The sequence below is a fragment of the Eretmochelys imbricata genome, chromosome 15 (assembly GCF_965152235.1).
Source record: "Eretmochelys imbricata isolate rEreImb1 chromosome 15, rEreImb1.hap1, whole genome shotgun sequence".
In the NCBI taxonomy this organism is placed as follows: domain Eukaryota; kingdom Metazoa; phylum Chordata; order Testudines; family Cheloniidae; genus Eretmochelys; species Eretmochelys imbricata.
In genome coordinates, this window is record NC_135586.1 from 12161664 (window position 1) to 12450021 (window position 288358).

At 42.9% G+C, this 288358-nt stretch overlaps 3 protein-coding genes and 1 pseudogene across 11 annotated transcripts; all 4 read left to right on the forward strand.

Annotated features, from left to right (window-relative positions):
• The first annotated feature begins 867 nt into the window (after positions 1-867).
• RAB36 (RAB36, member RAS oncogene family) lies at positions 868-14038 on the forward strand. Its single transcript, XM_077835144.1, has 10 exons — positions 868-966; positions 3034-3125; positions 6302-6367; positions 7889-7990; positions 9574-9638; positions 9780-9831; positions 10876-10957; positions 12955-13045; positions 13603-13722; positions 13974-14038. The coding sequence occupies exons 1-10, from the start codon at positions 898-900 to the stop codon at positions 14036-14038; spliced, it is 804 nt and encodes a 267-aa protein (XP_077691270.1). The 5' UTR covers positions 868-897.
• Positions 14039-25766: 11728 nt separating this feature from the next.
• BCR (BCR activator of RhoGEF and GTPase) lies at positions 25767-152134 on the forward strand. 2 transcript variants are annotated; one of them, XM_077834928.1, is made up of 25 exons: positions 25767-26027; positions 26118-26190; positions 26266-27282; positions 86660-86844; positions 97393-97497; positions 98037-98222; positions 105283-105390; positions 107172-107232; positions 108361-108413; positions 108823-108963; positions 120597-120718; positions 121561-121729; positions 125641-125760; positions 126742-126817; positions 127561-127665; positions 130075-130149; positions 131178-131275; positions 132038-132169; positions 142361-142420; positions 142566-142675; positions 145934-146073; positions 147638-147772; positions 148750-148855; positions 150271-150433; positions 152045-152134. In XM_077834928.1, exons 1-25 carry the CDS (start codon positions 25767-25769, stop codon positions 152132-152134), a joined length of 3891 nt encoding a protein of 1296 aa, XP_077691054.1. The 2 variants fall into 2 exon arrangements, with proteins under 2 accessions (XP_077691054.1, XP_077691053.1); XM_077834927.1 differs by having other exon boundaries at positions 25767-27282.
• On the forward strand, positions 31728-31845 carry LOC144275910 (U6atac minor spliceosomal RNA; annotated as a pseudogene).
• Positions 152135-169681: 17547 nt separating the features above from the next.
• On the forward strand, positions 169682-280707 carry SPECC1L (sperm antigen with calponin homology and coiled-coil domains 1 like). 8 transcript variants are annotated; one of them, XM_077834586.1, is made up of 19 exons: positions 169682-170057; positions 178506-178592; positions 180450-180495; positions 183664-183764; positions 189993-190182; positions 197242-197398; positions 198461-200094; positions 201566-201773; positions 215216-215289; positions 215950-216125; positions 220635-220798; positions 223281-223375; positions 232458-232548; positions 236641-236727; positions 238905-239061; positions 247662-247764; positions 266590-266706; positions 269385-269444; positions 272961-280707. In XM_077834586.1, the coding sequence occupies exons 5-19, from the start codon at positions 190030-190032 to the stop codon at positions 273048-273050; spliced, it is 3366 nt and encodes a 1121-aa protein (XP_077690712.1). In that variant the 5' UTR covers positions 169682-170057; positions 178506-178592; positions 180450-180495; positions 183664-183764; positions 189993-190029; the 3' UTR covers positions 273051-280707. The 8 variants fall into 8 exon arrangements, with proteins under 8 accessions (XP_077690712.1, XP_077690711.1, XP_077690718.1 ...); XM_077834585.1 differs by lacking the exon at positions 183664-183764; XM_077834592.1 differs by lacking the exon at positions 183664-183764 and having other exon boundaries at positions 223284-223375.
• The last annotated feature ends 7651 nt before the right edge of the window (positions 280708-288358 follow it).

Consider the following 288358-nt stretch of genomic DNA (forward strand, 5'->3'; position numbering starts at 1 on the left):
AATGTTTCAAACCAGTTGCTATGGTCACGCAGTAGCAGGCGGAGCTGCTCCTGTAGCTGAGAACCTGCTGCATCAGCTGCTGCATGGTGAGTCCTACTTTGCTACATGATCAGTTTTCTTATTGGAAATGTCTTTATTGTAAGTTCTGGTAGCAGATAATTACTCTAATAAAGGACTTTTCCCTGCATTCCCCAAAGCTACATTGTGTAGCTAAACGGATGTGTTTGGAATACGTCTCTAGGTGGCTGGGGTGACTGGGATTTCTTAATATATGCATGATTCATATGAACATTACCCTTCTTCCAAGTCACGTTGTGTATTGACTTAATTCTGTCTGAGCTGCTTTTGGATGACAGTTTTGTTCAGTATCAGGAAAAGTGGCAACTTCATGATCCTTCCGCCTCCAACCAATTGGATGAAATGATGTCATGTAGGATTTATAATGTAACATGCATTGGGAAGGGGCATGAGGGAGATTTCAAATAATTATGAGAAAGATTTTTAAATGTTGTGTTGAAACACCTTACAAAATTATTTATCCGATGGAGAAACTATAAACACTTGTCTGTAAAATTAATCCCTGAGTGAGGGAGTCTCTTCCATCTTACTGAAATGAGACTTGGCTGCATTGTAACCTCAGAAAGCCACTCATTGCTGTTACAGCAACATAGTGAAAGAGTTCCTTTTAGCTAAGAAATGGGGCATTTATTACAAAATGAAATCAAAGATCTACAAGCAGTGGGCTGCCAACTGCCTGGTTTTGTACCAGGAAAACAAAGATGCAGTACCATAAGGAATGGTCATTTCCTTTTTTCATTCATGTTTGGGGTCTGCTGAGATGATTGTTTGTCTCCTTTACAGGTTTCATGTCTAACAGAGACAGACTGGATTTGGAGGATGAAGTCCAGCCTAATGCATTTGATTCCTCCAGTGAGTAGGGACAGAATAATCTCCCACTTCCCCAAGGTAAGCAGCTCCTCCTTCCTGTGCCCATACAGCTTGGCACCTGGCAGGCTAAGTAGTGCCTTCCCCACCCACCCAGGAGTTTTTTCCCCCCATTTACATACAATTATTTTTTGCTTTTTTTAAATGCAGAAATTTTAATAATTTCTCAGCATTTCAGAGGGACCATCATTTCTCCGTTCCCTTCCAAGGCTGGTATCTCAATTACCAACCTTGATCCCTTCCTTCAACCAAAAATGGACATACATCTTGACACAAAAGCCTTGTCTGTAATTCCCACCTGTTCTTTCAACTGACACAGGTAATTGCCACAGTTAGGGAGTTGTTACAGTATTTTGGGAAAGATGAAAAATGTGGCTGGGATTTAATAGGCAAAAAAGGAAAATAGATCGAGGGGTGGTTATAGGATTTGATGGAGTTTTCTTTCTCATGTTCTTTTTTTCAGTTGCTCAAAAGTTCTTTAAACACAGTCCTTTTGGGCTGTGCCTGAAATAGTTCATGCTTGATCTCAGCCCAAAGATTTTGTTTTTAATTTGGTCAGAGTCAGCTCAATTGTTTTAATAAATTATGCAAGCATGGAGGGAAATACACTTTTTAAAATATTCCATTTGAAATGTTTGCACTTGCATAATTCCCTCTAGCGAAAGAGGTGTTATTAGCCTTAGCCTGCACACCTGTAAAATCTTGCAGGATACAAAGGTAACAACCACTGCCTAAATCATGCAACAGTCAGAGCAGGGTACAATAACCATAAGAATAAAAGACCAGCCATACTGGGTCAGACCAGTGGTCCATCTAGCCCTGTATCCTGTGTTCCGACAGTGGCCAATGCCAGATACTTCAGGGGAAATGAACAGAACAGGTAATAAGTGATCCGTCCCCTGTTGCCCATTCCCAGCTACTGGGAAACAGAGGCTAGGGACATTTAAATTTGTGATACTATGACTGAATTTAAGAAATACCAGGGACTTATTGGGAGGGTTGTGGGAGTGGGAAGGGAAGGGAAATCAAGCCTGCTTTATTAGAAATCAGTCATAACAGAAAGAGCTCCCTGCACAAGATGAGGTATAAAAGACAGTGTAGTAAGAATGACCTGATGGATAGCATGACCACAACTGTGAATTTTTTTCATTTTATGGAGGAAATTAAAGTTCCTGAATCTTTAACGCCAGACAAAAAACACAGAGATATCTTGTGTATTGTGGAGTTTATCTAGGGATTTACATGATGAAGGAGGCTTACACTCAAAAAAGTGATAAAATAAGTGATGGAGACGATACTTTTGTTGTCTGAAGGGGAAGCTGCTCGTCTACTTGAAGTTATTCCTGATTAATTTCAGAGTAACAGCCGTGTTAGTCTGTATTTGCAAAAAGAAAAGGAGTACTTGTGGCACCTTAGAGACTAACCAATTTATTTGAGCATGAGCTTTCGTGAGCTACAGCTCACTTCATCGGATGCATACCGTGGAAACTGCAGCAGACTTTATATATACACAGAGAATATGAAACAATACCTCCTCCCACCCCACTGTCCTGCTGGTAATAGCTTATCTAAAGTGATCATCAGGTTAGGCCATTTCCAGTGCTGGAAATGGCCTAACCTGATGATCACTTTAGATAAGCTATTACCAGCAGGACAGTGGGGTGGGAGGAGGTATTGTTTCATATTCTCTGTGTATATATAAAGTCTGCTGCAGTTTCCACGGTATGCATCCGATGAAGTGAGCTGTAGCTCACGAAAGCTCATGCTCAAATAAATTGATTAGTCTCTAAGGTGCCACAAGTACTCCTATTCCTGATTAACTCCATGTGTGGGTGCTTTTAATCTGGAATAGTAAATCCACTTTAAATTCATACCCTGTTTTATTCCAGATTAATTTTCATGTGTAGACAGACCCACATACTGTGTAGCCTCACTGCCTGTTAATCCAGGGAATCTTTCTCCCATGCCTGTCCTTGATGAGGGCTTCAAATTCATCATCTTGTAAGGAGTCCAGCCAAATGGGAACAAATTAATATGTTAGACATCATCCCACAATACATCCAAGTGACTGCTCTGTATTATCTGCAGTGGTACACACCAGAGGCCTGTCTCCAGTTCAAAGATCACTTCCATGCACTGGTCAGGAGTGCCTGTCAGCAACACAATACTGGGACAGTTGGGTGAGTCTCTGTAATAAACTGGCCTTTACATTTTAAAAATTATTTTAAGTTCTTATGTATACTTTCCTTAGTGTGTTAGCCTCACTTCTCCCCTGCCCCCATGTATTTTAAGCTGTGTCTGTACTAGAATTCTCAGCCATATTTGACAATAGTTGTCCAATGGAGTTCCTTCTGCTTCCCACAAACTGGTGCTGAAGTTGTTTTTCCTGCTGATGTAGACAGGGTCAGCCAAGTTCAACAACTTGGGTCAACCACGGTCAGGGTCATCCAAGTCCAAAGGGTCAACCATGATTTTTAAATAGGTGTGGAAGTCTGTCCTGTCTACACCAGCAGTGTCCTGTCTACACCAGCAGGACAACCAAGTTCAAAACTAGCAGTAGGGAATAGGGTAGATGTAGCCTTGCTGTCCTCCTCTCAGTTGACACCAATACTGATTGAGTATAGAAAACCAGTAATTAATACAAATCTTTGGGCCAAATTCTGTTTTCATTTACGCTGGTGTAAATGTGGAGTGGCTCCATTTTCAGTCAATGGAGTTACCTAGGAATCTGGCCGTAACCCTTCAAAACTATTTCTTTCAGGAAAACAGACATTTTATACTTTCTCCTTAAAGCTGGAGCATTATTCTGGAGAAGAATAATATATTGTGCTGAGAAATGCAAATCAATTTTCTTCTTTTGCCTTTCATAATGCTTCTTGAATTGTTTTTTTGAAATGTCATCTCTCCCAGAGCAGGCTTTCCTTTTACTTGTTCCTTCAGTTAAATTGTAATGTTAAATTTCACAAACTCAGCCTTATGATTTCATTGCTGAGTCAAGGCAGAGAGTTGAGCTGTGAGGGAGATCATCCCTATTCAACTACAATAAATAGTTTAAAAATAAAATTGAGAAGGTTACTGGCAAAGTATGTCAATGATATAAATATTCCCTTTTGGGGGGGGGGGTGTTGCTCCAGTGTGAAAATCTCTCTCTCTAAGGGAAGCTAACTGTATTCTGAGTACTCAGAATGTAGTTTACTACTCTTAAAGACAAAACTTGTTAATTTTATTGAGCTATATCCATCTTTAAGCAGAACTCCTCATTCATCTTATTGGGAAGTCTTGCTTAAAAACGGAGGATATAAGGGCATACTATGGCCCTGTATTGCTAGTTTTTCTTTGCTGTACATCTGTTGCAGGTACCCCAGGGCCATTTTCTGAATCTTCAGCATGCTGGCAAAATACTATTTACTGAACAGAAATATTCTTCTCATCTGTAACCCAGACATTATTGCTTTTACAAGAATTATAGTAACTCCCCTTTCATTTAATCTGGCCCCAGTGAATGGCTAAAAGGATTTTTATTTTGGCTCCTTAATAAAATTAAAGCCCTCTCTTTTCAATGGTCACTAGATCGGACCATTCTTATGCTGCTTCTTGGCAGACAGCTGATGGTTTGACCCAATATATACAAAACAAGAGCATTACTTGTCATGAACAGCTGTTATTTTCCTTTCTTATTATTTTTAGTTATGTGGAATATTTCTCCTCGCATGCAGCAAAATAGTGTGAGCAATTCAGTGACCGGTGGACCATATATTAAGTCTCTGTTCATGTTCCATCAGTGTGTGAGCCCCAGAGTATTTTGTTCTACTAGGAGTTAATGGAAGTCACATATTCAAACAGTTATATTCTTCTTTTGATTCCTTTTGCCTTTAATGGAGCTGATTTCATCAAGTATCATATCATCAGCAGTTAATAATCAGGGATCAGAATTTCATGGAGCCGTGATATAACCTGATAGATTGTTAAATAAAAGATTTGTTTCTCTTTTAAAAATTCAGTATAAAACTATTAAATCTACTAAGCTATTACTATAGCATACACACAGGAGACACTAAATTATCATTCAGAGGTTAGTTCATTGAAATCAGTCACAGTTACCCACCCACCTGCAGCTCCTTAAAGACATACAAAATTACAGTATTAAGAGTACAACTTGAGTAACTTAAAACCCATCCGCTGCTTCCTGTGGGAGGATCCAGAGCAAAGAGGATTATTTGAAGCCAGCCTCAGATTAATACTATTCCAAATAGTCAGGAAATCTTTTGGCACTAAATGCTGTGTTTTCTCCAGAGATAAATCTCACAGTAGATTAGTCATTATAAGATATTTTCTTGTTCAGGTCCATAGGACCCGATACTGTGCCATTTGAGTCAATGAGTCTTGCTGTTGATTTTAGTGGCAGCAGGATTGAGGCCGCACATTTCCAAATGCTCACAAATACACAGATTCTTATATGCCGTTATGTGCAAATTAGGGTGACCAGATGAAACGGACAAAATATTGGGAGACATGGGAGAAACAAACAAACAAAAAAAAGCGGTCAGAGCTGAGTTGCCAAAGCAAAACAAAAAACCCGCCGGAGCAGCCAAAGCCGTAATATCGGGACAAATGGGGTCCCGACCGTGCATCGGTCGGGACGCGGGACAAATAACTAAAAATCGGGACAGTCCTGCTTTTATTGGGATGTCTGGTCACCCTAGTGCAGATGCTCACACCTGGACACACACACATAAATATACAGTACAAGCATTCTTAGTAGGAGAGAGTCTCTGCCCCAAAGAATTTACAATCTAAGAAAAACTGTACAGTGTAAGAAACACAGTATTTATCTCCGCTCACAGTATCCAGTTCTTTTTGCAATTGCAAATTCAGGGTCCTCCCTTCTCCTCCTTTAGTAATTGCAAATTCAGGCTCCGATACTGCAGTTGATTAAGCTAGGGCGGACTCTTGCAGCTGCACACATTCTGCGAAAGCATACTACTCTGCCTGTGCATTACAACTTACTGGATAGGAGCCTAAGTCACCATTACATGGTAAGAATATTGAAACTAAGGGCAAGTCTACACTACAGAGCTACATCAGCACAACTGCAGCGTGTCTGGTGAAGACGTGCTATGCCGATGAGGGAGTGCTTTCCTGTTGGCATAATTACTCCGCCTCGGCAAGAAGCAGAAGCTATGTTGGCAGGAGAGCATCTCCCACTGACATAGTGCCGGTGTGAACAGCACCAAACTTGCGTCACTCAGGGGAGGGGTGCTTTTTCACTCCCCTGAGTGACATAAGTTATATTGACTTAGGCTGTAGTGTAGACCTGCCCTAGTATTACTGAACAATAACAAAATATTTGTTACAGGCTGAAAATATCCAAAGTGGTTGTGGTTGGAGACCTCTATGTTGGGAAGACCAGCCTCATCAACAGGTACAGTGTATCTCAGCAGATTGAGTTTTCTGTTTAAATGTATACCAATTTCTCTGCATGCTGGACTCTCTTCCTTTACCATCTATGTATTCAGGATGATTGCCTCATTGTAGTAAGGACTTTCAGTTTTCTATTAAATCAGTAATAAAAATATTAAGTATTTCTATTCACCCCTCTGCTGATCGCAGTGCCCCACATTGTCTGTCTAAAGATGGTTTTTGGGCATTAAACTGAAGGAAAACCAGAAAACCTACAATTATAGGCACTAAAATTCACTACAGCATCATAGAAAATCCCTGTTAGCACCTTGATCAGTCCTTTTTGGCCGTGCAGGATTATTCCCTCTATGGTATATTCTCAGATATTTTGACCAGTCTCGTTTTAAATGATCCCAAGATATGGGGCTTTCAACATTTCCTTTGGAAGGCTGGAGTGGCCCTCAGATTCTCAGTCTTGTTTGGAGAATTGTTCCTTAAAACATTTTAAAAAGATCTTGCCTATTCACTGACCCCAATAGAAGCAGCTCAGGCCACTTCTACTTCTGCAGGAGATTGTTGGGAGCCCAGAGATTCCTCTCACACCTTTGTGTATAAACTGAGTCAGTTAAGCATGAGGACCCTGAAGCATTAATTTCACTGATACTTCCCAGAATCCTCAGGCCAGTTCTATACTTCATGGTGTGATGACAGTATCAGGATATGGAATTTAAATAGCTTGTTATCACGATAGCTTCCTTACTATCCTCACAATTTCTGTCAGTTCCTAAATATTGGTAAGAAGTAGGTTCTGGATGGTTTCTCATCCTTTTGGATAATTCATTTTTCTCTACTTAATGTGATCCATATTCATCTATATTTGCCACCTATCAGATATCCCTTATAAATGAAGTATTCTGTGGTTTTAATTTCTTTGATAGTCAAGAAATAGTTTATTCTGATTTTCTCCAGTCCTGGGGGTCTGTTAGGGTATGTCTGCATTACAATTGGGAGCACGCATCCCAGCACAGATAGACAGATTCCCTGAGAGTGGGGCTTGAGCTAGCATGCTAAAAATAGCAGTGTGAACATTGCGGCTTGGGAGGCAACACAGGTTCTCAAGTCCACCTAACCGTCTGGATCTGAGCTTGGGTAGCTAGCCCAAGTCTCTGCTGGGACCACGACATCCACACTACTATTCTTAGCATGCTAGCTCAAGGCCTGTTAGTACAAGTGTGTCTACCCGGGCTGGGAGGCTCGCTCTCCGCTTCAGTGTAGACATACCCTTAGAGAAGCCCACTATAGTTTTCCCTTTGTGTTTCATTTACTTCATCCTTACTCAGAGTAACTACTCTCTTCATTATCAATTTGTTTCTCATTGATTTGGTAAATATTTTTGAAATACAATGTGACTGAATATCAATCTTCTGCTCCACAGTTATTTAACTCCTCCCTATATAACACACCTTGCACAATACTGAGGCACGATATAAAATTTAAAAAACACCATGCTATTAGCTTTCTCCTAATACCTTTTTCATTGCAGGTTTTGTAAAGATATTTTTGATCGAGACTACAAGGCAACCATTGGAGTAGATTTTGAAATTGAGCGGTTTGAAATAGCTGGAGTGCCATATAATCTCCAGATGTAAGTTGGAATCTTATAGTACCAGCTGTTTTCTTTCTTACATGCCTACAGTTTGAACAGAACTTGAATTGCTACAGGCTTTAATGGTATCAAAACCTCTGGTTTATATTCCATACAACATAGTGCAGTGTGAGAAACACCTGCTGTCCTTGGGCACTGAAGAATTTCAGGATTTTAGTATAAACCTCAAACTGTTGGGTTCCTTGTCTTTGAAAGCTTTATAATTGTACCACCCACACTCTCCTTAGATACCATGTCTGATTTTTTAGTTGGGTTCTTTCTTTTTACTCAGTCTTCCTGTAAGATTGAATTAAGCCCTGAGCAGCAAATTATATCCTTGGCTACATCTATTCCACTCTGTTGCCTTCAGTGGGAGTACATGGATGTAAATGAATACAGAATTTGGTTTTATGAGATTCGGGCTTTGCTCCTGTACCCATTGAAGTCAGTGGCAAAGCTCTCAGTGGCGTAGGATCAAGCACGAAGGCCCAGATCCACAAACCGCAGACTTAGGTGCTTAAATTTCATCTTCAGATGCCAGTTTTGGCTCCACTGTGATCCACAAAACTCTTTCCAAATCCTGTAGATGCCTAAACTCACTTGGCTCTAAAGTTTTCTGGGAGAAAGCTCCCTCAGCACCTAAGTTTCTGCCTCTGGGCATGCACACTTCTACCTCATTCTAAGTATCTGGATGCCTATCTCCTGTCTAAACCCCAGATTAATCTACAAACCAGGGGAAGATAGGTGTTTGTCTGCCTAAATCATGTGCAGGGCCCAATCCGCTAGGCTTGGTCAGAGACCATCTACTGTATTGGGTCCCATTCAGAATTTTGCTGGAGGAGGAAGTAGTGCTTTCCACCTTATAATTGTTAGCCCAATGGTTAGTACACGTGCCTGGGACTCTGCTGGAGTGCGAGAAAGGATTTGAATGGCGCGTGGGGGGGTCTCCCACCTCTCAGGAGAGTGCTCTAGCCACTGAGCTTTGAGGCTACTTCAGTCTCTCCTGCTGAAGCTGTTCTAGTTTGGATAAATAATTAAAGAGTAATTGGAGGAGGGGGATTGAAGCCTGAGTCTCCCACCTCCTTCAGTTGTTGCCTTAATCACTGGGCTACAGAACCAATCTCTCTGTCTCTTCCGCCAGTGACTTTTTCACTATGGATAGATAGACTTAAATAGTCACTGAGTCAGAGAGAGTACAGGGAGTCTAGGCGTCTAACTCAGGCTTTGTGGCTCATAATGGTGTTACTGTGATTTTCTGCACACCTAAAAGTTAGATGCTGTGATGCTCAGCATTGCAACACCTAAGACCCTTTGTGGATCTGGGCCTAAATGACTTCCCCAAGGCTAAATCATGTCTGTTCTGAGAATAGCAAATACAGGGTTAAAATGCCTTCATTAAAATAATGGTGCTTTACATTTTACAGGATGTCTAACAGTGCTTAATGGGTAACATATTCCAGATGGTAAGCTTCTCTGGTATCACATTCTTCTCCAACTTGTACCAGTCTGTTGCTTCATTAGTGTGTTTGCTCAGGTTGCACTGGGTTTGATTGACCTGAAATTTCTCTTTTCCTTCTGCACAGATGGGACACAGCAGGTCAGGAAAAGTTCAAGTGCATTGCATCTGCTTACTACAGAGGAGCAGAGGGTGAGTAAGTCAGAAAGCACTTCACAGTCAGGATCAAATGAACTGTGCTCTCACTGTATGCTTCAGGAACTGAATTGAATCCGTAAGATTTCTAATCCACTGTCTCATTTAATCATTTTTTCTGTGCTGTTTTTATTGCAGTTATTATAACAGTGTTTGATCTGGCTGATATCCAGACTTTGGATCACACGAAGTAAGTTCCTGGCCAAGTCTTTGAGATTTTAGTAAAAGGTCTCCAGCAAAAAACTGAACTGGGAATTAAAATTCACTGGGCCTGATTTTATGTGTAGGTATCTTACTAAGCCAGAAAAATGAAGGGTGGATTTAGCCAATGTGTCTGAATAATTTAGTGTCTCAAATGTTACTCATTTCCTAGGCTTTCTACTTACCAACTAGCTTTTTCTTACTCCAGTACTGTCTGTAGTGATGATTCTGATAGAAAAGATTCTGGTACTTAGATTTAAAGCAGAATGTGGGCTGTAAAGGAGGGAATGGGATACTGGAGAGACTACCTTGCACAGATCAGTCATAAGTACTGCAGTGACTGCAGCGTGTACAAATATCATTTTATTAAATAGTGTCTCTGCTTGGTAGAAGAAGGTTGAAGTCTGTGGGCCTAATTTTTCTTTCTCTTACATTGATAACTCAAAGATCACTCCACCTAAGTCAATGGCATTTCACAGGTGTAAAACTGGTGCGAGATAAGAATCAGGCACAGCTTCAGAGTGATCTCTTCCATTAGATTCTTGCCCCAGTGGGAGTTTCTCTCGCTTTCCTTCACTCTCTTTCTTCTTCTCTACTTCATCATTCATCTTTTTCATTCTATCTCTGCTTCTCACTCTCTCTTCCTGTTCTTGCATCTTATTCCTTATCTCTGTGCAGTGTCACCATTACTTTGGCTACATCCCTTGCTGTGGGTGAATAGTGTGGCACTTTTGCATTCCTTCTCTAGGGGCTCTGATCACTGTTGGACTTACATTCTAAAGTGGGCAAGGTTGGCTGAAACAAGAACTACTTTCACAGGATGGTAAGCGTGTATCCAGAGGAGCTTTCAAGCCATTTATTCTCTAGTGGGAAAGGCACATGACACATCGGCATCTTCCTCTTCTCTCATTCTCTTTGTTGTTGGTTTCTTTGTCTCTTTCCCTTTCCCCCATATACCTCTATTTCTTTCACTCCTCTTTGCCCTCTTTCTTCCTCTCTCATTACATCTTACTCCTCCCGTTCTGTGTTTCAGGCAGTGGCTAGAGGATGCATTGAGGGAGAATGAGCCAGGGTCCAGCTTCATCTTTCTGGTTGGAACAAAGAAAGATTTAGTGGTAAGTAGTACAAAAGCAGTTAATAAAATATGTCTCTCCTAACCCACTCCAGTGAATTTCCATTTGAAGTTAAGTCCAGGTATTGAGTCCCCACAATCTGTGGTAGCTGCTGCAAAGATCTTGAGAAACAAACTGTATTAACTCCAAAGCAAAGAGGGGTCATGTAGACCTGGAGCAGTAAGCCTCACAGAATGGAAGAGAGTAAACATTGTCTAGAGTGCTGGAGGTCCCCAAATCACTCCCTGTTCTGATGGAGGCACAGCTTTACCAAACACACCTGAAGTCACACACAGCAAAGTTTTAAGACCTGAGAAGATTCAGTGCCATGGTAACACCCCTAAAGACTGCTATGTAGACAACGGATTTAAAAGCTCAGTTATGTCCCCACCCCGTGCTTCTTTGAGGGGGTCATTTGCAGAAGGAGGAGGGAGCAGTTGGCCTCTTCAGACTTGAGTTTATCTCCTTCATTAGCCACCACCCTGTCAAAATTCAAAGATTCAAAAGTAAACACCCTTTTCCTGATGTTTAGCTACATTTCCTTTCAGTTGCTGCCTGCAATGCTATTCATATCCCTAAAGCTCCTTAGCCCACTTATTTTCCATCAGTTCCTTGGCTGTCTGAAGGAGCGCTAATGCACCGCAGAAGGCTTTGCTCCTGTCAGTTACAACATGAGAAGCTCTTAGAATCTTCTGGCGTGTATCAGGGCAGATAGGGTAGGTAGCAGAAAAAGTTAAACAGGTTTGAGAGGTCAGGGGACACGAGCTGGGCTCAGGTGGAACTGGAAGTAAGAAGAAATTCTGTTTGGAGGCATGTAGGACTTTGTCTTGTGTGGCAGGAGAATATTGGATTAAAACTGGAAAGTTGTCAGCAGGTACAATAGGCTGATTATTAGACTCCCCACCTATTAATACTCTTGAGGTGCTTGCTGATCATCTGTCACTCTCCCAGATGCACTTTGGGTAATTGTCAGCCAGTGAATAGTGGCTGAAGCAGTGAGAAGCTCTTAATACATGTAGCCAGTGGCAATGGGAAACTGACTTGGGTCTTGATTCCGCTGCTGCTTATGCAAATACTTAACTTTAGACATTTGAGTAGTTCCATTGACTTTATTGGGGTTACTCACATGTTTAAATTAAGCACTTTGCAGGACTGGGCTTTGGGATTATACAATACTAGTCAATTTCTATCTGTAGCCCGTTGACCATAGAGAGCAAATTAAGAGAGGAAAAAGTCTTTTAAAATGAAAATAAAGGTACAAGAAATTAAAAATAAATAAAATAAAAATAGAAGGGAAAGAAAAAGAAGGCAATAACAGAAAAGCAGATTAAGAGGGAAAAAAGACTAGCAAGAGAGCAAAAAAAGTCAGGGCGGGGGAGAAAACAGTAAAAACAAAAGGGTTAGAAAGAGGAGTGAAATTAGGAGAGCAACATGAGACAGATGGAGGAGGAAGAGAAAGGAGAAAGGACCTTCACAATTACTAATGCCCTATTGTTGGTGGCTCCTGTAATTTTCTGCTTAGAATTATTTAGAGACCATCTCTTCTGTTCTGTGTTTGTATAGCATCTAACACAATGGGGTCCTGGTCCTTGAGTAGGGCTCCTCATTGCTATGATAATAATAATAACCACCTGAAGGTAGCATCTGATAGCTCTCTAGACTACCATATTGTTAATGGGTTCACTTCTGCTATCTGATGCTTCACTGCTGTGGAATACAGAGGGAGAATTATATTTAAAAAGAAGTCCTATGTGATTTCCCCTGTCAAATATCTATCTAGCTGTTTTCTTTCACTAGTTCTGTCTTGATATATGGGACATCCTGGTGTACAAGCTCTAAGGCAAGGCCAGGAAAAGAAAGGACTGACCCCTGTGAAAGCTGAAAGCCTCACAATGTAGGGACTAGTAGCATCTTTGTGTTACTGTTACCCCAGATATATTCTGGGAGTATTGTGCCTGCTTTATGTTACAGACAAAGTGATTCCCTGCTGTTTTTCTTAGTCAGGTGCCGCATGTGAGCGGACAGAACTGGATGCCATTCGCTTTGCCAATGAGATGAAGGCTGAATACTGGTCTGTCTCAGCAAAAACAGGTTAGTCACTGCATTGGAGACTGGTTGAGTGTGGCCAGTGCCATTTGCTGGGAAAGAGGGTATCAAGTTCCCCTGATTATGTGCACACCAGTTGGTCATGTGCACACGAGGCTATATATGTGTTTGAGGATGTGTGTTTTGAAATGGTTCTGTATGGCTGTATGTATGCGCATTTGTACAGTCATGGTTGCAGAAATGTGCATTGTATTTCTATGCATTGTCTAGGTTTATTCATAAATGATGGTGCACAAGTGCTTGAGTGTGTGTGTATCAGTGCTCAAATTGGGGCCATAGGAAGCTATATTGCACCACAACTTTCCTCTACTACTGCTCATCAAAAATGTATTTGTATGTGTGGTTGAAGGAGGGAAATGAGAAAGCGTCACCATGGGGTGGTGGGGATCCAGAGTATACTGTCACTTTGTGGGGAGCACTTTTAGGGTGGCACACTATCACTTTTCTCTCCAGTTTGACCCGTGGTTTGTGTTCATATTTGTATATTTGATCTTGCTTAGCTGTGGGTTTGTAAAACATGGTGTTTCTCTCCTGTTTCCCAGGGGAAAATGTAAAGGAGTTTTTTTCTCGAGTTGCTGCTTTGGCCTTTGAACAGTCTATGCTGAAGGAGCTGGAGAAGAGCAATGGTCGCATGGTCCAGATCGGGGCAGGAAACCTCATCAGTACGTTCAACTTCACTTTCCCTGTACACTTCAATCACTTAAAAGTTTGGGGAAGTGCAGATGTTTCTTGAGGGCCAAATTCTGCCTCATTTATACCAGCGCAACCTCTGACCTAATTTTTTGTCTTTCTTGGGTCTTATGTGTGGTTGCACAAGTGTTACTGAAGGCTGAATCTGGTCTCTGTCATCTTTATTACAGGAAGGTGATTCTACATGGATTAATTATGGTTTCCTTTGGTTTCCTCATTACAGAAATAGAAGGAAATTCACTTGAGACTCCAGAAAGCAACAGCCAAGCCAGCCTGAACTGCTGCTAGCTGCCAGTCATTTCTGCAAGCATCACACCTCCATCTGCATGTGCGTACACCTGCATGGCGCACCTGCAGCAGGGAAAGCTCTCAAGCAGCTTCCAGTTGAGAGATTGAAAGTCAGTTTATCTCAGGAAAGAATGGAGGAGCTGAAAATGATTCAAGCAACTTGCCTTCAGACAGATGATCTCTCTTCTACCCCTTGCTTTGTGCTCACCTTGTGCAGGCAGCACAATGGTACATAAACCTTCCCTGTGCAAGGGGGAGACTGCTTGTGTGATGGCAAGCTGCCTTTACTTAAGGGGATGGACTCCACCCAACTTTTCCTCCTGCTACCAGGAGGACCTGTAAACAATGTTCTGTACTTGTTTTGTGTTCTTGGTAGCTACCAGAACTCTAGAATCTTGGACAGTGAAGTCCTGGCCCCATTCTTGTGGGAGCAGAAAACCCTTGGCAGTGCTGATTATTGTGGTGCATTTGATCTATTTTATCTTTTAAACACAAAATCCTTGTACAAAATTATGCTGACTTGCACTTAAGCATACCTAGTTTACCATGATAGTACTGAGAGAAATATTCCTCTTGTATCTGGGGTCAGGATATCTGGTTTCAGGATATCTGTCGATCCTTTGTAATTTTTAAGTCTATACATATTCTTCTTCGAATGGTTGCAGACCAGAATTCCACTCAGGTGTGTGTGTGATCAGTGTGCTGGAGTAGTACTCATCAGAGCGACAGACATGCCCTGAGCCTCCTCATGGCTCCTCCCAAGGCTATATGAGGCTGATGCCACCCTGACCCCCCTCAGTCCCTTCTTATCACTCATGGCCTGAGTCGCAACTTCCCATGTGGTTCTCCCCTCATGCTTTTTTTTCTGCTACATAGTTAGCTCTTAGCTATTTACAGATTTAATGAAGTTATCAGTTAGCACCCTTTAGATAGGTTTTTCTGTACATTTTTTATTTCTAGAATGGCATGGAGCACTCTCTGGGCTTCAAGCACTGCCCTTCACGTGGGGCATCTCTTCCTAATAATGACCCCCCCCACACACACACATAGGCCTTGTCTACATTAGGGGGGGTTAAGTTGACGTAAGTTACGCATCTTAAGTTATGTAACTTACATATATTAAGTCAATGTAGTTTTCAGCAGAGCTTCTGCCTCTCGTTGAGGTGGAGCACTGAAGTCGACAGGAGAGCTCTCTCCCGTCCACTTATTGTGTCTTCACCAGACCCACTAAATCGATGCCACTGCATCAATCGCAGCAGCGCCAATTTAGCCCCTAGTGAAGACAAGCCCTATGTGTGTTGTGTCTTGGTGAAGGACATATCAAGGAGAAGTGTAGCATTTGCCACTCCTTCAAGAAACACACTCAGATTTCCAGGATCTGCACCTTATGCAGCATCTCCTAGAATAGGCCATGAGGTCTGCCTCTGCATTTGTGCCCTGCCAGATTGCGCTGTATGCAGTCAGCCACTACTATGGTAAAGACTTCAGACAGGCTCTTGGGCTTGGACTGCTTTCCAAGGAGAAGGAGAGGTCAGTCTTTCTCTCTCTGGGTTCCTTGCACACAGACCCATAAGACTAATAAGAGCCACTCGAGCTCCAAGAGAGGAAGTGTTCTTCACTTTTGACTTCTGCTCAAGGGATTCAGTCAATAAGGGTGAGTGTCCAGGACAAATGTTCTGGCCCTTTCTTAAGTTCAGTGAAGGTTCACCTGGCAGCTATTTCTTCCACTCAGGGGAGAATAGTGTTTTCCAATCCTATGGCTACAAAGTTTCTCAAGTAAATGACTTGTCTGTTTCCACCTGTAAAAGCATCAGTTCACCTGAACACAATGTTAGCCACTCTCATGGGAAGAATTTGGCTATTTGCTCCTGGGCACATTTGTCCTGCAAGATGGCCTTCCTTATCGCCATCACATCTGTGAGGAGAGCTGGCAAGCTGCAAGTATTAGTGGTAGGCCCTCCGTACACTCCCTTTTTAAGGACAAAATGGCTCACCCAAAGTTTTTAACTAAAGTAGTGTCAACATTCCACCTTAATAAGACGCTATATCTAAGTCCTGTGTTCTTTCCAAACCTGCATGTCAGTTGGGAAGAAAGGTGTTTTACATACCTTGGATGTAAGATAGCCATTGGCCTTTTTCATAGACAGAGGTAATTGTTTAGATGTTCTCCTTGACATTTTGTTTCTTACGAGGATAGGATGAAGGGCCAAGTGGTCTTGACCCAGACAGTCTGTAGATGGATCACTGCTATTACCACTGTTTATGATATGGCTAGTATTCCACCTCCTTAACGTCTCTTTGTCCAACTCAAAGCTTTAGTGATGTCTGTAGCTTCTCTCAATGATATACCTTTTCTGGACACTTAGAAGGCTGCTGCCTGGTCCTACATATATATGTGCATGCATTCATACATTCATACATACATACATTCATACATACATTCACTTGTCACTATGCGATCGCAAGAGCTTCAAGGGAAGATGCAAACTTTGGCAAGGTCACTGTTCAAATAGAGTTCAAGCCCTGCCATCTATGATACTGCTTGTGAGTCACCTGAAGGGAATACACATCTGCATCCACTCGAATAAGAAAGAACAGTTATTTACCTGTATTATAACTGTTTGTTCTTAGAGATGTGGGTACAGATGTGTATTCCATGACCAACCTGTCATCTCCTCTGCATCAGAATTTTAGGCCACTGGCTGGTACAAAGGAGCTGAGGTAGATGGGGACAGCATCACCCTTATATAGCCTCAGGTGGGGTCATAAGGAAGCGCAGGGAATGTGCATCACTTCAACAGGTATTGCTGCGGAAAACATATCTGGCTCCAGCATGCTGAGCGCGCACACGTACCCCCCCTCACCCCCGAATTGACTACATTTCTGCATCCACATCTCTAAGAACAACAGTTACAAGTAAGTAATTGTTCTTTTCCTGTTTAATGAGTTAGGGTCTGAGGCAGTTTTTACATTTTGCTTTTATAATTTTTTTAAAAGTATATCAAGTCTGCTGAAAGAAGACCTTAATCCTGCTCCCCTTTACTTCTCTGTAGAATGGGTGGCAGATCTTTCCTCCTGCCATCAGAATCTGGTCCTATGGATACAACTTCAGGGTAAAAATCAAAAAGGGAGATTCCATTGAATGGAGAAAGCTGTGAAATTATGTAATAGGTATAGTAAAGGAGAACATATAAACACTGATAGGAAAGGAAGTTTATGAGGTTGTAGCAAAATTCTGATAATGATTTTTTTTATTGATCTAGTGTCACTGTGTTTCTGACTTTGACATTTCAGGTGGGCAAAACCAGAACCCAGGATCCAAATATTCCAAAACTTTGTGGAAGTCCAGATCTGAAATTTCTAGTTTAATTCCATCTCTGCTTAACATTCCAAAGGCTTGATTCTTCTCGGCCTTATGCTTTATATAAGCATGTGCATCTGTGTAAAATAGTACCAGCTCTTTATATATAACCAGAATATTATAATTTTTCACTTTTTGTGCATGTGTGAATGGCAACAGAAAGTGCAAGGCACAGGAGAATCCGATTCCATGTATTCTGTAATTGCAAGAGGAAGTGGGTATACCCTTTCCCCTCTACTTGTTTTTCATAGATCCCGTCTACGCTACAAGTCTAACCAGTCACAGCTATTATAAGTGACATGTTCTAATGTCTCTTTTTGTTCATAATATAGATAGGACATGGTTTTTTGAAGCATGTTACAGCCGAAGTAATGAACTTCGTCACCCCTCTCCATGCTAGACAACTGTTAGCTGGTAAGGTTAGATGCTATAGTGTGGCTGGGCATATAATTGGTTTGACTACCCTTGCTGGAAAAAGTGTTCCAGTCCCTTGATGCTAGGAGCAGCTTGCTCCATAGCTGAATTGAAGCAACAGTGAAAAGGAAGGATTTTTGTCCTTATTTTCATATTACTTTTACCAAAATGGTGTGTGTTTATGTGTACTTGCACTCTTTCTACATAGAAAGAGAGAGTGAGAATTTTCCAATACAGAAACCCTAACGTGCTTGCCGTGTGCAGGTCTCTTAACTGAGTGGCTGTTGCAGAACGAGCACTCTCTACATGATTGCCACATCCTGGTGAGCTTGTCAGGTCATGCACTTTCCCTGGTTTCCTCTGTTATTCCAAGAGTTAAATACCTTTCTGCCCTACCCCTATAAGTTTGATTCTTTAGGAGCTAGGATGATCATGTGTTAAAACAAGACCCATGTAACATGGAACAGATTGTATGAAAATCAGAGGCATTGGGAAATAGAGTAAAGCAACTCTGTGCTGGAGAGTTTTCTGCAGTGTGGGCAGCCCCGACTTGGTGCCGTAGGGACTCCTGTTTAAACTTTGTTAGTTGTCCCTGCTGATTTAAATGGCACAGTATTGTCAGAAATAACTGTATTACATACCTGCTGGATCAGTATTTGTGAGACCGCTTTTACTATGCATGATTATCGTTTATAAATCTCTGATCAGATTGGTTTTGCTTATTGAACTTCAGCATATACAGCAAAAGTACAAGGCAAACATCAAGAAATAACACCGAAGAGTATGTTGAAAGGAACTAGCTGATATCTATGGTCATACATTGACATAAAGAAATGGACTTAAACTTCATATAGAACACACTACATTATTCTTACACTCTTCTTTACTGGAACAAATTTTAGAGAGGAAGAAGGAATTTAAACAAGGCAATCTCTCACTGATTTGTAACATTCAGCCTCAGGTACCTAATAGGCAGTATTCCTCCAAACATAAAAGATGTATTGTAAAACTTTCACCTACACGAAACCAGGAAAACTCAGAGCCATAAAAAACTACTATAAACATTCTGAGTCAATTAACGAATCCCCCTCAAGAATCAAACCAAGGCATCAGTCCACCATTCCAGAAATCTTGTTCACCAATAATTTGATGTCCACAAAGCCCTAGGGCCAATGGAATCACTCTGAATTTACACCAGCATAAGTGAGAGCAGAATGTTTCCCATAATGTACAGTATACTCATAGTACAATGGTTTGGACGGAAAGAAAGCAGAAGACCCTAGGACAGTTATTAATTATTAACTCCATCATGTAGTCACTACACATGCATCAGTAAACAGGGTGCTGAATGTAACAATCTAATTGGAGCCCAATGCCTCAAAACATACCAAGGAAAATAACAGAAAGACCTTAATAATATAAAAAATAATCAGACACAATGGGCCTGATTCTCAGTTATTCCATTCCTGCATTTAGATAGGGATGGGCGGAAAGTGAGGAGAAATATGGCTTAAAGCTGCCTTTGTATTTCCCATCTTCTGTTTTGCTCACAGCGTAAATTAGAACAGTCTCATGGAATTGTATGTATGCAACTTCTCTTAGCAACTTCTCTCTTCCTTTCCTCTTCAGACAAGGCTGTCATTAGCAACCATGCGAGTCCTGTTGGCACAGAAAATGAGTGTACCATTTGGTGGAGGAGGTGAATATGTGTGCCTGTGTAGAGTTATTGATCCAAATATGTAATGTTTTGACCTTATGATATTCTGTGTAGTTGTTTATCTCTCAAAACTGTTTCATGAGGATGACGAATAGATGCTCCCTTAAACCATGCTCATTCCATTCAGTGGACAGCATATCTAACTTCTTTGTGATTACTGGGTTTGAATCACTACTGGATGGGTGAGTAGAAGGGGTGGCTTACTGTACTGGAGGATACCATATATGTATATAATATGATGTCTTTCAGCAGAAGCAACCAACATGCTTTGCAAGCATAAACGAATTGTCACGTAAGCCCCCTTTTGAGGTACTATATTGTAGGTGAGTAGTATTAGCGTCATTTTACAGAGGTGTAAACTGAAGCTCACAAGGATAACAGGCCTGATTTTCAAACTAGGCCCCTATTTTTGTGGGCATAGTTCCTGAAATAATTTGGGCCCCAAAATTTTATATCCCGGGTTCAGTCATGCTTTGTCCTGGCAATTCACTGTTGGTGCTGAGGTGTGGGCATAACTTGTTATAGACAGAAAACTGCGCCTCTAAAAATGGTTCTAAAATCAGGCCTTAAGTGACTTGCCCACAGTCACACAGTGAGTCAGTGACAAAGCTGGGAAGAAGAATATTTTTTAAATTGCCCTGCAAGTGTTGCTTTTATTATTGTTAGACTTTTGTGCAAAAAACTCGTGGATACAGTCTCTTCAGCAATGCTATGATATTGCTCTGAAAATCAAATGGGCAGCTTTCCCACCTTATGTTTGTGAAGAGTACGGGTCCTTTAAAACCACACAGTACCTTGGCCTCAAGGGAAAGTGAGATTTGGTTCCAGAGGGCTCCTCCCTTCCCTTTTCTATGTATTGGAAATACTGAACTTGGAAGAAAACTGCCTTTTGTTTTCTAGTAACAGAAATGACACAGTAACTTGTTGTCACTACCATTTTATGTCTCTTCTACCTCCAAGAATCACACTTATAACAGCAGGACAATAAATAGCCTTCGGAAAGAGCCTAATCCATCCCAGTCAGTGATGGATGCTGCAAGGCCTGCCTTGAAAACCCCATTGAGATTTCCAGAGCACAGAGCCCGCTATTAATAATTGATTCTGTAAAAATGAAACTCTGATCGTGTTACTATTGATGAATTGCTTAGACAGAGGAACACAAGGAAAGGGTTCCAACTCTCTGAAAAGTAAACACCACTGTTCATTTGTAATTTCTTGGGCAGATGTTCATGTCTCTGGCCTAGATTTTAGTTGTGTGTGTTTAATTCTAACAAAAAGCCTAGTTGCTTTGAAGAAGGCTTTTATATAATGAGTAATATGTCAGGAAAGAGGACAACTGTATCAGTTTTGAATGCTGGCTGTCTGTAGCATTCCTAGATATATTAACTCTGGAACTAGCTGGTGAATCCCCCACAGTACATTTGGCAACAATGCCTGTCTCCTTTGGGGATTTTTGTTGCAGAGAGTGTGGAGAAGGGTGGTGATTGGGGGCCATCTGAAGACAAAGCTAAGGTGCTGGTGTAGTAATTTTTCTCAGAACAAATACAAATGTGATGCTTCTTTTTTTCTCAATAAATTGAAGTTAACGCGCTGATTGCCTGTTGTTTTAAACAATGAGTATGTATGTCTTTTAGTCAAAGCAGTAGATGATTGATCACAGGCCATTTAGCAAACAGCCCTGTGGCAAGTGATATTGTTTTGGGCTTTCAGGTTAAGGCCAGGAGCTGTTAGAAGAGCAATTGATTTTATTTTTTAGTATCAGTTTTGCCATGTGAGTGAATATATGAAGCTCAGTTTTCTTATTGCCAGTAGGTCATGTGATTCACATCTCTCCTGTTATTTCTCAGCACCTACAAGATTCAAGCCTGCTGTCCCTACAGGTGCATTGTTCCCAGTATAATCATCAGTTGTCTCTTGCATGAGAACTGCAGGGTCAGAATCTCACTGGCTTTTCTGCAGGCAGTGCTTCCTACTTTTTCTAGCTCTTTGTTTACCTTCTTCATCACCTGTTTCTCCCCTCATCTTCTTCATCCCATGTCTTATCAGTTTTCTCCTTCATTTCTCTTTAGCCCTACAAACAGGAGGGTTCTTCATGTCCCTCTCAGAACCCTGGATCCCTTCAGTTCTTACTCCCCTGCATCCCAGGGTCCTTGCTACACTAACCTCTCCTCCTGGTAGTTCATCAGGAGCAGTTGTTGGAGGCATTCCCTCAACCAGGGGCTGAGTGTGCTGCCCTCATGACACTCCCAGTCTCTGCAGGTCTGGGAGCTAGGGAACAAATATGGGACTTACTTCAAGTTTCCCAGAGGGGCTACAACCACATTATAGTCCTTTGCCTTCATGTCTTTCTCTTTTCTGGGGTAGGAAGTTAGGAAAGAGGCTTTAATCTTTGAGTGAGTGTGACATGGATCACTTGGTGAGTCACATGAGAGAGGTGCTACTGCTGTGTGTCAGATTTCTGCTAATTTGTGCTCTTAGATTATAAATTGTTTGAGGGACTGACTTGAGTGCAGTTTTCCTCTTGTAATGTGCTGTATATCCATTCAGTGCTTTATTACTAATAACTGACATGCATCTGTTAGAATACATTGTTCTGGTCACCATTCTGTCTGCCCAACTACTCCCATGCCAGATATGGGAAAGATAAGGGAAAGCTGAGTGTAATAACATCCTGGGCAGAACAGAAACCATGAGGATAGATGAGAGAAGAGGGAAAAATAATATCTCAGTCACCCTGCTCATTCCTTTAGTGGGTTGAGATCAGAGTCCATTTCAGATGTGCACCACAACCAGTGCAGGCTATTCTCCTCTCTGTGCTACACGTTCATTCGTGGTAGGTGACTAAGTCTATTCCCATTCTGTCTCCTCTCAGGCTTTGACTCATTCCAGGAAATACAGAAATATTCATTGGCAGGATCCTGAGTGGGAGTCCTCTCTCTTTCCAGCTCTTGTGCAGAAGTCACACACTGTTAGAAAACATTTTTCATCGATCACAGGCAAATGATAGACTGCGTTTAAAAACTCCTTGAAAAGGACTCTGCTGTTAGGGTCCCAGTCTCACTTATATTAAACGCCCATTGATTTTTGTTTCAGGATCAGGCCCTTGGTGAGGAGAGAGTGCCGCGGCTGTGGGAGGGCTACAGTTTGTTAGGAAAAGTGTCTGGCTTTTGCCCACAAGAGGGTGCCTCAGGGTCAGTTATGGTTGTTCTTGCTTGAAGTAGAGAAGCCATGTTGTAGTTTATTTTCTGTGCCACTAGAGGGGGCATGCTGGCTGCTCTAACTGCTAGTCATAGCCACAAAATCATAACAGTTTTGTACTTGAAAAGTAATATGCACTCAGACCACTGCTATATGCCTGCCATCATAACTTTGCCTTTACAAAGTTTTGTGTGTCTTTAGAATGGTACTATTCTGAGTAAATAAAGTGTTTGGGGGTTGCTCAGAAGTCCAGCAGCTACTTCTCATGCTCCTCCAAATTCCTGATGCAGACACAGAGACCGCAATAGGTATGGAGATCGAGTTGTTTAATTCCAATACTAATTAAAATTGAATGAGTCATACAGAAATTCAGCCTCTGGCTTCAATACTCATCAGAATTCTTGTGTTTTCTCACTCTGTTGGATACACAGGAGAGGGGAGAAAGGGCATGGAAACCTTACCTGCCTGATTCCCATGCACTTTAGGCTATCACACAACATCTTTGTGAGAAATAAAGAGCAAGGGAAACTGAGACTTGAGTAATCTTAAATCAGCGTGTGAATTCAAATGACAAGTTAGATCCAAACTGTATATTTAAACATATAAATTATTGATTAGTAATTTATAATGTTATGCATATGGCCTTATAAAAACTGCTGTTTACATAAATGTCATTATATGGATTTTTTTTTCAAATGTAATGTCAATGAATCCATAACCCATGATCAATCTCTGTCCCATATGTGTTAGAAGCCTGGGTACTAGTTGAGGTAGGCATTTTTATGAAGGAAGGGGGAAAGTAAAAACTCTGTAATAAACAGCAAAAGAAAGAACAATGCAAAGCTGAAGGCACTATTAGCCAGTTGCAGAATGCATTTTTGATGCGTGAAAAGGTTTTGTGGGCTATTGAACAACATCAGAAGTATAAAAGGCTAATCTTAGCTAACTTTGTGGACAGCAGTGTTTTTTTCTCCTAGGACCTCAAAGCACTTTACAAATATTAATGAATTGAATTAATTTAGTGAACAAATTTAATATAATGAATTGTCTGATACTTTATGGAACCTTATTAAAAGCTGATGTAAAGAGCTACCAGCAGAAGTCATAAGAAGTTTCGTTGGTCCTACAAACTGGAGGAACTGTTCTACATAGTCGTGATCCCTTCTACTGCTACTTTATCTTTTAAGTATTTACACACACACACATATATAAAGCTATATAGCAGTCCTGCAACAAGCCTTGTATCAAACATTAAACAAAATCTAACATTATATATTTTTTTTTAAAAAAAACCTCTTATTCATGAAAAAGGGGAGAGAAAAGTGAATTCTAGGACTGTCCAGTTGGATTTATGTATATTTTGTAAGATGCTTAGATAGTGATGAATTCATAAGTACCTGGTTAAAATAGAATACTCAGTGGTGTGATGCAAGTAAATATTGTCATCATATTACAGATGGTTAAACTGAGACAGCAAGAAGATAAGGGACTTGTCCAAGGATGTATGAATCAGTTGCAGAGCTAGGAATAGAATCCAGCTCCCAAACTCCCACTCTAGCTACTGGCCATCCTTGTTTCAGAGTTGAGGATTGAGCATCCCACCCGGGAGCTTTGGCTTTTGTAATTTTGCAGAACTAAAACATGAGTCTAGCAACAGGATTCCACTAATCAATGAAGACCATGCTAGTTTCTGGCCACTAGTTTGCAGATCCATCACAAGTGTCCTGCTTATCATTTAGTGGAGTATTGGGAACTCCTTGCCCTTATTCCTATACAGATCATGTTTTGAATTTGTGAAGGATAATTGGCCTGTCAGCATGTTCCTATGAAGGTATATTACAGGTCTGAGTGTGTTATATGTGGGTATTTGGAGTGCTGGTCTGAGCACAAGAGTGTATATGTGTGCACAAGAGCGGATGTGGAGCTGTGTGGGCATGTATACTTCCTAGGTTTGAGCACGCAGGTGAATGTGTAGGTCATGATACACAGCTATGAATGTATACATATTTGTGTGTGCTCAAATGTAGATGTGAGTAGTACCAGCTTCTCTGTGTGTGTCCATATCTGAGCAACTTTGCGGGGTGTGTGCATCTGTGGGGATGAGGTTGTGTGTGTGTTTGTTTGCATGTGCCACATGGGGCAGCCCCCAGCTGAGCTCCCGAGGCGGAATGCTGCTGGTGTATTACTACTATGAAAGGTTCTCCCGGCCTAGGAGCCTTCCCCTGTCCCGCAGGGACTGACCCTGGTAGGTTTGAACCTCCCCCCGCAGTCAAACAGCGCTTCCCCTTTAAGAGGCCCTCCTGGATTGTCAATCGCAGCGTCCCCTCCCCTTCCTGCAACGGCTGCGAGTGCGGTTCACAGAGCAGCCGCCAGAGCCTGGGCTGGCGAGATGGGCAGCCGGGAGCGGCGGCGGCGGCGCCGGGAGGCTACTCGCAGGGGCGCCGGGCTCTCCGGAGCCATGGGCTAGCGACGGAGCTGGCGAGGGACAAGCCGCCGCCCTGCCGCCCGTGCCCGGCGGGGCCTGGGAGTGTGCGCGGCCAGAGGGCAGCACAATAGCCCGGGAGGAGGGAGCGCGCAACGCGGAGCCAGGACCGAGCGGCGGGGCTCTCCATTGCCCCGCACATCCCTGCCGCCGAGCGCAGCTGCGCCAGGTCCTCGGCCCCCCGCCCGGGGCAGCGGGGGTGGGTGAGATTCACCTTCCCTCCCTCCCACCTCCGCTCCTTTGTCCACGCTGCCTCTGAAGAGCTCCGGCTTGCTGGGTCGGGGGCATTGTTATCTTTGGGCATGCGGGGGGCGAAGTAGGGGGTGTTTGCGGGGTCGCAAGCAGGAGGGGAGGGGAGGAGAGGGGACGTTCTCGGACACAGGACCACCGGGCTTTACCTCCCCGGTTTAGCTTCATGCGTGGACTGGGGAAAAGATCCATTCCGTGAGTGTGAACCTGTCTCTGGCCGTTCTGTGAAAACGCTCCATGTGAAATTCAGCGGGCGGATTCTCTCCACCTCCTGTTCCCCCATCGTGATCTTTTCCCTGGATGCAAAATGGTGGACCCAGTGGGGTTTGTGGAGGCTTGGAAAGCCCAGTTTGCAGACTCCGAGCCTCCTAAGATGGAGCTGAAATCTGTGGGAGATATTGAGCAGGAGCTGGAGATGTGCAAAGCCTCTATCCGGAGGCTGGAGATGGAGGTCAACAAGGAGAGGTTCCGTATGATTTACCTGCAGACTCTCTTGGCAAAGGAGAAGAAGAGCTATGACCGACAGAGGTGGGGTTTCAAGAGGATTTCCCAGCTGCCTGAAGGGGATGCAGAGCTGCACAACCAGGACCCACATCATCACCAAAGCACCGAGCAAGGGGATCCAGAAAAAAACAGACCCCACCACGGAGAGGAGAAGTTCAAGCCAAGGATACCTTCTCTGAGGAAGCTGTCTGCCCAGAGCGATGGGTCGGACCTGTTGCCCTTGGAGAGCCCCCAGCATGGGGAAGGGGAGCAAGACAGGTGTAAATACTACAGTGAAGAGAAACTGAAGAGAGTGGCGGAAGATATGGAGAATCGCTGTGATATGGATGGATCCCCTTCAAAGCACAGGCCCTCTTCCACCCGCAGGCTGGTGGGCTCCACTGAGAAAGAGGGGTCCTTTGAGCCTCTTGCTAAGGACAAAGGGAACGCCACCAGTGTGGCAGCACTAAGGTCCAACTTTGAGAGGATTAAAAAGGTTAATTCACATTGTTCTGGTGATAGCAAGGATGCTGCTGAGAAGCCCTTCTATGTGAACATGGAGTACCACCATGAGAAGGGTTTAGTGAAGGTCAATGATAAAGAAGTTTCTGATAAAATAAGCTCCCTTGGTAGCCAAGCCATGCAGATGGAACGCAAAAAATCCTTGCACTCCCTCCCGTCTAATGTGGTACCCAGCTTTAATGAGTTCCAGAGGCCGGCCTACCGGGGAAGGTCTTCTGAGAGCAGCTTTGGCTATGATGGAGAATATGAGGATGCTGAACTGAACCCCAGGTTTCTGAAAGACAACCTAATAAATGTCAATGGAGGCAATCGACCCCCTTGGCAACCAATGGACTTTCAGCCCTACCAAAGCATCTATGTGGGTGGGATGATGGGGGAAGGAGAAAGCAAAGGACCCGTACTGCGGAATCAGAGTGCCTCTGATCAGGAAAAGCATCTTACATGGCCCAGGAGGTCTTATTCCCCAAGGAGTTTTGAGGACATTGGGGGAGGGTATACTCCAGATTGTAGCTCAAATGAGAACCTCACATCCAGTGAGGAAGATTTCTCTTCAGGGCAGTCTAGCCATGTTTCCCCCAGCCCCACCACTTACCGCATGTATCGGGAGAAAAGCCGTTCTCCGTCCCAAAATTCTCAACAATCCTTCGACAGCAGCAGCCCACCAACCCCCCAGTCTCAAAAGCGGCCCAGGCAACAGCCAGTCATTGTGTCTGAAGCCACTATTGTGGGAGTACGGAAAACAGGACAGATCTGGCCAAATGATGGAGATATGCCATCTGGGAGAGGTCCTCAGGACAGCTGTTTCCATGGAGATGCAGGTGTGTACATCTTGTTTAAACAGGGGTTTGGTTAATTCACATGTTCGTGTCTACATGTGGGGAAGGAAGGGTGCTTTGGGTTGACCACGCAAAGGGAGGCAACGGTCTAAAAAGAGAACCCGGGCTATAACTCAAAGCTGCCCTGATCTGGGGTTGACCTCATAGGCTAAAACTCAAGCTTGGGGTAGTTAGACTTCTTGGAATGAAAGATTTGGTTCCCAGGAAGGCTGACAACTCTGCATCATTCTGGAGGTAATAAATTGGGGTCCATGCAATTTATTTCATGTGTTTAAGACTTTATATAAACCAGTGCCTTGAGTGAAGCTCCTCTAACCCCTTTTTATAAAGATAGAAGTTTGTCCTAGTGTCCTTTGCCAATATTTCCCTTCCTTCTGCTGTTGTGCTGTATAGTGGTTGAACTGCACGCCATAGCTGCATGGGGTGCATGTCAGTGATGCTGTAACCTGGCATTGTTACCCCAGGGCTTTACCAATAGAAATGCTGCTCCCTCATTTCTGTTTTCCTGCCCATTGGTATTTGGGGACCTCAGACATCATTCTGTCTGCTGTATCATCCTTTAATTATTACACAAGCTAAAGGAATGATAATCCAGCCCTTCCCCTGTGTTTTATTATGTTTTTAAATGAGTGAGGTTCATGGGATGTTAGGAAGCCCTAGATGATGCCTTATGGGAGATTGGTTAGTTTAGCTTTAGCAGACCCAAAACAGAAATGGATTGTTTTGAGAAGGGAGGGGCATGTTTGAACCCATTCCTACATTTATGTATTCAGGGCTGCATCTGACTGAATTTGATGAAATAAGGAAACACTGGGACCATGTTCAGAGTTGGGTCTGGATGAGTAGAAATTAACAGTTAATTACATTGTTTGATTTAAAGGGATATGCTGGATTTTATGTAGACATTTGAACTCCTTGTCATTATGCATTGCAATAGCAGCTAACCTCTTCCTTTGACTCATTTAGCCTTCCAACGTTTAAAGGGAAAGAAATGAAGTGTTTTTCAGGAGTGAAGAAATCCCTGAGATAGGTTTAACAGAGTCCAATCATTCTCTGAGTTTGTATGTAATCTTAATCTCCGTCTCTCTCTTTTTAAGTCAATATTTTAATAAGGGATTAACTCAGATGTCTGCAAACAGGATTGAATTCCTGTAGTAGTGGTGGATTCAAAGCTTTGAAGAGGTTCAAAGAGGGAGGTCTATCAAGGATGTTTTCATTGTCTCAAGTTGCTCTAGTTCTCAGAGTGAGTGATTTAAATGGAAGGAGATCTCCCTGCTGCTTGTTGGAGGCATGTATTTGGGTGAGCATTTGGCTGGAAGGTTTCACAGATACAGTTTCAACCCCCATGAAATTGGAGTTCCATTGTTGTGTTAGTGAAAGGCTGTTCTGTATAAATGTCTGTTTACTATAAATGAAAGCTGCTTGAGCATTCCAAACCTTGGCACCTTGTCCTTGCAGCAACCCCTTCCTTATCAGATTATATATACATATGCGCTGTCTGTTCCATGACTTCTGTGCTCTCCCTTGGTCTTGTGTGTTCTTATGGGATGTAGATGAGAAGCAGAGGGAGGTTGGATCCAATGCTGGTTTAAACTGAGCTGCAGCCATCTGTCTCTGCTCTTTTTGTTTACTGATGTGCTTTAGATGACTGGGGAGCCTTCTAGCTGTTGCAATTTTCCAGAAAGGAACAATGGGGAGAAAACAACAACGGTGGATAAAGCTTGTTCTCCAAGGCAGATTTTGCCTGCTAGATTGGGCTTCCTGAAAGGCAGTGATCTGATTTTATTTTAAATACTGCTGGATAAGTGAAATACATTATGTGCGAACGTATGTTAACAAAAGAGCCTGCTGGCATCTGAGATCCCCAAACCAACTCCTGGTTTGCAGCCCAATGATTTGTTCCTGGTTATGACCAGAGAACTGCAGGCACATGACCAGGTATATTTTACCTCCCTGCTTTCTCCAGCCTAGGGGATAACATAAGCTGGTTTTGTAGGGGTGGCTGTTTACAATTGTCTAAACCTGGTAAGTAGTGGCTACTTTCTACTCTACTGCAAAAAAAAGGATTCTATGTCCACAAGACAACTACGTTTCTTGTTCACTGCTGTTCATTTCCATTATAAGTCATTCTGCAGGCATGCTGAATGGGATTTTTTCTTATGCTTAGGAAGGTGTATATTTGAGCCTAAGCAAACTGACAGAGTCCTGACTTCATAAAACAAACACAAACCAAAGGTGTAAGAGGCATCATGTGGTGTTCCATATATGGCCTGATAGGGACTATCCTCCACTCTACATGTTATAAGAAAAGGAGTACTTGTGGCACCTTAGAGACTCCATGTTGTGAAACTATCTCTTTGCTTCAGCCAGCCTGCACTGTATCTGTGCTTGAGCCATGCCACTACTAGTCCTGCCAATCTTCCCTGAAGCTGTTTGAACAGGATGTGCAGGTCTAGGTCACCACAGGTTCTGTTCAGCCTTAATGGTAATTAGTGTCAAGTTGGACTTGTCCTATGGTATTTGGCTCCTTCATGCATCCAGATTTCATATATTTCCTGGCTTTACATTCTGTGGGTGAATCTTTTTTCAGGACTTTGGTTCATGCTAACACTGAACTGAACCAGGCATATAGACGTGTGCTATGCACACTTCCTCTGTGGGTCTGCCAGTGTATCTTCATGCTAGCCAGCAAACACCTGCTGCTTCAGTCCTAGGCCTCTCGCGCAGAGGCTGCCAGTCATGCCAAACCATGTGTTAGTTCTATGATGTGGATGGGGACTAGGGTGAGATCACTAAACGCTCTCACTTGGGAGTTAAGCCAAGTTTTAAACCTAGATTTCCAGAAATGAGAGGTGTCTAGAATTCTAACAGCAGACCCAGGTAGCGGGGACTCAGCTCCTTTCTGAATGGCTGTAGGGGGGATGCTGCTCCGTGAGTGTGGGCATTTTAATAACTATTTGTAAAATTTCATAAACAACTTTCATCCAACATCTTGCATCCTCAGATGAATTATGCAACACTTACAATTATTTCATGTAATGCGAGTGGAGGGGGAAAAGTCTTAACATAGTTTAAAAGCTCTCAGATTTATCACAATTATTTGTATGGAGAATGATAACACATTTTCTAATGGATTTTATTTCTTTTTTTCTGTCTGCTGTTGCAAATAACCCCATGGTGTTCCCTGCACGTAATTAAGGGGGAAAAGTAATGTAGGGACCTCTATGAAATGGAGAGGTCTCGTTGTGACCTTGGTCAGTTCAGTTTTTAAAATAGTCTCCCTCTCTTTTAGCTACTGATCACACCAAAATTGTAGCTTGTGTTTATATTTCCAGCTCAGCAGGATGTGGAAGTCTGACGGATGCTTGCTCTGTGAATGAGATGATCTGTGCCCTCATGCTGAAGAGCAAGAAACCCCACATCTAGAGTCTGGTTAGTAGGTAGCCTGCCTGGGTCCTAAGTGCAGTTTACATTCTCCACAAAGACAGTATTTGTCTACAAAGCTCTTTCCTGTGAATACCCTTGTGGCGGTGGAGACTTCTGTCCACCTGGGAGAGCTGAACAAAGCTCTCCTCAGAGTTCTGCCAATGGCACCCCAGAAGGTTAGCAGGAACCAGTGTTGCTCAGTTTGGGAATAGGATTTGTATGTCATTTTACTCCATTGGTAATAAGTTTGTAGACCCCTGGTCAGCTCATGGGCAGGGTTTAATAATGCTTATTTTTGTATCTCCACTAGCACAGAAAGTCAGAGTGCCTCTTCCTGGAGCAGTGCATATAATCAGGCTATGGATGGAGAAAAGTACTCTGAAATGGATCCATGCAAACAGAATGCTTGGCTCAAAACTCAATTTAGGTCCCTTTGGAACGGAATAGCTTTGTAAAGCGTATGCCCAGTCAGGGACCTAGATTCTTCAGTTACAAATGCCTAGCTAGATAGTCAAGCATGTAAGTCCCTGGCTATTAGCAGTATTGGTTTAAAGGTCATTACTGATACCGTTTCAGTGTGCAGCCCAGACAAAGTACAATATAGAGGACAGTGGAGGGAGAGTGTTGTCTGGTGGTTACAACAGGGGATCAGGAGCTATGTTTCCTAAATTCTTTTCCTGACCATACGTCACTTCTCTGCTGTGTGATCTTAGGCCAGTCTCTTGCCCTTGTTATCCCTCAGTTTCCCTGCTAAATTGGGTGCAATGATGCTTAGCCACCTCCCATGGATTTTAGGATGCTTTGTTTCTAAAGTGCTTTGCTCTTCCACAGCAATGTAAACAGTGACTGTCAGTGAGGCAGATGCTGTGCCTTTGTCACTGTTTAGAAACAGCACTCTACTATGAGCAGCTAAAATGGGATTTTATCTGCTGCACTTTCCTTCTACTCTTGGGAACCTCAAACCTAGGAAATTCCATAAAGTGCATTTCGCCCCTTCTCTCAAGGAGAGAAGGTTAGTACTCCCCTTGATAAGGATGGAAGAGATCCTAGTGGCCTTTACAACACGCATATGGTTAAGGCATTGCCACTTACTTTGTGGCATCTAAGTCTAGGGCTGTTGGCTGTAGCTCCTGGCTGTTGGTCTGTCAGTGGCTCGCTCAGTCAAGAATGAGGCTTGGATCTAGTCTCTGACATTTGTCTCTAGTTCATTTTGCTATTTTCTTTTTTTTAAGCCTTTCTCTGATATAACCCAGCCCCCACTTTAATCCTTTTCAGTACCAGGCAGCGGATTTTCTAGGCACACTAATGACAATACACTGTCCTAAATGGCCCCCTCAGTGCTTTCCAGAGATTGATTGTTTGTTCTTGACATTATTTAGCTGCTTATTATATTGCCCCCCTTCCCAGAGTGCGTGAGCGGAACACCCTCTTCTTCCCCCACCAGCTCTGACGAAAGAGCTGAAGCTCGTTGCTGATGGCCCTGCTAATGTGATTGAGCATGACCTCTCCTCCTTCCTGTGCACCCTCTTTCTCCTGCAAGTAGATGCAGACTCTCAGTTGTGGCCCTGCACAGTATTCAGAACAGGGAGATGCAGATAAACCGTTTTTTCTCCAGCTCGCTGTGTACTCTGGTTTGTTTTGTTTCCAGTTGGGCCTGGCTATACCCAAAGGACAAGCAGGCTGCAAACCAACCAGTATGGTAGTTGTGTCTGTTGTCACCATCCTGCTCCATGACAGCAGAGGGCCTTCCTATAGTGTATAATGTAGAAGCAACAGAAATAGGACTAGCTTCCCCATTGGTGGAGAAAAGAGGAGAGAGATGACTAATAATAAACCTGGGGGAGGTGGGGGTCACTTGCCTACCCTGCCTCTGCACGGAATAGCAGTGGCCATTCACTGTGCACTTGTCCATGGCTCAAGCTAGTGCTGCCAGCATTTCCCTCCTGCCATTTGACTGAAGTAGAACATTTATTTCATGTGCAGTTATGTGAATATGTAAAGTGATTGCTTTTCAGACTTTTACCAGCTCCCTACAGAGAGCACCTTACCATTCACAGAAATGCAGCCGCTTGAGTATAGGTCACGGCAGCTATAGAACAATGCCAGCTAAACTACGCCCACGGGCGTAAGGCAGGAAGCAAAGATAATAAGAATTTGCCAACGTTGAGGGGTGGGGTGAGGTAATGTCTTTACTTTTGGAATGTGCTGTGCTTGTGGATGACATGCATGGGGGAGATGGATAGATTTGGGGGCAAAAGATGTCTTACTCAAGTGAAGTGACAGGAATTTTTAAGGAGGCCCAAGTTGAAAGATGGCCAGCATGCTGACTAAATGCTCCCAGTTCTTGCAAGAAGTAATGTAGGCTCTTTAATTATCATTAATTAATTATCCAAGCTACAGTTTTGAACCTCAGCTGAAAGACAGGCCAGCAAAGAAGCCTTTGTGAGTTTGAGACCCGGTAACATGCTTCTGACTTCAGAGTCGAGCACTGTGGTGCACTGTAAGCCTAACAGAGTCCTGTCCCTTTTCCCAGCCCACTGGGGATAATCAGTCACAATGCCCAAGGCAAAAGGGGCCAGTGCTTTGCCTTCAAGGAATTTTGGAGGTCAGTCCATAAAGGTTAATGAGGTAAGACTTGGCAAGCTGGCCGTCGGAGGAGTAATGCTTTGTTTCAGTTACCACAGGAAAACCTATCCGATTGTGGAGCAGAGGCGCAGCTTTCGTGAAGCCACCTTTCCCCCAGAGAAACCAAGACCAGGGCAGCAGGTTGTTTGACTTTCTCCTTTTAGTTTGCTTCACCCACCCAGATAAGCATGAAAGAACTATAAGGGCCTGATTCTGCTCTTACTGTGCTGAAAATTCATTGACTTCAGTGGAGTTACGTCTGTTTCTTGCTGGTACACGTGAGAAAAGAAACAGGTTTTTAGTGCTATATCGTGATTCAGCCAGTGGACCACAAACATTGTCAGAGAGAGAGGGAGTTTGACTGCACGTTTTGATATCTAGACTCCTGAGTGTCTTGGCTGGGTGTGTGCAGTGTATGAAGGAAGTCCTCTCAAAGCAGAAATCAAATTCTTGAGGTACGAAGCAGTTTTTAGCCAGCGCACCAATTGTAAGGTGTATTATTTTTCTGCCCTGATTTTTAAATTTGTGTAATTTACAGAGGGCTGGGATTGTTGTACATTGTAAATAAATCCTTGAACATCAAAACTTCTGTAAATGCTGAGGCGGGGTTTTGTAATCCATAACATCCTAAAATTTGTTTTGAATTACAGTGTGCGTATTTTAAGCGCTAAAACTGTCATCTGTACAGAGCTGATGCGGGGTGCTCCAGTCACAGTATTTGTATGTGGTTTGCATATCTGTTCTAGTTACTAAAATAATAGTTTCTCTCCCCTTACTCCCCTCCCCCTTTCAAACTTATACAACTCAAACCCTCTATTTAGCTAGGCAACGGAACAAGATCAGAATCTCTTTTATCTGAGAGGAAACCCAATGTAAATGTGGCCGCTGGGGCTGGATTGCCTCATGGTCATATGGTTACCTGTGAGTCCATGGTGGCCATACTGTCTGAATGAGCTTTATCAGTGCTGCACATTCACTTTTATATCTGCTAATATTTTTGAACGGTACATGTTGGTATAACAGTCTCTGATGGGGATCTCTGTATTTGCTACCAGCAAATCTAGCATAGCCTACAAAATAAACTGCTATTCTAGTGGCCACTTTTTTTTTTTGCATCCTAATCCCTACTGCATCTTTCAAAGAAAGAAACCTCTTATGGTGTTATACCAAAATCAACAGTGTTTCTCTGCATGTCACTCCAGATTGTAGTGTGGCAAGGACCCAAGGTGCTTATAGATTGGACTGTGCTTGTAGGAAAGTAGTAGCTGTAGCATACAGCACTGTGTGGATCAAATATTTTTTATCCTGTAATTCCAAACCTATGGGATAGTGGGTTGCAGACGTATCTTAATAATGGACAGCCCGTGTGTTTGGACTCTATAAACTTAGTGCATTTCTATCTCTGTGTGTGGTGTCTGGGAACACAAGAACTGCACAGGCTTGGGACCTTATGCCTGCTGTTGACCCCCAAAAGACTTAATATCGTAGAACAGGATTCTGATCCGCCTCACCTAGCTCTGAAATGCAGCTACATCTGAGATGGGTTGTGACAGCCATTGTAATGGCACCAGTAATTTGCTGCACAGCATTTTTAGGACAAGGAAGACACTCTGAGTTTCACTGCCTGAGAGTCAGCTGGGTGAGAATGCCCTGTGGGAGCCTGCAGCGAAAGAGGGCTCTTGTTGTTAGAACACGGCCTTAACAGTTCAAAATCCAGTCCCCAAATCATTTTCAAGTATGGACAGTGACAGCCGCACGCTCTGTGAAAATGGGCCAGGAGCATCCCCTTGTAATCTGTTTTGAAGAAAATACACTTAAGTTCCCTGAGCATTGGGCTTCAAACATGCGCCCAAGACAGTGAAAACTGAGTATTACTGGTCTGTTTGCACAATATGCATTTCCAATAACATGGAGCGAACTGTATCTGCTACAGTTTGGACTAAAGTCGGCAGGAACTATATATTTTTCGGTGCGTTCACCCAGGAAGGTAATAATGACTCATCAGCATGGCTGGTGTCAGCTTCCTATGCTCTAACTGAGACTAGATTATGATGCTCTGAACAAGGCAAGAGAAGGAAAAGTTTGTGAGTATGTTACCTTCCAACTGCCTCTTAGTTTAGAGCCACATGACATCCATATCCCACCAATCTGATATTTCTGTTTTGGTCCTACAAATTATTCACAGTAGACAATGCTGAAATATGAACATATAAAGTTACAAAAAATAAGATGCTAAGGAAATTTATTGCACATTGTCTGAGGCTTCCTATGCTATTTTTTGGTACCCTTCATTTTGACACACACACACACACACACACACACACACACACACACACACACACACACACACACACACACACACACACACACACACACACACACACACACACACACACACACACACACACACACACTGTATATCTCATTTAGATCCTGATAGGTTGTGAGCTTTGGCTTGGGAGTTCCCTGCCCACATTCTCATGTCTTTTGTGACCACTTGCTTCATGTTCCCCTAAGATCATCCCTGGACCGAAGTTTAACAGGGAGGAAGTCAACATTTTCTCATGCCTTGGAGTCTTGCGGTGTCATGTTATTGTCCTTGTTTCAGGGAATCTTGGTATTTGGATGAATTTTCTGCTGGTTGCACTAGTTACTTGTATGGATTTGTGGGTTAGTCAGTAAAAGAACATCTTGTTAATCATCATAGCAGCTCTCCAGTCTGAGCCTAACTGGCTGCTAGCAAGCTTGATGCTTAAACTTAGTAGTGATTAAAAGGTGTTTTATGAAGGGGTTGTGCAGTCTGCGTGACTTCAGGGTGATTGCTGTCATGGGAAGGGTGGAGACCACGGGCATGGGGCGACACAATTGAAGTGTGTTGCTTTTAAGGCTATTAAGAGCTGATAAGTAAAATCTCTGAGTTATTCTTTCAGTAAAAAGAAGAGTGAACTCTTATGCCACCAGAGCAGAGGCAGTGGATGACTTGTACTTCCAGTTGGGTGGGAGTACTCTCTTGGTCTTGTAGTAAAGAGCCAGCCTGTGAATTCTGCTCTCAATCAGAATCGGACGAAATTTGGCATCTTTATCCTTTCTGTTTCTCTCAAGATGTTTACAAACAGCAACAGCTTTCTTATGTTTACGACTGAAGCTGTAGTAGGATGGAAATATATTCTTCAGCCCTGGGACATACATGTTGCTCAGGAACAGAGAGCTCTCACTAGAGAGATCAAAGCAAAATTATCCCAAAAGGATTTCTAACAGTGGAGTGAATTACTTTGCTTTTTTGTGTGCAAGGGAATGGTGTGGCACGGAGCAGAAAGGAGATGATTTCTGCTCGTCGGGGGGGGGGGGGGGGGTTGCAGAAAAGAATTCTATTAACATTGTGGCTCAAAAAAATATGGATCACGTAATCTAGTAATCAAACTCGGTATCGAAGCATAGTGGGAGGGGGAGGAGAGAAGGGTATACTTAGCGGAGTCTAGGGTACTGCCTCAGTGGGAAGCCCAGAGCTCCCTCCTAATTGGATACAGGAGGAGGGGGCCATGCAACTTTGCCATCCTGGGTGCTGGGCTGGAGACTCTCTCTCTGTCATCTCCCATTTCGCTCCCTCCTACCCCCTCCACCACACCCATGCATGAGGGATCTCAATGGAATGTCCCTTAACCATGTTAGAAGGAAAGTGTTTATACTTCATTGCCTATAGTGCATATTCTGCTGTGCACAGGGTAAAGCACTGATAATGCTGCAATGCTCTGCTCTTCCTCATACAAGTGTATCTAGGACCTCAGAGCTCTGCTTCCTGCTTTGCCTTTGAATTTCAGGGAGATCGCTGAGCTGCAAGGCTGGCCGCACTCACTGATTTGACTTGCCAGGGTGAGCAGGAAAGTGGAATTTTAAGCTCATCTTTTCCTAACATGGGGCTCTTCTTAATTTAACACTCGGATGGCAGCTGGGTTCTGTTCCTTGCACATCTAGGAGCTCTGCTGCTTCATGACTTTGGATTATGGCATGTTCCAGAGCAGTGTCTTGCACTCTTCCCTCCTTCCCAAAGGGAGGTTTCTCCAAGTGTGGAATCCCTTGCTGCTAGCTAATCATTATGTGGTGTCTGGAGAGGGGAAAGGATAAGAATTCCCTAATGCTGGGAAGCTGCTTTTAGCGCAGTTCTAGGTTTTTGGTTTGTCTGTTGCCTGGAGGAAGCTAAACTGTGGCCCACGAGAACAAGGTGACATAGGCGCATCATCTCCCTGAATATGCTGGGAAACTGCAGTGATTTTTTTGTAGGGAGATCCCATGCACGAACCTGCCACTCTGACCCCCTCAAATCTGAATTTATTCTCAGCCTCCACATTTAGTCGAATATGTTTACCTTAGTGACTTGATGGCCCATACATGCAATAAAACTCAGAACGCTTAGCCACGTGCTCAGTATTGCTTACCATTGAACCTTTTCAGAAACCTGAAGCTGTCTGGGTGAAAACCCACCCAGATGTGTTTTGTATTAAGCAGATTTAACAAAGCTGCTGGATTGCAGTAAGGTGATCCAAGTGTGAATGGTTACTGTTACCTGTAGGTAGTGTCAAGTCCAGACATTGATGATTCAGGCTTCTAAAATAATCCTCCAGCAGGTATATATTTTCCAACAATATTACATAAGGCTTTATCTACTCTGTAACTATAAAAGTGTCCGGAGGACAGGTTACAACCTAGTTGTCTCCTGACCTGGTCACAATGTGGTTAAAAGAAAAGGAGGACTTGTGGCACCTTTAGAGACTAACAACCACAAGTCCTTCTTTTCTTTTTGCGGATACAGACTAACATGGCTGCTACTCTGAAATGTGGTTAAAAGTTGTAGTGTAGATGGGCACTAACCTTGTCTCCACACCCAGGCTAATGCACTGGACAGTCCAAGTCTTAATGCAGTTACTGAACCTGTCTATGCTACAACTTCAAACCATAGTGTTAACTGGGTTATGGGCTAGCTGTTTTGTAAATAGGTCTTCTGACTTGGTTAGAGTGTAAATGCAGACAGCACCTTAGATCCACAGGGTTAGTATCCTCGTATCTATGCTCAGATACTCCCTTTGAATGTGTTCCAATCCTCATGAATTCTGAGCTGCAGTGGGGAATTTCACAGGGATGCCTGAGGTTGCACTAGAAAGACAGTTTGGAAAGCTGATTCCTGTGCTAAAGTCCAAGAGAGCCTCCCAGTGCCCCCCAAAATAAGGCACATTTAGAAGAAACAGCTGCGTGGATCCGTCCTTATGAGGCCAGGCAGGATTGATTCTATGGGTCAAGTATAAGGAAGCCTCTTAAAATGCATCTGGACCAGGTGTGGGCTATTGAAGGGTGGCCTTGGAAAGGAGGTTTATATTTGATGTGTGTTCTCAACCTGCGGGTCATGAACAGGAGTCGGGGATTCGCAACCACCACAGCCTTCCCATCTTGCTAAATGGGATGAGATTCTTGACTAAATCATGACTAGATGGGGTGGAGTTTCCAGAAGGGTCCCAGTATGGATGAGGGTAACCCAGTGAAGCCTCTGCTGTACAGGAACAATTGGAGAAAACAGTAGGGATTGTTCTTATGTTTGCAGGTATTATTATTTTTGTTAGTTAACACATTTACACATGCTGATGGTCACCCCAACTGAGTCCCTTTTGAAGGGCAGGGGCATGTACTAAACATCTGTTCACTACGGGCTGGGAAGGATCCCGCAGTGACTTCAGTCAGCTTTGGCTCAGCCTCAGAGCGATAACTAGGAGTTTCTGTATACCTGCCTGAGGTTGCAAAGTGAGATGCTGGGCTTGATGTTTAACTCCTAAGCCTGTGTGTTTGGGCTTGATGTTTAACTCCTAAGCCTTTCTAACAAACAGCACCCCACCCCCTCAAAAACCAACAACGGTGTTCATTCTACTTGTTTGTAAATGGTTTAAAAGTGGAGAGCCTGGTTTGCATCCGTATCACCCAATTTCAAAAGCCATGTTACAGCCACTATGTTGGAAGTAGTAGCATAGACAGGTATCTGAGCCCTGCTAGGCAGGCAGTTTCAAACACTTTCTTGATGTAATGTTTCTCTGCCTGTCTGAGAACTGTGCTGAGTGCTCACGTGCATTTGCTCTGGGTACTATGGAAACGCCAACCCAGTTTGGAAAGCATTTTTTGCTAACACTTACTAACACTTGTCAGCATACATCTCTACTGACAAATATCTTGAGGCTGACAAAAAAAAGTCAATGTGCTTACAAACATACAGAGTTGTTCATACAACTCTTTCAACATGCTTCTCTAATTGGCTTAATCTTGAGATATCATTTGAACTTTTAATAGATTAAAAAAGTTTTAAAGTACACTTTACTTATATAAGGAGAGCTATGTTTCTGTATTTTGAATTAAACTATATTGTCTAAGAATAAAACAAGACACCATCTAACCTGTAAGCTGGATGGTGTTTAGGCAACATGCTCTAGACATGTTCTAACATTGTTTGGTCTTAATTTGTTTTGATGAGACTGACTGTGTTATAAGCATGTTAAACTAATGCCCTCACTCTGCCCTTGACCAGCCAACCCCTACATGTTTGAGCCCTGACCTTTAAATAACATGGGATCATCTCATCTCAGCCACTCAGGCAAAACTAATCCATGTTATAACGTGGCTAGTGTGCTGCTGTTGTTAAGTGTGATGTTTAAACACAGTAAAATTTATACTGCAGATAGGACCGAAGTAACTCAAGTTTTAGTCCCCATCTCCAGCTTTATTACCTATTATGGTCTGGGTTTTCCCACTTCGTGTCACTTTGCTTTATTATCTGCTGTGTAAACAAGCTCCATATATGCTTTGAGAGTGAGCAAAAAACAACTACTACAAAACAAAGCAGTCAAGACCAGGGTGGGAACTTCAGAAGTTTGTTCGATTTCCATGTGTTCGTGTTTCATACTGTTCACTGTGCAGATGTACAGTGTTACACCTTTTAAAGTTGCTCATTTTTAAACCATTTCAAAGTATTTTAGTTTGCTATTATTATAATAACCCAGAGCTAGGTTGGCATTAAAATCTGTTTCCTTACTGAATTTGTTTTCTCCTCTTATATAGGGTTAATCATAGATTACTTTTTTTAAAAAGAGCATATGAGCTATCTCCTTTTGTTCTTTGTTCTTTTACATTGGATGGGGTAGGGAAATAGACATAGTTGCACAGACTATGGAAACATACAAGGAAAAAATTAGGTCAAATTTTGTTACCTCCAACCTTGAAGGAATCTCTTCTAAAATAATTTCTAGCTTGTGTGTAGTGCTTTTCATCCCAAAGTGCTTTAGAGATCGGTAGGTCAGTATCGTTATCTCCATTTTACAGATGGGTAAGCTGAGGCCCAGAAACCTGCTCAGGGTCAACCCACAGCCGAGTAGGAGAACTGGGAATAAAACCTTGGTCTCCTGAACTGTAGTATAGTGCACTTTCTGTGGGTCACACTGCCTTCCAGTGGAAAAGCTTGTCTACAGCTATGTGATTACAAATAAATTACAAAGCCCTCTCATCGTTTTGACATAAAAAAATTGTCAAAAATGATGATCCCTGGCTTTTGGTGATTCTAATAGCTGTTGCAGACAGGGGATGGGTAGCTCTAGTCTGTGATAGAAAGCCATATTGGCACTCATCTCTGGTAGTTAGTTTCTGTAGAATGGAAGCTTTAGTTTTTTGTGTTTTAAACAAAATAAACTTAAGGCCTGTTCCACTGGGGTTCCTGCCAGGGTTACAATTGTGTAGGTTGGGCCTTTGTTTCTAGCTCTTCTATAGCAAAGAAAACTGTCACAAATAATTGCAGAACTGCTTCTGCGGAGAAATAATAGCTCTGAAAGGTATGAACTGTGCCTCATCTCTGTTAGCACCAGCTCCCTTCACAGTCTCTCTGCTGCAGCCTCATTCCTTCTGCTTTCCATTTTCTTCTTGTCTCTCCTTCCCTCTGCTATCTATTCCTAAATCCACGTGCTTATTAATTGATCCCCTGTACCTTCTTCCCCTCAATGTGTCCCCCCCACTAAATAATTAAAAACAAAAATGCAAAACTCACATGGCATTTGCTACCCATCCCTCTAGTTGTTCTGCTCGGATGTTGCATCTCTTTCCCTCCCACCCTTTGTCTCTCTTATTTCGTTTAGACTGTACAGTCTTTGAGGCAGGGACTTTCTTTGATTACATGTTTGTACAGGTCCCAGCATCAGTGAGCCCAATATGGGACCATTAGGTGCTACTGGGTGTGCTAATAGCGGGGGTGTTGACTTTCCATAATGATGACTCTCTCTCATATTCACATATATATATATTATATATATGTAAAACTTTGTAAACAATTTCATGGCTGATCATCCAATTTCTGTGGAGGAGATTTGGGGTGAAATTTGGAACAGAGTATCCTTTCTGCAGTCAGACCCCTGCTTATAATGGCTTGATTGCAGGTGTAAGGGGTGGAAATGTATGTCACTAGTTGTTCAGGTTTTATAGATGATTAAATAGAATCCACCTATGTATCATTTTGTCTAGTATCAGTTACAACCTTCAAGGGAAAAACAAGTTTCTGAGTCAGCTCAGAGCATCATTAAAAGACAGACCAGGTGGTATTCCCAAACCCATGTGATGGACTCTTCTTTCTCAGCTACCCATTGAAGTATTTTTATAATTTTTTTTTTATTACATCAGCAATATTGTGTTGGGTGTCTGTGTCCAACAGAGGCTGGGACAGAGGATGCAATTATCCCTCTCTTCCAAGAATAGAAAGACCTCTGGCTCCTGCTTGAAAACTGCTTGGGTCAATAAACCATCTGGAAGGAGAGCTTGGGGTGGATGCTAGATCAGCACCACCTTACGAGGAGACTGGATCACCTTGGAAAATCTGATTAGGTAGGTCTTCTTGGCTAACTTATACTCTGTGTCTGTGTGTCTAGAAGAGGGGAGGGTGGTGAGGAGTAGGACTTGCTTTATTTTTATCATTTGATGTAATTGCTGTAATAAGCACTCGGCTGCAGCATTCTGTCCTCCATAGCTGCACAGTACATGGACAGTTTCCTTAGTTGAGCATTTTCATGCCGAGACCATTGCCAGACCCTCCTTCGTTGTTTTTTTGGGAAAGACAGAATTTTACCCTCCTGACCCAAAAATGCAAATAATCCTTAGCAGCAGCATCGCTCGTCTGATATACTGGTTTTAAAGTGAGGAGGGGAACCACAGATGTTCAGCAAAAGTAATTGTGAAGAAATTTTAAAAGCCTTCTGTTGCTCTACCTGTCCCTTTAAAACATCTCTGCTTTCAGTCTACCTCTGTCTGCCTCACTCAGGTCGTTTCCATGACTCTGTCAAGATAAACAGTTCCATTCTGTGGACCCTGAGGACACAGATATTTGTGATCTGTTCTGCTTTGTCTTGCTATATGCCTAATGTAATAGTAGCCAGGTGCTGGGTTCTTGGCTTTTAATATGTCCTCTGCAGGGGCGGCGAGTTACATGGGCTCATGATGCCTGGGCTCCACCAATATTCAGGGCCCGGGGGCCTGGCTCCACCAATGTCTGGGACCGGGTCTCTCCCCTGCCCTCGCTTGCTGCCCCCACTTGCTGCCCCGGAGCCTGCAGCTCAGGCTGACTCTGCTCTGCTGGCTTCCAGCATCAACTGCTGCCGCAGGGTCCTAGTGCCCCCCGTCACTGGGCCAGGGCAGGCTGCCCTTCCGCCTGAGCCCTGAGCCTCTCCAATGCCCCAAACCCCTCATCCCCAGCCCCAGACAGAGCCAGACAGACAGATTCCTCCCCCCCCCGCACCATAACCCTCTGCCCCAGTCCCACAGCCCTCATCCCTGTACCCCCTCCTATCCCCAAACTCCATCCCAGAGCCTGCACCCCTCACCCCCTCCTGCCCACCTCTCCCAGCCCGGAGCCTGTCCCCAAACTCCCTCCCAGAGCCTGCACCCCAGCCCTCTGCATTCTCTTCCAGAGCCTGTACCCCCACCCCTTGCCCCAGCCTGGAGCCTGCACCCAAACTTCATCCCAGAGCCTGCACCCCTCCCCCACACAAACGCCCTCCCAGAGCCTGCACCCTGAACCCCTCCTGCACCCTAATCCCCAGCCCCAGTCCAGGACCTGCACCCGAGACCTCCTCCCCCATACCCAAACTCCCTCCCAGAGCCTTAGGCAGGTGCGGGGGCGGGTTCTGGGCACCACCAACATTTCTATAAACCTGCCACCCCTGGTCCTCTGCTCTTTGTGTTCCCTGCCTGGTCTGCCAACATGGAAAACAATGCCCCATCCTGTTGACTCATTGTGCCCAGAACCCTCCTCCATTCCTGAAATAGGATTAATATTGGAGGCAGTTCTAACATAAAGATGGGGCACTTTTTTTCCCTTCCCTTTTTACATAGCTTGTTTCTACTTATGCTGGGCTTGAGAATCCTGTTTCCCATATGCTGTTGCCTGGGGCTGTCTGCCACAGGCTCATTCCCTTATCTGGTATTCTCTTAAAGGGCTTTTGCAACAAATACAGCTGTTGTAGAAAAAAAACATGTATGCAGAATGATCCTTTTAACAGGTTTATTTTTATTCTGTATCAGGTGCTTAAGTGGATTTTGCTTCATTTAGAATTTCCTAGAAGATGAATCCAAGTGGAATCTGCTGCTGTCAGGTCCTCTCAGGTCATGTCTCAGCACACACATAATGTGTGAACCCAGGAACTGCTGTGCTGTGCTCAGGGCAGGGGCAGAAGGGGAGGGCTCATCATTATTTAGAGGTAGATGCAGGGAGTAGTGAGCTGTTTACCATGAATACCATGCTGTTGGCTGCGTGTGCGGCTTTCAGGTCAGACTTTGAGGTCCTGGTTGCTCTGCTAGGACTTTAAAAATGCTGTGTCTTTTTTCATAAGAATGTGGGTTCGTCCTTGTGCTGTGTGTTGTGAAGGCACAACATGAGGGAGCGGCAAGCTCTGGTTGCTCACTCCGGAGGTGGCTGCATGTCAGTGGTGCTTTACTTATGTATATACCCTATTTTGTTTTGGAATCAAAGGACTGAATCAAGAGACATGTCAGATATTAACAAATTAATTGGTTTTAAAAATACACCTCCTTTCCTGCTGACAGAGGTAAACAGGACCCTGGCCCTTACCATCAACGTGTGATGCAGACCTGTTGTAATGTCACACTTTTTGAGCTCTTGCAAACAAGTGTATCCTGCAAAATGCTAGAGCTGGCAAGGAACTAGTCAGCAAGTTGACTGGGAAGGAACAGTACAACCTTGAGCAAAGCACTTTGGAATGTAGCAGGTTCCTGATAAGAGGAACTGGGTGGGCGAGTCTTTTGCAAGTTGTAGTTCCACGGAAGGGCTGTGTTTCTAGGGAAGCATAGCACTCTCCTTTTTAAAACTTTGGTTGAAGAACTGTGAACACGCTGAGCTGTGTGGGATTTGTGGGAAGGTTTTGCTGACCCCTTATGAGCTAGATGAAGGATTTTTATCTACAGTTGATGTTACAGAACTTTACATTTTTTTATTGGCTTTAAAAGGGCAAATAAAATCATCCTATGTTGATGTAATGCATGTGTGAGGGAGGAAAAAACAAGTCAGTCTGAGAAGGAGCTTTTCCACACAGGAAAGGAAGAAGACAGTATATAAAATTGATTTTGGGGGGGAAGGGAGGGAGTCTTCCCTGTCACAAAATAAGAACAGGTAGCACTAACAACACTTGCCAGGACCTATACATGCCTTAGAAAGGCTAATTAATTAAGCTTCACAGCCTTCCTATGAGGCAGGCATTATTTACATTTTAGAGAGTGGGGAACAGAATGAAGGAGACCGGAATTAAACACATTCCAGTTTTCCTGTGCTACAGGATTGACTTCCAGATTAACCGGCTCTTCTTATTTACATTTCTCCAAACGCAGACTTGCCTGTTGTTCTTGGTGCTTAAGAAGGTGCATTTACAGCAAAGGTCAGTTGCATTTAAGCCTGAGTTAACTTGTCAGGATTCTCCCTGCCAAAACTCCCCTGAAATTTAGAAAGTCCCCAATTAGGCCTTGTTAATGTTCATTCTTACGTGATCAATGAGGTCATGGCATGGCATGTTCAGTCAGCCAGGGAGTGCAACTGTACTGTGAGAACAAATGGGGTGGTTCTCAGACCAACCCATCTCTTCCACCTTGGCTGAGTATCATAATTTATTGCAGCAGCATCTAAAAGTCCCAGTCCTGGACCAGGGCCCCATTGTGCTAAGTGCTGTACAAACACAGAACAGAACAAGAAGACTGTTCCCCCTCTGCAGAATTTAAAATCTAATAAGGGTACATCCAGTTCTCTTCTCGCTTTGACCTGAGTGACCCTACAGTCTGTCACTTGCTCTCTCCCACATGGGCATCCTGACCACTAGGAAACCTTGAGAACCACAGACTGACACTAATCACTGTGGTGCCTCTCCTGGGCTGAAAACACCAATTGTGTAGGACTCCCCTTCGTGTGCTAGGTGATGCAGCCATTCTTGGCAAAGGCACTGGTGACACCCAGTCACTTTCTAATGCTACCTACACAAGGAACAGGCTGATATTGGCCATGGAGAAATTGCTTCCACCTTCAGCATCAGCACCTCTCCTCCCCCACCTCTGCCGAGCACTCTGACACTTCATTGTGCACCTTACCTCTAACCCAGGGGTTCTCAAACTGGGGGTCAGGAGGTTATTACATGGGGGATTGCGAGCTGTCCACCTCCACCCCAAATCCCACTTTGCCTCCAGCATTTATAATGGTGTTTGAATATATTAAAAAAGTGTTTTTAATTTATAAGGGGGGGGGATCGCACTCAGAGGCTTGCTATGTGAAAGGGGTCACCAGTACAAAAGTTTGAGAACCTCTGCTCTAACCTCTGCCATGGCAAACAGTACCTGTCTCTTAGCCATACCTCCATCTCCTCTCCTCTGGACTGCTGCAATTCACTTGTTTTGAGGTTCCCTAAGACTAAACCTACTGCTGCACTATCCCTGGAAATGGAAACGCATCCACTTCTACACTGGCCCCAGTCATTAGACTCCATACCAAATCCCCCTCCTGCTATTCAAAATCTTGATACGCTTACTTGCTCTCCTTGCCATTCAATCTCCTCACTTCCAATTCTCCTGCTTCCGCCCTACACCCTCTCCAAATCCCGAACATCTTTCTTCCTGGCCCTGTCTCTTCTCCTATGCTGACCCCCACTCTGTGCCTAACTTACCACCTCATTCCTTTCAGATCCCTTTTTCAAGGCCCATCTGTGTGACTCTTATCCCTCTGGCTAATAAAAACAATTAAATTCTGCTCATTTTCTGGGTCTCTCTGTCCCTGAGCTCACTCACTGTCCCTAAAACTGATTTTTTTTTAGCTGACCTTCACCCCCTGTTCCACAGCATGCTGGAGATGCTGCTGGTATGGTGTTAGAATCTGCATAGTTCATGCTTTGAGATGGTACAAGATAGTGATGCTCTTAGGAACTTTGCTGTACAAAAGATTGAATTCTGCGAGGAAGAGCCACTGCACCATGATGGCTGTAATAAGGTTGCCCTTCACTTGTTCCCAGACAGCCGTCCCTGTGGGCCGCCACACCCGAGTCCACATTGTGGAAGAGTCGATCAAACGAGGGAATACAACACTTGGCAAGAAGCAAAACCACCCACTTGCCTGTGCAGGTTTGTGAGATTGCTGTGGAGAAAGACATAGACTTATTAAAGAGGTGGCCTGTGGCTAGGCTCCTTGAGTCTGCTGCCAGCTTAGTGCCTGGAAATACATTATAAACATAGCGCCTGATTCTCCTCCTGCTCACATCAGCAACTCCATTAATTTCAGTGGCGTTACTCCTGACTCTTAGCAGCGTGTGAGAGAGGGGGCAGAACTGGGCCCACACTCTTCACAAAGCTGCTGACTAGAAGGTGTTCTGAAGAGGGTGTCTTGCCCTTGCCCCCTCCATCTGACCTAACGGGCCCAGTGGCATCCCAGCTGCGAGAGGTGCTCAGAGGGCTATCCGAACAGTTGTTCATTTTGTCCCAGGATGAACTAGCTGTGGAGCGTATGCGGCTGTCAGCAGCCAAGATGAATGGACTGCTTGTTTGCTCCATTCAGAAATCCCTGGTCTTCAGGGGAGGTCAGAGCCAGGATATGTGCTGGAGGAGAAGCTTTGCTTACAGAGAGCCTGCTTCGGGAGTGTGTGTGTAATAGGGTGCAGGAAGCTTGAGGCAGAGATGAGAAAACATTTAATCCCTCATTTGCTGAGCCGTAAAGGTTTGTGTGGTATCAGGCTGTCCCTGTGCTTCCCTCCTGCTTTAATGACTGTGATGATGACTGACAAATGGAGGAGGCAGAGCAGTGAAAACAGGAAACATAATCCCTCAAAAATAATCTATTGGGAAAGGGAAGGGAGAGATCATAAAAGCAGGCTGGTCCTTTAATTATGGGCCTGCTTGTATGGAGGTGGTGACTTAGCATAAGGCACCACCTATGTTCTCCATAGGGCTAGTGCAGCATCCTTTGTTCTCTGTGGGGTCTCTCCATGGTGGAAGTGTCTTATGGTGGAAATCACATTCCTTGGTGTGGGGCCACTGCTAACCACAGACTTTAAGAGTGATTTGAACTTTAGAGGTGTGGGATAGGACATAAATGATCTGGAAAAGGGGGTAAACAGTGAGGTGACGACATTTGCAAGTGATAGCTATCTTGAGTAATTTTGTAAGTCCAAAGCTGACTGCAAAAAGTTACAAAGAAATCTCCGTGAATAGTGTGACTGGGCAACACAAAGGCAGATGAAATTCAATGTTGATAAATGCAAAGTAATGCACAGTGGAAAACATAATCCAAACTATACTTACAAAATGACGGGGTCTAAATTAGACATTACCATTCAAGAAAGAGAACTTGGAGTCATTGTTGATAGCTCTCTGAAAACATCCGCCCAATGTGCAGCAGCAGTCAAAAAAGCTAATAATGTTAGGAACGATTAGGAAAGGGATAGGTAATAAGACAGACAACATCGTAATGACACTATATAAATCCATGGTACGCTCAGATGCATGCAATTCTGGTTGCCCAATCCCAAAAAAGATATATGAGACTTGGAAAAGGTACAGAGAAAGGCAGCAAAAATGATTAAGGGTATGGAACAGCTTCCATATGAGGAGAGATTAAAAAGACTAGGACTACTCATCTTGGAAAAGAGATGGCTAAGGGGGGGAATCTGACAGAGGCCTATAAAAGCATGAATGGTGTGGAGAAAGTGAATAGGGAAGTGTTTTTTACCTCTTCACATAACACAAGAACCAGGGGCCATCCAAGGAAATTAATGCAGGTTTAAAACAGACAAAAGGAAGTACTTCTTCACAAAACGCACAGGCAACCTGTGGAACGAATTGCCCAGGGATGATGTGAAGGCCAAAACTATAACTGGATTTAAAAACAATAGATAAGTTCATGGAGGATAGGTCCATCAGTGGATTTTTGCCAAAATGGTAAGGGATGCAATCCCATGCTCTAGTTGTCCCTAAGCCTCTGTCTGCCAGATGCCATGGATCAAAACAGGTTCTGGTCAGGCCTGCCCTGTGTTTTCCCCCTGCCTTTTATTGGGGCTGGTTATATTTGCCTCTAACTTCTCTTGCCTCCCTTCCAGAACTGGTTGGTTCTACCTCATCCTCCATAAGGGGAAGATTGCAGTGTGAGAAGGGAGGCAAATTAGGTTGAAAAATGGAAATAACTAACTAAAATAATGTGAGGTTTCAGAGTAACAGCTGTGTTAGTCTATATTCGCAAAAAGGAAAGGAGTACTTGTGGCACCTTAGAGACTAACCAATTTATCTGAGCATAAGCTTTAGTGAGCTACAGCTCACTTCATCGGATGCATACTGTGGAAACTGCAGAAGACATTATATACACAGAGACCATGAAACAATACCTCCTCCCACCCTACTTTCCTGCTGGTAATAGCTTATAGCTTATTAGCTTATAGTTAATAGAGCCAGAAGAGTTCCCAGAAGTCACCTACTACAGGACAGGCCTAACAAAGAAAATAACAGAACGCCACTAGCCGTCACCTTCAGCCCCCAACTAAAACCCCTCCAACGCATTATTAAGGATCTACAACGTATCCTGAAGGATGACCCAACACTCTCACAAATCTTGGGAGACAGGCCAGTCCTTGCCTACAAACAGCCCCCCAACCTGAAGCAAATACTCACCAACAACCACATACCACACAACAGAACCACTAACCCAGGAACCTATTCTTGCAACAAAGCCCGTTGCCAATTGTGCCCACATATCTATTCAGGGGACACCATCACAGGGCCTAATAACATCAGCCACACTATCAGAGGCTCGTTCACCTGCACATCCACCAATATGATATCTGCCATCATGTGCCAGCAATGCCCCTCTGCCATGTACATTGGTCAAACTGGACAGTCTCTACGTAAAAGAATAAATGGACACAAATCAGATGTCAAGAATTATAACATTCATAAACCAGTAGGAGAACACTTCAATCTCTCTGGTCACGCAATTACAGACATGAAGGTCGCTATCTTACAACAAAAAAACTTCAAATCCAGACTCCAGCGAGAAACTGTTGAATTGGAATTCATTTGCAAATTGGATACTATTAATTTAGGCTTGAATAGAGACGGGGAGTGGCTAAGTCATTATGCAAGGTAGCCTATTTCCCCTTGTTTTTTCCTACCCCCCCCACCAGACGTTCTGGTTAAACTTGGATTTATGCTGGAAATGGCCCACCTTGATTATCATACACATTGTAAGGAGAGTGGTTGCTTTGGATGGGCTGTTACCAGCAGGAGAGTGAGTTTGTGTGTGTATGGGGGTGGGGGGGTGAGAAAACCTGGATTTGTGCTGGAAATGGCCCACCTTGATTATCATGCACATTGTAGGGAGAGTGGTCACTTTGGATAAGCTATTACCAGCAGGAGAGTGAGTTTGTGTGTGTGTGGGGGGGGGGGGGGGCGGAGGGTGAGAAAACCTGGATTTGTGCTGGAAATGGCCCAACTTGATTATCATACACATTGTATGATAATCAAGTTGGGCCATTTCCAGCACAAATCCAGGTTTTCTCACCCTCCGCCCCCCCCCCCCCCAAACTCACTCTCCTGCTGGTAATAGCTTATCCAAAGTGAGAGTATGGAGAGTAGGATGGGAGGAGGTATTGTTTCATGGTCTCTGTGTCTTCTGCAGTTTCCACAGTATGCATCCGATGAAGTGAGCTGTAGCTCACTAAAGCTTATGCTCAAATAAATTGGTTAGTCTCTAAGGTGCCACGAGTACTCCTTTTCTTTTTGTAAAATAATGTGAGTTCACTGAAGCCCTACTGTGTTGCTGATGGAACTCTGCAATATCTCAAGCACATTATCAACAATCTACAACCTATCCTGGAAAACAATCCCTCACTCTCACGGACCTTGGGACACAGGCCAGTCCTCGCTTACAGACAGCCCCCCAACCTGAAGCAAATACTCACCAGCAACTACGCACCACACCACAGAAACACTAACCCAGGAACCAATCCCTGTAGCAAACCTTGTTGCCTACTCTGTCCCCATATCTACTCTAGTGACACCATCAGAGCACCCAACCACATCAGCCACACCATCAGAGGCTCATTCACCTACATGTCTACTAATGTGATATATGCCATCATGTGCCAGCAATGCCTCTCTGCCATGTATGTTGGCCAAACCGGACAGTCCCTGTGTAAAAATAAATGGACACAAATCGGACATCAGGAATGGTAACACACAAAAGCCAGTGGGAGAACACTTCAATCTTCCTGGACATTCTATAACAGATTTGAAAGTAGCTATACTTGAACAAAAAAACTTCAGAAACAGATTTCAAAGAGAAACAGCAGAACTAAAATTCATTTGCAAATTTAACACCATTAAGTTGGGCTTGAATAGGGACTGGGAGTGGCTGGCTCATTACAGAAGCTGCTTTGCCTCTCCTGGAATTGACACCTCCTCATCTATTGTTGGGAGTGGACTATATCCACCCTGATCGAATTGGCCCTGTCAACACTGTTTCTCCCCTTGTGAGGTAACTCCCTTCTCTTCATGTGTCAGTATATTTATGTCTGCATCTGTAACTTTCACTCCATGCATCTGAAGAAGTGAGGTTTCTACCCACAAAAGTTTATGCTCAAATAAATCTGTTAGTCTTTAAGGTGCCACCGGACTCCTTGTTGTTTTTGTGGATACAGACTAACACGGCTCCCCCCTGATACTCTGCAATATCTGTGCTTCTCCATCCTCCCTCCCAACTTCCTTACAATGCCAGCCTGGAGGATGCTCCTCCTATATCACACAGACATAGAGTGACCTGAAGAATTGGGTGTTAGAGCAGTGAAGACTCCTGCTGGGGACACATGTTTTAAAAGCACCTTATTCACTGCTCCACAATGCTGTCTCCTCCCTATAGCATTCCTTCTCATCACATTACTAGGCGCAGGTGGAAGGATGGGTTTCCAGTTGAACTGAGACCTGCTCTACTCAAGTACATGAGGAGGGAAACTTTAGAACCTGCCTTGACTTCTCAAGAAAGGGATGGTGCGGCACAAGAAGGGAAACTAGGCAGTGTGGTATGATGGATAGAGCACTGAACTAGGACTCCAGAGATGTGGGTTCTATTTCCAGCTCTGACACTGGCCAGCTTGGTGATGTTGGCAAGTCACTTAATCTCGCTGTGCCTCCATTCACCATCTGTGAAATGGGATAATGGTACTGACCTCCTTGGTAAAGCTCTCTGAGATCTACTGATAAAAAGCTCTATAAAAGAGCTAGGTATTATTATTATTATGGGAAAGATAAAACCTATTCAAATATTATCATCCTCTGCGGACAATGTTGAGTGTATTTGACCATGCATCTCCACCTTTGTCTGGAATGCCAGTGAGTACCCCTGAACTCCAGCCACATTCACTGGCTGTATGTTCCGGTGTTCTGATGATTAATCTAGGATTGGTGTGGCTGTCATAAATTGCATTGTATCTAACTGTGTATGTGGCTCTTGTAACGGTATGGGGAAGCAAGCTATAATGGCTGAGAGATGTTTTTCTTGAACAGTTAGGGAATGTTTTAGGAATGAGTGATCTATGTTCTAGATCATTCTGAGGTTGGTATTGATTTTTATGTAGCAATTGCAGGATTGAAATGTGGATATGTTGGTGTATTATATTAGTAGTCTGAGTTCAGACTATTCAATGGATACATGGGCCGCGGGTGATGGAAGGGAAGCAGTTGAGATTTGGGATGGGAAACTGATGAGAAGAGTGTAGATGGGGTGTTGAATTACTTTATTTATTTATTTCCTTACTTCTTATGCCAGGGGTTGGACAGCTATGAGTCTATAGCAATCATAAATCAAATTTAGTGTAGTTACTCATGAAGGAATTTCCTTTTTTTTAATAAGTGCTGATAGCTATCAGAGTTATGTATTATATGCCTCAGCATATAGGGTGCCGCATGGCCGATGTCTCCCATGGTCCCGCCTCCCCATAACCCTGCTTCCACTCCTGTGCTCTTCAGAGCTGCGCTTCTCATCTGTGTTTGCACCATCCCACTCCACCCCACTTCTAGAGCCCATCCCCATAAGCTCTGCTGCCCAGACTGCCTCCATGGCTTGCCAGGGGTATGTGCAGAGAACAGCTGGTAAGTCTGTCTGACAGTGCTATAAAACAGAAGTAGTAGGCTGATCTGAGCAGTTCTGGCTGCTAATCTTAACCCTGCTGATTTATGCTATCCAGAACGAGGAACTCTGTGCTTAATTTTTAACATTTCAAAAGAAGCTTAGATTTCAGAAAGGGGGTTGGTGGGGGTCTGTGCACGTGTGAGAGAGAGAAACTGGGAATTTGGGGGATAGTGGTGGTTTTGTTAGAGGAATCCAAAGAAGTTTGGGGGAAATCGGGGCAACATTTCCAGAAGGAGCATGTTTCCTCTGCAGAAGTTAGTAAATGTTATCTAGACACATTATCTGGGTTATTCCATTGTCTTCCAAAGAATTATTGTGCCAGGTTTGAAGGCTAAGTATAATCCTTAAAATGTGAAACAAAGGGAGTTTGGTCCTGTGTTATGTGCACGTTGCACTGTCACCCTAACTAGGGAGTTGCTACTGCTGCCTTATAATATATTCTATTAATTACAGCTGCGAGCGATTGAGATGGTTGTGTGCATGTTCCTTTTCCCATCAGCCATTGCTCCCTTTTCCTGCCTTTTAATTTGCCACATGTCCTGTCCCACCTTTTCTGTGGTATGTAAACACGTTGCTCATACCATTACGATATTGGCTGGCTGCCTTGCAAGACTGAGCTCTTGGCATCCAGCATAAATGTGCCTGCATGGGCAGCCCATGGAGCTCCCAGCTTGTTCCAGCCTTGCAGTTGTCTGCCTCTTGCCAATCACTGGCTAATGGACACTGCGAGTTACTGCAGTTGACTAGGATGCTTTCATTTCCCTTGTCCCTTAAGGGTTATGAACAGACAAGACTTTGAATGTGCTTTATTTCCAACCTTAACTGGACTTGGAATTTCCCCAGGTTTAAAAAATAGCCCTTGGAATAAATAACTGCAAGCTAAAAGGAAGGATAGGATGTCAGTACATGGGAAACTGTGTGCTTATTCCATAGCCTCTCCCTTTTTATTCCATGGTTGCTGATGCTCTTCTCTGTTGGGTGTGTCGGGGAGATCACCCAGGGGTCCTTCTGCTGAAACATCTCCTTTTCCCTCCCCCTTCTGCTCCCGTCTCCTGCAGCTGCCTAAGTACTGAGCAACACAAAAGATATCTTGTTTGCTTGTTCCTCGACCACAGCTGACAGCTCTGTTAATGGTGTTTAGAATCTTTAGCTGCTGTTGCTGCTGCAGGAGCTGTGCTGGAAACCATTCAAGGAATCAACCCTCCTCTCCACATTGATGCTATATTTCTGGGCAGGGAGCCCAAGGACTCTCCCCCCAGTGACGTATAGTCCTCAAGCTGCTGTGATCCAGCAATATTTCTTTGGCCCCAGAAGACTCCCCTGGCAGGCCACCCTGTCGTTTGTTGATCTGCCAGGCGAGGTCACTACAGGATGGCGTGCGGGTGGGAATACCTTTGTCAACACGTTGTAGCAAGACTTAATTTATTATTTAAGGATGAGTTTTTATCAAAAACGCTCTGCATAGGCCTAACTCTGCTCTCGTTGAAATCAGTGGTAAAACGTCCATTGACTTTGGTGGGAGCAGTTAGGCGAACACAGAGCCCCCTTGAAAACCCTACTCTTAAAGGTAAAATAAAATACTCATGGAGATCTGCACTGCCGTATGGCAGAGCTATGTGCTAAGCCTCTTGCTTCCTGGGCTGGAAGTGCTGTGGAGGCAGTGAGCTGAACCCTGTGGGCAAGTGAGCCCCTTTCATCCCTTCAAAGAGTCTACTCTGGAGGATGGCAGGTTTCATCCTTCCATCGTTGGCTAATAAAGTGGTAGTAGCCAAGTGTGAGACAAGGTTGGAGGTGGTGGTGGGTTTGTGTAAAGCAGAGGAGGTTTGCAGAGGATTCTGATAGGGATGGGAAGGAGCTCTGCGGGAACAGGGGCAAGGTAAAGATCAGCTTATCTTGTGTAATGAGAGAGAAGAGGTTTGTAAAACCTTTTTGGTGCTGCAGATCTGCTCAGCATGCGCTCTGCGGTACCTGTTGATAGAAGGGTGAATTAAGGATGGAATGGGGCTTTGACATAGAATTCTCTGTCTCAGCCGGCACCTTATCGTTATTTGAACGTGGTCTGTATTTATGAAGCTTGAGCGAGAGTTACTTTGATGAGTGTTCATTGAAAGTTCTGAAGATGGGAGACGGAAACAAATCTTCTCTTGCTGCTTTTGTGTTGATAAGCTCCATGCATCATCTGCCAAGAAATTACCAGTCAGCAGCAGCGAGCAAAGACTGGCTTTCCGCTGGCATTGGTGATCATCTCTGGCTCTTGCACATATACTATTGATGGTTTATTCTGGATCCGCTCGAAATCACATGATGGGGTCCTTCTCTGATTTGGATCCAGTTTTTCTCTGTGCTTGCAGATGTATGGAAATGGCTGCCTGTAAAATGTCAGATTCCTTGTGTCTTGGTTTGTCACCCCTCTTCGCTGTGTGGCAGACACACCTAGGATTGAGGCCTCTTTGCATTTTAACATCCTGAATGTGTAAACTGCTGAAGTACTGTACATAAGGTGTCTCTAGGACTCTCCTTCCCCCCCCCCCCCGCCCCCAATCTTGTAGTACCTGGAAACTTTTGCAATAGGCAAAGGAATCTAAATCTGTTTGTTGTGTAAACTTAGTAAATCCTGAAAATGGCAAATCTTTATAGCTGTTTGGCTGGCATTTTTGGGACGCTGCCTGCGTGAAGCCAGTGAGAGTAATGCCTTGTAAAGTGCCAGTTCTGTTTTTGGCTAGGTGGGTGTGTGACTTGGGCACAGGGGCATGTTTCATTTATATGTATGTGTTCGAGACTGCTTCTGGGATGGGGGCAGCTGGCATTTCTCTGTGTATGGGATATGCCAGGTGGTCTCTGGAAGAAGTGTGATCAGTAGAACTCTTTAGCCTGCACCTCATTTATAAAAGGTCTGCAACACCATGATCTTTTTATATACTCCTCCATCAAGATGAACTCTGGGGTCTGTCCAAAACGCAGCCTGGCACAGCTGAGCCCTTGTGCCAAAAGTGCACACTTGTGTAAACTGCAAGAACCATTTGTTCCTTCCTGCTGACAGAAAGGTCCAAGGATGACGTACTACGCAGAAGACCTAGCAGAAGCCCTAAGGAAAATGCACCCTGTCACACACTGCATCTGCAAAGTTTCAAACGCCTTTTCACTTAGCTTCGGTTCAATTGATGGGAGACACCAAGGGAGAAGTTTGTGGTGTTTTGTTGTGTTGTTTCCCCCCCCACAGACAGGAAGCAGAGCGGAGGAGAAATCCAGAGGTGTGGAGCTTGGAACTGTCATTTTTGGAGGAGTGGGAGCTAATAGACCCGGCTTCATACGTGTCTATGACTGGTGGTGTGTGGAGGTGGGAGGGGGTGATGTGGGGAAAATTTCACCTGAGGCTCAAGTCTAAACAAATAGTCACCCTCATGGAGCAGGGTTCTGTTTTAGGCATTCAGGCTTAATCCAAATTGACACCAACTATGCAGAAGTCTCTAGCTGTATTTCGTCCTTCCACACAGCAATCACAAATACAGAATGCGCAGTAAAAGCTGAACAAGCTGAAATAAACCACTCTCAAACTAAAGTCAGTGTTTCATCTGCTTTTACTGAACTGGATTTTAAATTGATTTAAATTAAGTTGGTGCAACATTCTTATGCAGACAAATCCTGAGACAGGATAGTGGTTGGTCTTGGACAGGACGTGCTCTGGAGGGAGGTCTCCATGGATGTAGCGATCAGTTTTTAGCTGTTATGAAGCTGGATTTATAATCTGAAATTAGCAGAATAGCTTGGTATATTCTGTGCCTTTTATTTTACTTTAAAGTAACATTTCCCTGCTGAGCTGATCTCATTGGCTTATGGCTTTGTCTACTTTGCCACTAGTACAAGGGCCATCTTCAGGTTGGAGGGGGAACTGGGTTGAGGGGGGATTTGATAAATGACTCTGGGGACGTCTCAGCAGCATAATTTGACTATGGACAAGTGGGTTGACTTCTCGTGCTGGTGCAACGAGGCACCATTTGCCCAGTGCAGTCCAGTAGGAATGACCAGCTGTTCTGCCTTCCCCTTTGGCCTGTATTCTTCGCTCTGGGAGTATAGTTGGGCCTCTGTGAGAGCTAAAATTGTAGAAACCTTTTTATTAGTTTAATATTTAATCCCTGGTGGCTAAGAAGATGGGATCCAAATTGTAAAATTTGGAGTTGCTCTCTCTTTTTAATGGCATTTAGTCTGTAAATCTGTATGGGACTGTGTAAACATGTGGGACTCACCCCTCCGGTGCCTCCTGCTGGTATCGTGGGAATTAGCTCTTCTTCCAGCCTTGGAGAATGCTCTGCAGGCCAGTGTCCTGCTTATCCAGGCTCTCATGTCCCTCCTGGACCCGGTGCCCCTTGTGCACCGGGGTGCTGCCCCCTGGCAGTAACCCCTCACTTGCAGGGTCTCCCCACCCAGGGGAACCCCCACCCCCTATCCCCACTTCGCCTCAGTCTTTGACTACTGCCTAGTCATTATCTAGCCTCCGTTCACTGAAGCTGACTGCAGTATATAAGCCACTCATCACAGGCAAGGGGAGTTTGGACCTGCTGCCTCTGCCTACCCATGGCCTGCCCCCTGCAACCCCAGTACCTGACTGGCCTTCAACTAGGCCACAGCTTGAGGGGTTTCAAGGCCAGAGCTCCGCAGGCCTTCCCCCAGCCCTACTCCACTCTAGGCACTTGGTTAGACTCCCCAGCAGCCAGGTGCTTCTCTCTCTACAGGCAGAGAGAGTGTGTTTGGATGCCTGGCTCACAGCCTCTCATAGGGGCCAGCTGGGCCTGGTGGGGGCCTGGCCCCAGCTGTTGCTGCCTTCCTCAGTCAGCCCAGGCTTCTTTTCCCCAGCCACAGCCCTCTATGGGGCTGTTCTAAGCCCCGCAGGGTAGTGCCTACCCCGCTACAGACTGTCATCAGCCAGGGTGCTCCTCCTTTGAGGTGGCATCTTTTTTTGGTTTAAGTTGGCTCTAGATGAGTGATCTTCAGAACCTGATCCATGGCTCCCTCAACTCTCCCTTTCATAAATCAGTTTACTTAAGCACTTGTGGCTCTCCCATTGCCTTATAGCCTGATGCTCTCCTCATAAGAGGGCAGAGGGCAAAAGAGGTTTTATCACAGCCATAATCCCCAGCCAGATGGTCTTTCTGGTGTTGAAAAAACATTTTGTACTCCCCAGCAGGCTAATGTCTTCAGAATTTGGTGAATAACTCTGTTCTGGCTACAGCTGTAATAGGCTGTAATTGCAAACAAATACGAGTTGGTATGAGACACCGCTTTTGTGTGTGTGATGTAATATGTGACCATGTTTTATAGGTAGAGGTGGCCGTCTGGCCTTATGCTGTGTGTTGCAATGATGCTGAAATGCAGCTTTCCAAGGAAACCTGACTGTCTCACGGACTTAATGCAAGAGAGATAGGGCACCCTTCCCTACTCTCCCCCTCGTAGAGGTGTAGTTCTGCCCTTGCTGTGAAGAGGGAAGATGAAGTAAGGTGAGGTGCTCTGGGGCTTTGCAATTTGATGTGCTGCACTGCATGTGTGTTTATTTTTGAGAGATCCATGAGAGGGACTTCTGCCATCCAATCAGGGCACATCCTTCCGGTACAGTTCATCAGGAACAAAGTTTTCTTCCTAACCCATCTCACTCTTCCTCTCATATACCACATCAAAAAACATTGTCAGAAGAATGTGAAAGTTGGATGGTTAGCTACACTAATATCAAAATGATTAAGTTAAGGTTGAACAAGTACCCTTACTGCTGATTCCCTGTCTGTTTGCATTTCCTAGGGGGAGAGGGGTTGGTTTAAAAAAAAAAAAAAAAAAAAGTGTACTATACATGAAATGATTCAGTAAGGCACTGGAATGCTCTACCCAATGCACCATCTGAGCTCTGCAGGAGAGAGCTCTGATCCTGTGGCCTTAGGAGCCATGCACCTTTCACCTTCCAAAGTATGCAGGGGTGTGTTTAGAAAACTTTGTGCACCCTGAACATGAAGTCCTCATCTCCGCCAGGCTTCCACCACTACTCATGCAGTGAAATGAGGCAAGGGCTCCTACAGAACTTCCTTCTTTGCTTGCTTTCACTGAGGGCTTGTCTACACTGCGACATTGTCGACAAAACTTTTGTCTTTCACAGGTACTTAAAAAAGCCTCCCCGCGAAAGACAAAAGTTTTGTCAACACAAGTGACAGTATGAATGTGGCTTTGTCCACAGGAGCGCTCTCCTGCCGACAAAGCTAATGCTGCTTGCAGGGCTGGAAGTATTTTGTCTTCAAAAATGCCAATAAAATACCGACGGAGAGCATTCACACACCCTGAAGCAGCCTTATTGCTAAAAGCTGCGAAGTGTAGACAAGCCCTAAATGTTTGCTTGCACAGCTAGGTTATTTATTGATGTGTGTGCAATATGACCTTTCTTATCTGTGTACTTATGAATTAAATGAGAAAGTGTACAAATTGTTCTGATCATATGCAGCACATTCAGGGGCTCATAATGCTGTCAAATCTCAATAATTTTTCAGCTAGTTGCCCAAGGGCACTTGTCTTCATTGAAGGCTATTTCCCTGCTCAGTTTTAATTTCTAACCCCAGCACTTTCTGTGCCACAGCTGTTCACAAAATTGTTGCAAGATTTTTTTATAACTGGCCAGGTGTATTTTAAATTTGTTTTTCCACTTTCCCTGTACTCAAAAATGGCAGAACTGTTTTGGCTCACATTTTTCAGAAAAAGTAAATCAGTTTTGAGGAGACCAAGACTGGAAATTTTAAGCCTGAGAGGCGAATATTTCAGAAAGTTACGTGCGCCTCAAACCAGGGACTTAGCCTAGAAATCTCTTTGCAACCTTGACCATAGCTTTTGTGTTATGCTGCCATGTGCCTGATCTTAGAGATCTTTTTCCATCTGAAGCTGGGAAATCTTGCTTTGAACACCATTGTTATTGCAGTTGCCATGTTGGCATCTGTCCTCTGGAGTGTGGCGATAAACACGTCCTTCACGTGTCCTTCACGTGTACCACTCTTAGAAGGTGAGACGGGTGGTTGCTGAGATCTAGGTGGGTGGCCAGCTAGCCTTCTCTGTGTATCTCTCAAAATGGGCATTTTTATTATTCCAGGAAAAAACCTCTGTGGCAGGCTCCAGTCAGAGCCCTGGCTGCTAGGTACAGTATGAAAGCATGCTAAAAAATTGTACCTCTTGCAATATAAATAGAGGGGAGCCAACAAGTCCAGAGTTTGGACTAAAATTCCATTTGGAATGTGCTTGTGCTATCTCTGTGCAGCATCACATGGTGTAAGTGCACCAAATTACTTGCTTTTCGCACACCCTTCCCATACACAGGGCCATGTTTTAAGAACAAAATAAGAGCCAGGACTTGGAATTTCCTGCCTTTTGTTGCCATACTGTAGTGACAGTTTATTTTTAAATCTAATTTTTGGCCCTTAATTTCCTTCAGTTTGTCTCTGTTTAAATTAGTCTTTAAACACTGCTGCCACTACCTTCTAGCAGTGGGTCAGACAAAACTCTTTTCCCCATCCATTCCGCTACCCCTACAAGCATCTTTGCTTCAGAAGTTTATTTGATCTTGGAGCCTGGCTTATGACCTCGAGGCTTGGCAACCTGCAGAGAAAGGAGTCTGAGCTAGGCCTACTGCAGAGCCGCACAGCGAATGGAAAGTTTTTTCTTTTTTTTTTGGAAAGTAACATGCACTGACACAGCTTCTAGGCTGGCCTAAGAAGCTGTTTCAGTGCATGTTACTTTCCAAAAAATGGCTGTATGCTTTAGCTATTTAAACTCATTTTTACGAAAGAGCAGAGAGGTTTCTTCTGTCCTCCAGGAACCGAAGTCTGGCTCATTTCTAATCCCAGAATCTCTTTCACATTGATTAACCCTTACTAGTGAGCTGAGACTGATCTAGGAAGCTTTTATTTCCTCCCGATTCCCAGCTTGTGAAGTTCAAGATTCTCCTTACTTGTATTCTGCTGTGGTTGGTAGGCAACAGGTGCAAAATAATAAAGCTCCTGCCCTTATCTCTAGCTGACACGACTGAAAGGGAGGGCTTATCTCTCTGCTCCATGTGTCCTAGAGGAAGCAGGGCTGAGGCAGTGAATCCCAGCCTGTGACAACAGGAAAACCCAGGATTCGGCTCTAAAGAGAGAGTAAGAGAATAATAACCCCCAAGCAATTGGAATCTGTATAAAGTGGCCACAGTGCTATTTGCCATGTGCCGCGGCCTGTTCCCATTGCAAGCACAGGTTCCCAGGGTTTGAGCCCTCTCATGCTGAATCGGCACTTTGGCAGCAGAACCTTGAGGTCAAAAGATCATCTTTCTACAGATCTTTCTATTTAAATGTCACCTGAGAAGCACACATGGCAGGCTGTAGTTTGGAATAACACTGTGGAGATGGCTGGGCTCTGGAAGACTGCCTGGGTGCATGGACATGGAGCACCCAGGTATGAGCTGGCTATGTTTTCTTGTACAGAGGTCATTGGCTCATGTTGCTGTGCCCTTGACAGCTGAATATGATGTTGTATGACAGAGCATGATTCTAATGGTCATAGAAAGCCCTACTTTCAAACACCAAACAGGGAGTGTGAGGGGGACAAGTAGTTAGTGTCTCATCCCTTCTTATCTGAAGGTGCCATGTCATCCCTACATGAATTTCAGCCCTTTCCCAGGAATTGCTGCTCAAGTGCTTGCAGTCACATTGCAAGAGTCGCTTGAACAGAGAGCTCAGGAAAACTCATATTTCTTGTTCATAAGCTTTAGGGTTTTTCTCTGACACGTTCTCCCCTCCATATCCCACTAAACAAGCTGCAGTTTACTTGGCATTGCTGCAGGGGCAGGCTGTGGTTTTGGGGCCATTCTAGGAAGGGGCATATTGTGATTTCACAGGTGCTTAGTAAGTAGCAGATTGTAGCGTGGAATTTCACTTGGTGGTGATGAGGGGCTGGGGATGGAAGGGCAAAGTTTATAGTCTGGACAGGTCATGCTCTTAGCCTGAGGATACTAGCTGTGGTTTTACTTGTTTGCAGCTTCTTGAGTCTTCAGGTGATGCAACAAAGAGCTCATGCTTAATAATGCTTGCGGGCTCTTTAATTACCCCCAAAAAAGTCAACTTTCCCTTCACTTCCTTTTTCTTTAAACCATGGGTATCCTCCTCCTCCTCTTTCTCCTGTGCTGTAGCTCTACTTTCAAACACCAGTCCAGGGCCCTAGCATCCTCTCAGCTGAACACCATCTCTTCAGAGTCTGCGAGTGCAACACCTCATTGGCTGCAGGGGGTCTTTGTACACCTCACACTGTTGGACATGAATCCAGATCCCAAGTCTCCCACAGTGCAGAGATATCGCCTCTAGGACAACCCATCTGGGTGAATGTGTATGATAAATCTACTTGCTGAACCTATCTGTGTCTTCCCAAACCACGACTATCGAGCCCAATCCCCTGGGTTTCCTCAGAGGTGGATCATATATAACAGCTTGAGCTGGGAGAGGTGGAGCCAAAATTTTGATGCAGTGTTAGGGTTAGCAGCTGAGGAAAGGGTTCCTTTATGAGCAGCAGAAGAAGGAGAGGGCTGAAGGTATTCTGAATTTAGATTAAGTGATAGAAAGATCATTGTCTTCAACATCCTCTGTTTTCATTGTGAAGAGCTGGCAGGATCTGAACAGTAGAGGACATATGGGATTTTCAAAGGAGTCTAAGAAAATTGGGAACCTAAATCCTTTTGAATTTCAGTGGGAGCTGGCCCTATGGGAGTTGGGAACCTCTTTGAAAATGCCAGCTATAGATCTTAATGAAAATGACTCTTAGTGATTAGAACATTGTGCTGCTTCCTGAGAAATGGAGGTATGGGGGTAGGTATTAAGTGCTCTTTCACTCACAGTAGGAAAGCCATGGTTTCATCTGCACTGTGATGTCAACCAGGGATTGGGGGCTCAGTTAAAACTCGGTTGTCCCCCAGTACAGTTGGAGTGTGGCTTGGCTTTCCCATCTGCTATGTCTCAGACTAGTGCCACAAGGTTGGATGTTGTAGGGCTGTAGCATGGCTCACAAACGTGGTTAAAATGTTGTTCAGTCCCATCTACACTGCAGGACTAGAACCATATGTTATTCACATTGGGGGTAGCTACCACGAGATGTAAGTATTCTGAGCGATATCGCAGAGGTGGGCTCTCTTACTGTTGCAGAATGTGATTGGAGAGAAGTAGCTGTTGTGGGGGTGAGTACACTCTGTGTGGGACGATGAGATTGGAGATGCTTCGCTCATTGGCTCTGGGGTAAAGCGGCGTGGGTGGGTGCTTTCAGTGTGGCGAAGTGTGGCTGGACAAAAGTCAGTTGCACAGGACAGGCAGGCACTCCCCTTCATCTCTCCTTAAGCTTTGTAGGTCTAGTCTCTGTTGTTCTTCTGCAGGCTGATGTGGAACAAATGACACGTTGCTCTTTACGATGTCTCAAAGTGCAAAGAGATTGTACGTCTGCCGTTCAGCCCTGCCCTTCTCTGCCCGCCCTGTTGGGTGGCAGATCGGCCAGACGGTCACTAACAGCCCATTGTGGCTCCTTTCTGGTACCAGGTTTTCTAGGATGGCTGGTAAGAGATTTGTTACCACTGGGTGTGGCTGTATGGGCAGCCTTATGGTTCGAGGCTTTGGCTTATGTGATCCTCATGTTCTGCTGCTCTGTATATTTTTAACTGATTTCTGAATTAGGAATTAACATTCATTAATTAACAGAGTGAATTAACATCTATTCCTGAATGGTCCTTCACATTTCTGTCTGTGCTATCAAATCAGTCAGCCCCTCTCATACTTGTGACACAGGGTGGCGTATATCCCTTACCAAAGCCTCTTATAAGCCTTGTAAGTTTTCAGCTGATGGTTAACTGAAGGTTTGTTCGGGTAATAGTTCTATTTATTTTGCTGTCCTGTACTCTCCTGTAAGGACCTACAGGCTCTTTCATCCAGGGATATCGGAGAACTTTGCAAATGTTAACTACCTGAGCCTCTGAACACTTCTAGGCAGTAGGCATTATCTGTATTTTAAAGATGAGGAAACTGAAGCATGGAAAGAGACTCTGACTTGCCCAGAATCATACATGGAGTTAGTGGCAAAGGCAGGATAGAACCCAGGGATCCTGACTCCCGATCCGCTGCCGTAAAATCTATATAATGGTCTCTCTAGTCATGGCCTGCATGAGTCTTCTGTTACATGCATCTTGATAATAGAAAGGAAAATTAAACATAATACAAATTAGATTTATTGAGAGATCAAAGGAAATGAGAAGTTGGTGCTGTTAGATACTTTGTGCCTGTTCACATGAGGGTACCTGGGCTGCTTCCCCAGCAGACCAAGAGAAAGTTCTGTGACATAGAAGCCTAAACAATGCGGGACAAGAAGAGAGAGAAGGTTTTTACATCCTGAACTCTCCTAATAGTCTGTCTTGGCAAGCTCTGACAATGTGGACCCCCTTTATTTGTAAGGACACTTGCACAAAGCATTATTTTTTGTTGAGTTTCCTGTTGAGAGGGATTGAGAGACATTTTAATACAACTTTGCAAGGCTTGGGCTACATTTCCTGGTGCCTGTGTGCTGAGCTAATCCCATACTCCTTCCATCAACCGATCCCTTTGTGAGCCTGTCTCACTAGCCCACCCATAATTTCATGGATTTTTGTCACTTTGCTTTTTTCTGGTGTACCTTTCAGTGCACCCCAGATTGTTCCAGCACGTGTGCTTGGTTTGGGAGGGTTATGTATGACATGTGCTGAGATATCTCAGCCATACCAGAATTCCAACCTTGGCACTGTCTGCACAACCTGCATGGAGTGATTCCAGGCTTTCACAATGATTAAATTGGGATGATGATGGACGTGGTAGAGAAGGAGTCAAGTGGCCTTAAAATGGAATCTGAGGTTACTCTCAGTAGGAAGGTTGCTGCTCACTGGGTACCACTGACTGAACAGTAGAGTCTGCTGTGCATATCTGCAGGGTGCTGAGAAGTTCTTCGTTCTGATGGGCTTAGAGTATGGAATAGAGAACTAGTGACGAACTTCACTCTCACAAATGATATTGACTATGAGGGGTGGTGGGAGGTTCTATTTATCTCCCGGCTAGAGTGGTTGCACGTATAGTGCTTTAATGTTACTTATCCCTGGTTCCAGCTCCTGGGCCGCTCTTAGTCTCCAGCAGTCTAGGGAGTCTGGAAGCTGCTTCCTGTCTTGGTTTCCCATGTGCCAGGAGGTTCTCCCTTCTCCAGCTGTCATTTTTAGGGAAGCCATATCCTCTCTTGTTCTCTCTCTCGAGTGAATTTTCTGTGCCAATAACCCAGCTGCTCTGATTTTATCATTGTTTTGAATTTCCTCTCCACCCTCCTTAGGAAAGACGGGCATCCCAGAGGCATGTGCCAGTCATGCTCAATTCTGACCACAGGCTGCTCTGCCCTGGGCTGATGCCATGTGCTGGAAAACTGATGTTGTTTCCGCACTACACATATGTAAGTGAATTGTTGCCTGTCTTGGCAGTAGCTAGTAAACAAGCCTGGTAACATGTTAGCAGTCTGGCCTTAAAGGTGTGCCCCCATGCAGTCACTCACATCTCTTGTGTCTCTTCTTTTCTCAAGTGCAGCAGGTGCTTACAAAGGTGCTTCGATGCAGACTTCCTGCAGAGTCCAGGTTAGCACGCGGTTCACTGGGAAATTGTCTAGGTATGAAATACTCGCATTTTGTGGTGGAAGTGTTGAAAGAATGTTCAGTGTCTGCGTAGGTGCTTCGCCTGTGGGAAGAAGGGTGTTCCATGGGTGGAATCGTTTCGCATTGTAACAACTGAATTCTTATAACAGCCTTGCCGTTAGCACTGCACCTGCCCGTCAGGAACCAGGTTCACCTCTTCTTCCCTTTTCATCTCCTCTGTATGTGGTCCAGACTTCTAATATGATGGTAGCCAAGAAATCTCAACTTCCTCCCTCCAAGTGGTTATATAGAACTTATAGCAGCAGATGATTGATTCAACCAAGGTCTTATTCAGTGTCTTGACAGGACAATTCTCATGGGTTTTTGTAACAGGGGGGAGGGGGAGATATATGTATATGTATGTATGTATGTTTTTCTCTTGGGGAGGAGCACTTGTCTTTGCTCTAGCGTGAGAACAGGGAGAGATCAGTGCTGGAAACCAGGAAAAGGCTTTGAAAACCAGCCCTGCTAGTGAATTGTAAGTAACTAACTATATGAAGTAAGTGATTGTGGTGATGGGAAATGCTAATATTCCGTTCCACTTGGTGAAGCAAAATTGGAAGCTGTTGCCATTTAAAGCAGAAGCTCAGTAGTGAGTTACCCGAGGCCGTTCCCTCCTCTTCTCCTCTTGAACTCGGTTAACCACAGGCAGTGGAGAAAAAGGTTTAAAATATCCAGCAGCCAGATGGTCTGAGACCTGACATAAAAGCCTCTATTCGTGGCTGCATGTTTTTGGTTTTTTGTTTTAAATATATATTTTACCTACAGTGTTTGGGCTAATCACTTTGGCCATTTGATATGATGGAAAAGGGAATATGGGTGTTTTGAGACCAGGCGCATAACCACATAACTGGCTGAGTGCACGGTGCCTGCAGCAATCTGACGAGCAATGCAACCATGGCCTTCCATTGTTCACAGGCCTTCAGATGTGGAGGGCTGTGTGCTGTACCCACGCTGGAGCATTCTCGGATTCCCTGTATCATGTGACCAGCGCTCAGTAGGAGGAGAGAATTTTTAGTGGGCTTCCAGGGAGGTCAAGAGCCTTTTGTAATGCTCTCTGTGCAGAACGTACTTCTGATAAAAGTGCAGCATGCAGCGTCCTGCCAGGCTGCTTGCACTGTGCCATGTGGCCTCAGCCTGGTTTTGGGTACAGTGATGGAGTATAGTACACATCTGGGTCTTGTGGACTCTGGACACTGGGGTGAGAATATTCAGACTCAGAAACCCTTCCCTGTCCTGTGCTTGTTGGAAGGATTCAGGGGCCAAGTAGGAAAGGGCTAAGTATGTGGGAGGTCAAGGCAGCTGGAGGTCATGGGTGGCCAGGCCCAGCTGCTTTACATACCAGGCCCGAAGAAACAGTAGGGAGAGGTGAGGCTGCCCTAGTCTCGGGAGAATCCCAGAGTGGGACCGTTTCTATTTGTGCCTTGGAGAGAAGGCCATTAATTCAGGACTGTTTATGTTCTTGAAAGGGGAGTCAGGGCCTAGATCATGTCTGGATGAGAGATTTTATACAGTGCTGGAAACTGCATATTTTGAGGTTCACAGTTACAAATTTTGGAGCGGGCTGTGGAGTTGTGGTCCCTGTTCCAAGGCTCGCTCTCGAAATACGTGCAGCGCACCACAGTTGGTGAATGTGGACAAGGTGTGTGGTGCCTGCATTCCCACTCTCCTGGCTGAGATTTCCACCCACCTGCTGAAAAATGGCACCTGTAAGTAATGATCTCATTAAACTGGGTGGAAGAACACACAGATCCTGACAGTGGCCATCTACAGCGAGTGCCCTGAGAGCATAAAGTTCCCCTGTCCCACATGCCTACCCAAAGGGCAGGAGGAAGGGATAATCTCCCTCAGACATAGGCACTATTGAGTTAAGAGCTGTTCAGCGGACAGCTGGCATTTGCAGTGTTATTACTCTCATTTAGCAAGACCCCCTGCTGTACTGACTGCTTTTCCCGGCTCCTCAAAAGGGGATAATTCTTGACTAGAGTGTGCTGGGTGGTTATGCCTCTGTTTCTCAGTTTTTCCTGGGAGAGGTGCCAGCCTGGCATAAAGAGCCCCCTCTGAGAGCGGCTGATAGTCAGTAATCCCTTTAGAGAAGTCTGTGTACCATGAGGCAGCTGTGCTGCAGCTCCTGCTGTTTCTAAATATTGCTTTTCACCCCTTGGCCTCTTGCCGAGTCCCACAGCGAACTCGGCTTCTCAGAAGCTGCTGGGAGAGGGAGTGATGGCTGTTGTTCTCTAGAGACCCATCAGTGCTCGTCTTCCCCTGCAGGAGGGAACTGCCGTAGTTGCAGGCTCATAGGTTATGCTCAAACCCAGGTAACCAAGAAACGGCAGCAGCACTTTGTGGTTACCTACTGAATGTCCCTTCTGGTAGCACTTCAGCTCCTGAGAAGCCCTGTTCCATTCCCACCGCCTCTGCTCCTGGGACTTGCCTCTCCTGAGGCAGAGCAGCAGTGTGTGACCTCTGTGTAATTGCACTCTGCAGGATGAACCCCCACGGGGAAGCTTTGGAGGAAGGGCCTTGCTTTAAGGTCCACTGGCTTGCCTGTATCTAATCTGGGGAGCAATAGATAAAGCAAGCCAATTGGGAATGGGACCTTGAGACATTAGCTAGTGTGTGACGTTGTAGACTTAGAGACCGTCTAGCTAACTTGCAACTGATGCTTCCTTTAGAAATGGATCACTAGGGTGAGATATGTTTGCACCTCCTCTCCAGCCCAAGCTTCACAATGGATCAGGTGCTGGGCACATGTGGATGGGACACTCTAACTAACCTCAGTGGAGTATAGTTTTTCCCATTCATGCTGGAGGGTGCTTCCCAACAAAGGTGCACCAGAAAGGTTCATGGGTCTGTCTGCCTTGAGTGAGTTGGTAGGTAGAAAGTCACCGTAGCTCCACTCAGGCAGATATCATCTTGCACAATGAATTCTGCTTTCACCCTTGTGAACAAAATAAGCTATTAAGATCCATTAATGTGCATGGATCGTCTGTTCAGGCTCGTGTGGGTCTCTTGAGTGTTTGTTTCCTGGCTGCTATGTTTGAAGATATAAAGAAGGAGCAACACTTTGTTTTTTCTCCCTTGTGTCTCGTAAAAAAAAAACCAGGATATTCCTGCAAATCCAACTGAGGGCAAAATTATCATTCAGCACAGCCGGATTTATTGGCCAATGCTGTATACCTTCCACTAACAGAAAATGTATCCTCCATAAACTGGTGTGATTGCAGAGACCCTCAGCCAACACTAGCTTTGGCATGGAGGGGCTGTTCTATTACCTCTTGCCTCACCAGTGTCCAACCATGGATGGGGATGGACGGGATTAGAAACTCACTACCATGGAAATGACAACGCAAACGGTTGTAACTGAGTGTACCAAAAAAAAGTCTGAGAACCTTCTCTCCCCCTGTTTACCATCTATTTCCCCTCCAACCCTAACCAAGTGATGTTTTTACTCATTGCATTTTTAAGACATTCTATACCCACTGTCTGCAGTTAGATTGCAAGTCTCTTAAAACAGGATCCTTCAGTGCTTTTGCAAATTTTACCCAAGTGACTTTGGAAAATGAGACTTAAGCTCCTGAGTCAGGTAGACATTTTTGGAAACGTTCCCCCCTTGCTAATTTCTATTTCAAGAGCCTAAATTTGTTCACCTTCCCAGGGCATGGTGCAATATCTGTTTGCTTTTCCATGGTTTGTTTTTTGTTTTATTTTTGGTTGAATAGTTGGGGGTGAGGTGAGAGAGGCTTTTCTTCTGGGGGAAAATCTGGGAGGGGATATCTGCGTGGCTTAATTTAACTTTTCTTTTTGTCCATGAGTTCCAATTGCTGTGTATGGTTTTTATAACGAATGTGTGCCCGGAGTGCTGGATGGGTACATTTATTTGAATTGTAATAAATAGGCATAGTGCTTTACATAGATTATCTCTGGGGCTATGGAAATAATTAATGGCTCTGACTTTCTACTTTCCAGTGGGTATTTAAAGTTGAAGCTCTTGGCTTTCTTTGGTCCAGACTAAACCTAACATTTGGGGTGGGGCCCATCTTTTGTTATATGTACATACAGTACCTAGCACAGTGAGGCCTTGACTGGGGCTACTAGGTTCTATCCTAGTTCTCAAACAACACACGAGCCCTGCCATCTTCGCCAGTCTTCCAGCTCTCCAATGACATGTCAGAATCATAGAAATATAGGGCTGGAAGGGACCTCCAGAGGTCCTCTTCTCCATCCTCCATCACTGAGGTATGACTGAGTATGCCTAGACCATCCCTGACAGGTGTTTGTTAAGAACAGGTTGGACGATCTCCAGTGGCAGGGATTTCAGTGCTTAACTTTCCTTATAGTTAGGAGGTTTTTCCTACATCTTCCTTGCTGAAGATGAAGTCTTTACTTCTTGTCCTACCTTCAGTGGACATAGAGAACAGTGGATCACCGTCCTCTTTATAATGGCCCTTAACGTACTTGATGACTGTTTACCAGGTCCCCCACTCAGTCTGCTTTTCTCAAGGCTAAACATGCCCCCTTTTTGTAACCTTTCCTCACAGGTCAAATTTTCTAAACTTTTATCACTTTTTCATAGCTCTCATCTGGACTCTCCAATTTGTCCACATCTTTCCTAAAGGGTGGTGCCCCTAGACACAGTACTTCCGCAGAGGCCTCACCAGTGCCGAGTAGCACAGAACAATTGTCTCTTCCATACGACACTCCTGTTAATACACCTCAGCGTGACATTAGCCTTTTTTGCAAGACATCATAGCCATTGCTGTTACACTTTCACTTGCAGCAGCGTTTTTATTATTAATCCCAGGAAATGTAGCTGTACACAGAGGCTGTGCAGGGAACAGACCCTGTGCTGCTGAACAGTATTGGCTCCGTGCAGCTGAGTGTCAGAACTGCTGTTTGAGGGCTGCATCAAATAGCTTGAAGCTTTAAGGCTTGACCAAGCATCAAGCCAGCACATCTTCCAAGTTTCTGTAATAGTCCCAGTAAAGCAGGGCCTAAATATAGCATCTTTGCAGAAGTGTCCCTTTATTTTTTCCCCTGGCTGTGTTTATTTGCTTCTGATTTTACATTTGCTCTGTTTAAAAGAGGGCAGAGGTTTTCTATATCCTAATGAAATACTTCAAAGTGCATCCAACTGCTGTATGAAAGAGGGGTGATTAATATAAGTAAATAAATATTCTATAATGGGAACAAAGATACAAGGCTCTTGGCCTTTAGAGTTACCAGCAAGCCACAGCTGTGCTAAGTGCAGGAGTGTGATGATGGTTCTTGGTGCGTAGCATGCTATTCAGCAAGAGGATTAGGTGTATGCATACAGATGGCACTGCATGGGATATAAAAGTGACTGTGTGTCTGGCTGATCATTTCAGGAACACCTTTCTTCCACCACACTCCCTTTAAAATGGTCCGCCAGGTCAGAAACCAAGTGTAGTAGAAAGTGATGTCGGATTGTTCCTGCATCTTGCAGACTTTGCTGACCCCCAGGACTGGGGTTATTTCAGTCCTTTCCCCTTTCCAGAGCTGTGTAGTCAGGGTGCTTGGGGCACATGCTTATTTGCAATACGGTTGTGTATGAGGTGAACTCCATTTGGTAATGTTTTGCCTTGTGTTAGAAATCCAGGCCCTTGTGTGTCACCCATGGTCTCTGGCAGTGCTGTGGGAGCCATCACGTTCCTGGGCTGCCATTTTTGGGTTTTGCCATTAGCAAAGCCCCCAATTTGCCATTAGCAAGACCCCCAATTTGAGCAACACTGGTCTCCCTCGTGAAATCTGTATGGCATAGGGTAAAAGCACAGAAAAGACCAGATTTCATTGTCCGTAATGTGTTTTTCATGGCCATGAATTTGGTAGGGCCCTATTCATTGTGCCACGAGTATTCACATGTCCCTCCCTGAACTCTCAAAATTTTGTCCAAACAATACTCTGGGCTCAGCGTGAAACCTGGGGAGGATTTTCTGGGTGCCAATCTGTTCATTGGAACAGCCAGTTCCTGCCAGCTGCAGGTGCCCTATTAAGGGTTCTCTTCTTAGCCACCTATGGATTTGGGGTTGCTTCTGCCTGCCAAAACTTGGGATTGAATGTTGTCCAGTGCTGAGCCACTGAGAGATAGCAATGACAAGGATGACGATTAAGCACCTGTCACAATCATTTGATCTGTTCATTGCTCTGGCAGTCTGCAGGCTCTTTCGAGCGAGTGCCCTCATGGGGTGCCAGAGTTAGTGGAAAGAAGGAGGAGCTGCTGATTGGTGACTGAAACAATGGGAGGTGGTGTCCAGTTCCTGCCAGCTGGGTAAGCTGCCTCGGACTGTTCATTAGCCGCTCCTCTAACAGCTCAGGTTGGTGGCTGATTCAATGGCAGCCTTGCAAGAGCTGCTCTAACTGTACCTGTTTATTTTCCTTATTAAATCCACTTGTTCTGGAGCAAAATGTTGCTCATGGCGGATCCCAGCCCTGGTTTCTTAAGTAGGTCATTGCTGTGGTGAATAATTGATTTGTTTAGGCTTGAAATGAGAAACAGGCCTTAAGTGCTGGTGTCAGATCCTGGTGATTATGGCAGCTCAGTCCTTCTGGATTCTCAGTGGCTACGCCCAGGGAAGGACTCACCGCCTCCAATGGGAAGAGAGAGTGGGAGGCCAGTGGAAGGTCAGGAAGAAGCTGTTTGTAAAACAAATCAGAGAAGTTTCTCTTGACAGTGTTGTGTTTAAAGTATCTGCTCTAGAGGTGAGTGGTGTTTAGTGGTTAGATCATGGGGAATAAGAGCCAGGACTCCTGGGTCCCATTTCCAGCTGTGCCACCTGCTTGCTATGTGACTTTGGATAAGTCACTTAATTGCTCTCTGCCTCAGTTTACCCACCCATAAAATGAGCCTAATAATAAAAGTACCTATCAAACAAGGGTTTGAGACTTAATTAACATTTGTAAAGTGCTTTGAGCTCTGCTGGAAAGTATTGTTGTGACCTGGGTTATGGGGAGCAGCTTAAAGCACGGGGACTTGAACTGAGGTATTAACAGCAAGGAGCTTCATCATTCATTGTTAGGGCCCTACCAAATTCATGGTCCAGTTTGGTCACTTTCGTGGTCATAGGATTTTTAAAATCGTGCATTTCATGATCTCAGATATTTAAATCTGAAATTTCACAGTGCTGTAACTGTAGGGGTCCTGACCCAAAAAGGAGTTGTGTGGGGGTCGCGGTACTGCTACCCTTATGGTCCACACTGTTGCTGGCAGCGGTGCTGCATTCAGAGCTGGGCAGCTGGAGAGCAGCGACTGCTGGCCAGGGGCCCAGCTCTGAGGGCGGAGCCGCTGCCAGCAGGAGCACAGAAGTCAGGATGGCCTGGTGTGGTCTTGCCACCCTTACTTCTGCGCTGTTGCTTTCAGAGCTGGGCCCTTGGTCAGCAGCCGCTACTCTCTGGCCGCCCAGCTCCGGAGGCAGCAGTGCCGAAGGAAGGGTGGCATGGCATGGTATTGCCACCATTACTTCAGCGCTGCTGCCGGCAGGGCACTGCCTTCAGAGCTGGGGGCCCGGCCAACAGCCACCGCTCTCCGGGCATCCAGCTCTGAAAGCAATGCCAGAAGCAAGGGTGGCAACACTGCGATCCGCCCTGAAATCACTTTGTAACCCTCCTGCAACTCCCTTTTGGGCCAGGACCCCCAATTTGAGCAACACTGGTCTCCCTCGTGAAATCTGTATGGCATAGGGTAAAAGCACAGAAAAGACCAGATTTCATTGTCCGTAATGTGTTTTTCATGGCCATGAATTTGGTAGGGCCCTATTCATTGTGCCATGAGTATCCACATGTCCCTCCCTGAACTCTCAAAATTTTGTCCAAACGATGCTCTGGGCTCGGCGTGAAACCTGGGGAGGATTTTCTGGGTGCCAATCTGTTCATTGGAACAGCCAGTTCCTGCTCCAGAATGTGGAGGGGCTGTCCTCAGGACAGGTTTCAGAGTAACAGCCGTGTTAGTCTGTATTCGCAAAAAGAAAAGGAGGACTTGTGGCACCTTAGAGACTAACCAACTTATTTGAGCATGAGCTTTCGTGAGCTACAGCTCACTTCATCGGATGCATACCGTGGAAACTGCAGCAGACTTTATATATACACAGAGAATATGAAACAATACCTCCTCCCACCCCACTGTCCTGCTGGTAATAGCTTATCTAAAGTGATCATCAGGTTAGGCCATTTCCAGCACAAATCCAGGTTTTCTCACCCTCCACCCCCCCACACAAATTCACTCTCCTGCTGGTGATAGCCCATCCAAAGTGACAACTCTTTACACAATGTGCATGATAATCAAATTGGGCCATTTCCTGCACAAATCCAGGTTCTCTCACTCCCTCACCCCCCTCCAAAAACCCACCCCCATACACACACAAACTCACTCTCCTGCTGGTAATAGCTCATCCAAACTGACCACTCTCCAAGTTTAAATCCAAGTTAAACCAGAACATCTGGGGGGGGGGGGGGTAGGAAAAAACAAGAGGAAATAGGCTACCTTGCATAATGGCTTAGCCACTCCCAGTCTCTATTTAAGCCTAAATTAATAGTATCCAATTTGCAAATGAATTCCAATTCAGCAGTTTCTCGCTGGAGTCTGGATTTGAAGTTTTTTTGTTTTAAGATAGCGACCTTCATGTCTGTGATTGCGTGACCAGAGAGATTGAAGTGTTCTCCGACTGGTTTATGAATGTTATAATTCTTGACATCTGATTTGTGTCCATTTATTCTTTTACGTAGAGACTGTCCAGTTTGACCAATGTACATGGCAGAGGGGCATTGCTGGCACATGATGGCATATATCACATTGGTGGATGTGCAGGTGAACGAGCCTCTGATAGTGTGGCTGATGTTATTAGGCCCTGTGATGGTGTCCCCTGAATAGATATGTGGGCACAATTGGCAACGGGCTTTGTTGCAAGGATAAGTTCCTGGGTTAGTGGTTCTGTTGTGTGGTATGTGGTTGTTGGTGAGTATTTGCTTCAGGTTGCGGGGCTGTCTGTAGGCAAGGACTGGCCTGTCTCAGTAAGTGCCAGGTCACAGAGAAGCTCTTGTTGTGTTCTTCTGCTGCCTGGATTGCTGGCTCAGGCCTGGGTCAGGAGATGAGAAGAGAAATGGAAGGTTGGGGTGACAATAATTACAAACTCCACAACCACCACCCTGGACCCTCCCTCTGAGCAAAAGCGAATGTGAAATTACCCCAAATAATTCATCTCTCTCGCATTCACACAGCATGCATAGTCGATCTTGACATTTTTCATGCACCTGGTACCAGGGAATCCTCTAGTAAATCACCATCAGCTTAGGGGAAAGGAAAGGGGGATCTTCCAGAAAAGTCAGAAATCACTTGAAAAGTTGTTTCCCTTGTGACTAGCCCTGTAGTTTGTTCCTTTGTTACCAACAGTCCTCAGTGGACTGTAACACAAAGACTTGTGTGGGGCCTGCAGCACGGAGAGCAGCTTGGTTGTGTTTTCACAGGTAATTCCTTCTCACGCTTTTCTCCCTTCCCCTACCCACCCATTGTGCAGTCCAGCTTCTGAACTGCTGCTCTTGTAGAGCCAGCAACGTGGAAATCACAGTTATGTGCTGTGTGCTCAGACAGCCAGTCTCTAATCTGAGTACCAACTCTCCTGCCTAGCTGGTCCTAGATCAGCATGCAGTCTATTTGCTTGTGGTGCTGAGCGCTCTCAGCGCTTGTTGAAGTTGGTGTGGGATGTGGGAGCTCAGTATATTTGAAAATGAGACCATGGGCTTTTTTCTACCCGGCCTTTGTGCAGGGCTATTACTTCGAACTAGTGTGTGACTGGCTGACAGGGGCACCTTCAGCAACTGCGCTTTTAGTGCTAGCATCCACGCAGACCGCTTCACTTTGTGGGCACCCTGTTGGAAATGGGACAAAGCTTTGTTGTTGTATTATTTATGTGGGCTGTTACAACTTGACTCTGCCTGTTGGAGCCTTGTACTTGCAGTCCCTGGAAAAGGGGACTCCTCATAAGCTACGTTGCAGAACGGTGTAGTGTGTTCCCTCCTCCAGATGAAGGTTGTGGGCTGAAGATGCATCCCCCGCCCCTGAAACAGCTTCTATACCTAGCTTGGGCTGCTCTGTCAAATGCAGTCTGTCCTCACCAGTGTCATAGTCTTAGGTTATTACATAGCTGCTTCTTGCAAGTGTATCCAGGCTAAAGTGGAACCACTGCCTTCCTTCCCAGAGGCCCCTGGGAAACCTTGCTACCCAGCCTGTGTCCTCCAGAGTTCTGTTGTCACAAGACATGGGCTCCTCTTGGATTGTCCTTCGCTCACAGCTATTTGATCTTAATGGTCTTTGGAAGCCTTCAGAGTAAAACAGCAGCCCTTGGGCAAGCTATAGCTCTGTCTACAGTACAGAAATAACCCACTGGACCAGGCTCAAACTGGGGTGTGGAAAAGGTATTCTTCCAAGCTCTGCCCACAGAGTAAGACCCACACATTCAAAATGCCAGAATGAAATGCTATTTTCTGTAGCTTGGGCAGATATTCAAAATAAGATCATGCAGCTCTCTGGCCTCCTTGGGCTTGGCTGTCTCTTAGTGAGGTTCAGATAAATCCATGGGCTGTGAGCTCCTCAAGATTGTTTTCCACCATGGTGTGGCTCCAATGTCCCGCTGGAGTCCTGGGGCTTGGCTCCTTCCTAGACTGAGTAGATCTTCATAATATGATCCTCCCTCTCTCTTTTTTTTTTTTTTTTTTTTACATGCTTTGAGGAGCAGAGGAATAGTTAACCATGTTGACATTTAGAGTACCCTCATTGGCACATGAGTGAACACCCATTGGAATGAATGGGACAGTCCACGCTTCAGAGCTGGTTTTTCATGATCTTTGGACTTGTCTACACATAGAGCACTGCAGGGGCGAAGCTGCACTGAGGCTTGGTCTTTATTACAGAGTTAGGTCAACATAAGCTGCCTTGGGTCACCCTAACTGAGGAAGTGACTATGAGAGTCAATGTTGTTGTAGTTAGGTTGACGTAGGGTCATTGTGGACACTGTGTTGCGTACGTCGACTGTTACTGGCTTTCAGAAGCTGTTCCACAATGCTCCACACTGACACTACAATCAGTACAAGTGCTGCTGATGAGATGCACACCGCGGACACAAGGAGCAAAGTGTAGACATGCACAAGCAATGTAATTACTGCAGTGGCTATAGGCTAATGTAATTTAGATCGACTTAATTTTGTAGTGTAGGCATGCTCTGATGCAGCTGTGCCATTGTAGCGCTTAGTGAAGACACTACCTTCACTAATGGGAGAGCTTCTCCCATCGGTGTAGGTACTCCACCTCCTCAAGAGGCAGTAGCTATGTCAATGGGAGAAGCCCTCTTGTTGACATCACACTGTCTACACCGGGTGTTAGGTCAGTATAACGGTGTCACTTGGAGGTGCGGATTTTTCACACCCGAGGGACATAGTTATACCAACATAAGTATGTAGTGTAGACCAAACCTCAGGCAGACATGGCTGTATTGGTTATACTCAGGTCATGTTTTCAAGGTTTTCTTTATAGCTGTAACAACTTGAGACTTATCCCTGGTCCACACTACAGAATTACTTTGATGTAACTACATCACGTGAGTGTGAATAATCCACACCTCTGAGTGACCTAGTTGTATTGTCCTAAGCACCAGTGTAGACAGCTACTGCTTCTTGCAGAGGAGGATTAACTAAGCCAGTGAGAGAAGTGTTTTACGTGTAGGCCTGACCTTACTTTGTTAATGAAAACAGATTCTGGAGAACAAGAAGGAAGCCACTACATACTGGCTAAGAACAAACCGTGGAGTGGCCCCAACCACGTTATAACAGTTTCCTCTTACCTTGGTGCAAAGCAAAAAATAAACAAACATTGTTAAGCCTGGTAGGAAGCCATGTCCTACCGTGAACATCTTCCAGCTTTAAAAAATGTTTCATAGAATCATAGGGCTGGAAGGGACTTGAAAAGTCATCTAGTCCAGTCTGCCTGTTTCTGCCTTTGTTATAACACATTCAGTTTCCCCTTCCCTCTCCACCATGTTTGGGTCACAGCTGTGCTCAAAAAGATTTGTTATTGTGGTGTAGACGGACAGGGCCTATCTGTTCAGTGACACATGAGTTAGTTGTTCTAGGCAGAGTGATAACTCAGTGATTTTGTTTATTTATTTGTTAGTCTACATACAAATAAGATCTCAGTGTCTAGATGTAGAGCCTAAACAGGAATAGTGTCCAACTTTATTGGCCTCTTGGCCTTTTAATTTTGCCACATTGACTAGAAAAATACCAGCAGAGCAAAGGTGATCCTGATGGGGAATGGAGATTGAAGGTCTGGAAACAAGCTAGTTTTCTTATCAGTCCTGTTGATGTTATTGAATAAAATGTAAATCCCCCCCCGCTGTTACGGGAGGGACCTTCCTTCCCAACTCTCAGACCCATGCATTCCTTTAGCACAAACCCATGTTCGTACAGACACTTTCCCCCTTGCATGGCAGGAATTTCTCGCCGTTTCCAGTTAACTGCAGGAAATAGGCCTGCTCCTGGATGGTAGTGGCTTTTATTTATTTAATTTTTTTAAATAACCTCTGCTGTGGCATTTGTTCTATTTTCTGTTCGTTTTTTAATCCCTTCGGTCTCTCCAGCAGCTGACACTGCAGTATTTTGTTTGAAGTTAGGAGGAGACGTGAAGCTCTCTGTGGAAACGGCTGCAGGGAACACGGTAGGAAGCAGCATGCTGGTTATTGTTTCGTCTGTTCATCTGCTCGTCCTGCCAAAGAATATATCCTCACCAGCTATGAGACTCTCAGCAGCTCCAAAGTGGGGGGCCAGTACATGCTGTTTCTTCTAGGCTTTGAGTTACTGGATTTTCTGAAACCAGGTACTTTCTTGCAGAAAGGAAACTAAAACTATCTCCGTTCCTAATGCAGCTGCTGCTGTTCTGAAATGGGTTGGCTTGTTTTTGTCTCTCTTGTAATAATAACCGCATGTGTTAGTTTTTGTCCTGTCTCTAGTGAAGCTGATGCTGCTCACCCACTGTGGTTTTGCTCCTACTCCCATTGAAGTCAGTGATAAAACTCCCATTGGCTTCCAGGGTGCACAGCTGTGTGTGTGTTTGTGCATGTGTGTCTGTCTGCCTGTGCATGTATCATCGCAGTCAAATTGGCTTTCCATTCTTGATGACTGGGTTGCAGACGTCCAGTGCCTTAAAACTTACATTAAGCTTCTAGACTTACAACAAATGAAAGCGACTTGCCCTGATGCACAATCCTGAGCAAGAGATGGGAAAGGAAACGAGTCCAGCTCCTGACACTTACTCTGCTGAGAACATCTAAGATGCATACTGCCAGTACAAGCTGAACATGAAAATGTCTCCAGTCTAACCTTGAAGGCTGCCAGGAATGTAGAAGAGCAGGGGAGGATTCCAAAGGCATGGGCCTCGATGGAAAAGGCCGTGCCTCCTGCATTCTCCAGGTTATGGTCAATTGGGAAAGGCTCACATTGACTTTAAAGGGCTTTGGAGCAGGCCCTGTATAACTGGATGGTGAGCGGTTTCAGTGCAAGAAAGAGATTTCTTTAAATGATCAGGACTCTCATTGTGAAATGATGTGGGGGGAAACTGAGGAAGGAGGAAGATGGCAGGAACTGCATGAAGCTGGGACATAACCTGCACTTGAGTCAGGAGTGGACACAGGCTTAGCCCCTAACACACTGTGCAGCTCTGTGCTGGGTGCACAGTGCCCACCTCTGACAGGTAGCTGACGGAGTCTCTCTCTCCCCATTGGCAGCGTTTGTATAACTTGCCGTTCTAACACTGAAATTAATAGAGCAGCACGTAGTCCCTCAGGTAGACTTAATCTGGGCTTTAGATGCTGATATGAAAATGTTGGAGCTCACTAGCTAGTAAACAGACAGCCCATGGAATGTGGGCATCACCAGCCGTCTCCAAGAAAGACTGTGGCTGCGTCCTGCAACATCTAGGGGTGGCTTTTCAAGGTTAGCTCCAAACAAGGAGCATTGCATCAGTACAGCTGAGAGGCTACAGCTGTGCGGATCACGGTGGTGACTTTGCATATCCAGAAGAAAAGACCACAGCTTCCAGATATTCAGGAGATGGTACAGAGCCAGTTATGTGTGAGTGGAGCTTGCTAAACAGCTTCTTTACATGCTAATACACTTGCCCTATCTATGGAAGAGATACAGTGCCCTAGGAGCAGAATCTCCTCTGATTCTGTTTAGCATCTCCGCTTTCTCTTCCTCCAGCTGAGCAGAATAAAGCCACTGGGATTTGACATGGCAAATATGCATCCCCTTTCCTTGTGATATTTGATCTTGGCTATAGGGAGAGATTGGCCTGCAGTGTGTTTATGGTGTGTGAGTCTGAGCTGGGGTAGGGGGCACGAAGGCTGAATCTACGTTTAAAATGCGACAGTGGCACGGCTGCAGCGCTTCAGTGTGGACGCTCGCTACTGCAGTGGGAGAGGTTCTTCCGTCAACCTGTTGCTGTCTACACTGGGGGTTAGGTCAGCCCAGGATGGGGATTTTTCATACCTCTGAGTGGCATAGCTGGGTTGACCTACCTTTCCAGTGTAGACCAGCCTTCAATACCATCAGCCCCTTCCTCCTGCACTTAGGGGAGTGATGCCAGGGAAACAAACAAAATGCTTAATGTTATGCCTGAAAGTGCTTCGTGACTCTCCCTAGCACCTTGCACAGCTGCATTCACAGAACATGGGGTTGGCCTCCACATCTGGTTATTCTTGCAGAAGCTGAGTGCTGAGTTTGAATCCCACACCAGACCGCAAGCAGCTTCCATTGTAGGGAAAATGGTGCCATGATATATTATAATTTTGGTTTTGGTGTCTTCTTGGTCTGGCAATAAACAATCTAAAGACAGCGTTAAGGTTGAGAGTACAGACTTGTAACTTCAGGGTAAAAAAAATTTACAGGGACGTTATCCCCGAACCAAGTGTTATAACCCAGGGAATTCAGAGTTGTGGTTAAACTTGAAATAAATCCAATTATATTAAGGTATGGAAGTGCACAGTCAAGTTCCCAAGGAACCTTAACTGTCTTGTAGTGACACTATGCATTAACTGTATAAGTATGACGACATATTTTAATCATTTGTGGTTCCAAATGAGATTAGGCTGATTTTTAAAGACCTATTATATATTTTCATATTTTCCCCTGGAGTAAGACAAGTGAGGAGGACAAGGGAAACAATAAGAGCATGCAATTACCTGGCTTTATTATAATAATCCCTTAAAGATCACATTCAGTACCTAAATGTAGGTGTGCTGGGGTGGGGTCGGTGGTGTGTGTGTATGTGTGTAACTGAGAAGAGGTGAGTGAAGGAAGTTAGAGGGCATGAAGAGAGCAAGAGACACTGGAAGAGGAGAAGGATCAGGAGATAGGTATGCTAATGGCTGGCACAGAGAAGGGAGAGGGCACAGGGTAGAGACACAGGTCAGAGGGATGAAGGTAGATGCTGGGGGGAGGCAACGTAGGCTCATCAGATCAGTTGGAAAGCAGGCAAAGTGAGATGAGTGTCAATGAACCCACCTCGTGGTGACAGAGGCCAGAGTCCTGCGGTTTGTGGAGTGAATTGAGTAGCAGCAAGGGCTTTTGTAGTCCACCCAGTAGCCCTCCAGGCATCTCACCGGTACATGGAAGGGAGGGAGGTAGGTAGGCAGGCAGGCCTTCTTCTCACCCCTAGAGTCCTGGAGGTAATTGGTGGGGATGTGAATGAGGTGGCATTGGCTGCTACAGGATGCTGTGAAGGCTCGTCTCCATGCCTACTGCTGCTCTTCTGAGTGGGCAGGAGTCTGCGATAGGCTGCCCCTTGTATCAGGGAGGAGAGACCCCCAATGATGATTTGTTTGGGATGATTGGGGACCTCCTGGGACCTGTTGTTTCTTGACAGACTGGCGAGTATCTGTGGGAAGGGGAGGCGGGCAGACCCCACTGCTCACTTCCCCTCTCCCTGGCTGCTGTACCTTTGAGGTACGGAGAGCTGAGTGAGACAAACACTTCCAGCCTGTGACTGGAAAATAAACAAACTGGGTTGAGTCTTCGTGGGATTTAGCAGCGGAACATGCACTGCCATGTCAGATCCCACTGCCTGACTGTGTGAAGGGGCGCCCTCAGCTACCTGAGACACTGGGCAAGAAACCTGCCTCCTTTTGTCACTTACAGTAACAGCATCCAGAGCAGCTGAAAGTATCTGTGCTGCTGGCTTTAGCCTCTTCGCTCAACACTCTTTCCGCTCTTCTGGAGAGGACTTCAAAGCTTCACAGTCTGGGCCACACTGTGCCAGCCTGGGTTCCGAGGGGTCTGAATAACCTAGTTTCCCTAGCACAACCGTCTTTTTAATCACAGGGTGGGAAAAGACAAATCTACTTCGGTTATCAGCATCAGGCCTTCTCTAGTGATCCCTGAGTACAGGAACATGCTGCTTCCGTTGGTGGGGGTTAATCTCCCATGGGGAGTAAAAGCAGAAAGCTCCTCCTGCCCTGGGACAGTGGAAAACTCCGCAAATGAGTTTGCACCCTGTGCCCAGAACAAACAGTAGAGAGAAGAGGTGGGATGGTAATAATAACTATATTTTGTGCTTGTACAGTGCATTCCAGTTTCAGATCTCAGATACTCTGTGAATGCTAATGGATTCAAACTCTTACGAGGAAGGGAGAGAGGGCAATATTAGACCCATTTTACAGCGGGGAAGCTGAAATACAAGAGGTTAAGTGAATTGTTTAAGGTGACCCAGGAAGCCTGGGGTAGAGCCGAAACTAGAACTTGGCTCTCCTAGTCCTAGTTCTGTGCCTTGCCTTTTCGTAAAGAGAGAGAGCAGTGTGGGACAGAGTGAGTTCTGGAGGTCAGAGGTGTGGAGACCATTCCCTAGAGTGTAGGGTAGAGAAGGTACATTGATTCAATCTAAACTAAATTAGCAGAGAGGCTTGTACCAAAAGATTTCAGAGTCAGCTCCTCCATAAGCAGTAAGTAAGTAGACAGTAAATTATCCAGTGTGGCCATCGGGAATGGAAGAAATATTCCTGCCTCCAGCTCTGCATAAAGAAAAGGAGTACTTGTGGCACCTTAGAGACTAACCAATTTATTTGAGCATAAGCTTTCGTGAGCTACAGCTCACTTCATCGGATGCATACTGTGGAAAGTGTAGAAGATCTTTTATATACACAAAGCATGAAAAAATCCCTCCCCCCTCCCCCCCCCCCTCTACTGCTGGTAAGAGCTTATCTAAAGTGACCACTCTCCTTACAAAGTGTATGATAATCAAGGTGGGCCATTTCCAGCACAAATCCAGGGTTTAACAAGAACGTCGGGGGGGGGGGGGGTTAGGAAAAAACAAGGGGAAATAGGTTACCTTGCATAATAACTTAGCCACTCCCAGTCTCTATTCAAGCCTAAGTTAATTGTATCCAATTTGCAAATGAATTCCAATTCAACAGTTTCTCGCTGGAGTCTGGATTTGAAGTTTTTTTCTTGAAGAATTGCAACTTTCATGTCTGTAATCGCGTGACCAGAGAGATTGAAGTGTTCTCCGACTGGTTTATGAATGTTATAATTCTTGACATCTGATTTGTGTCCATTTATTCTTTTACGTAGAGACTGTCCAGTTTGACCAATGTACATGGCAGAGGGGCATTGCTGGCACATGATGGCATATATCACATTGGTGGATGTGCAGGTGAACGAGCCTCTGATAGTGTGGCTGATGTTATTAGGCCCTGTGATGGTGTCCCCTGAATAGATATGTGGGCACAGTTGGCAACGGGCTTTGTTGCAAGGATAGGTTCCTGGGTTAGTGGTTGTGTTGGCTCTGCATAGCAGCACTATCTCACCTCTGCATGTGTGTGAGAGAGAGAAAGCAGTCTGATTATGAGTGGGTTGAAGAAACTTTTGAGGGAGAAAGTGCTTTTGCCTAATCAAGGCAGGAAAATGGGATTAGAGCCCTGTACGGAGGCTGATATTCTATTTGAATAATGCCAGTCTGAAACTCTAAATAACAATATTTTGCAAACTTGTCAGGCTAGAAAACTGTACAAGGGCCACATGAAAAAACAGATAGCTTAATTAGAGGCCTTTAGGTACCATGGTGATAGATGCTACAGTAAAAGCTTTTTTAACAGGCATGCTGGGGGAACGGCGGGGGGGGGGTGCCAGTAAATTAAAAATGCCAGTTAACTCAGAGGGAAGGGTTTGGAGTGCGGGGTGGGGGGAGTGTGCGCAGGGCAGAGGGGTGTGGGAGGGGCTGCGCGGCACGAGCTCTGGGAGGGAGTTTGGGTCCGGGAGGGGGCTTAGGGCACGGGGTTGGGGTGTGGGAGGGGGCTTAGGATGCTGGATGGAGGGACGCTCATCTCCAGCAGTTCCCTGTCCCCACTGCTCCTGGCGGAAGCAAGCAGGCACGCTGCCTCTGTCTGCAGATGCGACCTCTGCAGCTCCCATTGGCCATGGTTCCTGGCCAATGGGCTGGGAGATGCAGAGTCAGTGCTCAGGGATGGGGGACGGAGGCAGCGTGCCTGCAGAGCCACCTGGCTGCACCTCCGCCAGCAACAGCAGGGATGGGGAGCTGCTTGCAGGAAACAGCTGGAAGTGAGTGCCCCCTGAACCCTTCCTGCACCCCAAGCCCCCTCCCAGACCCAAATCACTCCCAGAGCGCTCCCAGCAGCCCCTCCGGTTTATAGAGTTTGCCGATTGGTGAAGTGCCAGATAAAAGAGACTTTAACTCCCACTAACTTTCCGGATTGGGGTGACCAGATGTCCCAATTTTATAGAGACAGTCCCAATATTTGGGGCTTTGTCTTATATAGGCTCCTATTACCCCCTACACCCATCCCGATTTTTCACACTTGCTATTTGGTCACCCTATTCCTAATCCAACATACAATTCCCTCCCCAGCAGCCATTTGTCCAGACCAACTCCACTGAGTCACCAGGGGACTCTGGAAGGCCTCTGTGCAAAGGCCTCCCTAAAGAACACGTGTTTGCTTTTAATTTTCAGTCCTGTGGTTCTTGCACTGTCTAGCAAACTCCAGGGACTTGGGGAACTTAGGGTAGCACCACAAGGGTGTTGGTGGTTCAAGGCCCCTGAGGCCTATTAAAATAACTTTGTCATGGGCCCGTGAGGACCTACGAGGCCCAGGTCTCAGGCACTGCAGTTATTTAACTGGCTGGTGTTTGGTACAGTACAGGGGTTCACTTCTGCAGTTGGTTTGTTGGGTTTTAAGTGTATCATTTGTATAAATTCCCCAGACACACCCCACCCCTCCCATCGCGAACAAGCCCCTCATCTCTAAAGGTTTATTTTGTGTTTCACACAGTGTGTGCATTCTTTTCTGGAGTGAGTCACAGTTTCTTGGAGATGCAGGGTTGTCACCTGTCCAGGTTTTCCCAGGGGATTGCTGGGTATATTTGGTAGCTGCTTGTCCTCATTACATTGGCAGAACCTAAATAGTGTTGTGGAAAAGAGTCCAACTCAGTCCTATTTGTATTTCAGCCTGTATTTAATGCACGGTCTTAATGCTGGGCTCCTCATACCTCCAAAACAGAAGGGTCTGTCTTCTGTGTGGTATCTAAAGCTGGAGTTATTCACTTCACATGGCACTGTTTGTATTGGGCTCCCCTTGTTACAGTACATGCTGATTTATAGAAATCTTTTTTATTCTTTTGCAATGTATCATTTCCCCCCCTCAATAGCTTGTAAAAGAAGGGCAGTAATACTTGGGAGTGGGGAGAGAAGTAAGCTGTAGCCCTGCAGCTTCAGGTCCCATGTTCAGTAGCCCTAAGGGGACATTTCTGGGCAATTTCAGATAAATGAAATTGATCACTGTGCAGAGGATAAATAAGAGAGCTATGTACCACTTAAGCTCTATGGCTTGGGTCTCTCTTCAGTCAAATAGGTCTTGTGCTGGCTCCCTGCACAGTGGTGTATTTCACTCATTGGGTACATATGTATGTGCAGAGTGATCAGAGAGGATTATTAGGCTACAGCAGAGATGTTGGGCAAGGTGTTCAGTGTGTGGCCTTCACACTCCACTTACAGCAGCCTCCTGTCCTCCTCCAGCACAGGATGCAAACAGCAGTTCTCCCATCTGCCTTTTCTGCAGAAGTTCACTCAGTTTTCACCAAATGATGGTTAATTTGACACTCTCTCCCCAGACTTGAGGAATTAATCAGGAATCTAAGAAGGAGGGGGGTCTTTTGGGGTTGTTTTTTGTTTTTGGCAGAAGGCTGTTCGCTTTGCTCTTAAGATCTTTCTTTCCTAGTCTTCCTGTTGCTGAGAGGTCTGGAGAAACCCTGGATTTCCATCCTAGTGTATGTCAGTTTATGAAGTCTGTATCATTGCTAACGTTCATGGAGGCCTCATCTGTATTGATTGTGCTAAGTGGACAAGGTTCATTGCCCTGACCCATCATACTCATCTTAGGAAAATGAGGCACTGCGAGACATAATCAAGGATTGGCAACCCATGGAGGGCACCCCACAAGAATCTTGCTAGGAATTCTTTAACACTTTAAAGAACGTGATGCATCAAGCACAAATGCATCAATATTTAACATTATGCAATAAGGGCAAAACCCAGGGATATGAACTGTGATTAAGTAAAGAAGAATTTGTTATGTATCAGAAAAGGCTTTATTTCCCAGAGTTGATAATGAGTGGAATAGGGTGTCCGCTTAACAAGCGGGAGTTTGTTACACTTAAGCCTGGGATGAAGCTGAATCTCGCTATCAATAATTGTGGATTTGCTGAATACTGACAAGGTATGTGTCCTTGTTGGGAGCAGGGAGTGGACTCGGCCTATGCTTATCTCCTTCCCAGTTCTGTTTTTAAGCTAAGCTTTTTCTCTACAGATGCTTCATTCAGTGGAATACCACCTAGTTATGCCTATGATGCAGACCGTGCCGAAGAACAGCGGCGACACCATGACATGATGCCCTACATTGATGACTCTCCATCCTCCTCACCCCATCTCAGTTCCAAGAGTCGGGGCAGCCGAGATACTCTTTCCTCAGGGTCTTTGGAGTCCACAAAATCAGTGAGTCCTTTTTACTCTCTTTAAGCATGGAATCAGCATGGTGTGTGTGTGTGCGAGTGAGACGAGCATTGGGCCATGAGCATGGGAAGGAGGACTGAGTGACATATGATAGTGGTACCTGCTAGGAATGAAGCATTTATGGTTAAAGTGGCTTTCATGTGTTAATCCCATGTTTCATGGGTGTGTAACGTGTGTACAAATTTAAGGCGAATTGTTCAGCCTCGCTCCTGTGAATATGTAACCCTGTTGAATCAGTGAGATTACTCAGTGAATAAGGGCTGCAGAATCAAGCTCTAAATACCAGCTGGTGCTTTTAGAGAAGGTCTGGGACCAAACACAGTAAAAAGACATGTTGAGGGGGTACATGGTAATTATGATTTGCGACCAAAAAATATTGGGGGAGGGAGGAACAGGAGGGGGTTGGAAGGGAGTGAACTATGCTTAGGTAACTCTCAGACTTTGACAAGTAAAGTCAAGTTTTGAAGCTTGGAGGACAACAGGAATTAAAATTGCCAAGCGGTGGTGACGGTGCGTATGAAATAGATGCTTCTCATTTAAAAATGTACTGTGTGCGCTCAGTAGCAGCTCATGTGACCCCCTGCAATAGACCTTAGAGCTGACTGGATCCATTGTGCCCATGTGTAAATACTTCCAGGAGGGAGTTTTTTTAACCTTAAAAGAATTAATAATCCCCCTCCCCCTCCCAATAACTATACGGGTAATTAATTCTTGTTCAGTCAAATTTAACTGTTAGCTCAGTGTGATCCACTAGAAACTAAACGCAGCTGCAGACAGCAAGGGTTTTCTTCCAAAGTAATGTTTATGACCAGAAACCAAAATGGGTTACTGACTTAGGCAAAGAGGTGTAATGGAAAATTCCCCGGCCTGGAGTTCCACCCTGTCCCGTGACTCTGGGTGCAGGGCCTGACTTTCCAAAAGGCGTTCCCACCCCCTACTTCAAAGCTGCCAATTTGCAGTCCTTCCCTGAGCACCTGTTCCGGAGGGTAGGTAAAGCTGAGCTGAGTGTAACCTCTCAGGCCCCTGTCCCACTCGCTGTCACTACAGCACTACCCATCAGGAATGGGGTTTCTGTTCATACTTGAGTTCTTGGTTTTCTTTATTACAGAAATTTAAAAATGGGTGGGAAAAGAGAGCAAAAATGTAACTAGAAGGATGAGAGGGCTGTGACAGAAAATCCCAGCACGGGCATTCCTGGGGCAGCCCTGCCATATCCTGCTGGAGCACCTGGGTCATTTCATTCTGATGGAAAGAGTGCTAACATGCATCAGGGTGGAGCTCCTTTACTTCCTGGAGTGACCACTTGCTGCAGGTGCTGATGTCAAAGTGGCTTGTTATAAATAGAGTATGGGGAAATCTGCTTGTACCTATTGCTTCATAGATGAGTGGATAGCTGTGTTAATTATGGTTAGTTCTTGTCCAGCACAGTACAATTGCCGAGAGAGGGAGGGACCCCAGCACTACCTCAAACTCCTGACCTTGAGCTGCAATTAAAACTCCTGATTACACTGTAAGTAATCTGCAGATATTGGTGCCAGCACGTGTGAGGAAGTGTCAGCCACAGGGATTACAAGGTTAATTTCAACCCTGTTACAATATTTTACAGCCACATTAATTCCCTCGTTACTGCAAGTTGCAAAACCACTTGTCATCATGGTTGCGCTTGCAGCTGCTTTGGAGAAGGTGTCACTGTAACAAAGTATAAAGTGCCCAACATGGTGCACTGGGGCAAGCGCACAAAACGTATTTGACCAGAAGCCTGTAAAGCTGTAACATGAACCTCCTGTATTTCCTTTCCCACAGTCGCTGAAACCCAGAAGATGGTGTGTAAATAGAAACTTTCTCCTCTATAAGTAGCATTGTTCTTCTGCCTGATTCAGTCACTGGTGTCTAGGGTGACTTTTCCAAATTCTCCAGTCCCCCCAGTTTCTCTCGCTGGTTCTCAGTCCCATTCTCCTTGTCCAGCCACTAACAGCCTCCCCTACCTATCCCCCGCTCCCAGTCTCCTTACCCAGCCCATCACAATCTCCCCTCCTTCTCCCCCAGCTTTCAGCCCTAATCTTCTTGCCTATCAAGTTCCAGACTCCAACACCCCCCTCCCCCACAATTCTCAGTTTATTTACCCATCCAGTTCAGTCTCCACTCTTCCCCAGTTTCCAGTCACAGGTGGGGGGTTTTCTCCCGCCACCCTCCAGTGGCAGTGTCTCCAGGCTCCTTGGCCAAAACTACTCCTTTCCATACCCCAGCCCCATGATCGGTCTCATTATATTGGAGTCAGGTGGCTTCCTCCTCCACGCCCCTGAGAACCTGCAGCGGGAGAGAGCACAGAAGAGACAGACGCCCTGTTTTCAGTACCAGTGCCCAGCCCCACCCTAGCCCAGAGCAACTGTGAGGAGATGGACTGTTCCTGCATAGTTCTGTCACACGTAGGAGCTGTGGGGACTGGAAATGGAGCGTGCTTAGTTTCTGTGAGGAGATGGTGCACACGCTGTTTGGCCTGCAGTAGAGGCGTGAGGAATTAGAGCGTGTTCTTTGTGTATAAAATCTTTGGAGATTTTTGCTGCTAAACTCTAAGAAATCTCTACTGGCAGGTGCGAACTGAGATTTTTTTCAAAGGTCAAATTTGGGAGGATTTTGACAGGAACAGCACAAGGCATATCCCTGACGCAAAGACCACCTCCTTGCCCAAATTTCAACTCCCTGCTCCTGAACATCGAGTACTCGAGCTTCTCAAAAGAAAAGCTTACCAGACTCTTTTTTTAACATTGCCAAGCAATGTGGTTTTTTTCCTAGCCTCATTCTTGGAAACTGCTGAATCATTTTGTCTGAAACTTTTTGGAAATGTTCAGCCTGAGACGTACAAGTGTTAGGAAAATTTCAGCCCAAATAGTTGAAGTTTGGCAAAGTTGAAAACAGGATGGAATAATATGAAGTGTGGGGCAACCTTAATAATAGGCAGTTCTACCAGCCTTGCCTATAATATAGAGGTTACATTTGTATTTGGGAGTGGGAACTGGAGTTAGTAGCTGGGAGTAGGTCAGCATAAAAGGAGCTTACCTCTGGGTATATAAGAGTGTTGGGGCAGCCAGTGGCACATGTCACTAAAGGAGAGTTCTGACAGCTTGGGATTCAAACTGGGGCCTTGTTGCTGGAAAGAAGGGTACAGGAAGGGATAGAACTCAGAGCAGGTCAGAATAGGGTGGGGAGTTCCCCAGTCTTGGTGGTGGCTATTGGGGGGCTTGTTATGATGGAGCGAGTGTTGCATCCTCTTGAGGTGAGGGAAGGAAGCAAGGGGAAGAGAAGAGGGACAAGAGGAGAAATCTATCCGCAAGAACTTCCTGTCCCCAAGCCGCGCGCCAGCCAGACACATGCAGTATGTGGAGCTGGGTTGGGTCACGTCCCTGGTGTTCCCCATCTGAACTGCTCCAGCAATGCAGGGATGTAATGACAATGTGGGGTTGAGGGCAGGCATGCTGCCCCCAGAAAAATTACAAATATCCATTTCTTGCATGTTTAGATCAGTTTTATTCCAAATCCAATCTTTTGGATTATTTCTCTCTCCCTCTCCCCTTACAAGGGGTGGGAGTGTCAGAACTGGCCTCCTTTCCCTGTAGAAGGAGGAAGCTGGGTTGTGAATGGGGACTTCGGCTGGGATGCCCCCTCTTCCCTGGTCTGGTTCAGCTGTGCTAACACCCACTTGCAGGGAAAGAGCCAGAGGCTCCCTAGCCAGCAGAGCCGGCACTAGGCATAAACAGACTAAGCAATTGCTTAGGACCCCGAACAGTTCAAGGGGGACCCCCTATTCACTTTTTATTATGTGTTGGGGAGGGGGAAATATTTCTGCTTAGGGCCCCCAATGGGCTAGTAATGCCTCTGCTACACAGGCTCCAGCTCCCCCTGCTGCTCCTGCTGACAACCAGAGAGGAGCAGCAGCTCTGGGGGAGCAGATTTCCTCCAGAGCAGGGGGAGTTCTCCCTTTGCTTTAGCCAAGTAGGGGGAGCTAGATGTTAATCCCTGTATAGAGTGCTGTCAGCTTCAGCCCACCTATGGTAATTTCCCCTGGCACCAGCTTTTAGATCCCTTTTTCTCCACTGGTGCCTACATCTCTGCGGTTCCTCTGCTGGGCACCTGTGTCAGCCTGCTCTTGTAACTGTCTGTGCTCTTTGAGGAGTCCAGAACGTCCCTCAGACCTGCAGACAGTGCTGCCCCGTCAGTCCTCTTTGCTTGCTCTGGATCCATCACACTACCTCCCATTCAGTCTGCTACCCCGTCTTTCATTTGTGCACTGAGCCTTTAGGTTCTCAGGTCCTCTCACCTGTCCTAAAGTGCCTAGCACTGTTGTTGCTCTGCAAATAATAAATGGTAAGCAGAGGGCCTGGATTCAGGCCTTAGCAGGGTAAAAAATCCCCATCCCAAAGTGTTTAAAGTCTTGCCCCTCTGTGAATGCTTAAGGACCTTAAATAGTCTTTAAACTATAGAGATTACTTTTTTTTTAATTAGTCTTTGTTCTCCTCCTGCTTTGTGATTCATCAATCCTGAGCTCAAGCAGGAAGCAGAGGGTTTTAAATTCCCCAGAGCCTGGTGAAGGTGAGTGCTAGGAAGAACACTGAAGTTACTGTGTAAGGCTACACTTCTGTGTTTAAATCACCCAGAACTTTGACTGTTCCTGCCAATATAACCAGGGCTGGAGTTCTGGAAACTAGTAGCGTCAAGAGTTGGAACTCCCTTTTATAAAGCTGGCCTCTGACTGGTGTGACAGGCTCTGCCTCCCATGCTTACAAAAGTCCTTTATTGCAAATTACCAAAGCAGACGCTCTCTGGGTGACCGTCACTGGAAGGATGACCTGCACCAGCCTAGGTGGCGCTTCCTGGGAGTCAGAGAATATCCTCCAGCAATGTGAGGGAGTGGGGTGCAAGCTACCCCACCTGATCTGCTCCCAACTGTTGACTCCACTTCCCACTGTGGCACCCCTGGGGCAAAACACACCAGGTTTTATTTCCCTACAGACCTTGTTCCATGTTGGAGGGGACAGGCAGGGCACCTCCTACTCAGGTTTGCACATGGAGCTGACAGGATCTGTCAGGGAAGAAAAAGCAAGGTGACTTCTGAAACTGCATCAGCACCTCAGAGGATCTTGTCCCCAGCGCAGCCCTATGGCTTTGCTCTGCCTCTGTCTGCACATCTTTCTCCAGCACCTCCAAATCTGCCCCCTCCTGCTTTCTCCCTGTTTCATTCTGTCATTTCCCCTCAGACGTTCTCGTTCCGTCTCCTTCCCAGTTTTGTTTGTGATCTCTCTCCTGTCTTCGCTTTCTGTTATCGCATCCATCCCCCACACTCTCTTTCTCTCCTATTCTTTCTTTCTCTTTGCTGTTTAATGGCTTTGCCTGGATGTACAAGCCCTTCCTGAGGATAGCTGGCACACACAGCATTGATGTTATAAATAATGTTGGCTCCTCTCCCTGCTCCCACCCAGCCCTCCTTGCATGAAACAGGGCTGGCCTGGTTACAGAATGCTTCCCTGTTTAACATCTCCCAGACAATGAGACACCCCCAGCCTATTAAACAGAAGCCTCCAAAGATATTTACATTTTAAAAACCATACTTAATAATTTTTCCCTTTGAAGGCTGCCAGCCTCTCTCTGAGACTCAGAACCATCCTTACTGGAAACTTCTCCTTTGAACATGCTAATTGCGTGGTTTCTGAAAACACTCTACCAAAGGGTGGGGAGAGATTTAAAGCTCCCTTTAATACACCCACTCAGAGGCAACATTCCCCTTCACAGGGAGATGCCAGCTGGGACTACTTTGTAAAATCTTATTCATCATGTTTCCAGATTCTTAATTCGTACGCTCCCAACCTTCACAATAAAACGATTATTGCTGTTAATTTAAACAACAGCCAGAAAGCCCCGAGTCCTTTAAATAGATTTGGGAAGAGCTGTATCTGTCTCATCCTTGGGGCTGGTGAATCCCAGGCTTGCAGTAATTGAATATAACACACAGTGCCAACCTGGTTAGTAAACTAAAGTACTTAGACTGACAAGTTGTAAACACATTCAAAACCGCCCTGGCCCTGGGCCAGCATATGCAGGGTGTATAACATCCAGCACTTTTAACCACTCAGACTGGCCTGGGTTCAGGTTGCAGGATTGCGCCAATGGGAGCGACTCAACATATCAGCTTTGAAATCCCCAGGAGAGCGTGATGCACAGTCCAGCTGTGGAGGAAACGCCAGCCTGTGAATAGCGCTGCTGGCGAACGATGCTCCTGAAGCTCTTGTTCTAATCAGTGCTCCCTCTCCCTCCTCCATGTTCTGCCTGCAGCTCATGGAGGGCAGGAGCAGAGAGCACTGATTACAAGCTTGTTCAGAGCTTCACAGAGAGCGCTCCCACGACTGACAGATGGGATCTGGCTGCTGCCAGGAGATGCTCTTACAAGATACACTTATTTTTAAATTTGTGGAGGAGTGTAGCTGAGGGGTGGGGGGAGGAGGGTTAGAAGGGAGGAAAGGGCTCAGGGAGGGTGCTGAGGAAAAGGGGGAGGGATAGAATCAGGATGCTTGTTGGACACCTACAGGTGAAAAATGGGCCAAGCCAGCATTAGAGGAAGCCCAGCATCCACCTCTCCCCAGGCCAGGCAGGGAGTACATTGCTTTCCGCCATGTGCTGCTCCTGCACCCGACTGAGGACTCCCCATCTTTGGCTGCACTTTCGTCTTGTAGGAGCGCTGCTGCTTGGCCGGTGTGAATTTGGTAAATGCAGGGCCTACTCCCCACCCTCCTCTGCAACAGCTGGGTGTGCTCAGACTCAGAGTTCCTGCTCCCTGTGAGTGGAGGTGAGGGAAGGACTTCCTAGTCCTAGCAGATTCTCCTCTCCCCCATGTGTGGCAAGGGGGCTGTTCTTCCATGCCTCTGTGCTGGGCATTCCACTTCTTTCTCTACCTGGACTGCAGAAGTAAGGCAAGGAGTGAAGCTCTGGTCCCAGGGGCACTGCCCTCATTTGTTAGTTGCACCAGGCGGAGCAGAGAGTGCTCTTGGAATTGGTGTGCACCTCCCTGCTCTGCCTCTTTGCTTCAGTGGGGGAGAGGGGTGTGGCCTCCTTGCCCACGCCTGCTCACCACTTTGACTCACCACTGATGAGAGGGTGAGACCATTTCCAGTTCTGCAGATGGGAAAGGAAACAGCAGTTGGATGATCGAAACTAACTCCCTGTTCCTGCACCAGCTGAAGTCTGGTGCCAAATTCCCTGTGACTTTCCTGGGCCCAGAGTACATTTCCCTGAGTGGGATATAAAGAGTGGAGGATGCAGTCCCCCTTGGAGGGTGAAGAGGCTCTGGTGCTGGATCCTGATTCGCTTCTGGTGGCGAGAGCTGCCCACTCAGTAAGGTACTAGATAAAAGTGTCAAAACAGGGTGTCCTCAGCAGGAAATGTGCACTGGATAATCAGTTCTCGGGAGGGGAACGCTGAGCAGCAGCACAACCCAGACAGAAGAAACATGGTGTCTTATTGATCCCTGACAGCAGCAGGCGCAGCAGCAGCAGATCATCTGAATGAGCTCTAGGAATCTGTGTGTAAATGTCAGATACTGCCTTGGAAACCTTTAATGTGCTCTGTGGCTGTAGGTTCAACTCTCCTGGGGTTTCCTGATGCAGCTGCTGCACTGCAGCCGAGTTAGCCGGGCCACTTGGGCTGGATAGAACTGAAAGGGGACAAGAATCTTCCAGCATCACACTTGAAGCTGGTTACATAAAAGGGATTAAAAATCATTCCAAAGACTTTCAGAGGTGACCTCTCCATCTGATGTCTTTGGGGAGGCCAGCCACGGCAGAGCCCTGGGAGAGATGTGTGAACTTCTGAGGAGTAAATCTTTTTTAAAACATATATTTATAATATATATAAGAAATTATATATATAAATTGCTAATTTTAATATGTATATAAGAAATTTTAACAATCAAACCAGAAACTTCCATCTTTACCATCCGAGAATACCCAGTAGGGATTGTTAGAAGTCAGACCTATTCCTATGAATGGGAAAACAGGGGCTTCTAGAGCTGGAAGGGAAACTCTGCGTGACAGTAAATCTATAGCAATATTTTTGGGGTTAACTTAAAAGAGATTTAAAGGACTCATCAGAATCCGACTGTCTCTGTCTATAGAAAATTCATTATATCGCTCCTGTTCCACGACTTTGCAATTCCGTGCTTACAGATCACGCCTGGTTTCTCACAGTCCTACACTCTGTCATCAGGCTGGGCCTGCTAATGAGAATTACAGTGCCATATCAATAAGGTGCCAATCACACCATTTGCAGCAGGAGGGAGGTTGAAGCGGTGATGGGATTTGAACGTTTTTTGTGAAGTTACTTGTAAACATTGCAACAAATCCTTGGCCATCCAGGAGCTTCATGCTTGGCCTTATATTGCAGATCTGGGCCACTGGGCATTTCGCAGATACAGCCAGGAGAGGCCTCTGATCATTCAAATGACCTGGCCCTTTCCCCTTGAGTTGAAGAAAATCTGCTAAAAGTTTTAGACATATGTTTTTGTTGTGTGTTTGTACTGTGCCTAGCCCAGTGGAGCTGTGGTCCAGGGTAGGGCTCCTAGGCATTCCTGTTACCTGAGAGATAAATAATAATCATAAATAGTTGAGCAGTTCTGATTCTGTGTCCAGCTCAGTATAGTATTTAAGATGCTGTGCCTAATCACTGGTGTGTTTTCCTTGAAGCTTAAACTGTCTGCTGGATTACAAATTCCTGAGCTCCTCAGAAACTCCCTTTCAAGATGACAAAATACATTGTTTCTCTAAGAATTTCACTGAAAGGAGGTTGCAAACTCAAGTGCTTTCCTCTTCCATATCTTAGTTGGCTTGTGTATAGTTTTTACCAGTTTCTTTAGAGCAGCTTCCATCTGCCGTTTCCTTTCATGAGGTGCTGCGGTATTTGACACGTTGCAGAACTACCAGAGAGGAGCCATTTTAAGGTCTTTCACTCTCAAAAAGTGCTTACACAATTTAATAAACGTGCTAAAAAATATTGTAATTGTCGCTGAGCATCCCTCTTTCTTGGAGTTGCATATGGGCTCAAAACAACCTCATAATGGGACTGTTGCTGCAAACTTTACGATGAAGAGGCTATCCCCTCTCCATAATAAATCACACGTATCTCCAGAGCCCAAAACGAGGGTCTCCCAGCTAAAGGAGAGCTTTGTTAGATTTCAGATATGGAAAGACTGACATTAGGCCAATAGCATGCAGCCTACTGTCATATTCACATCGATCGCAGTCCTGTTCCCACTGACATGAACAGCCCAAACCCTTCTGATACTAACTGGGGCGGGACTGATCCCCAAACTATCCATGCACAAGCACCATAATGACTCTTCTAAACTACTCTCCTGTTTTCAAGGAGATTTGACTGTATGAGTGCTTGAGAGGGTTGTAAGAAGCTGTGTTTTGCGTTCGAGGGAGACCAAGAAATGTATAATAGAATTTCAAATAGATGGACATTTCTAATGACCTGTATTGTAACCATTGGACACTTTTTCTTCAAACTTTGCAGAATGGCTCCCCTTTACCTTTGAGATAAAATCTGGCTGTTTTCAGGCAAAACAAAGTTTCCAAGCCACAGGTTTATTGAGTTGCTAAAATGGGGTTTTATAGCAGACACGTCAACGGTGAAGAGGTTACCTCTAGAACAGAGTAAACCATTGATTTTTTTTTGATTCGGTGTCAACAATTGAAAAAAAACAATAGAATTTTCTGGGGTTTTCTCACGCTGATGAAAAACTTAAAAAATATGAATGAAATGACATTTTGAAGTGAAGTGTTTTGATTTTTTTCCCCTCATTTTTTATTTGGCTGAAAATATTTGCCGAATTTGCAGTTAGTTTTGGTTGCCCCCAAACTGCATGTTTTGATGAATTTATTATACATCACAAAAATGTTGCCCAGCTCTAGTTGCCAGCTCTCCATAATATCTATCTCTAGCCTTTATTTTTACTCACATGACTCTGAATTCTTTTTTCCTGTCTTTCTCTTGTCTTTGCATTTTCTCTTTTGGGTTGTCTCTGTGAAAGTACTAATATTGCATGTAAACCAGATAAGGAAAAACCCATTTAGAGAATCAGCACTGAGATCCCAAGTAGTGCAGATTATCCTACCCTCAAAATAGACCTGTTAAAAGAATAACAACTGGGGCAATTTGGTACCTGAGAACTATCTTAACAAATGGCAGAAAAGAAACAAGCAGTCATCTTGTGGAAACCCCAGGCTACTGGGGTGGGGAGGGGTGCCAAGTGACACACACAATTAAGTCAAGCTCATGGAGAATTGTCATTACGTTTCTAAGATACTGGGTAAATAAAACTGTGTATATTATTTTTATCTCTGTTCGTGTGTCCAGAAGCTGAGTGATGGTTACATTCTTTATTACTCTGTACCTAAATACAATAAATTTAGTTTGTCCTGAGGTCATATTTTCTATGCTGAATAGTGCTCCCTAATCCTATCCTTTCATCTTCTTTCTCTGTAGAGTGAGCCAGACTTGGAGAAGGGCTTGGAGATGAGAAAATGGGTCCTGTCTGGAATCCTAGCCAGTGAGGAAACCTACCTGAGCCACCTAGAGGCTCTGCTGCTGGTAAGCACCTGTCACAGACACCAGATTTAATGATAATATTCACATTTCCAGAACAACTTTCATCCAAAGATTTCCAAGAGCTTCACAAACACTGACTGTCTCTCAGTAACCTGGTGAAGTGTAGGTAATTGTTATCCCCAGCTTGCAGGTGGAGAAACGGAGGCATAGAAAAGCAAAGTCACTTGTCCTAGGTTACACAAGGAGTCATTGGCAGAGCTCGGAATAGAATCCAGGAGCCCTGACTTCTAGTCCTCCTCTTTTAACTACTACACCTGCTACCCCGCAGCTAGTGGAAGAGATTAAGGGGGCAAAACAAGGGGCACAGGGACTGTAATTTCAGCATTTGTGTCCTGGGAAAATCTGTGAACTGGGAGTTGCTGAACTGCCCCAAGGAGAGAAATGGTACAGTCTAGTATTCAGAGAGTCACTGAAGTGTCAGTGGGAACATCACTTAACAGGCTAGGAAGGAGGCATTAGAACATGACAAAGACAGGTTTACTTGGTGCGTGTAGTAACAATCTCCTTGATTCTACTTTTAGCCCATGAAGCCTTTGAAAGCTGCTGCCACCACTTCTCAGCCTGTACTGACCAGTCAGCAGATTGAGACTATTTTCTTCAAAGTGCCTGAGCTGTATGAGATCCACAAAGAGTTCTATGATGGGCTCTTTCCCCGAGTCCAGCAGTGGAGTCACCAGCAGCGTGTCGGAGACCTCTTCCAGAAACTGGTGAGTAAGCTGCCACCACCAACGTTCCTTTAACCTCAATGCAGGTTAAATAGGCATGTCTTCCAGGTGTGTCTGAGACTCACATTCATTCCTTTGCATGGCTCTGGTGTGTGGAGGTCCATGGCTGGATGAGGTGGTAGAATTCTAAATTCATCTTTCCACTGTGGTGTGGTCATAACTAGGCTGGCAGTTTTGTGTTCTGCACTTAGAGGCTACATCATGACCCCACCAATATTACAAAACCAGTCAGTCTTCCAGAAGACTTTAGAGCTCTCCACAAAGCCTGCAGCGTGTCACTTGCTGATCATTCAGTTACCAAGGAGGCTGGCATGGCAACCTGACATCTGAGAGAGAGACAGTGTCGGAGCCCTTTGGGGACACACAGCATAGAGTTCAGTTTCATATTTCACTTCTTGTATAAAATATCCCGTGACACTCTATAGGAGTGAATTAGATGCTGGTGGTGCATTGGCTGTGCAGTTACTCAGTATAATTCGTACGCTGCCTTGGAGGTTGGAACCACTGTGGTGGAGGACTTCCAAGCAGCTCTCAGAACCCTAAAGTTCTTCCCTATATTTCTGTCCTCAAACGTCCTGTGTCAGACCTGACCATCCAGCCTCTGTTTGAACACAATTTCCTTTGGAGCCTGCCAGTCCTGTTCCAGAGCAAGCTACAGGGATTACTACAGAGGGACAGGAAGTGTGTTCTCTCATCCTAGAGATTTACTACTATTATTTATTACTTGTGTTGTGATAGCACCTAGGAGCCCCAGTCACAGACCCTGACCACATTGCTCTGTACAAATGGAGAACCAAATCATGATCTGCTGCATCCACATCCCCTGCTGACCCCCTAAGCACATAATGGCAGTGCATTTCACGAGCATTTGCAAAATTCTAATGAAAACTTACTAGCCCAGGCACAAAATTCATGTGCCCAGCCTGACCGTGCCAGTGATGATATTGATAAAATGAATGAGATTTTACTCCACCACCAGTAGACCCTTGCTTACCCTGTATTAACAGACACATAACACTCTGCCAGCTCTGCACTAGACTGCCAGACCAGCTGCTAGGACCTTGGTGGTGTTTCTTCTTCCTTGAACCGTTCCTGCTGTCTGTGCTCACCTGTCACAATTCTGGGCATAGTAGAGAGAGGCAGCCTCATGGGGAATAACCATGTTCTTTCACTATAACCATGGCCAAGGTCAAAGCTACAGGTAGCTGCTTAGGTTATACACACAGAAGGCCCCTTATTAGGAATTAGCATCTCAAATCCTTTCTTTGGCCTGGTCTACACTACTGGGTTAGGTTGAATTTAGCCACGTTAGGTTGATATAAAAATGACTGCGTCCACACAACCAACCCTGTTCCGTTGACCTAAAGGGCTCTTAAAATCGACTTCTGTACTCCTCCCCAACAAGGGGAATAGCGCTAAAATCAACTTGCTGGGTCAAATTTGGGGTAGTGCGGATGCAAATCGATGGTATTGGCCTCCAGGAGCTATTCCAGAGTGCTCCATTGTGACCGCTCTGGACAGCACTTTGAACTCCGATGCACTAGCCAGGTACGCAGGAAAAGCCCCGGGAACTTTTGAATTTCATTTCCTGTTTGGTCAGCGTGGCGAACTCAGCAGTACAGGTGACCATGCAGTCCCCCCAGAGTCGTAGAGCATAGAATGTTTCTACGCTCCCCCTATCATCTCCGTCTTTGAGGTTATCACAGATTAGAAGGCAAAAAAAATGCACTTGCGATGACATGTTTTCTGAGATCATGCAGTCCTACCTCACTGATAGGGCACAGCTTAATGCACGGAGGCATTCAGTGGCAGAGGCCAGGAAAGAATTAAGTGAGTGCAAAGAGCGGAGGCAGGACGCGATGCTGAGGCTAATGGGGGAACAAATGGACATGATGAAGTGTCTGTTGGAGCTGCAGGAAAGCCAACAAGAGCACAGACCCCTGCTGCATCCACTGTATAACCGCCCACCCTCCTCCCCATGTTCCATAGCCTCCTCACCCAGACGCCCAAGAACGCGCCGGGGGGGGGAGTGGGGGAGGCTCTGAGCACCCAGCCACTCCACTCCAGAGGATGGCCCAAGCAACAGAATGCTGTAATTCAAACAGTTTGATTTTTAGTGTGGCTACAATAAGCAATGTGGCCTTGTCCTTCGCTCCTCCCCCACCCCACCCGGGCTACCTTGTCCATTCTCTCTTTTTTTTTTTTTAATAAAGAAAAAATTCATGGTTTCAAAACAATAGTTACTTTATTTCAAAGAGGGGAGGGTGTTTGGCTTACAGGGAATTAAAATCAACAAAGGGGGTGGGTTTGCATCCAGGAGAAACACACACAACTGTCACACCGAAGCCTGGCTAGTCATGAAACTGGTTTTCGAAGCCTCTCTGATGTGCAGCGCGCCTTGCTGTGCTCTTCTAATCACCCTGGTGTCTGGCTGCTCAAAATTGGACGCCAGGCAATTTGCCTCAACCGCCCACCCCGCCATAAACATCTCCCCCTTACTCTGACAGATATTTTGGAGCACACAGCAAGCAACAATGGGAATGTTGGTTCCGCTGAGGTCTGACCTCAAACAGCGCCAGCGAGCTTTTAAACGTCCAAAGGCACATTCTACCACCATTCTGCACTTGCTCAGCCTATAGTTGAACTGCTCCTTACTACAGTCCAGACTTCATGAGCCATGGGAGCAAGTGGTAGGCTGGGGTAGGTGCAACGGCATGGTGCTGCCGGCTGGGCGAGCACCCTGAGGCAGAAGCCTCCAGGTTGCATGATATTCCAGGCAGGATTGAATCTCCATGAGACGAAACTTAAAGAAGAGAATGACCTGGAGTCTCTGGCTCCCATTTGGTGCTCAAAGAGGAGAATAGCCTTGTCTGTCTAGGCGTCCCAATAAGCATCACCGAGGTCTGCCAGGAGCACCCAGGAGATGTACAATGGCTGTCTGTCCTACTGCACAGTCTGCCGCGAAGGCAAGGAGCTGCTGCTGTGTAGCAATGCAATACCGTGTCTGTCAGCAGCACCCAGGAGATGTACGGTAACGGTGAGCTGAGCGGGCTCCATGCTTGCCGTGGTATGGTGTCTGCACGGGTAACCCAGGAAAAAAGGCATGAAGCGATTGTCTGCCATTGCTTTCATGGAGGGAGGGGGGCCTGACGACATGTACCCAAAACCACCCGCGACAATGTTTTTGCCCCATCAGGCACTGGGAGCTTAACCCAGAATTCCAATGGGCAGCGGAGACTGCGGGAGCTGTGGGATAGCTATCCACAGTTCACCGCTCTGTAAGTCGATGCTAGCCATGGTATTGAGGATGCACTCCGCCAATTTAATGTGCTTAGTATGGACATACGCAATCGACTGTATAAAATCGGTTTCTAAAAATTGACTTCTATAAAATCAACCTAATTTCGTAGTGTAGACATACCCATTGTCTCTGCTCTGGCAGCCGGTCCTCTCTTGGAGGTAGTTTAACCCAAGCCATTATCAGATGGTTGTTTCTTTTAGGCACTGACTGCCTCGGGACACTACCGCTCTCACTTGGCCAGAGAAATGAATTAGTTTCAGATGTTTGAAAAAGGAAACTGGTGTGTGTGTTTATGTGCATTTCCACTTGTTGCTGCTCTGTTCCACCCCCCGCCTCCCCATTTTGCTTTGCTCCATCTGCACTGTTGTTACCTCATACTTTGATATTCCACCCTCCTCCCCCTGTGCTATTCCCTTTGCTCTGATTGTGGCTGTGTTGTTTCAGTCTGCTGCGGAGAGTTCCCCTAGCAAAGTTCAACAAAAGACCTCAGTGTGCAGAACAGAACAGACAAGAATAAAGCAATGTACAGAGCCTGAAGATGACCTAGGGGTTCCCAAGCCAGATATACCTGATTGTCTGCATTCAAAAGGCATCCCTCTAGCCCCTCCCCTATAGTGTGCAGAAAGCAAAGGATTATGGGAGCTTCGTTTTCTTTTCTAAAAAGAAAAGAATCTCCGCATTCCTTAGGTGCCTCTGATTCCCTGAGTTGGTGAGACATTCCATGGAGTAGCTTATTGGATGGAGAGTGCAGTTCACCAGGTCACTTAATTGTTAACATCTGTGCAGCAGTGCACCAGCTCCCTTCCCTGTTGACTTGAGACAGGGGGACAATATTTTATGTGCCCTCCAGCAGCTCAAGATGAAACCGCAAGAAGCTGCTTTTCACTGCTGGTGTATTTTAGTCAGGAGGAGATTAGTTGGTGCCTTAGCAGATAGCTCATGGACATGGTATGCGGTGCTCAGAGATTAGCTCACAAGGTCTCAGCTGCCTGCTGCTGCTCCCCAGCTTGCTAAAGCTGAGATGCAGGAAGAGCGCTGCAATCAAATGATGCTTGATAAACTGCCTTGAGAGGGTGGCGAAATAATGCTACTAGCTGAGGGAGAGCTCTTCAGATGAATTACCGTAGCTGGCTTGTCCCAGCAAACTTTGACTTGCTGTATTGCTACTCTGGCCTGAGCTTAAGGCTGTGCCATGCAGATGAGGCTGGCAGGTCCATGTACCAGGCATCCATGATACTCTCTTTTTCTGTTCCCCTGAACCTTTTGTGTTTTTACAGAATTGGCAAGCGATGTTGGATCTGTGTTGGGAGCAGCTTGCCCTAGTGTAGCAATAACTCAGCTACGCAGAGTGAATATCCCGGGGAGCTCTGGGCTTGCTTAGCTATTTCAGCTCTGGTAATTCAATGCAGTGTTCTGACAGATACTGCAGCAGTCACTTTATTCCGCTATTTTTTCTGACAAACTGAGTGTTTTGCTGTACTGAACAGAGCCAAACCATTCTTAGCAGCCAGTTAAAACCATCTCGACAGGAGAGAGATTGCTGAAATACTAGACATTAATGCATGGTCAGTCAGGATGCACATCAGGTCCTTTTCACATGTGAGGCCATGCCATGAGGTATGATTATGGTGATAATTTGGAGTCTTGATAATTATCTTCAGGGCACTGGTGGCATTCATTTTATTTAACCTGTAAAATAAAGAACCATAGATCGAAACTGAAGGCAGCATACAAAGGAGATTCTAAAATCTTACATACGGTGGCACTCTCTGCAGTGAGTTGCTGCTATCAGAAGCTGACAAGGTAGCTGTGTTATCCCATCTTTTCAGCTGGGGGATAAAAAGCACCAGCTGTCAAGAGTAGAACTGGGTAAAATATTTTGAAATTGTATTGGAGGGGTTTGAAATTTTTGGATTTTTAATGAAAAACGGAAATTGTGTCTCAAAAAAATTTTTTTTGTTTTTTTAAAAGGTTTAACTTTTTCATTTTTCAAAAACTGAAAAATGATTTTTAACAAAACTGAATTGTTTTACCAAAAAAAATTTTGTTTCCAGTTTTTTGTAGAAAAATGGGAAAATTTTAACCAAAATAAGAATTTTCTGTGAAAATAGTTATTTGGGTCAAAAAGGCATTTTTCATCCAAAAATGTCTTAATGATTTTTACCAACTCTATTCAGGCATGGTAGGGAAAGCAAGAGCCCTTGCACTAATGGAGAAATCAAAGCACTTACATCCTAGCTGCCATCTCTAGGACATGATTCCAAAACTGAAATGTTATAAGTCTCTCCCAGCAGAGGCTACGGTCAGGATTACTGCTCATTTGGGGATGGTGCAACAGTGCCAGCTATGGATCATGTGCTCTCTGCAGGCCTGGGGCCAGACCCTCCCTGGCATCCATGCACAATTGCCACTGATTTCAGAAGGAGCTGTGCCATTGTACAGCGGGGCTGCAATTAGTTCCCTCATCTCTTTGTGAAGATCACTGTAGGAGGTAGCTCACCGTTTCTCAAGCCACCATTACTTCAATAAACTGTGTAGGGAAAGATGCACAGAGGTACTGGGAAGCTACTCAAGTGCCAGGCTCTCCTGCAGGAGGCAATGTAGGGAATGATGCAGAAGTACTGTTTGTGGGGGAAGCTCACAGCTATGTTAGTGGGAGAGTCTCCGAGCTGGAGTCTCTCTAGAATGGTGGAGGATCACTGACTGTGGGGAAGTTCTCAGCTCCTCCGTTCCCAGTCTCCCAGAGCAGTCACAGTAGGGAATACTGTCCATGCTGGCAGTGGACCCACGGTAGTCATAGGGTAAGTGAAGGATTGAAAATACTCTCCTTTTCAGTGGAGTCCTTCAATGCTCCTTCTGTTGGTGTTTTTCTGATTGTACGCTGGGAAGCCCATTTGAACTGCTGAGGTGTTTATAGCACAGCTGCATGGGTCTGCAACACAAAGGTTACTCTAGAGTTCAGACATGCTTGGAATTTGCCCATGGATTTCCCAGCTGGATCTTATGCTGTCTGGCATTAACATGACTGCTATTTAGAAATCAGCGAACAGGATCAGTGCTAAGACCTAGTGATTAATAATGGCTCATTACAGGATCCAAGGCTTGCCGTATCTTTATCTGGGTCCACCACACATTCTACGGCTGCAAAATCCTGCATTGCCGTCCATGCCTTCCAGCAGTGGTTCTATGCTGTGTGTATTGTTTTCGACTCTTCAGCACTCCTGTCCTTAATGCTTCAACCATGTGGCTTTAGATAATGTCTGCATATGTAGATCTTGGTTAATATCTGGGTTTGCTTTAACAGCTTCAGCAGATGCACAGAAGCAAACGAGTAGCTCATTGGGGTCACATTCGTGCTATACGGCTGAATCACTCCTGTCTGATTCATATTTCATGCAAACAGCCAACAGCTCCTGCAAAGTTTCATCCATGAGCTAAAATATTAATAGTCGCTAATCTGGCAGTTTAGAAGGGAAAAACTAGGCGATGGTAATAAAGATTTGTCATCCTCCCAGGCTTGCAAATTAACTTCTGTTGGGTAAAGGGAGCCACCACACAAGGAGCACCTGTTCCAGTGGGGGAGAACCCACAGGAGGGGGGGCACTTCCTGTTCAGAGTATCCTGAGTTTCTTTGGATTGGTGTAAATCAGCCTCTTCCCTGGTTATTCTGACTCCCACCAGCAGCTGTCCCAAGCCATCCCCCTCCCTGGTGTTTACTTTGTTTTGTTTTGATCCCTGCAGGCCAGCCAGCTGGGAGTGTACAGGGCCTTCGTGGATAACTATGAGGTTGCCATGGAGACGGCAGAGAAATGCTGCCAGGCCAATGCTCAGTTTGCTGAAATCTCCGAGGTAATGTCAGGATGTTCAGACACACGCGCCGCCCTGGAGCTGATTAATACGCTGCAGTGTCACTCCTGTGCAGCCTCCGAGTGCCTTTGCAGCGATCGCTCCTTGGAGAGGCTGGGACTGGAGGAGCTGTGAGCTTCCCCACAGCCACTGCTCCAGCCCCAGCCCCAGCCTCTCCAGTGGCCTTTAACTAAGGCTGGCCCGGGAGGAACTATGAATTCTCCCATAGGCAGTTTTTGCTCACTGTTCCCCACAGTGACTCTTATAGTGACTGGCATGGCTTTGAACTTTCCTAGCTCTGCTCCAGCATCATGCAGTCCTAAAGAGGAAGGTTGTGTTTGAGCTCCTGATGTCTCTTTCGCAAATAATGACACTGCCTGTGGTGTAAAAGGCCGTCTCTAACAGCTTGCATGATGTCTGTCGGTAGAACCACAGGCTCAATTAGCCTCAAGTGCTGAAAGAGGTAGCGTTAGAATGCGCTGTTTAAAATGACAAGTGTGTCAAGTGGAATCTTCTTATTATTTATTAGACTGCTTTGATTTCCTCCCTTTGAGTGGGATTCTGTGTGTTGAAGTACTTTGCAGGCTTCTCATGCCATGGGCCCTGGGTGGAGCTCCTTGTCCAGCGGACAGTGTCGCTGTGGTGATTACAGCCCCAAGAAACGCCACAGCTGGAAAAAAGCAGCTGCCAAGAAAAATTGGATTTAAATGGAACCACCTTTTCTGTATCGGGTCTGCGTGGTGCCAGAGGCGTTTATTTCTTTTCAAAACACTAGTTCGTCGAGGAGCCCAAATCTTTTTTTATCTTTAAAATTAAAAAGTAAAACATTTCAAGACATTAAGATTGAGGGAACGCAAACTGGCAACGCCCTTTGGAAACATGCTGTGGTTCTCATCACAGTGTGAGGGGGTTCCCCACCTCCCATCTGCAGCCATGGCTCTTTGCGGGGTTTTGAGCCTCAGACACAGCCCCTAGCATCAGCAGTGTCACCTTGCTATCAGGGCAGCTTCCCCCACTCTTCATTTTTTAAATTTAGATAAATACAGTCTGTATAGTCTCCTCTGACTAATCGTTAGATTTATGAGTTGTGTTGTGGTAATGCCACAAAAGGGATCCGGGCCGCCTCATGCTAGGCACTGTTCAAATGCAAATTCTGGGCACCACATATTATGTGATTTCCTGGTGGGTAAGCGCTAAAGCCCTGGCAATGACCATAGTGTAATAAATAGTAACGACGATGAATATGGTGGTACTTTTGCACTTCTGTGCCCATGTCCTGCTGAGGATTTCACAGCACTTTACCCACATTAATACATTCAGCCTCAACATTCAGGGCAGCAGCAGAATCAGGAATAGCACCCAGGTCTGCTGACTGCCCACCTTGTGCTTTAGCTACCAGACTATACGTACACTGGGCCAATGGCACATGCATCCCTGTGGACATCCGCCCGTCTAACTGGTGGTAACTCAGCCATCCCCAGGTTTTCTCCCATATGCTGTACGTGGCTCCCTGGTTTCTCGGGTCTCTAAGGACTCACTCTTAGGAATTCTGCTTGGAGCTGCAGGCTCCTGGCAGACTGTGACATGGTGGTGGTAGAGTTACCATCAGGACAATGCATTTTCCTTCACTGACATGGAATATGGCAGGGCTTTTTTGGATGCTGCTTTAGGCTGACTGTATGAACACAGGCACCTCTTCCTCCCTTGGAGGTGTTGAGGAGGTTCTGGGGGTGGCGTTTCTGGGTGATGAACGGTCTCCTACATGGATTTTCTTTTTCTTTTAGAATCTCAAGGCCAGAAATACAAAGGACTCAAAAGATCAGACAACCAAAAACTCCTTGGAAAGTGAGTGTTCTGTATGGAGGAGACTCTGGTTTGTCGGCACTTGGAGGGGTGGGAGTGGAGCTAGCTATTGTTGCCCTGGGTGGAGGGTAGATATATTGTGGAATAACCATTCCCCAGTCCCACCTTCCATGGTCCCTTTACTTTCTGAATGCTGGTGGGTTATGGTGACTCCTTGCTGTCCCCGGGAAGCTGCTCCCTTTTGCTCATTAGCAGAGCACTTACCTAGAAAGCTGCATGTCTGCACAGGAAGCCTCCATTCATCTTACTGGCTAGTCATTCCCCTTGGGCAACAATGGACCATGCACAGAATAACCATGATCTTTGAAAAGCATCTATTGCCTAATAGTAGCACAAACATCATCATACAAGGAATTATTATTTGTATTACGGTGGTGCTAGAGGTCCCAGCTGAGGTCAGGGCTCTTTGTGCTAGGCCCTGTACGTACACATAGCAAGAGATCGTCCCTGCTCCAAGGAGGTTCCAGACTTGTTTAAGGCAAAGCCTCATGGATGGCAGGATTTGGGAGCACCCTAGAGATGCCATGCTGAGCTTGGGAGGGGAGGTGGTGCCTTGATCACCTTTCAGAGACCTTCCTGGCAAGATTAGGAGAGGCGTTGAAGGGGAATGGCTCTAGAGGGTGTGGCTAGGCACAGTACTCAGCTGCAGGGTCAGCCATGAAGATCTAGAGCTGGAGGATGTAAGAGGTTAATCAGAAGAGTGCCCTGCTGGGAGTGTTGTGTGCCATTCAGCGAGCTCACCATTCACTCTCCCTCAGCTGCGTGTTGCTTGGGGTGTGCAGTAGGTTGTGTTTGTGTGTGTCTCTCTCTGTGTTTGTGCAGTATGTTTTGAATGTTTGAATTAGCAGTAATGAACTCTGTGTGTGGAGGGGGGAATGTTTGTGGGGGGCGGGGGGGTGTGCCCAGTGTGGCTGCTGACTGCTTCTTTCCACACACTTGTGTGTTTTATTTACTCTGTAGTTCATTAACGGTGGAGAAGAGAATTGCAGGATGTTTCTTCTGTACTAGTTTTGCGCCTGTATGTTTGGTTGCATGGCTCAGTGTGCTCTGTAGGGCACTCTGTTTTTAGATGGCTGCCTTTCTTATGCCTCTGCTGCTTTCTGTCCACAGCTCTGCTATACAAGCCAGTGGATCGAGTGACACGCAGCACACTTGTTCTTCATGTAAGTAGCTTGTGTGTTTAAATGGCAAGTATAAGAGCACAGGCACTGTCCCCGCTTTCTCTTCCCTCCAGCCTTTCCTGCACAGACAGGACTGGGGAAATTAAGAGGCTGCCGCTCTGCCTGGGTGTGTCTTGTCTTTATATGCGGAGGAGCAACTTGAAGTTCCTGGTGGAGAATAATTCCATGTGCGGAACCAGTGACGTGTCCCCAGCGGGGTTAGCAGGCTAGGTTAGACTCCACAGCTGCAGTGGGATGGGACAGTCATCTGCAGCCTTGCCCTAAACTATGAGAGGAGGCCAGAGCCACCTGTGCCAAGGGTTCTAATAACAGGGCTCCCGGAGCCTGTGGCTCACTGTTCTGGTGGGCGCCGTTCCTTATTCTTGTCCCTTCTTTGTGTTCTTGATGGTAGGATTTACTGAAACACACTCCAGCAAGCCACCCCGACCACCCACTCCTGCAGGATGCTCTGCGCATCTCTCAGAACTTCTTGTCCAGTATCAACGAAGAGATCACACCCCGCAGACAATCTATGACAGTCAAGAAGGGAGAGGTGAGTCCCCATCCTCTAGTGACAAGATCTATTTCTAAACAGTAGTTCTGCCTTTCTCTGGGAGGGCTGGAAATTAGGAGACTACCCTAGCCTTCTGAAGGTTACAGTGAATGCAGGGATACCGGAGGAGTTAGGCCTCCTTTTGGTGTAGAACTCTGGCATGCTAGCTAAGCTTAATACTCTGTGGGGAGTCATGCTGGCACACACAGATAAAGTTACATGCAGACCCAGAATTAGTACTCAAGAATTCCTGGCTCCCAGACCAGTGTTCACTCCTCTAGGCCATCCCTTCATTCTGTGAGAGGTTGATATCTTCTTGTAGATTTTCTTAAACCCCTACTAGTTCCTGGGTTGCTGAGACACAGTTTATGCACAGTCCTTGTGTTCCCCAGGACATGGTGTGGCTCACTGCACGTTCTGTTCAGAAGGCTATTTGGAGCTACCAAAGGGCAATTGTGACTAGAATCGCAGACCTTATTGCTGCAACGTGCATAGCGTGTGCTAACCCAATTCAGGGAGAGTTCTTGGTAGTATTCTGTGTGCAAACTGAAACCAAATAAGGGCCTATGGATCAGAAGGAAGGAAGGCAGCTGCTGGAGTAATGGAAGATTAGAAGGGCATTTTCCAGCCACTCGTGACCCTTACATCCCCTCTCAGGAACCAACTTGGCAGGATGTTCACCTAAATCTGCACATTCAGAATGAAATGCATTTTCTGCATCTTCTAGAAGCCTACAATCTTGGGCAAGAGGGAAATCTCACCTGGGGGCGTGCTATAGCAATCTGCTGTGGCGAGCGAGAGGGGGGCAAGCTGAATGATGCTAGGAGTTGGCACTGTGATTTCTGTCTCTTAAGTATCCCCAGAATGATGTCAGGACCCAAGGTACAGCAGAGAAATACATGTTACAGCCCCAGTGTCCAGTACACAGAGACTCACTGTGTGAGGGCAAAGAGGTGGAAAATCAGAGCCATTTCTCAGCTAGAATGTAAAGAGAAGTAGGAAGGAATCGAAATGGGATGAGAGAGTCCCCTTGAAATAGGAAGCTTAGGGTTGTTCATCTATCTAGGGGCCAATCCAGTGTCCATTAGAGTCCGAAAAAAGCCCCCCATTAACCTCTGTGGGAATTGGATTGGGCCCCAGAAGTGCTGGGCTCTGTCCTCCCTCACCCACAGACTAGACTGTTTATAATGGAGACAGACTTCTGCAGTGGTATGGCTCTGTGTGGCTCCCTGAGTTCCTGGGGCAGATCCATCTCTAAGGTAACTCCAGTGTGGTTTTGGTAGGGATGAATTTGGTCCCTCCTGTTCAGTAACAGCCAGGACTGATGAGGAGCGTTGGAGGAGATAGTTGTGGGGCAGGGAAGCTTGGATGAAATGGGGTGGGGAAGCTTGAATGAAAGAGCGGAATCAAGAGCAGCAGATTTGTGGTAGAGGAACTGCAGCTGGCGTTTGTCACGTCAGCACTGTGCCCTGTAGTCTCCTGCCAAGCCCAAGATGACCACAACTGGACCCAGGGATCCCCTGGAAGACATTCCAGTGAAAAGTCCCCCAGCCCTATAAACATACACATTCCTGAGTTATTACTGTATGTTTCATTGACCCTTTCAGCTCTGAGGGTTCTCTGGCAGACGCAGAATGGGGCTGGGGTACTCAGACAGGGCCCCAGAGTGCATTGTTCCTCAGCTTTGAGCAGGAGTTCCCCCATTTACCTCCTGCTTTGGGGCTTGTTTTGGAACCCCAAGGCTGCAGCTGAGATGTGCTGAGACTAGAGCTGTGGGGACCATGCAGTAGCAGGGTGGGATGCAATTATACACATCAGTGGCCAGGGCCTTGGAGACAGCAGAAGGCCTCATTAAAGTGGATGCTGATCGAGTCATGGCAGGTATCACAGGCTGGAATGCCCCTGTCCCAGGAGAGGGAGTGCTCGGTAGTCTCAGATTGTCTGTTAGCATCTCAATGAGGGATGCAGGCTTTGCAGCGTGTCCTGTGGAATCCTAATGAAGTGACAGGAGCCAGGGCAGCGGGAATGAAGTTGTGCTCTCTGGTGAGCTGTGGATTTGTCATCCACTTACAAAGTGAGAATGGGGTGTGTAAAGAGTGGGCTCAGCAGGGCTGCTCCTATTCCCACTCACGCGGTGGTGAAAATATTGACTTTGGGTGGTTGCTCCGTGTTTACTCTTGTGGCAGGGACAGCAGAATCAGAGCTGAAAACAGGTTTTCCTATGCGATGGAGGGAATCCATAACTCTCTCTCACTCGCATGCACCTACTCTGCTCACAGTCCGTTCCAAGCCAAGGTGAAGAATATGCTTATTCCAGATCTTTCTGTGTTGCCCTTTAACTTCCTTTCCCTCTGGGAGTCGAATGCTAGCTGCTTCCTTTGGCTTTTCTGCACCAAAGGCCCTGCCTCTAAGAGGGGCAGGGCACCACCTTCTTCCCCGAAGCTTGTCCAGACTGGGGAGTGTTCACCATTTCCATGGTTCGAAATTGTGATCCAACTGCCTGCAACAGGAGTAGACTCCCAGCCATTCATTAATGAAGGATTTGTGCACTATCTTCCTAAAGAGTTAACAAGCCCCGCTCCCCACCACCAACAGCCCTTCCAGGTTGGGATCAGAGCTGGGTTTTGTCTGTGTGTGTGTAAATCTCTGGCTGAGCCTTTCCTTCTGCTCCCCTTGTCTGTGCCCTCCCCGGGGTGATGGGATAGCATGCAGTCTACATGTCCTAACTGACAGCTCTCAATGCATAATGCATTTTTTATTTTAATGAATAGCCAGCTTGCTTTGATGGCTTTTATTCATTATTTACCTCCCTCCCATTGGAGATTCCTTTGGCGGGGGAGCAGGCTAGCTGCTGTAGCTCCAGCCTCCTCCTCTCATACAGTGCTCAGGTACCGACCTCCGTTGTTAGCGTGCATATAAAGGGGCCCTGTTTCTCTTCCTTTTTTTTTTCCAGCCAGCAAACGGCTCCCAATCCCCATCTTTAATGTGGAGTGTTTGGTGAGCACAGCGCAGGGAGGATGTAAATCCCCTTTGCCTGCCTCTTGCTGCTGCTTTCTTTTGCTGGATTGCTTTGAATTGGTGAAAGCAGCCAATGGTTAATCTCCCTAGTGACAGGCTCCTAAAAGTAAGTGTGTGTGTGTGAATACACAACCTTCCACACACACACTCCCTCCCCCAAGGTGTGACCCAAAGTTATTGATCCCCTGCTTTAGGTGCTTTCATTTGCTACAAGGCACTTGGCCGCATCCTGCACACAGTGAGGAAAACAAGGGTTGCTCACCACAGAGGAGCTCGTTCCCTCCCATCCTATCCACTGGAATATTCCATAAAGTAACTCCAGCGTTTTGCACAAGACACTTCTCAGTCCATGCCCAAACCAGGACGTGCTGTGACCTGTATGGCGTGGCAAGGACATCCCAGCACATTGCTCTCAAGGCCATCGATATTACCTGTCCCCCTTCTCTGCAGTGTCTCCGCTTACTGTGCAATACAGCAATGCTGACAGGGCAAGGGAGAGCTTCAGCCCCAGCCCCGTTTCCTTTGTGATCTGTGCATTCGATCCTTCGATGGGAATTGAAGTGGGAGGCATGGTCCTGAGGCAGCCTGTGGCTCCCCGAGTGTGTGGGCCTGGCGGGTCCCAGACGTAAGGAGGGGGGCAGAGTTTCTGCATGCTTCAGGGATGTGGGTAGGATGCTAATTACAACAAAAGCCAGAAGAAATGAGGCTCTGTCAAGGCCAAGGTGTGGCTCTGGGGTTCTTCTCTAGCCTGTTGTGGGGAATTGAGTCACTTGTCTCCCCAGCATACAACCCAGGGACTTGTGGGGAAAGATGTAGTGTCTAGGATTTGGTTTGTGGGTGGCAGAAGGAGATAACCATTGGACCCATCATGGGGGGACATCCCCCTGCGAAGGAACAGAAACATGGATGGAATGTTATGCCTCTGGGGACATATCTTAGCTCCAGAATCTCCCCTGCCAAGGAGCATGGAAATGCCTCCCTCCCTCTCATCCTCTTTTCTCCTTCCTGCTTGTTAGTGTTTCTGATTGATCCTTCCCTAAGTGCCCACTTCAGTAACTTGCCAAGTAGCAATAAAGAGCTCGCTGGGGTGTCCCTGAGTGACATGAAGCCTCCTGATTTAGGGCATGTGAGAAGTTCAGATTCCTTCTTGTCTTGTGCATGTGGCCCTGCCGCAGCTCCAAGCCAGGACCTCATTTTGTGGATGGGGCCTTGTTTGCTCACAGCCGACTCTTCACCCGCCACCATTCATTTCCTTTGTTTCAGTTATAGGGGGTCTTTTGAGGGGAAAAATCCCCAAGCGCTCCAGAAGGATCAGTCCCTAAGGTTGTACCCAGCGATCCTGCACAACGTCCAGTGGGGAGGCTGGTTTGGCACCGCTCCGGTGCAGCTTTCCCAGAGGTTCCTAGCTGCAGCCGGTGTGAGAATGGCTGGCTGGAGGAGTCAATGTCTCCTTTCTGAGCAAGAGCTTAATGCTGAAATTTCCCCTCCGCTGTTCCCTATCCAGTTCTGCCTTTTCTTGTAACGCAGGAGTTAATGGAACTGCTAAAAGCACTGAGCCCCTTAGGGGAGAGAGGCAGATTCCCACTGTGGGAGGGCCCCAGTCCATCTGTCTGAGCCTGTCTCATGTTTTTCACCATCGTATCTGAGATGCTCAAGCCTGCCTGTGGACTGCCATATTTCTGAAGTTAACTGGTAAACGCATCTGATGGTGAATTGCCTCTGAGTAGCAGAGCATCATTGGGTTTAGGCTGCAGTCACATTAGGGAGAGTTTGAGGTAGGGAAAGAGAGAACAATAGGGGACTGTTTACAAAAGGAAACCGGCAAGGGTGTGAACTGGAGCGTCACTGGGTTTGTGGGCTGGTCTTGGACCCCTTGGGGCCTGGGGATTGCTGCTTCTAGTGGCCCTGGGCAGATGCTGTCGCAGCAGTGTACTCAGAAATACAGGTTTGGATCCCACGCTCTGTCTCCTGGCTGAAGCCCTATAGCTCTCACTGACAGTCACTTTGGAAAACAAAAGGCTGTTAGACTATTAAGAGAAGCCCATTAATTCCTCAGCAGATGATCCCGATGTCCTGTCACGCTGCTCTTGCATCACACACAGGAATCATTCTCCTCCTACGCTCTGCAGAAATCCAAACCTTAATGACATGTGCCAATATCCATAATGACGTGTGCCAGTATCCATCCTTTTGCGCTTTACCATCCTCCTCCTCCTGCATCACACGTTCCATTCTTTCCTGTAACTCTCACCCACACGCGCTGCAGTCTTCTGCCGTCACCACCCAGGATACACCTCCTCAGCTCTGACAGGCAGACAGCCCTTTGCAGATCTTAAATCCAGATGAACAGCTATTACAAGTTTTACTTTGCATTGTGCATCTCAGACAAACAGGTAACCTGCCTCGCTATCTGGAGTTAAATAATACACAACAGCAGACAGCACACGACATTAGAGACAGCAATCAGTGAAAAAATTATGCAATGAATAAATGAAGGTGCAGGCAGTTGAGAGGCTGGTTGAGGAACTCAAAGGCAAGGGAGAGAAGAGATGAAGAGGCAGGAAACGCAGGGAGGCTGTCCAGGTGGCAGGAGCAGCAGGGGGGAAGGCTCTTATGCCCAAAGCAGTGAGGCACTGACAGAAAAGGGAGGAGGCAGGTGCTAGATATGTAAAGGGAATAGGAAGTAAGGCAGAGAGAGAAGGTCTGGGAGGTAAGGCTGGAGCAGGATGCTGGGACCCAGCCCAGGCTCTTGCCTGGCAGTACTGCACTGTCCTGGCAGGAATGGTGCTCATCTTAGGGTGTTACTGATGGAAGTATGTGTGCTGGATGCCCAGTCACCACTCTGGTATGAAGTCCACCTGAATGTGTCCGTAGCCCATATGCCCCCCCCAGGGTCTTTGGATGGTGGGGGAGGCTCTTCTCTTACGTTTTTTATACACTGGTGATTGTGTTGCTATTCCTCAGTCAGGCCAGGAGGAATAAGCTGGATAAGTGGGGTGGGTACGGTAACTCTGACAGGAAAGCCTTGCAGCAAACAGCCATCTGCCCAAAACACCCTATGGCCCAGAAGTCTGTTATAAACATAGGGCCCCCGAAAGGATGCCAGTGAGGAGACAGCTAGATAGGGAGGTTGATTGGGCGGGCGGGGGGGGAAGAGATGGGGAGGGAAAGGAATGGGGGACCCATGTGGCTGACTTGGAGACATCCTGACCTAGGTTACCAGTACCCTCCAGCCAGGGTTTGAGCTGCTGGGGTCCCCTTTGTATGGTGTGAGTTGCCAAGGTCTATGGGTGCTGGCTCAGTGGCCGGGTTGGTGAGGACTCTGAAGAGGAAGTGAACAGTCTCTGTGTTCTAGGGGGCTGACGGGGTCACATCTGTGAGGCTGGCTCTGTCTTCCTCAGGGAGACTGTCTGACTGCAGTCCTGTAGGGCATGCTCCCTGGGCCTCTCGCTCCCCTGCACTGAGGCAGCCTGTAGCCGGACACAGCTGCTGGTACAGCAGATTCTGTCTAGCAGGCTCCTTGTTGGACTCTGTCTCCTCTGCCCAGGGAACGTGGCTGAGGCAGTGTGTGAACCCTGGGCGTGTGCAGACGGGTGCTGGGAGCATGCAGACGGGTGCTGGGGGCATGCTGGGGATCTGAGGGGCATGCTGACTTCTCCTGGGACTAGGTGGAGGGATTGGGCATGTGCTGACCAACTCATGGGGAGAGGCACCCTTTGCTCCCTCACAAAGAAGCCTGTAGTCAGCTGGTTGGGAAATCCTTTTATTGTCTCCCTCTGACCTGCTGAACCCTCCCTGCCAGATGAGTCATCACAGCAAAGGATGTAACCCCAGCAGCTCCCTACTGGAAACACTCCCCACCCCACCTCCCCAATCAGTGATCAGCAGCCTGATGTGCACCTATTATACCAAGTCTTGTCAAGTTCCAGGAGAAGCAGGCAGCTAAATCCATCTCCCAGCTCAGTCTCAGCAAGCACCCTGCTGTGGAGAGAGCGATCCCAGCCTGCTCTACAAAGCCACTCTTCAGGCTTCCTTTCCCCCTGCCCCTCGCCCACAGTAGCTGGGAGCTCCCTGGGTCATCTCCTATGAAGATATCTCCCTGGGTCCCCCTTGCAGGGACATGTCTCTGGTAGGCTCATGAGTCAGGACTGTTAATAGAGCAGAAGAGGGAAGAAAATCCTCCTCTCTGTGCGGCTTGGTAAATTTTTCCCTCCTAGCCGCTGACTGGAATACATCCCCTCCGCCCCCTTCCCTGACTTCCTACGCCTGACTAGAATACATCCTCCACCAGGCTCCCCAGCCAGCCTCCTTTCCTGAGAAATCCCACCTCCGTAGGAGTCATTCCGGTGCCTCATGCTAGCGTCTTGTCTCGAGGATCTGGACAATTTATCCCCCAAGTGCTAGATCAGATAAACTCAGCATAGATCAGCATCGCCTCAGGAACAGCATCACAGGCTGACAGGATGGTGGCTGTCCGCATCACAGCAGGGCTCTCTGCCTGTGGCGGTACTGAACTTCCTGTTTGGGTTGATGGGGAATTTTGGACATGGAACTTTTCTGAGCAAGAGGGAACCTGCTACTTGGAAGAGCCTGCCTGGATGTTTACAGGCAGGGGCTATGCAGATGGCCCCTGTGACTGAGGTTCTTGGTAACGGAAGGGAGTGGATGCCCTGAGTGGGGTCGGTGGCAGTGGGTGGATCTGGAATCCCAATGCCATGTGAGAATATTCACACTCTCAGTCCCCTGCGGTCACTGCCTTTGCCGGCACCTACCCCCTCCCTCACACTCTTGTGATGTTATGGGGGGCAGGTGGGAACCCTCAGCACTCCACTGGCTGCAGTCCCTGGTTGTATTTGGAGCCATGGCCAAGGTAGTCCAGGCCTGTGGAGACTCTTCCGTTCTGACCCTCAGCCTAGGTATCAGAGCTCTGACACATCCAGAGGGGAGATGAAACTGAATCAGAGCCAAGCAGAACAGATTCATTCTTGAACAGCTCACATGAGTCTGTGCAAGGACCAAGCATTAGGCTATTTGCTGGCTTCGCTGAATTTCTCAGAAGGGGGCGCACTGTCTGTGACCTGGCATCAGCTACCAGGAATGGCTTCATCTGAGGCCCCTGTAAGAAGGAAATTTTCTCCCTAGGCCAGCAACATCTCGGCAGGATGAGAGTCCTGCCTTGAATGGGCAGCTCTTTGGGCAAGAGCTGCCTTTGACCCAGCAGCCACTGTGGCCTGTCCCCTCTGTTTTCAGATCAGAATTTAGAGACATGGTTTCCTTCAGCAGGGGATAGAGGCCGCAGACAGTGGCCCTGTTCCTGCTCCCCATCGGCTTCAAAGAGCCTTATGAAAGGAACCTCCTGCCTGGCTACTGAGCAAATAGTCGGGACCTTGTTAACCACACCTGCCTAACCCTCTCATCCCCGGCCTGCCACAGGGGCACAATAGCAGCCTCCCCTAAGGCAGGATTGTGCCACAAGACCCTTGTGGGGTGGGGGGAGGAATGGAGGATCAGCACTGCACCCCAGAATTGCAACTAGGTAACAAATGAGATTGATGTGTGAGAACATATTTACACCTAAGGATGGTGAGCAGAGATTTGGCTGGCAACAAGCAGCTGTTCACATGCCTCAGAGGAGCAGAGTTGATTTGCATCGTAATAAATATTCATCAGCTCTAAAAACATTAAATTAGAGTTCTGGATTGCTGAAAAATACCATTTTTTCTGCCTCACTTCTCTTCTCTCTCAAATTGAATCCTCCCCAGCTGTGGAAGGTGGGGGTTTGCTCTTGACAAGGCCTATCCTTTGTTTCTGCCCAGATATTCCTGGTTCCATATCTGGGCTGCAGGTCGCTGTCTAGTCCTTGGAGACATGGTTTCCTTCAGCAGGGGATAGAAGCCGCAGACAGTGGCCCTGTTCCTGCTCCCCATCGGCTTCAAAGAGCCTTATGAAAGGAACCTCCTGCCTGGCTACTGAGCAAATAGCTTGGGGGGCGGGAAATGAGCACACATCAGTAGCAGAGACATTAATGCAGGCAGGCATGCTCTCCAAACCCAGGTAGGATTGAGGAGGCTCACACCCACCTAAAAATAAACATCGGCACATCCACAGACCTTTCCGAGCCTGACTCACTGTTGGATTTCCCTGCTCCCCAGGATCCTGCCCAGAAACGGTACCGTAACCTGTCAGGGAACAGGTTTACACCACTGACTGAGTGGAACATTTGCTGCTAGTGGTCACAGAATTGCGGTGACATTTGGGATTGGCAAGCATCCCTGGGACTGATTCCTGCTCTTTAGCACCCTGAAAAGGCTTTAGTGCAGCCTTGTGCAATGTGTTGGTTTATACTGAAAAATGCATAATGCTCTGACTGTGAATGTGGAAACAAGAACTGGTTCTTGTGCTTCATCACTCTGCCTTGTATTCCCTACCATGTCTGTTGGGACTTACATCACGGTATCGATAAAGGTAGTTTAGAGAGCGGGTGGGTGGGTATGAACACGCCTACAGATGTGTCCTCCACATTGAGAGTGTTCTGCAGGTGTTGAGGACATGAGAACAGTGAGTTAATGCACAGGGGGTTACGTTCGCAGGCGTAGGTTTAAGCTCTGATTTGGTTACAAGTAACTATCTGGATGTTTCAACCTCATCCATTTCCCAATCAAAACGTAGCACAGCTTGGGAATTGGCAATTTTTGCATGCGAGAGCCTGGTACTGCAATAGTAGAGATACTGTAGGTGAGGAGCAGGGTGCACTGGCAAAGCTGTCTGTGTGGGGGCTGATGGAGGGGGCAGATAGTAAAACAGCCCGGGGAGGGAGGGCTCGATCAGTATTGAATAACATTGGCAGAGCTGTCACCAGAATACGTAGGCATAAAAGTTATTGCTCAAGCACCGATCACCATAGTATCTACGTGTGTGGACCCAACACCAGAGTAACAGGGGTGACGTGGGTCAGGATTAGGGTGCATTGGCAGAACTGGGCAGAGAAGCCTGCTCGGTACTTGGATCAAGGCAGTGCTAGAAGATTTCCACTTTTGTGAGGATCAGTCTTGCCCCCAAATTGAGAATCCCCAAAGCCCAATTTGGAACCTCCTGCAATATTTCACCTCCCCTAGCTCACGTTCAGGCTGCCATTGATTCGGGGGGGGGGGGGGTCAGAGTCGGAGTATAGAACACCTCAACTCGCTGATGACTATGTACTACTGCCTGGTTTTGTTTGAATGATACTCCAGAGCTCCACCCCGAAGGAGAGGCCCAAGGGGAGGAAAAGGGCGACAGTCCGCATGTCTGAAACAAACCACTTGGCCCAAGGAACTCATTCAGGCCCTTGAAACTAGGAGCCTGTCTTCTGAGGGGGATAAAGGCAGCAGAGCTATGCTTCATGCTAATTCTGAGGTCTGATCAGTGTTTTGGGGAAATTTTATAGGGAATAGAAAAAGGCTTTAAATAAATACATAGGAAAAACACATCCAGATGGGACTGTTCAACTACTGGCTGATTAGGGACTGCTGGTGGATTTACTAGCTTTTCTAAGCCAATATAGGTCCCTTAGCAGCACTTGTTGGAATAGGGAAGCAGCAGGAATATTTAGCAGCTGCTGTGTACAAACAGGTTCAGAGTGGGGAGGAGGGTGTTTCATGGTCTGGATTTGGTAGTTCTGCAGAGTGGCTGCAGCTAGATGTGAAAGCTTACCTGGTGAAGTGGCGTATGCTGCCCTCTGCTAGTGAGCGGTGGAATGCCTTGCTGTTGAAGGCTGCTGGCAAGCCCTGTGTGTATGGTAATGGTCTGTCAATGACTTGCCATAAATTAAAGCAGCTGAAAGGATTTTGCTTGATGTTTCCAGCCAGGTTCCTTTGAGTGAGTGCAGGCAGGTGACGTTTCAGCCCCCAGAGAAAATACTTGGAAAATCAAGAGTGACTGGAAAGAGGGGCTGAGAACTGGAGAGTCTGGGTGAGCCGTCCAGCATTTGCACCAGGCAGTGGGTGACCACGCTCTGTGCAGCTCTCAGAAGTATTTGCCCCAAGCCAGCTGGCAGTTCACCAGCTGGAGGTGGAGATTTGACTCCAGTTAAAAACTGAAACCCAACGTTCAGCCACTTTCTCTGATTATGCACTTCCTGCAAGTGATGGAGAGAGCAACAGGAAGGGACCAGACTGCAAAGAGTTAATTCAGTGGCCAGGATTAGCAACAGAGAGGATGGCCCCAGCCAAGTCACTGGGATGGTCCTCTGTGCAAAGTGTGCATCCTTATTGGGTCTGAGAAAGCCAGGCGATAAAGTCCCAAGGAAGGGCATGAAAAGGAGAGAGCACGAGTGGGGGAAAAAAGTCAACATGCAGGCCAATTAATGAGACCCATCCATTGATCATCCATTTCTCAGGCCCCCTTTCAGTCAGGCACACAGAGAGGGTCTCCTTTGGAACAGAAAGTCATGGAAAGAGCAGTGGGTGGGGCAGGTTTGCCATGTTCCACCAGTGATCGATCAAATGAGGATCTAGCCTTGGGGTGGTGCTAGGGAGGTTTATATTACCGGAGGTATTGATGAGGAGCCATAGTGCCTTGGCTCAGAGACTGACCCCTCCTGTCCTAACTAGAACTGTGTCTCCTGTTTCTGACAGCACCGGCAGCTCTTGAAGGACAGTTTCATGGTGGAGCTGGTAGAGGGGGCTCGGAAACTGCGCCACGTCTTTCTTTTCACTGACCTGTTCCTGTGCGCCAAGCTCAAGAAGCAGCTTGGAGGGTGAGGATTTCCCTGTTTCACACCCCATTTTCCTGTTCTTCACACCCTATATGCAGAGCAGTGGACTTGGCAGAATGCTAGTTCAGTGCATACCGGCTGCACCTGTGCACCCAACTCAGCAAAGCTGCGGCCCATACAGGGAACATTGTACAGTGCAGCGTTGTCCTTCAGATGAGACGCTTCGGAGAGTTAAATACTGCATGGCTTTCTTCCAGAGAGCGGGGGTGCTAACTGCGGCATCCTGGACAAATTCCAGCAGGGGTCATTTAACTCTGCCTCCCTTTATTCCCCCTGCAGTTTCAGGTGGTGGTCTTCGCTTCCTGTTGCAGCCTGCACGTAGTGTTACTCGCTATCTCCCTCTAGTGGCTGGATCTCACTGGGGTTTATGAGGCAGCTACAGCTTGTGAAAAACTTCTGCAGCAGGCAGCAGAGGCTCCTGCTTTTAGATCCAGAGGTCCCAGGTTCAGTCCTTAAACTCTTGTGCCGCAAGCTGCTGCGTTCTGCCCCAGAGATGGTTGTATTGAAAGATATCACTGTATTTGGGAAGTGCTTTGGGATGCTTCAGAGTGAGCACTTTAAAAGAAATAAAATCTACGTGCAGCACCAGCGGGCAGCACACTGTACATAGCATGGTGGGGGGTTTTGGCTCCTTCAAGATTCATTGCTGGAAAACAGACCTACCCCAACTGTGCCTCCATCTCAGGGATTACAGTGAGGTTGAGCCTATTTCACTATCTTGTAACTTGCCGTGCTGAAACCGCCACGTGGGAAAAGCATGGAAAGAGCAGTGTGAGCTTATGGAATGCAAGGGTGTTTAAAGCCCTGTCCCCTCTTCTTTTCAGGAAAAGCCAGCAGTATGATTGTAAATGGTACATTCCGCTCACAGACCTCAGCTTCCAAACTGTGGACGAGTCCGAGGCAGTGCCCAACATCCCACTCGTGCCTGACGAGGAGCTGGATGCCATGAAGATCAAGATCTCCCAGATAAAGAATGACATCCAGCGAGAAAAGGTAATGGCAGGTGGAGCTGTCTTCCCCAAGCCCAGGGTGCACATTGCGTCCGAAACTGGAGATGGGGTGCTGCTGGGGGGTAACTCACCTCCAGAGTTTGTTTGTTTGGACTGGTAATGCTTGTGACATGCAGTAGAACTAAACTTTGGTTATGCATGTAGTTGATGGGCAGGCAGCTATACCTAGGCATGATGCATTATCCCTTGTGTGATAGTGTCCTCTGGGCATCCAGGAATAACACAGCATCCAGCAGCTAGGTGTTGAGTGTTCTCATGGTGTTGGCAGGCCCTGCTCATGGTGCTATGTCTTTGGATACACGTACTGTTGAAGGAGGAATGGGGTGGCTTTTGTGCCTAGGGCACACAAGAGCAGATAGAAGTGTGGTGAGCCTGTTTTTCAGAGATTTCGGCTCTTGGATATCTAAGCACGAGCCTGGGTGTGGCTTTGGTCACATACAAAGATACCTCTGAATTTTCACCATATCAGCAGTGCCTTCTAAGTGTGTTTGAAGCCTAGCGGATTTGGATGGATAAGCAAGTCTATAGATAAACATGTCAACCTCTTTCACTGTCACCAGTCAACCAGTGGGCTCTGTGCCTCTAATGTTGGCCTCTCTTCGTTTGCTAGACGTGCGCTTTCTCAGGTGTCGCAGAATCCAAGCCATCCTATCCCCAAGAAGGAAAGCCAAGAGTGCAGAGGTTGAGAACCCTGCTAAGTAACCAGCAGGGTACAAACATCTTCAGCATTTTTTCCCCCCATAGTTACAAAGGACACATTTCCAGTCCACAGCCTTGGATAGCTCTTCAGAGAGGTTTCTTGGGAAGAGAAGGGTAGTATGAATAGCATCCATGGGAAAATCTCTTAACTGACTCAGCTGGTGATTCACACATGGGTTTAGACACTTCAGGGCCAAAGCATGTGCCTGACTGGGCTCTGGGATTTAAGCATCCAAGGAGAATCTTGCTCTTAGTTTTCCTCTGTTGAAAACTGGTTTAGATGCATACAGCTAGGAGAAGGATTGGGGGCTGCTATTGCTGCATAACCCAAGTGGCTCCAGCACACCATTTGCACAGGAGATGCTTAATTAAGGATGTTTTTGAAAGTGCCCCTCAGTGCTGTTCTGTGGGGGAGCACTGGTCGTACGGGTTTGGAGGCTCCTAGTCAAATGTGCACTGTACAGTCTGGGGCAGTGAATAGCTTCCCCAAGTAGAGCCTTCAGCAGGAAGGGCTGTTCAAATGAACAGCTGTGAGTAGTGCCCAGAGCTGGGCCTGATGGGAAATGTATTGACTGTTGTACCTAGAGTTCCCTCTTTCCTGAGTGGGGTGGAGCTCCACCCACCCCGTCAGCAGAACCACTGCTGCGTGGAAGTGTTGTTTGGCCACCTGTAAAGGGAAGAGGGGGACAGATCAGAAAATCGAGCCAAATCTCCTCCTCCACATTGATTCTGGCATGAGACCACCATAATGTGGTCTAATGGGGGACTTCAGTCACCCTGACATCTGCTGGGAGAGCAATACAGTAGTGCACAGAGAATGCAGGAAGTTTTTGGAGAGTGTTGAGGACAACTTCCTGGTGCAACTACTGGAGGAACTAACCAGGGACCGTTCTCCTCTTGACCTGCTGCTTACAAAACAAGGAAGAATTGGTAGGGGAAGTAGAAGTGGGTGGCAACCTGGGCAGCAGTGACCATGAGATGGTTGAGTTCAGGATCCTCACAAAAGAAAGAAAGGAGGGCAGCAGAAAACAGACCCTGGACTTCAGAAAAGCAGACTTTGACTCCCTTAGGGAACTGATTGGCCGGATCCCCTGGGAGGTTAATATGAGGGGGAAAGGAGTCCAGGAGAGCTGGCTGTATTTTAAAGAAGCCTTATTGAGGGCACAGGAACAAACCATCCCGATGTGCAGAAAGAATAGCAAACATGGCAAGCGACCAGCTTGGCTTAACAGTGAAATCTTTGGTGAATTCAAACAAAAAAAGGAAGCTTATAAGAAGTGGAAACTTGGACAGATGACGAGGGAGGAGAATAAAAATATTGCTGAGCATGTAGGGGTGTAATCAGGAAGGCCAAAACACAACTAGAGTTGCAGCTAGCAAGGGATGTGAAGGGTAACAAGAAGGGTTTCTATAGGTATGTTAGCAACAAAAAAAAGGTCAGGGAAAGTGTGTGCCCCTTAATGAATGAGGGAGGCAACCTAGTGACAGATGATGTGGAAAAAGCTGATGTGGAAAAATGCTTTTTTTGCCTCGGTCTTCACAGACAAGGTCAGCTCCCACACTGCTGTCCTGGGCGACACAGTATGGGGAGGAGGTGAGCAGCCCTCAGTGGTGAAAGAACAGGTTGAGGACTATGTAGAAAAGCTGGACATGCACAAGTCAATGGGTCCAGATCTAATGCATCCGAGGGTGTTGAGGGAATTGGCTGATGTGATTGCAGAGCCATTGGCCGATATCTTTGAAAACTTGTGGCAATCAGGGGAGATCTCAGACAACTGGAAAAAGGCAAATATAGTGCCCATCTTTAAAAAAGAGAAGGAGAACCTGGGGAACTACAGACCTGTCAGCCTCACCTCAGTTCCTGGAAAAATCATGGAGTAGGTCCTCCAGCTAAATATCGTGAAGCACTTGGAGGAGAGGAAGGTGATCAGGAACAGTCAACATGGATTCACCCAGGGCAAGTCATGCCTGACAAACCTGATTGCCTTCTGTGATGAGATAAGTGGCTCTGTGGCTATGGGGAAAGCAGTGGACGTGATATAACTTGACTTTAGCAAAGCTTTTGCTACGGTCTTCCACAGTATTCTTGCCAGCAAGTTAAAAAAGTATGGATTGGATGAATGGACTATAAGGCGGACAGAAAGCTGGATAGATTGTCGGGCTCAATGGGTAGTGATCAACGGCTCGATGTCTAGTTGACAGCCGGTATCAAGTGAAGTACCCCAGGAGTCAGTTCTGGAGCCAGTTTTGTTCAACATCTTTATTAATTATGTGAATGATGGGATGGATTGCACCCTCAGCAAGTTCGCAGATGACACTAAACTGGGGGGAGAGGTAGATACGCTGGAGGGTAGGGATAGGGTCCAGAGTGACCTAGACAAATTGGAGGATTGGACCAAAAGAAATCTGATGAGGCTCAACAAGGACAAGTGCAGAGTCCTGCACTTAGGACGGAAGAATCCCATGTACCGCTACAGAGTGGTGACTGACTAGCTAAGCAGCAGTTCTGCAGAAAAAGACCTGGGGATTACAGTGGATGAGAAGCTGGATATGAATCAGCAGTGTGTCCTTGTTGCCAAGAAGTTAATGGCATATTGGGCTGCATTAGTAGGAGCATTGCCAGCAGATCGAGGGAAGTGATTATTCCTCTCTATTCAGCACTGGTGAGGCCACATCTGGAGTACTGTGTCCAGTTTTGGGCCCCCCACTACAGAAAGGATGTGGACAAATTGGAGGGAGTCCAGCAGAGGGCAATGAAAATGATCACGGGGCTGGGGCATGTGATTTATGAGGAGAGGCTGAGGGAACTGGTCTTGTTTAGTCTGCAGAAGAGAAGAGTGAGGGGGGATTTGATAGCAGCCTTCGGGTTCCAAAGAGGATGGAGCTCGGTTGTTCTCAGTGGTGGCAGATGACAGAACAAGGAGCAATGGTCTCAAGTTGCAGTGGGGGAGGTCTAGGTTGGATATTAGGAAACACTATTCACTAGAAGGGTGGTGAAGGTCTGGAATGGGTTACGTAGGGAGGTGGTGGAATCTCCATCCTTAGGTTTTGGAGGCCCCGCTTGACAAAGCCCTTGCTGGGATGATTTAGTTGGTGTTGGTCCTGCTTTGAGCAGAGGTTTGGACTAGATGACCTCCTGAAGTCTCTTCCAACCCTAATCTTCTATGATTCTGTGAATGTGTCTCTGTTCTCTAGAGGGCTAACAAGGGCAGCAAGGTCATTGAGAGGTTGAAAAAGAAGCTGTCTGAGCAGGAATCCCTGCTGTTGCTGATGTCTCCCAACATGGCTTTCCGGGTTCACAACCGGAACGGCAAGGTAAGCTGCTCCACGGGTGTCTCTGGGGCCTTGCATACAGGACCGAGAATGAGGCACCAGGGGCACGTTTGTGTGCATGTGCGTGTCACAGTGCCCCACCCAAGGGAATCGGAGCTGCTCAAGCATTTGTCAGTTTGTAATTGTCTCGTTGTCCAGTGGCTGATCTGAAAATAGTCTCCAAGCTGCAGGTGTCCAGCCCATGCCACACTGAAGGCCACTTCGGCAACTTACTAGGAGCCCAAGGGTTAATTTGCATGTATATTTGCGGTTTTTAAAATAAAATCAGAAATTTACCCCTCACCCTAGTATCTGCCTGTGCTTGGATCTAACCGGATAGGGGTGGGAACTGCATCACTTCCCCGGGACAAAGCCCTGCAACTGCTGTGCCGTAGCCTCATCCGTTAGTAAAGTTGCATGGGGAGGGTACTCATAGGTCTAATTTCATTGGCCCCTGACTGCTAACAGACTATGGGAGATTCTCTCTCAGCTAGTAGGAGAGGCTCATGGTGTTAGGTTTATTTCCAGCACTGTATGTGTGGGGTTATTGGTGACTGTGGTATCTGTGTGTACTCGGCAGTGGATCATTTCAAGATCTAGTCACCAGCATTTTCTTCAGCTCATTTCGAAGGCATTTTGGCATCTGCTTCCTTAGCCACACATATGCCTAGTCTCCCATGGCACGCACTATTGGATGGCCTGGCCAGAGTAGACTGCAGTCATGGAACCTCGTGCTGCCACAGTCCCAGCTGCCATTGACAGGGTGGTCGTTTGAAGAAGCCCCAGGCTGCAGGTGTCCTTGCTGGTGCTGAAGGCATGCTGTTGGGAGGGCGTTCACAGTGCCACGGTCCCATCCGGCACTGCCAAAGCAGTGCTGGGAGGAAGCAGACAGGTGTACTAGTGGGGTCTGGATCCAGTAACTCTCACTGGGAGGTGGCGGGTCAGAATGTCACGTTCCTTGTTCCCATGTCTCTTCCTGCATAGAGTTACACATTCCTCATCTCATCGGACTACGAACGGGCAGAGTGGAGAGAGAACATCCGGGAGCAGCAGAAGAAATGTGAGTGTCGCTTGACCAATCAGAGCCCTTGTCTTAGGGCGTTCTAGGGACCATCCAACTGGGTGACCTCAGCGCATATGCCCCTTTCCCCTCCCCCCCCCGGAGGAGGAGTCAGGAAAGGGATTGTCCAACCCTTCCCCTATCCCGGGGAGTTAGACAGAAGTGGGGAATGGCCCCCTGCCACAAGGAAGAGGAGATGCATGAATATCCAGGAGACAACGTGGATGCCTTTTCTTCTCATGCCCTGTCGATGCAGTTGAAGCCAGTGGAGATGCTTTTGCTCCCAGCCCCTAGAAGTGAACGTCCAGGAGCAAGGGCACAGGGAGAGCTCTCCCCAATGGAGTCATTTCTCCCATTGGCCTGCCAAAACCAGAGTCATCTGCCTTTCTGGGGCAGTGAAAGGCCTACCCCGTTCCCCTGACCTTTGTCTGAAGGGGTTGCTTTATTTTTGGAAAGGGGTTGGCTATGGCTCTGCCAGGGGAGAAGAGTCTCTTTCATTCTGTGTGCAAGATCCAGAGACTATCCATAGAACAAGTGAGCCCCTACATGTGACTGGGCTGAAGTATGGCTGGGGGTCTGTGCTTGAACCATGGTTCCTTCCAAACACAGAAACGCTCCCTTATGCCATCTGCTAACATTGCCCTGGAAGCATCTGAAAGTACCCCCTGCCTGGGCTGGGGGGAGTGTCCATGGAGCTCTGTGCCCTGTGCAGATACCTTTCCCTCTCTGAATTTCCTTGACAGGCTTTAAAAGCTTTTCGCTCACATCCGTGGAGCTCCAGATGCTGACAAACTCTTGCGTCAAGCTTCAGACCGTCCACAACATCCCCCTCACCATCAATAAAGAAGGTGAGAGCGGTCGTCAGTGCCCTTGTGTGGACCAGCTGCAGTCATGACCCACCCCCTGCCTTTCCTTTACACCCCCTTGTCCTGCTCTTACCATTCCTTCTGGCCAGAGGCCTCAAGGCAGCTGTGAGTGGATGGTCTTGTAAAACAATCCCAATTCTGACCACACTTAAACCCTGAACAACCCAGCTCTGCTGCAGCTAGTTACTGTAGGAAGATTTGATTGCACAATCGCTGCCCCCAGAAGTTTGCTCTGGGTAGACAAGATGCAGCAAGCAGAGGGAGCGGGCAGGGGAGGGTCTGCTCAAAGGTTCCAGAGTTACTCAGTCCCACAGTATAATAAACAACCTGTGGAATGTTTGCAGTTCACTTTCTCTCCTCCTAGTTTCTCTCCCACTGCTCCTTTGACAATGAATTCCTGCCCATCCTCTGTAGCTTTACTCCGTCTCTCCCATTGTTATTGGGTGGATTCTCATATTATTTCAGTCATTACCATTCCTTTTACTTTCCCCCATCGTTCAATGGACTGAAGTCCCTTCCCCTGTCCTCCTACCACTAACCCCCTAGCCATTGTACCCACAACAGCCCTGGCCACTAACCCCACTCCTTCCTCCTGGAGTACAGCCCCTCCACTTCCCTGGCACACGTATGTCTGTGGGATTGTCTCTTTGGTATATTCTTTAGAATGTGATTTTAAAACGAACGGGCTGGACATGAGAAAAAGGTGTAAAGTAGCCACAGCCCTGCCTATGACTGAGACAGGCGCAGGATTTTCAGATTGCATGTTTGTGGTGGGGGAGCTGCTCTGTTCCGTTGTGCTGTCTCCGTCCTCATCAGCTGAAGGCGTCAGTGTGAAATCATTTTAGCTGACTTGGTGAAATTCTTGGACTGCGTGTTTGACGGGGAGGGCATTTGTAATGAAATGATGGGTGCTGCTGCTGCAAAAACGTGAAATGAAGCAAACGTAGGGAGGCAAGATGTCTGAGATGCTGGGAGCACGTTTCTGCTGGTTCTCAGTGAGTAGATTTGCAGAGGAGTGGTGCATGTCAGTTAGTGTGATGGTGAGTTTGCAGATATGAGTCCAGCATTCAGAAATGCAGCCTGTACATAATCACTGTGTATCATATGGTCTTCTCTGTAAGAGATCGGGGCGTAGGCAGTCTGGCCTACTGGTTGTTACTGGGCTGGTGTCATGGAGCCAAGGGCTGGCCACAAGACGGTAGTTGGCAAGCAGGGATCAGAGTCGGTGCAAGAACTGAAATAAGTAGGCAAGAGTCCTGGTCAGAGTCAGGCCAGGGTCAGAGACTCAGGGTCAGGAGTAGTTACCAGGCTGGAGTCAGGAGGCAAGAGTCAGTGGCAGGCCGGAGTCGAAGACCAAAGATCAGACAGCGGGGCAAGGTCTGGAGCTGCGGCAGCCAGAATTCTGTGTGCTTGCCCAGGCAACTTCTCGGATCACCTCCAGGGTTAAGTAGTAACCGTGGGCCAATCAGAAGGCCGCAGGGTACTGTTGCTCTGAACGCTTTGGGCGGCACTTCCTGCAGCAACTAATCTCCACAGTGCTCCTAGGTTGCAGCTCTGCATGGTGTCCTGGTGGTGATGGGGGAATGTCAGCTGCCCCAGACTCCAGTCCCGCAGATCTTTACAATCTCTGACTCTTAATGCCAGGCCACTGCTTAAAGGGATGCCAGCAATTTAAGACTCACGCTTCTGTCTGAAAAGTTTTACCTACTGTGGTTACAAGTAATGGCTAAGATCAGTGTCGCTGACAAATTAGAGAGAAAATCCTCGACCGAGAGAGAAGAAAAGCTGAGTCGGACCTACGTTTTTCCTAACTCTGCCACTGACTGGCTGGGTTACTTTGGGTAAATTCCTTCACTGCTCTGTGCCTGTTTCCTCTGCAATGCTTACCAGTCTCGCCTGTTTAGATGAGAAGTTCTTTGAGGCAGGGACTCTCGCTTACTCTGTAGAGTGCCCAGCTCACTGGGGCCCTGATCTTGCTTAGGACCAGCAGGTGCTGCTGTAATATAAATAATAATATTTTTCAGTTTTCCTTTGTGCAGTTGACAGCCCTCTGTGAATAGTCATTTTCACTGCTTTACCCGTATAGTCAGTTGGTTTCTTCTGTTGTTTGGGTCTTTCGCAGCAACACTGGGGGAGATGAAAAATTTAAAAATAATGAAGTGTGATTGTAAAAGCTCCAGAATTGTCAAGAGGACTCTGGGACAGGAGCGATACCTGGAGCAACTTACAACTCCTTTCTAAAAAAAGCTGACTAGATGTCATGTTCCTGCTACCAGGGTTAGACACTTCATCTTCCACCCTGCAATCTCTGTGATGTAAATCTGCTCTCAGTGTCTTCCCTTTTGCCACCTCTCTGAAGCTGAACTAAAATCTCTTGGGTCTTTTGTACAGATGATGAATCGCCCGGGCTTTATGGATTCCTGAACGTCATTGTTCATTCTGCCACGGGGTTCAAGCAGAGCACAAGTGAGTGGCAGATCTGTAATGTGCAAGTGGGGGTCTGTTAGGGCCAAAGGACAGGAATGGGGTACTCTGGGCGCAGAGATGTCAGTTTGGGGATACAGGGTTTGGTGAGGAGAATCAGTTTGGGTGATTGGGAGTGGGAGATTAGTGTACATTTGGGGGATGCTGACTAGCTTTTTGTAGCAATAAAAACTCTCAAATAGATCAGGCTCCAACACTAATCATTTCACTCTTACCCTGTTTTCTGTCATTTTTCTTACCATATGTGCTGCTTACCCAACAGTTTATGGGTAAATCGGCTCTTGCTTCCTCATTGCCCATTTTCCAACCCTGTTTGATCCTGCAGTGAAATGTCAAGGCTCAGTCTCTGACCCCACAGTAACAATGTCCATGGTAATAAACACTGGATTAGGAATTCACTGGAGGATCAAGCAGGAAGCAAAGCTGAGCAGTGTGGGGTGTGGAGAGAGTCCTTGTTAAAATACACACACGCTTTCTGCAGCAGCTAAGGTAACCAATCCAATTTCCATTGAAGTCAGTGGGGTCTTCCTGTGGGGTTTGCTGAGCGTTGGAATGGACCCTAACTTCCAGGGTGCACACACTTCTCTCTGTGTAACTGCACACAAAACAAGTCTAAGAAAAGAGGAGACAAAGTGCCCTTTCTACTAAGTGACAGAAATGCACCTCCTGGGCTGAATTGAGGACTTTATAATCAATGTGTGCCAGGGCCTCTCTATGCTAAGGACACTTACGCTGCTGTGGTTACATCAGCATAATTACACCCATGCTACGTAGGTGAAAACCCATAGTGTAGACCCATTGCACAGTGTAATACAGGCCATGCACTAGCCCAGGATAAGCTGCACTATGCCACCCATCTACACGGAGGGTTTGCACTGGTGTAGCTACACTGGTTCCAGTGTCCTCAGTATAGAGAGGCCTTTAGGTGAGAGAGCATCTAGGAAGCAGTGGTTATAGAAAAAGGTTATGTTAATCTTAACAAAGCCTCTGATTCTATGTCTCCCCTACAGACCTGTACTGCACGTTGGAGGTGGATTCCTTTGGATATTTTGTGAACAAAGCTAAGACCAGAGTGTACAGGGACACTACAGAGCCCAATTGGAATGAGGTGGGTATGGCTAGTTCTTCGTGTGATTTATCAGCCATGCTGGGCCTTGTTTATCCCCTTGAGGCAGAACATTTGCAAATGAAGAGGCTGTTTGGTTTGCAATCTGTACTGCATGAACTGGACCCTTCTCACATGTGCAGCACACCTGAAAGCACAGTCTGCAGGGTTCCTGTCATTTCCTCTGGGCTCTTACCATTTGTAGGAGATTTTAATCTTGGAGACTCACTGATGAAATGAATGTCTCAGCAGCAGATGCACTTTGCATGATCAGCCAGCTGATTGCACAGCCTTTATTTGTGTGTGTGTCTGTGTCTGTGTCTTTTTTTTAAAGTATCTGTGGAAATACATTGAATAAGGAAGTATTTTTCGAAGGAGAGGGTACAGTTATAAATTTAGCTTTCAGCCTCCACCTTCTTTATAGCAGGCTTATTTTAAACCTAGTGAAGTGTAATTAAACACAAGAAATATGGGACTATCTATTTCTTTCAGTGGTACACCACTACAACATATTGAAACTTGACCAAGGGACCAAGCATCTTTCATGCTCGCCTCCAAAGTGCCCCTCAAATGGACTCAATACTGTTCTGCTCGACCTCTCTTTAAGACCCACTCCATTAGATGAAAGATCTTTGTCAGTCACTTGAGTGGTTCCTTCAGATTGATTTCAGTGAGGCTATACAGAGTCAAATATCCAGAAGACACTATCTCCTTGTTAACTAATTGCTGCTCTTCTCCTTCTCCTCTCCCTTCCCCTTGCTGCAGGAGTTTGAGATTGAGCTGGAGGGCTCACAGACCCTACGGATTTTGTGCTATGAAAAATGCTATAACAAAACCAAGCTCACCAAAGAAGATGGAGAGATCACAGATCGAATCATGGGAAAAGGCCAGATCCAGGTGGGGCTGCCCTTATCCATTCCTAAGCCCTGCGCTAGGATAAACAGTGGAGCTTTTGATTCCTGGAGCTCCCTTGTCTCTTGGAGAACGCACCGAATGCTGGAAGTCTGGCAGCCAGGTTGAGGATTCTTTGAGACACCGCTGGGAGGTTAAATGTGTTACTGGCCTTTTTTATACTCCTCTGGCCCCAACAGTGGTGGCATTCTGCAGGGGGTTTATTGTTGGAGATAATTGGGGGATTCATCTTCTGTCCTGTCTCAAATCCTCCCTGGAGAGAATTCATGGTCACAACTCGAAGTCACTGGGGCCTATGTGCTCCATTTGCACAGGGAAAGAGAAAGTGAGGGGAGTGGCTTTGTGTGTGAGACACGGGGTGGCCTCTATCAGTCCCCTAATAAGTCAGTCTAGAGAAAATGCTATCTGCCCTAAAGTACATGCCGTGAGTGTATTGACGTGATGGTAAAACCAAGCAGGACTCTGACAACAGCCATGTTCAGAACTTTGTGTCCATGACAACAGGGTACATCTAAGATTTAAATGGGCTGTTTGACCTCTTCTTCATTCAGCGTGTAACATTTCTGTGTTTTGCAAGCACCAGAGTTTGGAGAGATGATGGGCTGGCAGCAAAAGGGGCTGATGCTCCCAGAGAACTGAGTGGCGGTGGCCTAAAGTTCTGGGCATTAAGTTTCTGGCAAAGATCCCAGCTGTTGCAGGATGGGGGCTGGTTGAACATGTTGTATTATTCCCTCTCCTCCTCCAAATCTCTTCCCTTCTGTTCTGAAGCCCCAGTGACATGCCTGGACAGTTGTCCTGAGTATGATATTTGTTTGAGTTAGACCATAAGCTGTTCAAGGCATGTACCCTGTCTGTGCATGTGTTCTGTAAAGCGTCCTGTATGTTTATGGCACTCTATGAAATAACTACCTGCACTCTTCACCCATTTCTGTCCGTTTCCTCACCACTTCCTCGGCATCGCTTTCTTGGACAGCTGAGTGGTAACTGCACAGGCCTTGTCCTCCTGTTTCCAAGGGAAATAGTCCTACAGATCCATATCTGTTATATCAGTATAACTGCGTCAATCTGGGGTATAAAAAATCCCACCCAGGTGTAGACAGCATTATGTTGGCGGGAGAGCTTCTCCTGTTGACATAGCTACCACCTCTTGCGGAGCTGATGGGAGACGCTCTCCCATTGGGGTAGGAGCGTCTTCAGTGAAGCGCTGCAGCAGCTTTTTAAGTATAGACCTGCCCTTAGTCCCTTTCCCAGACCTGAAGACGAGCTCTGAGTAGCTCAAAAGCGTGTTTGTCTCACCAACAGAAGTTGATCCAATAAAAGATATTACCTCCCACACCTTGTCTCCCGCATAGCACAGTCAGGCTAACGGGGACTGGTTACTTCCCTTGGGGCTGTGCTGACTGATGCTCAAAGTTTCAGTCCTGAAGCTCTTAGTTGTGCTTTCATCTTAGTTGTGCTTTCATCAGTTGTGCTTTCATCAGTGCACCAAGTCACCAAACCCTGGATTTTCCAAAGGTTTCAGGTAGAGCTGGTTTAAAAAAAAATTCTTTAAAACTTTTTTGGACAAAAAATGGCTTTTCGGTGAAACAGACATTTTCACAAAAACCTCATTTTTTTGTTAAATTTTTCCATTTTTTCATAATTGAAAAAACAAAATTGTTTTGGGTTAAACTTCTCAGTTTTCAATCAGGAAAACAAAACAAACAAAAATAAAAATAATTAAAATTGGTTTTGGGGATTTTCGTTTTTGGACAAAAAACCTGAACATTTTTAAGGAAATATTTCAATAAAATAATTTTTGACCGGCTCTAAAGTCAGGTTTCCACTGTAGCCCTAAATATAAACAATCTCCCACCTTTTCATGTTTTACTGGATTTTTTTTCCCCCTAATTTTACAAAGAAACCCTTCTGTCACATTTCTGAACAGGCTGAAATTAGGCCAGGTCAGGCTGTCCTTAATTCTCAGGAACGTCTGTCTCATCACAGTATTTATTTTCAGGACTATTGTGTAGTTCAAAAAAAAGAAAAGAGGGAAAAAAGCAGTCCTAAAATAACCACACTGCTGGGATCTGTGTTGATAAGAATTGTTACGGGCCGATTTATTTTTTTAAGAGGCCACTGAACGCTCCTTTTTAAAATCAGGAAATACTTCTAATATAACAAAAATCCTGGGGATAAACTGGTGGGAATTCTAACTAGTGATGTCCGCATTTGCTCCTTTTGCTATTTTGAATATTTGTTTTCTTTCAAGACTTTTCCAGAGACTTTTGGTTTGTGCCGTTTTTTCATTTAATAGCCTCTGGGGCTTTGTGGTGTTGTCATTATCCAGGCCAAAGTCTGTCCTGGGTTAAGATGTACACCATTCTAACTATGGGTTTCAGAGTAGCAGCCGTGTTAGTCTGTATTCGCAAAAAGAAAAGGAGTACTTGTGGCACCTTAGAGACTAACCAATTTATTTGAGCATAAGCTTTTGTGAGCTACAGCTCACTTCATCGGATGCATTCAGTGAAAAATACCCATTCTATGGAAGCCAATGGGAGTGGGGTGAGCTTTTCCATGGGCTCATTGAGCCTAACCTAGCCTCCCAGAACAGTCAGAGTCACATCCACATCCTCCCTCTGCAAAAACTAGGAAAACATTTATTTTGGCTAAAACCACCGTATATTAGAAATCATTTATTAGAAACCATTTATTATTATTGTAAATCGGTGACTTCCCACTGCTGGGATTTGTGAATCACCAAACTCCGTGTTGCAGAGACAAAGACAATGAGTCTAGAAGACCAGGACTCTGTTTGCTGTGAAAAGTTTATTAGCTCTGTCTGTTGCATAATGGAAGAGCAGGAAGGAAGGCTCTAAATTGGTCCACGGTGTGCAGAAAATTGTGGAGGCTTCCAGGAACGGGCAGCAGTTTAATGGCTCCCATTGCTCATATGTTCCTTTCCTATGGAATGTTTTACCTACCTCTTTTACATCCACATGTAAGAGCTTTATTATTGTTTGTAGACTCCAAATTTCCCCACGTTTTTATGAGCCTCAGAACTTTATTGTGAGTGTGCTGCTTGTGAACCTAGCAGTAAAATCCCCCTCCTAGGGCCCCTTCTCCCTGTCATAGGAAGGGCAGCAAGCTGAAGGGCTCTTTAACACCCTGTGTATGCACAGACATGCCTACTTACCATGTCTGATGCACTGATAAATGAAGTGAAGACAGAAGATGGGCTTCTGCAGCATTTCTCAAAAGCAGCCACTGTGGCCGCTTGCAGCCACAATGGGCTTTTCATGCAGCCACAGCCTCCTGGGCAGTAATGGGAGACGGGGGGCAAAGCAGTGGTCCCTCCCACAGGGCCACCAGCAGGGGTTGGACCCTGCCCCCCTCTGGAGAGACAAATGCTGGAGGAGCAGGCAGCTAGTGAGTTCCCCAGCTTCCTGGGGAGAGGAGGGCCAGGCTGCAGCAGCAGGCTCGGGGGTGGCAGGCAGCAGGCTCTGGCCACGGGGCTCCAACCCCCAATTGCGGGGCTCTCCCATCGCCCCTGGCCCCTGCTGCCTCTGCCAGCCCATTGTTTTTTCCCCTGCTTGCCCCCTACTGACCTCCCCATCCAAGGCTTAATTTGTCCCTTGGCTTGCCAGGACTAAGTAAGTCTTCTGCTGTGAAAAGTGATATTTGTATGCCTGTTAATATTACTTTTCACAGCAGCAGACTTACTTGCTAGCAAGTCTTTTTAAAAAAGCAAAAGAAACAACAACAAAAAATACAAGAACCTGCAGAGCATCTTATTTATGTTTCTATTCTGTTTAGGGCCAGTAAAGAGTAGAGACAACTGCATTATTTTTATTATTGAGTCTTCAAAACGTTTCAGTAAATTACAATGATTTGGCTGTGGATATGTGCATATGTATTTATTTTTCCTAAAGTTAATTATTTTAGGAAAAATTTGTCAGCACAGCCACCAGCACTTTGAGGCCACCAAAAAATTTGTTGTGAGAACCCCTGTTCTAGGGCACAGTGCAGGGATGCGGGGGCTGGTGTCAGGATATTGTTTTGTATTACCATAGCAGGGAACTCCTGGTTTAGTTACATGGAGACTATCAGCTCCACTCATCTCTAGCTAAGATTTTTTTCCTCTCCATTGGGCCCTTTTGCCCTCTGGATTTTGCCCTTCTCCGTTTGGCAGACTCATTTCCCTGTGTCTCTAGCTCTGCAGGAATTAACATGGAAGCCTTTTGTTTACTCTTCTGACTGCGTCCGGGTGAGTGAGGATGTCAGCGTAAATATGCCCAGCCCTGGGATAGGCTGCAAGAGTGAACTGACGCTGTGCACTATGATCCTGCTCCTAAAGCCAGTACAGTTCTGAACAACAGTCCCTTTCTCTGCATGAGCAGCTCAGACAAGCCCAACCCTCTTTCCCCCCAAAACAGTGCTGGAAAATCAGGGGGTGGGGGTGGGAAGGAGGATGTGACCTTAGAGCACAAATATTCTGATGCTCTAATAGCAGTTCGCCAATATTCCTCTGTTGCCATGCAAGACCATCACCCCTATCTGTTCCGTTATCTGGGCTGGCTTGTAGAATTGCATGGGCTATCTCCCTTCCTCTTTCTGTTATTTAGACCTACAGATACATGTTTTTCATGCAAAACTGACAGTCACAGGCTGCAGCCCCCAAGATCCACCTCCAAAACCATTTCCACACTCGAGTTAATTTAAGAAGCTTGGCCATGCGGAACAGCATCCTAGCAATGAAAAGAGGGTGGAAATGAAGAAAGCTCTGGGTCATGCCTAAAGGGCACTGGGGGAAGGATTAACATGACAGTGGAGAGCTCTAGGAAGACTGGGTCCAGGCAGGACTGGGTGCTTCCAGAAGTAACAAGCCACAGACAATAGTTTCCCACTGGTTACAGTTAGAAACCACTGGAGTGTGAAACTGCCATGGAAATTCAATAAAGGGAGGAAGTAATATGAATAAATAACATAAAATGCACTACCTGAAAGGAGGTGTTTCTTGTTTCCTCCGCTTCCCTCTTCCGTCGATTCCTCTTTCTCTCAGTCCTTCCTTTTTCCCTTTATGTATCTTTCCTTTGCTCTTTCTCTGAAAAGCCAGTGCACACTGTGATGGGTTACTGAGCCAGACCAGAGCCTTTTCTCCTTAGTCCCTGGCTTACCTTCCCCACCACCCCGTTTCCTGCTGTCTCTCTGCCACATGCCTTTTCCACCTACATTCCTAATTTGGGTCTCTTCTCCTTGTGCCTGATCCATGAGGTGCTAAGTGCCCTCAGCCCCCGTTTCCACCACCTTCTCCTCCTCCTCTTCCTCCTTGTCATCATCATTTTTTCTTAAATGGGTGCCAAGGCTCCTTAACTGCTTCTGGGCCAAGGTCCTTCCTGCAGAAATCCCTGTTGTGTTGAGCTGGTTTATGCTGTTGTGATCTGTGCAGGCTTTAGAGAGATCATTTGCTTGGCTCATTTGCGTTTCACTTTATAGCTCACCACAAGGGAACACCAAGGAACAGGCAGCTGTGAAACTCAGCAGGGCCAATAGAGCAGTTCTGTTCACACTGCAGCTGAATATTTGCTAGCAACAGCAGAGTTTAAAGGTGGTCCTGGCCTGGTTTCCCTGAGCAATGAGGAGAACTATGCTAGCCAGACTCTGTTATAGACTGTCTTCCCTACCTCATAGGAGGGAGTCTGTGGCAGGTCTGTCCTTGTCCTCTTTGGTTGTGGAAACACACCAGACACAAGCTTTAACTGATTCAGGAGATGCATGGAGAGATCCCTGGGTATTAAACCAAGTTGAATGAAACTGGTACACAGTCTGAAATCATGGCAGAGGCAGCCTTCTCTCAGAGCCCTCCCCAGCCTTCTGTAACACGTTCAGACTGACAGCATCGTTGTGGCCTAGTTCGCTTACAGCAGTTGTCCTCTGTGGGGGCATATCATCTGCAGATTTTGTTCTCTTCCTGGATGTTCCATTTTCCAGGTCGTTGATCAATAAATCAGACCTAAAGCCAGTCAATGTGACCCCCTCTGCTTGTCAGCACCCCCTCTGTGCTGAAGTGTCTCACTCACTAGCACCTTTTGTCTTCATCCTCCAGCCAGCGCCCTGTCTGCTCCAGCTGCCCTTTCCCCACGCTGGAGGTCAACTGTCTGCACAGGCCAGTATTGCAGGCTTGCTCAAAGCTCTGCTTGCCCTTGGCTCTGTTATTTCCTCCTGTGTTGTTAGGCCTGATCTTCCTGTCTTGCTCAGCAGCGCCGAGTGGTTTTTTCAGGTCTCATTCTTTTATTTGTTTATCCCAATAGCACTTTAAATAACAATGTGAAAAGCACTTTAACCTTGATTATATAATACACAGGGATGGCACTTACCACCTGACCTTGAATTTCTCATGCACCTTCCTCCCAGCTTCCTCTCCATTGAGTACACACTGTTCTGTTTGGAGAGGTTCCAGCCTGGGGGGAGTAGGAGTTCTTCCAATCCAGAGTTCAGGATTGGGGGAGCATGTGTTCAAGTGGGGGGTGGAGGAAGGGACAGGCAGCAGAAGCTATTATGTCAGCCTTCAGCAGGCACCAAGGCTCACTCACAGTCATCCATCTGGCTGTTGCTTCCAAAGAGTACTCGCCTGAGGACGCTGACGGTCCTAACCAGCCATATGGCATGTGCTCTGGAGACAACAAACAAGAATGCAGTTGGCTTGTGCTTTGAAACATCTGTTGACTTGCATTCATCTTGCCAGTCTGGTGTGAGTTAGTAATTGTGAGCCTGAACTCCACTGATAATGGAGGAAACTCTAACTGGGGCCTGCTGGTACCACCCGTCGTGTAGCTTCTCTTGTAAAAGTTCGGAACACCCAGGCCCACTCTGAGTGCTAGCACCCAACTCTCTCTTGCCCCCTCCCCCCTACAAACTTAGCTACTGCTTCTAGGTTATGAATACCCACCATTGTAAGATGTAGGGCAAAAAACATCCTGGTCAGAGAGCCTCGGCCTTATTCATCATGGGAGAGATCACCAGAAGGGCCATTTCAGCAGAGTCCTTAGTGAAAGGCCACTGCAGTTGGCTGGGCTCAGCTGCGCTGCATAGGAAACCAAACATTTCAGAACTGGTTTCCTCCTGAGCCTGGGAAGAGAATGTGCTTGTTGAAAAAAAACCTCTCACACTGCAGAATTCTTCCAGCTTGGAAACTCTTGTGGTGTGGGTGGGAACAACGTAGATTGTGGCTGCCTGGCAGTGACTTGGCCAGCCTGACAGGAGGAGGCGGGCCTTCAGGAAGAAGTCTCCTCAAAAACCTCCTGGCTAAGTGTAGAGTCTGGGGTTGCTGAAGTAACAGTGACTTGGCACAACTGGCCTTGTTAACTTCAGACACAGTGCAGCCACGATGTGGGAACTGCTGGTTACCAACTACACTATGCAAGGGATCTTCAGATATTTCTACCAGAGCTGCACCTATCGGAGCCAGGCAGATTCGACCGGGAAACACACACATGCCGGCAACACCACGTTGTGGACTCACGTCCGAAACAAAGTACGCAGAGAAAAGGTGGGCTTGACTCTCTCTCCTCCTCCTCTTATCTGGGGTTTCTGAAACATAGGAGAAGGAGAAGCTTTTCTTTCTGGGGTTTCATGTGTGTAACTGACAGCAACGTTTTGCCCTGTGTGTTGAGAGCTGGAAGTGGGGATTAGGCTTCGGAAAGGGAGAGGCTGAACATACTCGGTAGAGTCAAGGATACTGTGGGTTGCATTACCCCTGCTCGTCTAGCATTCGTCCTCCGCTGTGCAGTGAGATGCCAGTGCTGTTATATTGGGGGGGGGGGAAGGACAGGGTTGATGAGGTATGAGATTAGTGTTAGTTACTAAATTCCTTTTCATTTGTGCATGAAGGTGTATTTGAACCTGTGCGTCTCAAGGTGAAAGATTAGTGCGCTCACCCACCCCTTGCCTTGCATTTTTCAGGGAATAGACTTTGGTATTGCAAAGCCATGTAAGGAATCACAAATTCATTTTGTCTGGTTCTAATTGCTGGTATAGCTCCATGTTCAAACTGTTGTTCCTTTTCTGTACGTTCAGTCTGAGCCAGTTGTAGCTCTTTGGAGGTGAGTGTTTCACAGATATCACCGACCTTGCTGGGGGATGTTCCTATAGAACTTGACAAGCTATTTCCCAGCCTTGTAACTTTCCTGTTGAAAGAAATCAAGCTAGGTTAGCAATGGAGACCCAGGATTTCATTTCAGAGCATGGTTTTGATCAGTGGATTCTTGCAACAGCAGGGGTCTCTCTTTCAGTTTCAGGTGCATTTTCTCCCTTTGTGTTGGAGCTGAAGTGAAAAAGAATAGGGCAGGCCAGAGTAAGACACTATATCTACCTTCTCCTGTGATCTCTGGGCTGCTTTCCCATTCAGCTCTTCTCTTGCTTCATTCCCAAAGCAGAGCAGGATTTAAAAAAAGTAGTAATTTCTTTCTGAGCGTTCTGTGTGCTTAATTTTTTCTTTGGATGGCATGTATAAGTCCTCCTGGATCACCCCATATTCCTCCTCCATTCTCTGACTGTCAGACCCAGCATCGGGTCATCATGTCTTTGGAGCCTAGGAGAACTGGATGTAGCTCCTTTTTGGAAACCGACCCAAAGCTCCAGTGCTAGGGAAGCTTGACAGAGATGCTGGTGAAGCACTCCCTCAAGCCCCGCTCCTCACTTCATCCTGGGGCTGAGTACTCCAGCCCTGCCTGTCTCTGGGAAATTGTGATCCAAATTCCCCTCTCGGCCAGATTGTAGCGTTTGGCCTCTGGCTTGTATTTGAGGAAGTGTGGGAGCCATAGCACCTGGGGGTAGCTCTTGGAGGGAAGGTGTTTCAGGCAGTACAATCTCTGCCACATGTCCTCTGCATGTAGACTGCATCGTCTGTTTGGACGGGGGAGCAGACTTCTCTCCCCACTCCCAGAAAGTTCCGTGGGCTGGTACAGAGGGGGAAACAGCAGAGTGCAGAGCTGAAGACGTTCTGACTGACTGTAAGGAGGATGAGCTTAGTAACCCCCAAAACCAGAGACTTCTAAATAAAAAAATTAATTAAATAAGAATACCCTACAGCATGGGGGAAGGAGAGCACCCGATACAGAGTACTTGTGTTCACTTTAATACACGTATAAGGTACTCAGCAACTGTGGTGATGGGTGTGTTGTGAGAACCTTGATGGATCAGATAGAAAGAGTCTAAGTGACAGAGGCAAGACGAATATTATTGAAGATGTAATAAGTTACTAATCAGCAGTTTCTGATTGTTGGAGCAGATGTTTATAAATGTCTATTCAGTGTCCTTGGTAGCTGTTTCACTAGCAGGAGTTGAACAAAAGAGCTAGAAAAATTCTGATACTCAGTTGGATGGAGAGGATGTAAAAGGCTGTAAATAACTCAGTATTTAAACTTTTTGTACCCTGGACCTGTGAAACTGCACCCACAGAAAAGGCTTCCAAAGCTAAAATAAAAAGAGACAGACAGACACACACACACACACTCACTCTCTCTATTAGGAACAGGAAGGAATTGGGAATCGTATATATATAATATTCCCTAATTCCTGTTCTTAATCTTGTTATTCATGACCTTTGGAAATAAATGTTAAAATACTCTTTGAAGTGTATTATCATGGACCAAACTGGTGCCAGCATTTGGGCTTAGGACCTGTGTTTGGGTTTGGGACCTGCAGCTTGCTTACCTGTGTTTTCAGAGAGAAACAAGCCCTAGCTGTGTTTCAGATCTTAGCCCTTTCCTTTTAGAAAATTTACTCTCTCCCTTCCTGACTCCCGATTCGCTGGGGTGGGATGATCCTCTGCTGTCTATTAAATATGGCTCCTATGTTATGGCAGTGAAGGAAGCCTCCTTTTCTATCAAAGGTGAGATTACTGGCTTTAGAAGAGCATTTTAGCTCTCTTGAGGTTTCTCTTGTTAAGTGGATATTGCACATTTGACACTGGGGTTTCCATATACACATGTGTGATCCATACCCAGCCTTGGTTAGAGTGCAGAACTCTGTATGAGTTACCCAACATCTGAAACTCAGGGCTTTTCTGATTCCCCTGTGGAAATGGGAGTAAGTGGTGAAGGCATTGCCATGCAGACTTGCATAGATTTTTTCAAACTGGGTGATTTAGTCTCTGAAACCAATTCTCAACTCACAGGCAACTTCCATGTTTTTCAGCTGGATCCGCAGGTGTTACAGGATAAAGATTGGCAACGCACAGTCATCTCAATGAATGGAGTAAGTAGAGTACAAACTGCTGGCACTGCTTCTTTGCCTGACCTTGTGTGTCAGATTTATTCTCTCTCTTCTTTGTCATAACATTTTGGAAAACTAAATAAAACATTTATTGCTTGAAAAGTAACAACTAAAGTCATCCTTGCAGGTTGAAGTGAAGCTGTCAGTGAAATTTACCAGCCGGGAGTTCAGTCTGAAAAGAATGCCATCTCGTAAACAGACTGGGGTCTTTGGAGTCAAGATTGCCGTTGTCACCAAGTGAGTTGTCAGGTCATGCTTTTCTCTGTTGTTTTATTTTAAACACAGTAGGTCACGCTTTTCTCTGTTGTTTTATTTTAAACACAGTAGGCCAATGGGGCTGCACCTACTTAAGCCCTCAGTGAATGGAGGTATGCAGATACTTTCTTGCCCTTGTGTGGCTAACACATGGCAATTTCTGCAGGCAGGAGCTGTTTCACATTCTCCCAGCTTCATCCCGTGTATGGAAAAAAACCTCCAGAAGACCTCAACACACACACACCCTTGCTTGGAAATCCAGTATGTTTACTTTCAACATCTCTCACTCTGCCGTGTTCCGGAAACACCCTGGCCCTTTTCCTCTGTAGTTGGCTGACTTGGTAACAAATTTCCAAAGCTACTGAACTGCAGTATTTCCTTTCCATACTTGGAAATGTTCATGCTCTTTGGAGCCATTTATATTATTTTAACCCCTGATCTTTTGTCATGTATCGTTTGCCAGAAGAAACCTGTTTGTTCGTGTTAGATAATTTAGGAGACCTGGTACTTCCTCCCCACGGAATTACTATTAACTTGAGAGCAGTATGACTGCTATTTGTCCAAGGGCTGCATAGGAATCCTCTAATCACCTGCTAGCGTTGCAAGCTCACCAAACTTACTTCTCTATAAGACTGCAGTTCCTCCATGGGAGAGGTTTCATGGGACTGAATGTGCAGAGATGAGACAGTTCATAACCTCTCTACAAAAACAGACATTAAATCAGCTACTCAGGAAAAACAAACGAGCTTTCTATGGACAGTTTTCATATGACTATGAGAATCCAGCTATTGTGTGATGTATACGAGTCTTGCTATTGCTGAAAACAGATAAGCTCTCCGGGGGAATTAGCTGCTAAATTTTCCTAAACTAGGAATACACCCCCTGTGAAAAGGACCAGCTCAGGGGCTACACAATATGGCTAAAGTTAGACTTGTAAAGTGCATGGGCCTTTTGCTTGCCCAGAGCACAGATGTGAGTGTCATCATTTGAGTGTCGTCTCGCTATAGAGGACACCAGCTCTGACTGTTCTTGACTCTAAACCCTTGAGACTGGAATAATTTGCTCATAATAACCAGTATCTTCTGCCATTTTTATAACAGCCCAGACTTCTCAAAATGGAGGGTTTTTCAGAGAACTTCCTAAATGGATATTCTTCCTCTCTAACAGTGTTGGGCTATAGAAAAATGCTGGTACAATGTCAGTATTTTTGTGAAGCTATTTGCTGATTTGGTCAAGTAAACCCTCTAACATGGAGCAAGGTGGTTCTTCAAATGCTTGCTCATGTTCATTGCATATTAGGTGTGTGTGCTCGCCACATGGACCAGTGCTGGAAGTTTTTCCCTAAGAAGTATCCGTAGGGAACACCAGAGACCGCCGATTGCTGGGCCATCATCGCCCACTTCCAAGCAGTAGGTCGCCCTACTCAGGACAATCTTCCTGGCAATTGGCCCATAGTAGCTCCCGGTCCTGTTCGATGTCCCGGTACTGGTCAAGTAGTGGAGGTGTAGATCAATGGGTATCCAACACAGATCCACCGAACACAGTTGGTTTCAGAGAGCCCGACCAAGACAATCTCGCTTGGACAGGTTGGCTTTGGGACGCAGCAACTAGCATGGGTCGGACAAGAGCCACCACTCAGCCCAATCCTGGTCACCTGGTACCAACTGCGCCGCTGGTAGCTCTGGCTTGGAGCAAGATTCCCTGACTGCGGGACAAGCCCTGGTACCGGCAGTGCCGACTATATTATCAGCACCGAAACCAGCCCCAAGCGCAGTGGCCAGAACCCCTGGGGGCTCACCCAGCCTTCCCAGGCTACCCGATTGGTGTCGGGAGCCTCGGAGAGGCCAGAGGCCTCGGTATCCCGTCCCCCTACGGTGCTCAAGACTTCAGAGGGGTAAAACCCTGCAGGTCCAGGACTACCCAGGGGAGCAAGCTGATGTACCACCAATGGATGTGGACGTTCCCGCAGCACTGGCATTATCCTTGTCGTCGCTGGACGAGGCTATCATGGGGCCCCTTCACCCAGTTACTCAGGATGACACCAAGGTGCACCAGGAACTTTTGAAGAGGTTCACTTCTAACCTGGGTCTTCAGGCAGAGGAACTGAAAGAGCCCTCAGACTCTCTGTTTGATGTTCTCGGCTCCCGCCAGTGTGGCCCTACCCCTTTATGAGGGGGGTCTCCAAAATCACTAATGCCCTGTGGCAGACCCCCTCTTCCCTGGCCCCTATCTCTAAAAGGGTCGAACGTAAGTACTTTGTGCCCACCAAAGGGCATGAGTACCTATACACCCACCCAGCCCCCAATTCCCTTGCGGTTGAAGTAGTTTACCACAAGGAGAGGCAGGGACAACCCAGGGCCACCTCCAAAAATAAAGACTACAGGAGGCTGGATCTTTTTGGACGTAAAGTTTATTAGTCTTCCAGCCTTCAGCTGAGAGTAGCCAACCACCAAGCCCTCCTTGGCCGATATGATTTCAATATGTGGCAAGCTATGGCCAAGTTCGAAGGGTTGCTCCCTGAGGTTTCCAAGAAGGAGTTCCAAGCGATCCTTGATGAGGGTACTACTGTGGCCAGGGCAGCCCTCCAGGCAACATCAGATGCTGCTTCCTGCACCAGGGCTTCCTCTGTCTCCATGTGGCAAGTTTCTCGAAGAAGGAAAAGAGAGTTACCTTTTTCGTAACTGGTATTCTTCGAGATGTGTTGCTCATGTCCATTCCATGACCTGCCCTCCTTCCCCATGGTTGGAGTTTCCAGCAAAAAGGAACTGAGGTTGGGGGGAGCCACCGGTGCCCCTTATACTATGCCATGCAGGCGCCACTCCAGGGGTCGCCAGAGCCGGTCCCCTACGGATATTGCTGAGGCAAAAACTTCCAGCACCGGTGCATGTGGCAAGCAAATAAACCTAATACGGAATGGACATGAGCAATGCATCTCGAAGAACACCAGTTATGGAAAAGGTAACTGTCTTTTTCATCCTTACCGCTGTGTTAGTCTGCACCTCCTAAACACTTAAGTGATTAGTGATTTTGGATGTCTCCATTTTTGGGTGTCCAATTTGAGACATTTTTAAAGGAGCAGATTTTCATAGGGTGAGTGCTCACTCAGTCCTTTTTGAAAATCTTGGCCTAGAGCTCCTTTCACTCAAGCAGTCTCATCTTATCCAGTGCCTAATGTAACTCTGGTAACCATGTTTTCTCTGCCTATGTCATACTGAACTCTTCTTCCTGTTTTTTCTCAAGGAGAGAGAGATCAAAGGTGCCTTACATTGTGCGCCAGTGCGTGGAGGAGATAGAGCGACGTGGGATGGAGGAGGTGGGCATCTACCGTGTCTCTGGGGTTGCAACTGATATCCAAGCTTTGAAAGCTGCCTTTGATGTCAGTAAGTATTTGCTCCTGAGGTTTTCCTTTGCGTTATGATCTCCTGAGTGATGATCTCCTTTCAGGTTACTGTGCTATTTTAATCTCATGTAGCCCAGGAAGCATGAAGAGGCGGAGACCCTGGTGCAAAGGAGTATCCTCTTACCCCAGCTGTGTGTTTTATTATTGTCCTCCAGGTGTAGATTTCAGAGTAGCAGCCGTGTTAGTCTGTATTCGCAAAAAGAAAAGGAGTACTTGTGGCACCTTAGAGACTAACCAATTTATTTGAGCATAAGCTTTCGTGAGCTACAGCTCACTTCATCGGATGTTGTAGATGTTAACCTGAGGTATTCAGTGGAATGAACCCGTTTATTGAGAAATACTTATTATTCCTCCCAGCAGCCCTGAAATGGCGATTTTGTGTGCCTTGCCATGGTAAACGGCAGACACTTTCCTCAGGGGAAATGGGAGCAACCGGCAGTCTTATTTTCCACAATGTCAATGAGAATTCTGGATTAACAGGAAGTCCCTGTGGTTGTTTGAGACTCTTGTTTAAAGGAGCACTGGCAACATCAAAATAATTTGAGAAATTTTTTTTGAAGGATTTGATAGAGAAGCAGAAAATTCTGGTTATTGGAATGTGACTGAGAGTCTGGTCTCCTGGGTTCTCTTCCCAATGCTTCCCATTAGTGCTTTGTGTGACCTCAGGCAAGCAAAGCTTTCTCTGTTCTTCAGCGTGCCCATCTGTAAAATGGGATGATAATAGTACTTGCCAAGCTCTGTAAAGCACTTTGAGTCCCTTGGATGCAAAAGGGGTCCCATGTTATTGCTACACTTTAAAGAATGTCCTCACCTACATTCTGGGTTTCCAGCACCATGGGGGCGGGGGGATGATTTACATTTTAAAAAATGCAATTGTTTTGTGTAAATGCTAACACATTTCATATGAGGCTGTCTTTGGTGAGAGGAGGTGTTTTTAACAAAATTCACATTTCTGACCTAAACTGCTTGATTTTTGTCTCTTGAACTCTGCTTAATTGGGAGATACTGAGGGTGCTTCTGATTGTACCAGAGTGTTCCCGATGGGGATGTGGCTGTTATTAGTTATTATACAACATATTATTAGGAAGCTGAAAAGCATTTAATTGACACTGGCTCAGCCTCATATGGGGCTTGATCTGGATCTCATTGAAGACATTGACTTCACTGGGTGTTGGATCCAGCCCACGACACTGGTACAGCAGAAGTAATTCTAGGTAAAGCAAAGTTTCTTTTCTTGCGCCCTCCTCCCGTCCCCAGCAGATGTAAAGCTAGATGTCATCCTGGCTGTCCTGGGGGGTCTAGCTGCAAAGTGGTCACATTATAGCTACTCTGATCTATTAAGCAGCACTGGGATAATATAAATGGAGAACTCAGAAACCAACCTGAGCAAAGTGACTACAGGTGATGAGCGTCAGCTATTTGGGTAGGGGGAGAAGATAAATAAAGGATAAACAGAGGGAACCGAAAAAGAGAACAAGAATAAGGAATGACTTTGAAGGACTACCAGCTTCAGTACCTGTATGTCTCCCTGTTTTCTCTTACAGACAACAAAGATGTGTCCGTGATGATGAGTGAGATGGATGTTAATGCCATTGCAGGGACATTAAAATTATACTTCAGAGAACTGCCTGAACCCCTCTTCACAGATGAACTGTACCCCAACTTTGCTGAGGGCATTGGTGTGTAACAGAAGAAATCATTGATATCTACCATGTGCTAAGTGTTATGATGGTTTTCTCTAGGAGGCTGCTCCTGAGGCCTTAGAAAAGGCTTTACTCAATATGAAGAATAATATTTAGAATATTAGAAGGAAGTCGTGTGACAGACTGTGGAGAAGGGAGGCAGAGGCTATTTCTTTGGCTCATGAGTTGCTCAGAAGAGAATTCAAATCCTGCTTTACTGTGCAGGTTTTAGTGTGGGCAGTGGTTTCACTTACCTGCAAGAATGGAAAAATTCAAGTACTAGGATGGACATTGCCTACCTATTAAGAGAAGAGAAATCCTATTTGTCTAGGCCCTGAAATGGTATCTCTCCTATTCATTCTCCAAAAGGAGATAAATCTGGTTTGAGATGGGCTGTAATCTCCTGTGTTGACCCAGAAGGGAGGTATCTTAGGCCACGTCTACACTTACCAGTGATCAATGCAGCTGTGATCAATGCAGCTGGGGTCAATTTAGCAAGTCTAGTGAAGACCCGCTAAATCGACCGCAGAGTGCTCTCTGGTCGACTCCTGTACTCCACCAGAACGAGAAGAGTAAGGTAAGTTGATGGGAGAGCATCTCCCATCAACACAGCGTGGTGTAGACAACACAGTAACTTGAGCTAAGCTACGTCGACTCCAGCTACATTATTCACATAGCTGGAGTAGCGTAACTTAGGTCAACTTACCCCGGTAGTGTAGACAAGGCCTAAGTGTTCTGAGTCTGCAATGCACTTGTGGTCTCCTGCACAGAAGAAAGGATTCTCCATCACCTGTCTAACAGGGGAGAACTGAATTCAGATGGGGAGCGAGGCTGTGCCTGGATTGAATTCTAAGCCTCTTGTCTCTATAATGAAATTGCAGCACATTGAGCATCACCCATATTTTCACATTTCTTACACCGTCAGTAAAGCTCTCATTCCCTTCCTGTATTTTTTTTTTTCTCTCCTCCCATAGCACTCTCAGACCCTGTTGCAAAGGAAAGCTGCATGTTGAACTTACTGCTCTCACTTCCAGAACCCAACCTCGTGACATTCCTTTTCCTTCTGGACCATTTAAAAAGGTAACATACAGACCCTTCAGACAGGTGCATTTCATGTGTAAATCCATTCCAAGTGCCGTGGAGAGAGGTGCCCCTTTCTTGGAGATGTGCTGTGTTACTCAAAGAGCCCCTTCACTGATTTCATTTCCCTTTGCTCTGTATTGAGTAATGCAGGTAAAATAGGCCTGGTAAAGTGCTAAGTCCTGTGTTCCATGCTCACTGTTACTGAAGCCATTATGAATTGTTCCCAAGGAAGGGATGAGAAAGATCTTTACAGTGAAAATGTGATCTGCAACACACACACACACCCTGAAGGACACACATCATATCTCCATAAAATCACACTTGTGCGTGAATGAAGTAACCAAACACAGTAAATGGGATAAATCTTAAAAGTCTTGACTACGTTCAAGGGCTCTTCCTGGAGCCTTGTCTTACCAGGTATTTGCACTTTAACACCACCCGTCTTTTAGGAATTGCAACAATACTTCTTGCGTTGGCAAGAGATTGTTCCTTGCTGAGTGGGGCCTGCTATATGGAATTCGCTCTCCCTTCCTAGCTGTATCAGTCCTCCCAACTGTTTAACATCTATAAACCTTCCATTTTCAAAGGTGCTTATTACTGTCACCCCATAGTTAGATGTTTCTTCCCCTTTATCCTCCTCCTTGCTTAAAGGCCTTTTTTGGTCTTATTTGTTTGCCATTTTTTCAGGGGAACTTTAGTATATGGTGCTTTTGTGTGTTTGTAATTACTACAAGATTACGGTACAGTGCTCGGAGCACCTTAGTATTCATGAAATGAGCTTGTTTATTACATGCACAGTGTTTTCATGTAAGAAATTTAGTTTTTTAATATTCATGTATTTGCTTTGTGTTCATGCTAGGGAACGTAGAGATGAAGGATGGCCTTGTGGTTAAGGCTCTGGTCTAGGATCCAGGAGATCTGGGTTTAGAACCCTGCTGGGGTGTAAATCTACCCCACACTAATGTGCTGTGCACTAAGCGTCTGTGTGGACCCTGCTGCTGCACACTTTGAAATGGGGTTAGATTAAAGCACACTATAGAACTTCTGGAGCATGGCAGCTGGATCCAGGCAGATAGTTAGTGCACTTAGACAAGCCCCCGTGACGGTACAGCATCTAATCCAATAAGGCCCCAATCTCAGTTGGGAATTCAAAGTGCTACTGTAATACAAATAATAAAAATTTGAGGAAGTCTAATGGCCTGTGGTACGCAGGAGGTCAGACTAGATGATCACAATTGTCCCTTCTGGTCTTAGAATCTATGAATGAGAGACATAGCTAGTATAGTTGCTTATTGAATGTCTGTATCTAAAACCTCTTAAAAGTAGGTAAAAATAAAGCTGCTTAATAGGAATGTTTCTTTGAGCCACAGAATATAGAAACATCCTCTTTCTCCGTTGTTTTCTCCTGCTAGGGTTGCCGAGAGAGAAAGCATCAACAAGATGTCCCTGCACAACCTGGCAACTGTCTTTGGACCAACGCTGCTCAGACCCTCGGAGAAGGACAGTAAGATTCCTGCTAACCCAACCCAGCCTATAACAATGACAGATAGCTGGTCACTAGAAGTCATGTCCCAGGTAAAAAGCTAAATATTTTAATTAATCTGATAGAGACAATATCTTAGCCTCTTTGTCCATAACCGGGCTACCTGCAATCATTCCAAGAGGCTTTGGCAGAGCCATCCTTAACAGCTGTTCTCTAAGGTGGGTGAGCTAATATCTTCTATTGGACCAACTTCTGTTAGTGAGAGACAAGCTTTTGAGCTATACAAAGCTCTTCTTCTGGTTTTCCAGCACAGTTTAACTAGAACAGCATGTTCAGTGTGAACGAGGGTTATTTTTAAAAAAGCATGCTAGTAAAATCAGTGCTACAAACTACCCTGCTAACAAGCCAGAGGGTTAATCTACAGAGCAACTTTCCACCATGTGAGGCTCAACACCATCTTTAAACCAAGTTTGGCAGTGTTTGCTCAGACAGTTCAGCATATATCTGTACCAACTCGGTCTCTAGCACTAACATTTTGGTGCACCCACATCAACTGTACATCACAGCTCTGTATGTACTTCAGTGACAAGAATTCCCGTAACACACATCTCTCAGTGCCTTAGTAACTGGTTCTGGGGCTAACAGATTATTGGTACAACTGGATGGCATTTTTCAGGTAAATAGTTTATCTGATGAAAAATGCTGTTTGAACTGACCTGAAACTGTTCGCAAATTTCAGACAGATATTTTCACCCATTCATAAAATGGCCAGAGAAAGAAAACAAGAAGGGGGAGGAGGTGCTGTGGCAACTCTTCATAACCTTTAGCCTGGTGGTTAGGACACTCCCCTGGGATGTGGGAGACCCAGGTTTGAATATCCCTGCTCTGGAACAGGCCAAAAATGGACTTTTTTGATTCACCAGAAATTCCGAAATATTTGATTTGGTTCGACCCAACTCAGATTTTATTTTCAATTTTTCAAAACTGCCACCAAACCAAAAAATCAGTTATTCACACAGCTGTAATTGTTGGTGTTTTTCACAATGCTTCTTTCTCTTCCACTGTACCATGTGTACCAACATTCAAAGAGACTTTTTGCTGGTTCCAGAAGTCATTGTCCACTGACGCTACAATGCCTTTTGGCAGGTATTTCCAATATGCATGCAAGTTAAGCAGGTTAGACTGTTGGATTATCTGGCTTTGGTAAAAGTGAGTTAGTAATCAGAAAGATTTCAAAACTGGGCTGATCTGGAATACTGACAACTTCACTGTACCTCAGTTTAACATGTAGGATGAACAGAGAGCCATTGAAACATTTAAGTTGACTAAATTGGATCTAGACTGTTCTCAGTGGTAGCTGATGACAGAACAAGGAGTAATGGTCTCAAGTTGCAGTGGGGGAGGTTTAGGTTGGATATTAGGAAAAACTTTTTCACTAGGAGGGTGGTGAAACACTGGAATGCGTTACCTAGGGAAGTAGTGGAATCTCCTTCCTTAGATATTTTTAAGGTCAGGCTTGACAAAGCCCTGGCTGGGATGATTTAGTTGGGGATTGGTCCTGCTTTGAGCAGGGGGTTGGACTGGATGACCTCCTGAGGTCCCTTCCAACCCTGATATTCTATGATTCTATGAAATATTCATGATCACACTGTGCACTGCAATATAGGGCTGATTTATGATTTCATCTCCCTTCCTCTTTCCAGGTTCAAGTTCTTCTTTACTTTCTGCAGTTGGAGACTATCCCCACCCCAGACAGCAAAAGGCAAAGCATCCTCTTTTCCACAGAGGTGTAGGAGTCTGGTCACAACAAGGGGGCTTGTACAACTGTTCTTGGTGTGAATCTGCCACTCTGAGAACAGGAGGACTGTTTCTTCTTCGGACATTATTGGCCTGTTCCTGTCATAAGGAAGCATAGCCTTCAGTGCTTCTGCTGTTTGTCAAACAGAGCTAAGCTGAAGAGAAAGGAGAAACTCCCTCTAGTTTTGATCCGTAGAATAGGGAAGAATTGGACTGGACATGGAGCTGTGCTGAAAGGCTCCAGTAGAAGGAGCAACAGACACTTTAACAAATGCAACACAGAGTGCGGTTGTTGCTCTTGGGAAGGTGAGATGGTATTCCTCATTTTTATGGATGAAATTTATCATCAAGAAGCTTCAAGCTTTCTACACGAACACTTGTCAGGATGCCCTTCTGGGGTTAGAGGGGAATTAAAGGCTATATCACAAGTGTGTCTTTAATAACTGCTGTTTTAAAATACTGTCCTGGGCCACACAGAATAGTATCATTCAGCAAGGGGATCTTTGATTCCTCCACTGAGAAATTCAAGTCTTGATTTGAACAGGGTTTTTAAAAAATAAACTAGAAGTTTTGTGTACAACTGGACCTGTTGTTTTTTTGTCTCTCTCCTACCCCTTCCCTTGTAAATGTTTGTACAAACTCTAGGAAAGGGGGTATCCTTTTCTTGCCTCTTTGATGCACTTCTGACATTTTCTTTTGGTGTTAAAGGAGCCAGACCCACTTGCATTATACAACAAACAAGTACAGTACATGAAATAAAAGCAGGGAGAACTAGGCTGAGCACTTTAATTCCATTATCTGGAACAAACAAGCTCACTTAGTTGTTTTTAAAGCAGAGGCAGTGTTGTCCAAAAATGGTTGCTAAATTCTTTGAGACCTTTGGAATTGAATGGAAACTGAATGGTCGAAACTCCTAGCTCTCCACACAAACAGATGTTATTACCTGTGCTAAAATAAAGCACTACAAACATGTACTGAAATATCTTCAAGTGTCTGGGGACAAAAAATCAACAGCTGTCTTTCTCACTGGCTGCTTAATCCAAACTTTTATCAAAATGACATTTTTGATACTTGAATTTTTTGAGGCTTTGTATGTTGCTTCTACAAGAGTCTTTTTCTGATAGCTACAAATACTTTGATAAGATATGTCAGAATGTACTGTGTGGACAATCTGCTAACAGGTGGCATTTTGTATTCTTCAGAAATTCTGTTTGAATTGAGAGCGGTGCAGAAAATTCTATAAAGCGACCTGATACCCACTCCACTGACAGCTGTGCAACCACACTGACGTCAGTAGAGCTACACGGGTGTAAGTGGGAGCAGTATTTGCCTGGGGAATTGTAAGCATAAGCTAACTGCATGGTCTCCAGGCCAGAGGAGGCTATTCAGGTCATGAAACAGATGTGCCAAGCATCTGGGGAGAGATTTCAGCTGCATCAGAGTCTCCCTTAGCCTGTACTAGCCACCCCACTATGCAGTATCCACTTTAGTTGCAACCACCCATCAACACCCTGGCTCGAAGGAAAGGGCAGCCTGAAGACAAGAGAAAGAATTAGAATAAGGGGAAAGGGGAGAAAAGCAAATTTAAAAATAATCTGCGTAGTTGAATCGTAAGCACCATTTGGGGCAGGGGGAAAATACTAAAGAGGAAAAACAAATCTTGTTATGCCAAATTTTCTGAAGGTCTCCGAACTCTCCACTCAGAAAAATAAGAGGAATCTTCCAAACAAGAGGAGAAAAAAATAAAATAAAAATAAAAAAACAAGAGAAACTATTTAGCAGTCAACATAATTGACTGCTGCAAAATAGATGTCGTTGTACTGTGAAGTTGGAAATTCAAAAGAAAAATATAAATGATTTTGATTTTGTGAGTATATCAGCATTTTGCATGCTATTGTAAGGATTCTTAGAGGAAGTTACTATTGTTTAGCACCCCTCTTTTCTTAGGTCTGGGAGCAGATCTCTGCGTGTTGTAACATACAACCAGAAAATCTCTCAACTGTATTTCCACTACATTCCAGCTTCCAATCCCCCTCGCTGTTAGAACCCCTGAGACAGAAAGGTGTGTGTAGAAAGAGGTGCTTGCAGGGGGAGGGTGAAGAGAAACAAAACCTTGGTTTAAAAATGGGGGGGGGTTGGGTTTTTTTGGCCTTTTGTAAAACTAAAGGTAAAAACTGGGCAATCCTGAAAGATACTGTCTCTAGAAAGGGTTACAGACCAGTAACATAATCCAGAGTTTTCTGCTTTTATATACTTGTTTTTGTTTTTAAATAGCAGCTCTGCTTCTTAGCTGCACAACCACCCACTCCTTGACAAAATTCAAATCTTTCTTTGCTATTTTTAAGGCGGCAGCACTGTAGGGTTTTCTAGTTCAGAACTTCCACTCCAATCAGTGGTGACCGTTTCCCCCTTTTGATGTTTGTAATCTGTGGGTGCCGGTTGCAGTGTTTAAACTGGAAAGCAATACCATAATGACTGTGCCAATTTACTTTTGCCTGACTTTTTTATTTTTATTTATATAGGAAGTATAATTTTAATATTAAGTTACCAATTTATATTGTGTAACAATAAGAAAATTGCTTCTGCTTTGGTTACTGTTACAGGTTGTTGCTTTTAGTTTTTCAGTACAATACAATGCTTGATTCTGCTGTAACCCTATCTAACATGCAGGCATGTGGATGAGAAGAGTTTTTGTAGTTAATTTAACATAACACATGAATTATTTCGGTTGAGTATAAGTGTACGTTTTCCCCAAAGCTGGTAATTTTGGGCTGGAGAAATAGCACATCCTATGATGAGGGTGAGACCGTTGATTTATTTGAAATGTGAGAATGGAGTAGTTGAGCTTCCCCTAGAGTTGTAAGCTTTACAAATGGACCGTGTTTTCAGAAATTCAGAATTCACAAAAGGATTTTTGTTGCTCTGCCTAGTAATCCATTAAGTGTTTTCTTAAGCCCCACCATACTAAACAAAAAGCAATGGGCAAAACCTAGCTTGGGCCAAAGTCCCTTCTGATTACCACAGTTTCATATTTCCTGCTGAACTTTTTGAGAAAACCAGGCTCTCCCATTTTACATTTAAGAAGATGCAACACAGATGGTATGACAGAGAAAACTGGTAAGAATTTCCCCCTAAAGTTGATTGTGACGTGTTGGGGGCTAATACTTTTTTGGGTATCAACATATTTACCAGACCCTTCCAAGCCTGTAGCTTTCAGCTACTTTAATTTGAAACATTAGAACATTCATATAGGATTTTCCAGATGATTTGAGCATTGTCTGTGTATCACCATTTGTTTAAAAAAAAGCAAGGGTCTCCTTTCATTCAGAAATAGCTTTGTTTTTGTTCCTTTTTATTTTATTTTAAATGTTGAGTAGGTTTTTAAACCAGCAAAGTAACGTAATATTGAGTAAAATGGGCAAATAAACCATGAAAAGTAGCTTTTGAGGACTGATAAAAATTAATTACTTAGATCTGTTTCATCTTTGTGTTTGTGTGTCATTTTGTATTGGGGGGAGTGTCTTAGTTGAAACCAAATTGAAACATATTCATTGAAATGCTGCTGGTGAATTTTACTCTTGCACAATTTAAAGAGGTGAGGTAGTGGTTAGGCTAAATTAGGCTGTACTTTTATATGCTGCTAACTTTCATCTATCAGCTAAGGGCAAAATACAGCAATGCCTGATTACCTTCACTGATGCTCACTGCCTGCCTTCATTCTGACCTTCAGTTGCTAAGTGAAGTACAGGGCAATCAATATGTAGCATGTGATGTGAAACTGCAACATTTCTGTAGGCCACTAGGTGGTGCAACCATGCAATCTGTTAATGGGAGATGCAGTATTTTTACACTACTTACTCATTTTAAAGGTTCCCTAATCTGATCCACTGATATATTGTTATGTTCACTTTCTGTATAGGTTCATTTAAACAAATGTGATGTTCTGTAAAGTGTATAAAGGATCTCCTAGCTTTCTCATTACCCATTGCAACACTTACAGGCATTATGGTATGTGTTCACTTCTCTCAACTGTGCCATTCCTCGAAAATGCATAAGAAATTGATCACCATGGCCTTTGAAGGTGCTTAAAACCTGAATCTTAATAATGGAAAAATAATACCTTCCTGTCCATCATTTATTTCAGTGCCTACTTATGTACTAAGGTGACATTATTTTGGGTGCAGCAGTCCTACTTTGGAAACTTTTTTAAAAAGAATTTGAAATGTTCAAATGAACTCTGCCCTTTCCTTTTTCCACTTGGAATTTCAAAGGAGGAGGAATTTTATTACAGGAAGACAGAAGCGTTCACACTGTACTTATGTGCCTTGAAGAAATAGCATATGTCTTCTAAATCAGTTACTTAGCATTAAGACACTGAGGTCTCCGGTTTAGTGTTAATAACTTCCCCATACTAAGCTACAATGAAGAGTGAGCATTAAGGCTCAGTATATAAAAGTTCTCATTGAGTGTACCTAGGCTGACCTCAAAATCAAAGGGAATCTCCTTTAAAGGAAACTCTTACAGCGGAATAATAATTAATATCCACCCTCACACCCCACAGATTTTTAAGTAAGAAAAATAAAAGACTATGAGGAGAGAAGCATGATTGGGAATCACACAAATCACATAGTCTGGCAAAAGAGAAAACAACCCCCTCTCCTTAAAAGTCACAGGAAAAGCCCAGGCCCCCAGACGTACGCTGAGCTATGATTGTATTTTCAGTAAACTAAAACACTGTATTCAGTACTTGCAGTGTGCCACTTATGATGTGCTGTAATCCTTTTCTCTTGCTACTGGAAGCGGTTACATTCCAATGATCGGTATTCTGTCTGGTCACTTGTTGTCCTCAAATATGGTTTTCTTTTGTTGAGGGGGGAAAAAAGCTCTATACATTAGTGGTTGTAACAACAAAAAAGGAAGGGGAAAAAAAGCTCATAAAACCCAGTCCAGAACTAGATAATCACTTGGAAGTTGACTTAAAAAAAAAAGAGAGCCAACTCTACACGGTGAGCATAAAATGTCACAATATACAATAATTGTGAAGTGGTCACAGCAGTAGGACCAAAACAACCTTGACATGGAGGCGAACTGAAACTTCCTGAGTCGTCCTCTCTCCTGGGCACATCTCTAGGAAGTCCAGTCTGCCTTTCTAGGGCACACAAACCGTAGCAATGGAACTGCCAACAAGCAGAAAATATAGAAGTGACTCATGCTATTCCCCCCCCTCATGCTATTCCCCCCCCCATCCCTGCTGCTGAGTCTCTGTGCACTACTCTGCTGTACTGAAACCTTAGGTGAGGCCATTGTAAAATAATGCATATGCAGGTGATCTATGCATGTACTTTCCATATCCTTGGCTGTCCTTCAACCCTGGAAGGAGAAAGAAGCACCTCTTTTCTAGCAAAAATCTGAGCCACTTAATGTTCATGTACAGTGTATAAACTGTCCTTTGGCAGAGCCAGTTATAGTGTGGCTGTTCTCTGATATATCTGAGACAGTTTAGACTTTGAATACACAGTGGACCAACTGTGCTATCGCTTTGGACTTGCAGGGCTGCACCATTGTTTAGAGACATGATTAAAACAGTTTGGTTGCATTTACACTCTTAGGATCCATGTTTTAAACATGTCTGAAAACTACAGTACTTCAACAAAGGGCCCCAGCATAGCAGTAGTGTCTTAGGCCCTGTCTGCTCTACAGCTTGATATGTACTAACTACAGTTATGTTCCAATACTGTTATCAGAAACATTCCACATGAATTTGCCAGTATGACGGCTGTTAGAACAGCTATAGCAGTTTCTCAGTCCAGTGGAGACAAGCTATTTTTTAAGTCATATTAGCTCAAGATGTGCACCAGATTAACCATCTAGCTACTCCATAGTCTGGACTCTGAAAGCAGTTCTATTACAGGGCCTAGTCTTATCTCCTAATTTATGTGTGGAGGGGACCTTGTGTGTGTGGAACATACCTTTTTGCATGGAATGAGAGATGAGTTGCCTAAGTGGCAGCACCCCTCTGCTTACCCCAGATGCCATGGAAGTGCTCTGTGAGTCTGGGGTTCCTGCATGGATAATGGACAGGGCCTCCACGCATATGACCTTGATCTCCTACTGATTCCCCAGATTCCCACTGCTCCCAAGGGATGCATGGAGTTTAAGTGTGGGCCTGCCTGCCTGTTCAGCAGAGGGGCAAATCCACCTCTTCCTCCACCCCTGGTGGAATCATCAAGCATCAATCTTTGCAAAGAGAGTCTCACATTTCCTCCCTTTTAGGCCAACTGGGGAAGCAACTGGGCCTGCAGAAATGAATTTGGGTGCAGACATTAACTGTGGAAGTAATGGTAAGCTAAAACCATATTTGAAAACTGTTTCAAATACTTAATGCAGAAAGAATCATAACAAATCCTTCACAGCAGTACTTCCTAACCTATCCCCTCCCTGATTCCTTCTTAAGATACTCACAGCCTGATGTCTTGGATTGGGCTTCTCATCAACTTTTAAATGCTTGAGAATCTTGCACAACAACTGCAACATAGGAGCATTGGTAAAACTGTTACCTACACCAGAGTAAATGTTTCCAATGATGAGTATCCAAGCCAAGATCTTACAAGTGACTACAAGATACTAAAACTGGAAGAGAAGGATGTTGGATAACTGAGGAAGTCAGAATGAAACAGTGAATTTAAAAAGAAAGGGACATTGTGAAATTTATGACCTTTCTGTGTCTGTTTAGCAAAAAAATAAAATAAAAACCAAGCCTTCTCTTGCCTATGTAACTTGTGTAGTTTGTTCTTATCTCTACTGTTGCAAGTGTTTATAATCCATGCAGAGTTCAAAGGAAAGCAGATGATAGAACTATTTATTTAAATATAAATACAATTAAATTATATAATTAGTGCTAAAGTATGCGGTGTAGAAGAAACTTGTTCATTGTTGGTGGGTAATTTTGAGTTTCACCGTAGAGTTAATATTGTCTGCATTGTTTAAGACCACCATGTTTCATGTTAAGGACTCTGCTTCGACATTTTATACCACTATTATTAGTGCTTCAATACCCAATTAGAGCTCTGTTTCAAAAACTGAAATAAATGCCTTAATCCTAAAAGGTGCTGAGCACGTGTAACTCCCATTGAAATTAATGAGACTTGCAGGGCTCAATATCTCTCAGGATTAGGCCCCAAGAATGCAGCAGAGAAAAAATAAAAAATGGTCAAGCTGGATTTATTTAAATTTTCTGAAGATAAATGGCATAAAAAAGGATTCAAAAACTGTATTTGAAAATAAAAATCTAAGGCTTTTTTAGCCGTTGTTTGTACACAAGGTTAAATAAAATCTCCTGTATCTGTGTTTGCCAGGTTCCATTGGTCTTATTTAAATAAACATTTGGTCCATGAAGGCTGGACTGAATGCGTGAATGGCATCTGAGAATGTATGAATGGCATTTGATAAGAGTTTATGATGTACAATTTAAACTTTAGATTTTTATCAAGTGCTATCTTGTGGCTACTGCAAGATAATAGGATTCTGGGTTAAATAAACTCCATGACCCAGGTTACAACTATTGCTGAGTTAAATGGAAGCTACGGTGAGATGTACATGCAGACAGTGGCAGATGCAGAATAGTGTATTTTACGACTATGCCAATCTTGTTATAAGCTTCTTGCCCCAAAACGAAACCGGCCATAAACTTCGTAATTTAACACTACGACATAGAGCAGTTAGGTGCACATGGTACATTGCAGAGAGAATAAAGACATGGCCCCTGGCCTGAGGATCTTTCAAGTTACTCTGAGACAGCCATGGTTTGTGGGCGTAACGGATGGCAATATTTAATCAAAGTGGAGGGAGTTGCAACTTGGCTGTACAGTGACTGAAGTACACTGAATCAGGAAGGGGAGCTCCCAACACACCAGTCAAGAAGGTGGGGAACTCTGGGTGAGTACTGCTTACTTACCTAAGTCAGGAAGAGGAGGGGAAGCTCCCCTCTGCTTTTAATAAAGGAAGGGGATGTGCTCCCCCTTCCAGGTCTAGCCCTGTGTACAGGAATTGAAAGTACAGTTTTGACTGGAAATTCCTGTGCATTGACTGGCCCTGAGCCAATCAGAGAGCATCCCTTTGCAGTTCAGTAACCATAGAACGCCTCCCAAACTGTGAGGGATGGCTCCCTTGGGGAGCTATGAGTGGTTGGGGGGACGGGGGGGGATTGATTTAATCAATATGCCATTTTTCCCCCATTTCTAGGCTTAAAAATCACCTGTATCTTACCCACAAGTCTGCATCTTATGCTGGTAGTCGGGATGGGAGCATCTCGGTACCCTCTGCTCCTGTAGGGGGCCTTCAACAAAGGGACTTTCTCTTGGAGGAAGCATTCAGCAGGAAGTCTCTCACCTGCAAGTCCTTGCTGGAGCAGAGAACAAAGAGAGCCTCCCAATACTGGCAGCAGCACCAGCACTAGCAGATAAGGGAGGGGGGGCTGAGGGAGAGACAGGTGCATCTTATCTTTATAATGGAAGAATTTTGACCAGGTGCTAAGCCTACACATAGCATAGATTCAGCAGAACATGATACTGACTGGATTTTATACCCATTCTTGGTAACTGCTGACTCCATTCCAAACTTAAGTATCTCAAAACAAGAAAATCGCTTAGAATTGTCGAGTGATCACAAAGACTAAATTTTCAAACCGGCAATTCTGGCTTCCTGTTAAAGAGAAGTATAAAGAACTCAGAGAGGAAGCTATGAAAATATTGCTTTCACGTGCTTCCAGTTATTTCTGTGAGTCTGGGTTTTCAGCAATAATTTCTGTGAAAACTAAACACAGAAATAGTTCAACTTGGAAAACTATTTATATCTGGTGCTATTAGAAATTCAACCAAATACTGTACAATTACAGAGTCTGAAACAGGCCCATTCTTCTCACTAAAATCTTAGGCTGTGAACACGCAAAAACATACATATTTTCAAATTATAGTTTTAAAAACCCATCTTAAATCATATTATATAATTAAACAAACTGTATGCAGTTGAAAAGAAGTTGCAAAACCATTCAAACTCTCATGTCCTGAATCAGTAAAAAAACAGAATTTGGTTGTGCGGAACCCCCCAAAATATTCATAAAGGAGCAACAGTACTCAAAAGTTTGGGAATCACAGTCAAAGAGCATCCTTGTATTCTATGCCAGACCATTACATTTCAGTAGAATTTAAAATACACTAGGCAGCATTCTGGGACTGGTAAACCTTCAAATATTCTTAGATTATGTACAGACAAGGTGGCATATGATGGGGTGTTTGGCATAATTGTGAGAAAAGCTATGAAGGAAAGATCTGAAATATTTAATCTTAGATTTATAGTATGATATTTATATAAAACAAAATTCTCAAGTACTTCCTTACTTGTTTATCTCACAACTGTGCCTCTAAATTCATTTATGAAGTGCTCTTTTGAAAGACCGGAGTTAACTTTGAACATCCTTTGCTGGTTTCTAACAGATTTCTAATGACTCTGGATATATTTTGCCTGCAAGACAACTGCAGGATTGAGCCCTTTTGTAACAATTGGACCTACAACTTTACCCGAATTGTGAGTTCAACTGTAAAAAGTATATAAAAGTTCATAAGATGTTACAATAACCTATAATAACCAATGTAACGGGGAAGGTACAAAAGGGAGACAATAACTGACGAAGTCTAAACAGAAAAAGGCCACATTAACATAATTAAGACTGTTAAAATTATGCTTGTTAAAAAAAAATGTAAAGCCAAAAGATATGTCAAATAATAAGCCTAATTAGTAAATAAATGATGAGGGGATGGACTATTCCACCTATCATTCCATTTACGGATTCTTAAAAGAAAAAGATTTTGTTGGGAAAGTATGAAAAAAACAAAACCAAGAGACAAAGGCTACTAGAGCAAGCTTCACGATCATGGCTGTTACGCGCCCTGGTTTTCTGGGACTCCAGGCCTTCATCGCCCTAATCTTGAGAAATGTCCTGAACAGACCGGGCCCGAGACTGGGTGACCTCTACTGGCTGCAGCTGAATCGCAAACACCACTCGGGATGACAGGTATTACCATCTTTGATACCATCTAAGAAACTGTCAAACAAGGGCACGTTTCCATCTAAGATTGGACTTTAACAGCAGCAGCAGCATCTCCTCCACCCCTTCTCCGCTAATTTCTTCTCCGTTCCCCAAAAGGACAGTTATTGCCATAGTTGATACCATTTTAAACTTTCCAGATAAAGGGAAAGGGTACAAGAAATGTTGTTAAAATGAAAGCCTGCCTTAAGAGTTCACATTTAAAATGCTTTAAGTGTTTTTTCCTTTTCGGTATCGTTAATAAAAAGTTTAAAAGATTTTGAAATAGTATGTTTGCCAAAATACTACCCAGGCTGAAGTCTCCGTATACCAAACCCCAGACCTTGTCTAATTAACACTGTTTAATGTAAATGTAGGACACTGACTGGGCTACATTAACACTTTTAGTTCATATATTCCACCTAAATAATTACAACAACCCTTTGTTAAGATTCCCTCCAAGACCCTTTCCACTCAGCTAATCCCTTAAGGCCATATCCTTTTCCAGTTGAAGTAAATAATAAAATTCCTATTGTTGTCAACAGAACAAGTATTTGGCTCTTAATAAATGCTAGCCTAGTTTTCTTAACTATTGATGCCTTTGATATTATTTACCTGTACCTTTTCCAAGCTTCCTCTATTATTGCACCAGAAATAGGCACACCTTTCCCAGTATGTTTAATCAATGCTCTGTAGAAAGTAATTACAGGACATGATTCTCCACTGTCTTGCCCCGGTATAGTAATTTATTCTTGTGCAAAGTGGGCGTAAAATATTGCTATTCTGGTTTGGTAGCATTCTACACCCACTTTTGCAGAGATGTAGAGTTCTACACATGGGGCAAGGCCACCATGTCACAATTTTATTAACTTAGTTGCCAGTTTGTTTTATAAGCATAAAAAAATTAAATGGCAAAAGGATATCAAACTCTAAGGAAATCCTATGAACCAAGCTGAACAAAGATTGGTTGAAAATCTAAATGACAGAAAATAAAATTTAAGTGTAACCATTCATTGTTACAAATGGATCAAAACTCAATGCCTAGATTATCATATTGGTAAACAAAATTTAATAGGACAAATTATATCTAAGTATTTCAGATATAGTGCTCTGAGATGTGTAGGTTAGTGACATATTTCCTTGCTTTGGGCATGATCTCTCTCTCTCTCTCTCTCTCTCTCATTGAAGGCAATGGAAAGAATCCCTTGATTTCAGCGAGAGTTTTGGAACGGGCCCTGGAGGAAGTGTTGGATCTTATTTTTTTATTTTAACCAATACCCTTATTCTTACAGCATGCTCCAGTGTGGATCCCACTCTAGGTGCACATACTGAAATGTTTTCAAAAGCAGTGGCTGCTGAGGTCAGGCATGCACCCTGTGCTTCCTTGTGCCACCCAAAAGACAGTATAAAGGCTAGGGTGGCTGCAACCGTCCCTTTGTTTCCTCTTTGTGACCATGGCCACGAAATAGAACCTGGTGTATATCTGACCCACTAGTCTTAGCTCTAGCAAAACTTTTATAAATCTTTAAGAAAATCTTCAGAACTACTTCCGATCTTCTATATAGACCTCTGTGAACAGTTTCCAACCTTATGAACTCTACAAGTCAGACACTTCTGTACAGAACACACTATAGACACCCACCCCTGTCCACCTATACAGGGCCCTTTAACCGGGGGGAGACAAAATCTGTGGGCTTTAATCCTGTCCATTCTACAATGGCCTAACCCCCCACTACCCCAAAAGAAGGACACAGTAGGACTCATAGATGGAGCATCATGTCGGTATACTTGTCACTCTCCATGAGAATGCGCAAGTTATGAGATGTAAGGCTAAAGCTCCATTTTCTGGCACAGTCCATGAAGGTTTCAGACCCTGGGGAGACAAATTCCGGAATTCTATCTTCATCCAGCATCCAACCTTGCAGACAAGCAACACTAAAGACCAGCACAAAATCCAGCAGCTGCATCAAAGCCATCTTCAACATCATTGGCATCAAACCTGGCACCAACACTTCTGGTATCAAAGAAGTCTCTTCAAATACAGAGATTTCAGGGGGATCTCAGTTTCATCCCATAAGGACAGATGCCATAAAGCCTCCGGACATAAATCCCACAATGCCCCACATGGTGTCAAGGGTTGAGGAAAAGCAGCATACAATGTAGCAGACAACTCTAGCACCAACCCCAGCTACAATGACCCACTCACTGGAGTCAATGCTCACTTTGGAGGATGAGCCCAGAGAACCAAGACCGTCATCTGAGCTAAGACATTTATCGACTCTAATAGCAAGAATCCCATATACTTTGGCACAACCCATGACAGTGGTCTACTCCTCACCATCACCAGGGCATACATTCTCCCCATCTCCCAGTTAAGAACTTTCTCCTCTGAGGTCAGTGATTGACACTATGGATGTGCCTCCCAGCTTACCCTATAGGGCTCAGCTGCCACCAATCTGTAAGGAATGGCTGTGGACTGACCAATACCCAACAAGACAGCTGTATTCTTATGGCATGCCACAGTGTAATTATTGGAGGTACAGGGATCCACTATCTCAGGCATTAAGATGCCAGTCTCAAGAGGAAGATGTTACTCCCCATTAGCATTCCTACACCAGACTACCAGGAAGAGCCAGATCCAGGGACAGATCCAGCCAGATCCAAAGCACTTTTTGTCTTCGTCACCTGATGAAGCAGTATCCTCAGCATTCGATATCAGACCAGACATAGTAATGTTCCAGAAGTTTCCTGTGAGGATTGACTGGCGATAGAGATGTTAGTCATAACTGAGAAATCACACAAGCTATTTGATGTCTTGTCAGCTTCAGATCCAGCCAGGATCATCTTCCCCACAAATGAGGGATTACTTGACCTCATTAAGGCCCTATGGCATACACTGACCATGCTAACTTCCACTGCAAAGCGAGTCAAGAAGAGGTACCAAGTACCTCCCTGGGAGTTTGAATACTTTACATCCACCACAACCCAAGCTCCTTCTTCATATCCGCAATATACTAAAAGTTGAATATGAGTAAGGCAAGGATCTGAAAAGGCTGGACCTTTTTGGATCGTACTTCTCAGCTTCCCTACAACTGCGTGCAGCTAACTGCCTTCCTAACATAAGAGAGAGTAACACTTACCTTGTGAAGGTACTACAGCCAAGAAGAGCCTCAAGACTAAAGAAGGTCAAGTGGTGGCCACGGATGCCTCCAAAACTAAGGCTACCTTTATGATCACTGTGATGACAATGTGCTAGCCCTCACAGCTCCAGGCAGTGGGCATTCAGAGAAACATATAGGCCATGACTGAGGGTTTGCTGCTTCAGGACTGAGAGCTGCTCAGAAAGAGGACAGATGATACTCTGTACTCACCAAAGGACTCAAATACCACACTCTCTGGGTATTTCCTCATTTGAAAGAAGAAAGGAGGTCTACACCTACACCTGAGGAAACTCAACAAATACATATACCCTCTCAGATTCAGGATGGTAATACTTGCCTCCATCAGTCCATTTCTTCAAACTCAAGGGTAGTTTATAGCTCTCAACTTGAAGAATGCATACTCCCATATAGCTATCCATCTAGCCCACAGGAAATACCTAAGATTCAGTGGGACCCAACCATTACCAATACAGAGTTCTGCCTGTCATGCCACTGAGAGTATTAACCAAATGCCTGGCAGTGCATGTAAGGAAGCAGGGAATCTGTGTACCCACCTCACCTGGGATGACTAGCTGATCAGAGGCAGGTCTCAATAAGAGACTACAACAGTCTTATAATAAGTCCTTTCCCTGTTCTCTCAACTAGTATTCACAGTGAACTATGAAAAATCATCACTCATGCCATCACAGACAATAGAGTTCATAGGACTATGATTAACTCCCAATCAGCAAGGGAGTTCCTACCACCTAGGAGACTGGTTCCAGTCTCTCCAGCTTTGGCAAACAACCTAAGATCAAATTCCATATTCAGTCTTCATGAAGAAGAAAGAATGGTTACTTATCCTTCAGTAACTTTGATTCTTTGAAGTGTTGTAGAGTGTGTGTATCCTGTGACTTGCCCACCCTTCATCCCTGCTTTTCGGAGTCCTCAGCAACACTGGCTTTGAATGGCAAGGGCACTGAGAAGGGGTCACAGATGATCGACCCTTACTCCTTGTATGGTGCATAAGGAGGCACATGATGCATGCACAGCCCAGCTAACACCGCTTTCAAAAACACTCCAATCTAGCATGCACGAGGTGCACGAGCAGCTCAGTAGGATCTAGGCTGCCTATGACATCTCGAAGAACAATAGTTACTGTAGGTTAAATACCCATTCTTTTCTGTCCAAGGATTATCACTTTACATTCATTCTTTCATATTATAATTCCAAGCTTTAGAATCAGCACCCATGATGGTGATTCATTTTTGTCATAAATGTAATTGAGTGCCATTTGAAGTGACCAGACTGAAGGATGCAAAAAATGACAATAAATGTGAATGACAAATACTTTAGTAAAAGTTTGACGGCAATGATGTTTGTCACATAGAAACAGATATTATACCTTTAATAACAGAATGCTAAATTTCTGCCTTTTGTATTGAAATATTACACAGATTTTGCTTTAGTGACCTTTTTAGTTTTTGAACTAGGACACTAGGCATTTGCATTGTCAGCTAGCAGCCCACTCATTATTAATTTACTGAGCTGTACAATGTTTCCATTGCTACAAAACAGAAGGCAGAACATTCCTTGACTAAAGTGAGAAATGTGTTCTCTACTAGCAATGCAAACCATGTTCGATAACTTTAAAACAGTAAGACAAATGCTGCTATTATTTCATGTTGACGGAACAGCAAATGGCTTGTTTTACTGAGATAATCATTGCCAGTTTAAAATCCCTGTCCAAAATTAAAGCTGATTCATTTTCATTTTAATATAAAATTACCTTTTTGCACAACATGGTAGTGACTCAAAGTAGAGCTGGCAGAATACTACTAATAGTACTTTTACTGAGCCAAAGGTGAGGAACCTTAATGGGAAGTATTGGATCTTACCAATAACAAACGGAGAAGGTTTTTATGCCTGTGTACAGACCTCTTGAGATTGCAACTAGGGTGCCATTTATGATGGTGGATTTTTGTGATGTGGATACTCCCTCGTTAAGACTGGATTAAGATCAAAACTCATTTCACATAGGCCACTCAGTACACACCATCTGCTAGCACCATTTTTGTCATCACCCATCTCAGATGGATTTGAACCCACGACTGGCTTCAGATCACCCACCGCTAATTTCTTCACCAATCCACTGCTACCTCATCATTTTTATTATAGCTCTCAGGCCAAAGTAGTGCTACTATTACATCCTACTGGCAGTGTTTTTTCTTTAAAGGAAACAAGTGAAGATGTTGCGTAATCTGATTTATCTTTTAACAAACGGTTGAATAAATACACTCACACACCTCCCAAATATTGAAAACTAGACACCTTCCCCTAGCAGCAGGTAAATGGATCAAGGATGTTTGAGGGATTTCCCATTTTAAGTACAGGGAATACTGCAGTATAAACCCTTTTAATAGTTACTTTGCAAAATATACATACTTTGATATATACTTGCAAAAACTGTTTCACGTCAACAAAACTCACTCTCTTTTTTCAGTTTATCCCTCTACTAAAAGGCTGAATATTGTCCTGACCTGAACCACATCTCTGCTAATAGAATTATTCCTCTGCTCTCTCAAGGATGTGTGGGAGGGGAACAAATTAATCTCTGTACGTGCCTGAAAATGCCAATTGACATGCAGTGTTAATGCTGAGTCAAGACTGAAGACACACAGGAGAAATGAGCTGGGAAAGACATCTAAATGGAAGGCCAGGTTTTTTTTTTGTAAAATACACAAGCAGGAGATGGTTTCCATCATGAAAACTCAGTTCTGTTTCAACACTTGAAAAGAAAACATCCTCTTCACGTTGTCATTTTAAAGTGAACTCTGAAAATCTACAGGTCATGTTGACTTTGAAAATACTAAAAATTAAAGTTTATCCAACATGATGCAGTGAGGTAAATGACACATCCCAAGAGAGAGCAGGGAATGATGGTGTCATAGTCCGTCCTTTGAATTTCTGCTGAGGGAGAGCAGCTTTAAATTGTGGTCAGGGCTTGCACAGAGATGTGCTAAATCGGCACATTTCCCTAACTACCGTGGCCATGCCCCTTTCCACGCCATGCCTGCACACACATGATGTAAACCCCACAATACAGGACCAACCTCTGGTGAACTTGATCTTATTCCCTACAGCCACCTGACTGCTTTCCTTAAAAATCCAGAGATATTAAATGCAAATGCCAGAGTTTATGCAACAGTAAAGTGGAGTGACAACGTATTCTTAATTTGTTGAATTCCACAAGTTAAGGTTTCTCCTGACATGTTAAATTGGTTATGTTGAACAAAAAGGAAATTCTTTTTCCACGTTCTCCTTCTAGTGTAAGCTCTTCACCAAAATATCTAGCTTAACAGGACTCTGATTTGCTTTTCTGGATGAAACTGCAATATAAATGTTAAATAACTAATTTAAACTATCATCCTACTGTTTCTTTTTAACCTATCCCATAAAATTTGCAGATATGTGCAAAGCTGCCACATTTGTGTTATGGGAGAAACGTTAAGTTTTGGGAGTTTGGTTGCTCTTAGTAGCTCATACTGAATGTCATATTAATGCTAAAAGTGGGGTAAAAGTGGTGGATGGTGGGGTAATATCTTTTATTGGACCAGCTTCTAGTGGTGAAGACCTGAAGAGCTCTGTGTAAGCTCAAAAGCTTGTCTTTCTCACCAACAGAAGTTGGTCCGCTAAAAGATATCACCTTACCCACCTTGTGTTTCTAGGTGCCTGGGCCTGACTTGGCCACAACCACTTGCATCCATACTAGCACTAATTTTTTTTCAATACAAATGGAACATCCGTATGGATTACACCCTGTAAACCGGCTCCTGCTGAGCCCTTCACTAGTAGGGAAAGGACCGTAGTCCAGCAAGGCTGGCAAGAACACGTCAGCTTTTCTGTTCTCCTTCCCCTACGGGATGCTGATGACTGGCTGCTACCGGAGGTGGCGCTACGACACGTTTCATGGCATCTCTGCGTGGACTGGAGTGACCAGATAGGTACCAATTACCGCCCACCGCTGGGCCTGATTTTCACACTTGGTATCTGGTCACCCTGGAGTGAGCTAGAGCGTTGGCAGAGCAGGATGGGTCTTAGGCCAATCCCTGTCTACCACTGGCTGACAAGCCCCCTTCAGTGCCCGCTGAGGAGACGGGGGTGGAGGGTCCTTTCCCGGTGCGACTGGATCCAGGACCCCGCCTGACCAGAGCAGCCGCCAAAACCGTTCTACCGTTTGGGGCAGTGGGTCCCGAGCACGGTGGGGACCAGGCCAAACCGGGGCGAGGTCCTCGCTCGCTGGGCACCAGTAGGTGGGAGGAGCCTTCAGGTGGGCCTGGCTCTGCCCTCTCCAGGCGCTGGGCCTGGCTCCGCCCCTCACCGCGGCCCAGAGAAACGGTCGGCGCGCACAAACGTTCCAAGCGGCCCGCACCTGACGGAGGGAGATGCCGCGCATGCGCTGTCCCAACGCGTGTGCTGCGTAGTCTTGGCCTGCGCCCAGTTCCCGCCCTCTCACCCTAGCTTGGCGCTTGCGCAGTGTAGTAGCTCTTGTGAGGGGAGGGTCGGGGAGGGGGAGTGACGATCGCCGTAACTACCCCTCCCTCCCCGTTCGCTGCTGTCGGGTCCCGGAGCGGCTTCCCGGGAGCCGGGCGTGTGACCGACCGACCGACCGAGCGAGCGTGGAGGCGGCGCTGCCCGGTAAGGACCGAGCCCGGGAGCCACCCCCGGAGGGGGCTCCGAGCCGTGCCGGCCACACAGGCCCTGGGCAACTGGCCCCTTCTCCGTCCTGCCCCCAGCCCCGCAACTCGCCCCTGCCTCAAGCCCCCTTCGTGGCCTCCCTCTTCCCTGCTCGCCGCCCTCCCGCCTCGCAGCCTGCTCTCCGCTCCGGGGGCCCCCCCGGCAGCTCCCCCCCCATCTTTGTTCCCTCGCTCCAGCCTGTCCCCTCCCCCTCGGTCTGTGCCCAGCCCTCCCCCATGGCGCTGACAGGCGCCAGCCTGGGCTAACCCTGCCGCGGCCGCTGCTAGAGCTCCCTTCCGGCCGGCACCAGCGCCCCCGTCTCCCGCCCTCGCCCCACTGCCCAGCCAGCGTGCCGCCCCTGCGCGGCTGTCATCCTCGCCTGCCCCGGCAAGCTCCCGCTGGGGCCGAGCGTGTCCTAGCTGCTCGGGGCAAGCATTTCTGCCTCAGGTACGGCGCTGGGGGCAGCGTCGGGGCGTAAATAAACCGTTCACCGAATATTTCACCCAGATAAGACACAATAAAGCCGTGTTATCTCACTCATCGGGCTTGTGTACGGTGTCCTGCCAAGAAAGGTAGCGACCCCTCCCCTTCCACTCTGCTCCCTCCTTCCACCTTAACTCTCTCTGGCTGCCCTGCTGTTTCCTTACTCCTTCCCCCACTCTCTTGTTTACTTTCTTTCCTCGAGATCTATTCCCTTACCTGTTTTCTCCCTCCTTGCCTTACTGCTCCTCCCTGTACCCCCGTGCCCATGTAGGACTCCTTTCCTTTCCGTTTTCCCCCAGGCCTCTTCTGTATAGCTATTCGCAGGGGACCTGCAGACTAACCCCCTGTGGGCTCTAGAACATTTTACTCACATATCACACTGTTCAAAAAAAAAAAAAAAGACATTACAAGAAAAAAGTTTCCTTCGTTATTAACTAAACAAAATCAACATATCCCACTGGCTACTTGTGACTTGATTGAAATAGTTGTTATGATTCTATTTAAATATTTTAATTAAGCAGCATTGTTTCCCTCATGTGTTGTTTTTTTTTCCCCCAAAGAGGCAAATTTAGCTGAATATGTTTCCAAGAAGAGCAGCATGTCCTAATTCTATCCTATTTGTAGTGGGATTACTGTGTAATGAAGAGAAATCATCACTACCAGGACTCTAATTTTGTGTGTGTGTGTGGCTACCTTTGCATATTTTTGCAGCTAGGAATTCCTAAACTTTTCATGCTGGCTGGGCAATGAATATAGAGAGTGGCCTTACACACATAAATGGCAAAGAATGTACCCTCTAAAGCTCAGGCTCACTGTATTCCCTAGTCCCCCCACATTATCAGAGAAGAAATCAAGGTGGTGGGGGTTCAGCACCTGCTGAGCACATGGAACTGAACTCCCTTCTCCTTACCAAAAAGCCTGGAACACGTTGTGGATGAAGTATTCTATCTATGCTGGTGGTTGAAATGGTTGGCACCTTCCTAGAGGACCTTTCTGCTAGAGTGAAACCAGTTATATTGTGAAGTGGTTTTACAGTGTGAATATTGTTCTACAGATACGAAGGTCCTATCTACATTAGGGCTCTTGAACATTTTCCCCCCACTGTTGGTAACACCAGTTCTTCTTCACCAAAGTAAACAACTTTGAGAGTCATAGAAAAGACTGGCTATTGCTGGCATGAGCACCATGTTGATTATAAAATAGTCTTGAAAGTGGCTCCCGCCCACTTGCTTGGTTTTTTTTTTTTTTTTTTTTTTTTTTACCTTAGCAACATAAAAGTATCAAGTCTGGTCATCCTTGATTTTGTTGGAAGACCTTTGAGGTGTCTTGGGGATATTTGTGAATACCATAGGTGTTGTATCTCTAACAAAGTATCCCTTTTTTTCCAAAAAATTAGTTATTGTGGGTAAGTAGATGTTAATTGAAAACCCAAACCAGTTTTAAGTAGTTTGACTAAAAATCCCTTTTCCTCTCAGATGCTCAGTTTTTACTCTGTTGGCTCTTGTAATGTCACCATTTTGTTATTTCTCCAGTCGCTACAGTCAGCTGCCTGGGATTTGAATTTCTGTGTAAAACAGAGTTGCATTGGAGTGCATTATTTTAAGTGAATGGCTTTGGAATTATGAGACATGGTTGCATGCAGCGTCTTGGGGGAGGAGGTACAAAAGATGTGAGATCTGGGGTTTAGAGGATTATATTTAACAATTTGCCAGACGAGAATGGACTTTTAGAACAAAAAGTGTGGTGGTTGTAACAATGGGGAAAACCCATTTGTGTGTTTTGAAGGACTGAAACCTACCAGAGCCGAAGGTTGCTGTTTGGGTGATCTCTGGTGTGCATGTCTAAGGTTCTTTTATTGTTTTTAATGGTCTGCTGTAATGCATTAAGAATAAATGTGCTTGCTTATAAAAAGCTGTGTGAGAACTTATATGTGAGGGTCATGATGCTGTTAGCCTTTGGAGAGAAAGTAAAGTGCAGATGCTGGCCTATTTAGGCATTCTGGCTTGCTGGGAACATCACAGTGTAGGCAGGGAACTGTGCAGACTGGAAATACCCAGGTCAAGAGGGAGAGAGACATGAGTCTCTAGCCAAGAGAGGTGATAGTTGGAGAGCCAGGAATCCAGAATGGGTGCCCTTGAGAGTCCATGGAGGAGGAATACAGGTTCTGTTACCGTGGTCTGTGATGCCAGGATCTTTAATTTTTCATGGATTGCTTTTTATGTTGTATGATGCTATTCACCTGCTCTGGAATTTATCCCTACCACTCCGGAGCGTAATAGCCCAAATTTTGTAATCTTCCAGACACTTTGTAAAAGACATCTTTTTGCTAGGGTTTGAGAAGAGGGCTGAAGGGTGTGCTTCCCATAATGATGAAGGGTTGGAAATTAGTTTATGTATGTGCCTGGCAGGCCAAGTTCCTGTTGAAATGATTATTGCAGTGCTTCTGGAATTTCACTGTACTGGATAATAGAGCATTCAATAGGTCTCTGTTACTGTTTTAAGTGTAAATAAATAATAGTACTTGTAGGTGACCTGCATTTTTGGCTGCATTGTTTTCAAAAGGAGTTTTCTGGTTGCTTTTTACTTTTTAAAGCAAGGAATCCTTTACCTCTGTTTAGAAATCCTGTTCTTCAGCCTCTTATTTGTACCTTTGGAGTCTAACTAGCAAATATTGGCTGTAATCCTACAAATGCTTAAGCAAGTGTGTAACATTACTAATGTGAGTAAACCCATATGCTTCAATGGGAAAAATCATCTGAATAATGTTAAGCATGTGCTTCAGTGTTTGTTTGTTTTGATTACCCTAAAGATTTAATCTTTTTTCGTAATACACTTATAATGAAGAAGAAAAAGATAATTGGCTGTAGAGATTGAATGAGTTTGAGGATATGATTATTTGTATAGTCACAAGAAAAGTGTACTTATTCTGCTTTGATGGACTAATTTAAATTAAAATTACTTGAGAATTCACCATTGGGAGTACTTATTATTTAATACAACTTGCTGGTGATGGTTGGCTGCCATGTCTGAGCAGACACGACAAATAATGTGCCGTTTAAACTTTTTACACACGCACAATTACATTCCTCTTCATAAGTAAGAGGACAATTGCGTTAATCATATTTATTTTCCTATGTGGTAACAATAGTTACTTTGATTTTTATCTTTGTACCTAATGTCTGAATGCCTCAGGATCTCTTAATGTTAGTTATTTACAAGAAATATGTTCCAAATAAACCACAGAGCAAGCTACTCAGAAATTAAACTGGGAAAGAAATGTAGTATGGGTGTAAATTACAGGATCAGATCCTAGGATTGCTCACTGCATAGGAAACGGAAGATTCTAGGATGAGGCACTTCTAACATCTTGGAACCTAGGTGCTGTAAAGTAATCAGATCTTCTGGGAAGAATATTTAGGTGAAGCACACCAGTGTTCCTTACATACTTCATCTTTTAAACTTGGCTTCATTGCTAAGACTTAGACAAAATTTACATCTGTTTTCATACTGAATGTTTGGCAATTTTGCAACTCCTCTTGCATCTTTTTGCAAAATTGCAGTCAAACTAGTGGACATCCTGGCACAAATTGGTGAGTATGATGAGTGCATATAAATCAGCATGCACTCTTTTACTGACCATTCCCTAGAGTTGAAACACTAGATTGTCATATTTTGCTACATTCACATTTTTGATCATGTTAAAAAAACCTAGACATCTGAATAACTATTAGGGGGGTAGCCGTGTTAGTCTGTATCCACAAAAACAACAAGGAGTCCGGTGTTAGTCTTTAAGGTGCCACCAGACTCCCTTGTTGTTTTTCTGAATAACTGTATCTTGAAGACAATTGAAGTGATTGTTGGTAATTTTGTAATTAGACATCAGTTACGGTAGTTTAATTTTCTTTGTGTTCCCTTTTTTAATCTAAAAGTTTACTTGACTTTGATCATCGCTTGAACCAGTGTTCATTACAAATGAATTAAGACATTATGTAATCAATATAACACAGGGACTGATGGTCTCTTCATTAAACGTTGAAAAGGAATTTATTTTTTCTTTCCTTTCTGCACTCTTGTACAGAGGAACTACTTTTCTGTTAATGGAAAATAAACCTGTGGCTGCTTGAAAACAGTCTTGAAAAGACTTTTGGCCAAGAGTTTGAAATTCTTAGAACTCTTTGTTTAAATGTGTAGCAAGTTTCATTCTTAATTAAAAGCAGACATTGGTGTTGACACATGGGGCACTCTTTAAAAACTGTGATATGAAATTTCCTCAGTATTTTTGGGGGGGAAGGGGAGAGAGTCTTCATCATATTTTCTTGTACAAATGACAGTGCTAAAACTTTGGCAATCTTAAAATAGAAAAGTCTGTAAAAATGATCAGTGAAGTTTGACCTTTTTAGAGTTAGAGGTTAGCTGGTTTTACTTGCATTACTAAGTTCCACTGATCTTTATTCAGCAAGCAGTCCCTGAAATTTGACAGCAATTACTTTAACTGTGTATCCATTGGGCAGGAGAATTCTCTTATCTTTTGTTCTTACCCTGTCAGCAGCACTCCCTTGCTCATTACATATGGCTTTGCTTTTCCTAAACAAATATCCCTTTGTTTCTGTAATTCCCTACCTGATGGACATCACAAAGTCGTATAGTAAGTATTGTCATCATATGGAGGGATTTGTTAGTGGAGTCCCTCAAGTTTTCTTTGGGAAAGCTCATGTGGTTTGTTCTACTTTATGGGCATCATGGTCATGCTGTATTGCCACAAATAGATCAGAACAAGTTTGCTTGCTTGCTCTTCACTGTGATTTGAAGATGAAAAAATTGATGAGAGTTCACCTGTATTTCTCCTCCTACCCCAGAGATGGCCAGCCTGTGGCTCCAGAGTCGCATGCGGCTCTTCAGAAGTTAGTATGTGGCTCCTTGCATCAGTGCTGACTCTGGGGCTGGAGTGACAGGTGCTCGACCTCAGGCCCCGGCCCTTCCCACCCCCTCCCCCACTGCACCCTTGCTTCTTCCCTCCTCCATCCCAGAGCTTTCCTGTACACTGCGAAACAGCTGATCGCGGCGGGCAGGAGGCACAGGGAGGGAGGGGGAGATGCTGGTTGGCAGGGCTGCCAGCAGGCAGGAGGTGCTGGGAGAGGGGGCTGATGGAGGCTGCTGATGTATTACTGTGGCTCTTTGGCAATGTACATTGGTAAATTCTGGCTCCTTCTCAGGCTCAGGTTGGCCACCCCTGCCTTACCCCAAAGAAAAAGCAAATAGAATTTTACAAAGCAGTTTTATATCTTGGCTTGATATGAGTGAGTAAAGACTTAAATATGGGTCGTGAAGATGGTGCATACACTTTATTATGGATTCAGCTGTTGGAAGCTATACCATCAAATTCCCTTTGGACTATCTCATCTTAATGATGATGTGGCATTTAGACAAGATAAATATTAGATGGGGTGCACCTCTAGATTCTGTTATTCCTTTGCTCTTTTTGACAAAAATTAATATATTACAATTGGCTTAATTCTCTTATGTATAATTCCACCACTGCCCTATTCTCTCCTACTTATCTAGTACAGAATTAGCAGGGATGGTTTTCTCAACTGTAAAGTCATCCTTCATTCTTTCCTGTGAGGATGTAGCTTCCTCTACACTAGGGCGGGGATCGATCTAAGTTACGCAACTTCAGCTACGTTATTCACGTAGCTGAAGTCAACGTACTTAGACCTACTCGCCGCGGTGTTTTCACTATGGTGAGTCGACTGCTGCCGCTCCCCCGTCGACTCCACTGCGCCTCTCGCGGTGGTGGAGTACAGGAGTCGACGGGAGAGCGCTCGGAGGTCGATTTATCGCATCAAGACTAAACGTGATAAACCCCCGCTGGATCGATTGCTGGCGGCCGATCCAGCGGGTAGTGTAGACATACCCTTGGTTTGAATAAAGTTTTAAAGGTGACGTTGCACTACTGCTGAAGAATGGATGCATATATCATTATTCCACTTTACAAATGAAAACCAAAGCACAAAGATACAGTGATTTGCCCAGGTTCTTAGAGAAACTCATAGAAGAGCTGGGAACAGAACCTTGTATTCTGCTGTAATAGTTTATATGTAATGATGGAATGCCTCATAATAGTGTCTATGAGTAAAATTACTTCAAATATATGCTTAATTGCACTAAATTTGGTCACTCAGGCCTACCCTCCTTTGTCCAGTGCTTTGAATCTTACAGATGTGATAGTATAAAATATTAGGTCCATATTATAGAAAAGAGAATAGTCACTGAAAGGCTGAATGACTTGTCCTGTGGGATAGTGCATTGGGCCTCAGCCTCTAAGCCAAAAGACATGGGTTTTACTCCTCAGTCTGATGCTTACTTGCTGTGCACTCTTGGGAACCTCTTATCCCATTTATAAAATGGGGATATTTTTATGAGTTGGATGAACCTTGTTTGTTCTTAAAACCTTATTGAAGTTGGTAAGTGTGAACTCACCCTTCAGTTAGCTGTAAACATAAGCCCCGCCTAGGACAAAAGGTGTGTGTGAACCTGCCCAGGAGCTTTTAGGCTGAGTATCATTTTGGGTAGGTGTGTTTGGGAGTGTGAGAGAACACACAGATACTGAGGTCACAGACCAGAACAGAGAGAGAGAGGCATAGGAAAAGAGACAAGGAAAAGCCAAGCAGAAGTATGGAAGATGCTAGGGAGAATGATTTTTGCATCTGATGTTGGCTAAAGGGGCCTTGGGGGGGGGCTGGTAATCTAAGAAACTGTTCTTGGTTTCTTCTGCATTCAGAGGCAGAGGAATTTGTACAGTTCTTGTATATAAGACTATTTCAAAGAAATACCTGGTTACCACCAATTTCTATACCTAACTGGAACATCCACAGGGGCCCTGACTTTGACTAGCTGCTCAGGTCAAAAAGAGGATAAAAATATTAATGCTTTACCAGGCTCTGAATATTAAATAGAAATATTTTATAGTTCTTAATAAATTCAGCAGTTATCTGCTGTCTAAAGCTCGGAGGAGTACAGAGCACTGCGTGATATAGTACAAACATTTGTCAGTATGTCCTATATCTGTTCCCTTCCACACAGTCTGGAGGAGGTGGGAGATTTTTATGATCTATTAATGAGAATAGATTAGGTTGCAGGAAGAGTGACATTTTTTAAAAGAAAATGAGAAGCTATCCATAGAAAAGGAGTGTTCAGGCCTTGTTGGAGGAGTTTGTGTAGTCATCTGAACATAAAGCTTGCAAATATTTACTCTCAATGAACCAGTCAATAAAGATGTGATTTATGGGAATGCAAACTAAGCCCAAGCAGGGTTTACTTGCATTCTCAAGTTAGACACAGCAAGTTCCAGGCTGTTTACCATGTAGATTTTTTTCAGATGAGGCTTTAAAATATGAAAGTCTGCTTGCTGTTTGTGAAGCATTCTTCAAGAATGGGGGTTTGCTTTTGTCATTTCATGAAACTTTTTTCCTCTCCAGCTGTTATGCAGTATTGTCTGTGTCAGTTGCTGCTACTCCTAGAGTTTCATTGTACTGTATGTATATAACGTGTAAAGTGTTTTAGGAAGAAAGGTTCTATCTATGTATGGTTAAAATACACTTGCAGTATACTCCATAGGAACAGAATACGTTAAGAAGCTGTTACAGCTTCTTCCCTCTCTCTCCAAGGAAACTCTTAGGCTAAGGATAATGATTAGTAATTACTAATTCTTAATTGGGGCAATGCTGGCATGAATGTAGCTAAAACAAAGTAAGTTACTGGTGAGTAACCAGACAAGGCCTCTGTCTTGGGCAACTAGATTCCAGTGCCTCAGTTAAGGATCATGTTCTTATGGAATCAGTAAAATAGTTCTAGAATATGGAGTTTGCACACACTGTCAGTTCTTTGCCAGCCAGAAATGGAATTTCCTTTTACTTCCTTCTGCAGGGCAAGTTGGAGAGATGCTGGGAGAGGAGCTCAGTGGGTTTCTGTCATCTCTGTAGGCAACAACAGGAGGGAGCAGGGTGCTCAGAGGTGGGTCCAGTAACCAATCTTGAGCCCCCTACAGTGTTCACCTTCCCTTCTTTGCCATCTTTTTGGGGGGGAGGTGGGGGGCATGTGTGTGCTTCTCCCCTATTCCCCAGTCTACACAAAAAATATACCTGCATGCAGGGTGGATAAAAATCAATGATTTAAAAAAAAAATCTAAAAAATCAACATTTTTTATTTAAATTGGATCTTTTTTATTTAAATCAGATTTTTTTTGCTAAAATGCTTTTTGAGGAAAAAGGCTATCTAAAGATAGTTTTAATTAAGATACATTATAGCTCAAAGATATTTCATCATGGAATAGAGATTATAAATTTTAATTCTATACTATGAGACAATATATTCATGTAGTGTTAAAGACCAGTTTTTTAAACGAGTTCCAATAGTTCGTGGATTAGGGACCCAATTTTATGGGATTCCACAGGCTTCTGTATAGATTATTTAGGTTAATCTTTCTATCTACCCAATGGGGCTCAGTCTAGAAGATGCCATTAGAGATGCTTAGTTTTGCAGTTCTCAAACTGTGGATTTGTTTTCTAGAGGCAGCGTGCTTGTTAACAGGAAAAAATGTTTTTAAATAAATATATAGAGGTGAGAAATAACAGACCTTAACTCTATTGTTTCTCTGCAAATTTGTGTACAGAGTCAATCCCTTACCTCTCTCTAAAAGGACAAAATTTCAAAAAGTTCAGTGAATAGAAGATTGTTGGGGGTGGAATAGATCTGGACAAGGAGAAGAAGTCTGGAGATAAATGTGAGAAGTGAGGGACATGTGCTTCTTTTGTTAAAATATTGTATGTTTGCTGTTGAAGAAAAAAATCCAGAATACTTAATGTTGTTGTTTTTAGTTACATAAAACCCTTTTAATGTCTGTCTGGTGGTGTTCTCCTCCTATACAGCATGGCAAGAAAATCCTCCAAATATTAAGGATTAACTTGTTGAATTGGAGATAGTTCACCTCCCAATGATTTCATAAATATCTGCTTCAATTACTTTTGGTAAATGAAATAATCAAACATTAATTTTCTGATGTAGCTGTAAAACTAATCTGAAACGTTTTCAAAATAAATCCCTGTTTAAAAATGTATGGTGTGTACCTTCTAAAAACGAAGCCTACATCCATATCTGAGTTGTGAAGAATATGTATTAAGGTTATAACAACAAACAAGAATGCACTTATGTAGAAAACCATGATTAAATTGAGTTTTCCTGACTAGTGATTTAAATCAAATCCACCCTGCCTGCATGTCTGCATAGTGGTGGTGGGGATTTACAAATGCACCTTGCTAGATCTATTTCTTTCGCTTCCCCAGTTCTGGGATGGGAGGAGATCTTCCCATTCCCTCCAGAGAGCTCCAGGTTTTGGGATAGGGGATGTCACAGGTGATCTACCTGATAACTCTGTCACCTCTCCCTTGTTGCCCCTCTACAACCTGCATCAGATTAGTTTTTTGGCACAAGTGCTCCTTTTATGTTGGTCTTAGGGCTGCTAAAGCCTGTTTAGGCAACCATTGCTGCTCATGCTGGCTTTGCCGCTTCTGCTGATATAGGAGTATACCTGGGTGGGGCTTCAGACTGGAGAAAGGATAGGATCAGGTATGGGGCCCTTAAATACAGAAATAAAATTTCTTAAAAGGTAAACACTGGCCACTTACTCTGACCATTATTTTTGTGAGGAGTTATGTCAGTGGGTGAAAATCACACTGTAAAGGACACAGCTTGAAATCTAGTCATTTTAAAAAATGAATTAAAGTTTTAGTTTTAACTCAAGGACAGGTGCTGGACTTATCCTGCCAGTTTTTGTGGTCTTACAATTGCTTTTTTTTAATGCTTCTCTTTCAGTTTTGCTGTGTAAAACACTCATACCTGCAGGGAGAACTGACAGCTGGTAAGTGGGGACACTGACTATACGCATAGTGCAGTAAGCAATCAAATGAGCAAAAGATGTGGAAGGGGGCTACTTTTCTCTCTCCTGTTTACCTGATGCTCAGCATCACTCATCTTAGGTGTTACTTGTAACAATAGAAAGAAAAAACATTTTCAGAGTGTAATTTTTAGGTTGATCATGTCCTTTTATTAAACTAACAGCTTTTGTAGCTAAAGCAAGCCAGTCAGTCGTTGGTCAGATGTGGGTTAACAAAGCCCGTTGCCAACTGTGCCCACATATCTATTCAGGGGACACCATCACAGGGCCTAATAACATCAGCCACACTATCAGAGGCTCGTTCACCTGCACATCCACCAATGTGATATATGCCATCATGTGCCAGCAATGCCCCTCTGCCATGTACATTGGTCAAACTGGACAGTCTCTACGTAAAAGAATAAATGGACACAAATCAGATGTCAAGAATTATAACATTCATAAACCAGTCGGAGAACACTTCAGTCTCTCTGGTCACGCAATCACAGACATAAAGGTCGCTATCTTAAAACAAAAAAACTTCAAATCCAGACTCCAGCGAGAAACTGCTGAATTGGAATTCATTTGCAAATTGGATACTATTAATTTAGGCTTAAATAGAGACTGGGAGTGGCTAAGTCATTATGCAAGGTAGCCTATTTCCCCTTGTTTTTTCCTACCCCCCCTCCCCCAGACGTTCTGGTTAAACTTGGTTTTAAACTTGGAGAGTGGTCAGTTTGGATGAGCTATTACCAGCAGGAGAGTGAGTGAGTGTGTGTGTGTGTGTGTGTGTCCCGGGGGGGGAGTAGGAAGGGGGGGGTGAGAGAGCCTGGGTTTGTGCTGGAAATGGCCCACCTTGATTATCATGCACATTGTAGGGAGAGTGGTCACTTTGGATGAGCTATTACCAGCAGGATAGTGAGTTTGTGTGTGTGGTTTTTGGAGGGGGGTGAGAGAACCTGGATTTGTGCAGGAAATGGCCCACCTTGATGATCACTTTAGATAAGCTATTACCAGCAGGACAGTGGGGTGGGAGGAGGTATTTTTTCATGATCTCTGTGTGTATATAATGTCTGCTGCAGTTTCCACGGTATGCATCCGATGAAGTGAGCTGTAGCTCACGAAAGCTCATGCTCAAATAAATTGGTTAGTCTCTAAGGTGCCACAAGTACTCCTTTTCTTTTTGCGTGCTAGAACTGGAACTCTTTTCTGTCCACCAATGCTATTAACCCAGAAACCCAGTCTTCAGAGTAATAGTTGATTAATTTTCCATGAAAATGCAGCCTAAGGCTCTTGCTGAGGACTACATTTTTTGTTGTCTGTGTAATACTTTTATGACCTGAAATGGAGCTGTAACTGATATATTGAAACTCTGTGTATTATTCCAACTGCTGGCCCATTTTTGCTAGTTTGAGTATAACTTTTAAAATCTACCAATGGGATATGGAAAACAATAACATTAAACAGAGCCTTGTTTTGCTGCTGGCATGACAGAAACCTTAAAGGAGAACCATGCCACACTTTACATTTTTCTTCTTCGATTTTCTTCAGTGTTTCTTCTTAATGTGTGTTTTTGACGGTTAAACTTTGTTTCAGTTTGCATTATAGTGGGCTTATATATACATTCAAATACACATACAAATCTGGATACTAATATCGCTAACATAGCAAATCCTATATAATTGTACTGTGGACTGTATTCTAAGTCACTGGTATAGCACTTTTGAGGAATAATTATTCCTTAGTTCCATTAACTCACTTGGAATTTTTTCCTCATCTCTAGTTTTAATTCCTGCAAGAAATGAATTTCTTGGAAAATCCAGTTAAGAAACAAAAGGAATCCTTCTGTAATAGAAAGTTTATACGGGTGCACTATCTACAAAGGTTGTTATAGGGATACAATTATCTTAAATTTGTTTTAAAATAATATACATTTGGAATCCTTGTGTGAGCATTCTGTATTTTGCAATTCAGTTTCCAGAAAACTTAGCTGAACTTTTTAACGGCAGAGTTTGAGTTAACTAGAAGCAGTCACTGTTTTTTCTCCACAGTGTCTTGTTATACCTGCTGGTTAAATTATAATACCAGCTTAAAAACAAGAATGAATTTTTTTGTTTTATTAAAAGATAGAACACAGTTCATCATAAATTAGGCAGTTCTTCTGTGAATGTTTCTATCACTTGTCTGGAATGCTAAGTATTAGCAGCCGTTAAACATTGCTCAAAGAGACATGGGGCTTAAATTTTCTCCAAACAAGGAGTAAGGAAATCAGGATGCTTAGCATCTAGTTTTTGCCCAGTGATTATTCCACAATTTATAGAGAAATGTACTTTTTAGTTTGTGCTCCCAAAATAAGTAGGAATTCAGATACTTCACCCTTAATTTGTATTTTCTGAAGTCCTGGTTCCCTGTACAAACCCATTAAAAAGAAACTACATGAACTTCTAGGGAGCTCAGAAATGATAATAGAGTTTCTTCCTTCCCTGTCCCTCTACCCAGAGGCAAGGCTCAAAGTACTTGTGGAGCTCATGGGCTGAAAGTATTATTACATCTGCTATAGCACTAAAAGCTGGAATTCACTGCATCTGTGTGTAGTACAGGCAGTCCTCGACTTTACTACATTCGACTTACGACGAACAGCACTTATGATGTTTCTGAATTGACCCCCTGATTTGACTTACAACAATTGGTTTAGACTTTACGATGCTTGGTCCTGCAGTGGAGTGAATTGTGATTCCGAGTTACAATGTTTCAACTTACAACTCAATTTTCAGGAACCAATTGTGTCGTAAGTCCGAGGACTGCCTGTATATCAATTCACTGGCCAGCCCGTAGTTTGCCCAAAAATTCCTGTCTATGCTCCAGCATGGGGAATTTCAGCAGAATGTGGTTCTCTATCGTGAAGGGGGCTGTAAAACCTCCTGTGCATAGACTTTCCTTCCCCCACCCCAGTGGCCTTCTGTGACTGCTCAGTTGGCCATAGTTTGTCCTTAATTATTTATTTTGAAATTTTACACTGTTAGAGGTGAATGGCTTTTGGGGCAGGGAATGTGTGGATGTGGATATGAAATGACAGTTACTCCTGGGGGAGTTCTATGCCAGTGTTCATGTGCAGAATTCCTGTCTGCTGCAGATTTCTTTCCTTCCCCGCAGAAAAATTACTTTCTGAGGAGGAAACAAAGGGAAGCTGCCCGAATGGTCACATGCCCCTCCCCAGCAGCGTGGGCAAGTTGTTTCGGACAGCTGGCGGAGAGGTAAATCGCTGTGCGGCAGGTGGGGTTTGGGATGGCCCAGCCAGGGCTGAGTCAGAGCCACTGGGCACCAGAGCCTGGTCAGATTAATTCCCTGTCCCTCCCCACCAACCTCCATCCCTGCACGGAGATCAATCCCTGTCGACCTCCAGCCCCCTGCAGCCGGACCCCCACCGCTGATTCCCAGTATATGAACCCCCACTGCTGCACCCAGGCCACTCCAGCTTAGCCTCCCGCACTCAAACTCCCATCCTGACAAGCCCTACCCCCCTATGCAGCTGGACCACCCCACTGAGCACCCTGCCTCTCCAACCAGCTGCACCTGGACCCCCATCCTTCCAAGCCCCACTCCCACAGCAGTCGGACCCATCCCTGCTGAGTGAGTTTCCCACCCGCCCCCCCACACACACTCAGCCCTAACCACCTTCAACTGGACCCTCTGCAGATTCCCATTGCCCCTTTGCATCCAAATCATCCGGGACTCCCCACTGAGCCACCTGTACCCAGATTGCCCCAGAGAGAACCCTCTCACCCCACACCTGGATCCTTCCCACACTTAGCCCTGCCACACTTGGATCCTGCCGGGCTGAGCCTGCCTGCCCATATCTGGTGTGCCTGGTGGAGAAGGGCAGGGCCCTGGGATGTTTCTGGGGCAGGCCTGGCTCTTGCACTGTACTACAAACTGATGTCAGGTGCAGCCTCGCTGCTGAGTCTGTGTTGGGAGAGGGCAGGGAGCTGCAGGGTGATGTCCCACCTCCGTGCAGCCAGTGGCCTGTGCTCCCCGCTACCATGCTGGAGCCTCCACATTTATTTATTGACAAAATTTGCAGAATTTTAATTTTTTGACACAGAATTCCCTCAAGAGTCGACAGTCTAGTGGGGCCAGCACCCTTAATGGCTTGGGAAGATCTGTGACCCTTTGTTTTTGGTAGGTGTTTTATAATCTGTTTCTTGGACTTTTCATAAGATACTGTTAATATACTCACTGGAATTTGGGAGGTCTCTATTTTTTTTTCTGCTGTGATTCATGGAATTCTCATGAAAAGGCCATTCTACCCTTCTCTTAATGGTTCTTATGTAGCTAGAACTATTGTTCAATAACTTCTTTAGGTTATATATTTTTCATTTCATACATAGAAGATGTGATATCTTGTTCACTAAGGAATATCTCGGGCACTTTTTTCCAAGGTTCTCCTATAATGGCATGATTGGCATGAGTAATCTTGTTTAATAGAATGGATGAGATGTAAATTACGACGACAAAACCAAGAACTGTTAAAATAAACCACTAGTTAATCTACAAGTAACATACATTTAGTATTCATAGGGAAAGATGCCCCTCCCCTACTCCTCATTTACAGAGTTATGGAGTGGAACGTTTTAATTGATGTCCAAACAGTAACTCTGAAAGAATCTCATGCTGTTGGGCAGCCATACCATATCAGTTTGTAGTACAGTGTTGTGCCTTCTTATTGGGCAAAGCATTTTAAAAATGTTTCTGGAGTTTGATTTGCAGCTGATATAAAAGTGTAGGACTATCTGCATCTGTCTCCACTAGAACGGTGAGGACAGACTATTGCACAGTATTGGTTTTAGTTTTCTGCTGTATGTGTTCTGTTGAAAGAGAAGTCAGGCAAAGGGTACAGGTTAGAATGAATGTTCACATTCTGCTTATTGTGGCTTGTTCTTTCCCTCTCTTGCTAACACTGACTTATTTGATGTGATTATTTTTGACTTGTTTTAGTCCTCCTTTTTGTTATTTATGCCCTAGTTCATAATTCATGTATGGTGTTGACATTCTCTCTCAGTGCAACATTAACACAAAAAAACTCCTCCTATAATATCACTTTGGATTTAGCTATATAGGTCTTGCCTCTCTCTCTCTCTCTCTCTCTCTCTCTCAGTATTTTTTCATTTATTGCTAAATCCACACTGGATTCTGACTTACATCTAAAAGAATAAAAAATGGGTAAGTAGACATTTTTGTTTTCAGTTCCCTTCATGAGAAGGGGTTGTTGCAAGTTTTGATCCTTAAAAGATAATAGCAAAGTTTTTGCAGATGCTTTTCATAGTACGCTCTGAAACTTATTAGTATTGAATTCCTACTTGAGTGCAGTCTTTGGGTATTTATAGCATCATAACTGTCTTACTATTATAAAGTGTTTTGGAAGGATTTTTAACTGCCATTTTTAAACAGTAGTGTTGCACTGAAACTTAGTATTTGAGTTTTTGGCTTAAAAATGAATTTATGTGTATATTGTCTATATCTGTTAATTAATTCAAATCTAAAGGGACCAAAAATAATTTCAGGTGCTTGTTTTAGGTATTTTTCTTTTTTTCATGTTGAAAAAAGATTCTGTACATATCCAAATACATTATTATCTACATACAATTTTTGTCTACATTAAATGTTTTGAAACAGTTTTCATTAATACTCAGTGTTTCAGTAATAACCAGTGGCCCCAGCTAGGACTGGGGCACCATTGTGCCATACACTGTGATTATAGAGGCAGGCATGATCCCTGATCTGAAGGGTGTAATTTTTTGAGTCCTATCTGAAGGTATTTGTTTTTTTGGGTGTGAAGTTCTCTTTTTCCAAATACCGTAGAAATATTTAGTTACATTACCATGTAGTTGCTATTCTTGGAGTATATACTAGTAATTTTTGAATGAAAATTACAGCAGTATGTTTTCTCTGAGCTTCACTATGAATAAAAACCATCTGATCTTGAACAGATACTTTATTTTGTTATATTTGCTCTCATAGGGCTAGATCTTACGTTTATTAAAGTCAGTGACAAAGCTCACATTTACTTTAGTGCAAGATTAAGGCCATAATTCAAGTGCAGAAAGTCTAAACTGCATCTTTCTGTGAAAATGTTTTGACTGCCTATATTTGTATCTTTTTTTAGACTAATCTGGTGACTTTATTTGCTGCAGTAAACCAGTTCCTCTAGTCTATGTAATTACATACAAATAGTAAAATATAGAAAGGTGTAAATCTGAAAGGGGCATTGGCTATAGAAAGACACAGTTTGGGATGGGAATACTAACACATTTTGGACAGGTAAGCAAACTTTAAATTTATTTTAATTTCAAAGGAGATTTCAGATTAACCAGGGTTTTTTAAATAGATAACTAGATTAGCCAAGCAGTCCCTTAAGGCTCATCCTCTCAGTTTCCTTGTTTTTAAATTGTTCATTTCTTCCTAACCATTCTTAGGAAAGGCTAATAACATGAAATATCCGAACACTTTTCCTTATGCTACATCAACCACATATTACATTTATATCTTTCACATGCTCTTTTCTTACCACCACAGAGGGTATTCTAGATTTCATTAGAGCAGTGAGATATTGGCTGTACAAGGTGCTTGTCTTAAGTCAAGATATAACTTGAATTTTGCCTGCAACCTGTTTTACAGGTACACAGGCAAAGCTTGTATGCTTTAGAACAGTAAACAAAATTATAAGAAGAGATCCCATACTTCATCATAGTGCAAAAGCTTGCTCAAGAAATAATCCTCACACCTTGATTTTTGCCTGTGCCATATATTTTTCACAATTTAATAAAGCACAATCTTTTGTCATAGATGAAAGGATAAGAATATTTCTCATCTTGGGTGTGAATATATAGTTAATATTTGTCATATTTTAAATAGTTGCAAATTATCACTTGATAAATGATACGAGTGTAGGTGTGACAACTTGGTCTTAGCTCTGAGCATTTAAAGGGTAAGGTTTAATACAGTGTGAGGAATTGGCAAGGTCCATATGTCTTGGTTGACCTTGACTGTTGAGTCAGATTAGTTTCAGTCTCCAACTACAATCAAATAGGGCGCTTGTAGCAATTATAAGTCGCCTGTAAATAATGTAAAGTTGAGAAGGCCGTAGTAACTGTAGGTTTTTCCCTGAAATCATAATTTAAAAAAAAAAATTGTCCCTTGAATTCTTCTGTCTTGTGCATAGGCATTCTGAAAGGTCTTTCATTGATTATATAATGCTGTCTGTAAAACAGAGCAGAATTTGTTACACAAATGTGGTGGTAGTTAAAAGCTTTTTTGGCTTTCTGACCGTTCAAAAATGGCCAAACTAAAATGTTCGAATTCAGGGATGGGAGAAGAATCTTGCTGTAATCAGCCATATCAAATGGTTGACAATGAGGAAGCTTTAGTTTATAAACAACCATTTAATTGCAAATTCCTCTTACTTTCTATTTGCTAATTACATGTAATTGCCAGGGGAATAGAAGAACACTTGTGATCAGTTGTAATAAATTTCAGGAGTTTAAAAATGAAAAGTGCTGCTGCTAACAGTATCTGCAGATTTGAATGCATCCAAATATACATAAAGGTTTTTAAGTTGAAAGAAATTTAAATTTAAAAAGTAGTTTGTGTGCATATTGGGCGAGGGGAGTCGTGTAAGGTTCTTTTAGGCATTTATTTTGTTAAACGTTATTGGTAGTCCTGATCACTGCATTTATATGCAGCATTTCTCCACACTCTGAATCATCTCTAACCATTCATGTAGTTCAAATGCCCTTTTTTGTAGAAGGGGAGAAAGATGTTCTTGTTCCATGTTTCCTGTAAGCACTAGGTAATGAGACTCTGATAAATCTGAACACCTACTTCCCTTGACTTTATGGCTGCCTCGTAGGAGCGGAAGCTTTCTTTTCCTTCTCTTCTTCCATTCCAGAGTCTCTTGACTGGGAGAGAGGAGTGATAATAGCTATTTTCTTCACTAATTGGCTCCTGAAAGAGTGAGAATGTTCCCTCCTTTTCTAATCCTCATCCAGTTCCCTGGCTGCTATGCGTGGTGGATCTCCATTATTCTGCCTTTCCCTCTAGTCCAGGGATCTCAAACTCAAATTACCAGGAGGGCTGCATGAAGACTAATACATTGGCCCGAGTGCTGCATCACTGACACTGCCTCCGCCCCCCTCCCCCTGCTGCAGCTGGCCCCGACCTCACTCCACCCCTACCCCACCCCCATTCCAACCCCTTCCCCAAAGTCCCCACCCCAACTCCGCCCCCTCCCTGCCCCTATTCCAACCCCTTCCCCAAATCCCTGCTCCTGCCCCACCTCTTCTCCGCCTCCTCCCCTGAGCACGCGGCTGCCTGCTCCTCCCCCCTGGAAACAGCTACGTGCTGCCAAACAGCTGTTTGGTGCCGGGGAAGTGCCTGGAGGTAGGCAGAGGAGCGGGGACGAGGTGCCCTGGGGGGGGCAGTGGGGGAGGGGAGGTTGGCGGCTGCAGGAAATAACTGGGAGGGGACTGGGGGGGGGAGGACGTGGGGAGCTTGGCGGGCCGCAGCAAATAGCTCCGCGGGCCACGTGTTTGAGACCCCTGCTCTAGTCTCTATTTTGAGTTGTCTGCCCTTGTGAACAGCAGTAGTGCTCACCACTGCTGCTACTCATAGGTTTTTCGTGCCCCAGAGGGTGAAATTGGAATTCTGATATGCTCTCAACATATTGGGAATTGTAGTAGTGAAACTGATAGTTTTCACAAGCAACAAAAGACTATGAGCAATGACAGAAGCATTGAAGTGGCCTGTCTGCAGACTCAGGAAGACAGTAGTGTACTGTTTTATGTTTGGCTCCCATTCAGAAGGAAATCTTCTCAATCATAAGAGCTAAGAACGTAATTTCTTCTAAACTACATGGCTGGACCCCCATGAATGCCAGAGACAACGTTCTCTTCACAACTGTTTAGAGGGAGAGTGGATTTTCAAACATTGAATTTTATATATTAATATGTCTTTCCCCTCTAACTGCCAGAACTTTTACAGCACTTTCCTTTCAGCTTGGCAGATTCTCTTTCCCTAAGGCCAGTGTTGGTAATCATTTATCAGTCAGTTGATAGAGAGTACTCCCACTGTATTTTTCTTCGTTTCAGTCAGAGATCAAAAACATCACTGTCCTGATGAGCCTTGTTTTTGCTGGTAAGGAGGCAGGATTATAAAATGCCATCAGTTCAGTGCTATTTGTGGTAAGAGACTTTGAAGACTTTTTTTTATATATAACCTGGGAGTTCTGTTGCTTTGAACACTTAATTTTTGGCAAAAATCTCTCTACTGTGAAAACTCTTCTTCCTCAATCATGTGCATTTGCCTCTGGCTTATGCTTGTTGTTGTTATCATTGGGGTACTGATTTTAAACAAATCATTCAAAGAGCTATATTACATCTCACTTGTCTTGTATTTAACACTTCTCTAACACTTTTTGGGGTTCACAGATTTGTTTGTAAATGAATCACAAAGAGGCAGCCCAGAATGAAGAAAGCAAGCAGGTCTGTTGGCTCAGTGCCCAAAGTGCCCGGGATAAATAAAACTCAAACAATAGAAAAAATCAAACCAGAAAACGGCTCCTCAGTGTCTGCAGTAACAAAACTCTCAAAAACTGGAACATCAACATCCCTGCTGAAGGTAAGCTCTAATAGACTGCCTTGATTTTTTTGGACAATAAGGGATTTGGAAGGATAGCATTTTAGAATAAGTATACTGATGCAATGGAAAACTGGGATTCATAATCTCTAAATGACTGAAGAGAATTTCAGTAGTTACACAATGCAGGACATAATGAGAGATTACGAATGCTATGGTCACTAAGTATTGCTGCTTTTGATGTGTTTATATGTACTATGGTGGAAGGCAATGCACCTTATGGAACTTAACTTTCCTGACTTCTCTGTAAAAAGGGGAACTGAGCTGCCTTCCACTGGGCGTCATGAATTGCTGTCTCAAACGGAGTGCCATGTGTTGCTCTTGAATAAGTTTCTTTGACTGACTCGTGGAGTGGTAGTAGGATGTGATAAGCTCTGTGTAAAGATTAAAAATTCCAATTGAAATTTCTCAAGATGGATACTTCAGTGGGGAATTGAGAGGACTATATTTTAAGAGACTGCGTGTTTGGTATACTTAACATTGGTGACTGGTGTCAGATCCCTGCAGCCGCACTGTTCCTGTAGTTTTCTATGCTCTCTCCATTTTGTATCAGGAGTGGAGCTTCAGCCTAACTGGTGTGTGGTGGAGCCTAACTGGTGCTGCTCCTACTTTCCATCTTATTTATCTTGTAGGTTTTTCCTTACTCTCGGCTTAACAAGGCACCAGGCTTTGGAGTATATGTGCACATCACATGGCACCTTTTACGTCCCCTGGGCCCTTTTAAAATTGAGTGGTGTAGTCTCAGGGAACATCACTGGGAGCAAGCATGTGACTTACAGGAAGCCAAGTATAATCTTTCTTGCCTCTCAGATGGGTGGCAGACAGGAGAGACCCACGATCTGGGAGATCCATGTCCGGGGCTTCCAAAATAACCAGACAGGATTACCAAAATCAAAGGGTGTTCCTCTCCCCTACCAGCTAATAGAAATTAGGAAAGTCTTAGATAGTTACTACCCTGAATTTTGTGACGTTTGTTTTGGGATGTTGTTTTAACAATAAAATGAGCCTTGAATACAGGGACATGTGAAATGCCTTGTACTTGGGACTTTATTTTCTCTCCCCAGCTGGTGAATCTGCACATTCTTATGTTTAGAAATAGATTCCTGACAAAACATTGTTTGTACCTTGCATCCTGTTTAATACAAAACCATCTTGTGATACGTAGCCATTCTGAGTAGTGTCCAGTGTCATCGACAACTGTCCTCTTAAGAGCTGACTGGCATGTACTTCTGATTGTGGTATGTAGCTTACTCATCAAGAGCTTCCAGCTGTCATACCTCCAATCAAAACAAAGAAGAGAATGATCTATCTAGCTGTCTCTGAAAGGATTTGGCCTACTGTGTGTTTACAATTTTCTCTCTTTATCAGTAGCACTTCAGGCAACTCAGGTGTACAGTTTTAAAGAGTATTATGTCAATTACACGTATCTTAGGCAGAGCAAGAAATTCCCTTCTTAACTAGTGACTGAGCGTTGTTGCACCTTAAGGGTTTTAGCTAGGTTTTAGTGACATAGCTGAGTGACTCATTCTCATGCGGTTGTCATCATGCCAGCTGTGTGAAATAAAACTATGTACATCTTTCAACTGTTCCCATATGTAGGAGAAGTTGGAAGGTTGTAGTTTGTAGACTTAAGCGCTCTGGCAATTTATATGTCTGAGGGAGTTAAAATATCAATAAGCTACTGCCATTTTAAAAGGAACTTATCTATGTAATTTTATCATTTATGGTGTTGTCTATGAAGCCTCTGGCATGCTGGCATCTTCATGCAGAAAATGTCATCTAACCTTAAAATTTATTGGAGTCTGTTGTATTTTTTTTGTGAATTTTAATACATATTCCTAGACAAAAGTTGTTTAGCTGGAGTTACGATTGAGAACATATCCGTAATTCAGGTTAAAATTAGGGCTGTCAAGCAATTAAAAAAAGTAATCGTGTGATTAAAAAAATTAATTGCACTGTTAATGATAGAATACCATTTATTTAAATATTTTTGGATGTTGTCTACATTTTCAGATATATTGATTTCAATTACAACACAGAATACAAAGTGTACAGTGCTCACTATTTATTTTTTTTACAAATATTTGCACTGTAAAAAAACCAAAAAATAGAATTTTTCAATTCACCTAATACAAGTACTGTAGTGCAATCTCTTTATCATGAAAGTTGAATTTACAAATGTAGAATTAAGTAAAAATAAAAACTGAATTCAAAAATAAAACCTGCATTCAAAAACTGCATTCAAAAATTGCTCGGACAAAGAAGTTTGCTTACATTAGCAGGAGATAATGCTGCCCGCTTCTTGTTTACAATGTCACCAGAAAGCGAGAACAGGCGTTCTCATGGCACTGTTGTAGCCAGCGTTGCAAGATGTTTACGTACCAGATGCGCTAAAGATTCATATGTCCCTTCATGCTTCAACAACCATTCCAGGGGACATGCATCCATGCTGATGATGGGTTCTGCTTGATGATAATCCAAAGCAGTGCAGACCAACGCATGTTCATTTTCATTATCTGAGTCAGGTGCCACCAGCAGAAGGTTGATTTTCTTTTTTGGTGGTTCGGGTTCTGTAGTTTTCGCATCGGAGTGTTTCTCTTTTAAGACTTCTGAAAGCATGCTCCACACCTTTCCCCTCTCAGATTTTTGGAAGGCACTTCAGATTCTTCTGTCTTGGGTCGCGTGCTGTAGCTATCTTTAGAAATCTCATATTGGTACCTTCTTTGCGTTTTGTCAAATCTGCAGTGAAAGCGTTCTTAAAATGAACATGTGCTGAGTCATCAATTGAGATTGCTATAACATGAAATATATGGCAGAATGCAATTCTCCCCCAAGGAGTTCAGTCATAAATTTAATTATCGCATTATTTTTTAAATGAGTGTCGTCAGCATGGAAGCATGTCCTCTGGAATGGTGGCTGAAGCATGAAAGGGATACGAACGTTTAGCATATCTGGCATGTAAATTCCTTGCAATGCCTGCTACAAAAGTGCCATGTTCTCACTTTCTGGTGACGTTGTAAATAAGAAGACGGCTGCATTATTTCCTGTAAATGTAAACAAATTTGTTTGTCTTAGCGATTGGCTGAACAAGAAGTAGGACTGAGTGGACTTGTAGGCTCTGAAGTTTTACATTATTTTGTTTTTGAGTGCAGTTATATAACAACAACAAAAAATCCACATTTGTGTTTCACTTTCACAACAAAGATTACAGTACTTGTATGAGGTGAATTGAAAAATACTATTTTTGTTCATAATTTTTACAATGCAAATATTTATAATAAGTAATATACACTTTGCTTTCAATTACAACGCAGAATACAATATATATGAAAATGTAGAAAAACATCAAAAATATTTAATAAATTTCAATTGATATTCGGTTGTTTAATTATGTGATTAAAACTGTGATTAAAAACTGTGATGAGTTAACTGATTAATCGACAGCCCTAATTAAAATACCTAAATAGTGATGTAATTTTATATAGATCATTACATAAACACAGAACACTCAATTAAAGTTAAACTTAAAGAAATCCAAACAAGGTTTGGAAATGCACAGTTAAGGCACTCAAACACCAACCTGTAGTGACACCATGTAATTAATCATAAAATTATTATGGTTCATAATAATTTTTTTGGTTCCAGATCAGACTGAACTCGTTAAACTGATATTTAAGGACACACTTTTTCTTTTTTTTTTTTTTCTCCTCATGGTGTCACTGCAGGGCAGTGTTAAGTTTGTCTGGGAGACTTAACTGCATTTTGTCCTCAGGAGCCCTGCCTCATTCAGTGCAAAGAATGGATGGAACTCTGGGAATGAATCTCAGTTGTGTAGTTAATACAGTGGTTGTTGGCAGGACCCCCACCTGTTTTGTTGAAGAAGCAGGAAGATGTGCGATGGAGAGAGGACTGCAGGAAGAGAAAGTATGATCTCATGGTTTAGTCAGTTGAATGTCATCCCAGAAAACTGGATTATATCTCTGCCTCTGCCACAGTGTTTCTATATGATGCTGGGGAAGTCACTTAATTGAATTTTTTCACAGGTGGCTGCTAACTATTTTTCTCATTTTCTGAGTTCCCAAATTAAGACACCTGAAGTCCTATTTACAGAAATGCTGAGCACTCGCAACTGAAGTCAATAAGAGCTCTGCTCTGAATATGTAAAGTGCTATAAACTGATAAATTTTCTGGAAAATCAAGACATAGGGTTTGTTTACATGGAGGCATCCAAGAAAGTTAATCTGAATTAACTAATGGTGTGAATTTGAAGTGGTCAGTTAAACCACATTAAATCCCCATGTGAATACTTTTATTCAGAATTAAAGAAGTCTTTAATTCAGTTTAGCTTAATTCATGGTGAATCTTAAGAGCTAGGTTTTGGCAATTGCCGGTTGAAACTTCAACATATTGTAGTCATCCAGTCTTAAGAATTTCTGCCATGTAATCAAAGGTGGTAAGTGTTGCAAACAGAAGAAAGCCAAATCTCAGAGTAGCAAATTTATTTACACATTTTCTTTTCATTTTAAGTGTTATGATTATATAAAATCAATAACCTCCTGCCTCTTTATTTACAAAAAAAATGGTTTTAAGGGTTTTAAATTCAGTCAATCTAATTAATGACTTGGCATTTCTAGAGTTTGATTTATATTGAACAGTGAAAACCAACTCTTTGGGCTTGGGAAGGCACACATCCCAACAAACAGACCATCTTTTCAACCGGTAATGAAAAAGAGAGACTTTTTAAAGCTTCATTACTTACTTTCACTAATATTTCATTCTGTGAATAAAAAATGATACAGCAATTCAGTTCTCTGATCTGGGAGGGAGAGAGGATTCAAACTGTCTGTAACCTGGTCTATGCTAAACTTCAGTATAACTGCGTCGCTCAGGGGTGTGAAAAATCCATCCCCCTGAGTGACGTTGTTATACCAACCTTAACCCGCAGTGTAGACAGTGCTATGTCAGCGGGAGAGCTGCCTACTGCCTCTCACAGGGTTGGAGTTATTAAGCTGATGGGAGAGCTTTCTCCTGTCAGCTTAGAGTGTCTTCACCAGAAGCACTACAGTGGTGCAGCTGCACTGATTTTATTGTATTGTTTTTATTGTATTGCACTGTATTTACTGTATTGTAGACTTGCCCTGTATTTCAGTAGCGCAGAAAAATTTAAAGGATGGGGTTAGTTTTACAGCTGCTCAGAACTATACATGCACCTGCAGTGAAACTGATGATTTGCATTTATACTTTGGAATAGGATGCTTATATAGATGCACTGGTATCCAGGGTTCTTGCATTGAAATAGTCTTAAAAACTTTTTAAAAACTTGTTTCAAAGTGCTAGAATAGTAGATTATGCAGTGGTATAGAAGCTGTGTCAATCCCACAATACTAGAGAGACAAGGTGGGTTAGTTAATATCTTTTAGTGGACCAACTGCTGTTGGTGAGAGACACAAGAAATGATAAAAGACAAACACCATATCACCTGTGGGTGAACACTTTTCAGTAAAAAGAAAAGGAAGAGTTGTGGCACCTTAGAGACTAACAAATTTATTCGAGCATAAGCTTTCGTGAGCTACAGCTCACTTCATTGGATGCATCACGAAAGCTTATGCTCAAATAAATTTGTTAGTCTCTAAGGTGCCACAAGTCCTCCTTTTCTTTTTGCAGATATAGGCTAACACGGCGGCTACTCTGAAACTTTTCAGTAAGTGATCGCTCTATATCTAATCTGTTAGTCCTTATCCTCAAAGGAAACCTGCACAACAAAAGACGAGCGTGGGAGCTTAAATTCATAACTTTGCTAGCTACTAAAAATCATGGTCTTAATAAAGACGCTGAATTTATGGCTTATTACAGCAATCTGTAACTCACTAATTCCTGCCCCCCCTTTTTCCCCTATGACAACAGTGTGTTAACAGGCACTTCATGATCTCTTAGAATATGTGCTAACTACTTAAGATAAACTATCTGTTTAATCTTGTATTTAGTTGTGGCACTCTCAGGCTTGGTCTGCACTAGTTAGGTGCAAGTAAGGCAGCTTACCTCAACGTAATTATGTCAGTGTCTTCTCTGGAATGCTGCTTCCACCGAAGTAAGTGGCCGCCACACTGACGACATAACTCCACCTCCACAAGAGGCGTAGTGCTTATACTGGAGTAGATAAGGCAACACAGTGTCCATGTAGACACTGCATTACTTCAGCTGTTGGTTGTCATTCTTGTCAGTTTCATGGCTGCTATTGTGTCTCCTTCACATCCTTGTCAATTTCACAGGGCTGTGAATTTTGCTGCTGGTAGGATCCTTGCTGTGAAATTGAGCCCCCCAAAGCTGATGGCCTGGCACTGGGCTCACAGCTGGAGCCCTCACTCTGGCATGACCACCTGAGCTGTGAGCCTGGCGTGGGGCTCAATTTCACAGCCAGGAACCTACCAGCACAATTTCAGGGCTCCAGCTGTGAGCCGCGCACCCCCTCCCCCATGTTAGTTTTACCGCTGGTAGGCTCCATAAGCCTCCGCCAGGCTCACAGCTTGGGCTGGCACACCAGGGAGGGTGGGGGCTACAGCTGTGAGCTCTGCATGGCTGTTAGTGCCCCACACTTGGCTGTCAACTGGTGTAGGCACTCCTGGTGGGGACATGTGACACTGGCAGAAGGAGGGTAGTGTGGACGCCAACAGCTGATTGAATTACTGTGGTAGCTGTAGGTTGACCTAAATTAAGTCCACCTAATTTTGTTGAGTAGATAAGCCCTTAGTACCTTTCCCAGACATGAATAAGAGCTCTGTATAACTCAAAAGCTTGTCTCTCTCTCTCACCAACAGAAGCTGGTCCAATAAAAGATATTACCTGACCCACCTTGTGTGTCAGAGTAGTGGATTGACTAATAGTGGGTGTTATCTAAGCAATAATGTACTGAATGTGTTTTTTAGATCTTAAAATATATTGTGTTTAAAAATATTCACTTGTAATAACAGCAGCTTTGATTAGTCAACATTTCCGGTCCTGCACTTCATATCCAGTCATGTTAATATCGTTTTCCCTTTTCAGACAAAAAGTAGTGATGACCTTTTAGCGGGGATGGCTGGTGGTGGGGTGACTATGACCAATGGTGTGAAGGCAAAGAAGAGCACCTGCACATCTACAGCATCTTCAGCTTCAGGGACCACCATGAACAACCTGGAGAATAAACCCAAGACTATTACAGGTACAAGGAGATATTAGTCTCAAAGGGTTGTTTCCTTGGCTTTTTGTTGTTCCGTTATGAAACCATTGCAACTCTTCCATAGGCAGGGTACAAAGCATCTAACAAAGAGCTCAGCAAAGGCCAGGCCAAATAGAACACTCTGCCAATGACCCTACTCACCCAGTTTGTATTGATTAAAATATTCACCTGCAAATCCTTACATATACTATTTTTTTATATTGGTCATTTAGCTTTTTCTATAGTGGTATTCACTGGGACCAACAACTAGTGTAGACACATGCTGCTAGAAAAATCCCTACTTTGGTCATTAAAGGTTTTAGGTAAGGGATGAATATCTTCAATACAGGGTGTTAAGCTAATAATCTCTGCTCATGTACTTAAATAAGGAGAAATAATTTTGTAAAGCCTTCAGGCAGGTGTGACATTCCATAGTGTTTATCACAACACAATTAGTAGAAATATGTTTGTTGTCGGATTGGTAGTTTTGGGGCTCAGTAAAGTTAATAAAATTGTAAGTCACCTTGCAGTTAAGAAGTGATGCTGCTGCTCTCTGCTTCAGCATTTTTGAGTGAGAATGGTGAGAAATTGAATTTGATGGTGAGAATATTTAAATACACTGATTTTATTCTTGGATCAGAGTATACATGTTTATAAAAAGTACTCAAATGGGAACTGTGTTCCCACACCTAAAAGTGAAGATGTATCTATGATCTGTGAACTTAAAGAGAGAATATCAAGTATCTTACATATAATTACTCTTCATTTTTTTTATACAATTTATTAGAAACTTTGGGGGAGAATCTCTTTTCCTCTTGCAAACAATAGGTTTTTTAATCCTTGTTTTGAGGGGGGCTTAACATGTCTTCAGACACTGTAAAGAATATTTAAACCTTATTTGAGACTCTCATAAATAGATTGTACATATTTCATTTCAAAAGTGTGGTTTGGAATGTCAGCCCTTTTATAATCATAGCAACATATATAGTCATATGTAATTTCATACCTGTACTCACGTTGCTGATTTTTTAAATGAATTAAAATTACATTTTTAAAAACATACAGGTTCGACCTCCACAGCCAAGCGTAGCACTTCATCTGGAAATAAAGAATCTAGCTCTTCTAGGGAAAGAATACGCGATCGTTCCCGTCTGAACCAAAGCAAAAAACTGCCTTTGACAGGACAGGGGACTAATGATACCATTCTGGCAAAACGCTCCCGTAGTCGTACTAATCCAGAGTCTGATGTTCGGATGAGCAAGTCCAAATCGGACAATCAAATTAGTGACAAAGCTGCTTTGGAAGCTAAAGTGAAAGATCTTCTGACTTTAGCAAAAACTAAAGATGTGGAGATTTTACACTTGAGGAATGAACTCAGAGACATGCGTGCTCAGCTTGGCCTTAATGAAGATCAGCCTGAGGGTGATGAGAAGTCTGAGGAAAAAGAGGCCATTGTTGTTCACCAGCCAACTGATGTAGAGTCTACGTTATTGCAGTTACAAGAGCAAAACACTGCCATCCGAGAAGAACTCAACCAATTGAAGAATGAGAATCGAATGTTGAAGGACAGATTAAATGCATTGGGCTTTTCTTTGGAACAAAGGCTAGACAACTCTGAGAAACTCTTTGGCTACCAATCTTTGAGCCCAGAGATCACAACTGGTAATCACAGTGATGGTGGTGGCACTCTTACATCTTCAGTGGAAGGTTCTGCTCCTGGTTCAATGGAAGATTTGTTGAGTCAGGACGAAAACACCTTAATGGACAATCAACATAGTAACTCCATGGATAATTTAGACAGTGAGTGCAGTGAAGTTTATCAGCCACTTACATCAAGTGATGATGCCTTAGATGCTCCATCGTCTTCAGAGTCTGAAGGAGTACCAAGCATAGAAAGATCTAGGAAAGGAAGCAGTGGCAATGCAAGTGAAGTTTCTGTAGCTTGTCTGACAGAACGGATACACCAGATGGAAGAGAACCAGCATAGTACATCTGAGGAGCTTCAAGCAACGCTTCAGGAACTTGCAGATTTACAACAAATAACTCAAGAGCTGAACAGTGAGAATGAAAGACTTGGAGAAGAAAAAGTAATTCTTATGGAATCCTTGTGTCAGCAGAGTGACAAGTTAGAACACTTCAGCCGGCAGATTGAATATTTCCGCTCCCTTTTAGATGAACATCACATCTCATATGTTATTGATGAAGATATGAAAAGTGGGAGGTATATGGAGTTAGAGCAACGTTATATGGACCTTGCTGAGAATGCTCGTTTTGAACGAGAGCAACTGCTGGGTGTCCAGCAGCATCTGAGCAACACTTTGAAGATGGCAGAGCAAGATAACAAGGAGGCCCAAGAAATTATAGGGGCACTGAAAGAACGGAACCACCACATGGAACGAATTATTGAGTCAGAGCAGAAAAGTAAGGCAGCATTAGCAGCCACCTTAGAGGAGTACAAAGCCACAGTAGCCAGTGATCAGATTGAGATGAACCGGCTAAAAGCTCAGCTGGAGCATGAAAAGCAAAAAGTGGCTGAACTGTACTCTATACACAACTCTGGAGATAAATCAGATATACAAGATTTGCTGGAGAGTGTCAGGCTGGACAAGGAAAAAGCAGAGACTTTGGCCAGCAGTCTGCAGGAAGAGCTGGCTCTCACTCGCAATGATGCCAATCGATTGCAGGATGCCATTGCTAAGGTAGTGTTCAAACAATTATATTCTATATCTTATACGTATAAGCCTCCAACCCTCCCTCTACTGTTCATTACAGTTTTTCAATTTGTTCCTTGGAGTTATGTGACCAGTTATGAGCTTTACCAGAATGTGCCTATATTCAAGATTTTTCTACTGGATCTTATGTACAAAAAAAGTGTATCCTTTTATGAAGCTTTTTACATCTAAGCGCAGTTGTACTGGATTACGCATATAAATGACTCGTTTTTAAGGGAAAATATAGATGTGTAAAACCTTAGTTGGAATTAAGCAAATCATTGTTTTTAAATATTGCCATTGTGGGACACCCTTGAGCAGGTGTAAATAATTTATAGTTGATTTACCTTGGGGGTACCTCATGTGTTGTACTCTGATATTCTTTCTCAATAATTAGCATAAAATGATGAAAATATTAGCTCAGGGCTTAAACCTTGTTCTTGCAGTCAGGTTTGTGTGTGTGTGGGAGGGGGGACTAGTACTCATTTTTCTGGCTGCTTCTCATTTCAGCTTGTGATTCAGTACTATCCTGAAAGAAAAGGAGTACTTGTGGCACCTCAGAGACTAACCAATTTATTTGAGCATAAGCTTTCGTGAGCTACAGCTCACTTCATCGGATGCATACTGTGGAAAATACAGAAGATGTTTTTATACACACAAAGCATGAAAAAATGGGTGTTTATCACTACAAACGGTTGTCTCTCCCCCCACCCTACTCTCCTGCTGGTAATAACTTATCTAAAGTGATCACTCTCCTTACAATGTGTATGATAATCAAGGTGGGCCATTGGAGAGAACCTGGATTTGTGCTGGAAATGGCCCACCTTGATTATCATACACATTGTAAGGAGAGTGATCACTTTAGATAAGCTATTACCAGCAGGAGAGTAGGGTAGGGGGAGAGACAACCGTTTGTAGTGATAAACACCCATTTTTTCATGCTTTGTGTGTATAAAAACATCTTCTGTATTTTCCACAGTATGCATCCGATGAAGTGAGCTGTAGCTCACGAAAGCTTATGCTCAAATAAATTGGTTAGTCTCTAAGGTGCCACAAGTACTCTTTTTCTTTTTGCGAATACAGACGAACACGGCTGTTACTCTGAGTACTATTCTGTTACTGCTTCACTAGTCATGTGGTGGGATGCTTGGTAGATTCTGAAATAAATTCAGCTTGGAAATAAAAGCTTAACTGTGAAAGTGGTCCAAATTGATAGTTGCAGTGCAGCCAAAAGTTACATATCACACATCACACCTTGGTCCAGATATAGCAATTCCTAATGAATTTACATAAAGCTTCTCAGTTCACATAACACTTCTTGATATTAAATTTAGTTCTTATGAGATTTTAAAAAATATTTTAAGGATGATTGCTATGGCAGTGAAATGCAACCAGTTTTTATCTTAAGAGTTCATCTTTGTCCTGAATTCATTTTGGTCACTTAATGGTTGTTCTTCAGGTTGAAGATGAATACAGAGTCTTCCAAGAAGAAGCCAAGAAGCAAATTGATGATCTCAATATGACTCTAGAAAAGCTTCGGGCAGAGCTGGAGGAAAAAGAGACTGAAAGAAGTGACATGAAAGAAACCATCTTCGAGTTGGAAGATGAAGTAGAGCAACATCGAGCTGTGAAACTTCACGACAACCTCATCATATCTGACTTAGAGAGTAAGTGATACGAATTCCTCTTGTAGCGTATTTTAACTTGAAAACAGCTGAAACAGGATAGTAAAAGTATTTTAATTGTGGTTTGCACATGTTATTTGAAATCAGAATAAACCTTGCAGAAAGAAAGAACTCAGCTTGACTTTGGGCTTGCAGGACTAGTAGTTGGGGATGGGGCCGGACACATGTACATTGAGAAAATATGAACTGGCAATCGTGAGAATAAATATGAAGCCTCAGTGCCATTTTGAGTCACTTTTCAAGCAGAACTGCATGTAGTTATAGATTCAGATTGTGGCTTATTACCTGTGATTTGATTTAATTCTGTCTGGGAGAACCCAAGTTCTCTTATCTCTCCAGTACAGCAAAGATACATAAACTTCCAAAAGTTAAATAGATCTACATCTGAATAATTTGATTGTTTCTAGACCAAGAAAAGTCTCCCTGTTGAAGAAAATGTATTTTCAATGGAGAAATTGGACAGGGACCCTAAAGAATTTTGCATATACTGTTGTCTTCATGGTCACATCCATGTGTACTTGCTCAAACCGTGAAACTGAAAATGAATTTGGCAGCTCTGGTTGGGAAAACTCAAGCAGGTTGGGAAAACTTTCTATCCTGTTGTCTCTTAGCGTCCATTTCCTGAATAGCGTGGCTCAAGACTCACTCAAAGCATCCAGCAAAAATCATGCCTGCCAGTCTTGCCTAGTAGTTCAGTGGGGAGTGTCTGTCTGAAAATCTGAATATAGATTGTCATGGTTACAGAGCTAACAGCACCTTTGTCCCCCTTCCGGTCTTTCAGAGTGCATTGTCGCAAGTGTCAGGCTTCATGCCTTTTACATATCTTGGTATGGAAGTCTGCATTTGTCCCACTCTGAGCCCAAGCCCTGAGCTACAGTACCTTGTGGATTAACCATGCTTACCCAGCACATCTGACTGAGTTCAGAGACCTGCAGTTCTTCCCTTTGGGAGTCTGTGACCAGTAGTATACAGTGACAAAACATCCTTCTTAACATCAAAGTAATGTTTGCTTCAACAATAGGGACAAAGCCTTTAAAGAATAAGGATCTTAAAACAACATTCTACATACATGTCTGTCTTACCTAAAGACTTAGTTTCCTGAGTTTCAGAGTAGCAGCCGTGTTAGTCTGTATCCACAAAAAGAAAAGGAGTACTTGTGGCACCTTAGAGACTAACCTGAGTGTAACTTCAGTAGGCATAACATCTTTAGATGCCCTGGCAGGTGTCTTCATATCAGTTTACTTTCCCTGAACTGCCATAGTTTTTTATTCTTCTATGTTTTTGGGCTTTGGTCTTTCTAGATTAAATCAGTCCAGTAGGCTTAGCAGAAGATCACGCAGGAGTTCTCACAGCCAATGGCTCTGCTATTGTCACATAACATCCCTCAAATGTTTGCTTAGTGGTAGCTTATCTTGAGCCATTCTTTCTTTTCCTTCTTGATTTGTCTTCACAGTCCCCGATTAAGCAAAATCATATGGTAAACACTCCAATAATCCGGGTTAATATACAGTATCCACATAGGTTTCAGAGTAGCAGCCGTGTTAGTCTGTATTCGCAAAAAGAAAAGGAGTACTTGTGGCACCTTAGAGACCAACCAATTTATTTGAGCATAAGCTTTCGTGAGCTACAGCTCACTTCATCGGATGCATAAAGTGGAAAGTACAGTGAGGAGATTTTATATACACACGCACATCATGAAAAAATATACATTGTAAGGAGAGCGATCACTTAAGATGAGCTATTACCAGCAGGAGAGTGGGGTGGGGGGAGAGAAAACCTTTTGAAGTGATAATCAAGGTGGGCCATTTCCAGCACATTTCCAGGAGTTAAAAAGAACGTCTTATAATATTACTAAGCAGTTCCAATTTCGTCACACAGATCTGTCTCAAAAGGGCTGTGTGCAGTCATGAGGCTGCATACCTCAGTTCAGTCAGTTAGCAGACCTATATCTTGCTAGGCTCAAAGCTTCATGAGAAATTCCATGTCTTCTTTGATCTGTTATCTAGATACTAATCTGTTGTAGTTGAATTTTATGGATAGTAATCTGATGTAATAGCTTCAGGAAGCAACCTGTATTGTAAGTATAGGAAGGAAGGAGAATGACACCTTCAGGTAGCTGTAAAGTGTGATAACCAAATAATAGTATAATTAAAACTAACTTTTTGTTAATATTCTTCTAATAAATCAGTACCTTTAAAAACTCAACTCTTCATGGCTTCAAAACTAAAATTCTTGCAGTAGTTCTTTGGTGTCACTGCTTCCCATAGGAAGAAAAAAAAAAGGCAACATCTTGAAGAGAAGGAACAAATCTCTTTAGGGCTTGTGCTCAGAGCCCAGATCTAGAACCTAGAGATAAATGATGAGCAAAAATTTAACAGATGGTGGTATAAAAGTGACAGAAAAATGCATCACAACAGCATATTCTCTAATATTGATTGATTAACCAATTCCTTTGGCCTTGAATTAGTCTGAGATGCATGGCCAGATACATGGTGTCCATGTTAATGGCTTTTTAAATGTAGAGAATTCTTCATTACATGTTTCTGTATATAGCACCATTCAGAAAAAGCATGGTTCTCCATATTAAAACAACTAAACCATAGTAAAGAGTAATAGGAAAGAAAAGTCTTTGGTTTTGATTTAAAAAATAGGATAGAGTGACTGCTGTAGCTCTTTGAGGAGAGAATGTGCTGAGTGTCAAGCTAACTAAATGAAGGGAATGATGTGAGAAGCAATAAATAGTGACAGAATATTAATGAACAGTTGGAGAATTCATAGAAACAAGTCCATAAAAGTAGGAGGGTGTACTTCATAAATGAAATTAGTAATAAGACCTTGAAATGAATTCAGTTTAATGAGCAGCCTGAATAAATAATAGAGTGACATATGAGAAGCTCAAGTGCAGGAAGTTGGGTGTCATTGCTTTGAATAGCTTCTAGAGACTAGAAAGACGAAACTGGGAATATAGCAAGAAGTGTATTACAACAGTCTGGGCATGAAATTCAAACTTAATTGCATGAGGAATTTAATTGTAGATAATGTTCAACAGCTTGCAAAACTAAATGAGCTAATCAATATGAGCAGTAAAAGTCAAATCACTATTGAAAAGGATTCTTACTATAGGTTGTTGTGCACTAATACGTGTTTGAGAGGACCAAAGTTAGCACTAGGAGAAAGTGAAGACCGGGAAAATGCTCCATGCAATCATGTCTTTAAAAAACAAACTGTGTTTAATGATTGTGACATGACTTTTCCCTTCAACTTAAAAAAAAAAAAAATCCTATGTATAAGCATGTAAAAATTACTTTAAAGAATGTTAAGGTTCCCAGGTCATGCACTAAAAAGTTAACAAATTCCAGAATAAAGATTGCATGTGTATTTTTTACACCAGTGCAGCACATTTATACTAGGTACAGAAATTCCCAGTATAACTAAGCCTGTATTTTATAGAAACATTACACTAGATGGCGTTTTTGCTCTGGTTTTGGATACAGGCTTTGAAAAACCAAATGAACCGAACTGAAAGTCTTTTGGTAAAATAAGCATGCTAAATTGTCTAGTAGCCATTTGTTTTTAATGTTTAAAAAAAGGGAAAAAAAACCAACAACCCCTATCTCTATAAAACCCAGACAATAAATGTTGAATGAACACTTGAAACACACGCTCTTGGTGAATTTTGTCTTTATAACAGAGATTAGCTATTTAAATCAGCACATCAGTTGTCAGATTTTCTTCTTAAGATCAAGATGTTTGTATATACATTTAATGCAAGATATTTTGAAACACAGATGACCTCTAAAATCTCAGTGGAATTCAGTCATCTTAACCCTTGCCGATGGGTTATTTATACCACTTTTATTGTATGATACAAAAAATGATTCAATTCATTCAACGCAAGTGAGTTTTACTAATAGTAAAACTTAAGATTTTAACACAGGTGACTTTCTACTAAAATTTGTCACTGAAAGTGTTAATCTCTTCCAGTAAGACTGATCATATGGACTTAACACCTTTGTGTGACAATAACAGAAACTCAAACACAAAAAAGATAAGCAAAAAGCCCGTGCTTCGGTGTATTTTTGACCCAAACCGTTTTCCTACTCTAGAAAGCTGTATCATTTAAATCATTATTTTATTGTTATTATTTGTATTAATTTAGCATGTAGGAGTCCTGGTCTTGGCTCTAGAAACCCATTTACTCTTTCTGGATAGGCACCATCTTAGAATAAGACAAAAGAGAGCAGCTGGATACAGGCAGAGTACAAGGAAACAATGAGACAATTTTGGTGAGCATAATAGACAAGTGGTCTTTGAAAAGCATTGTTACAACTATTGTCAGGTTCACCAATATACCAACATAATTATTCTGGTGTAACTCTGCTAGTGTGGATGCAGTTATTACTGGTATAAAGATACTCTACTTTAAGGGAAATAGCTATTCCAGTAAAAGGCTCCTTTATACCAATATAATGGATGCACACTAGGCTTGTAGCTGTGTAAATATATTGGTAAAAAAAATTATATCAGTAACAGGCAGTTTTACCAGTACAACTTTCAAATATAGACCAGGCCTACATAGAACATCCACAATTCAAGAAAGCTGAAAAATTTCAGCCATGCTGTACTCCTCTGTCAGGATTTGTGTTGATTGTATATCTTCTCTTGAAACACTTAAGCCCTGCCTATACTACAGGCGGGAGGGAGATCGATCTAAGTTGCGCAACTTCAGCTACATGAATAATGTAGCTGAAGTCGATGTACTTAGATCTACTTACCGTGGGCTCCACACTATGCTATGTCGACTGGAGACACTCTCCTGTCGACTCACCTTGTGCTTCTCATTCAGGTGGAATACAGGAGTCGACGGGAGAGAGATCGGCTGTCGATTTAGCTAGTCTTCAGTAGACCCGCTAAATCGATTGCTGATGCATCGATCGCCGTGCTTCGAACCCCCAGTAAGGGTAGACAAGCCCTAAATCTAGAAGACTACGGTCAGGTCTACAGTACAGACTTCTGCTGGTATAGCTATATCACTCAGGAGCTTGAAGAGGTATGGTCGCCGGCTGACGTAGCCGTGCCAGCAGAAGGCCCTAGTAGAGATGCAGTTATACTGGCAAAACTACACTTTTATAATTTGTTTCCTTTGTGGAGGGTGTATTTGCTATATTGGTACTTGGCTGGTATAATCTGTGTCCACACTAGGAGCACTGTTCTAGTGTAATAATCTGGTGCTTCTATTGTAGGCATAGCATGCGTATCTTCAGAAACTGAGTGCCTGTGTGCAACTATAGATGAGTGATTTAAGTTTAACAACAAGCCTACACTAGAATCTCACAATTACGAACACCTCAGGAATTGAGGTTGTTTGTAACTCGGAAACGTTCATAAATTTGAACAAAACATTATGGTTGTTTTTTCAAAAGTTTACAACTGAACATTAACTTAATACAGCTTTGAAACTTTACCATGCAGAAGTAAAATGCTGCTTTCCCTTTATTTTTTAGTAGTTTCCGTGTAACACAGTACAGTATTTGCTTTTTGTTTTTGTTTTGGTCTGTGTTGCTGCGTGATTGTGTATTTCTGTTTCCAAGTGAGGTGTGTGGTTGACTGGTCAGTTCGTAACTCTGGTGTTCATAACTCTGAAGTTCTACTGTATTGTGTTACAGTAGCTACTGAGGGAAGTAATGTTTACTTGTGGGACAAGCATTTATCTTCAGTTGTTCATATTCATCTTTTGTTCTACAGTTTCTAGTGTTTCTCAAAGAGTGAGAGGAAGTAAATGCCACATGATTTATTTTGTGACAAACAACCCAGGCAATATGGCTAAGATTAGGGAAGTTTTGCAAGAAAATACATGACACATGACTGCACATATTTTAAAATTGTCAAAAGACTTGAAAAGAGTGAATATCATGACCTAAGAAGAAAAATGGAATGCTTTTGTAGATTGCCTATAAGATTTTGTTTTAGATTGGCCCAAGGGAATAAGAATCATTGACGCATACACAAGATATAGATGTGACGGATTCCTCCCCCGCGCCCCCTCAGGGTGCCACCTGGTGTACTGGGGTAACACTGAGCCCGCCTGTTCCACCAGCCTGGGCTCCCTTACACTGTCCTGCTGAGCCAGGCCCTCAGGTCTCCTCCAGCACACACACAGGTAGGGACACACCCAGGTGCAGAAAGACACAAACACTGAAATCAGCACTGCATGTGTAGGCTTCAGCTAGTGGAGTGTAAACCCAAAATTGTATCATCTTGGCCTGCACAGAGAACTGTACAGCGTACACTCATGAAATTCGCCCCCTCCCTCAATGTGGAGGAAGATATGTACAGCTCCTCCCCCCACCCTCTCCCGTTACGAACAAAAACAAGTTTATTAACTACAAAAGAGAGATTTTAAGCGACTATAAGGGTTAGCAAACAGATCAAAGCAGATTAGCTGTCAAATGAAACAAACATGCAAACTAAGCTTAAGATACTAAAGAAACTGGTTACAAGTAGTAATTTCTCACTGTAAATGTTATTTTAGACAGATTGCAGTGGTTCTTGAAGCAAGCAGCTCTTGCTTGCAGATTAAAACGCCAGGTATTTTTCACAGGCCAGACACCTTTCCAGCCTGGGCTCAGCTCTTCTCCTCACCTGCCCACTCCTGCCCCTCCCCTCTTTGTCTTTGTTTCTTAGACGTTTCCAGCAGTCATCCTGGGCAGGGACTCAGTGAAGAACGAACACTGTTTGTCACTCCCCTGCCTTAAATAGGTTTGACATATGACGGGAATCCTTTGTTTTCAAGTATCAGAGGGGTAGCTGTGTTAGTCTGTATCCACAAAAACAAAGATTTATTTGGGCATAAGCTTTCATGCATCTGAAGAAGTGAGGTTTTTTAACTCTCGAAAGCTTATGCCCAAATAAATCTGTTAGTCTTTAAGGTGCTGCCGGACTCCTCTTTGCTTTTGTTTTCCAGTGTGGTTCTCCCCCCTCCCACCAGTGGAAAAATACTGGTATTTTGTTATGGAGTCCAGTACCAGGTGGCTTGATCACATGATCATGCAGTGTTAAAGCATCCCTGGAAAGCTTGTCAGGAAGGTGGGAGATTAGCATCTTCAAAGACCTATTGTTCTCCCTAATGGTCCATTCATTGGCTTGTTCCCAGCTAGCTAGCCAGACAGACTGATTGCATTCTGTCTGGTGGGCATTCCCCAGGTGTAAACACTTCTGTAGTACAGATGTATAGTCAATATTGCTAACTTTAGGTACAAAATTATTAGGGCTGTCGATTAATCAAAGTTAACTCACACGATTAACTCAAAAAATTAATTGTGATTAAAAAATTAATCACAACTAATCACACTGTTAAACGAGAATACCAATTGAAATGTATTTTTGGATGTTTTTCTACATTTTCAAATATCTATTTCAGTTACAACACAGAATACAAAGTATACAGTGCTCACTTTATATTTTTTATTACAAATATTTGCACTGTAAAAAACAAAAATAGTATTTTTCATTTCACCTCATTACAAGTACTGTAGTGCAATCTCTTTATCATGAAAGTGCAACTTACAAATATAGGGTTTTTTTGTTACATAACTGCACTCCAAAACAAAACAATGTAAACCTTTAGAGCCTACAAGTCCACTCAGTCCTACTTCTTGTTCAGCCAGTCACTAAGAGAAACAAGTTTGTTTACATTTACGGGAGATAATGCTGCCCACTTCTTAATTACAGTGTCACCTGAAAGTGAGAACAGATGTTCACATGGCACTGTTATACCTGGCTTTGCCAGATGCACTAAAGATTGAAATGCCTCTTCATGCTTCAGCCGTCATTCCAGAGGACACGCTTCCATGCTGATACCGCTTGTCAAAAAAAAATGTGTTAATTAAATTTGTGACTGAACTCCTTGGGGAAGAATTGTATGTCTCCTGCTCTGTTTTACCTGCATTCTGCCATATATTTCATGTTATAGCAGTCTCGGATGATGACCCAGCATGTGTTGTTTGTTTTAAGAACACTTTCGACAAAATGCAAAGAAGATACCTGTGTGAAATTTCTAAAGATAACTACTGCACTCGACCCAAGATAGAAGAATCTGAAGTGCCTTCCAAAATCTGAGAGGGATGAGGTGTGGAGCATGCTTTCAGAAGTCTTAAAAGAGCAACACTCTGATGCGAAAACTACAGAACCCGAACAACAAAAAAGAAAATCAACCTTCTGCTGGTGGCATCTGACTCAGAAGATGAAAATGAACATGCATCGGTCTGCACTACCTTGGATCGTTATAGAGCAGAACCCATCATCAGCATGGACATGTCCTCTGGAGTGGTGGTTGAAGCATCAAGGGACATGCGAATCTTTAGTGCATCTGGCATTTAAATGTTGTGCAACACCGGCTACAATAATGCCATGCAAACACCTGTTCTCACTTTCAGGTGACATTGTGAACAAGAAGCGGGCAGCATTATCTCCTGCAAATGTAAACAAACTTGTTTGTCTGAGCAATTGGCTGAACAAAAAATAGGACTGAGTGAACTTGTAGGCTGTAAACTTTTACATTGTTTTATTTTTGAATGCATTTTTTATACATAATTCTACGTTTGTAAGTTCAACTTCCATGATAGAGATTGCGCTACAGAACTTGCATTACATGAATTGAAAATTGCTATTTTGTTTTTTACAGTGCAAATATTTGTAATCAAATAAATATAAAGTGAGCACTGTACACTTTGTATTCTGTTATAACAGTGCGATTAATTTTTTTATTTGCTTGACAGCCGTAATTATGACACAATCATATCCGAATATTACGATAAAATATATGGGAAACAGTGTTACAATACACTCCATTGTTTGTTAGAAGATGAGAAATATTGGTTTGAAGAAGCTCGTTGAGTAATTGATCCATATGTTAAAGCCAGTAAAATAGCCTTTGATTCTGAATTCATGTTGAAGCTGGTGAAGACTAAAAAAGCCAAATAAAAAAACCAGCCCTGATTTGAAATTGCAGTTAAAAGATGGCAAAATTGGTGTTGAGAAAGCATTAGCTGGCCATTATACCATGTCATTTTCCAGCATGTGTCAGTCATCACATACTAGTTTCCCCCTCGCAGCAGAGGAATCAGTACTTATTCTTCAATTTGCAGACGTTTATGTTGAATGTGGGGTTCTGTGATCAGTAATTCAGCTGCAAGCCTTGTTTCCATTATTTCAAAGTCTTGTTCTCCAATGAAACACTGAAAAATCTCAAGTAAATGTCCTGGGAGAAAACAAGGCTATGATTGTGACAGTAGCTGGTGTAGAATTTCTGTTTTCATCATGACAGGTTTCAGAGTAACAGCTGTGTTAGTCTGTATTCGCAAAAAGAAAAGGAGTACTTGTGGCACCTTAGAGACTAACCAATTTATTTGAGCATAAGCTTTCGTGAGCTACAGCTCACTTCATCAGATGCATGTGGCCTGGTGCATTCAAAACCTAGAAAACTGCATGGAAACAGATAAGACTTCAGAATTAGTTTCTTCAGCATCTTAATTCAGAAAGTCTTGAAAGTATCCTTGGTGGATCTGAATAGTTGGATTCAGTGGTAACTGAATTGTGATTGTTCACAGATTGTAATTTGTTTAAAATGATGTATTATGAAAGAATATGGATGTCTTAACACTAACGTTTTTAACAAATTTGAAATGTATTAATGTATTGAAATTAATCAGATTGGGTGTTAACATTAAAAAAACTTTGTTTTATAGTGACAGTTTTGGTGCCAATTTGGATTTATAAAAGGTTATAGATAAAAATACAATTAAGTATTTTTCAATATTCTTTATCTTTCACAGTTTTATAAAATTCAAGTGAAATACTCTAACACTGAAATAAGTCAATTTAAAACCCAGCATCTATAACCTAGTTCATTACAAATTGTAATCTAAAATTGCAATAGCACTTAATTTCCAGTTACATCATATCCTTGTACAACTGACTTAAATATTTATTTATTAAAGCAAGTAATTAAAAATAAAAATAACCATCTCACGTAGCAAAAAACACAGGCAACTCAGGAAGTTTGAGTGATAGAACTCTGGTTTCCCTGTTCTACCTCTGGAAGCTATAGCCGCTGCCTGCATTATCATGAGGTCGCTATACTGCAGTAGTCTCTTTTTTTGAGCTTGGCGGCAGCAGCAGCCTCACTCTCACAAACCCTGGAGCTTGTTGGGGGTCATGGAGGGCTCTGGATAGTAGATGGGGACAGAAAGGGGTTAACCCAGAGTAGGTACACAGGGAAGTTGGTGCCTGTATATTTTATGTATTTAAGTGATGCACACGCATTTGGGATGGCTAAGGGGAGTACAGAAAACCATGATTTTCTTTTTTTTTAAATTGCATGACGTTTTAGGGTGTTCATTCATGATTTTTGAATTCTTGGGTGTTGGCAATTCTATGTTCTTCTCCCATAGAATCATAGAATATCAGGGTTGGAAGGGACCTCAGGAGGTCATCTCGTCCAACCCCCTGCTCAAAGCAGGACCAATCCCCAACTAAATCATCCGAGCCAGGGCTTTGTCAAGCCTGACATTAAAAACTTCTAAGGAAGGAGATTCCACCACCTCCCTAGGTAACGTATTCCAGTGTTTCACCACCCTCCTAGTGAGAGTTTTTCCTAATATCCAACCTAAACCTCCCCCACTGCAACTTGAGACCATTACTCCTCATTCTGTCATCAGCTACCACTGAGAACAGTCTAGATCCATCCTCTTTGGAACCCACTTTCAGGTAGTTTTTTTAAACCCTTGATAGAGTTTTAAAAAAACTGAACACTTAATGTTCTGCACTGTTTATAGTAGCTGGAGAATATTCAGGCCACTGTTTTGAACTTCAAAGCACAAATGTACTAAAATTTAATGGTGCGTCGCATATCTCACAAACAGCTCAAAACAATGGTATTACCCAATCTTTAACTCTAGGGCACATTTAGGTTTTCTGGTTTGTGGTGATTATTTTTCTATTTTTTGTTTATTTTTAGACAAATTATGACTCATTATTAGGAGTAAAAAAATCAATTGTTTTTAAAAAATAAACCCATTTCCCTTGAATTGTCTTAAAAAAAAAAATTGGCCCCCCACTGGAGTTCCACACTCCTGGAATCTGCTCCAAACAAGTGTGGGGAGCTTGGTAGGGCTTGCTGGCTCCCTCAGTAGGCAACTTTCAGTACTGAAGAAATTGTACATTTTAAGTAATCTTGAAAATCCTGTTCTCGAATTCTTCAGTTGTACTTTGTCACTAAAACAGGCAACCTTGCATGTTAGCTTCAGCCTTATAAAAAAAAATCCATGCTAATTCCTCCTTTTGTACTAAGACTAGCAAAAGTTTCCGTTTTTTGTAGCTTAAGCAACATGGCACCATGTGATTGAATCACCCTCACTGCTAATTAGCTTACCACATCCAATGCTAAAAGGTCAGCTAAATGTGCATCTTAGAATATGTAGTCCTGTAAGATAGCTATATATGTAGGAAAATGTCTGGTTTGAAGTATTTGAACTTTTCCAAGCCTGAAATACTGTTTTTCAAGCCACTTAAGGGCTTATGTCATTCTTACAAAGAAATTAGCTGTGGCATTAAAAGGGGCTGTAGTTAGGACTATTGGCATAACAAAGCTGATGAATCCAAAATTGTCAGCCTTCAGAAGAACTATAGATCAATCTGTCTTTGCTCAAATAGTGTCTCCAAATTAATATCCAGTTTAAATCATGTGAAATGGAATATCTTTTTGTGAATAAGTGTGTGGTTTTGCTTAGCATTTTGATTTAGTCTACCATACGCTGTTTTTAAAATGTCTTGTAATGCTAGAAGACAGCTCTCCACCTACAGACCAAGGGGATTGTTTTGGGTGCCAAAATATAGGGCTCAATTTTGAAAATGCGGGGAAACAGGCAAGAGCATTGTTAAATTTCAGGTTCTAAAAATAATCCGATGTTGCATAATTATCCCTGAAACTAATTGTAACTGATAAGCACTTTGGGAAGTTCAGTTTCGCAACAGAACAAGAACCACACAATTTTACTTTCTGTCAATTTAGTTGTTTAAATTAATGTACAGTAAATGTTTGAATAATCAGAAAGCATGTGCCTACTGCTCTGTAGTGTATGCCAAGGTCTTGGATTTTAAGCAGCTTAATATGTTGGCTACCTGCAGCCTTCAGGTGAGAAAAGCGCTGCCAGTAGACACAGAAGATATTTGCTCACAGCTGCTCCTGGTATAATGAACCTGAACTAAAAAATATAATTTATCACAGTTGGCCCTACAAATCGAGAGGCCCTGCATCTTTACATTTTACATATGCATACAGAACCATAGAAATAGAATTCCCCTAAGACTCAAGGATTAGTGAAGTGGTACTCGCAAAAAGAAAAGGAGTACTTGTGGCACCTTAGAGACTAACCAATTTATTTGAGCATGAGCTTTCGTGAGCTACAGCTCACTTCATCAGATGCATACCGTGGAAACTGCAGCAGACTTTATATACATACAGAGAATATGAAACAATACCTCCTCCCACCCCACTGTCCTGCTGGAAACCTGAAGTGGTACTGAATGAGAAATGTATTCCACATGCATCTTCATCAGTTACTCAATTATAGGAATGGAATAATCAATCATGCTGTTCTCTTGTGCATTGAATAAAGCAACAAATGAATAACAATCACAGTAGTCAGTCTGTCAGACGCCAGATTAGGAGTTGGTAGTGGTCAAACTGCATACCCTTTGTGTAGCTGCTGACCTATTTAAGTGACCATCTTACTTCCATATTATGATCTCATTGAATATACTGTAATGTTTACCCCTTATGCTTTAAATACAGCTTATCTCAAACCGTGCTGTGATACACAAGAATTGGAGCTTTTTGAGGGCTAGAATAGGAATCTTATTCCTGTTGAAATAACAAGGAAGGGAATCATTCCTGATGGCAGCTGTCTTGGAGCAGGGAAGTGAAGTGTGAATCCGTAGGTGTGGTAACCCAGCTTTTATTTTTATTTTTAAATGGGAAAATCGCAGCCCATTTTAAACATTGCTGACATCAAAACCTTTATTCAGCATCCTCCCATGTCACTGTGCTTACCTTGCAGGTAACATTTTAGTGATTTTTTTGTTTGTTTGTTTTTAATGTTCATGGTAAGGCAGAGACTGGAATCCTAATACTCATCAAGTTAGTTTACACTAATTTCCCACTTTCAGGAGTGTGCACTTTGTTAAATAACTTCATGCTTAGACATTCATTAATAATTATATAATAAACTATTTTTTAAATTATACTTATGAAAAATGTTTTCATGAGGAAGTCTTAAAAATGCACAAGTGGCTTCAGTTGCTCTTTCATAGACAAATCACTGAGTAAGGTGTTATCTTAAAGTGGATTTGACTTATCTTTCCAGATACAGTTAAAAAACTTCAGGACCAAAAGCATGACATGGAAAGAGAAATAAAGACTCTTCACAGGAGGCTGCGGGTAGGTTAACACCTACAACCCAGTGTGCAACGGAACACTAAAAGAGGTGGGGGGACACCGTAAGAGTGGTACATGAGACATCATCCAGCAATAAACATATATAGTACAGTCTGCCTGTCCTTCCCTGCATAATGCTCTAAAAATATACCAGAAATGTTTCAAGGCTGTGTAATAGTGTACATAGGATTTCAATATGTACAGGTAGAAACTGGTCTTACTGGGTATTAATGGTGTTGACCAAAGACAAAAGCACATGACAGACGTACTAATTGGGGGGAAGTGAATATTACTGTGTTTAAAAGCAGTTTGAATAATTTTGGGGAGAGGGGCATCAGCTCAAGGATGAAGTTAAATACTTCATCTTGGGATAAATTTACTAAACGGTTAAAGAATTCACTATCTTTCCTTTTTGTAGATAAAAGGAAATTTTAGGACCTCCCCAATTCTCCTGCTCCAAAACCCCAAAGCTGATTACTGATTAAATGATCTTCATATTTAAGATTTGTAACTTTAGTGTTTTACTTTTGGACTGTCAAATATGAGTACTTTTACCACCCACTTAAATCTTCCACTCTGAAAGTTCAGTGGAACTTTGCATCAGCATAATTCTTTGATTTCAAACTCCTAGTTGCTGCTGTTTACAGTTTCGGTTATTTATAGGAGGAGTCCGCAGAATGGCGTCAGTTCCAAGCTGATCTACAGACAGCAGTGGTCATAGCAAATGATATCAAATCTGAGGCCCAAGAGGAGATAGGAGACCTAAAGCGTAGACTGCATGAGTCTCAGGAGAAAAATGAGAAGCTCACTAAAGAGCTGGAAGAAATAAAGTCACGCAAGTATGTTGATGAAAACTGAGTTATGTATTTTTTTTTGCTTTTACACAATTAGAGATGTTAATTTCTTAACTGTCACTGTTGAGACTCATGGAAAGTCACAGAGCTAGACTGACATTTTGAGGCAAGATAATTTCAGCCTAAGATCTCTCTGCATGCTTCTAGGAACAATTTTGAAAGAATGGGCAAACCTGTAAGAGAGAGGGTTTTTTTTCATAGGTGGCCTCTTAATTTTCTGCGATGGAGGAAATGTACCTGTTTTGGCATTTTCACGCGCACACAAAAAGGAAAGTCATTAGTCTGTTTTTAGTCACAAATAAGAGTCGATGACTTGGGTTTAACTTCCCGAGTAGGGCATGGAAAGCAAGCAACGAATGTCTCTTCCGTGCTGTTGCAAGTATAGGTGAGTCGCATCATACGTGCATTTAACTTACGCGAATTCAACTATATGCGTTCGGGGGGGAAAAAAAAGGAAAAATAAGATACCTGTAAATAGTGCAGGCGATTCCGCCCACCATTCCACTCAATGAGCATATGCCCCAGAGATGGGAGATGTGAATCTGCTGTTCCCTCAGTCAGTCTCAGTTCCCGCGTGCCTCTCATACTGTGAGCATCTCGTCGCGCTGAGTGTGATTCTAGTGTTTAAAGATACTGAATGTATTTTTCATAAAACATGGCCCCTAAACGCAAGCCAACTACTTCATCTGGTGCTCAACCAAAGAAACAGCGATCTGTTCCAATGCTGGAGGAAAAACTGGCTGTGTTGGACTTACTGAGAGACAGTATGTCAGTCTCCAATGCGACACATAAATATGGCCGCAACGAATCTAGCATCCATGCCATCAAGATTCAAGAGAGAAAAATTCGTCAAGCCGTGGCATCAAATGTTCCAATAACTGCTAAGGTGACGAGCCAGATGTGTGTTTGTGAACACTGAAAAGGCATTAAACTTATGGCTGGAAGACATGAACTGTAAACGTGTGCCTATCGATGGCAACACTTTGCGAGAAAAGGCTCTCAGCCTCTATGCCCTGTTCAAACCTCCTGCCGAAGAGGGACAGCCTTCTGATTAGAAGGAATTCAAAGCCAGCCAAGGTTGGCTTAACAGTTTTAGGAACTGCTTCAACCTCAAAAACGTGCAAACTACCGGTGAAGCTGCATCTGCCAATGAAGAGGCAGGAAAAGCCTACCCCCGAACAATTAAAGAAAATCACAGAAGAAAAGGGCTATCTTCTGGAACAAGTTTTTAATGCTGACGAAACTAGGCTTTTCTGGAAAAAAAATGCCCAACCTCACTAACGCTTTGAAATCAAAAAGACAAGCCCCTGGCTTCAAAGCAGCTAAAGACCGTGTGACTATGTTTTGTGGCAATGCGGCTGGGCTTTCATCACATTTAATAAAGCCGGGCTTGCTCTACAGGGCTGCAAATCCCCGTGCCCTAAAAGGCAAAAACAAAAATTTCTTGCCTGTGTTCTGGCAATTAAATAAAAAGTCTTGGGTGATGGCAGAATTATTTCTGGATTGATTCCACAAGTGTTTCATTCCAGAGGTCGAGTGGTACCTTGAAGAGGAAGGACTTGACTTCAAAGTGTTGCTGATCGTAGACAATGCTCCTGGCCACCCTGCGGCACTCCGGTTTGTGCATAACTACGTTGAAGTTGTCTTTCTCCCTGCCCCAATACCACCTCCAACCTCTTGACCAAGGCGTGATACGCTGTTTCAAGGCCACGTACACGAGGCTTATGGATACATAGCGCTATGGATGCTGATACCAATCTTAATGTGATGGAGTGTATACTGTACTTTATGGGAGATTTAAGGGATTTTCAAGGGTAATTTTTACTATAGGCGATTTTTGCCTTACGCACTGACTTTAGAATCTAATACCCGCTTAAGATGCGACTCCACCGTATATTTTGTGTAGCTGTCAGGCCCTCTAGAGGGGAGCAAAACACAAGATTATCTTACTATGGAGAAGGGAGGGTTTGATTCTTGACAGCTAAGCTACTCAGATAAAAGATGTTAGATTCTCACTTGTGATCTGTTGTAGCTTGAATTGAGACAGAAATCCCTAGGAGTTCTACAAGAGATGGTTACTTCTAGATAATCTACATAGACTGGTAATGTGAACCAATTTCTCTTGGAATATTAGAAGGCATACAACCTACTTAAACCTGGGCATTCTCATATCTGGTATTTGATTTGTAATTATGGCCTTGATTTCTTTGAGGCTAGAGTTTTACAAATGACTATGATCAGTCAGTTTCAAAGGAAAGGAGTTTGTCCAGTCAGATACGTAATTCTTTGAAGCAGGGGATAGTCTTTTTGCTGACTTTATACAGTGACTAGCACAGTGGTGCCTGTAGTTGCTACTGCAACACTTAATTACTGCAGTAATTTAATTTTTTCCCCAAAATACCATCAGAAAATAATCTGTTAATATTACTGTGTAGCTCATTCCATGAACTTCTAGCAGTGTGCTATTTAAAAAATAGAATGAGAAACCAATCACTAAAAGCCTCACCTTTAAAAGGGACTTTCCTATATATTGAACAGAAGCCGATACAGTATGCTTCTTACCTAAAATTAAATTATGCTTATAGCACTTTGGAAAACCGGCAACTTGGATTTTCTGCAGTTGATGTCAACTTTCTTCAGTAATAAGCCTTTGCCTCATAATCAACTGGTTGTGGAGGGTTTTTTGTAGTAGTGATTTTTCAGTGATCCTAATTACATCAGTAGGGCATCTTTCAAAAAAGCACAAAATTCAGTCTTCAATGAATCCATAGCGCATACAGCTCAGACACAATTCATGTTTTCTCCTGTCCTGCCAATCTACCTGAGCCCTGACCACTAGTCCTCTCTAGGAATTAAAGAATAGTTTGGTCTCCATGGCTATTTGGTCCTTTTGATTCAGACTGGAGACTCGGCAGTTACAGTTATGATGTTTGTGATGTGTATACATGTTCCCATTATTAAAACCTTCTATAAAGAGCCATGTAAATTAACACTGATAAACACGTTGTAAATACAGATATAAATCTTTGAACACCAGAGTGGGGTGAGATTATTTTTGCAGTGGAATTTTGCACAGGCTGCATATGTGAAATGCAGAGAGCAGACTGGAGGAGGATATAATTGAAAATAAGAGTTGACCTGGATGGTGAGGGGAAAGCAGATTAATCTGAAGTGAAGCTACCCATTTGAATAGGCTGTCAGGTAGTAAAACTCCTGATTACTCTTGGTCTAGAAGATACTCATACCAGGAGTTTAGAGAGATTAATGCCTTAAGTCATAATGTTATAGCACCCACTTTTGATAGGAATTTCTAACCTAATCTTTGCATTTTCAAAATAGGAAGTTTGCAATTTATGCTTTGCATTATAGGGATCTGGCATCTAGATCTAGAAAATCTGTTATGTTGAAAATTAATCAGACTAATTGTGAGTTGTTTGAATCCCCTTGTTGAAGCTAAGGCTTGACTTGCAGTATCAATTCACTACCCTGGTGGGTAAAATATATTGGAACAATAAATGTCTTGCCTGCAAATCAGCTAGAATTCATTTTTCCTTGGAATCTGTGTTAACAATGTAACAATCATTTACCAAATGTCAACTTGAAAATAAGCCTTTTATGCGGTAGTCGCACTTCGGGATGTCGGAAACCTGTTGCTTGGTTTGTTCTGATACTGATTCCAGAAGTGCTTTCTAAATCCATATTACTTGCAGATGGAGGTAAAATAATATACTGGTCATTGGTTTCCTAAGAACAAAGAATTCAAAAGTAGCTGAAAATGATTCTTTAAAAACTTGTTGTAAGATTCCAGAAGAAGAGAAATGGTATAGCTGTTGAAAAATTTAGTTAGCATGGTATTTGATCTGAAACTGAGGCAATGAATAACATCTCAGATCCCGGGGCGCGAGGGGACTTTCTCCAGACAGAATGATGGTTTTTCCATCAGAGTGCCAGTGAATGTCATAACCAACATAAACTTAGGTTGAAAGGGCCCTTCCATTCTAAATTTTAGTGTCCTTTGGGTTGCAACTAGAGTTCAGTCTCAATTCAAAGCTGAACTTCAAAAATACATTTTTCCCTCTCTCACCCTACCGGTGCCACCACATTCCCCTCCCCCCATAAAAGAGTTGAGCCTTCTTTACTTATGCAGGCATAAAAAAAGTTTGCCCCCTTCAGAAATAATTGTAAAGGTTTATTTTGATGATTTCAGCAGATTAGTTTTTAATCTATGGCAAATTTGAAGTTTAACTCACTAGAAAACATAAGACCCAAAATTTGAGAGCCTTTCAGTTCACTGAGGGTCTCTTGTTGACAGATATTAAAGAAATTGACTGGTATCTAAGGCTGTTAATTTAAACCTAAATTACAATAAATAGCAAAGTAGGTTAATATAATGAGTAGAGTTATGAGCTCAATTCCTGTGTTTACATTTAAGCCTTTTGACATAAAGAAAATATTTTTCTGATGTGTCTAAGATGGCCTAGCTTTTGTTTACAGGCAGGAAGAGGAACGTGGCCGAGTATACAATTACATGAATGCTGTAGAGAGGGATTTGGCAGCTCTGAGACAAGGAATGGGGCTGAGTCGGAGGTCCTCCACTTCCTCGGAGCCAACTCCCACCGTAAAAACACTAATCAAATCCTTCGACAGTGCCTCACAAGGTAATTACTTCTAGCCAGTGTAGTAGCTGTACAAAGTTAGAGGTTTATGTATGTTGACGTGTGTGCTTCTGATCTGGCTGATTCAAAATGCAGCTGCATGAAACTACAATAGCAACCTACAGGTGCTGTCTGAAACAAACCCACGTACAATAAATTGCATTACTGGGGTACATTACTGTTAAAGAATTATCCTTTCTCTTCCTCTTCTATCCCCAACCCCAGGGGTTGAATGTTCTCTATTCCTCACTGTCACTTACCTAGTGATTTGGACACTAGAAGCTTTGTGATTCAGCATTCACTCAACAGGAATATAATACCAATTGTACAATCAGCTGTGTCCCCAGCTGAAGGATATATTCAGTATTCCCATTAAGACACTGACATTAATACATGCCCCCAAATGAGCATCCTAGAAGCTATATTATGACTAGCACCAAGTTTTTCAAAAAATGCCTGAGCTCCTAAAATCCATATTTTAGTGCCTGTCAGAGAAGTGCTGACCCTCCTTCTCCCATTTACCTCAGCAGGAACTATTGGGCACTCGGCACTTTAGGAAATGTGAACTGTAGATTTAGAGCCTGACTTTAAGGTCCTGTTTCTGAAGAGTTGTTATACAAATTTAGGGCTTATCTACATGGTGAAATAATGCATTTTCTGGGATTGTGATGTCCAAAGCACACTAATACATTGTACCTTATTTAGTCTGTGTAGATCCTGCTGGTGTGTACTAAAAGTTTCCTAGTGCACTATACCAGTGCTTGAAACAGCATTACATTAAATCGTACTAGGGAACCTTCAGTAAGCACCAGTAGGATCTACACAGACCAATTAACGTACAACACATTAGTGTGCTTTAGAAATTGTATCCCCCGTAGAGCACATTACCCCAATTTGTAGACAAGCCCTTAGTCTCATTTACATTAAAACAGCTTTAAATTGCTCTCGTAGTACAAAGGGGCCTTAATGTGGGTGTAAATTACATTTAAATTACATTTACATACACTTTAAGGTCCCTTAGTGCTACCAGAGCGATATAAGCAGCCGTAATATAAATGGCATCCCACTTTTATGCTCGCCACCTGAAGACCTGTCATATGATTCAGTATAATCTGTAAATCATATGGAGATTGTCATATTTTTACATCTGTGTTCTCCCTGTTAGTGTTTGTCTTTGTCGCTTTCAACCTCCTCCGTTCTAATTTGAGGGCTGTTAGTGTTTTTGCTGATGATAATTATGCAAAAAATTCTAGTAAAAGGAGGAAGTAACATGAGTGAATCAGCAGAAAACTTGCTCATCTGTGGCTTTGGATAAGGATCCGATTGCTCAGACAAATTATATCAAAATAAAAACTATCCTCCTGGTAAGAAATTTTACATCATTTGCTAGTCATGCAATTAGTGAATCAGCTGACTGGCTGAGCAAAATGAGGTTTACACACACTTTGATGGCACTTCTATCTGAAATTTGGAAAACTTGGAGCGGGGAGATAAAGGGGACTCTCAGTTCCTTGCATCTGATTAGCAGACCCAGCAACTACAACTACCTCTGTGATTGTCTATAGATCAAATAACTTGTTGGTGGCAGCCATTAACATCTTCCAGCATAACAGTACCCCTTATCTTAGCTCTACCATTCTTCCCAATATAGTGTGAAAATGCTGACACCCTGAATGCTTCTCCAGAACAGAAAGAAAGGAAATTAGAATGGTGGCATGGTGGGTGGAATGGGGGTGTTCACAGAGCTCCTACCATGTGGGAAGAGGAAATAGGGTTCCCTGTGGTGAAAAAGGGGAGGCCCTGATATGGGGGTTAGGAGGGAATGAGGGGGCACACAGCCCCTGGCTTGAGTGGGGAAATGGGGGTGATGGTATGTGGGGAGGATGTCCTGGGGATACTCCAACCCCCTGAAATGTGGCGGAGAGATTAATGAGTGGGAAATGAAGGACCCTAGCATGGGTGAATGTGAGTTAGAGCCTCTGTCATGAAGGTGGGGATGGCTGGTTGCAGGGAGTCCCTGACATAAAGATGGATGGGTGCATGTCATACAGGCAGTTTGTGTGGGAAAGGGAGGAAAGTAAGGAGCCCCTGGTATGTGCAATGTACACTGCCAAGAGATGCAACAAAGAATGTAACCCTCTAAATCAGAAAACCAAAGCCACTTTTGGTATATAAAACTTCCAGTTAAGTAGGGGGGAGAATATTTTTTTTGTGAACAGCTGGATACTGTAAATAGTTTTATATGGTTTCTGTTTTTTGATGTAGTGCAGGCTCATGTTAGGAGGTGACCAACGTGGTACTCTGAGCATTTTTGAAACTTTCAAAGTTGCTTTCCAAAAAAATGAGCCCTGCACAATATGAGCAAACAAAACACTTGTCAGGTTCTGCCCTTAAACAGTTGTCTTGACATGTGGCTATATGGACACTTCTCCATTTGACTGAAAACCATGCTGCATTTGGGATAGCTTCCTTTTTATTTTTCCAGTAGTTCCAAGTCCTGCTACAGCCACAATTCCTCGCACTCCTCTCAGTCCAAGCCCCATGAAAACACCCCCAGCCGCTGCAGTGTCTCCTATGCAGGTAAGTGCATGTGATGGTATTTCATCTTTTGTTTGTCAAAGAAATCATGCAAAAGGAGGTGATGGTATTATACAGACGCTGATTGACTTTGTGGGCAACAGTAGTAAAATATTGCCTGAGGTAAAATAGTTTCTAAATGTAGAGTTGGACAAAGGAACTGATACAGCCTAAGGGCACTTGAAAAAAATTATTGCCCTTAAAGCCCAGTTATGTTAGGGTGAAACAACCTCTCCCCCATATTTTACTGTTGATACAGAGGCAGTCTGTCCCTCTTCCCTCCCCATTTCCAAGGATGTTGTCAGGGCCAACTTTGCTTCCCATGGAGACACACTTCTGACTACCCTTTAAGCAATATTTTCTGTTGGGGTATATTCTAATGAAGGAACATCTTATTGCATGTACTGTTCGGTTATGTGACATCTTTAACCAACTGGAGTACTAGAAAAATTACCAAAGGTTTGTTTAATGCATGTGTAACTTGTAGAGTGTGGTGGTCGTGGTTTTCGGGCGGGGGGGGTGTGGTTTCAGTAAGAAACACTGAAAAAGACAGTTCTGTAGTCAGATACTAACTATTCCTGTGCTACTGAGAATTGATATTCTTGTAATATGGAAGACTAACTTCAATCTTCCTGAACTCGTCTGTCAGTTTTCAGTCCTCTGTCTCCTTTGGGCGATAGAGGTCATGCATCTGTGTGGGATTGGTCATCAGCCTTTGATACAAATTTATCAGTGTTGTGGGCCTCACTATAGGACCTGTATTAGAGGGATGAAGTCATAAATTGGCATTTTAATTCATTATATAGGGATCCAGAGAGTTACGTTCAACGTGTTGATGTACCCTAAGTTCTCTGACCCCTTTCCAGCCTCCCACCCCTTTGGTCAACTGCTAGGGGAGAACATTAAGTATCACAGGATTGCATAGTTATCAGTATACTGAGAATATTGCTCAGTCTTGCTTTCTGTGAACCTAGACACCGCTGTTTTGTTTTCTCAGTATCAGGATGATGTGTGGACGTGGACGAAAGCCAGCAGGGTTGGGCTCAGAACAGATAAGAGTAAAGGTAGTGGTTGTTGGCAGGATGAAGCATTTTAAGGAACTGGCAGTGCTCATTTCCTTCAGTGACAGTGTATGCTCACTTATCAGTAGTTCTTCTATTAGATTCAGAGTATTGGAGGCCAGAAATGCTGCCAATTTATTGTAATATGTGGTGGCACAATTTTACAATCGTTGTTGTGAGAGGAAGCACCTTTTTGAACCCTGGCTTGTGGCAGTGAAGGAGTAATGTTTGAAACCTGTTGTCCAAGTATGGCAGCATTTTATAGTGCAGATATTGATAAGTCATATCCCTTCACACTGAGACTCAGATTCATAAGATGAACAGTTATAGCTTCAAAACAAAAGTGGAGAAATTAGATGTTTTAATCAGAAAATTTGTTGCTTTCTGTGGTTCAGTCAGCAGTGACAGTGTTTTTCAGAAGACAGCTGGATCTGACTAGCTTTGTATCAGCTGGGGGTTCAGTCGGCATTGATCTGCCTTTATATTTTTTTCTTTGCTCATGAAAAGAGCATGCTTAATCTCACACTCTGAAAGGCTAGACTAGAGGTTTGGCAACACCAAAGGCTTTTCGCTGTAGCCTGAGGCTTATTTGCTTTATTTATTCATAAATTAACCATGAACTTCAGTTCTTTGTAACCAAAATAACATCTTAAACTAGTGGGGAGCTAGCACATGCCTGCTACTTTTCATTTGAGGTTCTCTGTCTGCCATAATTTGAATCTTGAATTGCACTTCTGGTGCACAAGCAGAATGTCAGAAGTGGGATGTTCTCTGGAATGGAAGTAACTCCCTGAAAAAGGAATATAATAGTGTAACAGAGCAACTTTCCCTCTAATTTCTTTTGAAAATAAGTGGTTTTACTGAATGTGTGTGACTATGCAGAGAGACTTTTCTGTGTTGACCTTTTTTATGTTGTATTATATCTAAACAGCCATTTATAGTGAAGGAATGATATAATGAGGCCCAGAGAATTTCCATCATGTTACCACATTGATTTCTACTGTCTTGCCCTTGAAGGCACTAAATAATTCAGTTCAGCCTACTTCTTAGAATTTGTCTTCTATCAAGTCTCCCCTACCAATGATGTCAGCGTTAATATTCTGTTCATTATTCCTTCTCTAGTTACATTGGGAATCAAGATTTAAGAGTGTGACAGCCTGGGACAGTTCCAAGTTTGTCATTGTGGCCATGAGATCTGAGTTAAGCTGGAAGGGTTGTCCACTGCACGAGTACTGAAATCCTTTAGAACAAGTCTAATCTTGAGCTAGCATACTGAAGACATTGATGTGGCTGCAGTGGCACAAGCAGTAGCTTGGGCTAGCTGCCTGAGCACAATCGTGCCAGACCCCCTGGTTCATACATGGGTGCCTAGCCTGAGTCACAGCCCATGCTGCTGTTTTTATGGCACTAGCCTGAGCAGAGCTAGCCCATATCTATGTGCTATGGGAAGCATGCTGTATGTGGCAGGGTAGACATACATACCCTTGCTGACTCAGTTTCTTTGTGGTAGCACTTGTCTGATCAAGTAGTGACTCTGGGTCAGTATGACAATCTGTATGCCAACACAAATCCCATTTATTCCCATCCTGGTATTCTTGTAAGATAGACAGACTGTCAAAACCAGGTTTTGGAGTGAGACTCATCTCCATTTAAGACCAGATGCAAACATAGGCATAACACCTCCTTTAACCTCCCTTGATGATCCAAGTCAGTATCATTGTGTGATAGAACATCACAGCCCAATTATAGCATGTTGCTGTTTAATATTTTCAATGCAAATCTTGCTACTCTCTTCCAGTTCAGAAAAGGAAAGCATTAAGGTGTTTCTTTTGTTCTTTCTTGTATTCTCTCTTCACTCCAGTCCTGACTGTTGAGACAGGTATTTCTCCTCTTTTCCTTCTTCTGCAGATCTCAGTTCCCTAGACTATTGGTAGGCTGGTTTCTGTGATTTGATCCATTTTATCACCACTCAAACTATCTTACGTGTGTCAGGCATCTCTAGCAAATCTAATGTGTGAATTTTAAACATTTTGTTTAATATTTTTAATCTTACTTTATGCACCTATAAGGATTACAAAGTATAGTCGTAACTGCAGCATATCTAGGATTTGTTATGCCCTCCACTAAAATGCAGTCAACATGGTGGTGGAGTAGAGCAGCTGTTTAACAGTGCATACCTATGTTGCAAAACACTTTAGCAAAAGAGGTGTCTGTCTGTACTTCAGTGTCACTTCAGTAGGAGGATGTCACCAACATTGCGCTTAAATGTCAGTGTCATATTTAACTTTGCTGAGCAAACTGGGTTATGTTTAATCTAGTATTTTAAATTACTTTTGACTCAACTGCAACATTCAAGTCTTACATGCATTTTCCTGCTCTGTGCTGATGAGTGACATCGGCAAGTGTAGCTCAGCATGGTGTTTCACCCCTCCATTTTCACCTCAGCCGAAAAGCACATAGGCAGAGCGATAAGATTTAGTCAAAGTGGAGTATTTCTGTGATTGTCACTGTTACTCCTTAAACTGTGATAGCAAAAATTCCTCAGTTTCTAACCTTTTTTTCCCTCTCTGCTGGTGTTTGCAACAATGGAGCCCTAGAGTTGACTTGCTACCTATATTGTAATCACGGTCATCTAGCTCAAAGCAGGTCTAACTGACAGCTGGCAGCCCCGTTACACTAAGGTTCCTACCACGGATTTATCTGAACTGGTGCTGGCAATAATGGGGAATTTTTGCAAAATTTCCCATGTTTAGATCAGGTTTCATCTCAATATCCGAGTGAGGCACTCAATGTAAAAGTACAAAAGAAGATATCTCCTTCGATGGGGAGTTAAGAGTAGTATATTTCCCTCTCAGTAGCTAGAAAACTGATAAAACAGGGTTAAGAGAAAAACTGAATACATAGTTTTCTCCCTTTTTTTTTTCCTGGAAAGCACTATTTTTTAAAATGTTGTATATGTAATTCTCATGAACCTGGACTAATAGCATTAAGATCTTAGAGTGTAAGCTCTTCATTGTAGGGACCATGTCTGCCTCTGCTTGTACAGGACCTAGCAAAAGGGGACCCAGTCCTGATTAGACCCTCTGTAATTAGGCTCTACTGTAATATAAATATATAATAACTTACAGATAAGCAGACAGAGATTGGTAATGTGTGCTGGCTTCCCCACACACTTTTTACAACTAACCTGAGGTACTCAGGATTATGGTTTAGCGATGTTTACCAATGTCCACCAGGGATTTAAATTACAATCTTTGGAGGTTAATGGGCTAACTCAGTCCATCACCATTCTGCCTCTCAAATTGAAAAACCTATGTACATACAGATTACTTTCCTTTTTTAAAGGATTATGTATGTTTCTATTTCTCTTTATGAATCGATTAGTAACTCCCATTGTTCTAGCCTGGGTGATTTCCAGGAAACCTAACTTAATCAAATTATTTTCTGCATGATGGATTTCTGTATTAACCTAAGAAAGTACCAACACCATAACATTTAAAATTAGATTTTTGATGTCTGAAACTGTTAACTTAATTATTTATGCTAACAGATAATAAGCAGGAGATCATTACTATCTAGCAGAACTTTTGCCTTCAGCCTGAAAATGTCAGTGAGAAAAAAGTAACTGACATTAAATTTTCTTATTATTAGTGAGATTGTGTACTTGCTGTTCCTCTCTTAGCATAGTAAATCTTATTTCTAATTCTGAGACCACTTTTTTGTTAAACATATTAGGCCAGATTCATCCTTACTCCAGGGGTAAATTAATCTGTATTTCTATTTGAAAGTAAATATCAATAATACTTTTCCCCTCCGCTGTTAATGTTTTCTAGGCATTTTTAGTTTTGGTTTTAGCTCTCCAATGTGGTTTAGAATAAGCCTGCGCGTTTGCTGGCAAACAGGAATGTACATTTTGCTGACTCCCATATAGTATCTGGTATATTTATAGCAAACTTATTTTTTATATAAAGAGCAAGTATAATTTTACTTTTTATAAAGTACCTTTATGTTTTGGGAACAGCCCTGAATGGGAGGTCCAGTTTATTTAAGACTGTGGACATCTTTCATTATACAGTTCATTCAAATGAGCCTGATTTTAACATCCTCACCCCTTTCCTCCTGCGAGTTCTTAATGTAGTTTGAAAAGTGAGCAATAGGAGCTACAGAATACAGATTGCAGAAAGTCTTTTATATCAATATTTAATATTATGGCTCACATCTGTGCACCCTTCATTGTTTGTATTGAAGACGTGTATCCCTTTTGTCCTTTTGATAACATTTTGTTTTTAGTATTGTGGGCTTTGACTGTTGACATGTCCAGTTCCTCAGAACTGGCTTGTAGGAGTCAGTTAATGTTACACTTAAAGCGCAGTTCTAGTGACGAATCTAGTCCAACAGTGACTTTGTGGGGTTTCTTAGGGGTTTGTTTTTTTTTTTTTGGGGGGGGGGGGGTCAGGTTCCATACTAGTGTCTGATTCTATATCAAATGAGTTTAGTTTACAAGTAAAGTGTGTAACGCCATCCCTTATGCTCATCGTAGGCTCAGTCAAGTAAAATTGTTTCTTGCACCTCATCATGTGTAATTAAGGTTCTGCAAGGCAGATTATTCCCTTAGTGACATCTGTGCTGCATGTCACTGTCTTAGTAGGCTAGTGCAGATGTTGCTGGTTGGAACCTGGTAAATAATTCAGTTGATCCATTTCCCCCTAAAATTTCGCAGAATGTCTGTGGCCTGGCTACGCTAGTGCAAACACAGGTAGTATGAATGATTGAAAATTCTAGGGGAAATTAGCTAGAGTAGACATGGCTGGATATAATGGTATTGGCTCTGAAGTGCCAACAGAAGTAAAAAACAGAAAACCAAACCAACTTGTTTTATGACAAATAGAAATGACTAACATACCAAAAATTACCAGCTGAGTAAGACTGTCACTTATTTGACCCTATCTCAAAGAATGTTTGTTTTTAAAGTACTGTACAGAGTAGAACTTGGGGGTTGGGGAAGTAGTATTGAAACATGGGTAGGTGGAGGTCTGGAGCTATGTTCCCTTGCTTCCAGGCTAGGAATACTGTGGAGGCTCCATGTTTACATAGGCTTTAGCAGGAGCTTTCTCCTGGAGGTGGGGGAGGTTTCCACTAATGTGGAGTCTTTGAGGATGGTAGAATTGGAAAGGGAGGTCTTCCTCATCCTCTATGCCAATGGTTTTCAGACTTTTTCGGCTGTGTACCCCTTTCCAAATAATACAGTCTAATACATACCCTCATCTGAAATAGGGACATAATATGCCTATGATTAGATTGCCAAGTCTTACTAAATAAAATGCGTTGTCCACCATTACAGGATTTTTCTCACATACCCCCTGACGAGAGCTCGCATAACCCAGTTTGAAAACCACTGCTGTATGCTAAGAGTGCTGGAGTGCTTACAGGGCTAGCCCAAAGACAGGCAATGCAGCAGGTGATTGCCTGATGATCCTTGGTAGAGGAAAGTGTTTAAAAACAAACCCTTTGAGGGGTGGGTTTGTTTTTGTTTTTTAAAGAAGGTGAGGGGTGGAGGATCTTAGAAAAATATGGGACAGGTTTAGGTTTAAATTTTACAATCCTTACTGCTGTACTGTCAAGAGTTTTGGCTTCTCAATTTTGGCAGGCCAGGTACATTATGTTTAATATTTGGGAGAGGCATAGCCCCCAGGACATCAGTGGGAAGCCTTGATTGAGTTGAGACTATGTGTGATCTGAGTAAACAGTGCCTAGCCAAAATAAAATGTATTTATTCCTCTTTTTTAATTTTATCCTTTCTTTCAGTTATAGCTGTTATTTCCTTTTCCTTTGTAAAATAGGGAAATTCACTCTGACATGGTGGTTAAAGTTTCTGAATAAGTGGAGAACATTAGCTTTTAAAATTAGCTATCAGAAGCAATTTCATGCATGGATTAGAACTAGCTCTCCCAGGGTTTACTTGATTTGTAGTTGACAGCATGTTTAAACAAAGAAATATCCATCTTTATAGCATTAATTTAGGATCCCATACATAATCTGATAATGAAGTGATGAAATACAATTCCTCTTGGTATATTATGGGGGTTAGACTCCTGGACATTGGCAGTTTTCTCATTTTCTTGCCAGTGCAAAAAGGTGGTTATATATGAGAGCCACGCTAGAGTAAGTAGCCTGGTAATCCTGTGTATGCAAGCACATGTTGCAAACTCTATACTTTAAGGTTGTTTTTTTGCGTTTTTTTTAATCTTATCTTTGGGTTTAGCTTCTCTACATGACTTGGCATGAGAAGCACCTGAGCCTTTGAATCTCCTGAAGATAAGGGGGCCCACTCATTTAGCCATCTTATCTTAGCATGGGCCAGATGGGAAGTTGACAGGGTTTTCATTTTGAACTCTTTAGTGGGCTGATCAGATAGTTAAGAGGGACAAGGGAAGTAAATAATGAAGGTATACTATAACTTGCATTAGATATTTTGAAACCAAATTAAATTTTCCAGGAAATAATGCAAATAGTCTTTCCTGATTCCCTCTGTAAATTAACTGCTGTCTCGGTGACTGTAGAGAATGGTTATCAAACTGTACAGTTCATTCAACTACTGAAAGAATAGTGTGTACATCCAGTAGGTGTGTTTACTTCACTGGAAAATACTGCAAATTGACACTTTTGGAAACAAGGCAGATTCAGACATGTAGTGGTAGAATGGCAACATGCTGTACGCAAAATCCAGATTTCAGAACAAATATGTAATTCCACAATTATAGCCTATTGATTCCAAAACAGTAGTCCACACATGATTTGCATGTGATCTGTGGAACATTATCAGATCACACAATGCTGGCTCTCCTTTTCAGAGAGTAAAGCTTCATTACAGCTAAAAATATGTAAATGCTTACAAAGAAAAATATTAGGAAAGTAGTTGCTGTAGTTCCTCAATGATGGTATCCAGAAGGCTGTGCTTGAACGGAACGTGAGGTCTCCTGACGACAGTATACTATGAAAAAGATTGTTATGTACTTAACAGTGGAGTCAGCATGTCACAAAAATCAACATTAAAGTGCAGCTCTACTCTGAAAGTGAGTGTAGACAGGGCATTTTGGAGTTCCACTGTTTTGTCAGTGAGTTTCCAGAAGTGTAACTGGTTGGAATTTAGTAAATTCAGTTGAACAAGGAAAAAATAAAAAATCCAGCTCAATTTTTGTCAAGTAGGCTCTGTAAAGAGCAGTGAGAACTTACTTGTATCACTAAAAAGATGTGACACTGGATTCACAAAGACCAAAAATATGTTAAAATTGTGCTAATTTTACATAGTTACCTTTCAGAGTAGAACTGCAATTCAGAGGACCTTCAGACGAAAAGTAATTAGATTGATATCATGAAGTATGATAAATGTTTAACAAATATATTTACTTTCAGCTGTTTGTAGAGTGCTTCAAATTAAATAGGTGTTAACCAAACCAAACTGTCATTCTGAATAAAAATCACTCTTTGATTTGATCTTTCAGTTCCTTGGTACCTGTTATGTCAAACCTACTATCGTTTGGTAAATGGGACCTTAGTGTGAATAATGTAAATGCACAGGCAGTAAGACTTAGGGCTTGTCTACACGTAGAAGTTGCACTAGTTTAACTAAAGGTGCAATATTAAACCAGTGCAGTTGTGTGTGTGGACTCTTTCCACGTTTTATACACACAGCTGCATTGGTTTAATATTTCAGTTTTAGTTAAACTGGTGCAATGTCTGTGTGTAGACCAGGTCTCAGATGAAAAAGTAACATTTGCCTTCTTTATTTATCTCACAGAAGCAAAAATGAGCATGAATTCTCTTTTCATGTTGCCTTATGCCAACCTGAATATATTTATGCCACATTCTGACACCACGATAAGTGTACTGGTTCTTTTTGTTAAGCTGACTTTATACAGTTATTAACTCCTCAAACTAGAGGTTACTTGCTTTACAGTCCATTTTGATGGTTCCTCTTTATCTTCAAATTAAATATGTTACTATATGATATCTTGCTGTTTCAGAGGCATTCTATAAGTGGACCAATATCAACCTCCAAACCCCTTACACCTTTGTCAGACAAAAGACCAAGCTATGCAGAAATCCCTGTTCAAGGTATGTGTTCTACTTCATTAGCTTTACTTCTTGTAAAACTTGTGCTACCATTGGCTTGTAATTGGTATCTTTAATATAAAGAGTAAAGTGGGTAGTGGTGCTTTCACCTCTTTTTTTTTTTTTTTTTTCTTACTTGTGACTTGGACCCACAAAAACTAGGAATTTCAGAGAGAGGCTGAAACACAAAACCTTGGTGCATTTCAATATATATGTCTGTTATCAAAAAGATGCATGGAGAGAGACTAATTCTCAAGAAATGTACATTTTTTTCACTGCAGTTCAAGAATTGATATCCCAAAGCAAATAATTCCTGGTACTTTTCTGAATGTTGTAGCTGTTTGCACAATTAATCTGTCTTTAAAAATTGTTGCCAAAGTTTATTAAACACATTCCATAGATAATCCCAGTTCAAAAGGTTGAGGGGATTCTGAGCATCCGAATATTTTTCTTTACTTTCCCTTATAAAGACCCTTGAAAGGATTCAGTTTTTGTTTGTATGGATTGCAATAGCTACCTGTTTTGTTTCAGAGTGGTTTTAATTAAATATTGTTTACTTGAAATTACATTAATTATTCAGAACAGATTCATAAATGAAATCCTAATAGTCATATTTCATTATGACTTTTTATTGTCAATTTGACATGAAAAGAATATATAGCTTTTTCTACAAGTGCAACATGTAACTAACGGCAAATTGATTTGTGTGGAATGAACATTTACTGACACTGGCCAGTTTTACATGCAACTCTTCCAGATCTAACTTGTGACAGTAGATGGCCTTTTTTATGAGCCACCTAGTTTCTGTCTCCTGAATGTGCAGCAAACAGCTTTTAGAAACTCTTCACTTATGCAGCTTGCACCTGCTATTAAGTTGTGATCATTCCTTTCATTTTCAATCTGATAACTTTAGCTTGTAATATATCAGAATTCTAATGTTTCACTGTCAACAGCCTTGTCAATTACCGTAAGTACAATTCATTTTTATAGACTAGTACCACACACAGGCTAGTACATTGGAATTGGTTACCTCAGCCATTCCCATCAGGGCATTCCTCACCATAAACACTGGTTTCCTCCCATCAAGTATTTGACACACTATATAATTTATATTTAAATGAAATTTCCAGGTGTGTATCTTCCCTCATTCATTGTTTCATGGGTTATAGTTAAAGCTAAGATTTTCGTCATGGTTTTTATTAGTAAAAGTCACGGACATGTCATGGGCAATAAACAAAAATTCACGGAAGCTGTGACCTGTCCATGACTTTTGCTACTGTGGCTCCTTGGTTTTCGGTGGCTGGGAGCTGTGGGGTTCCCCCTCTGCTCGCGGCATCTGAAAGCTGCATGGGGGCCTTCCTCCGCTCACGGCAGCTGGGAGCTGCAAGGTGACCATATTTCCCAGAGAGAAAACTGGACACTCCCAGCCACTCACCTGAGACATCTCTTCCCACTCCCTCCTCGCAAGGCTGTCGCCCATTACTGGAATCCTGAGGAGGGCCCCCTCAAGAGTCTGTCACCAGAACCTTGCAGGGGGCCCATTGTCGCTTGTCACTGGAACCCTGCCAGTGTCCCTCTAGCTGCCACCTCCAGAGTCCCACAGCTCCTCGGACTGCAGCAGAGAATGTCAGGGAGGTCTCTGGAAGTCTCAGATTCCATTACTTCCATGATCTCCATAACATAAACGTAGCCTTAGTTATAGTCTCCCAAGCTTTTGGTCTCTCTTAGTGGAACACAGAGCTCCAATGTTCCCTTGTGTGTCTTTGGTAAATTAGTAAAAAATTTAAAAGGTTGTCTCGCCCATGTATGAATTCTGTAGAGTTCATGCTCGTGTGAATTTTTGACAGAGCCATCCCATGTCCTCCTATCAGGATATGCATGCCTTTAAAAGTGCCAAAATATATTAAAGTCCAGTGTAAAGCCAGGCCAACATGGCACCCATGACATGAAGTCATGCTACTTTGTCCCAGAGGACTGTCCAAAGTCGTTAAAAGAGGACATTTGTCTGTAATTATTGTATTACTGTCCATGGTTTCAAGATTAAAAATACAGGGTATGCTATCACATGCAAATGAATTACATTTTCTTTGCTATGTTATCAATATTCAAGAAATGGTGCTTTGACAGCAGGACAGAAAACTGAATTAAGTTAACAAGTTAATATCTCTATTTCCTAATAGTTCCCTGTTCTGGTAACTTTGTTTTGTCTCTCAAACTCTATTCATAATGTGCCCTTCCTGTAAGAATGAATTGTTTTCATATGCTGGGTGTAGCTGTCTGATTTATGCCTGTTCGGGAGCTTTTTTTGTAGATGTTTTCTCAAGATAATCCCCATATGACTCCAAGCGGTATATTTCCTCTTTAATTATGTCTATATATGCCAGACTTCTTTCTATACTTTTGTTGACTGCATATTGGGGTTATTTGCTCAGTAAAGTGGGGGTTTTACTTTTAGAATACTTTGATTTTTTTTTTTAAGTAAAATTGAAATGCCTTACCAAGTAAATGATTTTGCATCTTAAATTGTTGTAACAAAATACATGGGTAGACATAAACATTAGAAATATATACATTCTCAAAGTAATCTGAAAGGCTTGTTGCCTGCCAGGACCTGTGTTCAGAGTTCTTTGTTTCTCCTGCAAGAGTTAATAACCTTAATATATTAAGTGCTCAAAAAGGCAACTGCATTCTTTACATTGTTTTATGCATTTAATATAATCAACTTGTACCAGAGAGAGACACAAATCTGAACGCTAGGCATGGTAGGTAAGAAATCTGTTTACTTTTTAAATGTATATATTTGTATTTTTTACACCTATCTATGTTGCTCATATATACCAATATATTCTGTTAATGAATTAGGTTCATTTATATATTTAAAGCATTTCTGTTCATTTTTTCTTTGGATTTTATGTACTTATTAACAATGTATTGCTGTATAACTCTTTAACCAGGTTTCTTTTGTGTGCTCATTATTTAAAGAATTTGATTTAAAATTTATTTTTTAATCTAAAAGTTAGATCAAAATGGGTCTTATGTTTATACAAAATCCATTTTATTGCTATTTATCTTTTTAAGAAATTAATTTTTCATTGACTGCCAGTGTGCAGAACTAATCTTTCATCATTTTAGTGTTTAAAGCAGTTTCTTACTATTATGCATGGGATGATAAAAGATTTTGTTATGACGACGATGGATTTGAATCCATAGATAGGGGCCTACCAAATTCATAGTTCATTGTAGTCAATTTCATGGTCACAAGATGTTAAAAATCGCAAATTTCATGATTTCAGATATTTAAATCTGAAATTTCACAGCATTGTAATTGTAGGGGTCCTGATCCAAAAAGGAATGGGGGTGGAGTGTGTTTTTTTTTCACAAGGTTATTGTAGGTGGTTTGTGATACTGCTACCCTTACTTCTGCACTGCTGCTGGTGGGTGCTGCTTTCAGAGCTGGGTGCCTGGCCAACAGCGACTGCCCTCTGGCTGCCCAGCTCTGAAAGCAGCCCAGAAGTAAGGGTGGCCATACTGTGACCTTCCTAAAATAATCTTGCAAACCCTCCCTTCCCCCTGCACAACCCCTTTTCGGGTCAGGACCCCCAGTTTGAGAAATGCTGGTCTCCCCCGTGAAATCTGTGTAGTATAGGGTAAAAGCACACAAAAGACCAAATTTCACAGTTCATGACGTGTTTTTCATGGCCACGAATTTGGTAGGGCCCTATCCATAGAGGATGGCCGCAATCTACTTTAGTAGCACCTCCTACTGCCTGACTTAGCACACGCCAAAACTACTCCATAAGACAGAGGTTCTTGCCCAGCCTTGTGTTTACAAGCTTCATTATAGCAAATCATGGCAGCAGTCTATTAAGTGATGTTGTGGGGGGATGGTTAGGATGGCTCCATGGTGAACTTTATGGTAACGGACAAACCTTCAGCCTCCTTGTAGGCAGACATATAATCAGTTATCTAACACAGTAAGCTAGATGAACTGATTCTATAATTCATAAATGACCATCACAGTCTCCGCACTGATTGCATCCCTACAACTGAAATCTGCTTTAGTGACGCATCTGGTTATTTTTTTTTTCCTCTGAGAAGAACATTTGTTGAGAACTTCCTCTACCAGCAGACCAGCCTCATTGCCAAGAGTACCTGCCATGGAAAGTGCCAAATCTATTTCAGGTAATAACTTGTATCTAGTTGCCTGATAAAAGCAGGAACCCCCTTTTTTCAGTGCTGTAGTTACATGCCCAATCTACTGGTTTTAGAGAGAATTTCTGTCTTGTGACTGATAGATTCTATAACCACTTAGCAGTTGATGTATGCAAGCACCACTTGCTTATTTGGAATTGTTTATTTTTAAATGTCAAAGTCTAATCTTACATTTATACATGAAAAAAACATAAAAGCCCTTGATAAAACATTCAGACCTATTAGATCAAACAGAACTGAGCAGCTTAACTCTGGAACAATTTCCTCCTATGGCATATTTTAATAGTTGTGCGTATACACTAGAACCAAGATTCATGCATGACTCATCTTCAGTCATCCAGGAAATAAGTATTGCTCTATAACCGTTCTTCTCAATGTTGCACAGAATTTTGACTTGCAAGGTACGCAGAAATGTTTGTTACTAGTTTTTAGTTTTTACCTTTTGGATACAAGTTTTTTAAGTGATAAAATAATGGCAGTACACTCAGACTTCTGCCTTATCTAGCTAATTTAATAGACAGCAGTTTAATATGCCTTTCATTATTCTTTTTTAGGTGTGTATATACAGGTCTTCTCCCATTGCAAAGAATTCCATCCAGCTTATTTGTTTTAAATATGAGACTGCTAGGTTTTGTGGTAGCATATTATCATACATTAATACATGAAATGGTTGCTAGAAAGCATTTAAACGTACTCCTTTATATGTCACTATGCAAACTTTGTGCTAACCATATAGGGGAAGTGCATGTGTTTGTAATTAATCATTTTTAAAATTATGCTTCCAAAACAGAAAATATTTACATGGGCCACCCGTATCAGTGTCATTTAGTTTATATAGAAAGTAGAGTCCATGCTAATTTGAAGTAAAAAAACAAAAGTAACAACAAAAACCAAACCCTAGATTAATAAAAACAAACCTAAGTACAATATAAAACCATGTACCTATTTTTAAATTCCAATGGATATTTTTAAACAAACCTTCTCATGCAATATGTGCAGCACATATGTTGCATCACTGAGAACCTGGAAGTGGTTCAGGATACAAACAAAAAGTGGGTCTGAATATGTTCTTTTTACCATCCAAGTTGAGAGAGAGAGATGTAGAAAAGCAAGTAAATAGTATAAATGGTAAAAAGTAAATTGTATTTTTAAAGCTTTCAATCTTGTGACATAGGTAAGAAAATGTATTTAAAACAGGATTTTCAGATGTCTTTTAACCATCCAAAAGACTGATATTTTGTAATTTTTAATTCAATGTCTTCCTAATTTACTGTGTAAAGTATTTATAAATTAACATAGTCCCTGATACCAATAGAAATTAAATCTCTCTGGAAGTATTTGGAGCACTTCATATTTTTCTGTCTTGCACAGATGCAATCAGTAGCTTGTTTGCAAGTTTAGGAAGCAAAACTCAGCTTCCCTACTTTTATTTAATTAGAAAGTACTCTATATAGAAGAAGAACATGCTACTACACAGCCATTCTGAGTTTTGACATACGTTCAGGATGTGGTGTTGGTACCAGCAGGTGAAACGCAAACTGTTTGCCCTGTGGTAAATCACTGTAGCTTCTTTCTGTGTAAAGTAACGGATCGTCTTGGTCACTTTGTAATTAAAATTCTCATCAGGCAAACTTAATAGCAGTCCATACTGTTCCAGGGTGTTACATGGGTACTTTTCATTGTTAATAAGAATCTCCCTCTGACTACTGATAAGGCCAGCTGTCACAGCTAATAGGATTTCTTCTTCACATCATCTGACAACTTTCACTCAGGTGCCTGTTTTATTTTACTGAACTTTTAATAAATTATAAACAAATTATAAAAAAACCCAAAATTCTAACCTCATAACAACTTTTGCATGGACCGTAAGAAAATATAATCATTTGGTTTTTTGTAATGTCTCCCCTACTCAAGACATTCCAAGACTGTTAGAGAGATGGCATAAAGTCATCCACTCAGCAAATTGCCCTTGCTTCAGGTAAAATTTAATCATACAAAACTTTGGTAATTTTAGCAATTTACTCCTTTCCTAAAATTCTTCACTAAGGGTGAAATATCAAGAATTAAATGATATAGGCTTGTGTTTTTCTTGCTTAATGTGGGGTTATATATTTGTTTCTAGAGCTTTTGAATTTTCCCCCATTCAGTGTCTAGACGAAGTAGTGAAGAAATCAAACGGGACATTAGTGCACCTGACGGAGCATCTCCAGCCTCTCTCATGGCAATCGGAACCACCTCACCACAACTCTCTCTCTCCTCCTCTCCTACAGCATCTGTCACCCCTACAACACGAAATCGAATAAGGTACAACCCATTATTACACAGTATGTTTTTAAACCAGTATTAATTTCAGAGCTGTGAAACACCATACTATGCAAGCATAGAATTTAGTCCGAGCATTAAACACCAACGTTTGACTGTTGTCTTTGCAATAGTGCTCTTTGGTAACCTCTGGAACTTCGCGTAGACTCTTTGTAGCACCATAAGGCATAATGTCTTGGGAAGACAGGTCCCAGGACACTTAACGACTTAATGGGTCAATATGAACACCTTAAAAACTCCACCAGGAAACCAACAGACAGCCAGGACAGATTTCTGAGCTTTGAAGTTGTGTTTGTAGTGAGAAACTACATTTAACAAGTGACCTGTAACATTCTGAACCAGCCTCAGTTTTGCGTTAATTTAAGATTTGGCTCCATGTAGAGCGTGTGGCAAAGGTATAAATCATCCTACTGATGCTGATATTTTTATATTCATTTTTATCGTGTCTTCTGTACAAGGACTCAAAACGTTTTTTAAATATCAAGTCTTACAACACACGTGAGCTAAGTACATTTCACAGGTTGGGAAACTGGTCCACAGGTTAAATGACTTTTCCCAAGATCACCTGACAGTAAAAGTCTCATCGACAAATAAATAAATAAATACATTATAACACTGAGAAATTGTTTGCTGCTCTGGACATTATCCAGAGCAATGATTTCACTGAGATTAGTTGAGGCGTACTTCAGCATAATGCCAGTTTTAGTCATTGATTATGTGAAGTTCTATGCCTATGTACAGTTTGTCCATTTAATTTACAGGTAATTTACAAATAACACTAAAGAAACAGACCTCTTATTGGCAGTCCCACATTTCGATTTTGAGTAAGGGTAAAAATTTCACTAACGTTTCTACGTGAATCTTAACCTCTGAAGATTTACACGTGCACTGTTTGCAGACCAAAGGTTGCAATGAAAGCATGCGATTATAAATAAGGCGTAGATGGAGAATGGCCATCACAATAGCACAACTGCTCTGCGTAAGTATGAAGTAGCGTGCTCGGCCCTGTAGGAAGAAAACCTGCTGCTATTAGAGCAGTGGAGGGCAAGTATAATGAAAAATAATTGCCCCATGGGAATCCTCTTCAGAAGAGAGCTGCTGTTGGGTTTTTAATATGTTGTGCGTCGCTTGCAAAATTTTATTATAGGATGTAAAATAAGGATTTTAAGAAAATCAGCCTTTGCAAATTTACACAATAAATGTGGACACACCCCTGGGTTCCAACCTGAAACCATAAATCAGTTCTTTGATTTGGAATACAGTTGGCCTAAGATATTCATTTTAAGATTTATATCAGTCACAATCCATTTCTCATTGTCTCCCTACAATTCATTTTCATTTGTTTCCTTCCACACTGTTTTCATAACAGTAAGAACTTGATACAAACCATGTGCCTTACTGGAATTTGGGAACAGGCTGTACAGTTCCCTCATGGCTACCCAGCATGCTTAACAGGAAAAGAGAATTTTGACTCAGGTTTCTTATATGTTGTCACAAATCTTATAGGGCGTTATCTCCATTCTTTTCTTAAATTATAGTGGCATTGCATAATCTTCATTCTAGTGTGAAAACACAAACTCCAAATTAATTAACTTAAGCAAGAATGTGGGTTGCTAAAGCATGTGCTGATCTGGAGATATCAGAGAAAAGTTAATTCCTTAAGACACCAGTCTAACAGCATAGAGTCATAGAAATGTAGGGCTGGAAGAGACTTTTTGAGAAGTAAAGCCTAGCCCCCTGCTTGCACTGAGGCAGGACCAACTAAACCTAGACCGTCCCTGACAGGTGTTTGTTTAACCTGTTCTTAAAAATCTCCAATGATGGGTATTCCATAGTCTCCCTTGGAAACCTATTCTAGAATTTAACTACCCTACTAGTTAGGTTTTTCCTAATATCTAACCTGAATCTCCTTTGCTACAGATTTAAGCCCCATTACTACTTATCCCACCTCCAGTGGATATGGAGAACAATTAGTCACAGTCCTCTTTATAACAGCCCTCAACATATTTGAAGACTGTTAGCAGGTCTCCCCTCAGGCTGCTTTTCTCAAGACTAAACATGCTTTATGGCTTAACCATACCTTATAGGTCAGGTTTTCTAAATCTTTTACATTTTTGTTGCTTTCCTCTGGACTCCATCAATACGTCCACATCTTTCCTAAAGTCTGGTGCCCAGAATTGGACACAGTACTCTGGCTGAGGCCTCATCAGTGCAGAATAGAATGAGACAGTTACCTCCTGTCTCTTATATACAACACTTCTGTTAATATACCCCAGAATGATATTGGCCTTTTTGACAACAGCATCACATTGTTGCCTCATATTCAATTTGTGATCCACTGTATCCCCCGATACTACCACCTAACCAGTTATTCCCCATTTTGTAACTGTGCATTTGATTTTTCCTTCCTTAGTGAAGTACTTTGCACTTATCTTTATTGAATTTCATCTTGTTGATTTCAGACCAGTTCTCCAATTGGTCAAGGTTGTTTTGATTCTAATCCTGTCCTCTAAAGTGCTTGCAACCCCTCCCAGCTTGGTGTCACATGCAAGTTTTATAAGCATACTCTCCACTTTCATTCAAGTCACTAATGAAAATATTGAATAGTACCAGACCCAGGACTGACCTTTGCAAGCAGAATACAGACCCTGGACTTCAGAAAAGCAGACTTTGACTCCCTCCGGGAACTGATGGGCAGGATCCCCTGCGGGAATAACATGAGGGGGAAAGGAGTCCAGGAGAGCTGGTTGTATTTTAAAGAATCCTTATTGTGGTTACAGGGACAAACCATCTCGATGTGTAGAAAGAACAGTAAATATTGCAGGCGATCAGCTTGGCTTAACAGTGAAATCCTTGCTGATCTTAAACACAAAAAAGAGGCTTACAAGAAGTGGAAGATTGGACAAATGACCAGGGATGAGTATAAAAATATTGCTCAGGCATGTAGGAGTGATCAGGAAGGCAAAATCACACCTGGAGTTGCAGCTAGCGAGAAATGTTAAGAGTAACAAGAAGAGTTTCTTCAGGAATAGTGGCAACAAGAAGAAACCCAAGGAAAGTGTGGGCCCCTTACTGAATGAGGGAGGCAACCTAGCGACAGAGGATGTGGATAAAGCTAATGTACTCAATGCTTTTTTTGCCTCTGTCTTCATGAACAAGGTCAGCTCCCAGACTACTGCACTGGGCAGCACAGCATGGGGAGGAGGTGGCCAGCCCTCTGTGAAGAAAGAAGTGGTTCGGGACTATTTAGAAAATCTGAAAATCTGGACGTGCACAAGTCCATGGGGCCGGATGCGTTGCATCCGAGAGTGCTAAAGGAATTGGCGGATGTGATTGCAGAGCCATTGGCCATTATCTTTGAAAATTCATGGCGATCGGGGGAAGTCACGGAAGACTGGAAAAAGGCTAACGTAGTGCCCATCTTTAAAAAAGGGAAGAAAGAGGATCCTGGAAACTACAGGCCAGTCAGCCTCACCTCAGTCCCCAGAAAAATCATGGAGCAGGTCCTCAAGGAATCAATCCTGAAGCACTTAGAGGAGAAGAGAGTGATCAGGAACAGTCAGCATGGATTCACCAAGGGAAAGTCATGCCTGACTAATCTAATTGCCTTCTATGATGAGATAACTGGTTCTGTGGATGAAGGGAAAGTGGTGGACGTGTTATTCCTTGACTTTAGCAAAGCTTTTGACACGGTCTCCCACAGTATTCTTGTCAGCAAGTTAAAGAAGTATGGGCTGGATGGATGCACTACAAGGTGGGTAGAAAGTTGGCTAGATTGTCGGGCTCAGCGGGTAGTGATCAATGGCTCCATGTCTAGTTGACAGCCGGTATCAAGTGGAGTGCCCCAAGGGTCGGTCCTGGGGCCGGTTTTGTTCAATATCTTCATTAATGATCTGGAGGATGGTGTGGGTTGCACCCTCAGCAAGTTTGCGGATGACACTAAACTGGGAGGAGTGGTAGATATGCTGGAGGGTAGTGATAGGATACAGAGGGACCTAGCCAGATTGGAGGATTGGGCCAAAACAAATCTGATGAGATTCAACAAGGACAAGTGCAGAGTCCTTCACTTAGGACGGAAGAATCCAATGCACTGCTACAGACTAGGGACCGAATGGCTAGGCAGCAGTTCTGCAGAGACGGACCTAGGGGTGACAGTGGACGAGAAGCTGGATATGAGTCAACAGTGTGCCCTTGTTGCCAAGAAGGCCAATGGCATTTTGGGCTGTATAAGTAGGGACATTGCCAGCAGATCGAGGGACATGATCGTTCCCCTCTATTCGACATTGGTGAGGCCTCATCTGGAGTACTGTGTCCAGTTTTGAGCCCCACACTACAAGGAGGATGTGGAAAAATTGGAGAGAGTCCAGCAAAGGGCAACAAAAATTATTAGGGGTCTGGAATACATGACTTATGAGGAGAGGCTGAGGGAACTGGGATTGTTTAGTCTACGGAAGAGAAGAATGAGGCGGGATTTGATAGCTGCTTTTAACTACCTGAAAGGTGGATCCAAAGAGGATGGATCTAGACTATTCTCAGTGATAGCAGATGACAGGACAAGGAGTAATGGTCTTAAGTTGCAGTGGGGGAGATTTAGGTTGGATATTAGGAAAAACTTTTTCGCTAGGAGGGTGGTGAAACACTGGAATGCGTTACCTAGGGAGGTGGTGGAATGCCCTTCCTTAGAAGTTTTTAAGGTCAGGCTTGATAAAGCCCTGGCTGGGATGATTTAGTTGGGCATTGGTCCTGCTCTGGGCAGGGGGTTGGACTAGATGACCTCCAGAGGTCCCTTCCAACTCTGATATTCTATGATTCTATGACTCCACTAGATACGTCCTCCCAGTTTGACACTGAACCACTGATAACTGCACTTTTGAGTATGGTCTTTCAGCCAGTTGTACAACTGTTTTACAGTAATTCAGCTAGACTACTTTTCCTTAGCTTGCCTATCAAGTTAAATATGACCCAGTATTGGAGACTGATTCTGTTTGTCTCTTAGTTCTAAAATAAATACAGTGTATATAAGAAAGTTGTTTTCTTTAATATAACTCTTCATGAGATTGGCATTTATGTCTAAATATACTTATTTCTTTTCTTGTTTAGCATAAGTAGCTAACACATTTCAAGGCACTATTCACTTTTCAAGGGGCCACTTCACCTTGAATGGTCCCTTGAAGTGTGTTGACTACTTGTGCTAAACAATCTGTTCCACCTTGTATTTAGCTGTGACACTGAGTATCTTTCCCAAACCTGAAGAAGAGCTCTGTGTAAACTTGAAAGATTGTCTCTCACCAACAGAAGCTGGTCCAATTAAAGATATATCTCACCCATTTTGTCTCTCTAATACCAGTGTCTGGCATTTGAGTTGCCTGATTCTGAACAACTTTACAATTTTGCATTAGGACTCGATATTACAATGACTATTCTAAGAAACTCTCATTTTCTTAAATAATTATTTTGACATTGGAGCATAATCTTGTTTCTTCTGAAGCTAGAGTTCATTGAACTATTACATGGCATGTGGAATTAAATTAGATAGTCAAGTCATGTAGAATAGTCATTTGTACTGAGGTATTAGTGCACAAAATTCTGTGAAATTCAGATTTCAGGATTTTTTTTTCCAGCAAGGCTTGTGAAATTGATACATTTCAGCTGCTTGTCTTCTCTTGTCTACTGTAGCACTTCAGTGTAGATACTACCTACACCAATGGGAGGAATTCTCCCATCACAGTTGTTAATCCACCTTCCTGAGAGACAGAAGCTAGGTCGATGAAAGAATTTCTCCGTCTACCTCATGCTGTCTACACCAGGGATTAAGTCAGTGTAGCTCCTTCTTTCAGGGGTGTGGATTCTTCACACCGCTGAGAGATATAGCTGTACTGATGTAAAATTCTAGTGTAAACCAGGTCTAAGTCTGCAGGAGTTCCACTGGAACATTATTTTCTGCTGGGGTTGAAATGGCTGGTCCTAAAGAACACAGAGCCAAGGATTAAATAATTAGTATACACTAGCTGTGTTTGGAAGGCAGGTGTCTGGAAGGGGTAATTTTTTTTGTAGTACTGACATGGGGATCTGAGAATCTTATTTAAATATGCATAGAATTATTTAAAAATAATCCTCCTTTACCATGCACAGAGTACTAGCTAGCCATAGCATTATTTTTCTTCTAAATAGAGAACGTTAGGATTAACTGCAAAATCTTTTTTGAAATATCCCTACTTCTGCTCATTAAGCTACTTAGAATGCATAACACCTCATAGAATCATAGAAGGTTAGGGTTGGAAGAGAACTCAGGAGGTCATCTAGTTCAACACCCTGCTCAAAGCAGGACCAACCCCAACTAAAGCATCCCAGCCAGGGCTTTGTCAAGCCAGGTCTTAAAAACTTCCAGGGATGGAGATTCCACCACCTCCCTAGGTAATCCATTACAGCGCTTCACCACCCTCCTAGTGAAATAGTTTTTCCTAATATCTAACCTAGACCTCCCCCACTACAACTTGAGACCATTACTCCTTGTTCTGTCATCTGCCACCACTGAGAACAGCCTAGCTCTTTGGAACCCCGCTGCAGGTAGTTGAAGGCTGCTATCAAATCCCCCCTCACTCTTCTCTTCTGCAGACTAAACAAGTCCAGTTCCCTCAGCCTCTCCTCATAAATCATGTGCTCCTGCTCCCAGTGGTTTTTGTTGCCCTCCGCTGGACTCTCCAATTTGTCCACATCCTTTCTGTAGTGGGGGCCCCAAAACTGGACACAATACTGCAGGTGTGGCCTCACCGTGCCGAATAAAGGGGAATAATCACTTCCCTTGATCTGCTGGCAATGCTCCTACTAGTGCAGCCTGATATGCCGTTAGCCTTCTTGGTAACAAGGGCACACTGTTGACTCATATCCAGCTTCTCGTACACTGTAATCCCCAGGTCCTTTTCTGCAGAACTGCCACTTAGCTAGTCGGTCCCGAGCCTGTATCAGTGCATGGGATTCTTCCGTCCTAAGTGCAGGACTCTGCACTTGTCCTTGTTGAACCTCATAAGATTTCTTTTGGTCCAATCCTCCAGTTTGTCTAGGTCACTCTGGACCCTATCCCTACCCTCCAGCATATCTACCTCTTCCCCCATGCTGAACAAAACTGGCCCCAGGACAGACCCCTGGGGCACTCCACTTGATACCGGCTGCCAACAAGACATCGAGCTGTTGACCACTACCCATTGAGCCTGACGATCTAGCCAGCTTTCTATCTACTTTATAGTCCATTCATCCAATCCATACCTTTTAACTTGCTGGCAAGAATACTGTGGGAGACCATATCAAAAGCTTTGCTAAAGTCAAGATATATCACGTCCACCGCTTTCCCCATATCCACAGAGTCACTTATCTCATCATAGAAGGCAATCAAGGTGGTCAGGCATGACTTTCCCTTGGTGAATCCATGCTGACTGTTCCTGATCACCTTCCTCTCCTCAAAGTGCTTCAAAATGGATTCCTTGAGAACCTGCTCCATGATTTTTCTACCTAGCCCTTTTAGTTGCATAAGAAACCCTTTATTACAGAAAGACTTACTGCACTACAGAAATGTGAATTTCAGTAATAACACTATTAATGTAGCAGTTTCTATTTTGAGCAGTGTGATTTTTAGTCTAATAAAACTATAATATTAATAAAAGTATAATATTTATAATTCAAAACTGTCATGAAAACATACCAGCCCAGGAACAGTTTTTCCTCCTGACCTTTATCATAGGGAAAAAATGAATATTTCTTCCCCTCCCGCCTCCCAGCCAAAAAACCCTCCCTCTCCCTGGGTGAGTGGGCAAACTCAATTTTTCAAGGCTTTCAGTATCCATGTTTGTCTTATTCCTAAATATACCAAAAATTATGCATTACTTATGGATACTGAGGGGCCTATATCTATAATAGCACTTATTGGGAATTGGACACCATTCCATTACAAGTAAAGTAAATAATAAACATTGCCTGCATATAAAGTAGACCAGTGAGACTATCTCTTTGAGCATGTCCCTCCTACTGAAAGCTCCAGATCTTGAGACAATTTGTTAGCAGTAATTGAGTGCTATTAATATTCAAATTTCTTGCTCTTTCAAGGTTATATGCCTAATCAGCCATGAGATGCAAAAGAGATACCATCAGTTCATTGTTGTAAAACACAAATTAAAGTTGTTTAAATTAGCTTATAGTTCAGGTGCGTGATGGTGTAGTCTAGCACATTAGCTTAATATTATGAACTCTTAGAAAAAATCTTGTTTGTATATAAAGGAGGCTTTAATTTAAAATAAATTAATCCTAAAGTGAGCGGTAACTGACTGACACCAGTGGTGAAAACGCCAAAAGGTCTTAATACAGTCACAATCAGTGTTTTTGTCTGATCAGTATGCACAGTGATTGCTGGTGGAACAATTGATTTGATCCCACTTCACAGGGAAAATTTTGCAGGCTTAACTGGGTATATTCCTCCTTCAGACAGCATTTTGAGCCTTATTCTTCTCACTGGGATGGGTACTCACTTTGCTAACAGTTATTGCAAAAAGTGGTGTGATATCAAAACTTTACTGTTTTTCTTCTACTCTCAGGGAAGAAAGGAAAGACCCTTTATCTGCTCTTGCAAGAGAATATGGAGGTTCCAAAAGAAATGCCTTGCTGAAGTGGTGTCAGAAGAAAACCGAAGGATATCAGGTAACTCCAAAGCTGTTTAATACTGCACACTCTTACTACAACACATGAAAATCTGCCAAAGGCACAAATCAGATTGCTCCACAGTTCACTGCATAGATCGCAATGAAACTGGCATATGCTGTACTTTCTTACAGGAACACATGCTACAAGTCCTAACCTAACTAGCATGAATAGTTAGTCACTTTTCAGCACAGTGCAAATGTGGGGGGTTTGGGGTGGTTGTGTTTTTTTTTTTTTTTTTTAAGAGAACCATCTGACCTTCCATTGAGGCACTTTTAAAACAACTATCATACATATTACACATTTGAAACTCAGATAAAGGAGTAATAATTTAAGGCTGATAAAGACTTTAATATCCAGATATTCAGAGTTCACTCTAGATTTCCATCTGACAAATACAGCTAATGTAACACTTTTGAGTTTAAAAGTTAATTATTAGTAAGTAAACAGTGAGGTTCTAAGGACGTGTCTACACTTAAAATGCACTCTGCTGTAGCGCTTCATTGCTGATGGGAGAGGTTCTCCATTGCTGTAGGTGATCCACCTCCCTGAGAGGCAGTAGTTATGTCAACAGAAGAATTCTTGTGTCGACCTAGCGCTGTTTACATGGGGACTTGGATCAGCTTAATAATGCCGCTCAGGGTTGTGGACTTTCACACCCCTGACTGTCGTAGCTAAACCAACCTAATTTTCTAGTGTAGGATGAGCCTAGGTGAATCTTTCAGGATCTTTCATTTAATATCACTGTTCACAGTGACATGTTCCTTCTTTTTTGGAGATTGCATTGTTTCACATACACACTGTATTTGGCTTTCTGCTGCATTTTCAGCTTTCTTTTCAATTAATCCTAATGTTGTCAGAACCTGAAAGAACTAACAAGATAGTTCCCCACATTTCTCCTGTGTTTACATAATTTTTCAAAACAATAGAGACTTCAGCAAACTGAACCAGGATGTTAGAGTCTAGCCATGATGTATTTGTTTGGTTAATTGTATTGAAAGTGTTTTGAATTCCTAGCACAGACCTCAGTTTAAAAACTTCACTCTTTCAGTGACTTGAAATTCAGAACACAGGAGGAAGCTGAAAGCCACGTAACAGGATGGTTGACCATCCATAGGAAAAGTCGTCTCTCAGTACAATAGAGAGTCTTGTGCTATAAACCCAAGCTGCCCCTCTTCCACTTCCTGTGGCATGTCTGTGATACCAAATTGTGCTATTTCTGAGTGTAAGTGTCTTTATGGAAATGGTCCTTCCTCCTCATTTTTTTTTAAAAGGCAGGATGTTAGATCTTTATATTTAAAGCCTGTAAGTCTAAATGGAAAAATATCTGAAGCTTGTTATCTCTAAATGAAAGATGCATCTGACAGCTTCCTTAATTTATCAGGACAAAGTTTTATAAAGTACTCAAGACCTTTCCTTCTCTGGCTGTGCACACAGACAAGGCCATCCTCTTGTGCACGTTGACTAGCTGCTTAGCCAATCTACATGGACCCTTGTAAGTGGTAACAGGAGGAGGGAGGGATGACACCTCATGTACTTGCTCTGACAGCTATTACGTGACTCTCTGCATGTGCTGCTGCTGCAGGGCTATATCATCTCATGTCTCTGAGCTACGTAAACCTCTTTCTGAAGGAGCCAGACTAGTACTGTTGGAACATATTAAGTTAGCTATCACAGAAGAATGTATTTTGTTTAGACATCCACATTTATCATTTCTCTTTAAATTGTTGTACTGTATTAAATTTGTTTTTCAAGATCCCCCTGAAATTCAATTCTGGTGTACATGTGGGGTGTTGCTGCTATGCTTTTTGTAATGCTATAAATGTATCCTGAAATGTGCTCACTATGAGTAGAGATTATCCAGACATCTCAGCCCCATTATCAATACCTTATAAGTATTAGGATGTCTCTGGGAAACAAAACCTTAAAGTTACACCACCACCCCTTATGGAGTGAAGTCCATTACATAGTAACTTAAAGATAAATAATGGATGGAGAGAATAAAAATCGTCTTTAAAAAACCTCCCAACACTTAATATTCAAAGAATGTAATATTAGCCCCACTTCTGAGCAAAAATTCCTTTCCCCCTGTTGGACCTGTTTGGTTTTTGTCCTTAAAGAAAACCCCAGCCTGATTTCACATCTTCTAAAAAGGGGGTATTTTCAGTATTTACAAGACTTTTTTGTAAAGTTTTCAGTTAGTGGGAGACTTGTAATAACAAGCCTGACCAAAAAAATAAGTTGAGGGGGGATTTGAAAGTTGGGGGGTAATAAAGCACAGAAATCTGTACAGCCATATGTCTGCCAAAAAAGAGTGAAAAATTGTATTTAGGAAGGAGAAGCTCTGGATGTCCTGAAGAAATTTGAAACGAATAGCACATATAAAGAGGGGATAGAATCATAGAATATGAGGGTTGGAAGAGACCTCAGGAGGTCATCTAGTCCCACCCCCTGCTCAAAGCAGGACCAATCCCCAACTAAATCATCCCAGCCAAGGCTTTGTCAAGTAAAGCCAAGACAGCAAATGAGGCATTGACTTCGGGTGCGTGCTTCCACAGGATCATGAGTTGGAAGCACATATTTGTAATTGCTGCTTATTGGGCAGATGATTTCATATCTCTGTTTTCCCATCTTCTGTCTACTTAATTTGAGAACATTTTCTTTATTTGGATAGTCTTGTTGTGACTGCCATTGGTCCTTAAAACTCTGCACATCACAAACCAGATTTTTTCAAGCTTCAGTGTAATCTAATTGATCTGATTCAAAATCCCACAAATTTTAGAGATGTTAACCCACCCAATGTCATTCTTTCTATTTATTTTCCTGATTCTCCCCACTATAATATAAAAAAATGTATATTCCACATCAGGAATTTCCAGATTTGTCTAGAGACTGTGGTAATTTTGTCAAGGATACAGATCCCAAAGATTTATAACCCCCAGGTTGAAGAGGGGGAACTCTTAATTAGGTGTTCAGAAATCTTTACAAAACAAACAAAACCAAAAACACCTGGTTACTCAATAACAGACTTAAAAGTGGCAATTCAACAAAAAAACTTCAAAAACATGAAACTGCAGAACTGGAATTAATTTGGGACACCATCAAATGAGGCCTGAATAAAGACTGGGGGTGGATGGGTCATTACAAAACCTAATTTCCCCATACTGATTTCCCCCTACTGTTACTCACACCTTTTTGTAATGGGCCGTCCTCATTACCTCCACAAAAGTGATTTTTCCTCCCTTGTTATTCTACTGTTAATTGAATTGTCTCATTAGACTGACCCCCCAGTTGGTAAGGCAAGTCCCATCTTTTATGTACTATGTATATTTACCTGCTACTGTATTTTCCACTCCATGCATCCGATGAAGTGGGTTTTAGCCCACGAAACCTTATGCCCAGATAAACTTGTTAGTCTCTAAGGTGCCACAAGGACTCGTTGTTTTTGCTGATACAGACTAAGATGGCTACACTCTTAAAAATCACTGTTTAGCATAATTAAAGTTGAAACAATTTTCAGTAACACATATACTCTAGGTTAAAAGAATAAAACTTTCAAATATGATCCAATATAGCTTCTAAATTGTGCTGAAGGTTCTAAATCATGATTTATAATTAAACAAAAACCCTTCTAGATCTCTTATCATGCTGTATAATTATTATTGTTTTCATCCTAACTGCATTATCTCAATTTATAAGATTTCTTATTGCAGTGTCAAAGATCACGGTAGCACAGTATAATTAGACCAGATCATACTTTATCTGAAAACTGTTGCTGTGTTTCTGATTATGATGGAAAAATTAGAATGTTAGGCATAGTCTCTTCTGATTTAATTTCCATTTGTGTGTGTTGAATTAGTTATTGTGATAATGTAAAAGAGGAACTTTTAGTTCTTTTGTGTTCAATTAAAAGCATTAGCATAAGAGTAAAAATGATTATTCAGACCCTATAAATCTGCATTTTCTTATTGTGTCTTTTGCCACTGCTAACTTTAGGAAAGGTTTGTTTAGTCCAGCATCATAATGGTCAACAAAAATCTGCTTCTCCAATCTCATTCTCAAACCTTTTATACTTTTTCCCCTTTGAAACAGCTATAGTTTCTTCTATTAAATAAATATGGGCCAGAGCCTTCCAGGTTGTGAAGTTGATTGCCTGTAACTAGAGCAGGCATTGAAAAGGGGGTGTGTGAAAATTAAAATAACTTCAGCTGCTTGTGTTTGGTAGAGAGCATAGATCCAGGCATAATATTTTTGGGGGGGGGGGGTTTGTTTTGGAAGTATTTTATCTGTGGAGCCCCAGGGGTGATTTGTCCCAGTCGAAGTCGAGAATGGTTGAGTTTGTGTATCTATAAACTGATGAACTAGACAAACTTAACCAGACAAAAATAGCCAGATCCAGTCTGTATTTTATTTTTTTATTTAAAGTGCCCATACAAAGGGCTCTAAGTAGCTTGCCAATTACAAAAACAAAATCCAATGCAATCAGCTGGTCCTTTGTACCAAGCAGCAGCACATGATCAAATACTAAAACCCTCAGAGATCAATCTTCACATCAGCTCACCTCCCTCTCTTCAAAGGCCAGATGAAAGAAATAAGCCCTGCAGTGTGCCCTGGAAGTGTTAATAGAGAACAGGCTGGGCTGTTTCACACCGGGGCAGGAGGGTATTCCAGAGCCCTGTGACTCTTACGGCGAATGTCTTACATTGCTAATATAGTGCCATTCTCTGCATACAAAGAGTGGAGGAAAATACTTTTTTGCCATTATGAAATTATCTTTGAAACTTTTAAAAAAACATTTTTACTATCCTAGTAGAAGGTGGTAGAAACTTGCAGTTTGTTGGGATATAGTCCCTCATTTGCCGAGGTGCCTTTCTGATTGCATCCAAATCATAATGAATTTTCACCATAGAACAGAATGGTTTTAAAAACTTATACATGCAGACACACTGTGTTGTGCTAGGAAGAGCATCATGCTCCTGTCTAGCAAGTAATTCCACATAATGGATTTGTAGTTTGTCTTAAATAAAGAACACTAGAAAGTGATGCATAGAAACTGTTAAAAGAACCTTTAGGGTTCGAAAGGAAACACTCAAGCCAGGAAATGCCAATGTAAGATTGCCCTTCCTGTCTTAACTCTGCCTCTTTATCAGTACATTGTTAGTTTTTGGTAGGATCACATACTTTTTTATCCACAGTTCCCCTATTTCATTCATTGTGCAGCTTGAGCAGTGTACAGTAATGATGGAAGGAGTGACACACTGAACAGAATAAAAACAATAACTGAACAGCTCTTATTCACTCAGTATATTTTTTGGAGGGGAGGGGGCAATAGAATTTGAATCCATTTCTTACTATCCGTTTGTTTTTGAAGATGAAAGAATTTCTCTCCAGAAACATAATACAAAAAGTGGCAACCACTAGATCCCTGCAAGTGTGCTGCTGGAGGGAGTCCTCTTTAAGATGAGATGTAAGAACAGATGAGTTGTCCATTTGCTGTCATTCTGGAGTCTGTATCACTTTAGCAAGTACCATTTACATGAAAATTCCAGCTCTGATAAATGCAATGATAAACCATAGTTCCCCATTGGTTTCAATTAGAAGAGATTTTTTTCCATTTGCATTAGTGGTTCCCAGTTTACCCCAGTGATCAATAGAAGTAATTCCAGTGTATGGTTCAGGATGTTTCTTCTCATATGATCAGTAAAATATTTAATGGTTACGCTTAAATCTTCATAAGTAGGTCTCAGAGTTAAGTCCTGTAGAGGAATGGGGGCATTTTACAGCTCTCAGACCTGTTGTCCTAGGCTGCCTAAAGATTTTGGAAGAGCACGTTCCTTCTTACAATTTATTCACATTTAAAGTTTTCTTCAATTTTAAGGGCTAGAAATTTAATCTTTTTAATGAAAGCCTAGATTCTGGAGCACAGTTCTGGAGTGGATCTCTGACCTCAGAATACATGGAACCTTGATAGCACACTGGTTAGCCAGTTACATGTCTAAATACTGTAAATGTGATCTTACTGTCTAATTCGGGCAAATAAGATAATAAAGGATAGCAGCTAAGGTATGCAAGTCCAGAGGTATCTGTAAGGAGGTCAACAGTTACTGTATGTGCAGTGAGCATAAGTTAATGTTACAATGAAGGCTTTAACTTCTGCCTTCCTTGACTGTTGTGTTTTTAAAAGCATAAATATTTATTAACATAATTTCATGTGGAAACTAAATACAAACTCTGTAATCCAGAAAGAGATTATAAACAACTTTAAACAAAAAAAACTACATGGTCAGCACTCCACAGTATCTTGGGCCTTATCTACATACATCCCTGTCACTACTAGCTTCTAAGGTATAGAAAATAATTAAGAATGTATGGATTCTTCAGTATTACTCTGTCACCAAAGCAGCTCAGATGCAGACAGAAGATGGCAGTCATTAACGTTCCTTTATTTCCATTTTAGAAAAATAGCAATAGAAAAAGGCATACAAGTTTTTCCTCTAACTTCTGTGACCTACATGTAAGAAGAAAGAAGAAAACATTGTGCTTTCTCATCAAGATACTGTCTGTCTAGGTCAGATGCTAGGACTCACAAGTAGAATTAACAACAAAGCTACTTGGATGTTACAATGGAGTGAGCAAACTGTTTCCTGTTTGAAAGGAATTCCTTTTCATGCTTAACATAGCAACTTGTTAAAAAGCTTTCCCAGAATCTTCTTTCACAAGAATGCTCAAATAAATTTGTTAGTCTCTAAGGTGCCACAAGCACTCCTTTTCTTTTTGTGAATACAGACTAACACTGCTGCTACTCTGAATTCTTTCACAAGCTGTCCTGTGAATTTAGTGATCTCAAAAATTTTGACAGCAAATTCCATATCTATTCTCAGGAAGCTAATGTCTTTAAAACTCGCTTTTCAGCTGGTCATTTGACATTTTAAAGAACATGCTGATTAGCATTTATTGCTGGTTCTTTTCTGCTATAGTTGAGAGCAGAACTGTGCTCTTGTATCTGATTTCATGCATACCATACCAACTATTCCATCTCATAACTCCTGTTAACTTTGACACAATATAGTGCTTTCAGTAATGTGACCTCCAGCTTAGCAATAAAATAAATAAATGGATATTCTTTCTGATTGTATATCTAGTTCTTACTACTACACATAGCAAGTACCCCATCTGGACAAGCAAACAAATTTTAATTTTTAGGCTCATGAGTATCAGTATTTATTAATATTGCCATATATTACTGTAAGTGTGCACACAAGTGATTTAAATGCATATTCTCTTCCAAGAACTGTAGTTAAATAACAAACATAAACCCAGGAAAGCACAGTTAGTTCTATATTCAAACAGAGCACCCAGTACGGTACACCTACTGTCTTCCCTTCTTTGCCTGTGGAGTTTCAAAAGATGTATTCCGTAATTATAAAATTTATTATCTTTCTTTGTGTTTGGCCCCAAGTGTGCTGCTTTGCCACACTAATCTTTGATCTTTTTTGTGTTAATGCTCTAAATCCATGACACATGAAATTTGTTTATAGTAATGACAATGAGGAGTCCTTGTAGCACCTTAGAGACTAACACATTTATTTGGGCATAAACTTTCGTGGACTAAAACCCACTTCATCAGATGCATGGAGTGAAATGGGGTCAGTGCTAATGGGGTCAGTTCAATCAAGGTGGAAGTGGCCTATTCCCAACAGTTGACAAGGAGTGAATATCAACAGAGGAAAAATTACTTTTTGTAGTGACCCAGCCATTATAGTTATGCTAATTCTGTGTACTGACAATTGGATAATTGCCTGAAAAATTATGTTGGGTGCCATGAGTACCTTTCAGGTTTGGGCCTTTAATAGGGTTTTGGGAATGATTGCCTCAGTGTGCTATTTTTCTAATCAGGACACTGTAAAATTCTTCTCTGTGTATTGTGTGGACTGTAAGAAAAGGCTGCAGAGCAACTCTATCACTGTGCTGTTCAGATTAAGGCATTCTAGGTTTTGTAGTCAGTGGTAAAATGAAGATGTGGCTAGAGAAGATAGTATAAGATTCTGACTAAGGGCACTACTTCAGGGGCAGAGTTGAAATAGTTTTGATGTCTGATATGAGAAATGCAATATTAACTGCATAGTTCTTGGATTTCTAAGAGTTTTCACTTGGTAATATTCACTGAAGTTGCTAATATGTGCCTGCAACTGTAGCTACACCTTAATGTAGCTTAATGACGATTTTGGAGGGATAATTTTTTTAGTTTTTTAAATGGTCCTAAGATCAGGCCATGTTCCTGCAAATTTGGAGATATCTGCCCCAGTACATTTTGTGGTATAGAGTTAGGGGATGCCCAAGGGGAAATCTACTGTTAGAAGCTTTTTAAGTGCGATGTGCTATAAAATCTGTGACCTGTTTGAAATGAGGACTCATATTTTCTCTCATGTCCCTGCCCACAGTAAAGATTTTACAAAACCAGAACTGAATTATGTTCTTTCATCCCCATTTTATATCTGCCTTCCAAAGAAAGCCTGTTATGACATCAGGGTTTTTTAAGACTAATCCCTTTTTATAGAGTTGATTTTTTTCATGAACTATCTATCTCAAATACTGGAGATGATTTCACATAACTAATAAATATTACTTAAACTGCAATACAGTAGCTAATTCCTAAAATGCCACCAATACTCCGACAGATGCTCTCCCATCTTTTTTATGTAAATGTACTCCAACCTCCCTGACTCACTTGTCCTCTATTTCTCGATTGACAGCTTTCTTGAAACCCATCCCTGTGTGGTTATTGCTTTAACTCTGTATGGTCTGAAACAGCATCCAGAAAAGTTCTGGATTGGATTTCAGTAGGAAAGACTCCTCTTAGTTTAGCCAGTGATACAAATCTATGACAAAGAAGTTTTGTTGGAGGTCTTAAATTGACATCTTTATTCACTGTTATTGATTCCCTGAGGAATAGAGTTTAGTGTAAATTAAATAGAAGAAAGTGGAGCTTTAAAGTAGATTGAGTTCATCATAATGAAGGTTCTCCAACAATGCTACTATTAGGTGAAGGTGTTTGAAAAAAATTCTGCTGTCTTTAAATATGCCAGTTTTGTATTCGTGCTTCCTGAAAATATAATTGGATATGTTTTGGGGCATAGATTTCATTCAAATTATAAGTTGTCCCTTTCCTGGCTGTTCAGTCAGCCCATCAGGCCATGCTGTACCTCCTGTTAATTAGATGTAATAAAAATCATCCATAACATACAAAGCAGCTGGTAAACAGAAGCAGGTCCCCTTAATTGTTTCCTTCCATTGTGGCTTTTTTCCCCCTTCCATTTGGCTTTTCTGGCTCTGTTAACGTTCTCGGAAGATGGATTTGTTTTCTATGTGCTATTTAAGAGAAGCTGGAACTGACAGGAATGGTTAAGAGAGGTGGGGATTGCTCTATTTTTTCTGAACATTGTTCTTAACTCCTACATAAAGCTTTTGGAAACAGTCACTTTCAGATTGACTTTACACTTTGAACTTTCACTGTAAAATAATGAAACATTCCTAAAAGATTCAAAGTTGTGTGTATTAAAGGAAAGCCCTCATCTTAAAGTTCACACATCTGTGTGAAAACTTTTACCTACTGTTGATGCAATTGACATTTAAGTTTATTGTAATTACAATATTAAAAGGAAAAGTAGCTTTCTCCATTTTTTTCAGGGTTTTTTTGTGCTTCTGCTAGTGTTTTGCATGTACTCAGTTTCCCCCTGTCTTCTGCATAGCAAGAAGGGACAGAAAAGGGCACTTGAAAGGGGAGGAAAAATATAATTATAAAACCATAAAAATTTCCAGCGGGACTCAGACAGGTGTAGGATTTGAAACTAATTCTACCTTACATTTTGAAATTCACTGAATTTCAAATTGAGTGTTCATCCCATGGAGAGCCAGAGCTAGTATAATATATTTCTCCTTCCCTTGATGAAAAAGCATTTCATAATTAATTCCCGGTTTGGATTCTGGCACATTCAGTGATCTGGTTTGTGTTAGCATAAGCAAAGTTGGCTCTTTGTTTATCGGAATGAATAAGAGAAAGGTACTACATTTAACACCACATTCATAATTTTTGGTTAACAATAGGGTCCCTCCTTTTGCCTCCAGCGTAGCCCTATAATTCTGTGATGTTTAACACTAGAGGCCATACAGTTATTGAACTAAAATAGTGTGTGTGCAATACACTGGCATTTGAGCAGTTTGTTACTAGTACACTAGCAGCCAGTGGTTCCAATTAGAATGGAAAAAAATTGTCCTGAAATTAAACTACTTTTAGTATTGCATTTATAGAAAAGAGTAAGCAAAGGGTAAGTAATGTGCACTGTTTAAGACTAATATGAAGGTAAATACTGTGTCTTATTCCATTAGGAATTCATTTTGTTATCAAAATAATTTGATATACTATAAACATTCTAGAAGGGATTCATCTTTCAGAAAAAAATGAGAGCAGCATAGCTTAAACAGAGCTGAGAGACTAGAAAACTTGTGGTATGTTCCCAACTCTTAACAGTTGTGGTCTGTGTTTTGGATGAATTATTTAACTTCTGCCTCAGCTTTTTATCTGTAGAATGGGGATGCTGCTTGCCCTCACAAAGGTGCAGAAGATTAATTAATCTTGGCACTCAAGAAGATGAAAATACTGCATGTGCTAAATATTTATCTTTATTAATATTTATATTCAAATCACATTTACATTTATTGGGAAACTATGGAATCAGAAAGCTTCTTTTGTTTTAAACTTTATTGTAGTGATAGTTTAATCAGCCTGAATTTGAGACTGCATGCATTGCTCTGGGTATATTTATAGTTACCAGAGAGCGTATAGAGGCAATAAAAATTAAGGCAAAAAAATCTGTCCATAAATCTTAATTGTGGTGTCATAAATGATATTGGCTTCTTGCCCAATGTGCATAAAAATAATGCATTGTGTCTCTTCAAATTAACCTGGTGCTTTTGTAAATATATAAAGACCAGATGTTGTGTGCATTTAGTTGCCCTTGAAACCGGTGAAAAATATTGATTTTTCTATTTAAGGTTTCATTTTTATTCAGTTGATTCATATTCAAAGGAAAGTATACATACAACTTGTAGAAAACACTGATAACAGCAGTTTCAACTCAAGTAATAGAAATAGGATCTGGATCCTGTTTCTTTTGATAGTTATATGACACTTCTCAAGAATATTTATTTTCTGATTTATTAGAATGTGCTGATCTGATAATCTTAAATCATGTTAACAAAAACGAAGACAAATTTCATCCTCATCAAAATAACTCCCTACAATCCCTCTGCATTTCAGTCTCTCAAAACCCCGAGTAAATAGGGGAACTTTGCTGGGTAATCTGAAGGTAATCAAACTTGGTTTCTAATGGGCCATTTGGGTTAGTATATTTTGAGGGGTTTGCCTTCTTTTCTTCTTCTTTGCTCTTTTAGAACTTAGCTGTTTCTAGTTACTTTTTGTGTCAGGATTGCTTCATTGGGATTCAGAATGGCAAGCGATCCATTTATAGTTTAAGACCCCTCAGAGAGTTGCATTTTGGAGTGTTCTGGAAAGAGAGAAGCTGCATTGCACCCATAATTGATTTACGGAACTGAGTTTTATCACTGTTCACGACAGTGAGACAACCAGGAGGGAAACAGGCATCTGCATTCTGCACTGGTTGAAGTTTCTCAGTGTTTTTTCAAAAGCAGCCTCATGTAAAGTTGCACTGATTTGAGGTCACAAAGGCACTAAACACAGATTGGAAGAAGGTGCTCGTGGCTACTTATGCAATCTTGCACTCCAGAAATTATCAGTGATTTAGAAGCAGTCCCATATTGTGGAACAAACACACCTAGTCATAGGGTCAGACATCACCCCTGTTGCCCTCTCCAAATTGTGCCCCTATCAGTATCGTTTCAGTTTTGTAGTACTGATCATCAACCAACTTGAACTCATTTGAGCCCCAGTCTCTGACAAGCACTGGGAGAGTCAAGAGACCTTTCATGTGGATGTAAGAAAAGGCTGTGGTATTTGCATACTTGGCATGGCAGCCAGAACTGTAGCATCGGTCTCATCTAGTGGCCTCCCATATTGAGCAGGAAGGATGAGAGCACAGATCCCTGCAAAACAGGAGAACCTTTGAGATAGATGAGTCCAATACCACCATTTGGGATCTCTGAGAGGAAAAAATGAACCACTCCAGCAATACCATCTGCCACAATCGGAGTTCAGTGGTATGATTAAGAGGTATTTTTAAAAAAAAAAAAAAAAAAAGTGTGAACATCTGACCATCCATTTCTAGAAGACAATTTTCAGGAGATCAGATAGACATGGTTTTCTTTCCATATTCATGCCTAAACTCAGATTGAGAAGGAGGTCAAAGAAGTCAGGAGAATTTCGGAAAACAGTTGCCTCTTCACAAACAATACATATCTTTCTCCCAAAAAGCGATCCGAGACAGGGATATGTGTGCTTGGGAAGACTGGGGTGCTGATTTGGTGGGGAGGCTAGTTACATAGTATTCATAACTTCAGATACAAAAATGATACATGCATACAACATGCAAAACAAATAAGATGATCGTATTCAGCAAATCAATTCAGTAAAAAAAACTTTTCCAGTGACACCGCACATGACTTATCTTGGATAAAATACATCATAATTATGTCATAATCATATCACTATGAGGAATATGAGGTGCAGTGTCACAGTGGTATTAAGATTTTTTTTCAAAATCTGATATAGTGAGTGTGTTCACCATGTAAAATGAATCTTTTCATTGGTCTGTTTTCATGAGTCACTGTATCTGGTTATTGGGGAGCCAGTTCAATTTTTTCTACTTGAAAAGAAGCAGTTTTAACAAAGAAAACAGTTGTTTTTTCTTTTTGGCTGACACCTTGCTCTGAGTAACGTTAGGAAACTTTTCTCAGCTGTGCAACCAAAGGCCTGGTCTGCACTAAGTGGGGGGATCAATCTAAGTTATGTAACTTCAGCTGTGTGAATAACGTAGCTGAAGTCAACGTACTTAGATCTACTTACCGCAGCGTCTTCACTGTGGTAAGTCGATGGCTGACGCTCCCCCGTCAACTCCGCCTGCACCTCTTGCCCTGGTGGAGTTACCAGAGTCGACCGGGAGAGTGCTCAGCAGTCGATTTATCTTGTCTAGACTAGACGCAATAAATCAAGCCCCGCTGGATTGATTGCTGCAGGTAATGTAGACAAGCCCAAAAGTATAGATCTGTGTTTTGTTATACGCCTTTTGGTGCCAATGGGAACATGGGTATTGCGATACTAAATCAGACCTGAGGTTCATCTGGTCCAATATCCTATCTCTGGTGATAGCCAGTATATCAGAGTAAGGTATAGGAACTGCACAGCAGGCAAATGTGAGATAATCTAACCCTCCAGCCCACCTCCTCCAGCGCCTACATATTAAGTCACATCCTAATCTTTAATAGTTAGAATGGTTTACGATCTGAAGCCATGAGGTTTAATATTCCTTCCAAAACTTTTGTTTCCATTAATTATAATTCTGGTAGTCCCTGTCAATTTGATGAAGGCACTGCTGGCCAGGTCCTGGATTAGAAGTTAAGGATACCCCCAAAGAAGAGGATCTATAGTTACATTTCCTTTGAGCATATTACAGATCAGTTGTGTCTCCAGAAATCATTTTGAGGGTGCAGTTTCCCAAGGTCACTATTCCTACTTTCCATTTGTTTAAGTGTACTTGGTGTGCAGTAGAAATATAGAGGAGATAAGAAAAGCTTTATTTTTTTAGAGAGACTTTGTCAATAAGTATGTCTCACTGTGTTCTAAGGTAATATGTCTCACTGGTATTTTTTAAACTTCCCCTGTTAAGAAAGAGTAACTTTCTCTTCAATTGGAGAAATAAGGTTCAATTTCTGTTGGTAACCAATGAGACTTCATTTAGAATACAATCTCTGTATTAGTGAGTTAGCCAGCAGAACTCTTCCTTCTGTAATAATTTAGCTTTATTTAGGGGAAAAAACAAACATAAAACCCCACCATTTAAGTCATAACATTCAGGGGAGAGTCTTCATGTCCTAGGGAAAAAACAAGAGCAAAGTTAATATATTGACTACTTATCCGAGTAATATTTTTGAAATAAGCCTGTTGCAAAGGCATATGACTATATAACCATATGTAACCATTATAAGCAAAGCATGAGTTCTCATATATTTGACTTTTTAAATCTCTTTACAGAGAATGAAAATGATCTGTTGGATTTAATGATATATCTGAACACTTTCCTGAAAGCAGTCCAAAAAGGAATCACTATTCTTGTATATAAATGTTGACACTTTTTTTGCTGCTTTTAATGCTTTACCATCCTTTTGATTCTGAACCAATAGGATAACTTATTAGCTATAATGAGTGACTAGAATTTTCATGGTCTGATGTACACCCATATTATATTAATATTTAATTAAGTCATAGAAGATAGAGTTCATTGTCTTTTTGGATTGTCCATTCCCCTTCCAGCACATGAAATACTACCTCAGATAGACTCATCTGTTAAACTGATATTACTCTTGGTCTTTTTATTTAAAAAAAAAAAGCCATTCACCTTTTCATTTGTCTGTCAGAAACACTGCTCAAGAGACGGTTTTCCCCAATAAAGGAATAAAAATCTTTCCTTAGTAGCAATAAAGAGGAAATCCCAACCTCCATGTCAGCCAGATCCTCTAGGTCCTTCTTGGGCTCCATGATGTAATGCCAGCCTTTGGGGTCCCTGTTCACTCAAGTGAAGTGGTGAGCATGTGAGCCATCAGTTTCTACAAAATGTAAGTTTTGATTTAAAAATTGTGACCTTTACGGCTGCAAAGAAAAATTTTTTCAAATAAAAACCAAATCCAAAGTGATTCCTAAATGGTTAGATATATCAACCAAACACATTTGGCTGGGTGTACGTACAAATAGCTGGATTTACTGTAATAACCACTTGAAGTGAACTTCAAAAGCAACTGGGAAAAGACTGCTTATCACCAGGAAACCTAATAGCAAAATGCTAGATATCTCACGTTCTCTATATTTGAGCACTTTACAAAATTGAATAAGCACTCTGGTCTTATCTTAAGTTGGTTTAGTGAATCACAGTAAATATTGAAGACTGTTAGAATAGCAGGCTAACTTGTCTTATTTTTTACTCTGCCATAAGCTACACAATTATTTGGAAAAGTCAGAGCTCCAAGTTCAATACTAGGCTCTTGCAGCCAGCTATCACTTATATCAACTGACTATGGGCTTGTGCTGAGTAGGGATATTGGCTGAACGTTGCCAAACAGTATTAAGTGGCTACTTTCTCTGTAATTGCTTGCTAAGAGACTCACTGGTTAACTAGAAATTCAAGAATACGTCATTCAGTGGTCTGGTTAAGTGAGGTATCCACAATGGTATTAATGGGGAAAAATGACACCCTGCAGGAAAAGGTGGGGGAGGGGCGAGGAATAGAGGCATAGGTTCTTACACGAAGCATCTGCATTTTTTAATTCTTTGATTGTAAGTAACTTTTGTCTCCTCTTTGTATTGTACTTGTTTTTCTCAACAGTTGCCTCCTAGACTTCACAAAAGGTGTGATATGACCATTCTTTGGCTAAGTCCAGGGTTAAAGAATTTTTAAAGCCATGTAACAGTTTGTCCGGCATGTGTGCCAACGGCCCTTTTTTTGTTATAACTTGGTTTGGTGACCACCCTCACCTCGAAAAAACCATGGCCCTTCGGGAGAGGTTTGAAGGATATTTATGTGTGTCTGGTCAGTCTTCTCTATTGCATTGTCTCTGTAGTTATGGGATGGGCACCTTTAGGGACTTTTATCAATTTTAAATGAATTATGGTAGCCAAACGTGGTTGTTTTGGGAGGGTGGACAGGACTTAACTTTGCTCTCTGCTGACTGTTTTGGGGAAAAAATTAACATAAAGTAAACAGAACCACCAAGGGATATACAAGGGACTTTCACACAGAAGTTAGAAGACCTTGACTTTGCAGATGACATCAGCTAGCTATCCTATACTCACAGATACATGCAAGCCAAAATAAATGATCTCCAGGTCTGTGCACAATTAGTACAGTTGAAAATCAACAGTGAGAAAACTGAAATCGTGAGAATCAACACACAAGAAGCACCAATAACACTTTCTGGAACTGAAATAGAAGAGGTCTGATATTTCACGTAACTTGGCAGCATTGTAAATGCAACAGATGGAACAGATGAAAACATTAAAGCCAGACTAGTGAAAGCCAGACACCCATTTGTAACAATAAAGCTAATCTGGAGAAACAGAAATCTTGCCCTCCAAATTAAACTTTGAATATTTAATGCCATTGTAAACTTGGTCTTACTGGATGATGCTGAAACTTGGGAGACTTATTAAGACTTTGCTGTCTAAACTCCAATTTTTCATAAACCGCTGACTTAGACAAATCTTCAATATCGGATGGCCAGAAAAAAATCACAAACGAAGAATTCTGGAGGAGGACAAAACAGAAACTGATAGGACAGGAATGAAAATGGAGGTGACTAGAACATACATGGAGGAAAGACCCAAAGAACATAACAAGACAGGTATTAGACTGGAACCCCCAGAGCAAGAGACAACAAGGGTAACATGGAAATGAACAATAGAAGCAGAATAGAAAGCTATCAAAAGGACATTGGAAGAAGCCAAGACTGCAGCAGGATACTGGCAAAGATGGAAGGCAGCAGTGGGAGTCCTTATGTTCTGGCCTAAGAGAGAGAGAATTCATTTTAAAGCTAGGCTATTTACAAGCATTTTGATGAGGAGAGCCCCTCCCTGTAGCTTCATCTGTGTTCTCTGCATAAATGTGATGGGGAAGGTGAGTCCCAGGGAGTGCCTGTAACACGGGGAGTTGGGGGTTTGCGGGGCAGCAGGTCTCATAGAGCAGCTTAGAATAAATAGATGGCAAGGAATTTGTGTTAGCTTTGACTGTGAGCTGTTTTGAATTTTGGTGCTGTCTGTTGTATAAAATTTGCTCAATTCTTTTTTACTGAAATTGAAAGGACCCCTTCTTCCCTAATTCAAGTAGCGTTTAGCTAGTTTTGACATCTCCTGAAAATAACCTGAATCAAATTAATTCAGTTGGTTTCCAGCTTCCTGGTGGTTTGAGGGGCAAGGAGGGAGAGCTTTTTTTCCATTCTGTGTCTTGAGGAAGCTGAGACTATGTAAAGAACATATTCCCACAGCACTGAGGGGTTCAAACAAAGCTATTTCCGTTTGGAAGCAGGCTGCTGGATTGCAAAGCAAGGCACAGGCTACTGCCTGCAGGCATTGTGAGTCCAAGCACGTACACTTACATCACCATAGTTTGAACTTGCATTTTGTGAAGTTTGTATAAAAAGAGCTGACACTGGGTAGGAAATGAAGATTCAGGGGGTCAGTGGGGCACAGAGTAGCAGCATTTGTTACTTTCCATTTGTAATCCAAAATCTTCATTGGCTTGATAAGACACTGAGTCGCATGATTTAAGTTGCATTGTCTTTAGTTTTTATCCTGTTTGGTATTGTACGTTCTTTTCTGATTGAGATTAAACAAGAGGGAGTGATTAGAATTAGCCTTTTGTGAAGAGGTGTGATTGGTATTACTGTTGTGAGGGAAAAGGTTGATTTTATCTGCTGTTTCTTGGATTCTGTGACTGCAGATTGTTTCTGTTTTAGTGCAACATCAAATATAAAGCAATAGCAGAGCTGTCTAATCCAGTTAAGGGAGGGGTTCACTTGGCATATAGAAGTTTACATTTCCCCATACAGATCTCAAATGATAGGTCAGTAGATGCAGTTTTTAACTGGTTCCTAAATAAAAGAATCTAAACTCACTGCCATCCATTTGGGTGGCAGTAACCTCTTTACCATTATTTTCCTGACAGCAGCCAAGTGCACAGTGATTTAGAAAGCTCACTCAGGCATCTTGTTCCTAACTTCCTTTGGCAGAGGCCATAGACTCTTTTCAACAACTTTGTGTACAAACTCTTGTGGAATAAAGGGAATTGTTTAACTGTTCCACTTAGCTCCTGATTGGGACAGAAAGATTTGTGGTGTGTGGGATGGCAGAGTGAAGAAATAAGGATTTTACTTCTATGTCTTACTCAAGGAACTGGTTCCCTGCCATATTTCATGTCTGGGTATTCCAGTGGCTCATCTTTCAACAGGAATTAGTTGAAATAGAAGAGGTCTGATATTTCATGTAACTTGGCAGCATTGTAAATTATACAAGGGTTTGTATAATGTTTTGCATCAGCTACCTAATGAAAATTATCACCTTATTTGGAAAGAAAATATGTGTTCATTGATTAATCCTTTTGCGTAATTAGTAATACAGTAGAATATGAGAAAATCTGATCTTCCCATGCTTTGAAAACACATCATAGCAGCTTGGCATATTTTTGGAGTTTCAAAACCAGGCCAGAGGTATGTATCTATAATTTGTTTCTGCTTGTGTCTTAACATGTTCTTCACTGAAACATTACTGTCTAAAAGGAACACAAAAGCATTTGCTAACGTGTGTCATGTATCTTTTGTGGATAGTAAGGCAAATTAAGTTCCAGAACTAATCTGCCTTTCCTGTGCTGGTCTATTTGTCACCCTCAGTAGTGTTGGATTCTGGTCTCTGACCATTTCAGCACTGAAGTTGAAGGAGTTTTCGTTGCATCTCCGTTTCTAAAGTGCTTTGGCATTCTTTTGGTAAAAGGTACAACATAAATAATAATTTTCTAATCACTTAGGTCAAATTCTAAAGCAGTATTAAATGGTAATCTACTATCATTTATAGACTCTTTTTTTCCCTTAAAGAATATTGACATCACAAACTTCAGCAGCAGTTGGAATGATGGGTTGGCCTTCTGTGCAGTCCTCCATACTTACCTCCCAGCTCACATTCCGTATCAAGAACTGAACAGCCAGGACAAGGTACAGTATTATAATATCCAGTTTAGCCTACGTTAACTGAAAATATAGTTAAGCTTAAAAAAAAAAACTTAAGACAGATTAAAAAAAATACATAGAATGGATGGGCATGCAACGGTAGAGAAACAAAATTGGGATTACTTGTTGCATTAAAATTGTAAATGGGAGCATGACTATATTACTTAAATTAGTTAAGCGTGGTTATAAAATTAAGACTTATCAATTATTTGAGGCCATTGGACAAATGAGAACTTTGGGACAAAGTTAAGAAGACTTCAATGAGCGAACATAAATTTTAAGAAGAACAGGAGTACTTGTGGCGCCTTAGACTAACAAATTTATTAGAGCATAAGCTTTTGTGGGTTACAGCCCACTTCATCGGATGCATAGAATGGAACATATAGTAAGATAGATATGTTCCATTCTATGCATATGTTCTATGTATACACACATACAGATAAGTTGGAAGTTACCATACCAACTGTGAGAGGCTAATGAGTTAAGATGAGCTATTATCAGCAGGATTTAAGGGTGGCAATTTTGCAACAGAAAAGCTTCAAAAACAGACTCCAACTAGAAACTGCTGAGCTTGAATTAATATGCAAACTAGATACCATTAACTTGGGTTTGAATAGAGACTGGGAGTGGCTGAGTCATTACACATATTGAATCTATTTCCTTAAGTTAAGTTCCTCACACCTTCTTGTCAACTGTCTAAATGGGCCATCTTGATTATCACTACAAAAGTTTTTTTCTCCTGCTGAGAATAGCTCATCTTAACTCATTAGCCTCTCACAGTTTGTATGGCAACTTCCAACTTAACTGTATGTATATATAATATCTTACTATATGTTCCATTCTATGCATTCGATGAAGTGGGCTGTAGCTCACAAAAACTTATGCTCTAATAAATTTGTTAGTTTGTAAGGTGCCACAAGTACGCCTGTTCTTTTTGCGGATACAGACTAACATGGCTGCTACTCTGAAACCCATAAATTTTAATGTGAGGAGATAACAAACAGTGGGTGGAAAGGGCTTTCAGTTGAGGTGATAGCATTCAGTAGTCTTTAACCAAAATGTTCCCTGTTGTTTAATGTTAAAGATCTGAAATTCAGCAACTTGTGTGCTTTGGAGTAGTTTATTCCCTTTTTTTGGGTGATAGGATGTTTTTTTGTTGAACATGCTTCCATCCCATATTGTTCAGGGTGTCTATTGCTTTCCTCCAGAGCAAAATTTAAAATCAGTGTTTTAGAGGAAAAAAAGTTAAAGATAAATTGGGAAAAAGAATAATCTCAATTTTTTTCAAATGTGTTGTAATTCGTACCCACAGAGACATCTTCCAGAGATGCATTGTTAATAATCTCCGTGACAAATGCAAAAAAAAATTCTTAACAGATGCAAAGGGATAGTTTATTACTTTTGCCATTTTTATAGACAATTAACTAATTTTTCACCTTAATGAATCACCTGATTCTTATTGTTCAGTCCATTGGTATATATTAAATAATTGTTTCTTAATATCTTATGTTTTCCTTTTTTCTCTTTAAATATCCTCTTTACAGCCCTCTGTTTCTTCTAAGACTTAGTGCTGCAGCTTTTTACTTGTGTAGAGCTATATTTTATTTGAAATTCAATTTAATCTTTATCATGTATCCATATTGATATTAAAGTTATATCTGGTTTTACATAAACACTAAGACTGGTAAGAGCTAAGAGAAGAATCCTCCATGAGCTGCATTGGACATTGGTATAAAGATTTATTTCATATGGTATCTGTTACTACTCTAAGGAGTGCTATAGGATTACCTAGAATAGATTAATAAAGATATATATTTCTCCTGAGTGCATCTCCACCACCTCTATAAAAGTGGCTACAAGTACCTCTTATTGATTACCATTGGCAGGCTATTGTACTTTTTTCAAATGAAGTTTTAAAAGTTATATTTACCTCTTATTTGAACAATTCCTCTAATGGTTGAAGTTTAGAATCTTATTAAACTTATTATTTCCCAAACTTTGCTCAGTATTCACTTATTCTCCTTATTTGATAACATTTAATTTAAAATGCAATCCCTTATAGCTGCATCTTTCTTATACAAACAGATGTAAAAACATATCCCTCTCCAGAATTAACAAAATTCTTTCCCTACTTATTTGATACTTTGGTTTTTGGGGGGGTTTTGGTTTTTTTTAAATTTTATCTGTGGCAAATTAAAGTCCCCAGTTATCACTGTCCTAACATTGTTGAAAAATCTTTACCCCAATCCAGCAGGTAGTAAATACTTCCTCCAGACATTCATGTATCCCTAGTACAGAATGATTCCTGTGACACATCTTTATAAATAGAAAAGGAGTACTTGTGGCACCTTAGAGACTAACCAATTTATTTGAGCATAAGCTTTCGTGAGCCACAGCTCACTTCATCGAAGCTGTAGCTCACGAAAGTTTATTCTCAAATAAATTGGTTAGTCTCTAAGGTGCCACAAGCACTCCTTTTCTTTTTGTGAATACAGACTAACATGGCTGCTACTCTGAAATCTATCTTTATAAATGTGATTTCGTTTTAAACTCTAGCTGAAGTCAATACAGGGTTTTATTAGAAATGTTTTCAAGCAGCAAGTCCGTTAAATTTTAAGTAGTTTCCCTTCTGTTTTCATATAAATGTTGCATTACATTTACAGAGAAGAAACTTCACTCTGGCCTTTCAGGCAGCTGAAAGTGTTGGCATCAAATCCACTCTGGTAAGTGTTAAGTTAAATGGATAATGTCCTGTTTATTAAATGTCTTTTATACCTTGCACAATGAAGCTCTGTGACAGAAAGATTACTGTGTTTTGGGCCTGAAGCAATATAATGAGGACAGTTAATTTGCCCCAGAGTGATTTGTAAAATGGTTGTATATTTTGTATGAAGCCTGCTTTTTCCATGTAGACATTACTGTTCTCCTGAATTTTTCTGTTGGCTTCTTCCTTGACAGGGCAGGTATTTTGTCTTGTGACAAACTGTAGCATATAAAGAAACCATTAATATTCAAAACAATACAGCCAAGCTAAAATAGAGTACAGGTGAACTGCTCACAGATACTCTGGCCTGGGAAGTCTGCAGGGCAGACATACTAGGCTTCTTACACAGCCTGGTATGTGTCTGTGCTGGTGGCTTAAGGAACTGTGGGTACAACGTACATTCTAGATTTGGGTTTACATTTCAAATTGTTTGAATTTAGTAGAATTCTGAAGGTGCAAATCAAACCCTTGAAAGTTGGTTTTTTCAATAAAGTAGGAAGGTCATGATTTCTGTGGTCCATCTGTTAGACCAGCAAATGGTCCAAACTATTGTTGTATAGAGGGGCTTTCTTTGTCTTCATAATCAAGCATTGGCAACATTAATAGAAAATTTGATACTAGGTCTGTAATGAATTAATTTTTTAACTGTGAAAGTGTTTCTCTAACAATAGTTAAGAGGCTTTGTAATTCCTACAAGAAGAAATTCCTGAGCAGAGTTGAAAAGAATTACTAATTGTCATTATGAAAATAATTATCAGAAGAGGAAGACTTTTCTGAAGCCATTGAATTGGAAGAAACCCAAGCCCTGGTAGATGTCTCCAGGAATTCAGCTAGAATTGCCAGGACCAGAAAAAGAATTTAAATAACTCATTAGGACTTGTGTAACTGGGATTCTAGCAAAGCTGCCATTGAGTTAGCGATTCACAATGCTATATAGTCAGACATTTAAAAATAGCACTTTCCTTGATCCTTATCAAAACCTCTGACCAGCCATTGTATTTGTTCACAATGGAGATGCAACTACTGAGTATTTTTAAATACCTCAGAAGTTAGTGATTTTGAAATGTGAAGATTTTTACCAAATGCAGATATAAAAATAGACTACTGAGAGCAGCTGTAGAAATGCCAGCATGCAGTTAGCTACAGTAAAGTGGCACTGTGATGTTCCCCTCTGGTGTTGTCTGGACCAGTGATCTGCTAGGCCACTCCAGTCCTTGACTCTGGGAGCCAGCCTTACCCTGATCTGCTGTGAGATCCCCTGTTCGAGAACCCCCTGCACAGCCTCTGGCATGTAAGCTGCTCCCTGCTACTTGCAAGCTAATGACACTAGCCAATATGTCCGGTCCCAGAAACAACCATAGGAACCTCCGTCTTACAGTGTCCAGTTATGCCCACTGGATGCTGCAAGCTTATATAAGTTCATCAATTTAACAAAGAAATTGATATGTACCAGGCTTGTTATCCCAAGGGGAGCCTCTGACACACTTCAAACCAAACACACTGCTTCAGATAGAATAAACAAACAAATTTATTAACTATAAAGATAGATCTTAAGTGATTATAAGTCAAAGCATAACAAGTCAGATTTGGTCAAATGAAATAAAAGCAAAATGCATTCTAAGCTGATCTTAATACCTTCAATGTCCTTAACAACTTATATGCTTCTCACTGCTGGCTGGTTGCCCTTCAGCCAAGCTCTCCCCTTTGTTCAGTGTTTCAGTCGCTTGGTGGTGTCTGTAGATGTAGGTGTGACAGAGAGAGCATGGCAAAATGTCTCTCCCTTTTATCATGTCCTTTCTTCCCTCTGGGCTTTGCCGCCCTCCTCGCCCCCCCATTTCAGGGTCAGGTGAGCATTACCTCATTGCAGTCCCAAACTGCCCAAAGGAAGGGGGTGACTCCCTCCAGGGTCTAACAGATTCTTTTGTTGCTGCCTAAGCCAGTGTCCATTGTTCCTGTGAGGCTGGGCTGGGTTTGTCCCATCCATGCCCTGCTGAGGTGTGAACTACCTCTCTGTTCTTGGAGTGTTTTTGCACGGGCTTGCTTTAAGCCATGAGGATACATTTTCAGCCTCATAACTATATACATCAAAATATAATGTATAACTTTACTATAACATTACTGTAACAATTATTATAACATCACTATAACAGCCATGCTCAGTGCATCATGAGCCTTCCGAAGACACCCAACATAACCAACTTTGCATTGGATACCACACAATCATTTTATAAAGATGAACATGGGAGTGTAGGGTGTCCCCCTGAGGTACAGAGTGTCACAGGCAGTTTCCTCTCCCTTGACATTACAGTACATAACGGTACTAGAAAGTGTACTTTACAAGATACCTGGAACTGGCTGACCAAAAACTATCTTAAAATGTAATCCCTACACATGCAGACACTTCCATAGGCTCAGGTACATCCAAGCTGAATTAAATTTTATAAGAGGAAATTGTATCTTTCAAAGGGAAAGTTTGTTAGCAGTATATGCAGCTACACTGTGTGTTTTGTGTGGCAAATGGTCATTGTGTCTACAAATGTTAATGAGGGTAACATTAGGGAAAATTATTTCAGTTGTTCCTTGTTTTGCCTACTCACAGCTCCTTTCATAAAGTGAACTCTAACACAATAATTGCTATTTCTGTTTGAACTCTATTAAAAATCCCTTCCTTTGCGTACAGGTTCTATGCGTAGATTGTGGAGCAAGATATATCCATCTTACTTGTTTGTAAATCCGTTTACGCACTTATGGTGCAATATAAATAATTAGAATAGTTTGAGATCAGTTCATAGCTTTGTGAGGTAGGAATTAACTCCTCACGTTTTGCCTCTCCTTCAGATTACATATTTTACTAGATTTGGTAATGCTCATTTTTCCTAGTTAAACATCTACCTTGGAAATCACTATACCAGTGGTGGGCAACCTGACAGGCTGCATGCAGGCCGCAGATTACCCGCCACTGCACTATACCGTTGTAAAGTGACGCTTGACAGTGCCAAGTAAAAAGGTTGACCGTTAGAGAGCAAGTTTGTGCCAGGACATTTGTTACAAAGCTAGACCTTGATCCTGCTATTGAAAGTGCATGTGCGGTTGCAGATACCTGCATGCGTGCCATTAACTGCAGCATTGGGGTTCTAGTGTTTCAAAACTGGACTGTTTTTATTGTTAGCAGTATTAAATGAGAAGAAACCTGAGGTATACTCTGATATTGGATTCATGAACTGCAGGTCACAAAGTTAATGTTGCTTTTCAATGAGATGGTAGCCCTTTGCAGATGGCGCAGAAATAACTGTTTTAAACTTTTAAGTCGTGAAGTACCTTTCACCATCTGAACTTTGCAAATGACATGCTGAGCAAAACGGAGATCTTTCCCTAAGCTTTTCTCAGAGTGGGAGCTTTACAGCTTTGATGAGCACTGCTTTGACATGAACTTGCAAGGTGGTAATTAATAATTTTGATCTTCTTTTTGTGACAGGACATCAATGAAATGGTGCGAACTGAGCGTCCAGACTGGCAGAATGTCATGCTGTATGTTACAGCAATTTACAAATACTTTGAAACCTGAAACCTTGTTAATCCAAAAGATTTGCAGGGTGGAATCATCACTATCTGCCAGACAGAAACATGACTGAAATGCTAATCCCAGATTCATTAAAATCTGGCAACATTCATGTCCCCCAACCTTCAGTGATGCTATCATGGATTGTCTCAAACTGCTTCAGCCAACAAACCTTGTAACACAGGTTAGAAGCAAGAACTTGTTACCAGTGTACTAGGCATATCCCATGGTATTGAGTTATCCAAATTAATTATGTAGCCTAATAAAACTGGCCTTCTAGGAACTTCCTTTACATCCAGACTTCTTGAAGTTTTCGTATTTCCATAAGAGAGACTGAGGTGTATAATGCTGTAGCATATACAGGATTGAATGTACAGCTAGAACTATGAGAAGGAAAAGGATGAAACAGCATCATAATCAATTTTCTCTACTATCAGAAACCACAGTGTCTGGGTGAATATTCTACCCTTATATACACTGCACCCCAATACAGTAAAAATCTTAATAGTAACTGAAGTTACTGTCTTCATTATTTTTCCTCCTCTAATGTGCACAATATTCAAGGGAAAGGAGCTTTTATTCTGTCAGGCTTACTTGACGAAAAGTGCTCTCTACACCTGGACAAATCTGGCGCAGAAGAACTCTTCAGTGTAAAGCTCTGTTTAAGCCTACCTCTGTCACACAGTAACGTGGCTTCCAACTTTATCTAATGGATTATAAGGACTAGCACATACAATTCCTGGCTTGAAGAGTATACTGTATTTACAAGGAGTTATATTTCATATAATTTTCTGTGCTTCCATTATAACTAATGAGATTAATCAAGAATTTATCCTCGTAGAACTTGTCTCTATCCCCTTCTTCCTTTGCCTGCATAGCACACATAGAAATGCCGATCTTTCCTTTCCAGCAATACAAGCATACAGTGTCTCTGATTTCAATGGTGGAATTATGCCAGTGGGATTTCTCCCTCTACAGAGAAGATAATTGTCAGTAATGGGATGTCCAGCTTTGCAGTGTTCCATGTACACTTTTCTTTGGATCTTGCAGATACTGGTCTAACTAAAAGAAAGCAAAACATGCTATGAAGAGAACTGTAGTGGAATTAATTTTTATGTAATCCTGTTCCAATCTGGAATATTGTATCACAAAGACTAATGCTCCTGAGGAAAGAATGAAAAGCTTTGGTCTGCTCAGATTGTATTCTCCTAAAATGCACCTCCGTTCATGTGGCAAAACTCTCTAGGCAAAAGAGTTCAAGCAAGTGCCTTAAATATCCTTGAGTTGGTAGACCCTGGAGCTCCAGGGCACTGTGCAAAACATTAGGAACTCAGAAGGATTTCTAGTGGCAAACTGACGTGTGTTGTTAAAATGATTTTTGTAATCCTGTACTTGTCATACCAAGAGGAGGCCTTCACCCTACCATTGTGTTCCTGCCTCTTACTTCCCTACATAGATAGCAACAGTTAAGCCACAGGAAAGAGCCTCTCTCTAATGTTGAGCTGAAGCTTTCATTTGATGACCACCTTTATAAATACACTTAATCTACCAACAGCCCTGTTAGAAACAATGATTCTGTTATTCCTATTGTGTGCCTATAACTCTTATGGACAGTTTGAATGAATAGATGTTAACAACTCAGTGAATGCAAATGTGCTTGGCAACTATTAGTGCTATCAGGAATGGAAAAAACACTGATTCAAATTAAAACTATATAGCCAGTCAGAATAGCTAGAGCCCTGAAGAATGTAACCAGTCTGAAGAGGGGGCATTTCAGCATGCCTCTGGCATTTAAACAGACCTCACACCTCTTAACTCCTATATTATAAAGCTCAACTAACTCTTAAATTCTGATCAGTGTCTGTAGTGGAAGGAATAAAACAAATGTCTTTAGTGATGGGGGAAGGGTTTATTAAATGTCTGGTAAATAACCATTTAGTCCAAAGAGAGGACACTTGGAGAAGTTTCCAGAGAAGCTGTTTCTGGTGACTACTTCCTCTCAGATTGGGAGGCTAATGTTAGGCAAGTAGCTAAAAATTCTCAGGCTGTGAGTAAACAGGCTTGAAGATCCTCGGCAACCAAGAGAAAACGGTTGCAGAAGAGACTTCAAATAAAAATATCTTCATAAGAGTTGAATAGAAAGAAGTGGGAAATGTACACTATCGCTTTCACAAACTGCTGAAATCCCATTTCTGCACTTTTATGTTACGGGAGGCTGTTTTCTTTTCCTTATGAATTTAAGTTGTCTATTTACAGTTGCATCATTTTATTTATTACATTAAGATTGAAAAAAAATTCTAATTAAAAAGATAGCACTCCTCACTCTAAATTCACTAGTAACCTATTTCTTTAACATAGTTTGAGCCAAGGGCTAATTTTAGCTATTTTTCTGCAAAGTGGTGTCTGAACTTTACTTGCCTGGAAATCTCTGTTGTTAATTGTAATAGTATTGATCATGTAAACATCCATAAAAAGGGAATTCCAGTTTTTCAACTATATCCAGTTAGGCAATATGATAGAAGCATTAAGAATCTGCAGAGATGGAAGTTTTAAAATAATAAACATAGACCTTCATTAGAAATGAAGAAATCTACAGATTGCTTCTTGGCGCGATCTGTCTGTTTTGGTGGGTTTTGTTTTTGTTTGTTTGGGGGTTGGTTTTGGGTTTCTTTTTTTTTGTTTGTTTGTTTGTTTGATCTGAAGTTATACTTGGTGTTGATGGTACACAGGTATTGGAGTTACATCTGGAAAGAGGCATGTGGCTCCATAAAGAAATTTCCGAGACACACATCTGAGCCTTTACAAATAGAATACTGTGCTTCTGACCCAATGAAAGGATATTCAAGAAAGGGATGGAAGAAATAAAACAAACTGAACCCTGGTACACAGTAACAGAATGTTCAGAAAGGCGGAAACAACGAATCTCTCCTTTTGCTAATTGGAAGAATGACTTATGTAACCTTTCTGGATAGAAATAATGCTCTTCAGTATGGTTCCAACTCATACTTCACCCCGAAAGGGCCAGTTCGGTTACACATTGTAGAGTGCAAGCTTTGTGCTGTTTGACTTGATATTTTTGTTCTGTTTAATGTACTTAAAATGCCAAACAATATATGGTAGATTTATTTTTATTGCATTTTAGTATGTGCCTTGCAAATGCCTGTGTTTTAGTAGTCTGTGTTATTCATGTCCATCTCTGTAAGAGGTGCACATAACCAAAACAGCTTGGACGTCTTTATGCAGTTTTGGCTCTGTTGCTGTCTGGATAATGTTAAGTGAAACACATTCCATTGAATGTAAAGATGTCAGTATCCAGTCAGGTGTGTGTCAGATTTGTTTAATATTCATGGTACATCAGCGGGGAACTGAATGAACAGTTGAAGCTTTTTCTTTACCTTCAGTTAGCATCAAAGGAGGAATAACTTATTTTTTAATATTCAGACAGACGGTCTCCAGAGTTCTTTGATGTCCAGAGTAACAATAAAAAGGTGATGTGAACCTTTGGAATCGATGAGATTGGGTTTTCAGGTATTTCGTATGTTTAACTGAAAACACTTATCCGTTAGTTTTAGCCATGTAACTCAATGGACCTCATAATGACCTTTCACTACAGCAATACCTGCTAGAAATTCTAAGCAAAAGCCTCTAATTGAAACTGCAGCCATGGAGAGGCAACCCAGAATGTTGTATTAATAATTACATGATATCCTGGTTAAAGAATAAAATGTCACTCTTTGCCTTATTTATATTAAACATTGTTTCTGCCAATTATAAATTGCATTTATCAGAGAGTGATAGATGTCTCCAGTTTAATAATATGTTGTCCCTACCTTTCTGTGCTCTTGAAAAGTCAACCAGTCTGCCTTGAGAGGTCTCCAACTTTGCCAGGGCGATGAAACCAAATTCAGCTGTTACACTGGTGTAAATCCATATGAACACCACTGACTTCAGGAGTTACTCCTGTTTTACACGTATGAACAGAGCAGAATTTTGCCCACTAAATCTAATATGATGATGCGCGCAAAACTGTGGTAAAATCGTTATAAAGATGTGCCTCAGGAGTTGTCAAAGTGACAGCAAAATCTCTATGGTGTTTCATATTTGTTCCCTGTCAATGACCTCAACATCAAATCTCATCTGCCCCCGCCCCACCACCCATTCTACCTCTGATGTTATCAACCATTCCAGGTAATAAAGAACCTGGTAGTGACAGCAGTTTTGTTGTTCGTATGAAAGGTAGAACAGAATATTTTATTCTTGCATCTCTAGTTTCTGTGCAATTCTGACAAAGGTATGAAATTTTTGGCCCATAACTCTGTTTTAAATTAACAAATAGGAGCGTATGCTTTTTCAAGATTTTGTTTTACCAGCTGTGTTCTACTCATGGTTGTCTTAAGAGCCCTACTTGCCTGTCCATTGACAAGCTGACATCCCTTTCACAGCTTGCTCCAAGAATGTCAAAACCGTAGTCCTTTTCTGCCCTGATTCAAGACACAGCCCCAAGAAGGCTACCTGTGGAAAAGGGCATTATCGTCGTCATATCTGCACAAATTGCTTGTCCCCAAGTTTTTATGATCTTCCGGACTTGACGTGATCAATGATTTTTACCTTTGACTCTTATTTTTATTTCATGTCCCTCCAAACCACATTGTTGGCTACTGCTACAGTGCCTTGCCTGAGCAGAATGGCCAAGGCATGAATCCCTGTGAAAGTGGACACCACCCTGCATTTTAAAGTCATTGTCATGTCTGTGCCCCAGAGTTGACACCGTTCATTGTGCTTCCACTTGCCTGTATACGTTGATTGGCCAAATATAAGTCAGATCATTTCAGCTCTTCAGTTGACACCTATTTCCCCCTCACATCAAGAAATGTCGTACATAGAGCTTACATCTCACTGTAATGCTTGTCTGGTGCTTTTGCATTAAAATCCTTAACTCTCCAGTAAATGAAAATAGTGTTAGACATTTCTAATTTAATGGCCCCAACTAAAAATGTGGATTTAATACTGACTGTGCCCCTAGAGTAGTTTTTCTGCTCGTTTCTCAGGGAGAGTTCCTATGCTCAAAGAATGAGTTGCTTGCTGCAGTAGAACGGGTTGTGAACTGCAGTGTTTAATTTAAAATAAAATCTGTTGTTGGAGTTCAGTTGGGTTTACTGGACAGTTCTAAGAATTTGTTCAGCTCTGTCTGCTCTTAATTTCTGTAATAACTAGGTCAGCGTTGAGTACATTTGGTAACTGTCAAAAGGTCAGCGTGCTAGGGTCTGGGAACATTTGACTAGTTCATTATGGTGTCTAAGTTGTTTAAAAGATCTTTTTTATATGTAATTTTGTATAAAGGGCTTAGCCATTAAGCAGAATATTGAAGTGGGTCTCTTATTTCTTGTGTATTCCATGCTTGCCAGCTTTTACAGTGGTAAGATCTTCAACTGTCTCAGCTTGACAGGATTACTCTCCTGGTCTCTGAATTAATTATATGTAATTCTTTTCCTTCCATAAGAAATTGTTTGCCTACACCTAAACTTGAATAATACTTAGCTACAGAAGCCGGATGCTTCTGCATTTTTCTCCAGATTAAAGTGGTTTATTTTTTACTTGAGAGGTTCCTGACCCTAATTGATACAGGGCTGTATCTGCTGTTGAGTTGCACGCAGATTTCCTAGCGACTTCAGTGAGAGTTCTGCGTGCAGAACGATAGACAAGTCGCTTACAGAATATTTTGTGGCACCACAATCATCCCCATTTTCAGAGGTTTGCAGTGTTGCCAAAATCACTCAATCTAGGCTGAAACTTGGTATATAAGCTCTCACCGGGGGAGTATCCTTCTGTTTAATAGTATTTTTGAAGAAATAGTTTGTATTTGGTATAGGAACTAAAGGAAATGTCATGGGTTTAGAATCGCTGTGCTTTTCTAATGCTTTTGAATTTTAAACTGAGAATTTTGCATATAGTGCTAGAATATGAACTGGATTTCTTGGAGGGAAAAGATTTTAAAATGACTCGCTGTGACTCCACTGTGAATAAGCAACATGTTATGTTACGTGCATTTCCTCTTTCCAGTGAATAATATGTATAGTTTTACTCGTATGCACTTCGTGTGTGTGTTTGGTAGCTAGAATGGCACAACAAACAGTTATTGGTGCAAAAGAGCCCTAACAGTCTGTGTTATACACAGGTCATGAACCAAGATTTTAAAGGATAGACTGTATTGGCAACAAAGGAACAGTTAACGTTTGCTCAAAACTCCACTTCACAAAATGTCTCTCTCTCTCTCTCTCTCTCTGCTTCACTTCTTTCAGCTAAATATGTATTTACAATTATGGTGAATTTCAGGAAATGGGGGACATATACATGATGACATAACCAAGTAACTTATACATGTAAAAATTACATAGTGTTTCATGAGTGTTTCGAAAATATTTTTAAATGTGTGTATCATTAAATATTCAGTTTGTTACAATCTATTCTTACTAGTTTAATGTAGATTTGCTTTTAAAACCTACACCTCTTTCATGTTTCATCTGCTAAAGTTTGCTTGAACAAAAAAAGCCTTAGTTTTCCTATTGGTTAATACAAATGAAAAGTATGAGACTGCTAACTGGGATATGGAGCATTTCCCCTCTAGATTGCCAGTTCAAATCCAGCGTGGGCCAGTAATGACTGTCTGAAGGTTGTTTGGTCAACATGAAATGAATCTGTGATCCAGTTAATAGTGGGCAGGTGTCAACATCAGGAAATCAGAGTGACACTAATTGGCACCACCCAAAGGGATGGATACTGAACTATCTTCTGGCCCTTAGAAGTGGTACCTTCATTTCCAGTTTGAGATAACTGGCAGAATAGTGTGGGAAGCTTGTCCTATCCCCACTCACTCCAGCCCATGTTGAGAAAGAATAAAAGAACTTTATTGCCATCTCCTTCAGTCTGGCATCACAAGCATTGTATTTGCTTACAAAGTGGCCCACAACTTTGATAATGACACCACTGCTTGGAATATTATCAGTTGGCATAACTGCTCTAGAGAGAATTGGAATGTTACATAGCTTTTAAGAATCATGAAAACAGAAAACTGATTTTAAAAAGACCTTTCCATACATTCTTCCTAAGTTTTATTTATTTCTGTGTGCATTTGAAACATGACAGATCACCCTAGCAGTGATTGGGTTGAGTGAGGGTAGCAGTTCTAGTTCTATGCAAAAAGCACTTTCCCTTCTTTCTTAAACCACACATTCTATTGTTACAACTGAAAAGGCTTCAAGAAATGTCTGAGCTTTAAGTGCATAGTTGTGTCACAGATTTGACCTTACAGTCTGAGTGGGGAAAAAATAGTATCTTTTCTCAGCTTCCCTTCCAGTTGGATCTGAGACTTGGAAGCAGAGGAGGAATCCAAAATGTGTTTCAATTAGACTGCAGCCTGGTTCCAGTTTGAAAGGCAAAAATCAGTAATCATTGGGACTTCCAAGGCTGGCAATCCTATTTTAAATTAAAGCCCTTGGAGGAACAGTGTGTTTTTAAGTTTTGCAAGTTCCACTAAGGATCTGGGCATTTGCTTTATACAAAACAATGTATTCTGCGTTTGTATTTAGTATATATGCCTTCGATTTGCCAATGTTACCATGTTTTCTTCTTAAGTTTGTGAAATAAAGTTTTACAGATATTAAAATGTGTACTGTATTGACTGAGATGGGCCGTACTACAAACTCAGATCCAGTTAGCTTTTCGTACCATTCCGTCACCATTACTGACTTTCAGGAGCAATATTTAGAAGGGGTAGTTTACAGTTGTGTGTGTGGCATATATGTAATGCATGGGAGGTGTAACTAATTCCTGATTTCTGTATGTGGATTTCTCAGAATTTTAGCACTAGCAGCACAACTTAAAGCATCTGTCCTAACGGGTTTATGTACTATAGTAATGGGTATCCTTAGATATTATGATAAAAGTGGGTACTTGATGTATTGTCTTCACATTGGATTGTTCTGGTCTTGAATATTCAATGGATAGAGAAGGGAATTGCTGTTTTTTCTTGTTATAGGCTATTGCTATTATCCATTCCTACTTTTGCTGTGATCCTCTCCTCCCTAAAGGGGATTAGTGTGAAGATGGGATTATCTCAGGATAGCTGCACAGGAGAAGAAGCAGTGCTTTACACAAACAAGATGAGTGAAGTAATATCTTCTATTGGACCCATTTCTGTTGGCGAGAGAGACAAGCTTTCGAACTTACACAGAGCTCTTCTTCAGCCTGTCTCACCAACAGAAATGGGTTCAATAGAAGATATTGCCTGCTCCACCTTGTCTCTCTAATATCCTGGGACCAACCAGGCTACAAAAACACTGTATTGTTTTACAGATTTTGCTATAGAGGAGTGTCATTGCACAGCTGTATGCAAAAAGATTACAATAACTAAAGATTGAAATTTATAAAATTGGTTGGGCAAAAAAAAATTTTTAAGGGATGCTGTTGAGTCTGGGGCTAATTAAGTGTGGTCAGTGCTTGGATAACCTGGTGATAAGGTATGTTAGAAACGGATGTTAGCTACTCTGCCACGAAAACTGAACACGTAGCTAAATGTGATATGGAGAAGTGCAGCCTGGAGTGTATAATATGTTTAAGATGGATTAAAACAGAAATCGGTTCACTTCTCCAAGTCCCCAAATTTGCTTTTTTTAGAGAGAGGTAAAATTGGTTCCCTGCGCGGGTTGAGTGACCACGGTCCTGCATTTTTTTGTTGCACTATAAACATTCTTTTCTCTAGGCTTAAATTTTCAAAGCGGATCTGAGCTCCGCTTTTTTAGGATTGGCTTGTTCTGTTACTAAAAGCTTATACTGTAGAGCACCAAAAGGACACAACCAGTTCTGCTGGGTCCTGTACAAACATAGATGACAATTCCGGTCCCTAAGATTTTCCAGGGTACAGGACAAAGTAGGTGAATGAGATAAATAAGCAGACTAGGATGGGGGCCGTTCAGTAGCAGTGACCACAAGATCAGTTGTTTAAATGACGCTCGTGTTCACTACCACATAAATGCAGGAACAATTTTTTAATTTACTACTGTAAACGGATGGTCATTGTGAAGGAGGCAAACAAGGAGAACTATATTTGGCCTCTTTCATACTAGCTCATAACTGAGTTGTGAATGCTGTTTTATCTGAAACATATAAACAGCTGAAATCTGGCTCAATTGTTCCAAGGTTTGTGGGTGCTGGGATTTAGGACTTTGGTTGGGCCCATCTTTACTGCAAATGTGGTTCCCAAATTCTGTATAGACCAACATAGGTGGATATTTGGAGTCCCATCTGATTCCCATTGAAGTTAGAGGAAAGGCTGGCTCAGGGCTTGTCTACGCTACCGCTTAAGTCGATGTAACGTGCGGCACGCAGGGTTGTGAAAAAACACACCCCTGAGTGACATAAGTTGCATCGACTTAGTGCAATGTAGACTCCGCTTTATGTTGGTGGGAGATGCTCTCCTGCCAACAAAGCTCCCTCCTCTCATTGAGGTGGGGTAATTACGTTGATAGGAGGCTCTCTCCTGGCGACGTAACATGTCTTCACCAGCTGCGTTGCAGTGGCGCTGATGGAGCACAATAGTGAAGACAAGCCCTCAGTGAGTCGGAGCGGGCCCCTAGTGGGTGCTTTCTAACTGTCCCACAATTCATAAATATGCTTTTGTTATTTCTCAGTAATATTACTCACAGCAAGCGCATCTTGCCTCAGTTTTACTGTAATAGTGGCTGTCGCTGAACTTGTAAGTAGAGCGAGTTTGGAAAAAAAACTCCAATGTGGACAATGTCAATATCATTTTTCAGTTTTCAAAACAGAATGGCTCTTCACAATTTTTCACACCTTTTTTGTTTTCAGAATAAGACTGCGTAGACTGTCGGTCCTTCATCAGTTGAGACTGAGCCAATCACAACATGTCTTCCAATCTTCTCTCCCTCTGGCCATCCTTCGCCATGCTTGTCCATATCCCACAGAATAAGAAATTTAGAAAAAACGTAAATGGGCTTTTTAAAAAAAAAAATTCAAAACCATCACACAACAAAACTGATCAGTCAAAAGTTCATAATGCAAAGTCCCAAAGGGATGTGGCTTGGCTGCCACCTGGATCGATCTGTGGCCTAGGTCCTTATGCGGCGGGGAGTGGGTCTACTTGTATATTCAATTAATGTCCATTCGTGGCCATCTTCAGTCACAAGTTACATAAATAACAAAAAAAGGGAAGAAAGATGGAGCAGGGCTAAAAATGTAAACTTTGTTTTGACAGGGCAGTTTAGTTTCATGTTGGGATTAAATCGTAAATTTTATTTTAAAAAAATCTATTGAAAAATCAAAGCAAGAAGTAAAATGTTGGAAAGATTTTTTGACAGCTTGTTGCAAACTTTAGGTCAAATCTTTTTCAAAATAAACTTTTCATTCAAAAAATTTTAACCAGGCCTACTTGTCTTTTCACTAGTACATTGTTATAAAAATTAATAATGCTAACAATAATAAATACCCCTGTGCACAAGATTATCTTGGGCTGACTAAATTGTGAGGGCACACTTCCTGTCATTGTCTTGGGTATCGGTTTGTGTTTCTCGAACAATAGAAAATCATAACTAAGTACCAATCTGTATGTAACTTCTCAAACAGCCACATCTGCAGGCTTACGTATTTGGAGAAGGGGGGAAGAGGGGGAAAGCTGAGGAAAGGAACACAAACATGCCTCCATGAACTTTAAAAATGTCATAGGAGCCAAATCTGAATGAAGGGCTATGTAATTGATGAAATGGACGTCCTTAAAGCTCTTCAATTTTTTTTAAACCAGGGATCAGTAGCACAATATATTAATATCAACTTGGACATGAATTCCTGTTTTACATCAGAAGTAAGATGTTTGACTGTCTCAGCCTGTTCCCTTGTAGACATTTATCAACATAACAAAACCAGCATACACTGTGGCATAGTTGGAGGGCCAGGACAGAAATAGCAGGTTGACTGTACATCTGGATTGAGGTATGTTGATACAGTGGTGTAGGGAAAACTTGCACGTTACATGCCGATCCTTTGCCTAGCTCCAGCCAGTGTTTCAATTCTTTCCTTTGAGCATATTAGATAAAATAAGTGTTTTAAATATAGTTTTGTTCCTGAACAAAGATCTTGAGGGTTCTTGTCCAAGATGAAGACAGGGCAAGCTTTCATTATTTAAAAGTCTCTAAACATTTCAGTATTTTTATTTATTTTAAAACCGTTTTAATTTCAATTCACTTAAGCAATTGTGATGCTAGGGTGAAGTACTATTGAAAAATCTTACCACGAATGCCAGGTGAAAGATCTGCAGTAAGAAAAGAAGAAAAAAAAAAATCTTAAGAAATTTCAACAATACTTTTCTCTGTTATATTTTTGGGTGGGAAATTATTTTAGTGGTGGTGGGAATTAAGTTTTGTGATTAGATTAGGATTTTTATGTAGGAACCAATTTAACAGAGCTTTCTACTAAATCCTTATTAAAGGAGGAGCTCTCAACTAAATCTTGATCAAAGGCACAGATGGTTTAATGTATTACATTGTATATGTCCTGGGCGCTGATCTGGCCAGTCACTCTACGAATAGGGAATCCTTGCAGGATCGTTTATTATGAAAACTGACTTTCTTCCCTGGGTAGAAAGGTTTATTCCCAACACTTCCTTGCAATTGCATTGTAACTTAGTCGAGCCTTTTGTAGCTCTCTCCCCAGTGCTCTGCTTAATTTCTGTTTCCAACAGTATCTTCATGTAGGCCCAGCATATGATTTCTGCCTGGTTTCACAATTCTGTTCCCCACATCTTAAACTGATTTTTATTCTGGCTTTTTTCTCCAGTCCAAAGTGGAATATGATACAAAATTTTTCCTTGCATTAGACTGTGAAAGGAAGTGGCCATGTCTGGAGGGCTCTTAAACTGTCCATGTAAACTAGTGTTTGCTGTGTGAACCATATACTAAAAAGGGGAACTCCACTGATTTATAATATCAGTGCCCGTGCTTCTTAAAGATCAGAAGAGTGTTTAGTACCAGTTGAATGGCTTTGTTTTCCTCATTTCTTTTCTCACAAATGAATTCATTCTAAAACTTACCCAAAGATGTCCTTGCTTATAAAAGTCCCTGGTTTCCATCCAGACTTCCAAAAACAAAGATAAAGAGCAACTTGATGCCACGAGTCTAGTCCAAGTTAATAAAGTTTTTATTTGCTCTTATACCTTCAGTTGCCATCCTTATCACTATGGTTTAATTCAGTTCTGTTTATAGAATTTAATTTCTGTGTATGAAATAGATTTTTTTTAAATGGTCTCCATCTTATTTTTCTGAAATCTTATTTCCTTCTATCTGCAGGGCTTCCGATCGTCAGAGGCCTCCTTAAGCTCCTTACAAAACTAAAATTAATCAAACAAACCAATGGAGTGTATATCTAGAATGCTAGATTTTTGTACTGAATAGATATTGCGGGGAAATATCTGTGTGCCTGTAAAGTGCTGTGGATAGCTCATTCCCCTGTCTTTTAAGCCTCCTTTTTGCAAGTAATTTTAGGGTCTCTTGACACCAGAATACTGAAAGTTAAGCCTTTTAAAATGAAAAACCCTTGAGTCCTGGGAGTCTGGAGACAGCTTCACAAGGCTGTTGACAAGATCATATTTTTCAAAAATAAATAACCTGCAGTGCACTAAAACTTTTTCAAGTACAGTATTAAGTTGCTCTGTATGCGCTTATGGCACCTAATCCAATCCCACTGAAGTCTTCCCATTGACTTCAGTGGGCACTGGATCAGGCCTTTCAGAGGTGAAGAATACAGCATATTCCCTTAGATGAAATTTGTTTTTACCATGTGACAGGGCACTCACTTCTTGAATGGCTCCTAGCAGCTGGGTGTGCTATTGCAATCTTTTTCCTACTCCTGGCTCCCCCCTATAGGTTTTTGACCTTGCTAGGTGGTTTTTCAGTGGCTCAGCCCTCCAGCCAGGTGTCTCAGTAAAAAAAAATGAATGAACCTCTTCTGGGGTTAAAGAGCTCAACAAATTGTCTGCCCTCACCAGGGTATTCATCCCTCTGTGAGCCCTATAAATTCAGCCTTTAGCTTGCGCTTCCCAAAGAGCCTTGTCCCCTTTTCAGGGCTTAGACTCCTTTGCCAGTGGAGGAACCCAGGCCCACCCAATGGTTCTGGTTCCAGCCCAGGGATCCTATCCACAGCAGCCACACACTCCCTCCTTGAATTAATTGCTGCTGTTTTCCCTGGGTGTCTTACTGCCTGCTCCCTTCCCTCTTACCTTAGGGTTACACTTCTCAGGTGCTCTCTCCCCCAGTAAATGCAGCTAGTCAAGCTCCTTTGGCCAGGGAGGAGAACCCTTTTCCACCTCTCTGGTCCCAGCCAGGAGCTGACCTGCTCAGGCCCTGCAGCTCATTTTAGCTGAGCCAGCTGGGGTCTCATTTCCTAGAGAGGTTTCATGGAAATAGCCAGACTTGGAGGACCAACCATCGTTGCTCCTTTCTGGGATGGGTGTAGTAGGACTTCAGGGCCTCCTACAGGGGGCCACAAAGAGCCAGACACATTCCACTACATTCTACTGTAGGATCTCATTCTGAGAAGTACTGAGTACCCACAGCTCCAGTTAACTTAAGCCAAAGTTGTTGGGTCCAGAGAGTTTCTGAAAATCAAGCTTTGTTCTTTTATTGGAAATGGTGAAAACGGAGTCACAGACTCAGGCCAGAAAACAAAACACATTGGGGGTGGTCTGAGACAGTGTTGTTGCTGGCAAGGGGTGATGATATGTTGGAACGAGCTGCCCAGACGCTAAAACTTTATGAGCTAATAAAATTCCATCATCTCACATCAATGTTCCCAGTATTTGGAAACCACAATTATCCCTAGTGGGATAAGGGGGTCAATAGTTAAGATGGGTGGTTTTGTTTTCTCTTCTGTATCTACAAATTTGTGTTGCCAAGCTCCAGTCAGAATGTTGAACTTATCCTGGTTAATAAGTGATGCCCTCTCATTGCTCTTGAAAACAAAATGGAAATTGAGTGAAAAAAATCATCTGATCCTTGCTATCATCATCCTGCTGGGGCACTGCAACTTCAACAGCTGTATTGTGCAAAGGTGAATTCTGTGTACTGTGAGAACACGAGTAATTATTGCTCCATGACATGCATATGGTAATTCATGCTTCAAACTAGTTTTCTATTAATAGTACACAAACAGCACCTAAACTTACTGTGGAACAACATCTTTCCATTTTACTACATGCCAGAGAGCAGTAGGAAATATTAAGTAAAAAAAAAAAGTGAAGAAACCTTAACAACAGACATGGGATTTTCAGGAATGCCTAAGTGATTTAGGAGCTTTAGAAAATCATCTCCCCAATGCCTAGCCATGATGTATAGAGTCGAATAGATACAGTGAGGTGGCTCAGTGTTTGGGAATTCTTGTTTGAGAACATCTGCAACAATTGTCTGATGTCTTCCTTGATCCTGGTTTACACTCTGTTTGTGATAGATTATGTAAATACTATGTAATCTTTTATTCTAGACTTAAATGGGTTCTATGAATGCCTAAGTCTTTAGACTTAGGCAATTTCCTTTGGGTGGTTTGTCGCTAAAGCCATGTTGTGCAACACAAGAGTCTATGTTAAGCACTCCTCCAAGCATTTTGTATATGTAACTTTATTTAAGGACCTGCTTCTTATTTGATGGTCTAAATTAAGTTTTAAACAGTTGACCCAACATTACTTACAAGTATTTAATGTTCAAATCCTGAATATCAGAAAGAGAAAAGAGCAAAATCATGAATCTTCTAACTTTTATTCCAGTATATTTTAAAATGAGGCTTTCTCCTGGTTGATGGGAAGTGAGAGGAAAGGTCCTTGCCACAGAGGATTTAAGGGACTCCCCAGGCATACTTACAGGGGTGAGTGATGGGGGACACATTGGGAAGTACAATGAAGAAGCAGTAACAGACTGGGGTATATCTTGAAGGATAGCGTAACACAAGCCTAAAAAAAGAAATGCAGGAGGGGGCAGGACAAAAAGCAGAATATGTTTGTGCAGGGGAGCCAGTAGAAGTTGGGGAGAAATGCGGGGGAGGTCCAGGGGCATCTCTGTAAGTGAGGGCAGTGGGAGCTTACTGGTGGGGGTCATTGCAGGTGGAGTGGCAATGGACAGAAGAGTGCAGTAAGTTTCAAAAGATTGATTAAAAACTTTTAAGAGATTTTACCTTCCCTTTGGAAGAATGAGTAAATTTCTTGTTATAAGACTACCTTCCCCCAGACTTCCCCAAAACCAAACCAATCCACCTGAAATTTC

Coding starts and splice junctions, on each gene's coding strand:
- RAB36 (XM_077835144.1), top strand. CDS start 898: ATGAAGTCCAGCCTAATGCATTTGATTCCTCCAGTGAGTAGGGACAGA. Junction 9,639..9,779: donor TTACTACAGAGGAGCAGAGG/GTGAGTAAGTCA, acceptor TTTTTATTGCAG/TTATTATAACAGTGTTTGAT. Junction 10,958..12,954: donor GAACAAAGAAAGATTTAGTG/GTAAGTAGTACA, acceptor TGTTTTTCTTAG/TCAGGTGCCGCATGTGAGCG.
- BCR (XM_077834927.1), top strand. CDS start 25,767: ATGGTGGACCCAGTGGGGTTTGTGGAGGCTTGGAAAGCCCAGTTTGCA. Junction 108,414..108,822: donor GCAGCACACTTGTTCTTCAT/GTAAGTAGCTTG, acceptor TCTTGATGGTAG/GATTTACTGAAACACACTCC. Junction 147,773..148,749: donor CAACTTTGCTGAGGGCATTG/GTGTGTAACAGA, acceptor CTCCTCCCATAG/CACTCTCAGACCCTGTTGCA.
- SPECC1L (XM_077834586.1), top strand. CDS start 190,030: ATGAAGAAAGCAAGCAGGTCTGTTGGCTCAGTGCCCAAAGTGCCCGGG. Junction 232,549..236,640: donor TGCAGAAATCCCTGTTCAAG/GTATGTGTTCTA, acceptor TTTTCCTCTGAG/AAGAACATTTGTTGAGAACT. Junction 266,707..269,384: donor AACTGAACAGCCAGGACAAG/GTACAGTATTAT, acceptor TTACATTTACAG/AGAAGAAACTTCACTCTGGC.